This window comes from Nymphaea colorata, chromosome 9 (genome assembly GCF_008831285.2).
Source record: "Nymphaea colorata isolate Beijing-Zhang1983 chromosome 9, ASM883128v2, whole genome shotgun sequence".
NCBI lineage: Eukaryota > Viridiplantae > Streptophyta > Magnoliopsida > Nymphaeales > Nymphaeaceae > Nymphaea > Nymphaea colorata.
Genome location: NC_045146.1, coordinates 12,058,516 through 12,323,857, shown reverse-complemented (window position 1 = coordinate 12,323,857; position 265,342 = coordinate 12,058,516). Strand labels below are relative to the sequence as shown.

Genomic DNA, 265,342 nt, shown 5'->3' with positions numbered 1-265,342 from the left:
CTTGTACAAAGTGCAGAAATGCACCTGTGGGCACATCGGATAGTTAGTGTAGAGTGCGGCCTATAGGGGGAAAACCTCACTCTGGTTTGGTGCATAAGAAGATGGCGTGAAGGATGAAGTCGTTCTCCGTAAGGATGCAGACACGGCAGAAAAAAGACTGATTACATTAACTGCAGCACAAAATATTTTAGGTTTTTCTTGTCAACAAAAAGTAAATAAATTAACTGAAAATGGTCAAGAGCAGATTCCCATTCTTTTTGCTAAACTACAACACAAGCTTGCAACAATCAAAGCATAACTTTCTGATCTCTGGTGCATTTATTCTTACTTGATCTCTTTGCTGCCCCAGATTCAAACTTCAACCCCAAGAATTCTGCAATCTTGATGGGGATCGCTAGAACAGCCCCCATGTCCTTGGGGATGCCGTCTGTTCAGTAGGAGCATAGGGTTGAGAAGAAGAATCTGCTCTATTACCAGGACATGAATGTGTTTCAAAGTTACTGAAGATTGTTTGCAGAACTACACAATCTTTGAAGGGCTAGAAAAAATGAAGATAAATCAAAATAGGATCCTGTTTCTAGGAAACCATGTATGGTCACTATATCATTATTTGCAACACTGAAAAGGGATACAAGAACTACCAATATCTAGATGCATGCCAACCCTATTGAAAATCTCACAGGTGTCGTTTTTCCTGCTCTGAATCATTGTACTTTCAGAGGGGAAACTTTGAAAACAAACAAAACGAATTTATTCATCTCTGAAATTTTAAATCACGACAATAAAGTCATACAAAAATGGAAAGAAATAAAGTGTCCCCAGATCAAACAACTGAGAGAGAAAAAATCAGAAAAAGAGATTGTTGAACCAATTGGGGAAGAATTTCTGCTGAAGCAAAGGTGGCCCTTAAAAGCAGTATATGTATATATGTGTGGGCAGATGGCAGGCGATAAGTAATGCTTATCCTCCGCAAAGTTATTCTTTCTTGATTAGTTCATCACATGGCCTTCACACGATGCGAGACAAAACAAAAAGAGGATTTGCGGGGGCCATTCCTGTATTACGTGGTCATCTTAATCTTTCGATACCTTCGTTTCTTTCCCCCTTTTGTGAATCTTTTGATTTTATTCTTCCACTCTTTAATTTCCAAGAACCCTCGCGGCCAAAGCAACTTCATGAAGTTGTCTTTCCAAAAATTAAAATTTCAGTGGGCCTCGACCAGTGTGACTTGAGAGGACAACATTTAAGCTTTTAATATAGTGGGTTGTCAGTATCACAGCTGTTTGCCAGTATTGCAGATAATAACATATATATATAAAATCAGTCATCTATCCCTATGGTCGTATGAGTTTATTTCTTTGCTTTGTGTGATTAAAAACCATGGCACAAGGTTATTGGTTGATTACAGTCTTTCTCAATGAAATATATCTTTTGCTATAGTTGTTGAATTATCTCTACAGACAATTACTATATTAGCAGCAGTAGTAACGAGAGTTTATGGTGTAGCGACATGTTATGGTGGCTTTAACAATGATATATGGTAATTTCAAACACAAACTTGAAATTTTAGTCAGCTGACAGCATTGATTCTCTTACATATATAGATATAGCTGTTGTGTGTGGGATGGTTAAAAATTAAAAATTTGATACCAAAAAATAGTTGTTTCATGAATGTTGATGCGTCTATGCAACCATAGACATCCTTTTTCTTGTGCATATGTGTTTTAATGTTACTTAAGAGAAACCACGTTCAACATAAAACCTTAAAAACCATATCCTTATACTTGCAATGCTATGGTTTGCTTTGAGGGTTTATAATACATTCTTTTAACTCGAATGTTGCATTTGACACTGTTTGCAAGCCAGAATAATACACATGACAATGACTACATTATTCAAATCTTGAACCCTTGTGATTCAGATCTTGAACCTTTGAGTGTAAATGATCTTAACAGCCAACTGCACTATGCCCAGTGAGGACTGGCAGGTCTGCACTTTGTATGCCTCCATTATTATTAAGTAAAATGGAGACTTAGAGCACTGGCAGTCTTAAGCTTCAAGGCTTCACAAACACCATATCTAGCTACGGGATGGGGGGAACTCAGTTCACCGTCTCCTCGTTTCTCCTGTTCCCTGTTTGGAGCCAACACGTTATCCAGTGGCACGTAACCGTTACTGACCTGTGTGGTGCTTTATGAATGAGGCAGTCTTCCTCGTGAATCATCTGTCAAAAATAGTCCGACACTTCACCATTGCTCCTTTGGACTTCCCACCAATAATAGCATCCACAGTTGTAGAAAGCGAATACATTCAATTTGTGGTATTGAATGTTTGTGTATAATCAAATAATTTCGTAAAAGTTGGCCCCTATGCAGTAGACTGTTGCAGGCTTGAACCCCAATGGGCGCCCACTCTCAGGTTTTATGGATAAATCTAAAACAAATGGAAGCTTTTTTGTTCCATATGTCTATTCAATAAGGACAAACAATGAATGGTAGGGCAACATAAAAGGTGTCTCCTTATAGTTTAATATGTTAGCCGCCCTCAAGTTGAAAGAAAGATCTGAAGAATACTCTCCTGATTTTTGTTGTGGTTAAGAAAGATCTGAAGAATACTCTCCTGATTTTTGTTGTGGTTGGACCTGCCTAGTGGGATGGGATTGTGTGAGCGTAGGTCAAACATAAACTCTTTGTAGAAGTAGTGCATAAAGAGAGCAACTCTCCTATGTTCGTAAAGACAGTAAAGAGGTAGTTACCTAGCTGAAGTTTGGATGTGCAGGACACTGCATGCCCGTGAGAGCCAAAGCCTCACTTTTCTTTACTTCTAGGGTCATTGACCATAAAAAAAAAAATTGTGCTCTTTAAAAGTTTTTGAAAGGATGAGATGATTACAATTAAAGCTTTTGAAAGGATGAGATGATTACAACTAAAGTTTTTGAAAGGATGAGATGATTACAATGTATTTCTATGGGGACTACTGTAAGGAAAGTGGGTCTTAAGTATTAAGTACAAGTTGAAGCACGTGAAGATCACGCTACCTGATACCGACATACTTTTAGACCTTGCGAGCAAGAGAAAGAAGGAAAACTTTAACTTCCATCTAAATAAAGGGATTAATACTCTGCTCACTCTAGGAGATGATTGATTTGACCTTGTAGCTATTGACCGACCTTCCTACATTTGATTTTCTTGATCACCAAACCACTACTTTATTTGTTCCTAAGCCTAACTTCATTTGACTAAAGCAACTTCATGTCACTTAGCATCTTATCTCCATCTCGCTCTCCCTTTGCTTCCGTTGGAATAATAATGGACGGTTTCTACCGCCAAGGCAAGCAAATTGATTCTTACCTAAAGCGAGAGAAGACCACGTGACAAGATAAGATTAATTAGCAAAGGGAGTTCGATAGGAAATGTGAGATATCTGACATGCGTCATGACCATGTACTCGTTGTGTGCAATCGTATTCTCCAAACTTCATTGTGATTATCGCGTTGCAAAAAGCGGATGCCTTTTCTCCTGCGCTCTTACGTCTCTGTTTCCAGGTTTTGCACCAGTTCGAAACCCACGCTTCCTTGTTAAGTATATGTACATTAGGTTCAATCAAACACCATAAAGTCATTAGTTGTAAAATATGAAAGAAAGCGCTTGATACCCAATTTGATTAGTGCATCTTCTTTCCATGATACGTCTACGAATACTTTGTTTTTCTGCTTTGTAAATTGCAATTAACGTTCAGTCCGCCCTGCTTCCTTGAAGAACTGGTTGCAGGAGCTTTGCTTCTTTTGTCAAATATCAATTGGGCTTTCCTTTGGTCGCCTTTGGCGCTTGAACCTTGTGTTGCATAGTAGGAATACAGAACTGATCTGGCAGCTTCTAAATCACTTCTTTTTAAAGAAGAAAAAGGAGTTCTGTCCCTGAAAAGAAGATACAGTGGCCGCTGTAGCGACGCGGGCCAGGTCACAACCTAGGTTGGCTGTTTTTACAATCGAGAACCTTTTGTTCCGTGCTTCAGAATGTTACTTTCTTTCTTATTCTTTCTCATTGAATATTATTAAAGATTGGACTGAAGATTTTTTTTTTTTTTTTAAACAGCACGGTTCATATTAAAAAAGAAAAGGATGACATAGAATTTCGTCATCTTGCTGTCCACCACCTTCATATGCGGTTAATTTCTTCCTTTTCTTTATCACCGCCCATTATGGGTTATGACACCATCCGCCGTGCAAGTTGCGGAGCTCATAAAAAGAGAGTCCTGATCCGGCCAGTGGATGGAAGTGATGCAACTGTTGATCACCACAGTGAATTAATGGTGGAGATTTCAGGTCACTTCTATTTCAGTATTTCAATTATTTTGCTCCAAACATATCAATATATTTTTTTCTATATATTTTTTTCTCCTTTGCTGATTGGCAGGAAGGGGTTGTATAGATCTCTAACAGACGATGCCCAAGAGATGAAACACCAATCCTTACTCTCAAAGACCGAATGCCTGGCAGTATTACACATGGTTCCAAGAGGTCTCCTAGCCGGAATAAAAGTATGGGTGAACTTTTGACTCTGGTTCAAGACTAGAATCCACTGACATGATATAGTTGATTTGGGGTCAGTATTTTAGGCTTGCCTTCTGCAAACTCCTTGTAGTTGTCGGTGGTTTATATTATCCTTACACGTACTTACCGGAAAAATCAAAAAATTCTTTTCGAAGTCGGCTTATTTCTTGCTTTGCCGAGCCGAGACCGCGCCGAAGGATTCTCCAGCTTGAAGCCAGTTACAGCAGCCCTTATTCGATTCCAATCGGCCCGTTCTACAGTCTTACGTACATACCCGAACGTGGGGAGGCTGCTCATTAAGGATGGCATCTTTAGAAGCAAAAACCTTGTCAATGTATATCAATTAAGAGCGCTGTTTTATTCCGTTGAAGCCGTTCCCTGCTCGTTAGGACAAGAGAAAGCAGATTTCTGCAGAAGCCGAATGGCTCAGTTTTAATAATATCCAGATGCGTTTGCCCGCTGGTTGGACTCTCTCTCTCTCTCTCTCTCTCTCTCTCTCTCTCTCTCTAAGGTGGAGATCGTGCGAGCTTCAAAACTTTCACATGCGTTGAGGCCTTTTTATGTTGCTGGTGCCAGACAGCCACGACCCATCACACGACGAAAGCGAGTCACTGACTCAGCGTTCATTGTCACACCAAGGAAACAAAGTCTGAAAGATCTCAAAGGCCAACACCAGCACGTTTAATATTCCCCTCCAGATACGATGCTTTTCTCTTTCTCAGTAACCCCTACGGAGCATCACTTCCTGGTCAATCAGGTGCCAGAAAATCCAGACACTCCCCCACCTCCCTCCCCATCTCCCTCTGAAGCCCCTCTCCTCCTTGCCTTCATGATGCGGCTTGGTTTGCTTAGGTGATTGCTGATTGGAATTGCATTCGGCTCGAGCTCAGGAAAAGCAAGTGGCCGGCAAAGCCCACTCATGCTGCAGCAAGAGAATGAGTCTGATGCCTGCTTCTGTGCTGCAACAAGAGAATGAACTTGAACAGTTCTGTTAGAAACTGTAGCTGTCCCCTTGCCACCTCTAACGTTTGCATTCATTCTCTGACTTACTTCCTTCTCTCCGCTTCCTTTTTGTATGAGCGGAAAGCTTCAGGCTTTGAGGAAAGAAAGAGGTTCGATGTTGATGTTTAGAACTTGAAAAGGAGCAACTACTTTTTGGGTCCCTTTGTTTGCCAAAGCTGGATTTAGTCTGTTTGTGTGTTGTTTCACTAGGCCAGAACGTGCCTAGTTTGTGATTTGAGCGATTTTTCACGCGGTGTTGATATCTAGCGATCCTTTAGGAAATTTGTTCTGGTTTGCTTTTTTCGGATTTTCCGGACAACATGATCCCTGCTTGCATACTTATGATTATTGTAATATGTAGCGGAGTTTTTGTAGATGGGTCTGGCCGAAATGCGTCATCCAGGCCGCTTGTGGTCAATTTAGGAGCCATCTGTACTTTCAGTTCGACTATAGGGTCTGTCGCTAAAATTGCAATCACTACTGCAGTAGAGGATATCAATTCCAATTCCAGTATTCTTGGTGGAACTAAACTAAACATCACCATGTTAGACTCCAACACCAGTGGGTTTCTTGGCATAGTTGAAGGTATAACTTTTTTATTATCGCATCCTCTGTTTTCTTCCATGTTATAATGCTTCCGTCTTTGCTGTAACTTTCAGATTGAAATCCATATGTTTATAAAGTGCACATATTTGAGTCGATTGGGCTTCTAATTAGTCAATTTAAGCTCCATTCCTTTTTCCTGTAGTCAGATGTCTGTTAATGGATTTTGATTGTGAACGCAGCTTTGCAGTTTATGGAGAAGGACACTGTCGCTATAGTTGGTCCACAGTCCTCCGTGCTTTCTCATGTCATATCACATGTTGCCGACGAACTGCAAGTTCCTCTTCTTTCTTTTGCTGCCACGGACCCTACTCTTTCTTCACTTCAATACCCCTTTTTTGTTAGGACAACGCAGAGCGATTTTTACCAAATGGCAGCAATTGCTGAGTTTGTTGACTACTATCGTTGGAAAGAGGTAATTGCACTTTTTGTTGATGATGACTATGGAAGGAGTGGGGTATCCGCTTTAGCTGATGAACTTGAGGATAAACGGTGTAGGATTTCTTACAAAGCTGCATTGAGACCTGGAATGACTAAAAGTGATGCCGTCGACATGTTGGTGAAATTGGCACTAATGGAATCACGAGTTATTGTTGTCCATGTCAATCCTGGTTCAGGTCTTATGATTTTCTCTGTGGCAGAGTATCTCGGAATGATGAGTAATGGGTATGTATGGATAGCTACGGATTGGCTTTCCTCGTATCTTGACACTCATGGTAATTCTATCGGTTCAGAAACCATGCGTACACTCCAAGGAGTTATCGTGATGCGGCAGCATGTGCCTGATTCAGAAAAAAAGAAAGCCTTCGTATCGAGATGGAATGATTTGGTCAAGAAGGAGGGATTGATCAGTCTGGGGTTGAACTCATATGGTCTATATGCATATGATACTGTGTGGCTCTTAGCACATGCCCTTAATGCATTTCTTAATGAAGGAGGTACTATTTCTTACTCAAACGATCCGATGCTGCACAATGCAGAAGGAAGCAAAATGAACCTTGAAGCATTAAGTATATTTAATGAAGGGAAGGAGCTTTTGAGAAGAATATGGCAGACAGATTTTATCGGTGTAACTGGTCACTTTCGGTTTGATTCCTCCGGAGACCTGCTTCATCCAGCATATGATGTAATTAATGTTGTTGGGACTGGGTTCAGGATAATTGGTTATTGGTCTAACTATTCTGGCTTATCCATAGAAACACCGGAAAGTCTTTACTCTAAGCCACCAAACATTTCAAATGAAGAGCTTCGTAGTGTTATCTGGCCTGGGGACACAACAACACAGCCTCGTGGTTGGGTCTTTCCAAATAATGGAAAGCAGTTGATAATTGGTGTGCCTAATAGGGCAAGTTACAAAGAATTTGTCTCACTGGTTAAGGGAACTGATAATACAATGAACGGTTTCTGTATAGACGTATTTACAGCTGCACTGAACTTATTACCATACCCTGTTCCTTACAAATTCGTGCCATTTGGAGATGGTAAATCAAACCCAAGTTACAATGAACTTGTACAGCGTGTTGAAACAAGAGTGAGTACACAACTGGAAGTTTTTTCTCCATAAATTGTAGGGATTTTGTTTGTTCATTTTCTAATTTGTCAAATTTTCCACTTTGGCAGTTCTTTGATGCAGCAGTTGGAGATATTGCCATTGTCACCAACAGGACAAAGTTGGTGGACTTTACACAGCCTTATGCTGAGTCTGGACTTGTTGTGGTCGCTTCCACAAAAAGGATGAAATCAGGTGCTTGGGCATTCCTGAAGCCCTTCACTCTAAAAATGTGGGGTGCGACTGCAGCATTTTTTATTATAATGGGGGCTGTTGTGTGGACTCTTGAGCATCGGGTGAATGATGAGTTTCGTGGCCCACCAAGGCAGCAAATTGTTACAGTTCTTTGGTAGGTACAGGTTCTTCAGTGGAACAACCATACTCAATAAATTCATCGTTGGCAGGTTCCTTGAAAGGAGCACTGGTTTGTCATAAGCTTTTAGTGTCAGCATGAACCAACCCCCTCGCCCCCGCCACCCCCCCCCACACACACACACACACCTTTTTTTTTAAATTTTATTTCTGTAGAAAATATCGGAGAAATGTACCAAGTAGTAAGAAATGATTAGCACGATCATGTCAAGTAGTTTGATTGATGGCACAGCACATGCTGAATAGTTTGTTCTTGTGGGGGCTAATTCACCGAGGTCAAAAGTATATTTCATATTATAGGTTGCTACCCATTATGAATAGGTTTGCATTTCTATCAAGTAGACACCGTTTTGAAAAGAAGCAAGGACAGTGGCCTTCCGGAGTTGCACCAAGTAATCATGGATTGCTTCTAGAAATTTGTGGTTTCTGATACCAATAATTTTTTTATAATCCTGTCTGTTTATGATAGCTGTAGCAGCCAATTCCACCTATCTGTGCATATTCTTCTATATTCTTCAGTGAATAGAACATGTAGGATACCTTTTTAAAGTCACAGACATTAGCTTTCTACCTTGAGTTTGAGTAGCTTGTGTGATTGTGCTTTTTTATAATTTTTATTCCTTTTTTTTTTGCTCTTCAACCTTCCTGCACTGTGTTCATTTTTGTTCATGCCTTGGCTTTCTTTCAGTTGCTCAAATTCTTTATGTTATTTTCATCGCGTTTGATTCATTATCTGTTTGCTCTTTGTTTATTCTGACAAAGGTCAGGAATAAAGTTCAAGTATCAAAGTCATTTCACACCAAGGATTACGTTCAAAATGGAAAACATTGTCACAATTGGCTCCTAATGTCCCATACAAATGGTTTCGATCAGCAAATAAACCAAACCTATATATATATATACACACACACATATATATATACATGTTTCTATCTTGGCCTATTGGGGCTCGACAACCGTTGTCTGAAACTTTTCCTTGCTGAGTTTCACCTGAATGTCTTGGTTTGAATGTTCAAGGTTCAAGGACTGTCTGGAGATTTGCAGGTTTAGCTGAAACAAATATAAAAATTTTTTTTCGTATGAACTATTGACTTCATCTTTAACTTGAGGCAGGAAACCATATAACTGACTATTTTCACCGCTTGATCTGTCACTTAATTTCAAAGTCTCAATAAGTTCAATAAGTCCATCAGCACGTTTTTATACTCTAAAGCCAAAATGATAGAAATATAAACCCATATCAGATACTGGATAAGACAATCTTCCAAAGTCTTTCCAGGCTGAGATTCATCCCGTTCTTATGTCTGGTTGTTACAGTTTGCTGGTTGCTCGTCTTTTTGCATTGGTCAATGGCAAACATTGTTACAAAGGACGGAATTTCATGATCCAAGTTTGGGTTTGTTTTTTGGTGATCTGCGACTAACGTGCTCAACTCTCCTGCCTTCATTTTGGACATTCTGTTTCCAACCACTGGAACTGAATCTGAAGCATCATAGACAAGTCCATGATTCAAAATTTTATTTTCTAACAGGAAAAATAAATTGCTGTTTGGTGCTTCAACCTACTGATGATATAATTTTACAAAATAGTACAGATGAAATAAACAAATTGACTACAAACTTTCTGTAGTCTATTGACGCAGTTTGCCTTTTCGAGCCGAGTCCCAGACTTTCGATCCATTCTGGATCTTAGGATAGATAGCATTTCTATCTTGATCACAAGTTTGTAAATGTGCAGGTTTAGAGAATTGTTTATCTGTTACAGGCCATGACTCATTTTGTGAGCTCGAAAGTAAAATTACAATCTTATGTATAAGGAATCCCTTCCATCATTGTCATTGTGGTCAAGTGGTGGGAACAGTTCGATAACACTTGAACCCTTTAGTCCTATATTGCATACACTAATAGTTTGACTGATTGTAAGTGGAAAGATTTCTAAATGGGTTATGGTCATGGAAGTTATTACATAATATGGATATTTTGGAATTTCAACAGAAGAATTAGGGTTGACCTGAAAAGCAGCATATTGTAAAATGAAGTGCATGACTTATGCTGCTTGGGAAAGACAAGCATTCAGACTGGCTAATTTGTGTTAAAGTTAGTTGGGATTATAATCTCTTGTTGTAAATCTATTTTGTCGAAATGAGGTGATCATAAAATTGTAGACTGTAGAGGTGCCTACTTTTCTGCTAAGCTTTTTAAGTTGATGATTTTGAAGCAGAATTTCTGATGCTGCCTTTTTGTTTCTGCAGGTTTAGCTTCTCAACAATGTTCTTCGCACACCGTAAGTTTGTATGTTCGTTATTTTTTGTCTAATCTCTCATACAAAAGGAAGTTCTCAATTGTTTTTTTTATTGATGTAAACAGGAGAGAGCATGATGAGCACCCTTGGACGTTTTGTTCTTGTTATGTGGCTTTTTGTGGTCCTGATAATTAATTCAAGCTACACAGCAAGCTTGACTTCCATACTTACGGTGCAGCAGCTTTCTTCACCTATAACTGGAATTGAAAGCTTGATAGCAAGTGGAGAGCCAATTGGATTCCAAATCGGTTCTTATGCTGAGAACTACTTGATTGAGCTAGGTGTGTCAAAGTCTAGGCTGCAAACACTTCGCTCACCAGAAGAATATGCCGATGCCCTGGAGAAAGGTCCAACCAATGGTGGTGTGGCTGCAGTAGTCGATGAGCTTCCTTACATTGAACTATTTCTTTCAAAACACTGCAAGTTTGCTATTCGTGGAAAAATGTTTACTAAGAGTGGTTGGGGTTTCGTAAGTATTTGTATAATTGGTCAGTCAGTTACTTCTGATTGTTCTAGTCATGTGATTTTTTTTGCAGATTATAGTTAACTTTCACACTGTAACAGGCATTTCGCCGGGATTCTCCGTTAGCAACTGACTTCTCAACTGCAATACTATTGCTAGCAGAAAATGGTGATCTCCAAAGGATCCATGACAAATGGCTGACAAATTCTGGTTGTGGTTCTCAGAGTGATGATATCAGCTCAAATCAGCTTGATCTCAGAAGCTTCTGGGGTCTGTTCTTAATTTGCGGGATTACATCAGTAGTTGCTCTCTCTATTTTCTTCTGGAGGATGGCGGTCATGTTCACTCGGCATGGTCGCCATCACGGTGTAGCTGAACCTTCTGAAGGCAGTTCTAGGTCCAGACGCCTGCGAACATTCTTTTCATTTGTGGATGAGAGGGAAGACACATCAGTGCACAAATCTGGTAGAAAGAATGGCGAGGAACCAAAGAACAGCCACTCAAGTGGCAGAGTCTGAGCTGCTAGTTTTATGACGTGAAACTCGTTACGGCAGGAACTTTCAGGTGAAAAGAAAAGCAAGAAAACGCCAACAATTTTGCCAAGGGCTTCTGGTCTGTGGTGAGAAGGATATAGCTGACCTTGATATCCAAATCGCATTATAAGGACCTTTCTTGAAGCAATCTGGAATTGTCGACATGCAGCCATTTTTACTCCTCAGCTTCTCTAAGCTGCATTTATCTTTTACATTTTTTTTGTTTTCAATTCCTTTGCACATAAATTTTCAATTTCTGTTTTATATTATAGTCACCAATATAAATCAAAGAACAATAAAGGAATAGTAAGTTCTCACAATAATTTGACTGTTCCCTTGTCGCTGCTTTAACTTTTAATCTTACTTTTGTCACACTGCATGTCATTCCGAGCTTTTCCGGCGTTGCTGCTAATCTAAAGAACATTGGTTTGTTTCCTTTTCTCTTAAATGGACATGGATGTGGCAGTAATGTCGATCCAACGGTCATGTATACTCACAACAAGAAGACAGATTTTAGGAGAGAAACTAGATTTACATTTTGTAGAGCCGCTAAAAACTTCTCTTTTGGAAATAGGCAACTTGGCGAGAGGCACATTCCAAATAATGCCACAGAGATGCTCCCCAGTTGCTGCACTCTAAAAAAAGCAGGTTTAGAACATACCTAAGTCAACAATATTTGCTACAGATAAAATTCAAATGCATTATACTTGAGATCCCATGGTTGAAGACAAGGTGCTTTAGGTTTTAACTTTTTGTCGCAGGTGCGTTCTGTACGCTCGAAAAGTTTCTGAATTGACTGTATTTAACTAGGCAAAAAGATTTCCAGAATTAGGATTCGTCTTTGTGATTGGAGAAGCAAGTTTAGCATGTTCCCAAAAGCAAATTCTTTCCATGGTTTTAGAAACATGGAAAATGTGGGTTGGTGCTTCCAAACAAAATTTCAAGGTTTAGAAAGCTTCACACTACGCTTCTTTTCCAGGCTCCAACTGAGAAGATGTCAATCGATCAGGTTCACACCATCTTGAGGATTACCAAGTAAAAATTATTGAGTGCACTCATATTAACCATTTGATTCAGCGGCTACAAAACCACCAATTCAAGAAAAATTTGTAAAATTTTAGGAAGATAACTGCCATCCATTTTTTCAAAAAGAAACTAACTTTTCACTGCTTCACATGTATACATTTCATGTGTTCGGACCCCTGAACGCAAAAGTAGGTGTTTGGGTGCTTAAATGACATAAATAACCTTACTCAGAAAAGCGAGAACCCTTCTAAGGATGATAAGAAAACGTGAAAAAGTACCTTTGCACAAAGACAAAAATGACCATGTGCCGAACACATGAGTTGGGTGTTCGGCCCTGAGCGAACACCCACCGATCTTCTTCTAAAGTCTTGCTCACATGCCTGATACGTGGAGAGCCGTTGAGCTTGTCCAGCGTTTTTCTACATTGATTTCTAATAAATGCGGTCATTGAGCGTACGTTTAGAAAAGTCGTGAGCGTACGTTTAGAAAAATCGTGAGACTCAATAAATTAAGTTTTGAAGTATTCAAACCATATTCACTAATAAACTCACATGTTTGTTTTTATCGGGTATAATACATGATTTTTTTAAAAAAAAGAAAAAATAAAATAAATTTTTAAATTTTTTTAAAAAACTAAAAAAAAAAAATGAAAAGCTAATAACACAAACATCAAAAGACACCGCCCTAGGGGTTTTGATTTGCCCTCATGCGCCCTAAGCTAAAATGCAATTTTTCCACTCAATTAACAGTAAAATGGGCTCAAACATTTTCTTTTTTATAAATTCACGCTTCTTATAATGTTTTTTTCTTTAAATAAAATCACAATTTGTTAAACTATGAAATCAATTAAAAAAAAAAATTGTTCTACCCCAGGGATCTCGGGACAAATGATTTTGTACAAATTTGCATTTGCATTGGGTAATTTATAAGTTAATTTGGAGATACTTTCATCTAAGGATACTCAGAGGTTGTTTGATTGTTGTCCATTGAGACAAGACAGACAGAACGTCCTGTCCCTTACACTATTGTCTTGTTCTCATGAACAACGATGTTTCTTGTCCACCGTTTAATAATTTTAAGAACAAAATATTATGATCCTTTTGTCCGCGGTTTGATAATTTTAAAAACAGAACATTAGTTCTCTTATGAACGAAAACATCGGCTGCTATACAACTTTGCCACCATTTGAGATCTTTCCGAGCGACCCTTACCGAAAGGCCGCTTGCATTTTAAGAGAATTTTTTAGCGACAGAAATTTGAAACCAGATTGTCAACTTGCTGCCGATTAAGATCGTCGGCAACCATGGTACTGAAGATCACAAAAACTCCCACTCATATGTATAACAGGCAATCTAGTCATATTTTCCCATTTTCTTTTTAATTTTCCACTTATATATTGTGCTATATCCGCCCCCTAATTGCAACTGCAATGTGCGTCACTAAAATTATTAGCTGCTGGGCCCTCATTCACACAGCATTCAAATTCCCTCTATTAGACACAAAGGCTTGGTCGGTAAAGTTTCCTCAATGACATTCCTTTTTTGACAGTTGTTGGTTTCCATTTCTTTGACGAGTTCAAAAGTTCAAATTCTTTCTTACAATAAAATGTTATTCCCGGTTCTTGATTCGGCGGTAAACCAAGAAAGCGCTCCGCTCTCCCGCGCCGCTTCCCTCACATCATCCTTTTCCAGTTTTCCTCCGAGGGAGAGAGACAGAAAGAGAGAGAGACAGAGAGAGAAAGGGAACACGTGATCGGAGATGAGAGGAAGGGTGCGGGGTCGGTCTTCCGTCCGCACATCCACCACCGGTAGGGTCCGGCGAGGTTTCGATCGCCGGTCGTTGGACAGGGATGGAGATCGTGCATGACCCTGGGAACGGTGCGCCGCTCGCTCGGATGACCTTTCGCTACGACCATCAGAAGGAGCTATTCATCGCCGTTGAGGGGATGTACACAGGTCAGGTCGTCTACTGCGGCAAGAAGGCTACCTTCTTCATGGCTACGTCCTCCCTCTCCAATCCATTCCTGAGGAAGCCATCGTGCGCAACGTTGAGGGCCATGTAGGCGACCGTGGTGTTTTCGCTCGATCCTCCGGAGACTACGCAGATATGCTACCGACATCTCCCACACACCCCCGACAATAGAACAACCAAGTATATTTCATTTGTTGATTGGAATTCCCGTCTTTTTGTGCGGTTTGTAGTATTGCCATTCCTTTTTTTTTTCTTTGGGTTATAATGGTTCATATTAGTTGTTTTTCTCTCTTGATTAGCGTGGTGCAAGAGCTCAATATGTTCTTCATTGATGTTGTGATTGATCTGTTTTAGGATATTGAATTGGTGTTTTTGAGGTTGAATAGAAATTTAGTGTAAATTATAAGTTGGAGTGGGCGTATTGGTGCTTGGGCGGTTTGACGTCGTTCATGTCGGGGCTACGAATCTGGCGACGGGCTAGCATTATCTTTGTTAGGGTTTTGTGCTAATGATTTGGTGAATTGGGTTTTTTTCCAGCAATTTGAGGAGCTTTTATGCTTGAACCTGAAGTAGATTCGTGCGTTTCTTGGGGTTGTGTTTAGTGACGACTGAATTCTAGGTTTTTTGCTTGTTTAGTTGAGATTTGTTAGAATGTTATCGAGTGACTGAATCTCCTGATTTTGTTTGTTTTTTTATCAAGACCAACTAGCGCCGTTTTGCTGCTCGTTGGCAGTGATATTGTTTGGCATACTTTAGTTAAGGACTTTTAAATTTGCGATTTGGCATTCATCAACTAATGCCGATTTTATGCTTGTCTTTGCTGGCTTTTTTTTTTGTGATCTTAGTTAAAGAAATTAAAGTTTACAAAGTTAAGAGAGATAATATCCTAATTGATTGAGTTGTAAGGATTTTATGCGTGTTACATATACGGCGTATGCTTGGTATTTAAATGCTACTTGGTTTTAAGTAAGATTAATACAGCTAATGTAATTGCGAAAATGTTTTTCTAGAGCGACACGGAGGGCAAATGTGCCTTTCGGTTTCCCTTTTTGGGCGGAGGAAGCGATGATAGTTCATCCAAGAATTATTGCCTCCACTGATTTTTTAAACGTAGAAAGCGCAAAAAGTTCAAGGGTCGTTCATATATGGTGTAAGCTGAAAGGGAGGCACGGATTGTGTTGTATTTAGACTCAAGTTGTTCTTCAGTAGGCAACCTATCTGATATTATGCTAAATTACAATTCATTGTTTTATAACTTTTATTGCAACTGACTGAAAATTCGACTAAAATTTGTTGTGAAAAGTCCACTCAATCAGAATGGTAAAGGAAGTGGTGAATATTGATTGTACAGATCGTATTCTTTGGATTAGAAGCATACATCATACTAGATATTGAGTTGCCTGAACAAGAAACAAATTGTTGTTTAGGCAGGAACTTTGTAATAACGAAAAAAGGACTATCTTATGCTGAAATTACTAATTAGTCCAAGTTATTAGATATTTTGTTATGTTGAATCTTTAATATTTAGAAAAATAATTTATGGGAATAAATGTCAAAAATCATGTCGGAAATAGGGACATTTTAATTCAAGTGTTGAATGATGTGTAACGTGATTCACTTTTTTAATGTTTCCTATCTTATCCAGGTTTGATGTTTTTAGTGTTGAGTGGAAGTTTTACATGTGCAAAACTTTTTATGAAGTGTACAAAATATTTGAGAATGAGTAAGGCTGATTTTGTTGCTTAAATGTGGGAATTGCTAGCTCACATGCATGTTGCTGGACCCATACAATCGGACTTATCATCTTGGATGCAAATCTCGCCCGGAGAGTGGCCTTTCTACAATTACAGAACTAGATTCTAAATGAATTAGAGGTAAGTCCCTGTACATCAGAAAAAAGTTTCATTGACAAAAACTCTTCATGGAAAAAATGTGACATGGATGTGGAAACTGTGAAGTTTATTACAGACGCATCTGACATATGGTGAGACATATGGTGAGAGTCATGTTGTTTCCATCTTCATGACACTTTATGATCTTGATTACTTCTAATTTCTGCAAGTTCCTAAGAAGTTCAAAACAGTGAAAGTTTAGATGCATTTCGTAACACTAGCTTGTTTTTGCATTGATTTTCACTGAATGAATATTATTTATCTGATCAAGATGGGTATTACTAGTTTGGCCATTGTCAGCTGGTCTGATGTAAGCAAGTGGAAAGTTCTTGTTTTACAAAAGAAAGAGTTCCTCAGAGGTAGCTGCTTTGCATGCAAGTTGTGATTTGATTATCCTCAAGTGTGGTTTGTCTTTATTAAGAATCCAAATATAGCCATGATCTTGTAATTTGCAAAGCAGTAGGATTGGACTGTTGTTGTTGAGAAGAGCAAAAACAAGGCAAGAAATCATAGGGCTGCAATCACCAATTTGATGTCTCAATCATCACCGTCAAAACCACCATACGGAATAAAAACTTGAATATATTTCTGAACAAATAGGCTATTTGTGTTTGATTTTTCAATTTGCTTGTTTAATTGAGTGTTTATATCTGTTTTTGACATGGTAATAGCATTTTTTTATGGTGTGAGATTTTATATGTTGTAATTAGTAAACATGGGGTTCAATTCAATTTAGTCTTGATCATTTTGCTGGTGTGTTTATCCTTAGTGGTTTGAAATTGCCTTTTTTTGCTTGAATTCTTGATTTATGGAGCTTAGAATAGAGTATTTTTTGTTTCAGTTTCAACTTTGATGGTGTAATTTGATTGTTTTTGTCATGCTAATAACATTTTTCTTAGATAACTTAGTGTCTTTTTAGGATAACTTTTGAAGTAGTCTAGGAATTGTAGATGTTGTTCTTTGGACAGAATTTTCAATATATAAAAAATTATTTTAAAATATAAAACCACCTTTGCTGATCTAAACTCAGCAACTAGATCCAAATCCAACAATTTTTGGCTCATATAAGACTACTGATCCAGGCCCATAACATGTCTACATTCAATAATTTTTGGAATAGTAAGACTACTAATTTAGAATCACTACCATATCCTAGCCCAATAATTTCAGGATCAAATAAGATTATTTATCGATACTCACAATTAGATCTAAATCCAACAATACATGTATCAGATAAGACAATTGATCTACATCTGCAATCAGTTCCAAATCCAACAATTTTTTGGATTAGATAAGACAACTAATCTCAATCCACAATTAGATACAATCCAGAACTTTCAATCTAGACAAGACTATTGATCTAAACACAGTACCATATCCAAATTCAATAAATTTTGGATTAGATAAATATACTGATCCATGCCTACCACCATATCCAAATCCAACAATTTCTGGATTAGATAAGACTAGCATCACAACCAAATTCAACAATATATGGATTTGATAAGACCATAGATTTACGCCCACAACCAGATCCAAATTCAACAATTTGTGGATCAGATAAAACCACTAATCTAGATCCACAATTAGATCATATTCAACAAATTCTGGATCTGATAAACTCATTGATCTAGACCCACAACCGAATCTAAATCTAATAGTTTTAAGATAAGATAAGACAATTGATCTCGATCGACAACTAAATGCAAATCTATCGATCTCTAGATTATATGAGACTATTGGCGGGCCTATAACGATATTGAAGTTCAATAATTTTTGGATCAGATAAGACCAATGATTTCTAATCACAACCAAATCCAAATCCAACAATTTTTGGTTCAGATAAGACCATTCATCTAAACCCACAGCTCAATCCAAACACAACAATTTATGGCTTAGATAAGGCCATTGATCCATACCCATAACATATTTAGATTCAACAATTTCTGGATTAGATAAGACTGCTGATCTAGAATCACTACCATATCCTAGTCCAACAATTTATGGAATAGATAAGATCATTGATTTAGTTTCATAATTAGATCCAAATCCAAAATACTTGGATCAGATAAGACGACTGTTCTATATCCACAGTCAGATACAAATCCAACAATTTTTGGATCAGATAAGACCACTATCTCCACTCACAATTTGATCCAACTTTAGCAATTTTAAATTCAGTTAAAACCATTGATCTGGATGCACTACCGTATCCAAATTCAATAATTTTCGGATCAGATAAGACTATTGATCTAGAATCACTTCCATATTTATTAGTCCAACAATCTTTTGATCAAATAAGATCATTGATATAGACTCAAAATCAGATCCAAATCCAACTATACTTGGATTAGATAAGACGACTGATCTAATTTCTACAATCAGATACAAATCCAAGAACTTTTGGATCAGACAATACCACTGATCTCAACCCATAATTATGTCTAACTTTAACATAACAATTTTAGACTCAGATAAGACCATTGATCAAGATGCACTACCACATCCAAATTAAACAATGTCTGGATCAAATAAGACTATTGATCTGGAACCACTACCATACCCTAGTCCAACAATTTATGGATTTACTTTGATCCTTGATCAAAACTCACAATCAAATCCAAATCCTACAATACTTGGATCATGGAAGACGATTATTCTATATCCATAATAAGATACAAATCCAACAATTTTTGGATCAGAATCGTGACCACTGATTTAGATGTTTTAGAATCATATATGACCACACTGATTTAGATGCACTACCATATCCAAATTCAATAATTTCTGGATCAAATAAGACTATTGGTCTAGAATCAGTTCAACAATTTCTTGGTAGATAAGAGCATTCATCCAAACTCACAATCAGATCCAAATCCAATAATACATGGATCAGAGAAGATGACTGGTCTATATCCACAATTACATCAAATCTAACAATTTTTGGATCAGATAAGACCACTGATCTCGACCCACAATTGGATGCAACTTTAGCAATTTTAGACTTCGATAAGTCTACAAATTGAAATGCACTACCATATCCAAATTTAATAATTTTCAGACCAGATAAGACTACTGATCCATATCTACTACCACATTTGAATTCAACATTTTTTTGATAAGATAAGATTGCTGATCTAGACTCACAGCCAGATCCAAATTCAACAAATAACTAAATTTGTTAAGACCATTGACTTATGTCCACATTCAGATCCAAACCCAACAATTGGTGGATTATATCAGATCATTGATTTAGATCCACTGTGAGATCCACATCCAACATTTTCTGAATCAGATAAGCCTGTTGATCTATACCTATAACATAATTTAAATCCAATAGTTTTCAGATCAAATAAGATAATTGATCGTGACTGACAATTAAATCCAAATGTAACAATCTCTAGATTATATAAGACTAATGGCCATCCTACAACAAGATTGAAGTTTAATAATTTCTGGATCAGATTAGACCATTGATCTAAACCATGATCAAATCGAAATTCTACAATTTTTGGATACGATAAAACCACTGATATAGATTGACTACTTGATCCAAATCCAATAATTTCGGTCTCAGATAAGACCATTGATCTAGACCTGCTAGTATATCCAAATTCAACAATTTTCGGATCAGATAAGACTAGTGATTTAGACTCACTGCCATATCCTATTCCAACAATTTCTAGGTCCGAAAAAGCCACTGATCCAGATTCACAACCTGATCCAAATCCAATAATATCTAGATCAGATAAGACTACTGTTCTATATCCACAACCAGATCCAAATCCAACAAATCTTGGATCAGATGAGACCATTGACCTGGACCACAATTAGATCCAAATCCAACAATTTTAAACTTAGATAAGACCATTGATCCAAAGCACTACCATCTTTAAATTCAACAAGCTTCGGATCAGACAAGACTACTGATTCTTACTTCCCATAATTTTTGGATTAGATAAGACCATTGATCTGACCTAACAATTAGATCCAAATCCAACAATATCTAGGTCAGATGAGACCACTTATCTATATTCACATCCAAATCCAAATACAATAATTTTTTGGATTAGATGAGACCACTAAGTTTCTCTAATAGTTTCTTCTCCTTACTAGATCCAAAGTTACATTATCTCTCCATGGTATTCTCTAATAGTTTTAGCCTTTTAGGTAATACTCTTTTTCTAGTTGGCTTTGTGGGATCATCTTTCAACATATAAGAGTTTCTTTTATATAATTCCATACTTCATATGCTAGCTGAAGATTTGATATTTGTGCTTGAGTTGTACAATCAACTCTAGCTTGAAGCCAATAAATGGCTTTATGAAGCTCACACTTCCATGCTCTCCACTTATTATACTCATTATGAGTCTTTTCTTTCTCATTTTTGGTCAATTCTACCTCTTTCCCATCTACCTTCTTTGTAAGAACAAATTGAGGCTCTTCTTCGGTACTATTAACGTAGCCCCAAATATTGCCCATTGTTGTACATTATTGCAAATTTTAGAAATGTTTGAGGGAAATTGACTAACGTCGGGGCATGGGTTTTACTATATCCTAATGAATACAATTGCAAGAAGTGTCACTTATGGTTGTATTGTTAAGATGTGTCAAAGGAAAGGCAAACGCAGTTGCACTTTGCATCCTATCTCTGGTCACTTATCCATGGATAGAGTCACTCCTATGTACCGACAGTTTGTCAAGGGGCTGTCGGCTATTGCTCTTCCACAGAATCCCATGGATGCTCTCTCTGATCCAAAATGGGCTGCAGCTATGCAAGAAGAGATGGATGCTCTTCAGTCTAGAGGCACCTAGACCCTTGTTACTCCTTCAGCTGATGCAGCCATTGTTGGTTGCAGATGGGTCTTTACTATCAAATACAGAGCGGATGGCAGCCTTGACAGATATAAGGCTCGTCTGGTTGCTAAAGGCTATACCCAAACTTATGGGGTTGACTATTATGATACCTTCTCTCCTGTGGCACGACATGCTTCTTTACGGATTCTCCTTGCTGTGGCTGTCAGCAAGAATTGGTCCCTATCACAGCTTGATGTCAAAAATGCCTTTCTCTATGGTGACTTACATGAAGAAGTGTATATGCAGCAACCACCAGGGTTTGTTGCTGAGGGGGAGTGCCAGAAAGTGTGCAGATTGCGAAAGGCGATTTATGGTCTGAAACAGAGTCCTCGAGCTTGGTTTCAGAAATTGTCAGAGAATATTGAGAATGAGGGCTTCAGACGTTCTTCGGCCGATCATTCCCTCTTTGTCAAGAAGACTTCTACAGGTACGGTGATAGTTCTTGTCTATGTTGATGATATCATTGTTACAGGGGATGATGATCAGGGGATTTCCAACATCAAGGATGTCCTTGGACAACACTTTGTCACCAAGGACCTTGGTGAACTTACGTTATTTCCTCGGTATTGAGTTTGCCAGAAATCGAAAGGGCCTTATCATGTGCCAGAGGAAATACGTTACTGATGTTTTGCAAGAGACAGGGATGCTGGGGTGTCGACCTGCATCCACGCCTATGGATATCAATACCCGCTTGTATGATGATGATACTGAAGATGTTGATGCGAGACAGTATAGAGGGATTGTTGGGAAGCTCCTATACATCACTGTTACTCGACTTGACATTGCCTATGCTGTTAGCAGAGTGAGTCAATTTATGGATAAGCCCAAGAAATTTCATTGGGATGCTGCTATGATGATTCTTAGGTATCTAAAGAATTCACCAGGAACGGGACTCTTCTTTCAGAATGGTACCTCACTCACTATATCTGTGTATGTTGATGCCGACTATGCGGGATGCCCCTCGGACAGAAAATCCACCACTGGATTTTGTGTGTTTATTGGATCCAACTTGGTTACATGGAAGAGTAAGAAGCAAACTGTGGTTGCCAGATCAAGTGCAGAATCTGAGTATAGAGCTATGGCTCAGGGTACTGCTGAAGTTATGTGGGTTAGATCCCTGATGGTGGATCTTACTGTCGAAGTGCCTCTTCCTATGCAATTGTTATGTGATAACAAAGCTGCATTGTTTATTGCTAATAATCCGGCTTTTCATGAAAGAACCAAGCATGTTGAAGTAGATTGTCACTACACCAGAGACATGATTCAAAAGGGGTTTGTAAGTACCTCACACATTTCAACTACAGGGCAAACGGCTGATATCTTTACTAAGGCTCTTGCAAGGGGACCATTCCAAAGCTGCTGTTCCAAGTTGAGCCTATTTGACATATACGCTCCAACTTGAGGGGGAGTGTTAAGATGTGTTTATATTCAGTTTTAGGTTTAAGAGGGTACTTTTGTAAATAACATTTCCTTTAGATGGTTCTCTTGTATCTTCTCTCTCTCTCTCCTCTAGTCTATATAAAGAGGAGTTAGGGCAGATTTCGAGGTTAATCAAAATATAATCTTCTCCTAATTTATCATGTATGATTGTCTTTCATGTGCTTAATGATTTCCAAAAATTGTTATGCTTTAATGGACATTGATTAATGCTTGTGACTGCCTTCTTTAGATGCACTTACGAGACCTCACTCTTCCACTAAGGTGAAACATAGTGGCTTAAAGGGTTTGTTGCATATGCTAATTGCAACTGCAATTTCTATAGAAGATTAGTTAGGTCAATGTTGTAAAACACGTATCGTAAGCCGTATCGGTCTGGCTTTAAGATACGCCGTATCGTAACATATCGTAACCGTATCGTAAATTTTTTTAAAAAATTATTAATAAATCAGAAAAAATTTAAAAAAATTCGGAAAATTCATAAAAAAATCAGAAAAATAATAAATTGTTCATAGAAAACATGTTTGAGATAATGATAGACTTATTATTGCTATAAACTTACGCGTTCATCATTCATAAACATCAAAATTCATAACAATAATACAATATCATTCAACAAAGCATAAGGCCATAAGCCATAAAGTGATAAAGTCATAAAACATTCAATCAAGTGATCAACAACCATAGATTCATAACTCTTAAGTTTTTGATACATATAAAATGAAAGCACTCTTGACTTGACTTTCATTCATGATTCATCATTCATAATCTTCATAATCTTCATCTTCATCTTCATCTTCTTCTTCTTCTTCATTGTCAAGAATTGAAAGATTTTCACCAACATATTCAGCACCGTCACCAGCAGTAGCAGACTCTCCTTCATCAACAAAGCCTTCTGTTGCTTCAGCTTCAAGGTTGAAGCATTCAAGATCTTCATCATCAAATATTGTAGCTGGTTCTTCTTCAATCCATGCCTCTAGATCGTCAAAATTTTCCAAGCTGATAGGATCGAACTGAGATGTGTGTTTCCTTGCTAATGATTTTTTTAATTCTCTACATTAAATAAGAGAAAATTTGTTAGTATATAATTTCATATAAATATATTGTACAAAAAATGTAAACATTAATTAAGCTATATGTCTATATTACCTTTGTTTCAACCTCATATTATATCGAACAAAGACAAGGTCATTCAACCTTTTATGTTCGAGCATGTTCGAGCCTATTCCTTTTTTTGCTATGGATATGTTGGAACACACTCCAGTTCCTTTCGCATCCACTAGCACTGCATGTCTGGCTGAGGACTTTGACTGCAAAACGTGGTAGGTTTGGACAATCAAACCCATACCTATTCCACCACAAATCTAAACAAAAATATAACAAATCAATGTGAAAGTTTTAAAACAATCAAATATAACAAATGCAAAGTAAATTAAAAATTTCTATGTATTTACCTGGACGCATCGTTGTCCTGGCTCGAACGGCGGCAGGTAGTCCCATGTTCCGAAAACAACTATCATATAGATCCAACTCATTGTGCACAACATCTTGTTCTATAGAATCTTCCACTAACACATTAATACAATCTAACAAACCATGCATGACTTCTCTGTCCTTAAATGTAGGAGAAAATCTAATTGCAGGATTTAAATAATAAACTGCTGCATGAAGAGGTTGATGAAGCTGTCCAGTCCACCTTTTATCTATAATCTTCCATATGGGCATATATAACTTTTTCTTTTCCTTTAAATTGTCTCGAATTGCTTGTTTTGCTTTGTCCATAGCCTCATATAAGTACCTTATGGAAGGTCTGCCCTCGTTGTCAACGAACCTGAGAACCTTAACTAATAGAACACAAACCTTTAATAGCTTCACACATGATTCTCAAAATACGTTAATATCCACAACTAAAGAAGCATTTCTTTTATGAGCATGTGGATATGCAGCCCATTCTTCACTAGCAAACATCTGTCTCAAAGGAGTTCTTTGTTTCACCACACTCTGCACAGTCAATACATTTGTGGCAAATCTAGTTTGTGCAGGTCGTATTAATTCAACTCTTTTTGTAAATTTTCTCATCAAACTCAATACATATGCATGATTATAGATAAATTTTGTTACCACTTGACATTGGTCAATGACTGATTTCATATCATGCATCTCATTAAGATCTTGAAGCATTAGATTAACACAATGAGTGACACATGGATTCCAATAAAATGTTCTATACTTTTGAAATAACAAATCTCTTGCAGCTCTATAATTTGCAGCATTATCTGTAATAAACTGTACAATGTTTGCAGGTCCAACTTCTTGTACGACATTATCAAAAACATTGAATAAAATCTCAGCAGTCTTAGGAATATCAGACAAGTCAAGAGATTTCAAGAACATTGTACCTTTAAGGCAATAAACAAGAAAATTTACAAGTGTTCTTGACCTTGTATCAGTCCAACCATCTGACATAATGGAGCAACCTGTTTCCTTCCAACATAATTTCAACTCATCGCAATGCTCAGACACTTCTTTGACTGTATCCTGAAGAATTTTGCCCCTCAACTGATGATATGATGACATTTTGAATCCGGGGCCTATAAAAGCAATTGCATCTGCCATGGCTTGGAATTGAAAAGAATTAGCTGCATTAAATGGAATACATGCATCATAAAACTATTTTCCTACCTGCTTTTGTGCATGATATAGCATATCTTTAGATGTCATAGCAGCACGAATCTGCGGCTGACCACCTGGGCTGGTATATGAAGGGAAAAAACTCTTAATAGAGCCAACACTAGACGTACCAGTAGGAACTCTACCACTAGGTGGTCGCATACCACGCCTGGCCCTAATATCTGTTGTGCCTCTTCTCTTCCTTCCCGTTATGTCAGATCGACCTCCTTCATACATAATCCCTTTTCCTGTACGATCCCTACCTCTTGAGGTCTCCAAATCTGTTCTTAGACTGCTATCGTCTTCATCATCACATTCATAAGCTTCTTCCTCTTCTTCTTCATCTTTCAAAGGCACATTCTAGCCTACATTTGCATCTTCAATTTCTTTTTGTATTCTCTTTTGACGTAAAGCATGAAACATATCTAAACATTGTTGACGCACAAATGGAGGCAAAGGTTTGTTTGGTCCTCCAACACAAGGAGACACATCTTTGGAGGTCCCTGCCAAATGGTGTTTTATTCTAATAATCCCTCCTGAAAATGTTTTCCCACAGAAGCCACATTTGAGTTTCAAACGGTCATTCTCCTTCACCCTTTCTCACCATTGTCATGTAGGATCCATATCTTCAAAAAAAAAAAAAAACGAAATCCTATGGTAAACTTAATGAAAAACACTCAAAGTCTTCCCATCTACGATTATACGGTAAAAAATTAAGAATACATGGTAAGAACATGAGATTTCATACCTTACGAAAAAGAAATGTCTGAAATGAAGAAAACCCCTTTCCTTCCCACGAAAATCAAGCACCCACGCACAAATCGACCACTTAATCTTCGATTTGACGATGAAAATCAAGTTTTTCACGGTGAAAATGAACGATCGCCCTCCCTCACGGCACTATCCAAGCGTTAAAAATGAAGAACGGAAGAAAAATTTTAAAAAGAAGCCGAATAAGTAGGTCTCGGGCCCCCTTTTGCGTTTTTAGCCCGTATCGTACGATACAGGCCCTGTATCATACGATACAGGCCCTGTATCATACGATACGTGCGATACAGGGCCGATGCACCCCCTTTTTATGATACGGGGGTGTATCGTACCGTTTTTCTCAAACGAGACGATACGTATCGTACGATACGGGATCAACATTGAGTTAGGTTGCTAAATGATTTCTATGAAAGTTAAGGCTTTTGCGTTCTCTTTTTATTCACTACTTATGAAACTGCCATAAATGCTTGGAAAGTTGTTTACATAATTCAGTCATGTTCGACTTGGTATGTCTTTTGGTTGCAAAGCCAAAAGAATGAATTTCACGTTCTAAGCTATTACCCACATTTCATCTCTTGGCCTTTATTCTCTTGTTCTATAATTTGTTCATCAATTTTCTTGGTTATGATTTGCTTTCATATTGCACAAGAGATAAGGCTCTGAGCATTAGAAAAGAGTTAGTGACGTGGAAGCTAATCATAGTTCCATCACTTGTCTGAGAAAGGAGCATGGCAGCAGAGCCTAAAAAATATGGAGGAAACTTGGAGAAAATATGGAGGAAACTTGTAGAGTGGGCAAAATTGCCTTGTTTCTTGGGTTGATCTCTTCTAACCAGTATTCTGAATATGAAAATTTTCTCATCTTGTGTGGAAACCTGAAATTACATTTTTTCTACTTGGTAAAAAAAAAACATCTTTTGCATAGGTGTACACTTGGCTTCTTAGATGCAAACTCAATTTTGGCTGAAAGGATCTTGCAACTCAGATTAATTTTCAAAAAGAAGGCATCTTACCTTCATAAATCATGAAGACTTTAGTATTTTAGCAAAAGAAGTTGTTTTTGGTCAGCTATATTGACGTGATTTGCATATATATGTGTAAAAAGAGAGAAAAATTGAAATCAGCAGTCGAATGTGGCTTGATGGTCTTTTCTTTCTAATTTGTAAATGCTGTCGCAAAAGGTGCATTTTGTTCCTAAAAAACCATGGCCAAGCAATTGTCATTGCCGATGCACCTTTTGTCACAGTTTTTAGTGAGAAAATAAAAAAAACATCCATACACATTCAGCAGCCGGCTGAATTCAGACGTTCACGAGGACATTGGCAAAATGGCGTCTCTTTATTGAATAAGAATATTCAAAATGAGAGAAAAACCATCTTCAATGAAACTTGGAAAGCACTATTCAGTTCACGGTGGCCTGGTGGTATTATGTAGGCAAATGTTCTTCTTTTGGTACATGTGGGACTAGAATTGGCTGATGGTACTTTGCTCTGTGTTTGTGTTTGCTTTTCTTGTTCTATTCTAATGGTTGCAGGGAGCTAAGATAAAGGTTGCGGGGTAGGGCATGGTATTATACTAAGGGTTTTCTGTCTTATTTCTCTTCACAATTTTGGAGAAGTAATTGGATGTGGTAAAGTTGAACATGCTTTTCATTGAACGTCCTTGATTTGTGACTCACATGCAGTTGTTCTTCTTCAATTGTGTTGCAGGCCTCTATGGTACTTTTCTTTTTCCACTTTCCTTCCCTCCTTCCACACCCTTTTCTTTCTTTTTCTTCCTTCTGCATCTATAGGCATAATCACTTGCTCACGGAAAGATCCTTTCCTTGTACTCGCAAAGTTGGCCTTGCTTGTCAATTATGTTCATTTTTTATGCTCGATGTGGAGATTCTTATCCATTATGTTTCTTCTTTTCTCTATATGAACTTTTTAAGGTCAATTTTGATGATGATCCAGAATTTCAAAGTTCTTCAAGAGGTGTTCACCAAGTTGAATATAAAGTGGTACTTTCATTTTTCATTTGTGAAGGTACTTTTCTATTGCTAGATACGCATTAAACGGCAATAGCGCATGTATGTAATACATTTTTAGCTGATGTTGTGCCCAAAATTATGGATCTGAATCAGCGAGCTTCTGCAGGTCCAAATGAAGCTGATTTCTGGGTTTTGTTATCGAATTTTCCCTTTGGATTTTATTGTGTTCATGATATATTACTAGTCAGTGGGCCTTTCTAAGCAGCATGAGGTTCGTGTATTTCTGAGTGTTTCCATTCTGTTTACATGTTAAAATAAACTGCATATGCATGGCAGTGTTTTCATTCTATTTAGATTCTAAGATATACTGCATATGCATGTCAATGCCAGTAATATGCTGCTCCTTCTTTGTTGTCTTTTACACTATTCATATTTGCTGTGTTTCTTGCCCAGCTTTTTTTATCTTTTTGCAGTAGAAGTATTATAGTTTCCTGCTGCACTTCTGTTACCAGGTGCAGGTGATAACATTGTAAACTCTCTATATTTGTGTCCATTTTTTACAGTTTAATGAAACTTGCAAGAAAGTGCTTGATGCCATTATCTATTTGAGCCTCTTAAGGTGGCTGCTTTGGTTTGATCTGTTAGAGAACAAAATGCAGAAAAATGAATTACGAAGGATTGGCCATCTACGATGCCGTGATACAGTTGAAAAATGAAGTGAGTATTTTTCATCATTGCCTTTTCTTTCCTTTTTACTATTCTGATGATGCTAGCATGGTTCCTAGTTATATGTATTATATCTATATAGATGGTTCTATTGCCTGCATGTGGCATTATGAATTTAGAATTGAACTGCTGTGTGGCTGATGATAATTGTAGGCTTTGAAATCAAAGTTTTTTTTTATTTAAACGGATTAAACATTCAACTGATTTAACCCATTTAAAAGTAAACACTAAATCATAAGCTATTTGAAACGAAGTTGATTGTAAAAAAAAAAAAAAAGAGCGATGCAGGTCGAATATCCAAGGAAAGATGTACTTAGGTCCCGTCCGATTGGTTTAGGCTTGAGCCTTGGTTTTGTAAGAGAACAACACAACATGGTAAGGATGAAGACCAGTTTCTAAAACTTGGTACCCGATATAAATCTCTAATTACCAATATGCCTGGTGGTATAGATTGGCATGCTCTTTCTGTTCATTGAGGTCAGCAACCATTCAGGAGAGGCGATCTCTTAATTTGTAAAATGTTAATAATCTTATTATATAGCGAGACCTGCATCTCTCTCAGACAGGAAAACTCCAAAAGGGAATAAGCAGGACCGTGGACGTAAGGCTGAGCTGAACCACGTTAAGAAGTTTCTACCTTCATCATGTATATTTTTTTTATTTACACCTCATTGATAATAAGGTTTTCTTTCATAAAAAGGACTGCGATCTCTCCCCTGGTTTGAAGTCAGTGTGGAGCAAGAAATTTCTAGCTAAGGGGCACGAATAATTTAAATTTTATACTTTAAGCAGCACTTATATCTAAATAAATAAAAGTTAAGTAGCTATAACAACTTCCGTCGGCTGATGTGTGGGCAGTGACGCACATTAGTCTGCCTCTGCTACCGTCTGAAGTAGAAAGAAAATACGGATGCTTAATGAGTTATGAGCCTCAAATTAAGCCAATAGAAAAGAAGGAAAACCATGGACCGATAAAAATATCACCATGTTATTTATGACTTCCTTGACGGAGAAGCGAAGGGTGGCATGACGAAACCTTCAAAACGAGTTGGTGGGTTGCAATGTTTAGTTGGTAGACTGTGCATTATTATTTTGTTTAGTCTTCCTTTTGTCTTATATAATCGAGGAGAAGGGGAAACATTTCCGCTTTCTTGCCTCAAAAGGTTTTTGAGAAGGTGAAAAACTCATAAACCTGATAATTTCCGTCCTCTTTCTTCTGCTTCTACCTTTTTCTTTTTCCCATCATAGTTTTTTCTACTCCTAATTATATACCTCTACAGTCGAAACGTATGGGCGTGCGCAGCAGCTCCAACAGGAGCAACAACAGCACCGCCATCGCCCATCAGCACCACCACCATCAAAAGGCAAAGGAGAAAGGTAAGAACATAATGACGACAAAAGTTGTTTGATGATCAGGTAGACTTGTCTTGGATGCCCTTTATTTCCCCACAAAGATAGGACTGGAGGTCCCTCCTCTTCGTTAGAACCTAAGCACACCTTACAAGGAAACATCCGGATTGCGGAAGGGAGGATTACAGAACAATACTGGACTTTCTTAGTAGATCGTAATTCGTAGAATCATCACAATCCTAGACTCAGGATTCTCCCTTTTAGAGTTTGCTCATTAACGGAGACCCACCAATCGCCCTCGAGAGTAACAGATCACATTGCCATAATCAAATAGGAAGGCTAATGGCAGAAACATTGCAACTCTGAGGTGTACAGTATGACCATTTCAAAACTCCATTTAACCAGTTCTTCCATTTCTTATTAGCACTAAGAATCGCAATCTGACCTGGTTTAGGTGGAACGAACTCTAACCTGGAGCTAAGCACATTTTTTCCAGGCAGTAAAAAAATGAAGCCTGACCCAAAAAATTATCGTTGACTCGCCAGGTGGAAGTGAGTCCCTGTAACATTACTTTGGGTCTGGATGCGATTCAACAAGATCAACTAGGTGAGAGTTCTAGAGTGCGGAGTAGGGTTCCCAGCCCAAAGAAAGTTATAATATAAACCTGGGATACGTAGCTTCCCATAACATGTTAAATATAATAGACATAAGTGATGGAATAAAAATAAAAATTTATTATTAACAAATGGTGATATTTACCTAAACAGAGACAGAATTTGGGCAGCTGGCTTCTAGTCGAAGTTGAAATTTGGGACCTGTTATTTATTTATTTTTGAGTTTAAAAGAACTAACATACAATATTTTTTTTGTGTGTGTATGTGTCGACCCAATTTCATTTTGCCCCTCGTAGGCAGTGGTTTTAGTGCCAGTAAACCTCTTTGTGCCATATATTAAGGGGTCTACACAAGGGACAGGTAGATTTTATTAGGTGATATTAGGAGGCTGTCACAAGGCATACATGGATTTCTATTAGGTGATATTAGGAGGACCACGCAAGGCATAGGTGGATTGTTATGAAAAGCTTTTGTGGATGGACTCATAATATATGTCACCTACGTCCCACCCACTGGTACAACGAGGTTGACTACCGTTCACAAAACCAATGTAGATGTGGTATCGCTTTGTTGGCAAAATGGTATTGGGTTGAAAAAAAAAAAAAACAAAACCATTTTTTGGCATGCTAATTTTCTTTTTTTCTTTTAACTGAAAAATAGACAATAGGTTTTAGACTAACGTGTGTTAGCCTGGACCTTGGTGAGCTGAGATTTTGAATTTGGCATGTGGATAAACTAGTATTTGACTACCGAAAGATTGTTTAATGATTTGTAATTAAAACATACTCAAATAACATAAATAAAGAACCATATCCATATGTTTACATGTAACTGAATCCAAAGGTTAAAACAAAATGAATATTTAATTATCTCATTTGCTAAGAAAAAGTATATACCATGTCTACAGATATTGCTAATGGATCAATGCTGTTTTCTTTATTAAATCCAACTTCTTGATTTGGGATTTCAGTGTCTGATTTTATATATATATAGGCACGGGTATGATTTGGGTATGGGTATAAAGATATGTGTACAAACACTTTAGAAAGTAACATTTAAATAAACTAGTGATATAAATAAAATATTATATGTTAATGAACAACAACTCTAAAAACCGGAATGAAAACTGAGTTTAAAAAAAAAAATAAAATTAGGTACTTTGGATCAAGTTTGAGTTAGAAAAATGCCTAATTGTGTTCAAGTGACCGTTCTAGGTGCGGGTGCGGAGACATGGTTATGTAGATGTGATTGAAGCACTCATGTGACTTCGATATAAATAGCCAATGACATGTTGATATTGTTGATATTGTCAGCACTATTATATAGGTGGACAAAAAATAGCTAATCCACCAAAATTAAGGTCGAAAGCCATTTTTTAGGAGAAGTTAACGTGGTAAAGAATCTTAGTTGCTAAACCTTAGCATGTCTACTTTTTCTCCTATACATATAGAGAACTGAATGTCTATTTTTTTCTATTCTACAAATAGCGTCATTGCTCGCACATCATACTTACTAGTAAGCTATGAAAGCAGTGGCGCAGCCACATGGCGACTGGTGTGGGCAGTTGCCCACATCAGCTTCACAAAATTAGTTTAATATATATGTTATTATTTTGATATATTTAATTGTTATATATGTAAGTGCCCAAAAAAATTATAGGTATTGAATGAGTGTTTTCATTAAAAAAAAAAAATTTTAACTCCGCTAGTGGTGAGGAGCTGAGTTCTTACCGCAAGTCATCCTGATAATTGATTCTTTTGCAATCAGCACTGGAGGCGAATTCTAAATGGATCGGACAGAGCCAAAATATGTGGTCAATGGTATCCTCTCGGCTGAAACATAGCTCAGGCATTTATACCTTTCACTGAAGTAACAGTAGCGTTGAGAATAAGCGAGGAGCTCACTTGGTGTTTCATTGTCACTGAAAAAATTAATTTATTTGACGAATCTAACTTTAAAACGATTAAGTTAAAGCACTTCAGGAAAAAAACGAGTAAGATGCCTTTTTAGTAGGTAGAAGGCACAGCTTGAAGTGCCCATAGGTCAGGATGAAATTGAAAAAAAAAATGTGCTCAGAGCTTCTTGTTTCGAACTAAACAGTGCAAAAAAAAAAAAAGAGGGATCCGGATCAACCTTACTGAGGCCGGTTCAGACCTACTACCTTGCGTTTTTGTCCGGTTTGGTAACCGGCACTAATTATGTCTCCAATTTCTTCTCATCGTTTGGTGAATTTCTGTTTTCCTTGTCCACATGTAGGGTAGGGCTGTTCCTGAGCTGACTTGACCGGCTTGAGGAGCATAAGTCACAATTCGAGCTTGAGTTGTCTAACTCGAGCTCTGCTCTGCTGGAGCTTAGAGCGCTTGAACTAGGCTCAGCCAAGCTTGATCTAAAAGGTTCGGTTGGAGTTTAGTCTAGCCATGTATAAAAAATTATATATTTTTTTTTATCATAAAACGAAACGTTCAAAACAATGCTGCGCATGCATGTTTCCAACCTCAAAGGAGATCAAGGTAATTTTTTATTTGCGGTAAAAAGTAAAGAAGTGCTCTTTTTAGGTATTTTTCATCCTCAAATTTAATCGAGTATCATTTTTCGATTCGAACTTGACTTCTTTATCAAAGCGTGGAGTTCGAATCCAGTTCTACCGAGCGAGCTTGAGTGAATTGCCCTGTTCACGTGGCAGGACAATTATCTTCACCGAAAACTCAATATCTGTCAATTCTAATGGTAAAAAAAGGGAAAAGTACAAAAAATATAAGGCGCTTGGAGTTAGGTGGATGCATCCAAACGCTTCTAAGAGTTCAATAATACAGAGTGCTGTCAAAACTATACTACAAATGTCAACTATAACTACTAATATCGTTGTTTTTCAACGTGAGTATTTTATGTGGGTATAAAACAGCAAAGTTTTTTTTTTTGATGAAGAAAAACATAAAAAAATTTTGACAAATTTTATAGCAATTAATATTTTGACAAAAACAAGAAGATGGCCAAAATCTTAAAAATGAGAAATGACTATTTGTTTTTCTATGTTTTTTTAATATGTTTTATTTCACGTTTTATTCGGGTTACCAGTTTATAACGTTTTAAACATAATTTTTTAATAGTGGGCAATAGTCAAAACCCAACACACCACAAGAGGAGAAGCAACATTTGAGATGCCGTCCATTTGTCTCGTAGATACATAAGATATTCATCTTACATTACAGCAATTATCAAATTAATCTGTTTTTCTCGGGCAATTTTGAGAAGAAAAAACTACTGTCTGCAATTGTTGTAAGATTGATCTTTTCACTAAAATGCACTTTAAGATTGTCCACTAGAGGTGAGCAAAACGGCAATTAAGCATTTTATGTTCCACAAATTTCTTGTAGCTTGGTGCTTACTAAAGCCAAACGCTTCCTACAAACCAGGATTGGAATCCGTTTTCTATTTATTTTTTTTCCTTTTTCACTGTTTCCATTTATTCTTTAGGTAATGGATCATGGATGACAAGCATCCTTCTGCGTACCCAAATGAGTTGAGGGCATCCCCCAGTATTCATCCAATGATGTTTTTGTGTGCTTCGCCATTAGAGTCATTTATCATTTCACATCGGTCCTTCCTTGCATTGAGCAACGTGGAACGTTAGCATTTTATATTTTATAAGCCAAACATCATCTGCAAGCTAACGCCCCCGTCGTGTATGTAACAAGCGTACATTGGAGGTCGACTTTATTGTCAATAAGCAAATTTTCTTGCCTAAATATTCTAAATATTATATATGCATGTGCATAAAATAATAATGAGATAATGTTTATGATATAATAAAAGATTTTATGAGATAATGAGATAATAGACGTAAGGATGTATGAGATAACACTAAAAATAAGTATGAAACAATGTTTATGAGATAACAAAAGATTTATGAAGTAATGTGATAACGAACCATTATATGAGATAACGGTAAATATAAGTATGAGATTTTGTTTATGAGATAAAAGATAATGTAAGAGATAACACTAAACATAAGTATAAGATAATAAAATATTGACGAGGTAATGAGATAACGCTGCTATGAGGGAGACAAAAGAATGAAAACACTTTTTTACTGCTTAAAAAGGTATAATATGCGACAAATTTTACTTTTATTAAATCTCAAATGCATATATGGATTGGCAAATGTTACTTTTATCGAATCCCCAAATCTTCTTTTTGCGAATTTTTTCTATCCTTATAAAAAATTTCTTTCTTATTAACATAAACATTTGTTGTGGTTATTAAAATGACACATGAAGTTTTATACACATGACATATATAACCAACTTAAATAGAACATTTGTTTCCCCTTTCCTTTTATTTATTTATTTGGATAAAAGATTGATGACAAGCATTGAAGACCCACATGAGTCGATGACAAGCATTGAAAACGGGCATCCATCACTATTCATCCAATGTTGATGGTGCTGTTCACCGTGTGCTTCTCCATCGGTCCTAATAAAAATGACAGCACAAGTCTTCTGACAGGGCCACTTCCTCAATAATTTCCTATCATACCAATGGCGAAACATGCATCTAGAACAAGGTTGTGACCACTTGGGTACTTGGAGTCATCACTTGCAAGATACAGTGCAGCTGCAGCTACGTCCTCCTACTTAAGAATCACCCTTTTCCGGAAGGCATGCTTGTTTGCTTCATTGGAAAACGGAGATTCATTCATATTTGAGAATCCAGATATAATGGGAGTGAACCCAGCATATGGTGAAACGCAAGCCATGCTCTTACAGAAGCCCGCAAATCGCAAGTTTTGATGCACAGTACGTCGGAAGGCCAAGGCCGCCTAAGACGGAAGCCACGCTTGCCGAGAAGATTATGCTGCCCTGCCTCGCGGGAATTATGACCCTTGCGGAATGCTTCGCTCCAAGGAAGCCACCAACTACGTGGACGCTCGAGAGCTTCTCGATAAGGACTTGCCAATGTCCGGCAAGTTTGGGGCCGGCGGACCGACGTAGCCCGGCTTTTTTGTACATGATATCAAGCTTGCCGTATTTGGCGACTGTGCCGTCAACAGCACCGTTTGAGTCTTCTTCATGGGTGACCTAACGATGGACGCACATGGCACCGTCCACGCCATAGGAGCTAATTTCATGGTAGGCTTTCTGGCCCAGCTCGTTTGGTTGGTGAACGGGACCCATACTCTCTTGTTCAGATCTGCTCATGGCAGCCGTAAAAAATGACAAGGAGGCCAGACTGAAGTCTCTGTCCAAATCTGCTGTAGGCGACAAGAAATTAAATAAATGCTCTCTCCATTGACATGGTCATCACTACTTACAAATGGAAGCAAGAATTCTAGGTTAAACACTTGCATGAGAACACCAGATCCTACGGTGGATGAGATCTGCGCCAATGGAGATGAGGGAAACCCGTTTTCATAATTGCGCCTCACCGTGGTACAGCCATGAGAGTCCTCCGTTTAGCAGTACATTAAGGACTCTTGCTGGATCAGATTTCAATGACTGGTAGAGGTTAGTCCTTACGATTTCTTTAATTTGAAAGTCATTCAGGCCAATCTCCGGCCGGGAAAATGAATGAAGCTGTTGTTTGCTGAGGCGTGCTGCATATAATCTTTCGAGTTTTCTGCAGTTCTATTAATTCCGGATGCACGATTCATGATTATCCATCGTCCTACTGTATTTACTTGAAACATTTTATCTTTAACCTCTCTCTCTCTCTCCCTCTCTCTCCTTCTATCTCTTTCTCTCTCTCTCAGACAAGGTTCAGCCCATGAAGATTTAACTCTTGGACAACATATTGCTGCCAAATTCATTTAATTTGTTCCACATGAGGAACGGGAAGACGAAAACAGCATTTGACAAGAGAAACAGAGAAGGATACGAATTCAGGCATCAAAAGGACACATACAGACATCACTACTACTTGCTTCCCCACCACAGCACTGGCCGCTTTTCTCGGACGAGGCCTCTCGTAACGGCGGAAAAGGGCCTATAAACGAGGAAGTAACTAGTTTTCAGATGGGCATGGCTTCTCGCACCAGTATCTCCGGAAGCCCTGGTAGGAGCCCGTAGGGAAGTATTCAGTGTGGCAGATGTTTCCGTTGGTGTCGCTGAAGCACTGGCCGTGGAACTTGAGGGTGGGAGTTGAACAGAGCCTCGGCTCTGCTTTCTCCACATCCCCTGTTTTAAAATGGGGGCCGGTTCGGTTAACAACAAACAACATTGTATTCCATATGTGTAACCTTTCGCCTTGTGACATGTCACATTATGTATGTTGTTTTCTGTCCTCTATTTGGATACGTTTCCTGAATAACATTTACCAAGTCACGTGTCGATATGTCTCTCTTCCCTGTCTTCTAGCTGCTCTGCCTTTCGTGCATATGGTTCAGAACTTGCCCCTAGTTCTGGTGCTATCAATTAGCATGAAGGCGGGTCCCTGTGTTTTTTTTTATAGGCAAGAAATGCGAAGTACACTTTGCGAGTACCAATTTTCTGTTAGCTAATTCATAAATTATGATTTTCATGCTGAAATCCAGTATTTTCATCCTTCGCTTTATAGATTGGAATGCTCAAATTGAAGACAAAAGATGTAAAAAATTGAGCTACATATAATCTTTGACCATTAAATGCGTCTCATATTAGTGTTTCTTTTTTTTTTTTTTTGGGGGGGGGGGGTGGCTAACCCCGCCGAGCTTGCTCGTTTAGATGAATGTGCACATGAGTGTCACGAGAAAATTGCTCCATTTTGTGATCACAAGCTTTTTTATTTTTTTTATTTTATTTTTTTAAATTCTCCAACATTAAGATGAACAGCTCAACCCCTAAGAGAAATGGGGTTCTTTGTCGCAGATCAGATTGTAATCCTAAATAAAGAATTCTATGCCCTGAGGACTGAGGAAGACAGAGTACCTTACAGAATTCTTTGGTCATGTTGTGACCTTCAGTTCCTAACGAAAGAAACTTGGTGCCAAAATAAATTTCCCTACCTATTTTTCTGGCCTTGATGCGATTTTGAAAGGACAGTGTACTTGAACTTTTAAAAACTCCTCAGATGGAATGGGTAACTATTGCTGCGCGGTAAGCATTGTAAAGGAACGAGATAATACCCCCAACAAGAGTTCCGTCTACACAGCACAGGGGTTGAAGGAGGCCGAGAGCTCAACGACCCACTTAGCTTGCCAACGAAAGGAAGGAAGGGTAACCATTTATTGTAAATGCTGGTTGAAATCAAAGGGCTCCCCAAGCGGCCATCATGGGAACATAATTTGACAGTGGAGAATGTTGGACGCTAAAATGGGATTCGCAAAGGAATTGGTTCGATATCGGGTTTTCATTCCTGGAATTTGTGCTTTTATGCATATTTCAATGTTGATTTTCCTTGTCCACTCGTAAACAACCAACAACTGTCCATCACTCGTTTTTACGACAACAATAAGAGTCCGAGCTGCTGGTTTTGTGAGTTGAAATTCGCATTACAGCAGGAACTTTCAGGTGAAAAGAAAAAAAAGAAAAAGTAAACAAATTTTTATTTTCTCTTAAATGGACATAGATGTGGCAGTAATGTCGACACAACCGTTATGTATATTCACAATTCGAACGCAGGTTTCAGGAGATCTGAAACATATATTCCCACATCCGCTCCTACAGACAATCCGTGAAACACACACAAGTAAAGAAGGTGTGTGGCATATTTATGTGACATTCTTAAATACAAATTTGGAGTTAATTCGCCTCCAAGACAGCATTTAAGGGGCACTTGGTAATGGTGTTTCCAAAAGGGCGTGAATATCCAGGCTCCCTCGTTGTTCACAGAAAACGTCTTTTTGTTGTTGTCACTCATATATACAACCAATTTCCAGAAACTAGATAAAAGACTTGCACAGAACGACATTTTCTGAAAGGTGTCATCGAAACACAACCATAGTGTTCATTATCATGTTGAACATGTAGATCATCCAATTAAGGTCAAACCAACCTGGATCATGGGTTCAAAATAGAACGTAATGATTTCGAAAATGGGTATGGCGTTTATTTTGTTTGCTTGTTTAAGTAGGTTGGTAGAACAAATGTTTCTATTTGTATCTGTTTATATCTCGATCCAAAGCCTTGCCATCTGACTTTGACATTCTCGTTTCAGGCATCTGATAACATGGAAATTTTAAAATGTTGTGCATGGCTAGTGGACCAACCACTTCCTGTTTGGGAAATCATAGACAGCCGGCTGCGTTTCCATGATAATCCACAAACAAGCGCTAGCTTCCAGCTTCCACCCCAATGCCGGAAAAAAAATTGAAGTATAATTAAACTCCTGGGAAAACTACGTTTTGGGGCTTTTTCATAAGATTTTTTTTCATTCGGTAATAAAGATGTCCACCTCAAACATTTCTGTTAGCATTTAGACGAGCACAGATGTTTGGGGATGATTTTATAGAATCAAAGGATGTTTACTATTTCCTAAAGTCAGCAGCTTTTAGTAAGACGACATTCTTGTAAACTTTCAAAAACGGCGGTAAAGATAAATATAATCTGGTCCAACGTGGTGTATTTCCTCCTGTACGTCGGAAGGAACTTTCTCATGGAACAAGGCGGCACATTAAACTCTTCTAGATGTTCCTTCTTTTGATAAGACATTCTGCCCCAATCATTGGAACAGATTTCTGAAAAACTGTATTAGTGTTCATGTTGCCAAACACCCCTCTGAAATAGGTTGCAAATTTCACGTACAGACTGCAAATTATAACCTTCATAAAGAAGGCGGGATATATATAGCTTCTCAATTTATAACATAACCCATAATATTCATATAAAATTCTATGAGGAAAGTACACTATAACTAGTGAAAACAATTTCAAAATATTGAAGTCCTTCATATACATACTGATTTGACTAGCAATACCAAACGATCGCCGGAATCTTTACTTGAGAATGGTTAATTGGATAGAGACCGGTAACCCACTGATGATTCGAAGTCACATCAATATTTTGACATTTGTAAAGAAAATTAATTTCCCCGAGCTTGCTACATCTATATATGTTCCCTATTTACCTTCCCTTTGATCAGGTACGTGCCAGTAAAAATAAATCAATGTCGATGGTGATTATTTTGGTGTATATCTACCAACGATTTTTTTCGAGACCTAAGAGTACTAAATCCTCTGAAATTTACTTGCATAAAATTGTCGAATGGTAACCTAGTTCAAAATCGTAACAGCTCTATCCTCCTTTTTTACTAAAACTATACATGTCTCAATAATTAAATTCATATTTCGGGTCTCAAACCTAAAGATCTACTGCTCTTAATGTATCAGCCTATTTAGGACGTATCAAAAAGGTTTTTCTATGGATCACAAACGGTTCACCCACTAATTTGCAGAGTTTTTGAAGGTTTACACAATAAAATAAAAAAGGAAAATGTTATAGACATTCTCAATAAACTTATGCACGAATATATTTGGAGTTCATAGAGGATGAGCATTATTTTTGTAGATTAATAAATGAAAAAACTTCTAAAAGAAACGAATTTACAATGCACAATAGAAACTTTGGGTCTATTGCAATGGACAGTTTCCCACGCTGAAACCGCAATTTGAGTTCTCCATTCGAAAACAAGTTTAATTTTGTGTTAGTAGCATGCGCACTACATAATTTCATCATTGAATACAATCTTAATGATGAACAATTTCGTTGAAAATGATGCACAATCAAATGGCATTAATGTTTTCACCACCATCAGTGAATTTGTGACTGCAGAATAAGCAACCCAACGTGGAAACAATAATTTTTTTGTTGGAATACTAAGTGCGTCCCTAGTTCATTACACATGCATGCGTATGCTTTGTCATTTGGTTGGTCCAAGAAATATTTCCAACTGTTACGATTCAGTGTTCCAAGCATATTACCATTTAGAGGACTGGTTAAGGGGCATTAACAATAAATTTTAGATTTTTAAGAGGCATCAACATGTAAATGAGAAAAATTGCCTTAACATGTCAATATAAAAATAAGTATTTTTTGTAGGCAATTGCCCACACCTACCTTTACCCTCGTCAATATGGGCTCGAAATACAATGTTGCCTAGATATATAGTCGGGAGCAATGCTAGTCTGTCGTATATTGGTGCAAAAGGTACAATCTGCAGGTCATTTAGCTATCACGAAGCAAGAAATTGGAGATGAAAAAAGAAAAGAAATGCAATCGAAGGGGAGTTTGTCATTACGTGATCGTTCGTTTGTGTGATTCTCTTTTTATATTGGGTCAGTCCTGGAATTACAAATAAGAAGCAAGAAACAGTCAGAACTTGACATTCCGTTGGTTGACATTAGTTGCCGTTGACATTGTCATACTGGTTATACGCTTTGGTATTAGCTTCTATATTTTAATATATGTTATTTTCTATTGTCCATATGGTTTGAATGTCGATATCGAAACCCCAATTTCTTATGTCTATGTGATGTAATACTTATGTGTTTGGCTATATCTTATGCTTATGTGATGTTATGCATATGCGTTTGGCTATATCTTACATGCTTTGCTTATCTCATTAGTTTATGTGATGTTTGTTCTGGCATCATGCTCGTAGAGCCATCTTAACCACGGGTCGTCAGATGTTTGTTACAAATTCAGCTATTTTTCATGCAATATCTGTTAAGGTTAAATTTGGCACGGATATTCATTTCCCTTTTTTACTGTTGACATGCTGTAATTCTCCAGAATATTGCCTACTTGTTGGGTTTACATCCTGCCCACCACATCTATAATGTTTTAAATCCGTTTGAAGATTGATTGTGGATAAATGCCAAGGAAGATGAACTTATTTCATGTGCATGTTTTGGCCTTTAAACAGGTAATATACAAGTGAAAGCCACACTCGAATATATATATATATATATATATATATATATATAAGCATTAAATCTGCTCTGCTCTTTCCCTACAAAATCCGATAAATTCTCAACTGAATTGCACGGCCCCACGAATACGAAATGAACGAAAAAATATCAATGACTAAGTCATGCAATATTTCACCAGTCAATGCACGGCTTGGTCATGCGGTAGATGCACTAAACAATGAGAAGTGCTTGACCCTCCTCGATAACTAGAGGAGCATGGGGCCGGCCTTCTATGGCGAAGAGACGACCTGCGTAAGAAAGGGTAGTGCCATGGCGACTATGCTTCAGCACGTGTGCCACGTCCACCCGCTAGAACCGATGGGAAAGTCGGAGATGGAGGGGATGGGAGGAAGTTGCGGTGCATGCGGCCAGCCCATCTCTTCGGAGAACCTCTATGGTTGCCGCAGCTGCGCTTTCTTCCTCCACCGCTCCTGCGTCATGCTGCTGCCGTTGCTTGAGGGTCACCCCGCCCACCAAGAGCACCCGCTCTACCTTCTCTCTGCACCCGCCCATCCCTCCGGCGCCTTCCGTTGCGACATCTGCGGGGACAGCGGCAGCAGCGGCTTCATCTACCACTGCCAGAGTTGCAGCTTCGATGCCCACTTCTTGTGCCTTCACATGCCTCGGACGGCACTCAGCCGCGGCCACCAGCACCCCCTTCACCTCTTGTTCCGCCCACCTACCCAAGGCAGCACCTGCTGTGATCCTTGCCGCCTTCAGATACACCACTGCTGCTACAAGTGCAGCAAAAATTGCGACTTTGTTTTACACCCATGTAAGTATTTGGTATTTTTTCTACTGATATGCCATTTCTCATATTTTAATTTTGTTATCAAACATCTCAAATATGGACACTTTTCCTTGTTTGTTAAAAATTTTGGACACAAATTTTACCGACTGTTTTTACATTGATATTGTGCTTTTGGTGTACGTTCTGGAATCCATACTTTATGAAAAAACTAGTTCTCAGTTCAAAAATTTAGTTAAATTAACTGTAGAGTACTGTATGGTTTACATGTGAACATGTATTGAAGGCATAGAGAATTGTCTAAGCTTGTAAAATGTCCAAACGGTACTCCCTCTGATGATTTCAACTGATATTTCAATTTCGAGGTCTCAAAATCCCCCCTTCTCGTCAGTTAATTAGACCACTTGTTGACAGACTGACAGTTCAATTCTACAATTTTTTTTCTGGTCCAACTTCATTAAATTCAATATATATTGAGGAATGTGCATTACGTGGTTCCTTCGCAGGGTGCTTCACTAAGCAACTGGTAACCAACTCAGAGAGGAAATGGAGGAAAAGGGATATGGTATCTCTCTCTTTCGCCCCCTCCCCTCTATATACATACATACATATAACTTTGTTCACTAAATATATGAGTTACTTGGTCCGTTTGGTGGATAATCCACAAGATGTCAGGTATAAAGTAACTTGTTTGACATCAAAGTATAAGTTGATATATGTACAAAAGCAATGTGTATAAACAGCGGAAAATATGAGCTCTAATTGTATATAAGGAGACCATCTATAGTATTACTCATGCAAAAAAAAAAAAAAAAATCATTTTTTAAAGATTTAAAATACTAATTATTATTAACCTTTTTATTGATGAAACTAACATTTAAAATAGCACTTTATGAACCAGTAGTTAAGATGATTAGATTGCTGGGCGAAGCAGGTGCGGACAAATGTTAGCCACTGCCAACACCGACAAAAGTTGACTTTTTTGTGCATTGATACTCCCTTAATTTTTATTTATTTATATATAAGCACCCCTTAAAATTTAAAACTTAAATAATTCACACCCTTTATTTAAAACTTTTTGGCTCTGCCACACGGTTGGACGGCTCATAATTGATTACTATTTTAAGAGGCACAAGGGTGTCCGTTCCAGCTACTTTAGTTTAAGATTCGAATCACGTGTTAAGAAGGTAGAGGACAAATGTTATTTAAGCTTTTTTTTTTTTTTTCAAATTTATCCTGGAGTTAGATGAACATTGCCATCTCTTAACATTTTCATACTTTCAAGGGTTACAGGTCGTGGCGGGTACGTCAATAGTTCTAATTTGTGTCACCCGGCCGCCTTTGTCTTTTAAAAGCATGGTTAATGCTTCGAAGAAGAGTTAATAAGAAACAGACTTTGCATGTTGTTAACAACTAAAAGATTTAGAAAATCATCTTATGATTTTTTTTTATTAACTAGAAGAAAATTAAGTGTACTTTTAACGATAGGAAACAACTTGATGTGTTTTTATATATTACTGTCAATTCTCTACGTTTTGCAAACCTTCCTAAGTTTTAATCATGTGACGTTGCGACAATTCTAAACTAGACGTTGCATTAATTGATCAGTTTATTTGTGTGCAGTCTTGTAGATGAGATCCCATAAATAACCAAAATCCTGCAAGTAGAGACCCTTGAATCTTCAGTCCTTGTAAAGTCCTTGCTAGACATCTCAACATGATGAATGGATTCAATGAAAAGAAAACAACAAACAAAAACCAAATTTATAACGGCTGTCCCCCTTCCTGTTTGCGTCAGGAACTGAGGAGAGCGTGTTCCGCTTCTTGTTTGCGTCAGGAACTCAGGAAAGTGTGATTTTCTCGTGCAATTGCAGGCATGGGCAGTTACAAAATTGGTTGCAAGGAGAGCTTTCAAGCTCCTACCGTTGGATGATTTGGGTGAAGTGATGGACGGTTTACTCAACGGATCGGAGGACCTCCCTGACATCAACGACATCTTCCAGGCCCTCTTCTCCGGCAATACCGACGTCGCCGACGGCACCAACAGCTGTATCTTCGACGAGATTACCATCGACGACCTGCGTGACTGCTTCATTGGCAGTGACAATCCTTTGCAAGCGGAGTTTGTTTCCTTGTTTCATGCGCATTTGGAAGGGATGGCTGCGGGTGAGACATCTGCTTCCTCGAAACTCCTTTCAACCGACTCTAACAATGGCAGCACCAAGAAGGAACCAGCATCTTGAAAAAGGTTCCTTGCCTCTGGTATATTCTATATGTTGTCAGATTAAAGCCCCTCGTCGCCACCGCAGTTACATCTACTTGTTTGAGCTTCATTTTTCTTAGTTTGTTTCGTTTCATCGCCCGTACATCGGTTGTCTGCAAAACCCGCAATAAGAATTTGATGTGATTTGCCTTTTTCCCTCTCACCTCCTTCTGTCAATTAGGTGGAGATCCCACAATAGGCACCAACTCAGAAGTTTTATTGGGGTGGTGTGGTGTGATCTTCTGATGTTCACCTGAATAATTTAGAAAATAAGTATCTGAGCATCCTCTTCCAAAAGTTACCAAGAGCGTGGGTATCTGCAAATCATCCAATCGAAAGTTACCATGAGCGTGTATATTTCGCAAATAATCCCAATCGAGCATGCGGATGGAATCGTTTACCTGACAACATTTGTCATCTAATAAAGAAGTGTAGGATGTGACTCTAAATTCTAAAACGACTCTAAAACCCTCAAATATAATATTCTCAAGGCCAAGCCTAATGTATGGTCTATAATAAGAATGTTCAACTCAAGGCTCCTGTGGCCTAAGACCGTTTCAATTGGTGATTTATGACAAAAACGAAAAAAAGAAAGAAGAGAAGTTGGCCATATAAGTTCGATCGATTTAAAGATATCAACTATTTGAAAATAACATATTCATAAACCTACGAAGGGTATAGAACAAAATTGATGCATTAAAAATTAAACAAAAAGTACAAATAGTTGCCTAGCTTGTCAATTTTTTACTAGAACCACCCACTGTTTGGGCAATCATACATAGCCGCGTGAGCGTCCGAAATAATTCACAAACCAACAATTCCATTCTAATGTCTGAATAAAGAAAGCATAAGTTGTATTTAGAAGCTTTTTCACTCCTAAAAAGGAAAAAAAAAATCAACCACCTCCCCAAACTCTTTTTCTGTGTTCAGATCTAAAAGTTAAGTGCTTTGTTCTTCATTCTGCTGTTGTACGCCGTTTTCCACTCAGCATTTTGACCATCCATCTGAGTAATTTTTTTATCGTTACGCAGCTAGTTGCAAATATAATGAGGGTAAGTGTGTTGTTATTTTCCAAAAATGTATACTAACAAAAACCACATCGTGGTCAATGAACTATACATTTAAGCCCTCGGATTAGTACATACCAACAATTTTTTGGAGATTAGATATGAGTAGACGCGATGTTTTGATCAAAAACGAGGAAAATGGCCATTTTCCTTTCCATTTTTCTTGACAGCCGATGCGAAACCCCAGGTAGAGGGTGTTTAAATGGGTCATCTACACCGGACCGGTACAGATCTACACCGGTGATATTCAGACCGGCCCATTCTTGTAGTAGTGTTCTACCAACGATCTTTCGGAGATTAAATATGAGTACCGAATGTTGTGCAGTTTACTTGCATTAAACTATTGTGGGGAGGCAAACTATTCCAAAAATTCAAATAATTGATCTGTAACAATGATTTGTTATGTGAATAACATATATATATACCTTCAAAGCTCAGGTTTCTTGCATCAACTAATTTGGACGCACCAATGCTGACCATAAATATTTGTGAGTTTTCCATCCGAAGACAATCAAATTTGTGTCAGTAGCATGTGCATTGCATTGAACACAATTCGAATGAGGTGCCATTTTTTGACAACGATACACAATCATACAACAATGTTTCCACCGCCATAAGCGAATTTGAGGTTGCAGCGTAAGCAATTCTACTCAACATGGAAGCAACAATTTTTTGTGCATTACTATAACAACCCAACTCTGTGGAGATTATCAGAATAGCAAGTGTGTGGCCTGTTCATCAGGCAAGCATGCATATGGTTTGTCAGTATGTTACGGTTTGTTCAAAAAATATTTCCTATTGTTATAGTTCTGCCTTGCAAATATATTACTATTCACAGGACCGCGAATATGTAGCACAGCAAGAAATGCTATGTTGTCTTTGAGGGCAGAGGGCGGGTATCTACACGTGTATTGGTGCTAACGTACAATCTTTATGCCATTTACTAGCCATGAAGTAGTAGACAATTACCATCTAAAAAAGTATTTGAAGATGTAAAAAGAAAAGAAATGTAACTCGAAAAGGAGTTTTGCCATTACGTGATCGTTTGTTTGTGTGATTCTCTTTTTATCTTGGGTCGGTCCTGGAATTACAAATTTGAAACAAGAAACAGTCAGAACTTGACATTGCGTTGGTTGACATTTCGTGCCTTTGACATTGTCATACTGGTTATATGCTTCGGTATTAGCTTCTATTTTTAAATACATGTTATTTTCTATTGTATATATGGTTTGAATGTCGATATCGAAACCCGAATTTCTTGTCCATGTGATGTTATGCTTATGTGTTTGCTACATCTTATGCTTATGTGCTTATCTATATCTTATATGTTTTATGCTTATGTGGCTGATTTATGTGATGTTTGTTCCGGCATCAAGCTCCTATAGCCGTATTAACCACAGGTCGTCAGATGTTTGTTACAAATTCAGCTATTCCTCATGTAATAGCTATTAAGGTTAAATGTGGTAGAGTCATTCATTTTTTATTTTTTATTTTTACCTGTCCACTTCCCAGCTGAACCGTCCCTACGATAAAATTATTTACCAATAAATTTAATGGGATGACTGAGTCGTGAGGGTGACGGCCTAGTGATGAAGAAATTCACACGATGTTAGCCAAAAGGCCAGGAAAGGAAGGTATTAATGAAGAAGACCTTAGCGCTCCCGATAAATAGAGGAGCCAGTCTTGCATCTGATCCACCAGTTGAGCAGTACTGAGCTACATCCGTTGGAAGAGCTTGGGACCTTACTAAGTGGCTAGCGATGGCGTCCACGCTTCAGCACGGATCCCACGACCACCCACTGCAACATATGGAAACAATGGAGGCCAGCGTGAGGGCGGCAAATTGCGGTGCATGCGACCTCCCCTTCACATCGGGGAACGACCTTTTCGGTTGCCGCAGCTGCAGTTTCTTCCTCCACGGCTCCTGCACCCTTATGCCGGCGTCGTTTCCAGCGCACCCTGCGCACCAACAGCACCCGCTCCGCCTTCTTTATGCACCTGCCAACAGCGGCGGCTTTTTCGGTTGCGACATATGCGGGAACCGTGGCCAAGGGTTCAACTACCACTGCCAGACTTGCCAATTCAACGCCCATGTGCCATGCGTTAACCTGTCTCCCAAGGCACAAAGCCCAGCCCACCCGCACCGACTTCAGCTCCTGTTCAGCCCACCAGCCATGGGACCCACCTCCTGTGGCGTTTGCGGCCTTCAGATCCAATACTGTTGCTACAGCTGCAGCCGTTGCAGCTTTTTTCTACACCCACGTAAGTATGTGAAATCTGTTTTGAACAAGAGACTTGGAGTCAGGATAACCCCTCCCACTCTATGTTGACAAAGATTCATGCCCCGGGCAATGAGACTTTAGCTTTCTTAAATTAGTACGTCTTAACTCCCTCTTTCTGGTCATTGGATGTAATGAACTCATTTAACATGATTTACAGTGTTTATTGGCTCATACTTTCTTATTGTTCAATTTCATTGTACTCAAATATGAGTCCAAAACTTTAATCTATCTTATAACCTTTTAGTGAATTTGCATTATGTGGTTCCATGACAGAGTGCCTCAATAGACAACCCAAGACAGGATGCTCCAATAAGCAACAAGGCCCTGAACAGGGCTCCAATAACCAACGGGGTCCCACCAAACATAACAGAGAAAACTTAGTAAGACTCTCTCTCTTGCCTCTTTGTGTGTGTGTCTATATATATGTATAAGTTTCTGGTGGTGTGTATTTCAAAACATTCATGGGTGACTTTAGGCCTCTGAACCGTGATTGCCAAAAGGTAAGGTGTATACAACCAATAATTGCCAAGAACACACCATGGCAGAGAACAGAAGCGCTACGGACCAAAATACATGGCCTCTGGCTTTTATGTGCCTGAGACAGACGTTGCATCATTTACCCAGCCCATAACAGAGCCATTTGGCAGGTGAGAAGGGCCTCCCAACAACAAATCGAGTTCCAATGGTCGAGTCAGAAATTTTTGGTTAAAAGGTTCTACAAACTTAATTTCAAACTGAAGGAGCACTCTTTTATGTGAAAAACTAAAAAATAATGATGTTTCCATATGTAAATATGGTAAAATTTGAAGGGTGGTGTAGACAATTGCTCAATAACGTAACACCGCCACCATCCAGTTCCATCGTGCCAAATCTAGTGCTGCCCCTTACGTCTATTCACCAGCCCAGTAGGAGCCGAGCAGGGCTGGCTCAAACTTAGTTCGAGTCTCAAGCGGTCGAGCATCACCTTGGCGCAAGATGGAGTCAAGGTCAAGTTGACTAACTGGAGTACCATTCAGTGACTCAAGGTTAATAATACTCTAACTCGGCTAAGTCGGCTTACTTAGGCTGGAGCCAAGAATTGGCTTGAGCTTAGCCAAACTGCTTACTAAAAAATTCATTTTTGAACGTGAGTGAAAATGACCAAGCTTAAACTCGCCTTACCCTTGTTATCAAGGAGGAAAACCATTGGAGCCCTTTATTCCATGTGACAATGGTGATTTCTTCCACATATTCTCTTCACAAGCTTAATTGAGTTTACACATAGGTTTCTCCAGTTTTTGGCACTTCTAGAAAATGATAGGTAAAGGTTAAGACAACGGAATTAATGGTCGTAGACCTTCCTTTTGTGTTGGTGTGTGCGCGTGTGAGAGAGGAAGAGAGAGAGAGAGAGAGAGAGAGAGAGAACAAAACTTTATTACCAGTAACACGTCGCTGCCATTTTGGAATTGTTAGCTAAAACATAGTGCGGTTGACGCTTTGAAACCTCACCTCAAAGCTTGAGTTTTTTGAGATATGCAGAGGGACAAGGATTATTCTTAAGAGGTCATCCAAATACTTGGTTGAATAGTCGAACAGCAAGTTATTGGAGGCAATCACTGGCATATTTGCAAGCACTTAAGAACACCATGTTCTTGTTTAAAAAACATTACATGATCATTGATGTAGTTATATTCAATAACCGAATATTAGACATAATAACACGATATTGCTTGAAACACGAACACTGTATTTTTGGAACATACTCCATTATTATTCTCCTTGTCAAATATCTTCTCAGGGAATTGTCATTATGGGAGCCCTGGTGAGCGGTGCGGTCCAAGGAGTGGTTCGCAGCATTTTCGATGGTATAGGTATAGGTGAGTGGCTTGGCGATGTTGCCGGAGAAGATAACGACGTTCAAGATGGCGACGGCGTCGACGATGACGACAACGACGACGACTTCGGCGATGACATGAGCACCTTCGGCCAGCCGCCTGGCTTCGGCGGTTACGTTGATAGTGCCTCACATGCGGAGGCTAGATCTTTGGCTTTCGAGCATATGGCAAGAATGGGCGAGGGTGCCTGACCGACCTTTTTCCCTCAACTGTGTCGGTCTAATAAAGGAGCCTATAGTGCGCCGTGCCGTTTTAATTTGAATAAGTTGCCATGGCTACTGCTGATGTCTACTTGTTCGTGTGTAGTTTTCTGCGAGGTGTTGTAACGTATATGGATTTGATGTAATTTGCTTTTCTTATACATTCTCAATCTGAGTGATTAAGTGCTGGACATATCTTTGATAAATTTTATTGAAAGAAAAAAAAATTATACTCAGAAGATGGATTTTTTCTCTGCATGCAAACCCAACAATAACTAAGCCACATTGTTGGTTGAGTCCCAAGTACTCTTCACTCAATTTTTTTGGTTTTCAAATTAAGAACTTGCGTTGAAATTTTCTACATTGACAAAAAAAAGAATCTACGCCTTTTATATACACTACCAACATATATAAAGTCGTGTATAGGCAACAATAAACTGTAAGGCCAGCAGCATATACATTAGCCAATACTTAATAAGCAACATTATAGATAATAGCACAGTGTATGGCGAACCGGATAAACCGTCCGTGGATCAAGTCTCTACCTCAAATCAGGAAGGGAAAAATCACTAACACAAGAGGCAATTGTTATTAACTTAGGTTCTGTTTGATAGCCCTGGGTCTAAGATCCGGGGCTTATTTAAGGTGCTCATATTATAGATCCGTGAATCTTGACAACTGAGGGTTTTAAAAAGCATTGTTTGATGGCTTTTTTTTGCTCTTGGACGACCTTTTTCTTTTTTCTGGCGATATGCAAACACCACACGGATGACAGTATGTTTCTCTCTCACCATGCTGACGACACTGACTCTCTCTCTCACACACACACATGTCCGACAGTGCCAGCAAAGTCTAGGGTTTCCATAGCACTTTCGAGGGTTCCAGGGCTGAGGCTTTGAAAGCAGTAGCTCAAACCTTCGACGGCTGTAGGTGGGTTTCAGAACAATACCTGACTCCCTGACAAGCCATTGGAGGTTTATCCCGTTTGTGGAACCATCAAGGGTTTCTTCGGGATTCTCTGTATTTGTTGGCTTTCGAAGCGAAGGAGTCAATCTCTCTCTCTCTCTCTTCCTCTCTCTCTCTAGGATTTTATTTTTGGAGTTTAGGTGAAAGAAGTATTTTGTTTTAATTATACATTAGATAAAAAATATACTTATAGGTTGTTGCGAGTCATCGTCTTCAATTATAAAATATAATGATTCGGTTTATAACTATTTCCTAACACAATGTGAACGTAGTTCTTTGATTTCTTATTTGCTGCTGACTCCCATAAATCATGGCTCTTCGAAAGGACAATTCCAAGCGGACTCGAAAGCATCCCAGTGGACTCACTGAGTTGGCCACCAATGCTTTTTCTTTTTAGATGCTACAAAGTTTCATGCTTGTACGGGTGAACGGGTGAGGTCAATGTTAGGGGTGGGCATTGGGCTGGCTCAGTCCCACCTGGCCCAATGTTTGACCCATCAGGCCCGGCTGGACCCGGCCTGGCTCAACCCTGTTATAAAAAAAATTATTTTTAAAAAATAAAATAATTTTTTTAAATATAAATTATAATTTTCATAATAAAATATATATCATCAATAATAATAAATAATTTTAAAAATTAATCGAGCCAGCGGTGATCGATTTGTTTGTGTCCTTTTCTTTTGATCTTGGGCCTGTCCTGGAATTACAAATTTGAAAGAAGGAACAGTCAGAACTTGACATTGCGTTGGTCTGCGTTTCGTGCCTTTGACATTGTCATACTGGCTGAGACAGTCAGAACTTGACATTGCGTTGGTTGACATTTCGTGCCTTTGACATTGTCATACTCGCTATATGCTTTGGTATTAGCTTTTATTTTTAAATACATGTTCTTTTTATATTGTATATATGGTTTGAATGTCGATATAGAAAACCCAATTTGTTATGTCTGTGTGATGTTATTCTTATGTGTTTGGCTATATCTTATGCTTATATGATGTTATGCTTATACGCTTAGCTATATCTTATATCTTATGCTTATGTGAATGATTTATGTGATGTTTCCTCCTATAGCCGTATTAACCACAGGTCCTCGGATGTTTGTTAAAAAATCAGCTATTCTCCATGTAATAGCTATTAAGGTTAAACCCTCATTCTCATTTTTTTTTACCTGTTGACATGGTGTAATTCTCCACAATGTTGCGAACTTTTCTTTGAGTTTACACTTTTGTTTTTCTAGTCCACTATAACTATAATTTTAAATCAATTTGCAGATTGGTTGTGCGTAAATGCCAAGGAAGATGAACACATGTCAGGTGCATGTTTGGCCTTCATGCGGTCAATCATCATGACAAAGTCATTGTTTAATGACCAAGTCATGCGATATATATATATATATATATATATATCGCCAATCAATTACCGTACAATGGCCGCGACTTAGTCCTGTAAGAGATGTACTAGTCAATTCCTCGATAAATAGACGAGCCTTCTGACCCACCGGTTGTGAGCAACCACTTAGCTGCTTGCATTGGAATCGCAAAGGGTCGACTTCAGTAAGAAAGGGCAGTGAAATGGCGACCACGCTTCAGCACGTGTGCCACGTCCACCCGATGGGAATGCCGGACAGCGACGGGAAGGGAAGGAGTTGCGGTGCATGCGGCCGGCCCATCTTATCGGAGAACCTTTATGGGTGCCGCAGCTGCGCTTTCTTCCTCCACCGCTTCTGCGCCCTGCAGTACCCGTCATCGCTTGAGGGTCACCCCGCTCACCAACAGCACCCGCTCCACCTTCTTTCTGCACCCGCCCATCCCTCTGGCGCCTTCCGTTGCGACATCTGCGGGGACAGCGGCAGCAGCGGCTTCATCTACCACTGCCAGAGTTGCAACTTCGATGCCCACTTCTTGTGCCTTCACATGCCTCGGACGGCACGCAGCCGCGGCCGCCAGCACCCCCTTCGCCTCTTGTTCCGCCCACCTACCCAAGGCAGCATCTGCTGTGACGCTTGCCGCCTTCAGATACACCACTGCTGCTACAAGTGCAGCAAAAATTGCGACTTTGCTTTACACCGAGGTACGTTTTTGGGTCTTTTTTTTTTTTTTAATTATACGACATTTTTATTTTATGTCATGATTTTGTATAAGAGAAGGCATCTGCTGATCACCTCCCTCTCATAGAAAACTTTATCTTGTACTGCATGGTCTTTGTTGTTCGGGAAGCCATTCCTGCTGGTCTTATTAACATTTTGCTTGCGGAGGGACTATATTGCGATCGACCCTTGATTTTCCTGCAATACTTCGTTCATAGTTTTTTCTAGAAATTTTGGTACAGTTTTATATAATCAACACTTTATATAATCTCGAACGCAAATTTTACTTACTATATTTACTTTGAAATTATGCTTTCTAAGTATGTTCCCGAAGCCATAACCAGCTCTATCCCCAATAAATTGGAAAAGAAAATAAAGTTAACGGACACGGCCGGTTTTAAGAAAACTAGTTTCCAGTTCGGAAATTTTGTTGATGGTTTTCGTGCAATGTCTGCACTAGTTCCGCCTCCGATGATTTCAACTAATATTTCAATTGCATGCGATGGAACTTCTGGCCTGTCCCTCCAACTACCACGATGGGCGACCTACCCTCCGATTTTGAACAAACAAACGTTTCTACCTAATATTTTGAAAAAGGTTTTTAGTTTGGCAACGGCAAATATCTCGGAAAAATATTATTCACCCCTATAAAAAAATTGTGAAAATACAATTACTCCCCAAGGAAAAGTTTCGGACTCCGTTCGGTCCGGCCCTGAATCCTGCCACTTTTTCTTAACCAGCTGCATGCGCCTGGACAATGAAACTTTCAACTTTTTCAACTTGAAAGTCTTAAATTCCACTTTTTCTTTCTTCCTAAAGGCGGGGAGTGTAGCTCCCATAATGGAAATTCCTGTTCTCGTCAGTTTGGACCACTTGTTGACATGAATGCAGTTCAATGCTACAAACTAAAATTTCTTGTTCAATTTCATAAATTCAATATTGAGGCATTTGAATTACATGATTTATTCACAGGGTGCTTAGAAAAGCATGAGCAACCGGCAACCAAATCAAAGAAGAAATGGACGAAAGAGAAAATGGTATCTCTCTCTCTCTCTCTCTCTCTTTTGATACACATAGAGTTCAATGGTGGATGACTAAAATTTAAAATTGCAACTAAATTGTGTAAGCCACGGTTTATGGAACAGTGACGGTTTATGGTGCTTTTAAAGATAGGTGGTTCTTTTAGTGGCAAATTTTTAATGAGTAATCCAACAACTATCCGACACACGACAGCAAATATATATATATATATATATATATATACGGGCTTAAACGTTAAGACCATGCACAAAAAATCTCAAGTAGGCACCGTAACTCTCAAAATACGGGCTTATATTAATTTCTAAACTGCAAAAGCAAGTGTGACAATGAATTTGTTCGTCGTCCTAATACAAGTTAAGGCGGAAAAAAAAGCCTGAAAACTGACCGACTCCTGCAAGTGTTGAAAAGAAATCACGGATATAGCGAATTGAGAGGGTGATTATTGAAGTCTCGTGAAAACGCATGCAGTTATGGGAAGTTACAAAACGGGTTGCGAGGAAAGTCAGCGTGCACCTACTGCTTGACGCGTTCGGTGGCTGGGGTGAAGTGGTGGACGTCCTGTTCTTCGGACCCGAGGACCTCGCGTTCTTGTGCGACTGCTTCGACAACCTCCCCGTCGATACCATCTTCCCCGGCGGCAACGGCGACTTCAGCGGCCTCGACGTGGTTACCGTTGACGACCTACCTGACTGCATCGATGAAGCTGACGATAGTTTGCTGAGGAAGGCTGTCAAATTGCTTCGGAAGTATATGGCATCTTCCTCGGCCACCAAACCCCCATCAACCAGCTCTTCTAACATTGGCACTATCACCAAGGAACATGCACTTGAGTAAGTTGCCCTGCCGGCAGCATTGTCAAATTAATGAAGCCCGTCGTCGCCATTACAGTTGATACATCATTTTTGTAGTCCAAAGCCCTAGTGGATTGGCTATCATTTGGAGAACAAATAGAATAATAATTGGCAAAATTTTCCTACATTTAAGTCATGCGACGTGACTAAAATTGGAAAACTAAATGTTTGCAGTCTGTCAAAATTGTGCAAGTAGAGACCCTCGAATTTTCACTCCCTGTGAATCACAAGATGGTTTTCGAGCTCAACTTGTGAACCGCATAGATCACATCTTCATGATTATGAAAAAAGATAGTAACAGATTTGATTAGTCGATTGTAACGGCTTCCCTGATAATTTCACCTTTTTGTGGATGTGTCGATGATTTCACGATGATAAATAACTTTTACAACGTCAGGATAAGGTAGCCAAGGCAGGCTTAGAAAAATGACTACGTTTTTAATAAATTACCCGGCATCTATGTCATAAAAAAAAATGATTGCAAGTAAGGCTGGACATCGGGTCGAGCCGAGCCGAGCTGGGATGAGACTCGACAAAGTCGGGCTTGAGCTGAACTAAAGCCTTTAGCGGCAGCCCAAGCTCGGCTTGCTTAGTTATTGGGTTAGACTCGACCAAACTTAATTCATACCCATCGGGTATTCTGTTTGATGTCTACCTTTATTTAAAACTCCTAAGATTTCATTTTTTAATATCTCAGAAACACTGTATCAAATGTTTTTAAGAGAGAAATTAGTAGCACACAAAAAATTTTAAGGAAGCCATTGGCGATGCACCAAAAGTTTGTATGTTAGACCATCAACTCAATTCATACCCATCGCGTACCCAGTTTGAGGTCTACCCTTATTTGAAAGTCCTAACATTTCACTTTTTAATATCTCATAAACACTGTATCAAGCGTTTTTAAGAGAGAAATTAGTAGCACAAAAAAATTTTTGAGGGAGATATTGGCGATGCACCAAAAGTTTGTATGTCCGCATCACATCAATATATATATATATATATATATATATATATATATATATATAGAGAGAGAGAGAGAGAATAGAAAAATAAAATAAAAAATGTGAAATAATGAAATTTAAATACATATATCAGGCCGGGTCGGGCCTCCAATACCCATTCCATCACAGGTGATGGGCCCATTGCCCATCCTTAGTTGCAGAAAAAGCTCCCGTTTGGACTATTTGGGTCGAGTTGTGTGCATGTATGTAGGGGAACAAAATAGGTTTGAGCTATTTTTAAAAACTTTTATAAAAAAATATACAACTTTTTCATAATTTCTTTTTGTCCTCCTAAAAGTTCATTTTCATTTTCTTCAGACATAGCAACCTGAATGTCCAAAATAAATCACGAACAAGCGATTCCATCCTAATTTCTGAACAGGGCAAGCTTAAGTTGGATTTAGGAGTTGTCTCACTCCTAAAAAATAAAAAATGTCCAACAAAAACAGAAACCGGTGATTCACGTTAAGAACGAGCCACCGACTGCCCCAACCTCTTTCTCTCTTTCGCTCCATAGGTCTGTTGCTTTTTAAATGATTTCTTATCTTTCAATACTAAAAAACTCTTTACGCTATACTTCAACGTATTCCTGTCAGCATTTAGACCAAAGTACTAGTCCGAATATGCCTCTGAGAATTTTTTTTTATCATTATGCCGCTGTTGTAAACACGGTATGGGGTTAAATGTGTTCCTCTTTTTCAAACAATCAAGGCAACATAAACTTGTCAATGAGCTACTCGGTGCAGGCAAGCCACTTGGATTAGCATCAAACAACGATTTTTTTTTTTTTGGAGTTTAAATAGGAGTACCGAATGAAGTGTACTTAAATTAAATTAATTTGGAATGTTAAATTATTTCAAAAATTCATGTCGTTGATCTGCAATTAGGATATGAATAACATAAATGGACATTCAAAGCTCTGGTTCAAGACCACTGACCAGAAGATCCGCCATTCTTGTATCAGCTTATTTGGAGGCATCAATAGGATTTGGGTAAGGATTAGGAACAGTTTAGTAAAATTGTACAACATAGCTTCAAAAAAAAAAAAAAAAAAACCTTACGTACATGCCCAAATAAAATGATCAATGATTCAATGAATATACTTGTCAACTTCACAGGCCGAAGGCTCCATTTGCTCGTCCTCGTTCTCGACAGCGCTCTGTGTAATTTTAGAAATAAAATTCTCATTTTTTTATAAAATGAAAATAAGTTGTCAAAAAAAAAAAGGATTCCAGAATTATAGGCTAATTAATAAATCAAAAGTCAAGAATTGTGATTCTACCCTAAAGAATGGAGTTATGATTCGAGAGTTTTAGAATTTTTTTTCATCTCTTTAGAATACATGTCATGAAGGTTTTAATTCATCAATTCTAAAATTTTAATTTTTAGTTTTGTCAATCAAACATGTCATTTTCAATTTTAGAATCAAAATTTAAGTCTATCAAATCAAATTTCATTGATTTTTGTTTTGGTTTTTTTGTTCATTTTATACCTTCATGACATGTATTCTTAAATTTCAGCCTTATCTCTTCGTTTTGGAATTTTGTTGTTGTGGTTGTCAAACTTTTGTTCATGCTGGCCTACGAAGCTTGTTAGTTTCTTTGAAGTTAACAAAAAATGTTTTCTCATTATTCCATCTTTTATACGAGTTGTGATGGCCTCGCAAGCCTTAGCCTGCTCGGGTTTTGTGGCTAGAAAAGGGTATCGCAAGTCTCATTAATCGAAGTTGAATACCTCAATTTTGATGCTCCTCATGCTCTTTTTTGTGACTTAAAATGAGCACCAACTGTCATGCGCAAAATGGTAATAGTTAGCTCTCACCCGTTAACAGAGTTTCCAATTGCCCTAGTCATAAAACACCGAAGAACAAGAAGGTTGGAAGAAAGAAAGAGCAGCTGTAGAGCTCGTGGGTTGACGTTGAACAGGTGTAAATAAATGAAATGAGAAGAACAAAGGAGAAGTGAATATATGTCCTTCCTGCATCGCTTTTTGCTTCTACCTCCCGTTCGATATTTTCACGATGCCAATATGTATTGTAGGCTTCGAAATTTTTTGGATGGATGGACATTCAAAGAAATCAAATCAGTGCTTTGAATACATTATACATGTGTTTACTTTTTTATTAAATATACAAATTACACAATGAAGATGGAACTCAAGTGAAAATTTCATTTGATTAAAAAATAAAAAAATTTTCCAAAGTGATTGGGTTCGAGAGTTTCAGAACACGTCGACTTATCCCAAAGATTGTGAAATGGATCATACAATTACTTGCCCGCATACTTGTGAGCTCTCACCAGATTTCGTGCGTCATACATCTGCGTCTGTACAATTTATTTATTTATTCATTAAAAGATTTGAAAGATTCTGGCTCGGCACCAACACAAATTTCTTGTAGAAATAAAAGATTTTCAAGTTACAGACTTTCTAACTTAAAGTGACTTTGATGCCGACGCTTTTTTTTTTATGTTTATAGAATTGCTTGCTGAAATCTCTGTTATGAACGTGTATAAATACGTGATTGAGTGATCTAGAGAATGAGAGAACAGAGGGAGCTTGACTTGATTCCCGTGCCCTTCAATCCTCCTTTGTTTGGACAATAAATATGTGGTCCGTTTAATCACCGAATTATTGTGGATCTTATTGGTCTTCTTCATTTGGAAAATAGTTATGCGGTCCATTTAATCCAAAAGCGTCAAAGACGTCGAGAAATATTGCATCAAGAGTTTGAATGAGTCCATGCGAAAGCTGCTTATATAACATGATATTCTAAGATCATAGAATTTAAGGACCCTGTCTGCGTTGCCAGTTGGATGCAAGTTCAGATTCCTAATTCTGCTCCTGAATGCTGATCCGTGCCATGCTGAACTGGCGGCCCCTGTGTGGCTGTGCTTCAACGATGGATGCCTCTTCGCCGGACGATCTTTACCGGCAAGTCTGCCGTGAGCCCTCCAGGCCTGTTTTCATTGTTGAAGATGGCGACGTGGATGTGGATGGTGATGCTGGCGTTCTGTCATTTATGAAGATGGGGACTGAGCGCAGGCTCTCTCCCCTTTAGTCAAGAACAATTGGAAATTCTTAAAATTCACATACTGCCGTAAAAATATGTGTTGTCTTTTTCTATAAGCGTTTATAGGTCGTTTGGCAAATGGAGACCCTAAAATTTAAAATCTTTCAAATACATTTATAAAATAATTACAGAGTATTTTAAGAGCCAAGCAACCTCTTATCGTGCTTGGCCACTCCAGCTAGACGGTCCACATGTATTATGTAATAGGAATTGCTGTTTGGACGACCAAGTCTTTGAAGATGTGATGAAGAAGAAGCCTGCTCTCCCAATAAATAAAGAAGCAGCTGGGCATCTGATTCACCATTTGAGCACTGAGCTTCGACCTCACTTATCATGCAGGCTATGGCGACCACCCTTCGGCACGGTGCCCACGTCCACCCGCTGCAACTGATGGGAAAGTCGGAAACCAACGGGTTGGCGTCAAGTTGCGGCGGTTGCGGCCTGCCCTTCAGACCGGGGAGCGTCCTTTACGGCTGCCGCAGTTGCTGTTTCTTCCTCCACCGCGGCTGCGCCCTGCTGTTGCCGTCGCTTGAAGGCCACGCTGCGCACCGCCACCACTCACTTTACCTTGTTTATGCACCGCCCGCAAGCAGCAGAGGCGCGCTTGCCTGCAACATATGCGGGAACGCCGTTAGCCAGTTCAACTACAACTGCCACAGTTGCAACTTCCACGCCCACCCCTTCTGCCTTCAGATGCCTCAGGTGGTCCGCTGCCCTGCCCACCATCACCCTCTACACCTCTCGTACAGCCCACCTTCGGAGAGAAGCACTTACTGTGACGTTTGTCGCCTTCAGATACACTATTGCTGCTACAGCTGCAGCTGCAAAACTTGCGTCTTTGATCTGCACCCAGGTGAGTATGGCTTTGGAATCAATATTAGTTATATGCCATTTTTTCTGAATTTTTTGTAGCGTATATTTATGACTGTATACAAGGGGGGCCACCCACAAAGCACCTAATCTATATAATCTTAAACACAAATCTAGATGCGCCTGGCATTTTTATATTTATTTTCTGGTTTGTAATTGTTTTGTAAAATACATATTTGGTCGCTCCTGTTTTTCCGAAGGTTTCTTGAGTTCTTGAAATTCTCCTAGTTCTTGAAATTGAAACAAGTAAAACATAAGTTTTCTATGTTGTTTGAAGTCATGATGAACTAAACCAATGATAATTAAGTACTGAGAAGGGACCTTCCTTTTTCAAGAAAGCAAAAAGTAAAAACAACATTTTTCTGAAAGGATGCACGGTCCCCATTTTCTACGAATGATTTTTGTCCATTCCAAGAAACTGAAAAGAAAAAAAATCATCAGATGGATTTATGAAAAAACCAGTCTAGTGATTAGAAATTTCATTAAATTAAATGTAGAGTACTGTCTAGTTGACATGTTCACATGTGTAATGATATAGGTGCTCTGGTCTGCCCCTCCATCTACCACTAAGGTCTATATATATTAATCTTCAATTCAGACCACCTATGTCAGTCCTTTAATTTTTAAATATCAGTAAAACCTAGCTCATCTCCACATTCAATTTCATTAAATTTATATTTGAATTTAATCCAACCCGTTGGTGTTGAGCTAATTTGCCCTACTTGGTTTCATTGCAGACTGCACGACTAAGCAACTGGCCTACCCGGGAAGAAAGAAAGGGTATAAAAGAGAAAAAGTATATATCTCTCTCCCTCTCTTTCTCTCTCTCTCTCTAAGCATGTTTTTCTTTCCAACAAGTTGCCTATCTCTGACCCCACGAATACCATTAATTTGGCTGAAACCAGGAGTAAGTGTGGCCTTGTATGGGCGGTTACTCACAAAAATTGATTATTTTTAAGTGCATACCTCTGAGCTATTTTGTTCACTTATATATTTTTAAGCCTTAAAATCTAAAACTTGAGTACTACTGACTCAACCTGGTTATTGCACAAAATGTCATGCACTCAACAGGGTTAATGACAAAAATGCTTTTATTTTGATAAAAGAAATTCCTGTAAAGACAGAAAAGGGAATCGAAAAAGTGAAAAGACTTAAAAGGATGTTTTTTTTTCAACAATATCCGCCCTTTTGTTGGCATATGTTTGTTGTGTGCAGGGGGTGGTGGACGCAATTTTCTTTACGCCCATAAAAGCCTCTTCTTGGTGGGTTCGGTGACTTGTTTTTTAGAGTCACTCGCCATTTAATTTGTGCCATCTGATTCAACATGATGAACAATTAAGAATAAAATAAGGAAAAAAGAATGATGGATATTTGTGTCGTTTAATATTGATTTACACTTTTTATTTTTACTCTTATATATATAAAAGCCTCTTCTTTGGTGTGTTCGGTGCATTACCAAAACGGGGAAATAACCCATCTGTTTTGGTTTTGTTTTGTTGTTTTATCTCAAGAGATTCTTCTTTACTTGGTCCAGTTGTCCAACCCCTATTGTTTGGAGGCCCTTACTATTACACGGTTTAAGAAAGCTATGTATTTGATTCGAGAAACATGCTTTATGTGATTATGGATATTGCTCTTCCATTTAACATTCAAATGCTATAATGATAATCATAATGTTTCTTGAAACAAGCATGTAGTACCTTAGAAACATGCGTTTCCAAGACCAAATACTTTTGAGCTTGTCAAAAACCTTTTTAGAATAACTTGGTTGATAAACTTGGTATCGTAACAAAAAAAAAAAAAGGAAATGGGCCCTATGGCAGTGGGAGACCTATGAAAAGGAAGCTGGTTATATGCATCACCAAAATTTTTAGCAATGTCCAGCTCTTGTAAAAATACTTATAATGCAGATAGTCGAACACAATGTCCCCACGGAAATGATTTTCTCAATGAACTGCAGGTAAAGAAAGTCTTTGAACTCACCGCAGGAATCGTCACGAAAACTCTATTCGGTCAAGTAGTGCTTGGGACTATTGGTTTGGATGGGGCAATGGACATCCTGGACTACACAGATGTTGATAACGATGATGAAGATGGCGGCGACGTTCCCGATATTGGCGGTGACTTTCCCGATGGCAACGACGACTTCAGCGTCAACATGGACACCTTCTACGACCTCCCTGCTTCTGATGGTACTGTCGACGATGCCTTACAGGAGGAGACTAGCTGCTTGCTTCTGTCGCATGTGGAAGGGATGGACGCGGGTACTGGGACAAGTTCCACCTAACCCCCTTCAACCTGCAGCGATGGTAATGGCAGTATCATGAAGGAACCAGAAGTCTCCGATTTGAATAAGTTGCTACGTCCGAAGTATTATCATATCGAAGCGGTTAGCGTCTGTAGTAGTCTCAGGTTGAAACCCATCGTCGCCTGTACTACAACTAGTTATCACTGCTTGTTTATGCTTAATGTTTCTTTCGGTTCATCGTCAATATGTCTTGCTGGTACAATTGTTTATGTTTTTGAATTCGATGTGATTTCCAATAGGTCGGAATTCTATGCTAAAAGGATAAGTTATTTTCTTTTCAGTCATCCATTAGTAGGAAGCTCTTATAGATGAGCTAAGTGACATTCGATAGCTACAATCACCATTCAATTTTGTTTTGATTTTTATATTTTATATATATATATATATATATATATCACCATTCGATTTTTTTCTCTTTTTGTCTTTTATATATATATATATATATATATATATATACACACACACTACAAATTAAAGCAAATGGATCCTTCATTGATTTAGGGATAAGCAATATATTCTATCGAATAAGATAGCGATGAAAGAAGAAAATAGCTAATCTAATTGACAACCTACCGTATCAAAGCAAGAGCTCATAAACGAGATACACCTTTCAAAAACACAAACTGCTGGTCCATGGAAAAACGTGATATCCGGAACATAATCACATCAGTTGTTTACAAACTTTTTGAACTTGACGCGCAAGGTCAAGGCGCGGCCGCCAAGTACCAGCCTGCGCACATCATTCAGGGCAAGATAAACCCCAAGGTTCTGGCACCGAACCCAGCTGGTCTTGCAGAAACTAGAACAGAAAACCAGTTTGTAGTGGTCACCTACCTCCTCCATCCTGAAACAATTCCTCAGTGTGGCCCGACTACAACCCCGCCGTACCTCACAATCCTCTGACGCGTCTTCTTGTCGACGCAGGGAAGAGAATGGGGTTTGATTTTTATGTTATTCAATTATCGAGCTTCATGGCTCTTTGGTATGACCTTTTTTTTCTGTCAACTAGAATAGGGTTAGTTTTCCTTCCAGTGTCAAGAGCGTGTATAAATATGTGACTGAATGGTAGAACAACATCTAAAAGCATCCAATACGTTTGAAATGCATCAAGGGTTTGGACGAATCTATGGTAAAACATGAGCTTTTCTTGAATAAAATGAAGAAGGAACTGCCAAAAAGAGAGCTCAAAGGTCTGCATGCATGTTCATCCAATAAGTTCTCCTGGTTTCACCGGTATAGTCTTTTGCTGACGGGAATTTTACAGACTAATTCAATTGCCAATGGCATTTTGAGATATTTAGCGACGGCCAACACCGTTGGCAAAAACTAAGATCATTGTGACTTTCAATTGGAACAAGTTCATTATTTTGTTACTTTAACCCCAGTGCGGAGTGTATGTGTAGCAATTTTCTCATACAATCCCACTAATTGTAGTTATTTTTATATTGGTAGTTTCTATTAATATAATGTGTCCTTTTATTATGTTTAAAACTTTTTAATGAGTGCCCTTTCACAAAAATATTTTTTATTCTGCCCCTGCTTTAACCATGGTAATTAACAGTGGAAGGCCACATGCATCTAGTCATTCAATTGAAGAGTCAATTTGGATTAATGGCTGAACACTGAAGTAATGAAAGGTAAGCGAGCAGATTTATCACAGCAACGTTAAGGATCCGGCGACTACCAATCCTTTATCTGGGAAAAAGTTTAAAAAAGAAAAAAAAAAGTAGAAGAAGAAGAAGAAGAGAGAGAGAGAGAGAGAGAGAGAGAATCTAACAAAAAAAGTTTGGTTCAGTTTGTATATTGTGATTTCCGTCGTCTTCCAATATCATAATAGTAATGCTTCTGATGTAAGGACATGTCTATTGAAGTCCAGGATATAGAGTTTCAGTTGGCGTCTGATAAAGTATGCGTTTACTCAGAAAAGAAAATTGAAAAAGGGCCTCGTGGATAACAAGTTTGACAAGACGTTAACTATTTTTAAGATAGCCAAAATATCTTGGGAAGATAAAAAAAGATACTGAGACAAGAACTTCCTAGGACTTGACCTTACGTTCTTTTTTACAGAAACCACCTATTATTCGGCAAATTCGGTACAGCCCCATGAATTAAACGAAAACAGTTTATTTAAGTTTAAACGAAACCTCTCCCTCTCTTGGTTCCAGCCCTAGAAGTTAAATTATTTTGTTTTTGAGGAGAGCATTTTATCTTTTTAAGAGGAACAAAGTCTTCGTCACGACTTCAATGTCTTGTCTCAGCGTTCACACAAAGCATATGACTGTGAGTGACTACATTGAATCAGCGAATGTTCGTGTTTCTTTTAACATTGAGCAGCTATTTGTAAATACAATGGAGGCTAGGCCGGTAGGCGTTTTTTTATAAAATTTTCAAACGAAAAAATACGTAAGTGGATCTGAATTGGATATCCACGAGAGAGACCATCCTATTTGCAAAACTTTCTCAAAATCTATGTTACACCTTCTTTTGATGACACAGATGCAGTCTATATCACCTGAAATCGACGGCAAGCTTCATATTCAAATTGGAAATGAAACGTACGCTTCTTAAAATCGGGGGACCTAATTTATTTCTTAACTAACCAATCCATAATATTGATGTTCATACAAAAATCGATTTGATAAGTGCATTATAATTGGGGAAACTATGGGAAAATGTTGAAATTCATATTGGTGACTTGCAATTATCCAATTTAGTAGATCAAATTTTCCGCCAATAGCTTAACTAAAATTAATGCTGAAATATCTGCATTGTCAACAGTGGGTGGAGGCCACGATTTATCATCAGTCGTCACCCAAAACGATGTGGGCAGCAGCATGCTGGTGTGTTAATGGTAAGATGGGGAGCAGAACCCGACTGAAGATTTTAGAAAAGTCCAGTAAACGTGTACTGTGTGGGCCATTGCCCACACTAGCCCACAGAATTTCCTCATGAATAGACATAGCTCGTAGGATGCAGAGTGTCGTAACACACCTCATTCCATTTTTTTCTCGATAATTAAAATCTCGTTTTCAGACTTGAGAGAGCAATTGACAGAAAACTAGCCACCTGCGGCACCGGCGTCGGTCATCGCTCTCCTACCTTCCAAGGTCAACTGGCGCGCCAACTGAATATGATATAGAGTGCGAATAATCAGTCGCTGGTTCACAAGAAGACCTTGAATATTCTGCACACGTTCGAGAACTTACAATGTCTCGAATATATAGAGGAGCAGCCGGTAAGCTGCTTTCGAAGAGCTTCGAATTGCAAAAGGACCTTACTAAGAGGTTTGTTAGCTATGGCGGCCAGGCTTCAGCACGGCTCCCACGCCCACCCGCTGCAACAGATGGGAATATCGGAGACCAACGGAACGGCAACTAGTTGCCGTGCATGCGGCCTGCCCTTTGCATCGGAGCTCGTCCTTTTCGGCTGCCGCAACTGTGGCTTTTTCCTCCACCGCTTCTGCGCCCTGCAGCCGCCGTCGCTTCCGGGCGATCCTGCTTACCACCAGCACCAGCTCCGCCTTCTTTATGCACCTGCCTACCCGTCCGGCTCCTTCCGTTGCGACATCTGCAGGAAGGTTGGCAGCGCGCTCAACTACCACTGCCGGAGTTGCAACTTCGACGCCCATCCCCTGTGCGCAAACCTGCCTCGGACGGCCCATTACCCCGGCCACGAGCACCCTCTGCGTTTCTTGTTCAAACCAACTGCCGCGGGAAGCACTCGCTGTGACGTTTGCGGCAGTCAGGTGCACCATTGTTGCTACGAGTGCAGCAGTTGCAACTTCGTTTTACACCCATGTAAGTATATGGGATCCTTTTTAATTATATGCCATTTTTTATTCATGTTCTACGTACGTATGATTAAGGGAAAGCAACTGCTCATCACCTCCTTCTTGTAGAAGCTTTATCTTTTACTGTGTAGTTTTTGTTGTTCGAAACTATTGGCTTTATCAAGATTTAGCTTTCGGTGGGAGAGGGACTATAGTCCGCTAGACCTTTGATTTTACCCACAAAAGTTAATACACAATTCTTTAAACTTTTGTCAAAAACATCTTCAAGTTTGATCGACACTTTGCCATGCATCGTGCGTCAAAGAACCTATTTCGTGTAGTTGTTTTTACATTTATGTATCGTGTTTTTTATGTTCTAAGTTATATATTTGCTTGCCGCTGTTTCTCCAAAAGTTTCCTTGGAAAATTTTCAAGATGTCATGCTACTTAACTTACGTAAGACATTTCCTGGATGATTACCGTGGGAACGTTTTCCTTTTCTCATAACAAGTTAATTGTGTCAGAACAACCGTGCCACTTCTGCTAACAAACAAGTACCCAATCATTGAAAAAATATTTAATCTTCTTCATTTTGAAGATCTTAAATACCTCTTTTGCAGGGACTTCGATAGAACTGCTGTCAACGTGACTGACCCTGTTCTTTGACGGATAATTTCTTCTTATTCATTTTGATTAAGTTCAAATTTAACTTTCTTTAATCCATTGCTTTGAAATCAATTAGCATCATGTGGTTCCTTGACAGGGTGCTTAAGGAAGCGACTGCCAAAGAAGAAAACTTCCAAGGCAAGATCTCTCTCTCTCTCTCTCTCTCTCTCTCTCTCTCTCTTTATCTGTGCAGTGCCCGATGGATCAATTCAATTGATGATTGACGAGACCGTCTCCACAAATATTCATACTTGCGAAAAGTCCATTCCCTCTGACAGTTATGTTTTTGACCGGGGAAGATACTACCCTGTGTAATTGAATTGAGTTTTACAACTTCCCTTCCGTTTTGGTGTTGAACTCTTGGAAGAAGACGTCGTGGATCGGAACAGATAGCCCTTCGAGCTACCTGGCACATCCCATTCCGATCCACATGGTTTCCGGTAGTTTTCGCTCTAATAGCTAGCTCTGAATAAATCAAATACATGAAAGACGAAGGCTTCTTATTACATAACAACCAAAGATTTTGAAAGAAAATGTAACGGAAGCTTTTAGAAGAAAAGGTAGGAGTACAGTCAAGCGATTGGTGGGTTAGTTCTACAACAGTGAGAGACAGGAGAACCATTGGACCTGATATCCAACAGACAAGTGATTTTCTCAACGAACTGCATGCAGGCGAAGGAATTTGGAAAACGCGTCTTAGTAGCCGCTGCAGCGCACGTAGTGTTGGCCCTTCTTGGTTTGGGTGGAGGATCGTTCCTTGAGGATTCCGGCGACACCGACGTTCCCGATCAAGATGACGATCTCGACGACACCGACGGTGGAGACGAGGACGTCGACGACATGGACGGCGACTACTTCGGCGTCGACATGGATACCTTTGACGACCTGCCTGGTCTTGACGGCGTCGACGACCCATTGCAGGCAGAGGCAGTCTCCTTGCTTCTAACACATATGGAAGGTATGGCCTTTGATGAAGCATCTTCTACCTCTTAAGCGCCTTTTATTCCTCTAGCAATGTCAGTATACTGACTGGACATGACGATGTGCGTCTTGAATAAGTTGCCATGGCAACTGTTATATGTATCCGCAGATTGTACCCCGTCTTGACCACCACAGTGACATCATTACTTCTTTCTACAAAATGTTTCTTCCTTCGTTTCGTCCCAATATATATGTCTGCTGGTGTTATCATGTATCTGAATTTGCAAGACAAAATGTAATTTATTAGAAGCTTTACGTTGTACTGACTCAAACCCATATTTGATCGCTGTTGTTTCTGTAGAGAATTATTGAAAAAAGTGACAAGGTATCACGAAATTGAACACCTGAATAACGTTGTTCTGGATTATTGTCGTTGGAGTATTGAAGGGGCCCAGCCAAACTGACGGTAGGCACGTGCAACCGGCTCTGCTGTTGGATTTTCCAAAACCTTTAAAAAATATTCAGTTATTTTGAAACTATATATATATATATATATATATATATATATATATATATATATACACACACACACACACACATATATATATATATATATCTTAACAATTTAAAGTTAGTCCTCCTTAAATTTTATAAAATAGGAGGTGCCCTGTGAAATTTGTTTTCTCTCTCTAAAAAACAACAAACTCGATAAGTGTCTACGTGTGAGTTGAAAAATTGCAAGAGCCACCATGGACTTTAGTTTCATGCCTCTCTATAGTTATTGTTTCCGTGCATGACAGGCGATGATAGTGGGGGAGACTGTAGAATGGGAGCCCCCACGAAAGGAAAAAGTCAGATATCATGCTTAGGAACTTGTGAGGCAGTTATGGGTAGAGATTCCTCTAAAGGGAATCTTAGTTTCTCTAAGAAATCAAACAACAAAATATATTAGGGAAACTACAAGCTGTATTATCGAGATATTGAAAGGATTAAAAGATTTATAAATGGCATTACGCAAAATGAACGGCAGGTCTAGGAAGTTAAGTTACCTCTCAACTGCTAGATTAAGCATCTCATATGTCACAAGTCTTGCTATAAATTCCATCATAAGTTGGGTGCAAGAGTTGCAACGGTGCTACACCGTCTAAAGGGTAAAAAAAACTGCCTTTTAGATGTCATAGTCATTCAGATAAATTGATTCTCCAAGAGCTCACATGAAAGTTTGTCTAACAGCACTTGACGGTCAACCACACCATCGTGCACTATAAGAGAATGTAGCTTTCAAATATAATGTTAATAAAAAATTATTGGCATTATTGAACCTATAATTGCAACTTTATTGCCATCTTTAAGAGCAAAACAAGTTAATGTAGGTTTGAAATGTCATTCGAATTCCAAATATGAGCTGACACTTGGAGAATGTATAAGGTGCTTTGCTAGATGAGATATGTGGATGTTGAGCGTTAATGCATTGTGGGCGGGCATACAACCTAAGGTTGTTTTTGCTGTATTGGATGCTCTTGTGGGCATTCAAACAAGCACATGAGAGGCATTCGTATTGGAGACCCGCAAGCCTCATCAGACTTCACAAGAATTAATTCAACCAGAAAACATGAAAATTACTAATAAAAGATCACAGGTATGGATTGAACAAATCGAATGACACTCATCTTAAAAAATAATCACCGAAGATGTGGTCATTCCTGCCCGAAGGTTTTCATATAAAATTAGATAGTTGTAGTCTGCAGTTTTCCTATTCCATTTTCAGAGGAAACCCTTTATGCAGCATAGTCATTCAAGAAAAAAGGGGCAGCCGTCGAAGGTAGAGAGACAGACAGAGAGAGGTCGATCGGAACCGGACACCACCAGGCCAGAGAGCGCATTCATCGCAACAATGGAATGGAAAAAACATTTTCCTCTCCCCACAATTCAGGTTAAAAGCATTTTGGTGTTTAAGGTAATATATTGGAACATTTTTTGTTTAAGGAACGTTTTCCATAGGGAACCGTCAAAAAGGTGGTCATTTTATGAGTGTACATAAAAACTTGAGGGCCTCTTTGTTCACACAAAAAACTTAAGGATCGATTTGTTATTGGGTTTAAACTTAAGCGTCCATTTGAAAAACACCAAATTAAACTTTCAGTGTTAATAATTATAATGTTAAAACCATACGTTTTCCCATTAACCTCAGGTTGTGGCTGGTGCAATATTGTGTTAAGATGGTAAAAAGTTTAAATACAATATCCAATATGAATACATGATTAATTAATTCCGACATTTTTAAGTTGAAGCAGGTTATGTTTTTTACCCGAAATTTCCATTTAATCATAAAACGAAAGTTTTAATTATAGAATTTCACAATGCCGGTCTCATCAAACGTCTCCTTATGAGCCAATATTGGCAGTGTTGTACAACAGTACCTATTTTTAAAATTTTACAAAAGCCCACTACATGCGGGCACCCAACGTCTGGTCCTATTTCCCAAACAGCCACTTCTCTCTAAAAATGTTAGAATAATCATGATCATGCAATTATAAAAAATACGTCCCTTAGGATTAAATTAAAAGAACATATATTTGAAAAGGAAAACTGGACCACCATCTTTGACGGCAAGCGTGGTCAGGTACCAGCCACGCTGTGCAACTGCATTTTTTGTTCATGATAAGAGTACCCAAGAATCAAGATGCTTGTTACTTTGATCAATGGCCTTTGTGACTACAATCGGATGTGGTGTCCTTGTTCCTTGTTCGAATCAGTGTCATTTTATTATCATACTTGCTTCCCTATAAAGTTGAGTTTGATCAATGGCGGAACAAGATTTTGGAAATTGAATCTCCCGAAAGTAGTCAAACTTTTACAAGAAAAAACAAAAAAATGAATCGAGCCGCTCAACCATTGAGCAATTAACAAATCACCTTTGAAACCTAACAGTTTGGCGGTAGACTTTTTGGTTGCATTTGATTATTGCAGATTGAAATGGCGATTTCAGGTTATAACGGCAGAGTCGTTAGTGCGTTAATTGGCTATTTCAATTAGCGCTTCTCTGCTAGAGCTGTCATCATTTTAACGCCACTGTTGACCTATTTTATTAGCGTTTCTCCTGCTCCCCTGCTGCCGCTCTTCTTCTGATCCTTAGCTAGTGCTATCCATGCTACCACGGACAGATGCGCTCCATTCATGGCAGAGCCAAAAAAAATTTTTTGGTAGGAACACTCATTTTTTTGAGGCACTTACATATATAACAATAAAATATATCAAAACAATAACATATATATTAAACTAATTTTGTGTGGCAGGTGTGAGCAGTTGCCCACACTAGCCACCATGTGGCTCGACCACTTCTTGATGGGCTTGTCTTTTTCTTTTTTTCTTTTTTTTTTTTGTATTGGTGGTAAGTTCCTGTCTACGAAATTCGCTCTTAACATTTAGATTCTTTTAAAACAACAAAATCGCTTTGGTTCTTAGTCCATATTTATCATCTCGTCAAGTAATATTATTCAACCCAAATCATGAGCTTTCTTGGAGAGAATCCACTTAATTTCATGCTGTCGCGTTTCGAACAATGTTTCACCAGTGCTTGTGGAAGATCTGTTTTGTTGCCCGGTAAACTTACGGGCCAACCGAAATAGTTCACGAAAAAATGGTTTGGAATTCGTCAATCTCCATAAGAACTGACGAGGAATAAAATATTGAAGGTAATTATAAAATTAGAACAAAAAACAAGAATTACACTATTTAGAAGGAAGTGATTGTCATGATTCACCCATGGTCGTTAATTTTCTATTTAAAATGGAAACAATGTTTTCCATTTTCTAATTTTTTTAATTAAGATAGGCGCGTGATGTTGGTGGAAGAGTTGGACGTCTTCTCAAGGAGGACCACGCCTTCTACGTCCGCAGCCATGACAGAGGCATCTATGGAGTTGATGAGCTTGATCTCGAAGTTCATCACACAGTTTTGTTTTCCAAAACGTAAAGTGTGCCATTAATTGCATTTCCCTACTTGATTTCGAACATCGGGGCATTGCACCCAAGAACTGAAAACTGATACAAAGAACGCTGGTTGCCAGAGGATTAAACTTGTAATTAACTTTTTCTGCATGATAGTAATCTTAAGAATCTCTCCACTGCCTATAATTGAATTAAAAACTGAAATGTAATAGAAAAAGAAATGTTTAATTCCGTTGCCATTAGAGCTAGAAAATTTGGTTGAAGGGCGCTCATTCAAGAGAGGGCACCCATATATATATATATATATATATACAGAAAAATTAAATGGTGTGACTCTACTTTTTGACCTTTTGATAATCACCCAACTATCTATTTAATATAACATGATGAATAGTTAAAAGAAAAACAAAAGAAAAAAGATGGCAAGTATTTTTGTCAGTTTATACATTTTTCATCTTGTTGTTCTCCTAATCCTAATTAGACGAAAAATCATTAGTAACTTTAGTTAACTAGTGACACTCATTGGGTAAACATTAAAAAATGTCAATGCACAAATAAAGAAATCTTAAGGTCCACGCCAGACAATAAGTGGCTCCCCCACTGGCATTTGTTCTAATAATAAAGTCTTGGCGAGACTTGATCGGTAGCTGGAAATTATGCCTGGCATCCCTAAAACAAGAAAAGTCGCCATCGGAGTTGCTGGTGGCTATCAACGCCGGTGCAGATTGTGCAGCGCCTCGGGTGCTCATGTCGATCCAGATTTTACCTGCAATTCATGTCTACTAACAAATTTTCCGCCAATAGCGCTATGGAAATGTTTTCAAGTATGTCCATCCTCAATCGTGGATATCGAATGCACCAGTGTGCATTACTTCAACATTGTAGAAAGGCTATTAAATTTTGCAGCAGCCACTCTGCGTAGCTTATCCGCTTTCGATCTAAATCAACTTTGGTGGTGATTGTTTGGTAGCTACACGAGATTTTTTTTTTAGATTAACTATTTGCAAGAATCCGGTGCAATTTAACTTACACAAAATTGTAGAATGGCAAACTACTTCAAGTTAATGTCAACTTTTTTGTTTTCCTTTTCCGAGGATCACATTCCTTCATAGTTCTGATTCAACTCACGTTCGACTACACGCTTCGGATGTTGGAGCACGTCAACGTGATTTATTGAGGTAGGTTTGCCTTTTCTCCTTAAGTGCATCTATTTTTTTTTTTTAATCCGTTCCAGCAAGAACTGGACATTGAGTCCAGTTGGACGCCTTAACCGAACCGCTCCCAGTTACATTGGCCATCACAATCGGATGACCAAGTCGTGGATTAAGAGCCACAAGTTACGAAGAACAATGGCCCTCCCCATAACTAGAGGACCAGTCGCTCAGTAAACTGCAGTCCCCACAAGTTCTTTTCCTTTCATTTTTTGGGTGTCCCCCCAAGTTCTTTTCCTTTCATTTTTTGGGTGAGCTAGCGTGATTGCCACTACGGTAGCACTAAATGGTGATGAGGGAGAAAGGCAATTATTGGAGTGCAAGGCCCATGGGGACGGCACCTAAATTAGGTAGGTGGCTCACAGGACTTCTACAATCTTCCTCCCAATGTAGCCCTCATTTAGGATGAATTCTAACAGTAAATGAGATGTTCTAAGTATTAAAATGAAATGTTAAATCAAACAATCTAACTAAATGAGAAGAAATTCTAGTGAAATTTTACTAATGTGACGTTAATTTGAGGAATAAGTAGGCAAAGGGTAAGATGATTCGTCATGATTTATAGGTAAGTTATGACTGTAAGCAAGGCAAACGAATGTGAGGAGCAAGAAAAAAACGAGCTCCCCTTTAGAAGTTTCTAGGAAGCTCGTTAGAAACTCAGCAGCCCACTATCTTTGACTCCTTTTCTGGGTTGAACCTGTCGACTCGACTAACCTTAAAATAACCCTATAAACGCTAGGTTGCCCCCCACTAAGAGGTCGAGGCTTAGGGTTCGACAGCTCTCTGTCTTTCTCAAACCCTGGATCTTACTGAGTGTAGCTATGGGGAATCAGCAAGCGTGCCACTGCCAGGACCAACTGCAACCGATGAACATGAGGGAGACGGGCGGGAAGGCATGGAGTTGCTGTAGATGCGGCCTCCTCTTCACATCGAGGAGCAACCTTCTCGCCTGCAACTTGATATCGCCGTCACTTGAGGGGGCACCCTGCGCACTATCGCCACCAGCTCCACCTCCTTCAGGAGCCCGACATCTACAGGAGCCTCATCTACCCAGAAGTGCAACTTCAACGCCCACGTTTTATGCGCTTACATGCCTCAGACGGTGAGCAGCTGCACCCACGAGCACCCCCTCAACCTCCGCTTCCTCCCTTCCCTCGTAGTCAAGATGACTTCTGTAACGCTTGCGGGTTTTGTATACGCACTTGCCACTACAGGTGCGGCCCCTGCAATTTTGATGTACACCCTGGTAAGTTTTTGGAGTATGTAATGACGTCCTTTTCTCTTTTTCCTGGGAAACAGAACCCAATCTATCACTAAGAAAACAATAGCAACATTATGAAAATGGACGATCCACATTTATTCTCAGTAAGATATGAGTCCATTCCAAGAAATTGCAAAAACAAAGGTGATTTATTAGTAACATGGCTTCTATGGGAAAACGAGTCCTGCTTTCTTTCTGAGATTTCGTTAAATCACAGCTTGGAGTTGGAGGGGACCCTGGCCCCTGCTGGACTTCGGCTCACAACAGCCTTTTACGTCAACAAAGATTCGTGGCCCCGGAAAATGAAATTTTAATTTCCTTCAATTTAGCGGTCCTAGGCCCAGAAGTAACCTGAAGGCAAAAGAAAGGGAGGAAGGAAGCCTAGGCTTTTTATGCCTGCTGTTTAACTCAATTTCCACTTTTGTATATCCATCTCATTGTTATTCACCATCGATTTTGTAATATTTGGTTTCATTCCAGGGTGCTTAACTAAGGCAGCTCCAAGCACCAACCCAGAGAGAACCAGCCCAGAGAGAACCATACCAGGCAGAAGGAGAGGACGAATAAGAAAAGTAATTATGTCTCTCTAGAAAGTTCTTCAATAAAAACCTAATTATTGTATAAAAATAGGCAAATTTTGAATGTTATATTTTAATAGGTAAAATGGTAATTTTTGTTGATTTAAATCTAAATTAATGAAAGATGCTCTTCTAAATATGCTTGGTTAAGTAAAGAACAAGTAAGGTGCATTCTTAACAAATTGAAAAGGTTAATTTTGTTTGTCTTGAATAGTATACATAATTCTTTGTGTACGTTTTCGAATATTTTCCTACAATTTAATGATATGAAATGGCTAAAGTTAGACAAGAGAATGTATGCCATAAGCATGTCATTATTCTATTTTGCTTGGACATTGAGGTCTCGGGGTAGATTCCTGTAATACTTTATTTTCAGCGAATTCATGAAACGATAATAAATTGTCACAGAATGTGTCAACCAGATGTATGGGTGCTAATAGATCATATTTAAATCGGATATAATCTTATTCGTGTCTACCTTTGAGATAGTAATATACTCGAATTAAAATTCGGATTCTAATACGAATGAAGAAAAGCTATATCTGCAGTTAAATCTGAAATCTCACTTCATAATTCCAATATGATTTTTACATTCATGTCCGAATCCAAATTTTGAACTGAATACAATGTAAGATTGTTGGATGTTGTATGGTATTTATTTAAAACTAAATCCAATCAGAACCGAATTTTTAATCAGCTATTAAAATTTTTCCATCAGGTTTTTTAGTAACAGTTCTGTCATATTCAAATTGAATACATTGACATCTCTAATAAGGGATGATTTTTTTTTTTTTTTTTGTCAAAATGCAGATGTGGGAAGTTACGAAACTCCTAGCAAAGACCGCTTCCATGCACCTACTCTTTGGTCACTTCGGTTTAAGTGACGCTATGTACGCCTTGTTATTCGGAACTGTGGACCACGAAAACATCTCCAACATCGTCCGTGCCCCCGTCCGCCTTCTTGTTAAAAACGGCGGCCAGAAAATTAACTTCTGCGACCTGCCGCCTGGCTTCTGTGTTGGTGTTCACAAACATTTGCGCTCGGAGTTTGCCTCCCTCCTTATGGAACATATGACACGGATGGTCGGAGGTGAGAACAAGTCATTATATATATATATATATATATATATATATATATATATATATATATATATATATATAGTGTGTGTGTGTGTGTTCCTGCATCCCTATGCGCACATTTTTTATTTTTAATATTACCATACCCACTCCCACTTCATCGTATTTGTACCCATACGTATATCAGTATTCATATTAACAATTTACCGGTTTTAACTATATTTTTTAAAAATTTGTATGGGGGCCAATTAAATTGTTTGAAAATTATAACGTATACGTTTTTTTTCGCAATCTCAAGGGGTGCCTCCTGGAGGCAAATTGCATGAAAGCCACAAACTAGGTCCATAAAAAAATTGTTTTTTTTCAACAATTTCGTCTCATTGTCCTTACTTTCTACCGGTGTTCTCTTGGGTATAAAAATGGGTAAAGTCGTCACATGAGTGAATTTCACACCGATTGGCGATCAAGTTGGTTGTTATTCCATATAAAATTTTATGATCATGCTTTCGAAGAAAATTGTTATGTATAAAATTCTAAAGGTGGTGTGGCTTTTTACTTTGTCCATTTTGGTTATTTTCTGAAGCACTTTTCGTGATATGAACAAAATAGCATACGCAATTGAAAGCATGGTGAAATGAAGGCTCATGAGGATTAATCCAATGTCTGGCCAGGCGTTATATGGTCAAAACTGTTCAAGAGAATAATGTAGCTAAATTTTTCCTTACATGAAGAAGGGTTTCCTTCTGCCTAAGACGACGATAAGCAGGCCCCGATGCTAATCATTTGCAGAAGCTTTGTATTTTTCTTTTGGGCACACCAAGTTATCTTTTAGGGGCTGGTTAAATTGACGAATACAACGGCCAACCTCTAATTCTAGTACTAATAACTAAGTCAGTAATTATATGGTTTTTTTTTTTTTTTTTGCCATACAACGGTGATGACGACAGCAACGGCGACGACGACTACTTGATCACCGTCGAGATGAATGGCTCCGGCGACCTGCCTGGCGCTGACGATCCATTGCACGCGGGGGCTGTCTCCTTGCTTTTTACGGGTGGCCGCCGGTGAAGGTCTTCGTCGTCCTAAGTGCCTTTGACGACTCCAATAGTGTCAGTCTCGTTAAGGAAGCTAGGGTGAGTCTTGAATAATTTCTTATAATAAGTCAAACTCCTCTAATAATTACATCTTACATCATATATATTTGTTTGTGCATAATTTTTCTTCCTTTGTTCCGTCTCATTGCCCATATGTCTGCAGGAATTATCGTGTATCAGAATTTGAACGACAAAAATAAATTAAGTGTTCTATTTGTTGTCACCTCAGGAGCACCTTTTTCTGTTTCGAAAATCGATTTTTCAAAAGTTGGTTACTTGTGAAATCAACAATTAACTAGAAATATTATAGTTTGAATAAACAATGCATAAATTTGTGTTCCTATATCATTTATTGATGATAATCAAAGCCAATTACACGTAATTCGTCCATTAAATTTCTTCTGTTGTTTTTGGATCCATAAGCATGAACTGGTTCATTTGATGTCTCCGAAAAAGGAAAGTAACGCTACTGTTTGTTTTCCTTCTTTTTTATCAAAGCAATACTTGCTTGTGGATAATCCATGCAGTAATCCCCATCTGAACACTTTTAAGGGGTATTTGTTAGCCAATGATCTCTGATCCAATAATGGAAAGAAACTCGGCACCAGTGGGAACCACCGTTTAAGCAAGCACATGATCCCCGGAGAACTGATATCGGATTCATCATATGCTCATTGAGCTCTGATGTCCTCAGTCATTAGACCTGGACATAGCTAAGCTGACGCAGCCTTATTTAGAGCAAATTCTTTGTTTTTGTCATGGCAAGTACTGGCGGTTGAAGGCTTATGGATTCATTGCGATAAAATGCTTGTGCATGATAGTAATCTTAAGAATCTCTCCGATGCCTGCAATTGAGGTAAAAAACTAAAACTAATAAAAAAATTCTTCAATAAAAACTGTTCAATTGATCAGTTGCCATCAGAGCTACATAAATTGGCTGAAGAGTCACTTGTTCACAGTCACTTATAGATGGTATATATATAAACTCATGTCCATTCCAGATGTGGTAAGTCGTGAATGTAGTTGTAGGATCTAGAGGATGACATAAGATTATGACTTTGATAACGAGGATGGAGATGGCATCAATTATGGGATATGAATTTTGAAAGAAATATCAGCAGTTAAGCCAAATGAAGGAAATATTTGAGGAGATGATATTCCCCTTATAAACCGAAAAGGAAATCTTTATGGCAGGAGAGAAGAGTTACCAATGTGACAAATACTTAGCAATGTAACAACTCCTTTTATTTAGGATTATTCCTTCGAAACGGTTGTAAAATTCCCTTACAAATATTGATTTGAAGGCCGATGGAGGCTTCATATTGGTGAGAAAAAGAACAACGGGCCCTGCTGAAGATTGTCATTTTGTTTTGCTTCTTTTATTCTTTTCAACAATTAGTTTTGAAATAAATAAAAGAAAACCAAAAGAAACTTTAGGAAACAAGAGGTAGAAATAACTTTAGGATAAGTAGTAGTACATTCGTTGAACTTGGACGCGTAAGATTTCTGCTCTTGCTGAGGAGGAGGAACTGGAAGTACTCTCTCCCTGTCCTCGTCTCTTTCCTCTCAACTGTGTCGTCGTCCGGTTGGACCACACGCTTCGGACGTTTGAGTCGGTCAGGGTGAATTCTTGAGGTAGGTTTCCGTTTTCTCCTTTAAGAAGGCCCATCTTTTTCTTTTCTTTTCTTTTCTTTTTTCAATCTTTGTCCTTTCGTGCAACAACTGGAGATTGAGTCCAGTTGGGAGCCTTAACTGAACCGTCCCCACTTACAATGCCAATCACAATCGGATGACCAAGTCGTGGACTAAGGGCCACAGGTTACGATGAACACTGGATCTTCCCATAGGTAGAGGAACAATGGAAAATATCGGCCGACACCATTTTATTTGGCTGTCTTATAGATGTTGAGACTCCATATATAACTCTAAAACTTCCGTATAAGTGTAGGATGGTGATGGCATCAATCATGGGATGAGCATTTTGAGAGAACATATATCAGCAAACAAGCCAAATGAAGGAAAGGATTTTAAGAGTTATCAATGTGACAACTCCATTTATTAAGATTATTGCTAGGAAACGGTTGTAAAATTCCCTTAGGAATTATAAGGGATTTGTGCTATTGATTCGGCTTCCATATTGGTGAGAAAAACAAAAAAAAAAAAACCACGTGCCTTGACGAAAACAATCAGTTTATTTTGCGTCTTTTATGTTTTCAACAATTAATTCTGAATTAAATAAATGAAAAAGAAAACTTTGGGAAACAAGAGGTAGAAATTACTTTAGGATAACAAGTCCAATCGGTTGGACGCCCCCACTTACAATGCCAGTGACAATCGGATGGCCAAGTCGTGGAATAAGAGCCACAAGTTATGAAGAACAATGGCTCTCCCGATAGCCAGAGCAGCAGTCCCCACATGTTCTTTCCTTTTCATTCTCACTATCGGGTGAGCAGCGAGTCCTGAACACACACACACACATATATAAAAAAAATAGATTTGCTTGGCCGACAGATTATTGAATGGAGTCGTTAATGCATCATAAATGTGCATCTATTCACAGTGAATTTCATTTATTTTATTAAAAGATAGCAAATATATGTTCTAGAATAATGCATAACACGCGCTTCTAAACAAATTTTTGCTAGTGATGAAAGCCAGTTACACTTCATTTTTCACTTCACATTAGCCTGGTTTTTTCACTGCTCCATTTAATGTTTCCGAGAAACAAAAAAAAAAAAAAAAAAAAAAAAGTTCGTCCTTGTGGTTTTCCGAAATCCAACGTTGACTTGTAGTCCAGCTTCATGCTTTCGAAGAGCTTCGAAGTTAAAAAGGCAGAGCGAGACGTTGCTAGGAGACAATCGCGAGCCATGGCTTCCCCGCTTCAGCATCGGTTCCACGACTGCCCTCTGCGACTGATGGGAATGTCGGAGACCAACGGGATGGCGTCGAGTTGCCGTGCGTGCTGCATCCCCTTCGGATCGGGGAAACCCTTCTACGGTTGCTGCCGCTGCGGCTACTTCATCCACCGCCCCTGCGCCATCCTGTCGCCGTCGCTTGAGGGGCAGGATCCGCACCCAAAGCACCCGCTCTGCCTTTCTGATGCACCGGCTGCCAGCACTGACGCCTCCTGCGACATATGCGGGAAGACCGTCATCGGATTCAGGTACCGCTGCCAGAGTTGCAAGTTCATCGCCCATCCCTTGTGCTTGCAGTTGCATCAGACGGCCCGCATCCCCGGGCACCAGCACCTGCTGCGGCTATCGTACCGCCCAGGTTTCAAGAGAAGCACCCACTGCGACGCTTGCGGCCTTCAGATACACCGAGCCTGCTACAGCTGCAGCGCCAAAACCTGCGTCTTTGATCTACACCCATGTAAGTATGGATTTGGAAGCTATTATATGCCTCCTTTTTCTTTTTTGATCTTTTTAGAGTATTTATTTCTGACTATATACAAGGTAGGCCACCCGCAATGCACCTTATGTATTCTTGAATACAAAATTTTGATACGCCTATATTCTTCAAAGATTTCTTAAGAAAAATTTCAAGATATCATGTAATTTAACACCCTACGTCCTTTATTAGGTTGTCGTCAATGGCGCTTGGAACTAACTAACCCATCCCCCTGACTCTTCTTATTTTGTAGGAACGATCACAGGAATTATCGTCGTTGTTGAAATCGAATAAAGTAAAACATAAGATTTCTAAAGAGCGGTTTGGTAACTGGCCCACAAAATGGGATAATTTGATAGGCATGTGGTTAAAAGTAACGAGGCCTTCTGTATTATAGAAAGGAACAAAGTTAAAGACAGTGCCTTTTTCAAAAGAGAAAGGTCATCAGCTGGTTTTACGAAAAAAAGCTTGCGGTCTTGTGATCATCAAATATTTCCGTAAATTAACTGTAGACTGTATGGTTGACATGTTTCATATGCTTAACGCTGCGGGTGCCGATCGAACTTTGTCGATACAAATTCTTGAATTAAGCCCACCAACAGCAGTGCTTTAACTAATTTTTATGTGTCGATACAAATTCTTTTGGTCCGTCCGTCGATACAAATTCTATAATTCCTTGTTCACTTTCGACAAATTCAATTTTGAATTTAATCCATCCATTTACTACTTGGTTTCATTGCAGATTGCATAACTAAGCAACGGGTCTCCTCAGAAAGAAAAAAAGGTTACAGAAGAGCAAAGGTAACTCTCTCTCTCTCTTAGCAGGCTTTTCTTTTCAACAAGATCCTACCTTGACACCGTCAATATATATATACATATATTCAATCCATTAGTTAATCGTATACATATTAGAATTAGACCTGGGCTGAGCATCCGGCCAGCCCAGCCTGCCCGGTCCGATTAGAGTAGGGCCCAGGTCGGCCAGGCGCTTGAAATCTGAGCTCAGTCCGATTAAAATAAAAAATATTTTTTAATATAAAATAAAAAATTTAAATATAAAATACATTTTTATTAATAATATATATTATTATTAAAGAAATTTAATAAAAAAATAATACCAAGCCCGTTACCCAGATTTAATTGGAATGTATGAAAGGGCGTTAAAGGAGCATTTTGGAACTGAATGTAGGGTCGGAACTCTCCCCGCTGTCTACCACCGAAGCCCAACTCTTGAAGGTTGGGCGTTCGTGGTCTCCTTTTGATGGCGACTTGGATCCTCCAAACCACTCACCAGCCCCGTCATTTTATTGGCCATTGCAACCCTCATCCTGGAATCCCCATCTTCATCTACACAAATATCCATGTCCGTGGAGGCAGCCTCCCGACTGGGGAGGAAACCCTCATCGCTCACCATCAATGAAACCCTCTTTGAACCTGCTCCAAATTTCGATCACTTAAACCATATAGTCATTATAGAATTATGTTTCTTAAAACAAACTTATATATAGTAGTTTAGAAACATGCATCTCAAAGACAATAGTTTTGTTATCAAGCACCTTTTTAGAATACTTTCGCCAATTCCGTAGTGAAGTAGTGATGAATTACTAGAAGAAGCCAAAGTAATTGAAATGAGCGAGTGGGATGGGAGATGCTACCAAAAGTAAGTAAAGTCTGTATTGTGTGTTTGGAGGTCTAAAACAAGCTTCCCTCCAGCAGGACAAAATGGGGGAATGATTTTCTGCGTTATACTTTGCCATCATATGGAGCTCTACTGTCTTCTTCTTCTTTTTTTTGTTTTGTTTTCTTTTCTTTTTTTTTTTGTGTGTGAAATCCTGCATTGAACATAGAGGAGTAGTGTGCCGTTAGATAGTCGACCCAACATTTCCCGCAAATGATTTCCTCAACAAACCGCAGGCAAAGAAGGTCATCAAACACGCCACGAAAACCGTCACAAAAGGCATCATTGGCAAGGTATTGATTGGCACCATTGTTTTGGGTGTGACGGCGGCCTTTGATTTGGATTGTGATGGTGATGGTGATGGTGATGGTGATGATGTTGATGAAGAAGTCGACGACAATTTAGATGTTGACGGTGACGATCCCGTTGGCCCCGACGACGTCAATGTCGACATGGATACTTTCTACGACCTCTCTGCTTGTGATGGTACTGATGATATTGCCCTACAGGAGGAGGCTAACATGTTGCTTCTGTCACATATGGAAACGATGGCCATGGGCGAGCCATCTTCTTCCTCTTGCTTCCCTTGAACCTGTAGCTTCGGCAGTATCACGAAGGAACCCGACGTCTGCGTTTTCGTTTTGAGTAAGTTTCCATGTGATCGGTAGTGCTACTATTCTCATATTAATTAATGAAGCCCATCGTCGCCACTACAAATAACCACAACTAGTTTGTGCGTAATTTTCCTTTTCGTTTGATTGTCCACACCTTCTGCTAGCACTGTTTTTTGTGAACCTGAATTTCCTGCTTCTCAACTTGAGATGTTCAACTTCTGAATTTGGTTATAGCGCCTGAATGAACTTTGCTTATCATAAGCTGCAGACCCAGGCAGCCCCCTTAAATGCAATATACTTTATAAATTTTCTTATTAGGAGAAGTTTGTATTTAGGATACGGGGTTTTCTAAGATAACTTCCTTTCTGTATGCACATTCATAAGCCAGTACATATTTAAGCGAATATATATATATATATATATATATATATATAACTTTCTTGATTTTGTGAAAGTCCATAGACTTTTCTACTCAATCTCAAGTTTTGATTAAGCACCCAAATTTGTCTTCTGCAATTATGGACCATGCTTATATATTGACAATTAGGGGAAAAAAAGAATATGCGTAATTCCTAAAAGAAAAGGTTGTTTACAATTATCATGTCAAAAGAAAGAAGAGCACAAGATGATCTTTTGAACTTTCTGCCGCGACTACGCACGGCATCTTCATCATAAACAAAGCCGCTTCTACCACGACCTGGAAATGCCACCACCATATTCGGAAAGCCCACGCCCTTCTGCCCTGAGAGCTTGGACAATGCAGAACCACTCATCCTACGGTAATCCCTTGGTCTAGAAGCAAATCCTGAATTCTGCCATCTTAAAGAAAATAAGTGCAGTCTGCTCAAGAAGGAAATGAACCTTCAAACTTTCGCTAGGACATAGCCACAAGAAAATCTGCTGACGGGGAACAGTCCCGCTCTACAAGGAGGAACAGACGTGGTGATCAACAAAAATTCTGGGCTAAATTTGCCATTCAATAAAAAAAAATCACTTTCCATCCATAGTGTAAGCAGAAGCCGTTCTCTAAAATTAAAAATGAAAATTTAGGGGCTTCTTTGTTGGTCTTCAAAAACTCGAGGGCCAATTTGTTGTTGGCTCAAAACTTGAGCGCCAATATGTAATTTTTTTTTCTTAAAAAATTCCGGGAATAATATATTAAAAAGTAGCATAAGACATTTTCAAAGTCCGTCGTTTTATTTTTCGTGTCGCAGAGGTACTCAACGAGGATAAAGCTTAGAACAAGAATAAAATCAAAGAGGAGGCAGGAAAGTGAACTCAAAGAGGAGGCAGGAAAGTGAACAGAAATATATATATATATATATATATATATATATATATATATATATATATATATATGAATGTGAAGGAAGACTCCGGTTCATTTACGTCTAATTGACTGCTAGTGAGAGCCGTCGATCGCATGAGATTGGGCAGCTCTATCATCAAAAAAAGATCATTTTGTCTCCCCGACTAAGAAATTTTCCTTTAGGCCATGGTCCGGAAAAACACTGTTTATGAAGGTTTTTTTTTTTTTCTTGTACTGTTTCAACAGGTTTCAATGGGCGCCATCAAACGTGGCAAAAATTATTCCACTCAAAACTCGTTTCCTGGATAAATTTGCCTGGAAAAAAAGTCCAACCCCCCTTTTTTTATAGATAATTTTTTAGCCAGTTAGGGCTTCTTCCATCGCGCTCCTCTCCCTCACAGGTGCTGCCGACTTTCTCGCCTCTTGTCTGCCGACCCATTCGTCGCCACTCGTCGGTGCTGCCTCCTGCGGTCGCCTTCACTGCTCCCTCGTTGCGGGACCATCCTGCCGAACGACCTCCCTCGATTCCCCCTTTGCCGGACCCTCCTCAGTCTTCACGGTTGAGCGTGATTTGGAGTTCACCACCGCCTGGTGCGTGATTTTAGGAGGAGCGTGACTTTTTTTCTTGTAGCTCATTCCTCTTTTGGAGGCATTATTAAATTTGACATCATGTTCGGAGGAGCGTGATTTCTTTCTTGTAGCTCATTCCGCTTATGGAGGCATTAAATTTTTCTGTTTTGGTTGGTGCATCAGCTTCGGTATGCAACATGGGAATGTTTTCTTCTCCAATGCAGGTCTCCATTGTCATTGATGCTTATGAATGGCATTCTGATTTGATCAGCCCGTGGGTTTTAAACTAGGATGAATCGGGACTCATTTTAGTGTCATGCAATTTCCGATTACAAACTCTTCCTTACTGCTCTGCCTAATTTACATCAGAACATGAATCAATAACCAGGATGTTTGGGTTTCAAATTTTTTCATGAAAAAATTTTCTTGTCTATCAAACTATGGACTTTTTACTCTTCAAAAACATTCTCGGAACATGTCCATACTCTTCGAGCTTAGTCTCTAGTAAATGTAGAGCATGTCCTTTTCCAATTTGTTAGTAGTTTAGCAATGGTTATATGAATCCAAAATGTATTTAAACCAATAAAACTACACTTTTAATGGTTAGGGAAAAAGTCTCTTTTAATTTGTATTTTATGCACCAAACACAGTTAAATTTACCATACAAAAACCTTCCATGTCAAAGTTTTAAATCGAAAAATGGTTAAATTTCATTGTGTCGTGATAAATTTACTATGAACCGCAGACTGGACAAACCCTAGAAAACGGCGACTCTGTTGAGCAGTCCGACTCTGTTGGGCACTCCGACGTCAGTCGTCGCACGGTTTTCCCCGGCCTCTCTCTTTGCATTCCCTCTCGTCCCGCCCTCCCTCTCAAATACGGTGACGCCAGCCCAAAAGGCCCAAAGGATCGCTGACGGCAGGTTTTGCCTGCTGATCCATCGTCTTCATTGTCGTGCACGCAAGCCTCTTTAAGTTGGACAATATTTATGTGATCCATTTAGTGCCTAGAATTATTACTTCTTGTCTTTGTATTCGTCATGTTTACTTGCATTTTCTTTTGGGTTCTACCCAACAACTAAGAGCATCCAATAGGTGGAAAAGGAGTCTATGGTAAAGCAGGAGCCACTCTTAAATCAATTCACAAAGAAAATGATAAGAAGGGGTCCCAAAGGTCAGCATGCATGCCCATCCAATTGTTTCTATTGTGATTGACATTGAGAGATTGGAAATCTCTCTCTCTCTCTCTCTCTCTCTCTCTCAAATTATTTATACTTCAGTTGTGACGGCCTCATAAGGGTTAAACTGCTAGGGTGTTGTGGTTAGAAAGGGTATCGCAAGTCTGAAAACGAGTTGAATGGCAAACATACATCAAAAGCAAGAAGTGACCATTTTTTGAAATTACAGAAAATGCATGTTCTTTTAAATCTTTTTACTTTTTTCGAATTGTTTTTTTTATGTCTTTACAAAAATTTCTGTTTTTTCATTAAACAGAACAGTTTTGTCATTAACCTAGTACGTCATATTTTGAAGGCCGTCAAGATTTTTTTTGGGACTTAAAATGAACACCCATGGTCAAGCACAAGATGGTAATAGTCAGCTCTCAACCCTGTTAGCGGAGTTTCCAATTGTGCTGATCGTCAAGCATAAACAGAAGAACGGTTGGAAGAATGAAAGAACAGTTGCAGGCCAATTGTTGGTATCCAATAAGTGCAGAGAAATGAAGCAAGAACTGTTTCATGCATCATAAATCTATCATTCCTGCATCACGAATTCTTCTCTAATTTCTTTTTTTTTCGATTCAAAAAATCGAATGAGTGCTTTCAATAAATTGTACATATTGTTTACGCTTTTAATAAATAAATAAATTGTAAATCGACGGTGGAAGTCGAGTGAAAATTTTATTTGATCATTCAATCAAATATTTACATGATTGGGTCGAGAGTCTGGAGACATGTCTCGTCTCAATGGGTGTGAAATGGATTATAGAATTACTTGTCGGCATACCCATGAGCTCTCACCAGATTTCGTGACAGAATGGTACGATGAGAAAGACGAAAATGCACAGAAGAGCCCCAAGCTATCTGCACGTTCGTCCTATTTGCGTTTGAAATCCATCATGAGTTTGAACTTTAACAAGAATATTTATTTTTTTTCGCCTTCTGTTTTCCTCAATTTCATCTCTGACTACTAAATCGATTGACTAATTCACAAGACCAGACTGTGGTTGACAAGTACATAAGCCATTGAAAGTTACACTTTGTTTGGAATATCCTTCATGGGAGGTCTTCCCCATTTGACTTTCATCTTCTCATTTTAGGAATCTTAATCACAGGGAAAAAAAAGTAATGACTGACAAGGATTTTGTGGAAAATCTAAGAGAGCATTTGTTATATATGACGGCTTAAGACGAAGTTCTTGAGGCAATGAAACCAGGAATGTGTTTCTTTGGATGACATGAAAAATGGACTTGACCAAAACTCATTTTTCACAGAAAAATGGTTTTACAGAAGAAGTGAATGGCCTGGCCCCCCTTCAGGTTATCCACATACTGTTTTTTCAGTGTCTTACCCAAACACAAAAAACTAATTTTTAAAAACCACTTAAAGAACTTGGTTTTAAATAAACCTAGCTTTTTAAAAAACTGTGTTTTGGAAAGTGTCATCCAAATACCCTTGAACTTTTAGACTTTACGGTTTTTAGATGCTTACTGACGCAAAATGCGTTTGGCTTGCTTCATGGCCTAAATGGACTATCGGATACCATGTTTACCATCATTTGCAACCCAAAAAATAAGGCAAGAGTGTGACACCCATCACAAGATTTAAATATGACTACTTGAGTGCACGCCGCCTTACTGCCTGTACCCCTCCCTTTCCTTTGAGGCTATTTATGGATTGTATGGAGCAAGGATGGTGTCGAAGCTAGGAGAATGTAAAAAGGTACCACTAACTTCCCGTGGATGTTTACAACTGATATTCAAATAACTCGATGGACACCAGGATTTTTTTTTTTTTTTCATAAATTCGAACTTGGAGTCGGTTCGTCTTCCATCTAGTATAATTTTTAAGATCCTTGAAAACTACCTCATGACATGCACCCGTTACGATGTGCATTCATTACTTTCCCACATTTGTCCCATCTTTCGTCTTTATTTTTTTAATTGAACAAGAGACTTGGAGACAGAATGACCCTTCCACTCTATGTTAACAAAGATGCATGCCCCCGGCCAATGAAACCCTAACTTTCTTCAATTAGAAAAACAAGTCTTTAACTCCCCTTCTGGTCATTGGATGTATTGAACTCGTTTTAGCATGATTTATAGTGCCCATTGGCTCATAGTTTCATTTCATTATGTTCAAATGTGAGTTTAATCTATGCCTATGACACGATGCTCCAACCGCACCGGAACCGATGAACTTTGTAAGTTTCTCTCTCTCTTGATATATATATATATATATAGCTCGGCTGAAGCCCAGCCGATGCCCAGCTCGATCCACTTCGCTTGGGCTCGATTCATTCATTTAATTGAAATTATTTCTTTAATTCAATAACCGAATATTAGACATAATAACACAATATTGCTTGAAACACGAACTCTGCATGTTTTAGAACATACTAAATATTCGTATTCTCCTTGTTAAATATCTTCTTAGCTAAATGCTGCCGCTCAGGCAGTCGGAGGGATCGCAGTCGCATACAAAGTGGTCCAATTGGCGGGTCAAGTTTTTTGGTGTAGATGTTCTTCCTGATGTAGACATGGATGGGTGGTTGGGCGATGGGGTCGGAGGTGCGTGGCTTAGAGGGAAATGTTGATGGTGCCTTTACAAGCGGAGGCTCTTGCGCCGATGTAATAATGGAAGCTATACTGTGCCGTTTTAATTTGAATGAGTTGCCAGGACTACTGCAGCTGTATTGTTTATCACATCTCTACTTGATCCTACCTAGTTTTTCTTCCATTCTCTAAATGTCTGCGAGGTGTTGTAACGTATTTGGATTTGATGTAGTTTCCTTTTTGTTATATATGCTCTGTCTGAGTAATTTAATGATCGGCATATCTTTGATAAGACGAGTTTTTACAGACTTTTTTTGTTAGAAAAAAATTCTATTCAGACGATGGATTTTTCTGAACAACTGATTTCTTCTTATACACGCAGAGCCAGCAATATAACTGAGCCGCATGGTTGGAAGAATCCCAACTCCCAAGTACTCTTCCCTCAATTTTTTTATTATTTTTAAATTAAAAACATACTTTGATATTTTTTAGATTCATCGATAGATATAAGGTCGCCTGTTGGCAACACGAAACCTTAGCAACCTTATAGATGATGGCACGACCGGAAACCATTCGTGCGTGGACCAAGTCTCCACGTCAAATCAGAAAGAGAAAAATGATATTAACACACAAGGCAATTGCTATTAACTTAAGCAAAAAAACAGCCACAGATTTTTTTTTTTTTAAAAAAACTATTTGCAACTAATTTCTTGAAGGTAATCAAACGTAATTGATCAATAGCATGCAGATGAAATGGTTCACCTCACCTTTTTTTTTAATAGTTGGAAAAGTCGAAAATTGGACTTGGATCGAATCATATGATAGGTAAAGCGGTCAGGGATGACATGACAACTCGATCGTGTCCTGCCATAAATTTTTATATATATTTTTACTGTAATCATAAAGTACAACCTACTTTTTTTCTACTTAGTATAGAGCAACATAATCTTGGTTTTGATTTGTCAACAACTTTAGAAGGAAGTCATGAATTTAATAACATTTTTTTAATATATATATATATATATATATATATATATATATCAATCACTAGTTCTTTATAGGTTATATGGACATTTAGAAATTGATTATGAGAACATACTTGCAAATGGTTGGGTTAGCATTCGTTTCATGTCTGTGAGAATAGCTTTGATGAAAAGAACTCAAAGCAAAAAAAAAAAAAAAAAAAGTTGAGAGGTTGAGAATCGACATGAATTTTGACATTTTAAACCGTTAAAATTATACTTCGGCAATATTGATCCATTGAAATAGTGGCCGATTCACATGGTGATTGGTGTTGCTTACATCGATTTCGTTATTTTTAAATAGGTATTTATATATATTAAAGCTCCAATGTGAATATTTTTAAACTAGTTCCCCTCCAACCAATTTTCTTGACTCTTGTGTATCATAGCCCAATGATAAAAGACAATTCCAAGGAAAAACGAAAACATCCGAGTGGACTCGCCGAGTTGGCCACCAATTCGTTAAATTAAAAAATTGTTTGTGTTGTTCGAGAAAATGTCGCATATTATTCTATTAGCTCCATTTATTTTATTTACGGTGCTTTGCCTTCGGTCGGGGCAATCTCATTTGTCTTTCATTTACGTGTTTTTTCAGCAATTCAATTTTAGCAACTTTGGGGATTATTAGACCTTGTCGTCAATAAATTTTGTAAAAACGAGAATTATATTGGGTACCATAGATTTTCTATTAATAAACTTAATTAATGTAATTATAAATAGTTTCTTTAAAATACTTTTATATGTTATAGGTGTATGTGCGTGCTACGAAAAATAAATATTTTGTGGACGCTAATTTCGATTAATGTGTGATTTGTAGACTCTATATTTGTAAAGAGTGTCAACTAATTAAAAAAATAACAAAATATTTAGTATCTTAATGATTACTTAATTTGAGATCGGTGCCCCATATACATCCAAGCAAGCTCATCAAAAGTCCTGCTCTCCAGCACTACAAAACCATCTATGGTTGTGAAAATAATCACAAAATTTGGACCAGCAACCTTGCAGAAGTTAATTACTTCGTACGTCGCATTTTTATTTGCTTTTTTATTTTGAGATGTTTATCAGTGTCGTATAAAACGATTTTTTCTTTCAGGGTTGCTTTTTGCCTAGAATTTTACGCATGAGACCGCTTTTTGGTAATTTTTAATAAGCATTACACTTTCCTTTAAAACTCTTAAATGAGGGTTTGAAGTAAGCTTATAATAACCTGGAAAATGAAAAATGTTACCACAAACCTTTTGACTCAACATTGTCCTCCATTGGATTGCATTTTTTACTCTTGTTTACTTCTATCAATTTTTAATATGCTATTAATGTAAGTCATTAAAGGGTGATAATGGAAAATTAATTGTAGCTGACATTTTCTGGTTTCAGATCAACGTACTGAACAATCTGTGACTCGTTATCACTGAATTGAAAAGAAAAGAAAACTTGGAAGAGAAAATCTGTAAGAATTTTTGCTTCCATTAACCTGTTGTATTGACAAGCAGGACGTGACAGTTCGTTTTCTCTGTCTCCCTGCTTCAAGCTTTTTAATGAATTCAAAACGGCCCACTTACGAGTTACGAACAACTTGCAGCTGAAGTCAATGCACTCTCCATGTTGGTGCTTCTTCCTGTTCTTCTTTTTCCTTTCATTGCTCAGCACAGTCTTGCAATGAGAAAACGCGTTGGATATAGATTTCCATAATACGTCATCGACTCCGGAAGCAACGTGCTCTCAACAATCTCAAATATCTTTCTTCTAAACCAACTAATTGAACAAATCATCAAACTGAAAAATCTCCATATTCATTATCGTATTTTTTCATATTGGGAATTAGCATTTACGAACACCCTATTCTTGTTATAGAAAACATTGCATGATAATTGATGTAGTTATATTTAATAACCGAATATTAGAGATAATAACATGGTATTGTTTGAAACATGAACACTGTATTTTTAGAACATAGTCAATATTATTCTCCTTGCCAAATATCTTCTCAGGGAAATGCCCTTATGGCAGCCTCAGCGGAGGGCAATTTGGTGCGACTCGGGTGTCAGCTTTTTGGTGGTATAGATCTTCTTATGTTCTCCTGAATAATTTAGAAAGTAAGTATCTGAGCATCCTCTTCCAAAAGTTACCAAGAGCGTGCATATCTGCAAATCATCCAATCGAAGGTTACCATGGGTGTGTATATTCGCAAATAATCCCTATCGAGCATGCAGATGGAATCGTCGACTTGAGAACCTTTGTTATCTAATAAAGAAGTGTAGGATGTGACTCTAAAACGACTGAGTATCGAGCATGCAGATGGAATCGTCGACTTGAGAACATTTGTTATCTAATAAAGAAGTGTAGGATGTGACTCTAAAACGACTGAGTATCGAGCATCGACTTGAGAACCTTTGTTATCTAATAAATAAGTGTAGGATGTGACTCTAAAACGACTGAGTATCGAGCATGCAGATGGAATCGTCGACTTGAGAACATTTGTTATCTAATAAAGAAGTGTAGGATGTGACTCTAAAACGACTGAGTATCGAGCATCGACTTGAGAACCTTTGTTATCTAATAAATAAGTGTAGGATGTGACTCTAAAACGACTGAGTATCGAGCATGCAGATGGAATCGTCGACTTGAGAACATTTGTTATCTAATAAAGAAGTGTAGGATGTGACTCTAAAACGACCGAGTACCTCAAATATAATATTCTCAAGGCCAAGCCATGCGAAACCCCAGGTAGAGGGTGGTCATCTGCCCCGGCCCGGTATAGATCTATACCAATGATATTCATCACCAAGATATTGACCGGCCCATTCTTTTAGTAGTGTTCTAACAGCGAACTTTTGTCAAGCTGAAACAGCCCAAACAGTGAATTCAACAGAAGCAATGGAATACAAGATTGCAGAAGAAAATAAGATCAATTTGAGGTTCCAGGATACCCTGATCCCTTCAAGAAAGAACGCAGAGACTCTAAATCGTGAACGCCAACATCCCCCCAAAGCCAAGAAGAAAATCTTGGAACAACTGATTCGCCAAAAAGACTTATTCTCCAATCCCAACAACCTCGAAATTTTCCCAAGAACGCCCGGAACAACAAACTCTGCAAAAGAAATAAAAGGGGGAAGCGGCTGGATTTCTTAGGCGGTTTGAAAATAGAGGGAAACAAATATGATGGGCGGAAGCTAGTCATCAGGGGCCCACGTGGAATTTCAAAATCCCGCTGAAACCTCGGCTGCAAAGTTGTGATTAAAAACAAAAAATACTCAACGTAATGAATTGTAAATTCCCGCGCGGAATGTGTTTCATGCTTCATTTAAAAAATGAAGTATTAAAATCATATAAAAAGCTGAGAAATTATTTTTTTTGAAAAAAATAAAAAATGGAACGAGATCATCAAAGTTGTCCATGCTACAGACTTGATTGTTTTAGTAGTTGGTTGACATTTCGTGCCTTTGACATTGTCGTACTGGTTATACGCTTTGGTATTAGCTTCTATTTTTAAATACATGTTATTTTCTGTTGTCCATATGGTTTGAATGTCGGTATCGAAACCCCAATTTCTTATGTCTATGTGGTGTTATGCTTATGTGTTTGGCAATATCTTATGATTATGTGATGTCATGCTTATGTGCTTAGCTATATCTTGTAAGTTACGCTTATGTGGCTGATTTATGTGATGTTTGTTCCGGCATCACATAAATTTAATGGGATGACTGAGTCGTGGGGGTGAGGGCCAAGTGATGAAGAAATTCACTCGATCTTAGCCAAAAGGCCAAGAAAAGTATGATTCGAAGAGCGCTCGCTCTGGATAAATAGAGGAGCCAGTCTCGCATCTTATCCACCAGTTGAGCACTGCATCCATTGGAAGAGCTCGGGACCTTACTAAGTGGCTAGCGATGGCGTCCACTTTTAAGCACAGATCCCACAACCACCCCCTGGAAATAATGGGAGCAAATGAGATCAACGGTGGGGAGGGAAAGTGTCGTGCATGCGACCTCTCTTTCAAATCGGGGGACGACCTTTTCGGTTGCCGCAAGTGCGGTTTCTTCCTCCACCGCCCCTGCGGCCTTATGCCGCCGTCGCTTGCGCACCCTTTCCACCAGAAGCACCAGCTCCAGCTTCGTTATAGACCCGCCTACAATGACGGCATTTTCTATTGCGACATATGCGGAGAGGGTGAGAAAGGGTTCAATTACCACTGCAAGATTTGCCAATTCGACGCCCATTTGTCATGCGTTAACCTGCCCCCTCAAGGCACAAAAACCAAACCACCGAAAGCACCAACTTGAGCTGCTGTACCGCCCACCTGAAGGCACCTCCTGTCGCGTTTGCCACAAAAAGATAAAGCATTGCTGCTACAGCTGCAGCGATTGCATTTTCGACATTTTTGTACACGTAGGTAAGCATGTGGAATCTGTTTAACTATGTTAGGAGCCTTATGTATAATCATGTCATCGTCTTGCCCAACAGGGGATTTGATCAGAAGCCGTTTTCCATGCTCTGCACCACCCGCGTCTTTCCACCTCTTATCATAAGACTATTTTTAATAACTTTATAGGGGCGGCTTTTTGGGTTCCGCTTTCACTCTTGCAGGAGTAAGAGACTCCTCACAAGTATTTTCGTCGTTTCCAATCTATAGCATATGGTCTTCTTTCTTTAAGGAAACACATAAGCAACCTACTTTACAGGATTTCATATCAGAGAACCCCAATTTCCTCTGAAAGCTAACTTTTGATAAATCAAGAGTGTGTTTTTATAGCCTCGAATCAGTTGGACTATAATATCCAGACAATTTTCCCCACAAATTTCATACATGTATATAAGTTTTTTCCTCTCAACATTTTGGTACAAACTCAAAATATCTTCGCTTTACAGTTACACCGTCAAATAAAGCTAATTTACATAATTTTAAACACATATTTTGAAGCCTACTATTTTCATACAGGTTTTGTGCTTTTCAATTATGTGGTCAAATCCATGCCTCGCCGCAGTTGTTTCACCAAAGATTTGTTGAGAAAAATTTCATGATATCATGAAATTTAGCTTTTCCGGGATCTTTGCCGGGCAACTGTTGTGCGAATGGAAGGGCGGCCCACCGAGTCAAATGGAAGTCTAGGGCCACGGTTCCTGTTGGATTTTCACAAAAGAAGAGTTGTTCGCTTATTTTGTCGAATGGGAGTCCGAGGGCCTATTGTTGACCTTCAGAAACTGAATGCTCATTTGTTATCCGTCTAAAGGTTAGGCGGTTTTCTTGTAATTTTTTAGGGTCAAGGAAAAGAATAAGATTACGAAAAAAAAAGAGATGCATGATCCAAATTTCTTTTCAAGAAATCATTAGTTTGCTCCAACAAATCGGGAAGAAAAAAAAAAAAGCAATGACTGACAAGGGTTTTGTGGAAACACTAGGAGAGCATTTGTATGACAGCTTAAAACGAAGTTTTTAAGGCAAAACCTGGTTTTTGCCTTCAAAACCAGGTTTTGAATGTGTTTGTTCTACTTCACTGTACCCGTTACGATGTGCATTCATTACTTTCATCTTTCATCTTTATGTTTTTTTTAATTGAACGAGAGACCTGGAGTCAGACTGACCCTCCCACTCTATGTTATCAAAGAAAAGATTCATGCCCCTGGCCAATGTAACTCTTAACTTTCTTCAATTAGAAAAAAGTCTTAACTCCCTCTTTCTGGTCGTTGGATATGTTGAACTCGTTTTAACATGATTTATAGTATTTATTTGCTCATAGTTTCTTATGGTTCAATTTCATTGTGTTCTAATATGAGTTTAATCTATGCCATGACAGAATGCTCCGAACAGCCTCGGGAAGGACTAAACGCAGAAGAAACAGTAAGTCTCTCTCTCTCTCTCTTTATATATATATATATATATATATATATATATATATATATATAAAGAGAGAGACTTGTTATTGAGCCGGGTCCAGCCCGATACGATGCCCAGCTCGATCCACTTGGCTTGAGATCGAATCATTCATTTAATTGAATTTATTTTTTTAATTCAATAACCAAATATTAGACATAATAACACAATATTGCTTGAAACACGAACACTGTATTTTTAGAACATACTTAATGTTAATATCCCCTTTGTCAAATGTCTTCTCAGCTGCGTGTTGTGGCTGCGGTGGCCAGAACCGCACTCGTAATCGGCCAATTAGCGGGTTTTGTTGGTTCAAATTTTCATCATCATCATTCGTCGTAGACGCGGGTGGGTGGTCCGGCGACTTCGGCAACCTCTTCCGCCTGCTGCGTGGCCTCGACGGTTATGCTGATGGTTCCTTTCGTGCAAAGGCTACTTCTTTGGCTTTCGAGCATATGGCGACGATAGGCAGCTAACCGGCCTTCTTTTATAGTGTGCCGTTTTAATTTGAATAAGTTGCCATGACTACTGCTCCTGTATTGTTTACCACATCTCTACTTGTTCCTACCTAGTTGTTCTTCCATTCTCCAAATGTCTGCGAGGTGTTGTAACGTGTTTGGATTTGATGTAATTTGATTTTTGTTATATATGCAATGTCTGAGTAATTAAGTGCTCGACATGTCTTTGATAAGAAGAGTTTTTACAGATTTTTTTTGTTAATCAAACGTAATTCATAAATAGCATGCAGATGAAATGGTTGACTTCACCTTTTTTTTTTTTTTTATAGTTGGCAAAGTCTAAAATCGGACTCGGATCGACATATGATCGGATTAATGGTCAGTGAACGGACTTGAAAATTCAACTGTTTCATGTCATAAATTTTTGTAGTGTATTTTTTACTATAATCTTAAAGTATAATATACTTTCTTTCTACTCCGTATAGAGTAACATAATATTGGTTATGATTTGTCAACAACTCTAGAAGGAATTGGTGAATCCAATAACATTTGCTTAATTTGTATTTATCTCTCTCCCCTCTCTCAATCACTGATTTTCCATGGGGCTTATGGATATTTAGAAATTGATGATGAGAACATATTTGCAAATGGTTCGGTTAGTATCCATTTCATGTCTCTCATAAAAGCGTTCATGAAAAGAACATATCAAACATAAATAGCTACAGCGATACAAACCGAATAAAGAAAACAACATTAAACTACATGAAAATAAAGAACACATGTACCAAATATAATAAGCTCTTTTCTGCTTTAGCAACACTACCTGTGCTGCATAGAGAAGAAGACTGGAATGCAAAAATACAAAAAAGTTGAAACAAAAAACTTAAAATCATTACCCTAAAACAAATCATTCATGAACAGAAAAAAAAAAAGTTTAATCAACCTACCTTTTATCATTTAGATATCAAAAATTGATGAAAAACATTAGTAGTCGCCCAAAAAACTTAGTAAATGCTTGTGAAAAAGGAGGTAGGAGAAATGAAAAATGAAAAGAAGGAACAAAGCGAAAAAGGAGAAGGACTCAAGCCTTAGTCGAGGAAGCCTTTACCGTTGAGTAGGATGCATCGACAAAGGTTTATTTAAAAACGTTGGTAAAAGTTTTGAGGTAACTTTACCATGTGTCAGTAAACATAACGACGTTTTATTTTAGGCATCCATGATGTTTAGATGTTTTTGAGCTGGAAATGACATCTTCCAATGTTTTTTTTCAGACATCAGTAAAAGTGACGTTTATCGGTATTTTCAAATAAAACATGAGTAAAATCTCAACTTCAATGACATGCTAAAAGCAAGGGTCGATGAATGCTAGTTTACATGATCTATTGTTTTTTATTGCGGACTGATTATGTCTGGCCCGGTTAAGTCAGTAGAAGGTAATGTTGCTTGGTCAGCTTAGACATTGCTCGAAAAACATGTGCAATCCAATTGGACACTAAGTCAAGCAGAAAGCAATGCACGTAGAATGTGCAGCAATGAAACGTATAAATGCATCATGGTCATCAGTCCCTTTAAAAGTGCAAGTCCGTCATTGGGGAATTAGATAGGTTTCCCATGTGCAACGTTTGAATGTGCATGGGGGTACGCATGGGTTGAGGGCAATTCCTCCAGTGGACGCATATGATGCGTCCACAATTACGTAGAGTCATGTGAGAGCAAGTAAGTAAATGTTCATCGTCGATTAGGGCAATGGTCGGCCGCCTTAGTTAATGACATATAGTCATCAACTAGCTTCAGTTGGAGACTTCCTTTCAAGAGAAGTCTACCCTCAACCAGATTTCGTACGTAAGTAGATAGACACTTAAAGGAATGACGATGTTTTAACAGGGCCTCATGACCACGGCGTGTCGATGGTTTACGTGTGGGATGATCATGGGTGATGATCTGCCGAGTGCATAACATTCTTCTCATGGAATCCACAATCACAAAAAATTGATAAAAGCTTTCGCTACACTGAACATGAATAAAAGAGGCCGAAAGCTTCGAAAAACCTTCACCCTCGTAAAAGTAAGGCCCTGACAATTTTAGACGTGAATAAAAATTAATTTTCACCACATTTAAAGCCTAGGTCCAATTTCGTATGTTATTTGTTGGTGAATCCATTCTTTTTTTAATGCAACCCGTGAAACCTCACAAACATTAGACAAGTCTTGTCACCGAGCACAGGCAACGTCCGGACGGTTGGATGTATGTTAAACGACAGACGAGGGGGGAGCTTGACTTTATTCTCGTGCACCCAAGCCCCTTAAGTCGCGTAATATTCATGTGGTCCGTTTAATTCCTCGAATTATTAATTGTAGACTTTTGTCCTTTCCCTTCCAAAGTTGTCCATTGTTGCACTGATGTGGTTAGAAAGAGTGTCACAGGTCTGGATGTAAGTGGAACGGCTCAATTTTGACGCTTGTCAAGATACTTTTTTGTGACTTATAATGAACAACAACCGTCATGCACAAGATGGTAATAGTCAGCTCTCACCCTTAATTAGCAAAGTTCCCAATTGTGCTGGTCGCCAAGCACAAAAAAACCAAAAAGTTGGACAAAAAAAAAAACAGCTGCAGTTTCTTCTTTTACCTTGCGTTCGGTACTTTGACAATGCCAATGTGTTCGCATGTGTATATTCTTTTACTAAATTGTACATGTGTGCACTCTTTTAATAAATAAATAAATGGTGGTACAATGAAGGTGGAAGCCAACTTAAATTTTTTTTTATAATTCAAAAATCAAATATTTTCAAAGTGATTGGGTGGAGAGTTTGGGAACATGTCTTATCTCAATGAGTGTGAAATGGATCATAAAATTACCTGTCAGCACACTCGTGAGCTCTCACCAGATTTCGTGCGTCATAAATCTGAATACGACTTCCAACATCACTGTACAATTTGTTTATTTATTAAGACACATGTTTTGTGCAAACAACAAACAAGTATGTGTTCCTACATAAATTTGTGGTAGAAACAAAAGGTTTTTATGTTGCAGAACTTTCTAATTTAATGGGTTTTTTATGCCGACTTTTTCTGACCTTTCTGTTGCTAACGCGCATAAATATGGGATCGAGTGACTTGGGAAATGTGAGAACAGAGGTGGCTTGAGCACATAACTGAAGCTGGTTTCCAAACGCACGGAACACGTCGAGAAATGCATCTAGAGTTCGAATGTGACCATGGTAAAGCATTTCTGTTTTCTTAAATACGATGAGAAAGACGAAAATGCATATAAGAGCCACAAGCTCTCTGCGTGTTCGTCCTATTTGCATTTGGGACCCATGTGCTTGAACTTTGAACGGGTCCATTCGACGTTCCCAAGCAAGAAAATTTAATTTTTCTTTCCTTTTGTTTTTCTCAATTTCATCACGGACTTGTAGATTGACTAACTAATGCACAACACGACCCTACCGGACTGTGATTGACAAGTACATAAGTGATTGAAAGTGAAATTTTTGATTGAAATATCTCTCATGTTAGGTCTTCCCCATTCGGCTACCATCTTCTCTTTTTAGGAATCTCAATCACAAGGAAAATTTTCAACCAGAGTAACCGTTGTTTTGAATGGGGTAGCGTGCGTTCGTAAATCTGCATATCATTTCCAGCTTCACTGTGCGATTTATTTATTTAATAAAAGAGTACCACATCCTTTGTACAAACAATAAACAAATATGTGTTCCTACACAATTTTTTTTGTAATTTTTAAGTTACGGAACTTTCTAATTAGTGGGACATTGTTGCCTATCATTTTTGTTCCTTATAGAGTTGGTTTCCAGACCTTTCTGTTACTAACGTGTATAGATAAGTGATCGAGTGATTAGTAAATGAGAAAACAGAGGTAGCTTGACCTTATTCTCGTGCACTCAATGCAACTTAGTTTGGACAATGGTTACGTGGTCCATTTAATCCTTGGATTTATTGTGCTTCTTATTGGTCTTCTTCAATTTTATTGAGCAAGAGAGCAACATCCAAATGCGTAAACGCATCCAGAGTTTGAACGAGTCTATGGTAAAGCATGAGCTTAATTATTCATCCGTTAAAAATCATAGAATTTAATGATCCTGCCTCCACTGCAGGTTGGTTCGACGGAAGTTCGGATTCTTAATTCTAATAATATTCTCTTGAGTGTGGATCCATATTTTTGCCCAACTCATGCTCAATTGGACCGAAGCTTATGCACGTTCTTGTGCATGCATAAGGGTATGTAATGACCAAAATATTCAAGTTAAAGTTAAAAATGAAGGTTTTGAAAATGAGAAAATGGAGATTGTAAACTTACCATCTTCCTGAGAGAATGGAGCTCAGGAATGGAGGAGGATGGTTCATCCTTGCAGGGTTGTCGCCCCACTGTAGACTGGTCTACTTTCTTAGCTTTCATCACCAACCGACATAGAATCTTCCCTAGAGATATCCATTTAACGCCTATAATTATTACTTCTTGTCTTTGTATTGGAAATGTTTAATTGCATTTTTTTTGTCCTACTCAACAACTAAGAGCATCGACTACGTGGAAATGCAGCAAGAGTTTGAAGGAGTCCATGGTAAAGCTGGAGCCATTCTTAAATCAATTGACAAAGAATATGCTGAAAAGGGATTCCAAAGGTCAGCATGCATGTCCATCCAATTGTTTCTATTGTGATTGACATTAAGAAAAGAGAAATCTCTCTCTCTAAAAGATTTAGACCTTGTCAAATTTTTTTACCAGTTGTGACGGCGTCGCAAGGTTTAAACTGCTAGGGTGCTGTGGTTAGAAAGTGCATCTCAACTCTGAGAACGAGTTGAATGGCAAACATACATCAAAAGCAAGCAATAACACAAAATTCACATAGAAAAATCTGGTTCAGACAAATTTTGATACAACCAAAAGCCATATCCTTATCGCTTATGTGCCTAACCATGAAAACATAGAAAACTGTTAGTCCCAGTAATGTTGCTCTTTTCTACATCAAGGGAGTACAACTCCCAACTACCTTGTGCCTCTGATTTCTTTGAAAGTAAGGCCCTACAGCTTTCATTTTCCAGAGTGTCTGTGCTGTTATAGTCACACACACAACCAGTTTCCAATTTTTCAAACTTCCACTTAGTGTCCAGTGTTCCCTGTGGAACTCCCCGTCTTTATGAGAAACCAGAAAATTTCACTACTTCTTCTGGACTCTTTTATATCAAGGAATACTCATATTTAGCAAATTTCGGTTACAAAAGAATGTGAAGGGTGCCTTGAAGACATTGGATGAAGTCGTGTCTCCCTCTTCCTCCCCACCTTCCTTCCTCCTCTCCCAAAACAGCCGCCGAAAAACCGTCACTATCAACCGGTCGTCTGTCGCCGTTTAATGTCTGCCGCCACCGCTGCCCAACAAATGAGAACCAGCAGCCGCCGTTGGAACGCTCGAGAGGTGGAGAGGGAGAACGGAGAAGAAGATGCCCTTTTTCTTCTTTATGATATGGTTTGAATCTGGTTCTAATTCGAAACTAGATCCAAATGTACCACCACGTACGGGCATACCGATACTGACATACCGCGGTGACATTGGTCATAGCAGAGTTTCCAGTTGTGCTGATCGTCAAGCATGAACAGAAAAAAGGTTGAAAGAATGAAAGAACAGTTGCAGTGCAATTGTCGCTATCAAGTTAGTGCAGAGAAATGAAACGAGAACTTGTTTCATGCATATTTATCATCTAGAAGAGTAAGGAAGAAGTGAGTATACATATATCATTCCTGCATCACGCATTCTTCTCTAGCTAGCATTCAGTAGTTTGTTGTGCAGGATCTGAGTCTTTTTTTTTCGATTCAAAAAATCGAGTGAGTGCTTTTAACAAATTTTGCATATGTTTACTCTTTTAATAAATAAATAAATTGTAAATTGAAGGTGGAAGTAATGTTATTTGATTATTCAAATCAAATATTTTCAAAGTGATTGGGTCGAGAGTCTCGAGACATGTCTTATCTGAATGGGTGTGAAATGAATCATAGAATTACTTGTCCGCATACTCATGAACTCTCACCAGATTTAGTGAGTGATAAATCTGCATCTGAGTTCCAACCTCACTGTACAATTTGTTTATTTATTAAAAGAGCAGACGCATGCTTTATACAAACAGTAAAAAAATATGTGTTCCTGCACAAATTTTTGGTAGAACAAAAGATTTTTAAGTTACATAACTTTCTAACTTGATGGGTTTTTGATGCCGATCGATCCTTTTTTTTACCTTTCTATTACTAACGCGCATAAATATGGGATTGAGTGACTTAGGAAATGTGGAAGAGAGGGAGCTTGACCACATAACTGAAGTTGGTTTCCAAACGTGCAGAACACGTCGAGAAATCAATCGAGACTTCGAATGTGACCATGGTACAGCATTTCTGATGCCGATCGTTCTTTTTTTTACAACGCGTCCCTACCAGACTGTGATTTACATAAGCGATTGAAAGTTACACTTTGTTCGGAATATCTCTCATGTTAGGACTTCCCCATTTGACTTCCATCTTCTCTTTTTAGAAATCTTAATCAAGGAAAATTCTCAACCAGAGTACCCGTTGTTTTGAATGGATCTCAGTTCCCGCTTCACTGTGCAATTTATTTATTTATTAAAAGAGTGCACATGCTTTGTACAAACAATAAACATTTATATGTTCCTATACAAATTTTTTCTGTAGAAATGAAAAAGATTTTAAAGTTACAGAACTTTCTCACTTAATGGGGCTTTCATGTTCCATTTTTTTTTTTCCTTAGAGAATTCTAATTGGTTTCCTGAACCTTCCGTTACTAACGTGTATACACAAGTGATTGAGTGGTCTACAAAATGAGAGAACAGATGAAGCTTGACTTTATTCTCGTGCCCTCTTATGGTACTTGCTTTGCACAATAGTTACATGGTCCATTTAATCCCTCCATTTATTGTGCTTACTATTGGTCTTCTCTAATTTTCTTGAGCATGATAGCAACATCCAAACGAGTCGAACACGTCTAGAAATGCATCCAGAGTTTGAATGAGTCTATGGTATGAGGATGGCGACGTCGATGTGGATGGTGATGCTAGTCATATGTTATTTATGGGGAAGGGTACCCTTTTAATGGAGAACAGTTGGAAATTGTTAAAATTCTTTGAGATTGGGCTGGAGATAATCCAATTTTGCTTCAGCAACCCAACTGCATAGTCCCCACATGTATGATGCACTTGGGATGACAAGTTGTGGGGATGATCTATATTGGACACTGATCTGTAATACCGTAGAATCAAATGCGGGTTTGCCTTAATACTTACGTTGTTAGGGGGGCCGTAATTTTCTTTTTGGTCTTTTTTTTGAGAGTGTCTGTGTTCATCTGAGAATGAATAGTAAAAGATCGAACCACGTAAATTTTTGTCTTCTTCTTTGTTGCTTCTATTCTCTTTTTGATAAAGCGAGATGAGAGTTGTGTGTGTTGTTCCTTAGCCGGGCACGAAGAACAGCTTGCTTTTCCAATAAATAAAGAAGCAGCCAGGCATCTGATTCACCGTTTCAATACCGAGCTGCATCTGCATGCGATCTTGAGAGCGCCCAATTCCAAAGCGTCCACCTTTAGCTATGGCGACCACGCTGCGGCACGAAGCGGCACCGTGCCCACGACCAGTGCCTCCTACGGCTGATGAAGATATCGGACACCAACGGGATGGCCACAAGATGACCAGCCCTTCAAACCGGGGAAGGTCGACGCCCTTTATCGCTGCCTTTACTGTCGTTTCTTCCTCCACCGCTGCTGCGCCCTGCTGTCGCACTCGCAGTTGCCGTCGCTTCAGTCGAACTCTGCGCTCCATGAGCACGTGCTCCGGCCTCTTTATGCACCCGCCACCGACGCCTTCCTGTGCAACATATGCAGGAAGGTCGGCAGGGGGTTCAACTATCACTGCGACAGTTTCCGCTTCGACGCCCACTTTTTTTGCGCTCTCATGCCTCGGATGTTAATCTGCCAAGCCCACCACCACTTCCTTGACCTCTTGTTTCCCACTTTTGTAGAACCAGAGAAAAAAGTAGAATTTTTTTGGGCCAGCTAAATTGTTTAATCCCTTATTTTGGTAGGGGCAAACTAAACTCTAATTTTAACATTGTACAACTAAAGCTTTTCAATTTTTTTAATGTATTTTTTTTAATTAGTTGGAGTAAGGTCATGCCTCCCGTGAGAAGCACCATTTGTGATATTTGCCACGGTCAGATAGACAATTGCCGCTACATGTGCAGCCGCTGCAACTTCGACGCACACCCAGGTAGTGCTTGAAATCTATTACATTGCATAACGTTTTTTTCAATGTTTTTGCATTTTTATACTATATATGCGACTATACCTGGCGGGGAGGCCAACGGATGATCACCGCTTAGCTCATTGAAACTTTCTGTTATACTATATCTAATCGTCGTTGGTCGACAAGTCATTTACTATTTTATGAAAACTATATTTGAGTGAATTTGCGCTACTTGGTTTGATTGCAGGGTGCTTAATCAAGGCAGAGGAGAAAGCGCGAATTGATGGAATGGTATCTTTCTTTTTCTCTCTCTCTCTCTCTCTCTCTTATTTTAAAGTGGTGGGCTTTCATCCAAGACTCCAACTCTACTTGTGCGATGACTTTGCGACACAAATACAATTTGCAGAGTCTCTCTTCTCTCCCCAACAGACGAAGAACATCTCATTTGATGAAGGCTTGGATATCTACCCTCACCAAGTTCAACTCAAAGACGGATTCTATAGAGCATTTTTCTTCATGGGCTAGAGATGGTGAAGGGCGTTTTTCTGTACATCATGCATATAGCTCGCTTCAACCTCTCGGGGTCAACTGGTTTCCTCATAATCTTCTTTGGGCTGGAGGTCCTACTAGACGATCCAAAACTTTTGCATGGCTCATTCTATTGGACCGCGTTCAGACTCAGAATAACCTCAAAAGGTCTGGTTTTCACCTTGCGAGTAGATGCCCTCTATGTTGTTGTGCCGAGGAAACTACCACTCACCTGGTATGGTTTTGTCGAGTGTCTCAAGATCTTTATGCACTTACCTGGTCTATGCCTCCCATCGAAGTCACAAGCATATCTACAATTCGGGACCTGATCCATGAACCAACTAGAGTGAGACACAAAAAGAAATGGCGCACCATTTGGAGAATTTGGCTGTTCACGTTTTGGTGGGTCATTTGGAACTCCAGAAATGATATTATATATAGAAATGAGGCGGTCTCAGTGGAACGCATGGCATCCTCCATTTTGTATGACGTTTGGTTAATTTCCCGTAACCTATGGGGTAATATGGTACATTCAACCTCATACAAGTATTAAGAGTTGAGTTGTAGATGTAATCTTTTTCAAGTTCAACTTTTTGTTGGGCTTTTATTAATGTTATTTTCCCTTTCCTCTCTCTCTCTCTCTCTCTCAGCATCAGTTTGGCTAACCAGTGTTCCTTATGTCTTGTTGCGACTGAGTCTAGGGTCCACCTTTTTACTTCTTGCCATTTTTTCTTTAGTGTCCTTGCTTCTACTTGGCCTTCCCTTGTTAGTAATCTTCCAAACCCACCATCCATTCGTCTTTTCTTCCTCTTTTGTCATTCCCACCACCTGACTGCTTCTTGGGGTCATGTCTGGAGGCCGTGGCTCATTTCAGCGTGGTGGCGCATTTGGGTGGAGCGCAACAACAGGGTCTTCAGGGGCACCTTCTCTTCACCAGATTCCGTGGCTCGTCTTGTGCAAGGGGATATCTAGTTCGCCATTCGGATAAAGCGCCGCCGCCTGACTGCGGTAGGGTGACTGTGCCGTTTCGTCTTTCCTCTTCTCTCTTATTTTTCTGTGCATTGTATTGTTTATTTGTTCCTCCTGCTTGCATAATTTTGTTCTTTGCGGATTGTTTTTATATTTAGGGGACCTCTTGTTCCCAAATTTTGTTATATATTCCCATTTTATCGGCTCTCTCTCTCTCTCTCTCTCTCTCTCTCTCTCTCTCTCTCTCTCCTCTCTCTCTCTCTCTCTCTCTCTCTCTCTCTCTCTCTCTCTCTCCGTGTGTGTGTTACAGAGTATTAATAAAGTTCGGCATGTTTTTACGTTATATTGTGTAGTAGGTAAAATGGTAAAATTTACTGCCTTAACCAGTAAAATTTTAAAAACATTCTGATGAATCTTTTGACTGTTTCCAATTCTATATGCCCGTAATTTTTGGGAATTTGCCCATACGTTGATCAGGTGGATGCGACTAAGATTCGAAAGCCGGATGTTTCCGTTAGATCCCAAACCCCCTTTCTGTTTTGTTGAGTGTACATTTGTTGCATGCATAAATATTTACTCCTCGTAAAGTCCTGTCTCCTGAGGTGAGAAGTGAAGGGGTGATTTAATTTCTTATGAAAATGCAGGTAGGACGATTTGCAAAATTGATCTGAAGGAAAGTTGTCATGCACCTGCTCTTTGACGCCTTCGGTGGCTTGGGTGAAGTAATGGACGCCTTACTCTTCGGATCAGAGGACGTCTCGAACATCACCGACCTCTTCAGCCTTCTCCGGGTATCCTTCCGGGACCTGCATGTCGTTGACGATCGTATACGCAAGGAGCTTGGATTCTTGCTTCGAGCACATATGAAAGGGATGATCGGAGGGTGATGCATCTTCCTCCTTGCCCCGCCTTTCAAGTACCTCTAATTACATTGGCAACCTCCTCTCTGCGTTCCCAATAAGTTGCCATGCCTCTACTATTCTTCACCACTACAATTCTATCACTAGTTCTGCTTCTTTGTCCTTAGATAATCTGTCCCATTTTGTTGTAATGTGAGTTTTATGTAACACTAGGGTTGCCTGCGCCTGCAGCTCATCATAATGCCAAGAGTGGTTGCAGGGTTATAATGAACTTCAGGAATGTCAACATTTCAAACACAGCGTACTAATCGCTCGTTGTGTATAGTTTTATTGTTATGTTTCAGAACTTTTATATATTACCATCTCAACGCCCAACATTGGGGCCGTAAACAGGCCTTCGCTCAACTCTGAAAGAGCCTCTTCACCTATGCAAGACGTTAATGTGAAGGTGAAATTTTAAAATTATCCTTGTCAAACTAATAGCAATTTAATCCGCTACCGGATCAACGCCAGCTTATATCCTCAAATTGATAAAAAAAAACTCATTCATTTATTTTATTGACGGTGCTTTGCATCGTTTCGCCAAGAGAAAATAGCTTAAGCTCATAAATAAGTCATTAAGAATCTCTTCACTAACTAAACTCCGATGTTCAATTTAGTTGCACGTCCAATGTTACGGTCCAGAGGCGTTTCCTCGCTTGACATTAAATGATGGATACCAACTCGTCCTGAACTGAACGGCCCCGTACTTTGATGATGGACGATCTTGACCCGAGGATACGGGTCTTGGATTTGTGTCGTGGTCTGGGAATGGCCATGTTGACCGGGCCGGTCATTCTGGTCTTCGGTCATTCGTGACTGAACAAAGCGCGTACCGTGGGGGCCCTCCTACCCCATTTATTGAAGAGGGTATGGAAAAATTTGAAGTATATTACATATCCAGAGTGGGCTTGCAAATTATCCGATTTAGTACATCAAATACTGCCCCCAACATCACGTCTTTATTAAAACTAATTCTGAAATATCTCCATCCTCAACATTCGGGTTGGATCCTGGACATGGGTCGACGTTAATTCCACGTCGATGTGTGGGTGGTCATGCTCATTTATGACTTGAGGGGGACTTGGCCAAATTATTGGAAAAGTATATGTTAAAATTTCATATCTGGAATGGGTTTGCAATGATCCGATTTAACAAATCAATTAAAGTTAATGCTGAAATATAACCCCATCCTCAAATGTGGATGTTCTAGGCCACCATGCATTGTCTTCGCTTCCTGTTTTGAGAATGTTCAGATGGGCAATTGATCATGAGATGTCGCGGCACTTTGTCATTGCAGAAAGAAGCCTAACCACCCTCCCTGGCTTTCCAACCTGGGATCATGTGACTGGTTAAAATCAATGCGGATGCTGATTATTTCAGTATCACTAACCCTCTTTTAAGACATTAAACAACACTGCTGCATCCGGTACACTATTTATTTACACAAAAACTTTCAACTCTTTTTTGTTTTTCTAAACTGTGGTATGTGTAACACTAATATGCAGACCTTCAAAGTTGTGGTTCAAAGCCTAAAGGTTTAGAACCTGCTACACATGCTTATCTTGACGCATCAATAGGAAGTAAACCTTAATTTAAAAGGATCACAAGCAGTTCGGTAACTTGGAGTTTTTCAAATTTTACAAGTTTCTTTTGCAGGTTATAGAGAATGACGACTGTTTATGAATTAACAGATGAAGAAACCTGGGAAAAAGTAGAGTTTACAAGGCACCGAACCCCGGGGCTGGACAAATAGTCGATCCCTGCGAAAAAGCAATGTCGGATATGTGAAGTAAGGTGGAAATTAGAAGGCAACCATTAACTTTTCTTTTCATGACCAAGTTGGACGCCAATGACTTTTCCTCTGTCGGGAAGGAAGAAGCAGACCCTGCCCCCGTCCTTTTCCCTCTCAACTGTGTAGTCACGGTGGAAAACTCTTCACATGTTTGGTTTGACTACGTCAAGGTGAGATATTTGGTCCTGAAGAAAGTCTTTACTACACGGACTAGAAATTAAAGCCGCTTCGACGCCCCAACCGGACCGTCCCCACGATACAATTATTTAACAATAAATTTAATGGGATGACTGAGTCGTGGGGGTGAGGGCCAAGTGACGAAGAAATTCACTCGATCTTAGCCAAAAGGCCAAGAAAGGTATGATTCGAAGAAGAACATAGCGCTCGCTCTCGATAAATAGAGGAGCCAGTCTCACATCTGTTCCACCAGTTGAGCAATACTGAGCTGCATCCATTGGAAGAGCTCGGGACCTCAGACGATCGACCTTATTACTAAGTGTTTAGCGATGGCGTCCACGCTTCGGCACGGTTCCCACCACCACCCGCTGCAACATATTGGAACAATGGACGCCAGCGTGAGGGCGGCAAATTGCCGTGCATGCGACCTCCCCTTCACATCGGAGAACGTCGACCTTTTCGGTTGCGGCCTCTGCGGTTTCTTCCTCCACCGGTCCTGCTGCTTTATGCCGACGCTGCTTAAGAACCCTGCGCACCCCCAGCACCAACTCGTGCTTCGTTATGCATCTGCCTACAGCAGCGGCCATTTCGGTTGCGACATATGCGGGAACGGTGGCCAAGGGTTTAATTACCACTGCCAGACTTGCCAATTCGACGCCCATCTGCCATGCGTTAACCTGCCTCGAAAGGCACTCAGCCCGGCCCACCAGCACCGACTTCAGCTCCTGTTCCGCCCACCTGCCATGGGACGCACCTCCTGTGGCTTTTGCGGCATTCAGATCCAGCATTGCTGCTACAGCTGCAGCCGTTGCAGCTTTTTTCTACACCCAAGTAAGTATGCGAAATCTGTTTAATTATGTTTGGAGCCTTATGCATATCATACTCGATGGCCACCAGGAATTTTTCTTTAATCTCGAATTTGGAGTCGGTCCGTCCTCCATCTATGTTAACAAAGAGACTTGGAGTCACGATAGACCTTCCCACTCTAAGTTAACAAAGATTCATGCCGCCGGGCAATGAAACTTTAACTTTCTTAAACTAGGACGTCTTAACTCCCTCTTTTCGGTCATTGGATATATTGAACTCCTTTTAACATGAATTACGGTGTTTATTGGCTCATACTTTCTTATTCTTCAATTTCATTATATTCAAATATGAGTTTAATCTATCCCATAACCTTTGAATGAATTTGCATTATGTGGTTCCATGACAGAGTGCCTCAAGAAACAACCCAGGACAGGATGTTCCAATAACCAACAGGGCCCCACCAAACAGAGCAGACTAAACTTAGTAAGACTTTTTTTCTCTCTCTCTCACTCTCTTTCCATACTTTATACATGTATATAGATAGGAGTTGAAATCCTCAACCATTTTGAGTTCAGTTCAATCATCACTGGATGGTAAATAAGTTGTCACTAGTATTTTAAAGGTTAGAAAGATAATTTTCATTTTCCAGTTTTTACAAAAAATAGTTTCCCATATGGCGGTGTGTGATTTTCAAGTTTAAGTTGATGGGATGTCACAAAGTACACATGTCAATAAACCTGCGCATACAAATGGGTTTCTCCAGTTTGGGCAGTTTTATAAAATGCGTTAAGACAACGGAATCAATGGTCGTAGACCTCCCTTTTGTGTGTCCCTGTGTGTGAACAAAACCATCAGTAAATCATGTCGCTGCAATTTTGTAATTGTTAACTTAAACATAGTGTGATTGACGCTTTGAAACCTCACCTCAAAATGTGTGTGTTTTCGGAGATATAGAGGAAGAAGGATTACTCTTAAGAGGTCATCCATTATACTTAGTTGAATAGCCGAACAGCATGTTTTTGGACGCAATCACTGGCATATTGGGAATCAGCATTTACGAACACCGTATTCTTGTTTTAGAAAACATTGCATGATCATTGATGTAGTTATATTTAATAACCGAATATTAGAGATAATAGCACGATGTTGTTAGAAACATGAATACTGTATTTTTAGAACATACTCAATATTATTCTCCTTGCCAAATATCTTCTCAGGGAAATGCTCTTATGGCAACCTCAGCGACAGTCAATTTGGTCCGACTAGGGTGTCAGCTTTTTGGTGGTATAGATCCTGCTATAGATATGGATGGGTGGTTCGGTGAGGAGGCCGGAGAAGATAACGACGTTGAAGATGGCGCAGACATCGACGACGACGGCGACTTCGACGATGACATGAGCACCTTCGGCCAGCCGTTTGGCTCCGGCGGTTACCTTGATAGTGCCTTAAGAGAGGAGGCTAGATCTTTGGCTTTCGAGCACATGAAAAGGATGGGCGGGGGTTTCTGACCGACTTTTTTCCCTCAACTGTCTTGGTGTAATGAAGGAAGCTATAGTGTGCCTTACCGTTTTAATTTGAATAAGTTGCCATGACTACTACTGATGCCCACATGTTCGTGTGTAGTTTTTCTCTCATTCTCCAAGGGTCTGTGAGGTGTTGTAACGTATCTGGATTTGATGCAATTTGCTTTTGTTATATATGCTCTATATCTCAGTAATCAAGTTCCGGCATTTCTTAGATAAATTTTCTTGAAAGAAAAAAAAAATATTTCGATTTACAACAATCGTTATCATGGGGATCCAATCGGTCATATTTCAATGGAGATTTCTTGTTAGATCACATCAGTTTTTTTCTGACTTTTTGAACATGACCGGCGAGGTGTCACCTCCAACTACCAGCCAGTGCAACCCCACCGTACCTCACAAAGGTCTGGCGGGTCTTCTTATCCGCCGGAGCCAACGTCCAGACGGTCGGATCCGGGCATATGTTTGAGTTGTAGGACTCCACGTTCAGGTCCGTCGACAGCGGAACCAGGTTCATGCCGTTGACCGGCGCAAACCTGGCGGGCACACCATCTACTGTAGACTTGTCTATCTGGGTAACGTAATGTGGACGTTGTACTCGGCTGCGGGAAGTTGAGTACAGGCCACCGAAGCTGCTGCTCTGTGCTGGTAATACGTAGTAGTGGGCGCCTCCTTTGAGCGGATGGCCGTCTGTGTCTTTCACCCAGGCGGGCTGCGCTCCGGCAAGGCCGGTTAAGATCGAGAACAGGATTCCCAACGTGAGGATCGTCGACGACATGGCTGCTGCTTATGTGTGGGGATATGAATAGAAATGGAATGAGGGTCTCGAGCTCTTTATAGCGAGAGTTCTTGACGCGTCCGCTGGTTTGGGGCAAAGATGTGTTAGGTTAAGCATGAGAATCTGGAGTCAACCATGTAATCTAAGGGCCAGCTGACTCCTCACGTTGACAAACTCTTGTAAGATTTCCTTTCGAAAAAAATACGGTCAAAAGTTGCAAACAGTAATATTTTGTGTCAAAACCGGTTTCGAATTCCACAGTTCTCGAGTGACGATGGAGATCATGTTGTTGGTAGTGTCGACTTTGATCATTTTCAGAAAGCTGTCCAACAATAGCCTGGAATCGTGCAACTTGTATTTTTTTTTCCCGTTCTTCAAGGGTCTGAAAATGCGATCTATCTTGACCTGATGGATCCACCATACACTCGTACTTCATTGCGGATCATAAATCGTGTTAGCCAGCCAGTGGTTGTTGTGAGAGCTTTGAGCCAGATGTATAAGAGTCTGTGAGGGCAGCTGCCCACACATTCCCACAGTTCTCCCCCCCCCATGTATCTTAACCTTCCATTCCCATTTATTTGATTCTTTCACAAAAAAGTCAAGTGATGAGGAAGGCTTAGCTTATCACTCAAATGGACCAGCAAAGCGATTAGATTGTAACTTGAGCTGACTGACTTTGGAAATGTCTTATGCTACTTTTTAATATATAATTCCCGGATTTTTTTTAAGAAGAAAAGATTACGTATTGACACTAAGTTTTGAGCCAACAACAAATTGGCCCTCAAGTTTTAAAGGCCAATAAAAAAGCCCCTAAATTTTCATATTTATTCACAGAAAATGGCTTATACTTGCAATATGGATGAAAAATGATTTTTTTCAACCGCGGACTGGTAAGTTCCTGTCTTTCTTTCTTGAACTGTGTGGTAGGCGACACCAAATAATTGTGGTAACCGACAACTCGAACATGTCCTCACGCCTCAAGCATTTAGGTACTGTTTTTTAATAGCACACAATGAAACCAAAACGAAATGGCTATTACCCAGACAGAGTTGCGTGTGCTAGTCGGTGTAGGGGCAGAACCGTGATTTCAACTTTGAATTCGGTTAGGGTCGGTTGAACTAGAATGTAAAAATACATTGTACAATTAAAATTTTATAAATGTAAAATGTATCGACATTGTATAACTAAAATTTTATAAATGTAAAATGTACATTGTACAACTAAAATTTTATAAACTTTTCAATGTATTTTTTTTTTTCAATTATTTGATGTGAGGTCATGACAAGGTGGCTGCCCTCCTCCCTTCACCCCTACATCCGTGCACACAACATACATACGCAAAAAAAAAAAAAAAAAAAATTGTTGAAAAAGAAATGCTCTTTTCAATCCTTTTTTTACTTTTTCTGATTTTCTCGTTTCCCTTGTTTTTCCCTGGTTGATGCAACAGGATTATCTTGAGAATATGCCAGATGGCTTTGATGATTACCTTACCAGTCGATTCCCAAATCTCTTGATTGAAGTTTATAAAGTTATATACGAGTACTGCAGAGAGGAAAGGTACTTCATAAAGTACTTTAAAGGCAATATTAGATATTGGAGTCTCAATGAAGTGAAATACAAGCTTGTAATTGTAGCTCCAGCGAACGAGGGGAAGAGAAGTGTCCATGCTTGCTTTCAGCTGTATATCAAGGTCACTTGGTTATTCTTGTGAACTATAACATTCATCATCTATTATAGTAAACTGCTGGTGACGGTAGCTGCTTTTTTGGGCTTCCTGTTAGAACCAGTAACTCTCTCTCTCTCTCTCTCTCTCTCTCTCTCTCTCTCTCTCACTCACTCTCTCTCTCTCCCTCTCTTTTCTAAGCTTAAATCTGGGTTTGATTAATCCGATGTCAATATTTGAAAACTTTGGTGGGTCAGCTTTTTGATAGCAAGGGTTTAAAAGGCCGTCTGGTTTTTGTTCCTGTTCTTTGGGAGTGCAAACGGCAAATCCACCATCGATGCCCTTTCGGGTGCTTCCGACCACAGTCATGGATATTGACAACAATTTCAAAGTATCACGACCTTAGATCTGAATTTCATCGCGAAAAGTATTGTTTGTCAATAATTCCAATAATGTCGAGCAAGTATGTCAAAGAATCTGATGACCGCTTTTGCATTACCGTCTAAAATTTAAGTATGAATTTTCTCTTGCGTGTATTTCTCCCAAAGGCGTTCTCTTCTGTTTATTGTGTTTTTCATATTTTGGAGACGTTTCGAAGTGCCAATATTTTTGAGTGTTTATTAAGGAGCTCGCTTCTTGCAAGTATCCAAATGTACCATGTCAAACACACAGACTTTTTTTCTCTTGCATCTTGTGGTCACTGCCTCACTGTTCATATGATTAATAATATCACTTATAAAGGAACGGTAACTTTGCTTGCTCAGAAATATAGCAGCAATATTAATACATCTTTATTGAAGAATGACTCATTTCTTTGAATTTTGTTTTGACAGAGTGAAATTGGTTAAGGAGTATATATGAAGTGAAAACTGGGGACCGTTGACGAGAATTTATGCAGATGCAAAAAAATGCGTCTAATTAAGCTCTTCAACTAGCTTTATTTGGAATAAATCATGTTACAACAGAGAGCTCAACCGCTCGTGTCCCATAAGGCCACGAACGGTTTGACGAGCTCTCTGTGCATCAGCGTTCTACTTCTGCATGTAACCTGAGGGCAGAGTACTGACACAGGGCTTTGCGATTTTGAGAAGATTCGTTCTTTCTTGGCCGAAAGATGCCGTTTGTACTCGTGTTCAAACTGCAATGAGTCGGTTCGTTTGATTTTCTTTCTTTTTTTCAATATAAAGTGTCGTCCCTTTTACATAATCCATTATATCATGCTTCAATGTAGTAACATGATTTGTTCCAAATAAAGCTAGTTGAACAGCTTAAGTAGACGCGTTTTTTGCATCTCCATAAATTCTCGTCAACGATCCCGATCTTAGATGATGAACAGGAAGCAGAAAAGAGCAGCTACCGTCACCAGCAGTTTACTATAATAGATGATGAATGTGACAGTTCACAAGAATAACCAAATAATCTTGAGTACGCTACAAATATACAGAATTAAATTCCCTTGTTAGAATAACATTGTGAGGTGATGAAAACATACACGTAACTGTACAACAGATGGTTCTTAGATAAATACAATGCCACAATGTTGCAGGGATTCTACCTGTACATCAAGGCAAACTTTTCTGTTGAAGCCCCAGTTCTCGTAGCAGAATTCACACGTTTCTCCAGCTCCTTACGCCATGATATACAGCTGAAAGCAAGCATGGACACTTCTCTTCTCCTAGTTCGCTTGAACTACAATTACAGGCTTGTATTTCACTTCATTGAGACTCCAATATCTAATCTTGCCTTTAAGGTACTTTATGAAGTACCTTTCCTCTCTGCAGTACTCGTATATAACTTTATAAACTTCAATCAAGAGATTTGGGAATCGACTGGTAAGGTAATCATCAAACCCATCTGGCATATTCCCAAGATAATCCTGTTGCTTCAACCAGGGAAAAACAAGACTTCATCACTTTGATATGAAAAGCATCAGTAACCTGTCAATCAGGTTCTCATGGATGAACTAACTTGATTAAGATTATATTGCTCATTTTAGTAGGCAAAAATAAACGACAAAGTGACCATCTTTTCTCAGAGGTAGAGCTTTTGCTCCTATATTTTGTGCTCTAGTCAAGTCCGATCAGAAATTTCCTGCAAACAGCTGGATCTTAGTTACAGTTACGTGAGAAGCATAAGTCGTTAAAAAATGGAGGTTTTTACTGTCCATTTTTACTAATTCAGAAAAACATAAAAATTGTTGAAAGAAGTAGAGACAGAATGACCTCAAAAGCCTTCAGGAATAGATTTGACCATAGAAAGATCAAGACGATTATTCGCAACATTTGTGTCTCGTTCAAAGTACTTCCCAAATGGGTGTTTGCCTTTTGTGATACAATAGAAAAGAACACACTCTAAACTGAAAAAATCCACTGCAAATGTCTGTGATCTCCCAAGGTGAAGTTCTGGTGCTTGCCAACCAGAGCTGCCACTTCCTGGAAACATGTATACTACATAACTTGTTCTACTTCACTGTACCCGTTACGATGTGCATTCATTACTTTCCCACAGTCGTCCCATCTTTCATCTTTATGGTTTTTTTTTTTAATTGAACAAGAGACCTGGAGTCAGACTGACCCTCCCACTCTATGTTATCAAAGAAAAGATTCATGCCCCTGTCCAATGAAACTCTAACTTTCTTCAATTAGACAAAGATCTTAACTCCCTCTTTCTGGTCGTTGGATGGATTGAACTCGTTTTAACATTATTTATAGTATTTATTGGCACATAGTTTCTTATGGTTCAATTTCATTGTGTTCAAATATGAGTTTAGTTTATGCCATGGCAGAATGCTCCAAACAGCCTCGGGACGGAGGAAACGCCGAAGAAATTGTAGAAGTAGTAAGTCGGTCTCTCTTTCATGATATTGCTTGAAACACGAACACTGTATTTTTTAGAACATACTCAATATTCGTATTCTCCTTGTTAAATATCTTCTTAGCTAAATGCTGCCGCTCAGGCTGTCGGGGGAATCGCAGTCGCATACAAAGTGGTCCAATTGGCGGGTCAAGTTTTTGGTGTAGATGTTCTTCCTGATGTAGACATGGTTGGGTGGTTGGGCGATGGGGTCGGAGGTGCGTGGCTTAGACGGAAATGCTGATGGTGCCTTACAAGCGGAGGCTAGCTCTTTGGCTTTGGAGTATATGGCAACGATGCGCATATATTGTGCGTGCCGTTTTGAATAAGTTGCCATGATTACTGCTGCTGTATTGTTTTTCACATCTCTACTTGTTCCTACCCAGTTTTTCTTCCATTCTCCAAATGTCTGCGAGGTGTTGTAACGTATTTGGATTTGATGTAATTTGATTTTTGTTATATATGCTCTGTCTAAGTAATTAGTGATCGACATATATTTGATAAGACGAGTTTTTACAGACTTTTTTGTTAGAAAAAAATTCTACTCAGTCGATGGATTTTTCTGAACTGATTTCTTCTTATACAGGCAGAGCCAGCAATATAACTGAGCCGCATGGTTGGACGAGTCCCAACTCCCAAGTACTCTTCCATCAATTTTTTTATTTTAAAATTAAAAACATAATTTGAGATTTTGTAGACTTCTGCACATTTTATATAAATTAGCAACATATATAAGGTCGTCCATTGGCAACACGAAACTCAGTAACCTTATAGATGATGGCACGACCAGGAACCATTCGCGCGTGGACAGAGTCTCCATGTCAAATCATTAACACAAAAGGCAATTGCTATTAACTTAAGCCAAAAAATAGCCACAGCGATTTTTAAAAATTAAAAAAAAAAACTATTTGCAACTAATTTCTTAAAGGTAATCAAACGTAATTCATAAGTAGCATGGAGATGAAATGGTTGACTTCACCTTTACTTTTTGTACAGTTGGCAAAGTCAAAAATTGGATTTGGATCGAATCGACACATGATTTGGTTAGTGGCCAGGGAACTGACTTGACAACTCGATCGTGTCATGTCATAAATTTTTATAGTATATTTTTACTGTAATCATAATGTATGACCTACTTTCTTTCTACTTAGTATAGAGCAACATAATATTGGTTTTGATTTGTCAACAACTTTGGAAGGAAGTCGTGGATTTAATAACATTTGCTTTATATATATATATATATATATATATATATATATATATATATATATATATATATATATATATATATATATATATATATATATATCACTAATTCTTCATAGTGTATATGGACATTTAGAAATTGATTATGGGAACATATTTGCAAATGGTTGGGTTAGCATTCATTTCATGTCAGTGAGAAAAGCTTTCATGAAAGGAACAAAAAAAAAAGTTGAGAGGTTAAGAATAGAGATGAATTTTTACACTTTAAACAGTTAAAATTAAACTTTGCAATTTTGATCCAAGTTATTAATCCATTGAAATAGTGGCAGAATCACATGATGATTGGTGTTGGCCATTGCCTACATCAATCTCTTAAATTTCGTTATTTTGAAATGGATATATATATATATATATATATATATGTTCAATTTCGAACTTGGAGTCGGTCCGTCCTCCATCTGGTATAATTTTTGAAGATCATTATCCCATCACGTATTCAACTTCACTGCGCCCGGGCAATGAAACTTTTTAATCTTCTTAAATTTGAAAGTCTTAACTCCCTCTTTCTGGTCATTGGATATATTGAACTCCTTTTAACATGATTTACTATGTTTATTGGCTCATATTTTCTTATTCTTCAATTTCATTATGTTCAAAATATGAGTTTAATATATCCCATAACTTTTGAATGAATTTGCGTTATGTGGTTCCATAAGGAACCACCCAACAGGTCTCCAATAACCAACGGGGCCCCAACAAACAGAACAGACCAAACTTAGTAACACTCTCCCTCTCTCTCCCTCCTTCCATACTTTATATATGTATATATATAGGAGTTGAAATCCTCAATCGTCTTGAGTTCAAATCAATCATCATTGGATGGTAAATAAGTCGTCACTAATATTTTAAAAGTTAAAAAGTTAATTTTTATTTACCAGTTTTACAAAAAAATAGTTTCCCATATGGCGGTGTGTGATTTTCAAGTTTAAGTTGATGGGATGTCACAAAGTACACATGATCGTAGACCTTCCCTTTGTGTGTCAGCGTGTGCGAACAAAACCTTATGATCAGTAAATCAGGTCGTTTCAATTTTGGAATTGTTAACTAAAACATAGTGTGGTTGACGCTTTGAAACCTCACCTCGAAGCGTGATATAGAGGAACAAGGATTACTCTTAAGAGGTCATCCATTATACTTAGTTGGATAGGCGAACAGCAACTTTTTGGACGCAATCACTGGCATATTGGGAATTAGCATTCACGAACACCGTATTCTTGTTTTAGAAAACATTGCATGATAATATATGTAGTTATATTTAATAACCGAATATTAGGGATAATCAGACGGTATCGTTTGAAACATGAACACTGTATTTTTAAAACATACTCAATATTATTCTCCTTGCTAAATATCTTCTCAGGGAAATGCCCTTATGGCAGCCTCAGCGGCGGGCAATTTGGTCCGATTAGGGTGTCAGCTTTTTGGTGGTACAGATCTTCTTATGTTCTCCAGAATAATTTAGAAAATAAGTATCTGTGCATCCTCTACCAAAAGTTATCAAGAGCGTGCATATCTGCAAATCATCCAATCGAAGGTTACCAAATTCTCAAATAATCCCAATCGAGCATGCAGATGGAATTGTTGACTTGAGAACATTTGTCATCTAGTAAAGAAGTGTAGGATGTGACTCTACAACGACTGAGTACCTCAAATATAATATTCTCAAGGCCAAGCCATAAGTTAATAAGAATATTCAACTCAAGGCTCCTCTGGCTACCACCGTCAATTGGTGATCTCTGACAAAAGCATGCGTTCACATCCACCACCTCTGCCCTGCAAAACGAAAAAAAGAAAGAAGAGAAGGTGCGTATATAAGTTCGATCGATTTTAGGATATCAACTATTTTAAAATATCATATCCATAGGACCGTAAGCCTATGAAGGATATGAATAGTTGGCTTGACAATTAAAATATCATATCCATAGGACCGTAAGCCTACGAAGGATATGAATAGTTGGCTTGACAATTTTTTAGTAGAACCACCTACTGTTTGGGAAATCACATATAGCCGCCTGAATGTCCGAAATAATTCATAAACAAACGATTCCATCCTAACGTCTGAGTAAAGGAAGCATCAGTTGGATTTACAAGCCGTTTCACTCCTAAAAAGGAGAAAAAAACAAAAAAAAATTAACCACCACCTCCCCCCAAAACTCTTTTTCTGTGTTCAGATCTAAAAGCTACATGCTTTGTTTTTCATTCTGCTCTTGTACACCGTTTTCCACTCAGCATTTAGACCAGCTATCTGAGCAATTTTTTATCATTACGCAGCTATTTGCAAATATAATGAGGTTAAGTGTGTTGTTGTTTTCCAAAAATGTACACTAACAAAAACCACATCTTGGTCTATAAACTATATATTTAAGCCCTCGGATTAGTATATACCAACAATTTTTTGGAGATTAGATATGAGTAGCCGCGAAGTTTTGAGCAAAAACGAGGAAAATGGCCATTTTCCTTTTCATTTTTCTTGACAGCCGATGCGAAACCCCAGGTAGAGGGTGTTTAAAAGAGTCATCTGCACCGGACCGGTACAGATCGATATCCGAGATATTCATCACCAAGATGTTGACCGGCCCATTCTTTTAGTAGTGTTCTACCAACTATCGTTTGGAGATTAAATATGAGTACCGAATGTTGTGCAGTTTACTTGCATTAAATTATTGTGGAGTGGCAAACTAGGTATCTAGACAGTTGGGATCGATGCTAGTCTATCGTTTATTGGTGCTAACGGACAATCTTTATGTCATTTACTAGCCGTGAAGCAGTAGACAATTACCATCTAAAAAAGTATTTGAAGATGAAAAAAAAGAAATGTAATCGAAGAGTTTTGTCATTACGTGATCGCTTGTTTGTGTGATTCTCTTTTTATCTTGGGTCTGTCTTAGAATTACAAATTTGAAACAAGAAACAGTCATAACTTGACATTGCGTTGGTTGACATCTCGTGCCTTTGACATTGTCATACTGGTTATATGCTTTGGTGTTAGCTTCTATTTTTAAATACATGTTATTTTCTTTTCTCCATATGGTTTGAATGTGGATATCGAAACCACAATTTCTTATGTCTATGTGATGTTATGCTTTTGTGTTTGGCTATATCTTATGCTTATGTGATGTTGTGCTTATGTGCTTAGCTATATCTTGTAAGTTACGCTTATGTGGCTGATTTATGTGATGTTTGTTCCGGCGTCAAGCTCCTATAGCCGTATTAACCAGAGGTCGTCAGATGTTTGTTACAAATTCAGCTATTCCTCATGTAATAGCTTTCAAGGTTAAATGTGGTACAGTAATTCGTTTTTTGTTTTTTGTTTTTACCTGTCAACGACCCAACAGAACCGTCCCTACGACATAATTATTTACCAATAAATTTAATGGGATGACTGAGTCGTGGGCGTGAGGGCCAAGTGATGAAGAAATTCACTCGATCTTAGCCAAAAGGCTAAGATTTATCTATGAGTTTCTCTATGTATTGTATCAAGTTGTCTGTGAGGTGGACGCACATGGCGAGGACTCATTGTATTATGGGGGACTGAACAAGGATTGGCTGGACCTTAAGTTAAACACCACGAGTAAGCAAATGGTTTGTTAAATTAAACATATATTGAAGATCAACATGGCTGAATTGATAAGGATTCGTTTGGAATGACGTGAACATTTCGTCATGGTTAAATAAATTTCCAAAATTGGTGAACTGGAAAGACACGCTTCTAAAAATTTGTAACAAATAAACATGCAATCACGTATGCGTGAGTACAGTGATTTAAGCGGCAGTTTTATATAAAAATCTCAATAAATCCGTTTTGCTGAGCTGCATAAAAAAAATAGATATAACTTTTGATTGAGAAATGGGATCAGATTCAAATTTTAAAGAATGACATCCAATCAAATTCAGATTTAGGAAATGTGGCCTTTTAGGAAATGAGCTGGATCAGTCTCAAGGTTTTCTACGTGGTTTCCTTGACAGGGATTCATGTACGAACGAGAGATCATCATTTTCCGGAAATTTTGTTTCTTTGCTCATTTCTGTGACAGGGAATCATGTATGAACAGGGGATCGGATATCACTCAATATGTAGCACTTCTTCTTGTGCAAATAAGATCTAATTCCCCCTGCTTTCTTTTTCCCCTTTCTGACAAAAGGATGTCTTGTTTCCAATATCCAAAAGTACATAGTTGTATCAGATACCAGACATGTACCTACTATAGCTTTATATCCAAATGGTTTGGCCTAAATAAATAAATAAATTATCAGCCATCAAATTAGACAGGGAATCCCCGGCTTGAAGTCTCCAGCATCGTGGTACCAGCTGGCCATTTCTCTTTCTGGGGTAGGCTAAGAAATGGTCAACACAAATAGTTTTAGAACTGAAAGAATGTGGCCTTGCCGGCCACCCGCCGACCGGCCAGGAAATCACCGACATGGAGACGTGTGGAGATCAACCTCAGACCTTCCGTTCCTTGGCCAGTCAGTGGGTGGCTGAAAGGAAAAGCTCAAAATATTCCCCAAACAAAGAACAAAATAGAGTTGGTCACCTTTTCTCAGCCATGTATCAACTCAGCAATGGTAAGACTGGTATCAAGATGGGTCACCTTAGTTCGGATTAATTCGTCCATTTTTCAGGTTAAAATAAGTTAGAAGAGAATTCAGTTTACGGGCGATTTTTCTGGCCGCCCGTTAGCTCGGAAATGACAGGAGTCGGCGAGCAAGACCGGTGGCCCTAGTTGGGCCGTTTTCCAGCCAGCAAGTAGATCAGAAATAACCAGGTTTGGGAAAAACAGTGGAACTCGATTGCCAGAGTTCTGTCGTTCAACAACAGACCATTCTCTTCTGCATACTTGTGAACCCTCCTAATGAATGTAGGGGTCCTAACGACAGCCGTCCTTCAGCGACAGAAAGCTAACCTTTTGCGCAACTCCGCTTCTTAAAGATTGCACCTGTGAGTGAGATCCGTGTAATGTTGATCTATCTTGGTCCAGCTGCTACAGTTTAGCTTTGAGCAGGCGATCCAGGACAGTCATGACCTTGATAATTGAGAGATCGGAGACTCGTAGCGTCAACTTGTCGGCTTGATAGCTGACAGATTCATGTATCAAATTTCTTTTAGTCGCAATTGTGCTATGTCGTAAAGCTGGTGAGATTATTATTGGGTTGGTACTGATGAGAGATTATCCCATATTAGCTTGACTGACTTGTCAGTTATATATATATATATATATATATATATATATATATATATATATATATATATATATATATATATATATATATATATATATATATATATATATATATATATATATATATATATATTGTTGTGGGATGGTTGATGCAGAAACCTGTTTTCAATCTGTTGGGTAGGAAATTTCTCTTGGTTCAATGGCCCCAACCCTGCAGGTCTGACTATTTTCTCTGGTTCTTTGGGTATAGTTCAAAATTTTTACCATGAGAAAGTTGTCGTGTTCTAAGGGAAAGCTTATGACAAGACCTCCACTCTGTCTTTCTTCTTAACAAATCTAGCCCAATCTGAGGCCAGTCTGGTTCAAACCCGAACATATTGAACTATCAACCATAAATTATCTGCTCTCAACTGTTAGTTCTGTGCATACTGAATAAAAGATGTGGAGCTCATGCAAAGTCATATTGTAGAAAATTAAAAGTACAAAAGAGAAGAAAATCACATCTCACATCTCCAGCTATGCTCTCTAGATAACATTTGCAACTTCGGCCCTCCGCATGGTTTTTCCTTAGCTGGCATTAAAGGACAGCTGTGAGAAGGCCAAATCATTAACCTGTAGAAATTAAATATCTTCCAATATCAAAGTATTCAATAGTCATGTTGGTCCATGACTTTTCAATAGAATTCTATATATATATATATATATATATATATATATATATATATATATATAGAGAGAGAGAGAGAGAGAGAGAGAGAAAGAGAGAGAAATTGGTAAGAAAACGGTCAGGTACAAAAACAATACCCTTTAATTTTTTGCTAAAAATAACTTTTAAATAAAATATAAACATCTTAGTATATTTATAAGTAGAGGAGACAGTCTCGCGTCAGAACCGCCAGTTGAGCAGTACTGAGCTGTATCCATTGGAAGAGCTCGCGTCAGAACCACCAGTTGAGTAGTACTGAGCTGCATCCACTGGAAGAGCTCGCGTCAGAACCACCAGCTGAGCAGTACTGAGCTGCATCCATTGGAAGAGCTCGGGACCTTACTGAGTGGCTGGCGATGGCGTCCACTTTTAACCACAGATCCCACAACCACCCGCTGGAAATAATGGGAGCAAATGAGATCAACGGTGGGGAGGCAAATTGCCGTGCATGCGACCTCTCTTTCAAATCGGGGGACGACCTTTTCGGTTGCCGCAAATGCGGTTTCTTCATCCACCGCTCCTGCGGCCTTATGCAGCCGCGGCTTGAGCACGCTGCGCACCCTCAGCACCAGCTCGAGCTTCTTTATAGACCCGCCTACAATGACGGCATTTTCTATTGCGACATATGCGGTGAGCGTGGCACAGGGTTCAATTACCGCTGTCAGACTTGCAATTTCGACGCCCATCTGCCATGCGTTAACCTGCCTCTGAGGGCACAAAAACCAAACCACCGAAAGCACCAACTTAAGCTGCTGTTCCGCGCACCTGCAGGCACCTCCTGTCGCGTTTGCCGCAGGGAGATCCGGCATTGCTGCTACAGCTGCAGCGATTGCTTTTCCAGCATTTTTGTACATGTAGGTAAGCATGTGGAATCTGTTTAACTATCTTAGGAGCCTTATGTATATCATATCATAGTCTATCCCCACAGGGGACGTGAGGTCGTCTTACCCAAACACAAAAACTACCTTTTAAAAAACTTGGTTTTCAGTAAACCAAGCTTTTTTAGAAAAAACAGGGTTTTGGAGAGTATCATCCAAAACCTAAAAGGACTTAGGATATATTCAACAAATCAGGTATCATAGTTACCACCATTTGCAACCTAAAAAATAAGGCAAGATTGTGACATCCATCACAGCATTTAAACATGACTACTCTTCTCTCTTCCTTTGAGGCTGTTGTGGATTGTATGGTTCATCGTGGGTATTAAACGCATAGAACGATGTCCAAGCTAGTAGAATGTAAAAAGGTACCGCTAACATTTGCCGTGGATGATTACAACTGATATTCAAATAACTCGATGGACACCAGGATTTTTTTTTTTTTTAATTCGTACTTGGAGTCGGTTCGTCTTCCATCCAGTATAATTTTTGAAGATCACTGAAACCTACCTCATAACGTATTCTACTTCACTGCACCCGCTACGATGTGCGTTTACTTTTCTTTTCATCTTTTTTTGTTTAATTGAACGAGAGACCTGGAGTCAGACTGACCCTCCCACTCTATGTTATCAAAGAAAAGATTCATGCCCCTGGCCAATGTAACTCTTTAACTTTCTTCAATGAGAAAAAAGTCTTAACTCCCTCTTTCTGGTCGTTGGATATATTGAACTCGTTTTAACATGATTTATATAGTATTTATTGGCCCATAGTTTCTTATGGTTCAATTTCATTGTGTTCTAATATGAGTTTAATCTACGCCATGACAGAATGCTCCGAACAGCCTCGGGACGGACTAAACGCAGAAGAAACAGTAAGTCGCTCTCTCTCTCTCTCTCATATATATATATATATAGGCTGGCTCAAGCCTGGGTTGTGGGCAGTTGGCCAGACTTGTTATTGAACCGGGCCCAGCTCGATCCACTTGGCTTGAGATCGAATCATTCATTTAATTGAATTTATTTTTTTAATTCAATAACCGAATATTAGACATAATAACACGATATTGCTTGAAACACAAACACTGTATTTTTAGAACATACTTAATGTTAATATCCCCTTTGTCAAATATCTTCTCAGCTGCGTCTTGTGATTAAGGGAGCCAAAATCGTACACGGAATCGGCCAAATAGTGGGTCTTTTTCCTCATCATCATTCGTCATAGACGCGGGTGGGTGGTCCGGCGACTTCGGCAACCTCTTCCGCCTGCTGCGTGGCCTCAACGGTTATGCTGATGGTTCCTTACATGCAGAGGCTACTTCTTTGGCTTTCGAGCATATGGCAACGATAGGCAGCTAACCGGCCTTCTTTTATAGTGTGCCCTTTTAATTTGAATAAGTTGCCATGACTACTGCTGCTGTATTGTTTACCACATCTCTACTTGTTTCTACCTAGTTGTTCTTCCATTCTCCAAATGTCTGCGAGGTGTTGTAACGTGTTTGGATTTGATGTAATTTGCTTTTTGTTATATGTGCACTGTCTGAGTAATTAAGTGCTCGACATATCTTTGATAAGAAGAGTTTTTACAGACTTTTTTGTTAATCAAACGTAATTCATAAATAGCATGCAGATGAAATGGTTGACTTCACCTTTTTTTTTTTTATAGTTGGCAAAGTCTAAAATCGGACTCGGATCGACATATGATCGGATTAATGGTTATGATCGGATTAATGGTCAGTGAACGGACTTGAAAATTCAACTGTTTCATGTCATAAATTTTTAGTGTATTTTTTACTATAATCTTAAAGTATAATCTACTTTCTTTCTACTCCTATAGAGCAACATAATCTTGGTTATTTATCTCTCTGCCCTCTCTCAATCACTGATTTTTCTTGGGGCATATGGATATTTAGAAATTGATGATGAGAATGGTTGGGTTAGTATCCATTTCATGTCTCTCATAAAAGCGTTCATGAAAAGAACAGTTGAACTTAAGAATCAAGATGAAATTTTACACTTTAAACAGTTAAGACCAAACTCTGTCAATTCTGATCCAAGTCATCGTTCCATTGAGACACCTGATTCCCGAGCTATCTGAGTTTGGCTGCTTATTCCCATACAATTCCAAGCCGACTCGAAGACATCGGAGTGGACTTGCCGAGTTGGCCACCAATGTTTTTTTGGATGCTATAAACTCATGAATTTAAAGATTACACTTTGACGATTTGTCAATGTATTTCTGCCTACTTTTTTTTCGATCTTGAAGCATCCTCTTCGTCCGAAGTGCCTTTGACTCCTCTAATACTGTCAGTATCGTGAAGGAAGCTACGGCTCTGCCATGGGTTGCCATCCAATAATGAAGTTTAGACGCAATTTTGTTGCCAGGTTGAAATTAGGCCAGGCTTCCCTAGAACAAGAAAAGTCACCATTAGAGTTGCTGGTGGCTATCAACGGCAATGCAGATTGTGCAGCGTATCGGGTGATCACTTTAGTGAAAATTTGTGCACTTTGTATATTTTTACATCAATTTCTACATGCAGATTGTGCAGTGTATCGGGTGATCCCTAGTAGATTTGTTTCCCTAGGAACCGTTCGGTAACAGTAACATTGTCTTGTGAATCTGTCAAAAAAAAAAAAAGAGAGAAAATGTCAGAAGTTGTAGAGCAATTTTCGTGTGTTATCTTGAGGTCATGTTCCCACATTTGTCAAAAGAGGCATTTTCATCACTTCATATGGGTTTTTAAACTTTTAACTTTCTTTAATTTAGAGGTCCTAAGCCCCTCTTTCTAGTCCGTTTGGTAGGTGACCGATGATGTTCATTGGCATACATTACTGTTCAATTTCATTAACTTATGCTCGTTCCGCTTAGGTTCTAAGGTAACGTTACAACAGAAATGGAGGAAGCCTCGGCTTTTTGTTCCTTTTGTTAAATCAATTTGCACTTTTATATATCCATCTCGTTGTTATTGACCATTGATTTTGCACTATTTGGTTTCATTATAGGGCGGTTAACTATGGCGCATCCAAGTACCAGAGTAGAGAGAACCAGGGCAGAGAGAAGGAGAGGGTGGATAAGAAAAGTAAGTATGTCTTTCTAGAAAGTTCTTGAGAAGAAACCTAATTATTGTATTAATAAAATTAGCCACATTTTCAATGTTATATTTTAGTAGGTAAAATGGCAAACTTCTCCGAATCAAAATGGTAACTTTTTACTGATTTGAAAACAAGCTTAAAAAAAAAAATCTCTCTTATAAACCTTTTTGATAAGTAAAGAACAAGTCAGGTGCGTTCATAACAAAGTGGAAAGGTTAATTTTGTATGTCTTGAATAGTATACCTAATTCTTTAAGTGGTTTTTGGAACATTTCCCTACAATTTAATGCTGTGAAATGACAAAAATTAGAGATAGAAGTGATGACATGACAAATTAATGCTTTTCAAATAGTCATAGGCAACAAGCAGAAACCAATAGTAAAAGAAGTATCTTAAGAGAAATAAGTATGCGACCTCCCCTTCACATCGGGGAACGACCTTTTCGGTTGCGCTGCGGTTTCGTCCTCCACCGGTCCTGCTGCCTTCTTTCGCTGTCGATTCCACGGCACCCTGCGCACCCCCAGAAGCACCAGCTTAACCTTCTTTATGCACCAGACTCCGGAAGCAGTTTCCACTGCTACATATGCGGGGACCGTGGCCAAGGATTCAATTACCACTGCAGCAAAGAGACTTGCCAATTCGACGCCCATGTGCTATGCGTTAACCTGCAGGCATAAGAAACGCAACCCAGTCCACCAGCACCGACTTCGGCTCCCGTTCCCCCACCTCCCACGGGACGCTCCTCCTGTGGCGTTTTCGGCCTTCAGATACAGTATTGCTGCTACATCTGCAGCCCTTTCAGCTCTTTTCTACACCCAAGTAAGCATGTGGAATCTGTTTAATTATGTAAAAAGTCTTATGTATATCATATTCGACGGCCACCAGGATATATAGATATATTTATTTATTTATTTTCGAACTTGGAGTCGGTCCGTCCTCCATCTGGTATATTTTTTGAAGATCATTTGCCCATCACGTATTCAACTTCACTGCGCCCGGGCAATGAAACTTTTAACTTTCTTAATTAAAAAGTCTTTAACTCTAGACTCCCTCTTTCTGGTCATTGGATACATTGAACTCCTTTTAACATGATTTACCGTGTTTATTGGCTCATACTTTCTTGTTCTTCAATTTCATTATATTCAAAATATGAGTTTAATCTAACCCATAACTTTTGAATGAATTTTTATTATGTGGTTCCATGACAGACTGCCTCAAGGAACAACCCAGGACAGAATGCTCCAATTACCAACAGGGCTCCAACAACCAACAGGGCCACACCAAACAGAAAGGACCAAACTTAGTAAGACATTTTCTCTCTCTCTCTCTCTCTCTCCATACTTTATATATGTATATGTTGGAAAACGTAATGCGGGCCCTAAATATAACTCAGCTACAAACTCAAATTTATGCAGAGAAAATCTAGCAGAGTCTCGACGTCCAAAATGATACTCAATAATAACTTTGAAAGAGTATACTTTAAAATATCAACTATTTATTCATCAAAATAAACATTACAAGGAGGCTCAAGAAAACTCACCTCGCTCACGTAGTGAACTTCTACACCTAAATACCTCCAAGCCCGACGCTCTTGCACTGAGCACAACTCTCACACACCTCACAAGCTCACACACCTCACACGCTCACAAAGTGAGCACATAAATGACTCAACCACACTCACAATTTTTTCACACACACTCACTCTTTTTCACACGTACCCCTCAACCATCATCCCCTATTTATAGGAGAGGAGGTCGGTGGATGAAGCTTCCACCGATTTCCACATTGTTTCTTTTTTAATTATTTTTCTTTCTTTTTAATCAGTACCGACATTATAACCACCGACTTAAAAGAGAGGCTCAAAGCCTCATGAGTCTTCTCGACTCATCTCAAGAGAGTCGGTGGGAGAGTCGGTGATGACTCTACAATCTCCCCTCATTACCGACTCTCTATTTATGACTCCTAACATTCTTCGAAACTTGGTGAACGTTTGCACTGGTAGGCCTTTGGTAAAGATGTCAGCAACTTGATCTTCTGAAGCGATTGGCTGCAATTGAATTTCTCTTCTTAGTACCTTTTCTCTGATAAAATGATGTTCTATTTCTATGTGTTTTGTTCGAGCATGGAAGACAGGATTTTCTGCAAGTCTGACTGCACTTTGATTATCGCAGTAGAGTCTCACTGCATAATCCACGTCTTGTTTAATGTCTTTCAGCAGTCGCATCAACCACACACATTCTTATGCTGCTTGAGATGCTGCTCTATATTCAGCTTCTGTTGTAGACAGTGAAACTGTCGGCTGTCTCTTGCTTCTGTGTCTTCAAGCTCAGGCTCTCCTTGATTCATCTCAAATTGTATTTTGTTTTGAACATCTCTCTCAAGAACTGGAGAGTCTGGAAGCGTCTTCTTCTCTTCTGACCACCACGACGATGCTTCATCGAAGATGACGTCGCGAGAAACATAAACTTGTCCAGTGCTAGGATTAGCACATCTCCATCCTTTTCGATATGGATCATATCCAACAAAGACACACCTCTGTGCCTTCTTGTCGAATTTAGTCCTGTGCTGCTCAAATATAAAAACATAACATACACAACCAAAAACTCTAAAATAGCTCACAGATGGCTTATTTTTATAAAGCATTTCATATGGAGACTTGAAATTAAATCTTGGCATTGGTAGTCGATTAATTACGTGTACAGCGGTGCAGACACACTCAGCTCAAAATCTTGCTGACATGTTCTTTGCATGCATCATACTTCGACATGTTTCTGCTATGTGGCGGTTTTTCCTTTCTGCCACTCCATTTTGCTGTGGTGTATTGGCACATGTGAATTGTCTTTGAATACCATGTTGCCTCGTGTATGCCATAAACATATTGGATGTATATTCGCCACCATTATCGGTTCGTAGACACCGAATTCTATGCTCAAGTTCATTTTTCACCATCTGGTGAAACTCCTTAAATTTTTCAAGTGCTTCAGACTTTTCTTTCATAAAATAGACCCAAGTATATCTCGAAAAATCATCAATAAAAGTGATAAAATACCACTTACCTCCAACTGATGGGTCTGGTACTTTGCCGAATACGTCTGAATACGCAAGTTCGAATGGCGTTTTAGCTCTATATTTTGATTCTTTGTATGGCCTCCTGTGCGCCTTTCCATACTGACATCCTGGGCATACTTTGTCAGTTCGTACCTCAAGCTTGGGCAGGCCAATCAACTGCCCCTTGTTAGACATCTCTCGAAGTTTGTTGTATCCAACATGAGCGAGTCTCTCATGCCAGATATCTGCAGTGTCATGCTTCTTTGCTTTGTCAATATATGTTGTTTCTACTGACAAGACATATATTGACTCAACTTTCCTTCCTTCAAACATGGGAGTCCCTTGAATATCTTCATTTCTATAAACTTTCACATTATTTGGGCCGAACACAACATAGTGCCCTAAAGCTGTAAGTTGTGGCACAGACAACAAATTCTTAGTCATTCCTGGAACATGATAAACATTTCGTAAAATCATGTCTTTGCCAAAATTGGCTACAACCTCTACTTTTCCAATATGTGCCACTGGAAGCTTTGTGTTGTTAGCAGTAACAACAACTCGATTTTCATCATATTCTTTCAGACTTACGAACTTGCTCTCATCACCGGTCATATGATTTGAGCATCCAGAATCAATTATCCAATCAGTTTGATAATTGATCTTCTCTTCTTTTTCTTTTACGGGTTTTGTATGAACGGAATTGCATCTTTCTTGTGTAATATCCTCTTTAACCTCCATTGAGTACAGAAATGAATTTTTCTGTACAACTTCATTAGCTCCCCCATGTTGCTTACTTGTCGTGACTGTATTTCCTTCATGCATTCTGACTCTGCAGTCACGAGCAATATGACCTAATTTTCCACATCTAAAACATTTCACCTTTGGTCTCCACTGCTGTGTAGTTTCTTTTGTTTTCTTTTCTACATTTTTCTCTTTCTTTTCACCAATGTTCCTACTTGGAGACCTAATGACTGGCTTAGCCGACCAACGTGATCTCTGACCCTTACTAAACAAAGCTTCCTCATTATTTCCCTTGAGAGAAAGCCCAGCCATTTTCTTCGCTAATGTTTCTTGATTGATCAAGAGATTTTCTAACTCCAACAAAGTTGGTTGAACTGGCCAGCCTTGAACACCAATTATGAAACTGCCAAATTCTGGACGAAGTCCACGAATAAGTATTTTCCGTATACGGGCCTCACTGATCTTTGACTCAGGATCAATTTGAGATATCTCTCTACAGATATTTTTAACCTTCATAAAATATTCTGCTATCGACATGCTTCCCTGAGTTAAAGTAGCTAGATCATTTTCTAACAATTGTAGGCGGGCATCATTAGCTCGAGAAAATAGGGTTGCAAAAGCATCCCATGCTTCTTTAGGAGTCGTAGCATCTCGTATATGCTCTAATAAATCTTTCTCAATTGATACTTTAATTGCAAATAGACATTTCCCTGCTTTGATCATCCATTTCTTTTTAGCTTCCTCGTCGACAGGAATATTAGTATCTGATCCCAATACTATCTCTCATAATTCATGTCCTAGAAAATACGACTCCATACATGATTTCCAATAGCCATAATTGCTATTGTTAAGTTTCTCAATATTGTTTAATGCAACCGCTAATGCCGCCATAACTTCAGGATATATCTATTCCAATAAATCGGCCCTCGGACAGAACCTCGCTCTGATACCACTTGTTGGAAAATGTAATGCGGGCCCTAAATATAACTCAGCTACAAACTCAAATTTATGCGGAGAAAATCTAGCAGAGTCTCGACGTCTAAAATGATACTCAATAATAACTTTGAAAGAGTATACTTTAAAATATCAACTATTTATTCATCAAAATAAACATTACAATGAGGCTCAAGAAAACTCACCTCGCTCACGTAGTGAACTTCCACACCTAAATACCTCCAAGCCCGACGCTCTTGCACTGAGCACAACTCTCACACACCTCACAAGCTCACACACCTCACACGCTCACAAAGTGAGCACATAAATGACTCAACCACACTCACAATTTTTTCACACACACTCACTCTTTTTCACACGTACCCCTCAACCATCATCCCCTATTTATAGGAGAGGAGGTCGGTGGATGAAGCTTCCACCGATTTCCACATTGTTTCTTTTTTAATTATTTTTCTTTCTTTTTAATCAGTACCGACATTATAACCACCGACTTAAAAGAGAGGCTCAAAGCCTCATGAGTCTTCTCGACTCATCTCAAGAGAGTCGGTGGGAGAGTCGGTGATGACTCTACAATCTCCCCCTCATTACCGACTCTCTATTTATGACTCCTAACATTCTTCGAAACTTGGTGAACGTTTGCACTGGTAGGCCTTTGGTAAAGATGTCAGCAACTTGATCTTCTGAAGCGATTGGCTGCAATTGAATTTCTCTTCTTAGTACCTTTTCTCTGATAAAATGATGTTCTATTTCTATGTGTTTTGTTCGAGCATGGAAGACAGGATTTTCTGCAAGTCTGACTGCACTTTGATTATCGCAGTAGAGTCTCACTGCATAATCCACGTCTTGTTTAATGTCTTTCAGCAGTCGCATCAACTACACACATTCTTGTAATAGAGGGACCTATAGTGAAACGTTTGGAAAAAGTTGCCATCACTACTGCTGTTGTATTGTCTGTCACATCTCTACGTGTTCGTATTTAGTTTTTCTCCATTCTGCAAGTGTCCGCGAGGTGTTGTAGATTTGATGTAATTTGCTTTCGTTGTACATGCTCAATCTGAGTAATTAAGTGCTTGAAATATCTTAGTTAAATTTTCGTGATAGAAAAAAAAAATCTATTTAGAAGATGATGCATTGTTTCTATACATGCAGAGCCAGCCATAACTACGCCACGTTGTTGGACGAAAACCCCCGAGCTGCCATGTTTATGTCTTCCGCTCAGGAGGAAGAAAACCCCCGAGCGGTCCTTTTTTTTTTCATGTCATGGTTGATGCTGCCCGTGAAGGATCTGGCCACCTTTCTCCTTGCTGAAATCTGACAGGGAAAATCTTAAAGAAATGTTTAGGGGTCTGCTAAATGAACGAAAATTGAAAACGGAAAAAAATTCATTCCAAAAAAAAAAAAGACAAACAAAGATCTTGGTTTTTCTGCCTAAGGTGACATGCCATTGCAGCGGTGATCAGGCCGGTGGCGAGGATCTTCATTGTCATAAGGTGCTCGGGCGCCGCTACAGGCTGACATCATTCCGCTCCTTTCTTTTTGTGCTGCCTCTGGAAACAGAAAAGACGCCTTCCGTTTGACGGGCTCACCCTACCTTTTGTTAATAAAAGAAAAGCAAATGTTTATTAAGCTGAACAATGAGTCAGCTTGAGCTTGGCTTAAGAGTTGCTCATCTTTTTAAAATATTTAAGGTTTACTAAACACGATTTTTTTTTACTGTTAACGTTGAAATGAGAAACATATTTCCTAAAATATGTTTCCACCGAGAGGGTGGAAATATTTGAAAGGAGGGAGGAGGCAGAAGAAGGGAAGGAGAGAAGGCAGAAGGAAGGAGAGAGGAGGAAAGAAGGGAAGGAGGTGGAGAGAAGAAGGGAAGTAAGGAGGAGGGAAGAAGGCGGAGGCAAAAGAAGGGAAGGAGGAAGAAGGGATTGAGGGAGGAGGCGGAGGTGGAGGCGGAAGAAGGGAAGATGGGAAGGAGGGAGGAGGCGGAGGTGGAAGAAGGGAAGAAGGGAAGGATGGAGGAGGGAATGAGGTCGAGGCGGAAGAACCGAAGGAGGGAGGAGGAAGAAAAGAGGAAGGAGGCATGTGTCATCGCCTCAAGAGAGTGTCGACAGGTAGTGTTGACCTACAAGCTCTCCAAAAGGCCTCCTCCTTACATCTCGACGTTGCCACCCAACATCAAAACCCAAAGCCATCAATCCATCCTCCACTAACACCTATCTCAAAACTTTCTTTAATCCAAGCGTCAATTCCCAAAGGTACATCCAACTTATGTACATTATCCCTATTTAACTCCAAGATACACCTGTTCACAAAAACGCGTGCTACATGCTCACTAAAACGGTCCTAAATCTTCCTCACAACACCACAAACTCTACCATGCTTCTCTATTGCTTCGAAAATTAACCCATTATGCTTAAATGGTCATGGTCGTTAAATACATGAACTATCGCATTTCCAACATAATCCTAAACTTTCATCAAAAACAAAATCTCTAACATGCGTCCCAAATCATCAATTCTAAACTCTATCATGTTCAAACAGTAATTATACATGCTCTAATCGATAATATTCAATAATTTGGGCTTGATTAGATATTGCTCACCCCAGAGTCCGAACTGTTGTAACGTCTTCGACAGCCACCCCAAGCGCTCAATCGATCCCCAAACGGTAAAAATCGTGCCAAGACTCCACCACCAACACCACCTAGTCGCTGTTATAAGGGGAAGAATACGTTCCCCTAGCTGCAAATCGACCAAACCCACAATATAATCAAAATCAGCGTGAAGGTGCCTCAAAGGAAGGGTTTGACATAAACAAAAAATCTACGGTAAATGTTAGGTAGGCTGAAAACGAGAGGGAGAAAGGGTTCGGTCAAAAGGGAAAAAGAAGGCAGTGAGGTGAGAGCACGTGAGGGAAGGGAGGGAGGGCGCTGTCAGAGAAAAAAAACAGGCAGAGAAGAGAGAGCGCCAGAGAGCCGAGAGGGCAAAATAGAACGCAGAGGGAGAGAGCGTGCAGAGAGAGAGAGAGAGAGAGAGAGAGAGAGAGAGAGAGAGAGAGACGGAAAAAGGGGAACAACAAGGGGGAGACAGACAGAGAGGCGACAGTGGATGAGAGTGGTGGAGGAGAGGAAGGGAGAAAGAAAGGATAGGGAGAGGGGGAGACCGATGGCTTACCTATGCAACACTGTCGCTGCCGCCGTCCTTGCCGCTGCCGGCACCACCTCCGTCTTCTTCTTCTTCTCTGCACTAGCCCGAGAGCACCTAGGAGATAGACGAGAGAAAAGAGGAAAAGGCGAGGGAGAAGAGCCCTCGCGTCGGCTCTTTCACGCCAAGGGTTCGGGTCCGGGTCTGAGTCCCGATCCGACCCGACCTGCTCAAAACATGACAAGCGTTACAAATGGTATCTAAGAAATCAAATGAAATTGATGAACTGTTTTTGTGGGAATGCATCTCGCAACCTAAGTTGTCAAAGTCGAAAGTAATATGTATCTATCTACTATACGAAATAGCTTTCTCTGTCTCTAACCACGGGCACGCCAACTAGATGAATGTGGACTTATAAGTTGTCACTGAGTAATCGCCCAGCTAAGACTATTCACTGGGTTCACAGTAAAGCTTGGAACCCGAACAAGAAATTCTTAAGTGTGTGAACATTTTCAGGTAACAAAACTTTTTTTCACTTCATCAAAATGTCCAAATATTAATGCCAAACAATATTGTGAAGACCAAATTTTGCGCAGTAGTGAACCACAAAATATGAAAGAACAAAGTCGTCCCAAGTGTCAGAATTCAAGAACCAGTAAACATAAAAAGGAAAAACAACTCACGATGTCCAGCATCGTGGACATATAGTACAAAAGAATACTACAGGGGAATCAATTTACTACATAACCAATAAATGCCTAAAATAAGGACCTAATGATGACAGCCATGCCAACTAAACAAAATCTCATTTATCAGATAATGAAGGAAAAAAGAAGAGAACGGCAGACATGTTTTTGGCCAGTCACAGATGACCAATATCTTTGGGGAACTCTATATAATGATTCCATTTGTTCCTGATAAGAATCAGAAGATGGCGTGTACTCCTGACATTATAATGCCTTTGACTACTAATGCTTGCAAGAAACGTAGGGTCAAACTTAGTATCCCAATTGTCACCAAAGACTACTGGTCCAATCTGTTCAACTGCTTCCAAAAGATCACATTGCTTCTCCTTGTCATCTAATTCTTCTATCCTGTCACTACTTTCTCGAAGAAATGACATACGTATCTCGGAGCTCCAGAAGAATGGATTATGCAAGACTTCATGAGCCTAAGGTCTGAAATAAGGAGCATCTCACTTAAAAACTCACTAACTGTAGATTTTTCTTTTTTTTAAAAAGAAAAAAAAGAAGAGCAACGGAACCTACATTCAAGGATGGAACCTAAGCAGTGGCTCTGATTGCAACATCTGAGAGAAAAGATGAACAGCTTCAGGAATAGATTTGACTGTAGAAAGATCAAGACGATTGTTTGCAATATCTGTGTCTCATTCAAAGTACTTCCCAAATGGGTGTTCCCCTTTTGTGATACAATAGAAAAGAACACACCCAGAACTGAAAAAATCCACTGCAAATGTCTGTGATCTCCCAAGGAGGAGTTCTGGTACTTGCCAACCGGAGCTGCCACTTCCTGGAAACACGTATACCACATGATTAACCATGAAATAAAGTACAATAAGTTCACTACAGATAGCAGGACAGATTTTAGTTCTGTTAGGCTATCAGATCTATGGGAAAGAAATAATTAACTCACAATGTGAATCCATACCAGTAGCATTATTTGTTAGAAAAATTTCCCATCAGAAAGCCTTCTGCTTATTCCCATGTCAGACAGTTTAGCACATAGACTTTCCAGAACTTATCAGTATATTGTGGGCTTCAAGTCACGGTGTATAATTTTCAGGTCATGTAGATGAGCAAGCCCATCAATCATATCCCTGAAGAAAACCAAAATAACAACAGAAAGAGTGAGAACCTAATAATGCAAATCCTTTCTGAAAAATATATGAAAAAAAAAGGCAGAAAAAACATCATAACATTGTAAAATTCATAAAAACCAGAGGCAAGGATGTACGGAAGGGTGTTAAAAGGTGCATTTCGGGACTGCATGTCACAGGGGAGCATGTACAAGTATAGCCATAAACAAAACAAGAAGAGTTTGAGATATTTTAGAAATTTTTTTATAAAGAAATGTCTGTTTTAAACTATTAACTTTCTTCATAACCCATTTTATCATTTCAAAATGTTTTTTTTTCTTTTAAATAAGGGTATTTTTGTAATTTCGCATTGATATGTACATTTTCCCGTGCACTGGAGCATGCACGTAATCAGTTTCACTGCTCGTTCGTGCCATTCCGTGCATTTTCATAACAGGTAAATAGTGAGATTGGTTATAACATGCCCTGTTGGTAGGCAATACAGTTAATGTGATCAAAATGCTCTTATTTAAATAGAAAAGAAAAACTTTTTTGTAAAGGGAAAGGAGAAAATCAGAAAAAGTAAAAAAGGATTGAAAAGAGCATTTCTTTTTCAACAATTTATTTTTATTTTTTTTTGCGTATGTATGTTGAGTGCACGGATGTAGGGGTGAAGGGAGGAGGGCAGCCACCTTGTCATGACCTCGCCTCAAATAATTGAATTGAAAAAAAATGCATTGAAAAGTTTATAAAATTTTAGTTGTACAATGTACATTTTACTATAAATTTTAACTGTACAATGTATTTTTTACATTCGATACATTTTATATTTATAAAATTTTAATTGTACAATGTATTTTTTACATTCGATACATTTTACATTTATAAAATTTTAATTGTACAATGTATTTTTTATTTCTGCCGACCCTAACCGAATTCGAAGTTGAAATCATGGTTCTGCCGCTACACCGACTAGCACACGCAACTCTGTCTGGGTAATAGCCACCTCGTTTTGGTTTTCATTGTGTGTTATTAAAAAACAGTACCTAAATGCTTGAGGCGTGAGGACATGCTCGAGTTGTCGGCTACCACAATTATTTGGTGTCGCCTACCACACAGTTCAAGAAAGAAAGACAGGAACTTACCAGTCCACGGTTTTAAAAAATCATTGTTCATCCATATTGCAAGTATAAGCCGTTTTCTGTGAATAAATACGAAAATTTAGGGGCTTCTTTATTGGCCTTTAAAACTTGAGGCCCAATTTGTTGTTGGCTCAAAACTTAGTGCCAATACGTAATCTTTTCTTCTTAAAAAAAAATCCGGGAATTATATATTAAAAAGTAGCATAAGACATTTCCAAAGTCAGTCTTTCTACTTTTCATGTGTATTCAACAAAGAGAAAGCAAGGATATTTCAATAAGCCTTTTTAATTTTAAGTTTGACAATATTTACGAACCGACTATGTTTGGTGTGGCCAAGCTAGCAATATGAGATGTTTTTTTGCAATAAGTGCATCATAGTCATCGGTCTCTTTGAAAAGTGCAAGTCTATCGGTAACTTTTCATGCGTAGCGTTTGGATATGTACCGGGGTGCGCATGGGTTAGGGCTAGTTCTTCTGGTGGACGCATAAGCTGCACCCACAAATGAATAGAGTCACGTGGGGGTGAGCTAGTGAAAGCTCGTCGTCAATTAGGGTAATGGTCGGTTGTCTAGCTTAATGATATATGGTCAGCAACGGGCTTCGATTGGATACTTTGTGTAGAGGTAGGTTTTTCCCTACCCAGATTTTGTATAAAAGTATATAAGCACTTAAAAGAATGGCAGTGCACTTAAAATGTGCAGTGCAGTGGTACTAAGATAAAGCATATAAGTGCATCATGGTCGTCAGTCCTTTTGAAAATGTGCAAGTCTGTCTGTAACTTCCCATGCATAGCGTTTGGATGCGCACAGAGTATGCATGGGTTAGGGATAATTCTTCTGGTAGATGCATAGGCTACATTCACAACCGCATAGAGTCACATAAGGACGAGCAAGTGAAATCTCGTCGTCAAGTATGGTGATAGTCAGCTGTCTTGCTTAATGACATATAGTCAGCAGCTGCCTTTTGCTAGAGACTTTCTCCTCTCCATCTAGATTCCGTATGAAAGCATATGGACACTTGAAGAAATGACATTATTTTGATAGAGCCTCATGTCCATGTTTAGTCTATTGTTTATTATGGGATTATCCTGGGTGATGGTTTGCCAAGTGTCCTTATTTAGTCTATGGTCTCAAAAGATTGATGAATGCTTCAACAATATTGATGAATGCTTCAACAATATTAAGATTGAGTTAAGGTTGGCCGAAAGCTTAGCAAACCTCAGCAGAGCACAGCATGAGCCAAATAAGGCTTAAAAAGGTCAGTCCTTCCTGTCCTTGTACTTTGTACTGGTCATGTTTAATTGCATTTTTTTTCCGTCCCACGCAACAACTAAGAGCATCCAATGCTTGGAAATGCAGCAAGACTTTGAAGAGTCAGTGTAAAGCAGGAGCCATTCCTAAATCAATTGACAAAGAAAATGCTAAAAAGGGACCCCAAAGGTCAGCATGCATGTCCGTCCGATAGTTTCTATTGTGATTGACATTAAGTGATTGGAAATCTCTCTCTCTATATATATAAAAGATTTATACCTTCTTGTCAAAAATTTTTACGAGTTGTGATGGCCTCGCAAGAGTGAAACTGCTAATGCGTTGTTGTTAGAAAGGGCAACGCAACTCTGAAAACGAGTTGAATGGCAAACATACATCAAAAGCAAGGAGCAATATTTTTTGAAATTACAGAAAGAAGGCATGTTCTTTTAAGTTTTTTCACGTTTTTCGAATTGCATTTTTTATTACAAAAATTTCTGTTTTTCCATTAACCAGAACATTTTTGTCGTTAACCTAGTACGTCATATTTTGACGCCCGTTAAGATTTTTTTTTTCTGTGACTTAAAATGAACACCAATTGTCATGCACAAGATGGTAATAGTCAGCTCTCAACCCTATTAAAAGAGTTTCCAATTGTGCTGATCGTCAAGCATCAACAGAAGAAAGGTTGGAAGAATGAAAGAACAGTTGCAGGCCAATCGTCGGTATCGAACAAGTGCAGAGATTCAGAGAAAAGAAACGAGAACTTGTTTCTTGCGTATTGATCTTCTCTAGCTAGCATTCGCTAGTTTGTAATGCAGGATCTGAAATTTTTTCTTTGATTCAAAAAAATCGAATGAGTTGTTTCAATAAATTTTACATATGTTTACTCTTTTAATAAATAAATAAACTGTCAACTGATTGTGGAAGTCAAGTGAAAATTTTATTTGATTATTCAATCAGATATTTTCAAAGTGATTGGGTCGAGAGTCTCGAGACATGTCTCATCTCAATGTGTGAGAAATGGATCATAGAATTACTTGTCCGCATCTTCATGAGCTCTCACCAGATACCGTGAGTGATAAATCTGCATCTGAGTTCCAACCTCACTGTACAATTTGTTTATTTTGTTAGAAGAGTAGAAGCATGCTTTGCACAAACAATAAACAAATATGTGTTGCACAAATTTTTGGTAGAATAAAAGATTTTTAGGTTACAGAACTTTATAACTTGATGGGTTTTTGAAGCCGATCGATCTTTTTTCTGACCTTTCTATTACTAACGCGCAAAAATATGGGATTGAATGACTTAGTAAATGTGAGAACTGACCACATAACTGAAGTTGGTTTCCTATTTGCGTTTGGGATCCATCATGAGTTTGAACTTTCAGCAAGAAAATTTATTTTTTTTTCCTTTTGTATTTTTTGATTTCATCTCTGACTAGTATTCAAGTACCAGTGAAGGTTTGTTAATTTTTTTATTGATCTATATCCATGTACATTGCATTTATATAAACATAAATAGCTGTAGCGAAACTGAAAAAAAGCGTCAAACAAAAAACATGAAATAGTTACCTCAAGTACAAAAATAACAAAATGATAGAGAAGAGATCAACCAAATAAAAGAAACAATAACAAACACCAAGAAAATACAGAAGACATGAACCAAATATAATAAAACAACTGCCTCACTAATAGCTAATGCTCTTTTTTGCTTTAGCAACACTACCTCTACCGCATAGAGAAGAAGACTGGAATGTAAAAACACAAAAACTTAAAACAAAAAAGTTAAAATAATTATCCCTAAACAATATCATAACCTAAAATCATTCATAAATAAATAAAAAAAAACTTAACATTAAGTTCAACCAACCTACTTTTTTATCATTTGGATGTGAAAAATTGATGAAGGGCATCAGTAGTCGCCCAAAAAACTTCAGTAAACGCCAGTGAAAGTGAAAAAAAAGGTTGGAAAACTGAAAAGAAGGAAAAAAAAAAAAAGCAAAAAGGAGAAGGACTCAAGGAGACTTATAGATTCGGGGAAGCCTAGGATGCGTCGACAAAGGTTTACTTAAAAACTTCGGTAAAAGTCTTGTGGTAACTTTACCGTTGTTTTGCATGAGTCGATGAAAGTGACTTTTACTGATGCAAGCATCTCTATGTGTCAATAAAACCTATTTCTTTTTATCGACATCTGCGAAGTGGATGTCAATAAAAGTGATATGTTTAGCAATGTTTTCTAGTTGGAAATGACTTCCTCCAACGATTTTTTTCGGATGTCAGTAAAAATGACATGTTTAGCGACATTTTCAAATAAAATATCAATAAAATCTCAACTTCAATGACATACTAACGACAAGGGTCGATGAATGCTACTTTAATTGATGTCTTCTTTTAGACACGGATCAAATTTAATTTTCACCAACATTTAAAGCGGAGGTCCAGTTTCCTATGTTATTTGTTTGTGATACCATTTTTTTTTTTTAATGCAACCAAACTTCACAAACATTTGACAAGTCTTGTTACCGACCACAGGCAACGTCCGAACGGTCGGACGTATGTTAAATGACAGAGCTTGCAGACAAGTCTTTGGCCTACCAGGTTGCTCCTCTTTTGGTGGCATGTGCCAATTTTTTTACTTTTGTCCTTTTTCATATTTCTTTTTTTGGAGTTTTCTCATTCAAATTCATCACCGACCTACTGTGATTGACTAATACGTTAGGGGATTGGAAATCACAATCTTTGGCCTACCTGGTCGCCCCTCTTTTCGTGGCTTGTGCTTCTTTTTTGGCGTTTTCTCATTCAACTCTTTTATTTAATGGACAACTTTCTCTCTCTTTCTACATATGTATAGTCCCGATTTGCTTCTAAGGATTTTGCCTGGGCGGTTGTCGTTAGGAAAAAGAAAAAAGATTCAAGCAAAAAAGAAAAAAGAAGGATTCCTTCAAAAGTTTCTATCTTGCCATTTTCCCTTCCTTCGTGGCCCATTGTTGCAGTGATGTGGTTAGAAAGAGTATCACAGGTCTGGATGTAACTGGAATTGTCGCTTATAATGAACACCGACGGTCATGCACAAGATGGTAATTGTCAGGTCTCACCCATAATTAGCAAAGTTCCCAATTGTGCTGGTTGTCAAGCACAACAAACAACTAAAAAGTTGGACGAAAAAAAAAAAACAGCTGCAGAGCTACAATTTCTTCTTTTACCTCGCGTTCGGTACTTTGACAATGCCAATGTGTTCGCATGTGTATATTCTTTTACTAAATTGTACATGTGTGCACTCTTTTAATAAATAAATAAATGGTACAATGAAGGTGGAAGCCAACTTGAAATTTTTTTTGATAATTCAAAAATCAAATATTTTCAAAGTGATTGGGTGGAGAGTTTGGGAACATGTCTTATCTCAATGAGTGTGAAATGGATCATAAAATTACCTGTCAGAACACTCGTGAGCTCTCACCAGATCTCGTGCGTCATAAATCTGAATAAGACTTCCAACTTCACTGTACAATTTGTTTACTTATTAAGACACATGTTTTGTACAAACAATAAACAAGTATGTGTTCCTACACAAATTTTTGGTAGAAACAAAAGATTTTTAAGTTTCAGAACTTTCTAACTTAATCGGCTTTTTATGCCGATCTTTTTTCTGACCTTTCTGTTGCTAACGCCCATAAATATGGGGTTGAGTGACTTGGGAAATGTGAGAACTGAGGTAGCTTGAGCACATAACTGAAGTTGGTTTCCAAACGCACGGAACACGTCGAGAAATGCATCTAGAGTTCGAATAAGACCATCGTAAAACATTTCTGTCTTGTTAAACACGATGAGAAAGACGAAAATGCACATAAGAGCCTCAACCTCTCTGCATGTTCGTCCTATTTGCATTTGGGAACCATGTGTTTGAACTTTGAAAGGGTCCATTCGACGTTCCCAAGCAAGAAAATTTAGTTTTCTTTCCTTTTGTTTTTCTCAATTTCATCATGGACTTGTAGATTGACTAACTAATGCACAACACGTCCCTACCGGACTGTGATTGACAAGTACATAAGTGATTGAAGGTGAAATTTTTTATTGGAATATCTCTCCTGTTAGGTCTTCCCCATTCGGCTACCATCTTCTCTTTCTTGGAATCTCAATCACAAGGAAAATTTTCAACCAGAGTAACCGTTGTTTTGAATGGGGTAGCGTGCGTTCGTAAATCTGCCTATCAGTTCCAGCTTCACTGTGTGATTTATTTATTTAATAAAAGAGTACACATCCTTTGTACAGACAATAAACAAATATGTCTTCCTACACAAATTTTTTGTAGTTTTTAAGTTACAGAACTTTCTAACTAATGGGACATTGATGCCTATCATTTTTGTTCCTTATAGAATTGGTTTCCTGACCTTTCTGTTACTAACGTGTATACATAAGTGATTGAGCGATCTAGTAAATGAGAAAACAGACAGAGGTAGCTTGACTTTATTTTCGTGCCCTCATGCAACTTAGTTTGGACAATAGTCATGTGGTCCATTTAATCCTTGGAATTATTGTGCTTCTTATTGGCCTTCTTCAATTTCATTGATAAGAGAGCAACATCCAAATGCGTCAATCACGTAGCGAAATGCATTCAGAGTTTGAACGAGTCTACGGTAAAGCATGAGCTTAATTATTCCTCCCGTAAAGATCATAGAATTTAAACATCCTGCTTCCACTGCTAGTTGGTTCGATGCAAGTTCGGATTCTTAATTCTAATAATACTCTCTTGAGTGTGGATCCATACTTTTGCCCAACTCATGCTCAATTGGACCGAAGCTAATTATATGCACGTTCTTGTGCATGCATAAGGGGTATGTAATGATCAAAAGTACTCAAGATAGAGTTAAAAATGAAGGTTTTGAAAATGACAAAATGGAGATTGTAAACTTACCATCATCAGGAGAGAATGGAGGAGGATGGTTCATCCTCGCAGTGTTGTAGCCCCACTGTAGACTGTTCTACTTTTTGTCTTTCACCCCCAACTGACATAGAATCTTATCTAGAGATATCCATTTAATGCCTCGATTATTACTTCTTGTCTTTGTATTGGAAATGTTTAATTGCATTTTTTTTTGTCCTACTCAACAACTAAGAGCATCCAATACGTGGAAATGCAGCAAGAGTTTGAAGGAGTCTATGGTAAAGCAGGAGCCACTCTTAAATCAATTGACAAAGAAAATGCTGAAAAGGAATCCCAAAGGTCAGCATACATGTCCATCCAATTGTTCCTATTGTGATTGACAATAAGAAATTAGAAATGTCTCTCTCTCTCTAATAGATTTATACCTTCTTGTCAATTTTTTTTTACGAGTTGTGACGGCGTCGTAAGGGTTAAACTGCATCGAGTAAGTGCAGAGAAATGAAACGAGAACTTGTTTCATGCATCTTGATCTTCTAGCAGAGTAAGGAAGAAGTGAGTATACATATATCATTCCTGCATCTCGAATTCTTCTCTAGCTAGCACTCGGCAGTTTGTTATACAGGATCTGAAATTTTTTTCGATTCAAAAAAAAATCGAATGAGCGCTTTTAATAAATTTTACATATGTTTACTGTTTCAATAAATAAATAGATTGTTAATTGAAGGTGGAAGAAAAGTGAAAATGTTATTTGATTATTCAACCAAATATTTTCAAAGTGATTGGGTCGAGAGTCTCGAGACATGTCATATCTCAATGGGTGTGAAATGGATCACAGAATTACATGTCCGCAAACTCTTGAGCTCTAACAAGATTTCGTGAGTGATAAATCTGCATCTGAGTTCCAACCTCACTGTCCAATTTGTTTATTTATTAAAAGAGTAGACGCATGGTTTGTACAAACAATAAACAAATATGTGTTCCTGCACAAATTTTTGGTAGAACAAAAGTTCTTTACGTTACAGAACTTTATAACTTAATGGGTTTTTGTTGCCGATCGATCTTTTTTCTGACCTTTTTATTACTAACGCGCGTAAGTATGGGATTGAGTGACTTAGGAAATGTAAGAACAGAGGAAGCTTGACAACATAACTGAACACGTCGAGAAATTTATCTAGAGTTCGAATGTGACCATGGTAAAGCATTTCTATTTTTTTTTAGAATACGATGAGAAAGACGAAAATGCACATAAGAGCCCCGTGCTCTCTGCACGTTGTCCTATTTGCGTTTGGGATCCATCATGACTTTGAATTTAAGCAAGAAAATTTATTTATTTTTTTCCTTTGTTTTTCTCGGTTTCATCTCTGACTAGTAAGTTGATTGACTAATTCACAACGTCCCTACGAGACTGTGATTGACATGTACATAAGTGATTGAAAGTTACACTTTGTTTGGAATATCTCTCATGTTAGGTCTTCCCCATTTGACTTTCATCTTCTCTTTTTAGAAATCTTAGTCACAAGGAAAATTCTCAATTAGAGTACCCATTTGACTTTCATCTACACTTTTTTTTTTTGTAGAAATGAAAAATATTTTTTAGTTACAGAACTTTCTCATTAATGGGACTTTGATGGCTATCTTTTTTTTTTTCCTTATAGAATTGGTTTCCTGACCTTTCCGTTACTAATGTGTATAAATAAGTGATTGAGTGATCTACAAACTGAGAGAACAGATGAAGCTTGACTTTACTGTCGTGCCCCAATGCAACTTGCTTTGCACAATAGTTATGTGGTCCATACATTGAATCCCTCCAATTATTGTGCTTCAATGATGGATGCGCGTTCCCTGGACGATCTTGACCAGGTCTGCCGTGAGACCTCGCAGTTGGGTGAAATTCAGAATACGGGTCGAAGTCTGAGGGCGACGTCGATGTGGATGGTGATGCTAGTCATATGGGGCCCTTTTAATGAAAAGCAATTGGATATTGTCAAGCTAAGAGTAATTTAATCCGCTTCCGGATCAAGGCAATTTTATATCCTCAGATTGATAAAAAAATTGTACAAAAATTTTCGCTGTCGAAGATAAGCACAGACGTTTCCATCTTTTATTTTTTACTCATTTTCTCATGAGATTTTGCATGGTCAAAATTAATCGGCTAAGCACAAAGTTTTCCATCTTCTATTTTTTTCTCTTTTACTTCTTTGAGACTGGGCTAGAGATAATCCAATTTTTTCTTCGGCGGCCCAACTACACAGTCTCTACATGTATGATGCATTTGGGATGACCAAGCCGACAAGGGATGAAGAAGAGCTTGCTCTCTCAATAAATAAAGTTCATGTTTATGGGGAATGTGACCCTTTTAATGAAGAATAATTGGAAATTGTTAAACTTCTTTGAGACTGGGCTGGAGATAATTCAATTTTGCTTCGGCAGCCCAACTGCATAGTCTCCACATGTATGATGCACTTGAGATGGCCAAGTCAATAAGGGATGAAGAAGAGCTTGCTTTCTCAATAAATAAGGTTCATGTTTATGGGAAAGGGAACCCTTTTAATGAAGAACAATTGAAAATTGTTAAATTTCTTTGAGATTGGACTGGAGATAGTCCAGTTTTGCTTTGGCGACCCAACTGCACAGTCCCCACATGTATGATCGACTTGGGATGGTCAAGTCAGTCGACAAGGGATGAAGAAGAGTCTGCTCTCTCCCACATGTATGATGCACTTAGGATGATCAAGTCGACAAGGGATGAAAAAGAGCTTGCTCTCTCAATAAATAAAGTCCATATTTATGGAGAAGGGGACCCTTTTAATGAAGAAGAATTGGGAATTGTTAAACTTCTTTGAAACTAGGCTGGAGATAAACCAATTTTTTCTTCGGTGGCCCAACTGCACAGTCCCCACATGTATGATGCACTTGGGATGACCAACCACAAGGGATGAAGAAGAGCTTGCTTTCCCAATAAATAAAGAAGCAGCCGGGCATCTGATTCACCGTTTCAATACCGAGCTGCATCTGCATGCAATCTTGAGAGCGCCCAATTCCAAAGCGTCCACCTCATTTAGCCGTTTAGCTATGGCGACCACGCTTCGGCACCGTGCCCACGACCAGTCCCTGCTACGGCTGATGAAGATATCGGACACCAACGGGATGGCCACAAGATGCAGCGGATGTGACCAGCCCTTCATGCCGGGGAAGGTCGACGACCTTTATAGTTGCCTTGACTGCCGTTTCTTCCTCCACCGTTGTTGCGCCCTGCTGTCACAGTCGCAGTTGCCGCCGCTTCAGTCGAACTCTGCGCTCCATACGCACGTGCTGCAACCTCTTTATGCTCCCGCCTACAACTCTGGCTCCTTCCAGTGCAGCATATGCTGGAAGACCGGCAGGGGGTTCAACTACCACTGCCACAGTTGCAGCTTCGACGCCCACTTTCTTTGCGGTCTCATGCCTCAGACGTTAAGCAGCCAAGCCCACCAGCACTCCCTTCAGCTCCTGCCCCCCCCCCCCCCCCCCCCCCCTTCCGTGGGAAGCGCCATTTGTGATATTTGCCGCCGTCAGATAGACCATTTTCGCTACAGGTGCGGCGATTGCAACTTCGACGCACACCCAGGTGGTACTTGAAATCTATTGCATTGCTTGCCGTTTTTTCAGAGTTTTTCTTTCTTATATGCGACTATACCTAGAGGGAAGGCCAACTGCTGATCACCACTCACTTAGCTCATTGAAACTTTCTGTTATCCTATATCTAATCGTCGTTGGTCAACAAGTCATTTACTATTTTATCAGAACTATATTGAGTGAATTTGCGCTACTTGGTTTCATTGCAGGGTGCTTAATTAAGGCACATGAGGAAGCGCGAATTGGGGCAATGGTCTCTCTCTCTCTCTCTCTCTCTCTGTACAGAGTATTAATAAAGTTCGGCATGTTTTTTATGCTGTATTGTATGGTAGGTAAAATGGTAAAATTTACTCCTTAACCACTAAAATTTCAAAAATATTCTGATGAATCTTTATTATTGTCGCCAATGCTTTATGCCCGTAATTTTTGGGAAATTCCCATGCTTTGATCAGGTGGATGCGACTAAGATTCGAAAGCCGGATGTTTCCATTAGATCCCTTTACTCGGCCTGTCATGTTGATGATGAGACCCTATAAAAATAACAACATTGAACATAGAATGTTTACCAAAAGTTACATGCGCGCTAAAATTGTGCACTAATGACCAAAATACTTGACAAATTTAAATAAAAAATTAAAAAAAATAATTAAAAAAAATACAAAAGGGAACATAAAAATGATAAAAGTTTAAAATTTGCATTTCTTTATAAAAAAAAATAAAATATCTCAAACCCCCTTTCTGTTTTGTTGAGTGTGCATTTGTTGCATGCATACATATTCACTCCTCGTAAAGTCCTGTCTCCTGAGGTGAGAAGTGAAGGGGTCATTTAAGTTCTTATGAAAACGCAGGTAGGAGGACTTGCAATATGGATCGGAAGGAAAGTTGCCATGCACCTGCTGTTTGACGTGTTCGGTGGCTTGGGTGAAGTAGTGGACAACTTACTCTTCGCATCAGAGGACATCTCGTTCTTCACCGATCTCTTCAGCCTTTTTCCGGTATCTTTCTTCAACCTGCCTGCCCTGCATGACGTTGACGATCGTATACGCAAGGAGCTTGCCTCCTTGCTTCGGGCACATATGAAAGAGATGGTCGGCGGGTGATGCATCTTCCTCCTAGCCCCGCCTTTCAAGTACCTCTAATTACATTGGCAGGAACCTCCTCTCTGCGTTCCCAATAAGTTCCCATGCCTCTACTATTCCATTGTCACTACTTCTGCTTCTTTGTCCTTAGATAATCTGTCCCACTTTATTATTATGTGTTTGGGATTCAAAAAAAGCGAGTTTTATGTAACATTAAGGTTGCGCCTGCGTCTGCAGCTTAAAATAATGCCAAGTGAAGTGCGGTTGCATGGTTATAATCAAATTCAGAAAAGTCAACATTTCAAACTTAGCGATACTAAGGTTTAACGAGTGTCGCTCGTTGTGTATACTAAGGTTACCATATCAACGCCCAACATCTGGGCCATCAACAGGTCGCCGCTAAAACTCTGAAAGAGCCTCTGGCCCTCTTCACCTATGGAAGACGTTAATGTGAATGTGAAATTTTAAAATTACCATTGTCAAACTAATAGCAATTTAATCCGCTACCGGATCAACGCCACTTTATATCCTCAACTTGATAAAAAAATAAATAAATTGTACAAAAAATTTCACTGCCCAAGATGCATTAAATTAACTAGCGCTCGATGCCCATTAGTTCAGCCGATGAAAGTGCAGCCAGGGGCGAAAATTAATCGGCTAAGCACAGACATTTCCATCTTTTATTTTTTTTTCTCATTTTCTCAAAAGACTTTGCATGGTCAAAATTAATCTGCTAAAGCACAAAGCTTTCCATCTTCTATTTTTTTTTCTCTTATACTCACAAGATTTTGCGTCAATTGACTTTTTGGGTATAAGAAAGCAGCGATAGCAAGAAGAAGAACTCTGCATCCAATTATTGTCTTTCAAGTATGGGTCCCTCCCTCCATTTGAAAGTCTTGATTCTTGGTGCGGCTTGTGAGTTGTGAGTATCATATGGCTGTTAGCCTCCCGCAAAATCGTCATCCTTGAAGCCACCATTATTGCTGAAGGTGGCAGAAAGGAAAAGTGAGAGATAGGATTCTTAGCTGAGAAATTTATCTAACTGAATCATTTTACTTTTGGTTTTCAGCTCCCCTTTAACATGAATTTTGAACTTGATCACGAAGCAGTCATACACGTCAAATTTGTTTTTCAATGGGAATATCCTCGGGAATCATGAGAAATCGTCAACAATCCAAAGAAATTATTTATATCCTTCACATGACAAGATGGGTATCCGGCCCCGGACATCCATATGAACCCACTCTCAAACATTAGAAGCATGAAAAAAATTAGATAAAGACAAGTTATGTGCCTTCCCCACCAAACAATGTTCACAAAAAAAGTCTTGGGTGTTGGAGAACTTATTGAAATAAGATTAAGAGAGTTCAATAATGAAATAGTTTTCATATTCATGTGCCAAGTCTTCTATGCCACTCTTCAAATTGTCCTCGGAATCCACCATTTTGATGTGCTAGGCAGGCTTTCTTAATGTCATCACACACAATAGGCCTAACATGAACTGGGTAGAGTCCATCGTATGTTTTGGGTCCGTTGAGAAGCACCATTCTGACTGCCGATCCTTGATTTAAAAAAATTAATTAATTAATTAATTAAAACAGAGAGAGAGGGGGGGAGCATTCAAACTCATGAGAATCATTGTTAAATCGTCCAACTGAGGCCAAGTTATTTGCGATCTTAGGCACGTGTAGATTATTTTTCGAAAAAAAAATGTCTTTCCTTGAATCTGAATAGGTAAATCTCAGATATAACCAATAGATAGTGACATAGAATTCTTTCCTTGAATGTAACCAAGTAAATATCGATGTGAGCAATAGACAGTGAGTTACAACTGTCGACCATCACTGATAATAGACAATGACTTTTCCACAACAAATAATTATCTCTAGTACGCTTTACGGGCACCAAACTCGCGATGGATCGTGTTCTTCTGTGCTGAAGAAGAAGACGCCATTGAGTTAGAGATAGGAAACGGTTCTGATACAATAAACAGAAAAAAAAAAAAACAGATTGAGCAAGGCTTATGTCATCTCTACTTTTTATGAGACGAAGAAAATATTATTAGAATATTATGAAGGTTACAACTGACAAGTAAATATAAGGTTGACAAAGGGCAACGGAAACACACACAATCAAGTTGAAAATACACCGAGATGTCTGTTACAACAAATTGATAATATTTCTTATTTATCTTTAACTAACCTATCTTGCATTTTCTGCTTGACATCGATCTGGACATGCCTTAACACTCAGCAGACCTTATAATTATGAATGCATTGTCAATGTGTCTTGATTTGGAAAAACTTCCTTAGCCTCGATATGAGTACCTTCGATGGGGTTGACAATCCTTTGACACTGAGGCCCGTCCCCTTTACCGCATATATGGAAGGGATGGGCATGGATATTGAAGCATCTTCATGCCTTTTTTGGCCTAACACCGTCCGCACATGTCATGAAGAAGCTACGGTGTGCATCTTGAATAATGTTGCCGTGGCAGCCTTCGTCTCATTGTAGCTTGTCTTTGCCACTACAATTATATCTCTACTTGTTTGTACATAATTTTTCTTCCTTCGTTCCTTTTAATTGTCCGTAGGCCTGCCGTTGTTGTCATCATGTATCTGAATTTCAACAATAAAAAAAAAAATTAAGCACTTTTTTGTTGTCCCCTCAACAGTGCCTTTTTTGGCAATAAAATAAGTTTTTTCCAAAGTTGATTACTTGTGAAATCAGCCATGCAAAAATCTGCCCAAGATTAGGATTCTTCTTTGTATTTGGAGCAGTAAATTCTTCATGATATTAGAAGTGGATTGATCTCAGATCCATGCTCACTGAGACGTGGGATCCTCAGTGACTAGACATGCAATTAACAGACAGGAAATTAATTGTTTTAACCATGGTAAACATTGGTGGTTGAAAGCATATATGTTCATTCAATTAAAAAAATGGGTTTATGCTGTTCGAGAAAATGCTTGCGTATTATTCATGTTAACTCATTCATTTATTTCATTTCGGGTGCTTCGCATCGTTTCGCCAAGAGAAAATAGTTTTAAAATAAGTTATTAAGAATCTCTTCACTAACTAAACTCGGATGTTCAATTTCCTAAAGAGAAAAAAAGTTTAAACTCATAATAACTTATTGTGCATGACAGTAATCTTAAGAATCTCTCTACTGCCTATAATTGAAGTAAAAAAAAATATAAACTAATAGAAAAAGAAATGTTCAATAGAAAGTGCACAATTGATCAGTTGCCATGAGAGCCAGATAAACTGGTTGGAGGGTCACTCGTTCACAATTATATATGTAACATGTCATTGTAAAAAAAAAAAAAATTAAGACCCAACACCAGCTCAGATGTGGCTTTGCCATGCGTTGCCATCCAATAATGAAGTTTAGAAGTAATTTTGTTGCTAGGTTGAAATTAGGCCAGGCTTCCCTAAAACAAGAAAAGTCGCCATTAGAGTTGCTGGTGTCTATCAACGCCAGAGCAGATTGTGCAGCGTATCGGATGATCATATCGATCCAGATTTTACTTGCAATTCATATCTACTTTAGTGAATCAAATTATCCGCCAATAGCGCTATTGAAATGTTTTCAAGTATGTCTATCCTCAATTTGTGGATATTGAATGCCACTTTGCATTACTTTAACATTGTAGAAAGTCTACTAAATTTGCTGCATCCACTCTTCCCAACTTATCTTCGATTACCTGACCGTCCAATAATCATTTTGTTTAGCTTCTTTTACTTTTTGCCACAATTAGTTCTGAATTAAAGAAATGAGGAAAAAAAAAAACTTTAGGAAACAAGAGTAGAAATTACTTTATGATAAGTAGTCCATTCATCGCGTAAGATTTCTCCTCTTGCTGGGGAGGAAGGTGTACCCTTTCCCTGTCGTCATCTCTTTCCTCTCAACTGTGTCGTCGTCCGGTTGGACCACACGCTTCGGACGTTTGACTCCGTCAGGGTGATTTATTGAGGTAGGTTTGTGTTTTCGCCTTAAGAAGATCCATCAGCTCCTTAGAGAAGTGTTTTTTTAACCTTTCGAGCAAGAACTGGAGATTGAGTCCAGTTGGGCGCCCCGTCCCCACTTACAATGCCAATCATAATCGGATGACCAAGTCGTGGACTAAGGGCCACAGGTTACGATGAACAATGGCTCGTCCCATAGCTAGAGGAACAATGGAAAATATCAGCAATCAGGCCGAAATAATTCATCATTTTATTTGGCTGTCTTATAGATGTTGAGACTCCATATAAAGCTACAATACTCCGCATAAGTGTAGGCCAATAAATCTTCAAGACTTGTAAAGGTGCTGGCTCGATCGATAACTCAACATGATGTTTGAAGAATGATTTTGAAGCTTTTGAACCGTTTAACTATCATTCGTATACCAAAAATCTTGATAGAGGGCTAAAAATTTGACTAGTGGAAAATAACAGTCTAATAAGTACACAATTAAATCGCACTTGATAATTCCCCATCCATGTGGATGTGCAAGTCATTTGACGAATGTAAATAATTTCTGGAGAATGAAATTATATATGAAGTTAATTTCCTAAAATTTTATTTGCAAAAGTATACAATAGCATTAATAAACCATTTTAATGCTGAGACCATGCCTTCACGTCGGCGCCCTAACTAGAAACTCTTCGGTTGAGACTTGAGAGGGGCTCGCCGTCGTCTACGACATCACTTCCGTCCCACCGGCGACGACGCCGTTCCCCCATCCAACAACGTCGATTGCGGCCTGGGCCGATTTCCTTCGACAGCCTGCCAACCCGACTCTTATCGTCGTCAGTACGATTGCGTCACTACACTACTTGTTTTGCTTCATTTGTTTAGTTTCGTTGCCCATGCATCGTCTGCCACCTTTCTAGATCTTGTATAAGAATTTGATTCTAGTTACTTTTTTCTTTTTATGCCCAATCTGAGTAATCAACTTCTGAAGAGGAAAACAACGATGGGAAATTACGGCCTCTGCAACTTTGATGCACAGCCAGGTAAGATTTTTGGAATTTATTTGATGACATCCTTTTCTTTTTCTGGGAAACAGAAAGAAAACACAATCTATTATTAAAAGGAAACAGGAGTGACGTTATGAAAAATGGACGATCCAGATTTATTCTCAGCAAAATATAAGGCCATTGGAAAAACCAAGGTGATTGTCGGTTCCCGTTTTCTGAGATTTAGTTAAACCAACGGTTGATTGTATATCGTATATATATTTAACGCATGGGGCAAGGTCGGAGCTAGTAAATTGCGGAAATATGGTGCCCCTAACACTTATTTTGCCTTGAGCTGATATTCAACCGGATGGCGATCAACTTCTTGCCTGTCTACTACAATCGAAACGCACCGACCACGTCGAGAAATTAATCTAGAGTTCGAATGTGACCATGGTAAAGCATTTCTGTTCTTATAAATACGATGACAAAGACGAAAATGCACGTAAGAGCACCGAGCTCTCGGCACGTTCGTCCTCTTTGCGTTTGGGATCCATTATCAGTTTGAACTTTAAGCAAGAAAATTTATTTATTTTTTTCCTTTTGTTTTTCTCAATTTCATCTCTGACTAGTAAATTGATTTGACTAATTGACAAGGCCTTCCCACCAGACTGTGATTGATTGACAAGTACATAATAAATGATTGAAAGTTACAGTTTTTTTTTGGAATACGTCCCATGTTAGGCCTTCCCCACTTGACTTTCTTCTTCTCTTTTTAAAAATCTTAAGAAAATTCTCAATCAGAGTACCCCTTGGTTTGAATTGGGTAGCCTGAGTCGTCAATTTGCATCTCAGTTCCCGCTTCACTGTGCAATTTATTTATTTATTAAAAAGAGTACACATGCTTTGTATAAACAATAAACAACTATGTGTTCCTACACAATTTTTTTTGTAGAAATGAAAGATTTTTAAGTTAGAGAATTTTCTCATCAATGGGATTTTGATGGCCATTATCTTTTCTCTTTTCTTATAGAATTGGTTTTCTGACCTTTTCGTTACTAACGTGTATAAATAAGTGATTGGAGCGATCTACAAAACGGGAGAACAGATGACAATGCAAATTGTTTTACACAATAATTACGTGGTCCATATAATCCCTCGAATTATTGTGCTTAGTATTGGTCTTTTTAAATTTTATTAAGCATGATAGCAACATCCAAACACGTCGAGAAATGCATCTAGAGTTTGAATCAGTCTATGGTTTCATGCCGTTAAGATCATAGAGTGTAATGACCGTGCTGCTACTTGGATCCATGCAAGTTGGGATTCTCAATTCTAATAATATTCTCTTGTGCGTGGATCCATACTTTTGCCCAACTCATGCAGAATTGGATTGAAGCTAGTTGCATTGCATGCACGAGGGTGTGTAATCATCAAGATACTTCCGATAAAAGTGGAAAATAATAGGTTTTGAAAATGACAAAATAGAAACCATAAAACCATGAAAAGAAAAACTAAAGAGGACGGACCATGTGTGGCTGTGCTTCAATGATGGATGCATGCTCCCTGGACGATGGATACGGGTCTTGGATATGGGTCGAGGTCTGAGGATGGCCATGTTGACGGGGCTGGTCTTCGGTCATTCGTGGACAAAGCGCGTACAGTTTGGTCCCTTCTAAGTCCTACCCCATTTATTGAAGAGGGTATGGAAAACATTGAAGTTTATATCCAGAGTGGGCTTGCAATTATCCAATTTAATACATCAAATACTGCCCCAATATCTTTATTAAAACTAATTCTGAAATATCTCCATCCTCAACATTCGGGTATGGATCCTGGACATGGGTCGACGTTAGTTCCACGTCGATGTGTGAGTGGTCATGCTCATTTATGACTTGAGGGGCGACTTGGCAAAATTATTGGAAAAGTATATGTTAATATTTCATATCTGGAATGGGCTTGCAAGGATCCAATTTACCAAATCAGATAAAGTTAATGCTGAAGTATCCCCCTTCCTCAAATGTGGATGTTCAAGGCCACCATGCATCGTCTTCACTCCTTGGTTTGAGAATGTTCCGATGGACAATTGATCATCAGATGTCACGGCACGTTGGCATTGCAGAAAAGAGCCTAACCAAAGTTTGCGAGAATCCAACCTCCCTAGCTTTCCAACCTGGTGTCATGTGACGGTTAAAAATCAATGTGGATGGTCATTATTTGAGTATCACCAACCCTCTTTTAGGACATTAAACAAGACTATTGCATCCGGTACACTATTTATTTACAGAAAAACTTTCATCTCTTTTTGGTTTTTCTAAACTGTGGCATGAGTAACATTAATATACAGACCTTCAAAGTTCTGGTTCAAAACCTAAAGGTCTAAAACCTCCTGCACAAGCTTATCTGGACACATCAATAGGAATTAAATTTGAGTTGCAATTAGGATCACAAGCAGTTCGGTAACTTGGATTTTTTTCAAATTTTACAAAATTTTTAAAAAAAAATCATGTACATTCCCAAATAAATTGATCAATGAGTATATTTTGTAGGTTATAAAGAATGACGATTGCTTTCGGATTAACAGTCGAAGAAACTTGGGTAAAAGTAGAGTTTACAAGACAACGAACCCTGGGGCTCTATAAGTAGTCGATCCCTGTGAGAAAGCAATTTGGGAGATTTTAAGTGAGGTGCAGAACTGCAGATTAGAAGGCGACCCTTAACTTTTTTTTTTTTTTTTTTTGGTATTTAGCCATGACATGGCAACATAGACATTCTAGTGACCCAGTTGGAGGCCTATGACTTTTCCTTTCCTCTCTTGGGAAGGAAGAACCAGACCCTACCCTTGTCCCTTTCCCTCTCAAGTGTGTGGGGAGGGTGAGATATTTGGTCCCTAAGAAGTAGGGGCCGAGTCAACGGGGGCGACATGGGCCTTGGCCCCCACCTCAAAATTTTTTATTTAAAAATTTTACATCTAAAGTTTAGAAAATTTTGACTTGTTTTATAAAAAAATTTAAAAAATGGTATTTTGGCCCCATTCAAAATTTAGGAATTTTAATTCAACTCCTCATAAAGAAAACTTCAGTTCTGTCCTAGCAGAATAGTCTTTTTTTTCTTGATGAAGTAGGACAGTTGAAGCAGCTTCGACGCCCTAACTGAACCGTCCCTACGATACAATTATTTACCAATAAATTTAATGGGATGACCGAGTCGTTGGGGTGAGGGCCAAGTGATGAAGAAATTCACTCGATCTTAGCCAAAAGGCCAAGAAAGGTATGATTCGAAGAAGAACTTAGCGCTCGCTCTCGTTAAATAGAGGAGCCAGTCTCCCATCTGATCCACCAGTTGAGCACTATTGTGCTGCATCCATTGGAATAGCTCGGGACCTCAGAGGATCGACCTTATTACTAAGTGGCTAGCGATGGCGGAAACGATTCGGCACGGATCCCATGACCACCAGCTGCAACATATCGGAACAATGGACACCAGCGTGAGGGCGGTAAATTGCCGTGCATGCGACCTACCCTTCAAATCAGAGAACGTCGACCTTTTCGGTTGCCGCAGCTGCGGTTTCTTCCTCCACCGGTCCTGCTGCTTTATGCCAACGTCACTTAAGAACCCTGCGCATCCCCAGCACCAACTCCAGCTTCGTTATACACCCGCCTACAATGACGGCATTTTCTCCTGCTACATATGCGGGAACAGTGGCAAAGGGTTCAATTACGGCTGTCAGGCTTGCCGATTCGACGCCCATGTGCCATGCGTTAACCTGCCTTCGAAGGCACGCAGCCCAGCCCACCAGCACCGACTTCAGCTCCTGTTCCGCCCACCTGCCATGGGAGGCACCTCCTGTGGCTTTTGCGGCCTTCAGATCCACTATTGCTGCTACAGCTGCAGCCCTTGCAGCTTTTTACTCCACCCAAGTAGGTGAACTGTTTAATTATGTTAGGAGCCTTATGCATATCATTCTCGGTGGCCACCAGGAAATTTTCTTTACCGTCGAATTTGGAGTCGGTCCGTCCTCCATCTAGTATAATTTTTGAACAAGAGACTTGGAGTCACGACAACACTTCCCACTCTATGTTAACAAAGATTCATGCCGCCGGGCAATGAAACTTTAACTTTCTTAAATTAGAACGTCTTAACTCCCTCTTTCTGGTCATTGGATATATTGAACTCCGTTTAACATGATTTACCGTGTTTATTGGCTCATACTTTCTTATTCTTCAGTTTCCTTATATTCAAGTATGAGTTTAATCTATCCCATAACTTTTGAATGAATTTGCATTATGTTGTTCCATGACAGAGTGCCTCAAGGAACAACCCAGGACAGGACGTTCCAATAACCAACAAGGCCCCCAACAGGGCTCCAATAACCAACAGGGCCCCACCAAACAGGACGGACAAAACTTAGTAAGTCTCTCTCTCTCTCTCTCTCTCTCTCTCTCTCTCTCTCTCTCTCTCTCTCTCTCTCTCTCTCCATGCTTTATATATATATATATATATATATATAGGAGTTGAAATCCTCAATCACCTTGAGTTCAGTTCAAGCATCATTGGATGGTAAATAAGTTGTCACTAATATTAAAGGTTAGAAAGTTAATTTTTATTTACCAGTTTTCACAAAAAATAGTTCCCCATATATTTCCCATATGGCGGTGTGTGATTTTCAAGTTTAAGTTGATGGGATGTCACAAAGTTCACATGTCAATAAACCTGCAGATACATACACATAGGTTTCTCCAGTTTTGGCAGTTTTAGAACATGCTGGGTAAAGGTTAAGACAACGGAATTAATGGTCGTAGACCTTCCTTTTGTGTGTCCGTGTGTGTGAACAAAACCTTATGATCAGTAAATCATGTCGCTGCAATTTTCGAATTGTTAACTAAAACATAGTGTGGTTGACGCTTTGAAACCTCACTTCAAAGCGTGATATAGAGGAACAAGGATTACTCTTGAGAGGTCATCCATTATACTTAGTTGAAAAGCCCAACAGCAAGTTTTTGGACGCAAGAAAATCGCTGGCATATTGGGAATTAGCATTTACGAACACTGTATTTTCAGAACATACTCAATATGAATACTGTATTTTTAGAACATACTCAATATTATCCTCCTTGCCAAATATCTTCTCAGGGAATGGCCATTATGAGAGTCTCAGCGTTATGCAATGTGATCCAAACCGGGCATCAAATTCTTGGTTGGTTTGGCGATGGGGCCGGAGAAGATCACGAAACTGGGCATCAAATTCTTGGTTGGTTAGGCAATGGGGACGGAGAAGATCACGACGTTCAAGATGGCGACGACGACTGCGACGACGTCGACGACGACGACGACTTCGGTGATGACATGAGCAGCTTCGGCCAGGGTTTCGGCGGTTACGTTGATATTGCCTTCCAAAAGGAGGCTAGATCTTTGGCTTTCGAGCATATGGCAAGGATGGGCGAGGGTGCCTGACCGACCTTTTTCCCTCAACTGTGTTGGTGTGATAAAGGAAGCAATAGTGTGCCGTGCCGTTTGAATTTGAGGAACTTGCCATGACTACTGCTGATGTCTTCTTGTTCGTGCGTAGTTTTTCTTCCATTCTGCGAGGTGTTGTAACGTATCTGGATTTGATGTAATTTGCTTCTCCTATATATACTCTATCTCAGTAATTAGGTTCTGACATTTCTTAGATAAATTTTCTTGAAAGAAAAAAAAAATATTCAGAAGATGGATTTTTTTCCATGCATGCAAAGCCAACAATAACTAAGCCACTCTGTTGGACGAGTCCCCAGTACTCTTCACTCAATTTTTTTAAGTTTTGAAATTAGGAACTTACGGTGAAATTTTCTACATCGACCAAAAAAGAATCTGCGGCTTTTATATACACTACCAACATGCATAAAGTCGTGTATCAGCAACAATAAACTATATGGTCGGCAGCATATATATTAGCCAATACTTAATAAGCAACGTTACAGGTAATAGCATGGTGTATGGCGAACCGGATAAACAGTCCGGGGACCAAGTCTCTACCTCAAATCAAAAACGGAAAAATCATTAACAGAAAAGGCAATTCTTATTAACTTAGGTTATGTTTGATAGCCTTAGGTCTAAGACCGGGAGCTTATTTAAGTTGCTCATATTATAGATCCGTTAATCTTGAGAACTGAGGGTTTTAAAAAACATTGTTTGATGGCATTTTTTTGCTCTCTCCCTCTCCTTGCCATGACCGACCGCTAAGGTGGTCGACCTTTTTCTTTTTTCTGGTGATATGCAAACACCACACGGATGACAGTATGTTTCTCTCTCACCATGCTGACGATACTGACTCTCTCTCTCACACACACATATGTCCGACAGTGCCAGCAAAGTCTAAGGTTCCATGGCACTTTCGAGGGTTTCATGGCCACGGAGGCTTTCAAAGCAATACCTCAAACCCTCGACGGCTGGAGGTGGGTTTCTTCGGCATTATCTGTGTATTTGTTGGGCTTTGAAAGCCCAAGGCGTCAATTTCTCTCTCTCTCTCTCTCTCTCTCTCTCTCTCTCTCTCTCTCTCTATATATATATATATATATATATATATATATATATATATATATATATATATATATATATATATATATATATATATATATATATATAATTGCTGCCACTGTGTGCTTCCGACGAAAATTTTCCGATGAAAGATCAAAGTGTTGGGTATTCAGACCCAACACTTGAAACGACAAAAAAGCTCACCCGTACTTGACAAAAATGAAGAGGTTAAGGGCTTCAAGAAAAGGGGGAGCCTATTTTGGTGCGTGGCTGAGTTTGAGAGCTTCTTCTTTTGTTTGTTGGTGCTCCTTTAGGAGAACGAAAGAATGGGAGGTATAGTTCTTGTTCTCTAATGATTTTTGAAGCCATTAGAGAGATTTAGAAGAGAGAGAAAAAGAGATTGAGAAGGCAAATGATTTCATTACTGTTTGAGTTTTTTCTTTGATTCTTTTTCTCTTCGTTTATTGAAGATACGGGCAAGAAAACCATACTTTTTGTTGCGATATATTATCACTCTCAATTAGGTGATATTCTTTCTTTTTTTTTTTCTTTTGCTTCATTGTTTCATTATTTTTATGATTATTAGGCTTTTGAAATGTAGGCATTATATACTGCCTTCTTAGAAGTAGCAGTTTTCATTTTACATAGTGGATTTGTTGTAGGGTTGCTCGTTGTTGGGTTGGTCTCAACCTCATGGTTTTTACCTTTATTTTGAGATGGTTTTCCATATTAAAATTGGTGTCTTTCTCTTATCTTGAGATTATCATTTGGTTGTATTATTATTATTATTATTATTATTATTATTATTATTATATTGTTTTACTTGTACATAAGATAAAAGTACTTATTTACAAATGTTGTGAGTCATTGTAAAATATAATCATTCTGTCTATAATTATTTTTTCAAAACAATGTGAGAGAGATGTCCAATCTCAAAACCTTAGATTTATCATTTGCTGCTGATTCCTATAGATCATGGCCCAATGAAAGGACATTAAGAGAATATCACCTAATGGCTAGTATTCGATAAAGCATTTCTGTAATGAAACAAGTTAGCATTTCTACAAAGTACTATAAAAGCCATATATCATTCCAGCATCACGAATTCTTCTGTAGCTAGTATTCGATAAAGCATTTCTGTTTTTTTTTAAAAGAGAAAGACGAAAATGCACATAAGAGCCCCGAGCTCTGTGAACGTTCTTGGGATCCATCATGAGTTTGAACTTAAGGAAGAAAGTTTATCTTTTTTTTTTTTTCCTTTTGTTTTTCTCAATTTCATCAAATTGATTGACTAATTGACAAGGCCTCCCTACCAGACTGTGATTGACACGTACATAATAAGTGATTGAAAGTTACACTTTTTTGGAACATGTCCCATGTTAGGTCTTCCCCATTTGACTTTCATCTTCTTTTTTTAGAGACCTTAGTCACAAGGAAAATTCTCAATTAGAGTACCCATTTGACTTTCATCTACACTTTTTTTTTTGTAGAAATGAAAAATATTTTTAAGTTACAGAACTTTCTCATTAATGGGACTTTGATGGCTATCTTTTTTTTTTTCCTTATAGAATTGGTTTCCTGACCTTTCCGTTACTAATGTGTATAAATAAGTGATTGAGTGATCTACAAACTGAGAGAACAGATGAAGCTTGACTTTACTGTCGTGCCCCAATGCAACTTGCTTTGCACAATAGTTATGTGGTCCATACATTGAATCCCTCCAATTATTGTGCTTCAATGATGGATGCGCGTTCCCTGGACGATCTTGACCAGGTCTGCCGTGGGTGAAATTCAGAATACGGCTCTCGGACATGGGTCAAGGTCTGAGGATGGCGACGTCGATGTGGATGGTCATATGTTATTTATGGGGAAGGGGACCCTTTCAATGAAGAACAATTGGAAATGGTTAAAATTCTTTGAGATTGGGCTGGAGATAATCTAATTTAGTGAATCAAATACTCGTGCTTCACTCTAAGGCGGAACGCTCTCCTATCGATGCATTTTGACATCCCACAGCTTGGGCAGATCGCGTAGCCGTCAACAGCTTTATTGAAATTAATGCTGAAATATCTCCATCCTCAACTTACTTTGCTGAGTAAAAGGGTTTTAGTCCGTCACCGGTCACCATATCCACACATTGTAAGCTTTGTGTGTCCCTTTACCTCTGATAGGAGATCCAAGGTAAAAAGCTCTTGAGTCCGACTCTCATTAGCTCTCACTGCTGAACCAGTACTCGTCTCTTCCCAATATGACCAAGTCGTGGGGATGTGGGGCCACATGGGATGAAAAAGAGCTTGCTCTTGCTCTCTCAATAAATGTAGACCATGTTCTTTCTTTTTTTTTTAATTATAAAAACATCCTCCTTCTTTTACTACACACCCATAACAACCTTTACTACAAATTTTATCACTACTTTGCATATCGTTCGAGAAAATGCTTGCGTATTAATCGTATTAACTCATTCATTTATTTTATCTCCGGTGCTTTGCATAACAGAAAATAGTTTAAGTTCATAAATAACTTATTGTGATAGTAATCTTAAGAATGTCTTCCCTAACTAAACTCGGATGTTCGATTTAGTAGGCAGTCCAATAATAAAGTCCAGACGTGTTTCATTATTAGCATGGCATCCCGCAAGCAAGAAACGTCGCGATTGGAGCTGCTGGTGGCCAGCAACACTTGGAGATACGATATCATTATACATGTTCTTTAATGATGGATACACGCCTACGATCTTGACCCGGTCTGGCTAGAGCGGGGAGCCCATGTCACTTGTTAACTGGGGGTAAAATTCTGGATACGGGTCTTCGACTTGGGTCTTGACTGACTGACCGATGGGTTGCCGGACATCTACGTCCTCAATCAAATATGTAATAAATAGTTAGCTGGCGATTGAGGTATTAATATGGAAATAAGCAAATTATACTCCATGCGAAACTGGCAGCTTTATGCTTTTTAACGATGTATGCATGTCCCCAACACGATCTTGAGACCCGGTCTATAGCAAGCCCATGTGGGCTTGTTGAAACTTCGGGTATGGATCCTGGACATGGGTCGAGGTTGGTTTTTTGTGGCCTGGCGATGGCCATGTGGTCATGCTTGTCTTTGCTCATTTATGACTTGAGGGGGACTTGGCAAAATCATTGGAAAAATTTATATTAAAAGTTCATATCTAGAAAGAAGCCTAAGCACCCTCCCTAGCTTTCCAACTTTTGGGATGGAGTTTATTTCAGAATCACCAACCCTCTTTTGGGACATTAAACAAGACTACTGCATCCGGTACACTATTTATTTAATGGGAAGACTGAGTCGTTGGGCCAAGTGAGGAAGAAATTCACACGAAGAAAGGTATGATCCAAAGAAGAAGTTAGCGCTCGCTCTCGATAAATAGAGGAGCCAGTCTCGCATCCGATCCACCAGTTGAGCACTGCATCCATTGGAAGAGCTCGGGACCTTACTAAGTGGCCAGCGATGGCGTGCACTTTTAACCACGGATCCCACGACCACCCACTGGAAATAATGGGAACAATGGAGATCAACGTGCGGGAAGCAAAGTGCCGTGCATGCGGCCTCTCCTTCAGACCGGGGGACGACCTTTTCGGTTGCCGCAACTGCGGTTTCTTCCTCCACCGCCCCTGCGGCCTTATGCCGCCGTCGCTTGCGCACCCTTTCCACCAGAAGCACCAGCTCCAGCTTCGTTATAGACCCGCCTACAATGACGGCATTTTCTATTGCGACATATGCGGTAAGCGTGACACAGGGTTCAATTACCGCTGTCAGACTTGCAATTTCGACGCCCATCTGCCATGCGTTAACCTGCCTCTGAGGGCACAAAAACCAAACCACCGAAAGCACCAACTTAAGCTGCTGTTCCGCGCACCTGCAGGCACCTCCTGTCGCGTTTGCCGCAGGGAGATCCGGCATTGCTGCTACAGCTGCAGCGATTGCTTTTCCAGCATTTTTGTACATGTAGGTAAGCATGTGGAATCTGTTTAACTATCTTAGGAGCCTTATGTATATCATATCATAGTCTAACCCCAGAGGCTTACGTATACCCCCTTGTTGGATTGTCACAAAAGAAGAGTTATTCGCTTATTTTGTCGAATGGAAGTCCGGGCGCCCATTTGTTGGCCTTTAGAAACTGACTGCCCATTTGTTATCTGTCTAAAGGTTAGGCGGACTTCTTGTAATTTTTTTAGGGTCAGGGAAAAGAATAAGATTATGAAAAAAAAAAAAAAAGGATGCATGATTCAAATTTATTTTCATTAAATCATTAGTTTGCTCCAACAAATCGAAAAAAAAAAAAAAAAGTAGTGACTGGCAAGGGTTTTGTGGAAACACTGGGCGAGCATTTGTATGACAGTTTAAAACGAAGTTTTTGAGGCAAAACCTGGTTTTTGCCTTCAAAACCAGGTTTTGAATGTGTTTGGAAAACATGAAAAATGGATTGGACCAAAACTCTTCTTTCACAAAAATTGGTTTTACAAACTGTTTTTCCAGTGTCTTACCCAAACACAAAAACTAACTTTTGAAAACCTTGGTTGTCAATAAACCAAGTTTTTTTAGAAAAACTGGGTCTTGGAGGGTATCATCCAAAACCTAAAAGGACTTAGGATATGTTCTTTAAATCAGGTATCATATTTACCACAATTTGCAACCCAAAAAATAGGGCAAGAGTGTGACATCCACCACAGCATTTAAACATGACTACTCTTACTGCCTACTTAATGTACTACCACCCCACTCTTCTCTCTTCCTTTGAGGCTGTTGTGGATTGTATGGTTCATCGTGGGTATTAAACGCATGGGACGATGTCCAAGCTACCGCTACCATTTTACGATGTGCATTCATTACTTTCCCGCAGTCGTCCCATCTTTCTTCTTTATGTTTTTTTTTTTTTAATTGAACACCGATACTTGGAGTCAGACTGACCCTCCCAGTCTATGTAGCAAAGAAAAGATTCATGCCCCCGGCCAATGAAACTCTATCTTTCTTCAATTAGAAAAAAAAAAAAAAAAAGTCTTAACTCCATATCTCTGGTCGTTGGATGTATTGAACTCGTTTTAACATGATTTATAGTGTTTATTGACTCATAGTTTCTTATGGTTCAATTTCATTGTGTTCAAATATGAGTTTAATCTATGTCATGACAGGATGCTCCAACACGCCTCGGGACGGAGGAAACACAGAAGACATACTACAACTAGTAAGTCGGTCTCCCTCTGTGTCTATTTATATATACATATATATATATATAAAGGCTGGCTCAAGCCTGGGTTGTGAGCAGTTGGACCAAGCCCAAGCCAGACTTGCTATTGAGTCGGGCCCAGCCCGATGCCCTGCTCGATCCACTTGGATTGAGCTTGATTCATCCATTTAATTGAATTTATTTTTTTAATTCAATAACCGAATATTAGACATAATGACACGATATTGCTTGAAACACCTACTGTTAATATTCTCCTTGTCAAATATCTTCTCAGCTGCGTGTTGTGACTAAGGTATTCCGAATCGCATTCCGAATTGGTCAATTTTTTGGTGGAAATTTTGCTTATGATTATGATTAGACATAGACGCGGGTGGGTGGTCCGGCGACTTCGGCAACCTCTTCCAACCGCCGCCTGGCCTTGACGGTTATGTTGGTAGTGCCTTAAGGGCAGAGGCTAGATGTTTGGCTTTCGAGCATACGAAAAGGATGGGCGAGGGCGGGTGCCTCAGCCTCACCGACCTTGTTTCCTCAACTGGTGCCGCTGTAATAAAAGAAGCTATAGTGTGCCGTGCCGTTTTATTTCGAATAAGTTTGCCATCTGATGTCTACTTGTTCGTGTGTGTAGTTTTGCTTCCATTCTGCGAGGTGCTGTAACGTATCTGGATTTGATGCAATTTGCTTTTGTTATAAATGCTCAATCCGAGTGAGTTAAGTACTGGACATATCTTTGATACAACATGTTTTTACAGACTTTTTTGTTAGAAAAAAAATTCTATTCAGAAAAAGATGTCTTCCTATACATGCAGAGCCAAAACACATGGTTGGACGAGTCCCAACTCTTCCATCAATTTTTTATGTTTAAGTTAAAAACATACTTTGAGATTGATCAAAAAGGAATCTGCGCATTTTATATATATGCTAGCAACATTTTATATAGATGATGGCACGACCGGAAACCATTCGTGCGTGGACCAAGTCTCCACGTCAAATCAGGAAGAGGAAAATCATTAACACAAAAGGCAATTGCTATTAAGTTAAGCCAAAAAGTAGCCACAGCAATTCTAAAAAATTAAAAAAAAAAAAAAAAAAAAAAAAAAAAAACTATTTGCAACTAATTTCTTAAAGGTAATCAAACGTGATTCATCATGCAGATGAAATGGATGACTTTACCTTCCTTTTTTCTTATCGACATATGATCGGATTAGTGGTCAGCAAAGAGACTTGAAAATTCAACTTTTTATAGTGTATTTTTACTGTAATCTTAAAGTATAATCTACTTTATTTCTATTCAGTATAGAGCAACATAATATTAGTTATGATTTGTCAACAACTCTAAAAAAGGAAGTCATGAATCTAATATGTATGTATCTCTCTCTCTCACACACACACTGATTTTCCATGGAGCTCATGGATATTTGGAAATTGATGATGAAAACATATTTGCAAATGGTTGGGTTTGTATTCATTTCATGTCTCTCATAAAAGCGTTCATGAAAAGAACATAAAGCAAAAAAAAAAAAAATTGAGCTTAAGAATCAAGATGAAATTGTACACTTTAAACAGTTAAGACCAAACTCTGGCAATTCTGATCCAAATCATCGATCCATTGAGACATCTGATTCTTAACCGAGCTGCCTGAGTTTCGCTGCCGATTCCCATAAATCAAAAGGACAATTCCAAGCCGACTCCAAAACGTCCGAGTGGACTCGCCGAGTGTGCTTTTTTCGATGCTACAAAGTTTCATGCTTGCACGCTTGAGGTTAATGCTGCCCGTGAAAGATCTGGACACCTTTTTCCTTGATGAAATCCTGACAAAAATAAAGGAAAAAATCGTAAAATAAATATATAGGCGTCTACTAAATGAACGAAAAATGACAAACGGAAAAAACTCATTCGAAATAAAAAAAAAACACACACACACGCACACGCACACGAATGCCTTTGTTTTTCTGCCGTCTGTGATTAGCGGTTAGCCATTGCAGCGCGCCACCTGATGAGGCCGGTGGCGACGATCTTCAGTGTCAGAAAGCGCTGGGGCGGCCGGTACTCATCTGAATCAGGCCGTACTCATTCCGCTCCTTCGTTTTTAGTCAAACAAGTCGAGCTCGAGTTCACTAGTCGTTTAACTAATCCAGTCGAGTTCGAGTTCACTCAAGTGGCCCACCACTTTAAAAAATTAAAAACACAATAGTTCCCATGGTTTATAAACTCGTGAATTTAAAGATTATACTTTCCCAATTTGTCATTGTATTTCTGCCTACTTCTTTTCGATCTTTTGGTTGACCCAGGGGTTCAAATCTTATTTTCTCCATGCCTCACAATTTTGTAAGAACAGATTAGAAAAAAGAACATGAATACCTGTTAGTGACCCAAGATTCTATTTGATCATCAATCCAATCACTGTTCATGTTTTTTTCTTATCGATAAATAAATCTCTTTACTTGTAAGATTTAGATGTCTTGTACTTCTAAAAAATGTGATTGAATTGATGAGACCAATTACAATTTTTTTTAAAAGTTACAAATAAAACCATTCTTCTTTTTTTTTTGTCTGCAAGTGGGCAGGGGAGACCCCCAACAATTTATTAAAATGTGAAAAGAAAAACCGAAACAAGTTGCCCACCGGCCTTGTGATCCAAAGTAGTTGACATAGGTCGCCCCTTGACCATTCGGCGGGCAGCATATATATATCTTTCTTTAGCGTTCTCATGAGCAGCGCCTTCACTACAAGTATGCAACATGCTCATTGCGTCCTCCCACAGAAAAGAAATACGAGAACAACGAATCAGATTTTCACCTTCCCTTTTCTTTATCATCAACGAACGCTGGACTGACAAGCACTTTAAATATTTGATAACTAATCCTTTTGGTATCGGGAAAAACTTGGGGGATTGAGGATACACAGGAAATGTGTTTTCTGGAAACTGAGTTTTCATCCAAACTTATTTGGAACGGTGTTTTAAAGGCAAAACGATTATCCAAACGGGCCCTAATATATATATATATATATATATATATATATATATATATATATATATATATATATATATATATATATATAATTCTTTTGCCGCTCGTTAAAACAAGTGGACCTTTCATTTATTTATGGGCTGGATCTTATAAAGCGAACGGCGGCGGCCTTCAAAGACAACAAACCAAACCGTCGGTCCAAGGAAACATTGAGAAAGAGGATGACATGGATCGAAGCAGATCCAGTGATGTCTTGAACATAATCACATCAGTTTTTTTCTGACTTTTTGAACTTGACGGGCAAGGTGTCACCTCCAAGTACCAGCCAGCGCACATCATTCGGGGCAAGATAAACGCCAAGGTTTCCGCACCGAACCCGGCATGTCTTGCAGACCGCAGGACAGAAAACCAGCTTGTAGTGCTCACCTTCCTCCTCTATCCTGAACCAATTCCTCAATGTGGCCCGGCCCGGACTGCCGGCAACCCCACCGTACTTAACAAACGTCTGACGGGTCTTCTTATCCACCGGAGCCAATGTCCAGACGGTCGGATCCGGGCATATGTTTGAGTTGTAGGACTCCACGTTCAGGTCCGTCGACAGCGGAACCAGGTCCATGCCGTTCACCGGCGCAAACCTGGCGGGCACACCATCTACGGTAGACATGTCTATCTGGGTAACGTAAAGTGGACACTGTACTCGGTTGCGGGAGGCTGAGTACAGGCCACCGAAGCTGCTGCTCTGTGCTGGTAGTACGTAGTAGTAGGTGCCTGCTTTGAGCGGCTGGCCGTCTGTGTCTTTCACCCAGGCGGGCTGCGCTCCGGCAAGGCCGGTAAAGATCGAGAAAAGGATTCCCAACGTGAGGATCGTCGACGACATGGCTGCTAATGTGTAGGGATATGAATTGAAATGGAATGAGGATCTGAAGCTCTTTATAGCGAGAGTTCTTGACGCGTCCGCTGGTTTGGTGCAAAGATGTGTTAGGTAAGGCCAATGGGCAGCCGGAATTATAAGTGCGGCTGAGGATAAGCATAAGAATCTGGAGTCAACCATGTAATCTAAGGGCCAGCTGACTCCTCACGTTGACAAACTCTTGTAAGATTTCCATTCGAAAAAATACGGTCAAAAGTTGCAAAAGGTAACAATTTGTGTCAAAAAATGTTGGTGGTGGTGTCGATTTCGATCATTTTCAGAAAGCTGTCGGAGAACAGCCCCGAATCGTTCTTTACTTGTATTTTTTTTTTCTGTTCTTCAAGGGTCTGAAAATACGATCTGTCTTGACCTGATGGATCCACCATACACCAGTACTTAAATTTCAGATCATAAATCTAAAGAAAAACAGAGATTTAAGGGACTAACGCCTGATATAACGTGGTTCGGTGTAAAATCACACCTACATCCACAAGGGCAGCTATCGTTCTTAGTGACGATATGCCTGGTTCTTTCTTCTATTTATAATATAATTACAAGCATCATTATTTCCTGAATTACAAGATCTATATCGATCTTTACAGAAGGAAACTGTATCTGATTTACAGTCGTTGTTTCTTTGTTGAGTTGTGTCTCTCTGTTTGACAGCTGCCTGGCCAGCCATTGTCTTTGTATTTCTTTCTTCACACGGTTGGCCAGATGACAATGTTTCCTTCTTTTCATGGTAACGATTACAATCGTTACTGTCTCCAGCGTCATGATGGGCTGGTGTTTCCTTATTGGCATTATAGTGATTACAGCCGTTACTGTTTTCATTGTCACGGCTGGTTGGAGTTTCTTCATTCACTCCTCTGTTTTCCTCTTTGGCATTGTAAGGCTGATTTCCTCTGTTTTCCTCATTTCTTTCTTGATCAAGAGTTTCCTTATTGATATCGCCTCTATTTTCTTCAGCCTCCCTCAAACTAGGCGGCAGTATGGAAAGCGCTAGTTTGGCTCTTAAAAATTCAAAAGTGGTTCGAGAGAGAGCCTTGGTGAAAATGTCGGCCACCTGTTGGGTCGTTGGAACAAATTGAGTCGTAAGAAGACCGAGTGCAACCTTTTCCCTTAGAAAATGATAATCCAATTCGACATGCTTCATGCGAGAGTGAAAAACCGGTTTGATAGAGACTTGAAGTGCAGACATGTTGTCACAGTAGAGGACCGGTGGTTCTGGGAGATAGAGTCCGATGTCTTTGAGGATATATGTAATCCAGGTTAATTCGGCAGCAGCAGATGCCATTGATCGGTACTCAGCCTCGGTGGTAGATCTGGCCACTGTAGGTTGCTTCTTTGCTGTCCATGAAATAGGATTAGTGCCAATAAACGTAACAAAACCAGTAGTTGAGCGACGTGTTGCCTGGCATCCCGCCCAGTCAGAGTCAGAAAAGGCATGAAGTTGGAGTTGCGCTTGCGAATGTATATGACATCCGATATCAATGGAACCACTAACATATCGAATGAGTCTTTTAAGTAGTTGAAAGTGACTGACCATGGGTGATTGCATGTATTGGCTGATAAAGTTCACAGCGAAGGAGATGTCAGGCCGCGTGAACGTGAGGTATTGGAGGCCTCCCACCAAGCTTCGAAAGAGTGTCGGATCGGAAAAAGGTATGTCATCAACCAGATTTTTGTAATTTTGAACCAAGGGAGTGACGGCCGGTTTGCACGATGTCATATTTGCTCTTTCCAGCAGGCTATAGGCATATCGCTTTTGATTGAGGAAGAGCCCTCCAGAAAATTTGATCACTTCTATGCCAAGGAAGTGATGAAGATAACCAAGATCCTTCATAGAAAACTCCTTGCTAATATCTCGAATGAAGTCTTCAAGTAGCATAGGGTTGCTGCCAGTTAATATGATATCGTCGACGTACAATAATAAAAGTATGACACCACGACCTTCTTTATAGATAAATAGCGAGGAATCAGAGATGCTGGAGAAGAAACCTTTTGAGAGAAGATAAGTTCCAAACCGATCGTACCATGCTCTGGGAGCTTGACGTAAACCATAGAGAGCTTTGTGTAACTGGCACACATAATTTGGTTTTTGATCATCAAGAAATCCTGGTGGTTGTTCAATAAATACAGTTTGATCCAAATCACCATGCAAGAAGGCATTTTTGACATCCATTTGTCGAATATCCCAATTGTGAGAAAGAGCTATAGTAAGCACAATTCTAATAGTTGCTGGCTTTATAACAAGAGAGAAGGTTTCTAGAAAGTCAATGTCAGGCACTTGGTTGAACCCGCGCGCAACCAGTCTAGCTTTGAGTCGCTCAACCGTTCCATCACTTTTGAGTTTGGTTTTAAAGACCCATCGGGTTGAAACAACGTTCATACCTGATTAGCGAGGTACCAACGTCCAAGTGTGGCATTGGTCCAAGGCACGTAACTCTTCTTTCATAGCAGCGACCCAACCTGGATCTTTAAAGGCCTGCTTAACAGTTTTGGGTTCAAGTGGTACCGTTAAGGCCAAAAAATACTTAGGGTTTGGTTTTAAGGTACCAACCTTAGCCCGAGTTACCATTGAATGAATATTGGAGGTTCCTTGGAACGGCCGTTGTCCTGTAGGCGGTTGACTTTCAGCCTCATTGTTTGGTGAGAGTAGATCATTTGCACCTATATCATGTGTCTCTTGTGCTGAAACATTGTCGTGTCTGCTAGGCGGCTCTTGGACAAAAGCAGTGTCTGATGAACCATCATGCAAGAGATGATGATCAACCACTTGATATGAATTATCATTGTTACCATCTGAACATTGATCTAATGCAATCCAATCACTGTAAGTCGCCCCACTGTTGCTGGTTGATGTAGAAGAAAAGAGTGCTCCAGGCTGTTTATAAGGGAAGATACTTTCATCAAAGACAACATGTCGGGAAATATATATTTTCCCTGTAGGTGGATATAAGCACTTGTATCCCTTATGTGTATTACTATAACCCAAAAATACACAAGGTAAGGATCTTGGTTCAAGTTTGTTGAGAGCGTAATCTCTGAGATATGGAAAACATCTAGTCCCAAATGTCCGCAAGCAAGAGTAAGACGGGCTTTTTCCAAAAACCAATTCAAAAGGAGATTTCATCTTCAATGTAGGAGTGGGTAGTCTATTAATAAGCCAAACTGCAGTGGAAAATGTTTCAACCCAATATCGAGCTGGTATATTAGCATTGAACTTCATTGCCAAACCGAGTTCGACAATGGTCCTGTGACGCCGTTCTGCCATTCCATTTTGGGGTGGCGTTTTAGGACAAGCTTTGTGATGATGTATACCATGTTCTTGTAAATACGCTGCAAGTTTGAGACTATTGAATTCACCTCCTTCATCACTTTGAAATGTCTTAATTTTTGTATCAAACTGATTTTCAACATATTTATGGAAAATCGTAAACACTTGGTATAACTCAGATTTGTAACGCAAGGGATAGAACCAAGTAAACCGGGTGGCTTCATCAATGAAAACAGCATAGAATCGAAATTTAGCAACTGAAATAACAGGGGCTGGTCCCCATAAATCACAATGAACTTTATCAAGAAATTTTTCACAATGCTCATCCACTGGTAAGAAAGGAAGACGACACATTTTTGCCATTTGACAACTAGAACATATGCTGTTTAAAGAACTATGGCCTGTCACACGAATGGCCTTTTTATTTGAAAGAAAATTTACTACCTCACGATGAACGTGACCTAGACGTTGGTGCCAAACTTCTTTAGTTGCTGCTTGAAATCTTGTAGAGAAATGAACTTCATGGATCTGGTCGCTGCCTTCTCTCTTATTTTCAACCGCATAAAGATCTTCATGCCTCTTCCCCGTAATTATCACTTTGTTGGTCATCTTTTCCTTCACAGCAAATTCATTAGTTGAAAATTCAAAAACATAAGGAAGATCGGACGTTAACTGACTGACAGAGATAAGGTTTTTCTTGATCTTGGGGACGACTAAAACATTATCAAGAACCAGTTTTTGTTGCCCATTAGCTATAGTAGCCTGCCCGATATGAGTAATATCCAATTTTTCTCCATTTCCAACCATAATTTTATCTGTCCCATAATATTTAGATAGAGAACTGAGTATACCTGCGTTAGACGTCACATGAGCCGATGCACCGGTGTCAGGAAACCATTGTTGATCTTGATTTTCAGATGCTTTCGTGATGGTTAAAGCTTGTGGGGCCTTCTGTGACTGAAACACTTGATTGAACCTATGCCAGCAGTTGAGAGCCGTGTGATTTCTTTTGCTGCATATTTGGCATATTATGCCTTTTTCTGGAGCTGATTGGTTCATATTGCCATCTTTGTTTTTGTTGGCTGAGTTCCATGAACCACTTTGGCTAGCTTGCACAAACCCACGTCCTTTAGAATTGAAGGTTTGATTTTTGCTTCCCTTGTACCTTTGATTAGGTTGACGGTGGCTGAAAAAAGCAACGTGAGTGCTAGAAGAATCTTCTTCTAACGTCCTCATAGTTTCATGATTTTGAAGAAGAGCAACTACCTCAAGATATGAGGGTGCTGGTGGTTTCAGCATGGTTGTCAATAAGGTTGTTCGAAAAGATTCATAATCTTTTCTGAGGCCAGTGAGGAGCCAAAAGACTTTAGTTTCGTCTGTAATAGGCTTTCCAATAGCAGCGAGCTCATCGGAAATTTTCTTGAAGCTGCGAACATATTCATCAATGGACGAGCTCCCTTTCTTATGCATTTGAAGTTTTTGCATAAGAAACATTTCTCGCTCCTTAGATTTATTAGCGAAATGCTGAGTTAGAGTGGTCCATACCTCCATGGCAGTTTGTTGTCCGATGATAATGCCTAGGATTTCCTCCGCAAGAGTCCCAGTGATCCATCCTTTAAGAAGACGATCCGACTTTCGCCAAGCAAGATAGTCGGGATTCAGTCCTGTGACTGTATTTTCAGCAGAGGCAGTGAGGAACTGTGCGGGCGGCTGGTATTCTCCGTCTAGGAAACCAGTCATATCTTGGCTCTCGATGAGCCCCATCATCTGTGTTTGCCAAAGCAGAAAATTTCCTTGATTGAGCTTGATCGACACAAAGTTGGCAACGTTCAGATTGTATGGGTAAGGGTATTTGCTTGGAGCTGACGCCATGCTTGAGGAAGAATTGCTCTGCGCCATAGGGTTGTCCTGCTCTGATACCATAAAGAAAAACAGAGATTTAAGGGACTAACGCCTGATATAACGTGGTTCGGTGTAAAATCACACCTACATCCACAAGGGCAGCTATCGTTCTTAGTGACGATATGTCTGGTTCTTTCTTCTATTTATAATATAATTACAAGCATCATTATTTCCTGAATTACAAGATCTATATCGATCTTTACAGAAGGAAACTGTATCTGATTTACAGTCGTTGTTTCTTTGTTGAGTTGTGTCTCTCTGTTTGACAGCTGCCTGGCCAGCCATTGCCTTTGTATTTCTTTCTTCACACGGTTGGCCAGATGACAATGTTTCCTTCTTTTCATGGTAACGATTACAATCGTTACTGTCTCCAGCGTCATGATGGGCTGGTGTTTCCTTGTTGGCATTATAGTGATTACAGCCGTTACTGTTTTCATTGTCACGGCTGGCTGGAGTTTCTTCATTCACTCCTCTGTTTTCCTCTTTGGCATTGTAAGGCTGACTTCCTCTGTTTTCCTCATTTCTTTCTTAATCAAGAGTTTCCTTATTGATATCGCCTCTATTTTCTTCAAAATCGTGACATCCAGCCAGTGGTTGTTGTAAGAGCTTCGAGCCAGATGCATGAGAGTCCGTGAGGGCAGCTGCCCACACTTCTCCCCGCCATCTATCTTAACCTTCCATTCCCATTTATTAGATTCTTTCACAAGAAAGTCGAGGAAGAGACGAGGGAGGTTTAGCTTATCCCTCAAATGGACCTCCAAAGCGTTTACATTGGAGCAGCAGTCAATTGTAACTTGAGCTGCAAATTAAGAGTCAGAAATTATGGGCCACAGGCCCACAAGCGCTTTGAGATAGATGGCTTTGCGATTTTGAGAAGCTTCGTTCGTCGCGGCCAAAAGATGCCGGTCGTACTCGTGTTCAAACTCCAATGAGTCGGTTCACTTCACCCTCTTTTTTTTTTCAACCGTTGACTCATTACATTACGTATCATGCTTCAATGCAGTTCCATAGTTTTATTCCAAATAAAGCTAAGTTGAAGAGCTTAATTAGACGCATTTTTTGCATCTGCATAAATTCTTGTCAACGGTCCTTAGTGTATACAATTTTTCCCTTCATATATAGCCCTTAACAGAATCAAAGGAATGGGTCATACTTCAATAGAGATGTTTTATTGCTGCTATATTTCTAGGCAAGCAAATTTTTTTTATCCTTTACAAGACATAGTATTAATCGTATGAACAGTGAGGGAGTGACCACAAGATGCAAGAAGAAAAAAAAAGGCCTCTTAATTTGACCTCGTTCATTTGGATACTTGCAAGAAGCGAGCTTCTTAATAAACACTGAAAATTGTTCGCACTTCAAAAATCTCCAAAATATGAAAAACACAATAAACAGAAGAGGACGCCTTTGGAAGAAATACAGAGAGAAAAAAGTTCATACTTAAAAATTTTTAAACAGAAATGCAAAAGCAGCCATCAGATCCTTTTGAGATATTTGCTCGACATTATTGGAATTCATGATAAACAATACTTTTCACGATCAAATTCTTTTTTCTACATTGCAGACCTAAGGTCGTGATACTTTGAAATTTTTCTCATATCCATGACTGTGGTCGGAAGCACCCGAAAGGGCATCGATGGTGGATTTACCGTTTGTACACCCAAAGAACAGGAAGTTGGCCAACGTCTGGGCACTTTCTCACGTCCTGCAATTTTGGCATTCTAAACGCAGGGATACATGTCCATACCTACCTTTATGTACATTCAACCCACGTACATACTCCTGTACACCGGTACGTACATCCGGGTATGGCAAATGGGTGGGTATGGGTTGGATCAGGTCTGGGTCAGATCCGATCTAAACCAAAAAAAACGTTGATTTTATATCGAATTGAAGTCGAGCTCTGCACTTGATCAGCGGTTTCTGCAGTACAGCTATGGCCGGCGACCGTGGCAGGCAAGTAAATGTTTTTTTTTTCTTTTCGAAATTAGAACTTAGGGTTTCATTTTCTTGATTTGAGGTTTTTTTTTTTTATTTGCCATTTTGGAGATGTTTTTGTTTGAAGATTGGACGGTTAATCCGTCGATCTTGAACCTGAACACCTGTTCAATTCTATGGATAATGGATTTAGCAGACTTTATTTTTGTGGACATGCAAGTTATAGTCTTGCGGCTCTTGAATTATGTTAGTTGAATGTTGCTGAAAACCACTCTCTCTCTCTAAGGCTTTCTTTTTACCCTTTATTGAGTATGTATGTGTTCGTTCATTGAATTCGTGTTCGTATCTGCAGTGGCTTTGATTGTTATAAGGTGTGGTGCTTAGATGATGGCTTTGTTTATAACTTTGTATGATTTTTCTGTTGGAGTCTATCTGCAGTCAGCTTTTGAGTCTATCGCAGTCTCCAATTATTCTACTGTAATTTACGATTCTAAAAGTGAACTGTAAAAACATATCGATTTTAAAAATACAAGTGATATTTGAAGTTCCAATTCCATTTTTGTGTGTGTTTAGACTATCACTTATTGCAGAAACAGATACAATGAACCTCAAGAAAAGTCTGTAATACTGTTTCACGTTTACATCAGTGTTAGCCTTTTGTTTGAGACTTTCGTAAACAATTAATGTTTTTTTTTCATTCTATCATTTTTGAAAATATAAAATTTACTGTATTTAAGTGCCCAATATTTTCAAAATTACGTCTGAACCCATACCACTGTAAGTGAACTGTTAATGGTTTTTTTCATTCTATCATTTTTTAAAATATAAAATTTACCGTATTCACGTGCTCAATATTTTCAAAATTGCCGTGTCCAAACCCATACCACTGTACCCGTACCCACGTGACATAAGTCTATACACATTATCAAATCCCCCTCAATATGCCGAAGAACAGATTATCCAGTTTGATGGACTGTCCGTTTTGCAGTAAACAAACACGGTCCTGCCCCAACCGTTCCTGAGACACAGGAACAAGGCATCCTGTTCCTGGTGTCACCCGAACAAGAATCAGACGGTCTTTTAAACCTTGCTATCAAAGAGCTGCCCCACCAAAGTTTTCAAATTTTGACCTCGGATTAATCAAACCCAGATTTAACCTTAGAAAAGAGAGGAAGAATGCAATTCCCCTGTTGTTAGAATGACTTTGTGAGGTCATGAACACATACACGTAACTGTACAGATGGTTCCTTACATACAATTCCACGATGCTGCAGGGATTCTACTTGTACATCAAGGCATACCTTTCTGTTGAAGCACCAGTTCTCGTAGCAGAATTCACACGTTTCTCGAGCTCCTTACGCCATGATATACAGCTGAAAGCAAGCATGGACACTTCTCTTCCCCTCGTTCGTTTGAGCCACAACTACAGGCTCGTATTTCACTTCATTGAGACTCCACTATCTAATCTTGCCTTTAAAGTACTTTATGAAGTACCTTTCCTCTCTGCAGTAGTTGTATATAACTTTATAAACTTCAATCAAGAGATTTGGGAATCGACTGGTGAGGTAATCATCAAACCCATCTGGCATATTCCCAAGATAATCCTGTTGCATCAAACAGGGAAAAACAAGACTTCATCACTTTCACATAAAAAGCATCAGTAACCCGTCAATCAGGTTCTCACGGATGAATTAACTTGATGAAGATTATATTGCTCATTCTAGAAGGCAACAATAAACGAGAAAGTGACTATCTTCTCTCACAGGTAGAGCTTTTGCTCCTGTATTTTGTGCTCTTGTCAAGTACGATCAGAAACTTCCTACAAACAGCTGGATCTTAGTTACAGCTACGTGAGAAGCATAAGTCGTTGAAAATTGGAGGTTTTTACTGTCCATTTTTACTGGGTCAGAAAAGCATAAAAATTGCAGAAAGAAGTAGAGACAGAATGACCTCGAAAGCTTTAAGAAATCCTTCAACTTATAAGTTTATAAGCCTCTCCATTTAATTTCTGTATGGATAAATTTCAGCTTTCACATTGTTTATGCTGCAGGAACTGAAATGGTATCTAACAAATCAAATTAAATTGATGAACTGTTGATGTGGGAATGCATCTTGCACCCAATTTGTCAAAATCGGAAGTAGCATATATCTATCTACTATATGAACTAGCTTTCTCTGTCTCTAACCACGGGCAAGCCAACTAGATGGATGTGGACTATAAGTTATCACTAACTAATCGCCCAGCTAAGACTATTCACTAGGTTCACAGTAAAGCTTGGAACCCGAATAAGAAATTCTTATGTGTGTGAACATTTTCAGGTAACAAAACTTTTTTTCACTTCATCAAAATGTCCAAATATTAATGCCAAACGATATTGTGAAGACCAAATTTTGCCCAGTACTGAACCACAAAATATGAAAGAAGAAAGTCGCCCCAAGTGTCAGAATTCAAGAACCAGTGAACATAAAAAGGAAAAACAACTCACGATGTCCAGCATCGTGGACATATAGTACAAAAGAATACTACAGGAGAAGCAATTTACTACATAACCAATAAATGCCTAAAATAAAGACCTAATGATGACAGCCATGCCAACTAAACAAAATCTCATTTATCAGATAATGAAGGAAAAAAAGAAGAGAACAGCAGACATGTTTTTGGCTAGTTACAGATGACCAAGATCACACATGTCGTTAATTCTGAAACAACGCTAGTGAAATAGAGGCAGTAATTAGCAGCATTAGGTTGAAAAAGGCAAAAAAGTGAACATAACACAACATACCTGCACTTCTTTGGGGAACTCTATATAATGATTCCATTTGTTCCTGATAAGTCTCAGAAGATGGCGTGTACTCCTGACATTGTAACGTCTATGACTACCAATGCTTGCAAGAAACATAGGGTCAAACTTAGTATCCCAATTGTCACCAAAGACTACTGGTCCAATCTGTTCAACTGCTTCCAAAAGATCACATTGCTTCTCCCTGTCCTCTAATTCTATCCTGTCACTACTGTCTCGAAGAAATGACATACGTATCTCAGAGCTCCAGAAGAGTGGATGCTGCAAGACTTCATGTGCCTTAGGTCTGAAATAAGGAGCATCTCACTTTAAAACTCACTAAGTGTAGATTTAAAAAAAAAAAATGATGAGCAACAGAACCTACATTCAGGGCTGGATGAACATGAAGTAATTCTTACCTAAGCAGTGGCTCTGATTGCAACATCTGAGAGAAAAGATGAACAGCTTCAGGAATAGATTCGACCATAGAAAGATCAAGACGATTGTTTGCAATATTTGTGTCTCGTTCAAAGTACTTCCCAAATGGGTGTTTGCCTTTAGTGATACAAAAGAAAAGAACACAGCCTAAACTGAACAAATCCACTGCAAATGTCTGAGATCTCCCAAGGAGGAGTTCTGGTGCTTGCCAACCAGAGCTGCCACTTCCTGGAAACACATATAGCACTTGATTGGGAAGCCATGAAATAAAGTACAATAAGTTCACTACAGATAACAGGACAGATTTTAGTTCTGTTAGGCTATCAGATCTATGGGAAAGAAATAATTAACTCACAGTGTGAATCCATACCAGTAGCATTATTTGTTAGAGAAAATTTCCCATCAGAAAGCTGTTTGCTTATTCCCATGTCAGACAGTTTAGCACATACAGACTTTCCAGAACTTATCAGTACATTGTGGGGCTTCAAGTCACGGTGTATAATTTTCAGGTCATGTAGATGGGCAAGCCCATCAATCATACCCCTGAAGAAAAGCAAAATAACAACAGAAAGAGTGAGTACCTAATAATGCAAATCCTTTCAGAAAAATATATGGAAAAATCCAGAAAAAAACATCATAACATTGTAAAAATCATAAAAACCAGAGGCAGAAGATACCTCAATCTCCTCTACCTTTCTGGAAAATAAACGGACAATAGAAAGGCAAAGTCTCTTCAGATAACATTTTCAAAAAGAGAGAATCATGTGGCAGCAAAGTGTGTACCAATACAAGAAAAAAGATTTTGAAGACTAGGACAGAGTCTGTGTATACACGATATTATAAAATCAGATCAACCAAAGCAAGCCTACCACAGAGGAAAACAGCCTATATTCCACATAAATGGACAACAGACATACAAAAAAACACAGAGAAAGGCAAGAAACTTCTCAACCAACCTCATCAATCCCAACAATTCAGTTGAAGGATATCCATTGTCTTTCCACAACACAATATCTGCTACATCTTTCATAGAACTCAGCGCTGAATCATCATTACTCTTAGTGTCAGAAATAGAGCTATGTAAGAAAGAACCATCTTGTGAGAAAGCTGTATGCAGTTCAATTAAATCATTGAGGCTACAAGTGCACCGCTCCAGTGCAAGGTAAACAAAGTCTGTATCATATTCCACGCCATACCATCTGACAATATTTGGATGACTATCAGATTGTAGAAGAGCTTCAACTTCTTTGTTAGCTATGCCACTGTGGGCACGCACAAGGCGCTTGACTGCAGCAGGACGGCCATTGTAAGTTCCCTCAAGGACCACCGTACCATTGCTTCCTTTGGCAATTTCTATATTAAGAATAAAAAGATTACCAATCATACGTCCATTACCTATATTCCCCTTAATAACATGAAGCATCAAGTCCTTATTGTGCATCTGTTCCTCAGCCTCTTCATTTTCTATTTGTTCATTTTCTATTTGAGGAAGTAGGCCACGTAGGCTAGCTACTGGAGCATCTCTTACATAACCAACTTTTCGCATCCTCCTCTTTTTGCAACCTATGGAACCCTTTTTTGCGACATTTGGCTCCTTGCTATTGTACCTCACGCTTACAAATGCTACTCCCAGTATTATCAAGAATATTGCAATAGAAAGAAAAAAATGTACAGATATATGCAGAATAAAATTTTTATCACTCTGTGAAACAGCACCATTTGTTTCATATATTGTTATAGCTCTTGAAGAATCATCATCTCCATGAGGCTCACCTGGGTTCTCAAATTCTACCTTATCACCATAGGGTGGCAAGAATGCTAAAAAATTTCCTTGCCCAGTTGGCAGATTGAAGGAGCATGTCGCTGCAAGTAAATAAGAAATGATGCTATTTTCCTTCAATACCCTAGGGGTGTTTAGTTTCTTGATGTAATCATCCAGAGAATATTGTTGAACAGAGAGTTTGGTTTGTGGCACTATGTCAAGACCGATGTAAATCACACCATCCTTTACAACCTTAGGGGAACGTGTACGGTTGACTGAAATCCTTGTTTGACATTTTATTGGATTCTTGAGACCATCCTCATCTTCAAAGTTAAGCGTATCCCCAGAATTCCCTGAACTTCCAGTGTATGCAACCTTCATATCTGAGCAAAGAAAAGCAGCTTCAATTTCAGAAACAGTCATATTCCACAGAATGGTCTTATTGGGTGCATATGATGTCAAGGAATAATCTGTCCTCGTGAAATAAATTGCCTTAACAGGTTGAACAGTGCTTGGTCGTATTGAAGTGCCAATAAGCTTGCTGGGCCCATCTAGTTTTTCTTCATGTTCTTTTCCTATCACCTCACAACTTCCATCATCGTCGTCCAACCCATACCTATATATGACTTTCCCATTTCTCGCATTAACAAGAGAAGCAGTTGTCTTTTTGGACCCAATGGTTACCTCCCCAGTATCTGATATGTGCGGCATAATGGACACAAATTCTTCGGGTGACACTGAGAGTTTCTGTAGGCAAACAGAGAAATACCTCAAGAGGTCATCATCTGCATAAGCATGGTGGAAAAAATAAAATATGAAAAAAAAATTCTACGCATCACTGCAAACCCACACTGCTGCCACAATTCTTGAAGTACAGATAGAGATCCCAATCTTCACCACAATAGATGTAGAAGTCATCTTTTGAACGCAGCTCATCTGTTCCACACTTCCCCCCAAGCCCGTAGGAGTAAGTGTAATCATTCCCATCATTGGTCCTATGGTACGATGATGTGAGTGGAGGTCCTGATTTGAATGACCAGTAAGATCGCCCAGAATCTACATCAACTAAATGTACTTCACCATCGACGTGCGCAACAAGCTCTGTCTCATCTCGACTGTGTCCAGTAGGAAACAAAAGCGGGAAAAAGGAGGGAGAAGAGTGGGTTCAGATGGTAGAAATATGTATCAACCTCCAATTCAACGATAACTAAAACATCGAAAAATGAAAAGTAAGGAAGATAATACATCTAGCAAACTAGATAGTGAGGCTGGTAAAAGATATAGTAAGTAGAAAAATGGCTCGGTAAAGAAACAACCAGAGAGAGAGAGAGAGAAAGAGAGAGGGGGAGACCAATTCAGAATCCAACCACACAAATTGCTAGAATCCAAAAGACAACAAAAACAAACAGGTTAGAAACTCCGAGTAATAGGAATGGGCACCAAGATACAAGATCATGAGAGCCCGCACTTGTTGAGTAGAAGTGCAGCACAGGTTTAACATGGGACGTTCATAAACAAAAAAATCCGTGGACTCAGTAGAATGTCCATGATGAGCTTTGGTCTCCATCTGAATCCGCACCAGATCAGCATACACACCGGACAATAACAACAAAATCCAAATGCAGGAACCAGAGTATCATGCCACTTAGTTCGAAGCACCAACCGGTGGCAACATAAGTTTCCAAAGTTCCGCCACGAAGAAACTAAAGAAGTCTTGCCCATTCCTGGATTATGCCTCGAACATCCAACAAAAAAGCTAAACCAACAAATGAAATCCAGTCACCTTCCCGGCGGATGGTTCAACAGGGACCGCACACCGGTACGCAGTACGCCACCTTCCGCCTCAGGGAGCTCAATCAACGGCTCCCCACGAACCCCCGGGACTCCGCCCGCCTGTGCAACAGAAGGAAGGCCCTCTTCTCCCCACCCGAAGGGCAAGAACATCCAGAAGAGCAGCAGATTGATCAGCAGGAACGCTGGATTGATGGCCCAAAATGCTAAAAAGGAATGAGCCATCAGATTCAGACTAAAATTCAACAGATCCGGCACCGAACGAAACAGGTTGACAACAAGAAGTGAGAGGATATAAGAATGAGTTTGGGAGAACAGAAAACGAGAGAGCACGCCATCAGAGACAGGGAGAAGAGGGAGGAATCGAGAGTTTAGGAGGGAAGATCGGCGAAGAAGAAAGAGGCAAGGAATAAGTTTAAATTAAGATGGGAGGGAGAAGGAAGGATTGCGGGAGGAGGGAAGAAGGCCTAACGTCTCCCCCTCCCCCTTGCCTCTTCCTTCCATTGACTGCTCCCATTCCTTCCCGTCTAAGCCAACGGATTCGTTCCAACAATGGGCGTAACTGTACCGCGGATATTATTCCGACCCGATTCCTGTGTTGGAACTCTGAATCAAACAATCTCAGAACTTTTTCAAACGTGTGAATTGTGAACATCGATCGTATCCGTCCTCACGACAACGCAGACAGTCTTTCCCGTACGTAATTCTTCACATTTGTCTCAGTTAGGCCCTGTCAAGCCATATGTAGGCAAATCCCGTTCAATCGAATCTCATCTTTGTTGCTCTGTTACTATTTCTCGAGATGTTAAAATTTGATTCCAATGTATAAACAAAGTAAAATGTTCTTGAGGTATTAATAATTTAGTACATACATAATCAATTTATGTTTACCTATGTGGACAAATGCATGCAGCAGCTCACATGTCTCCACCACTAGTTTAGCATACTGGCTCCAACTAGCAGCCGGTAGGTGGCAGGTTAATGATTCGAGTAACATAGGTATCAACCTTGTTTATATTATACTACCCTCCCATACAATAGAAGTTTGGCACCAAGCACCAACATAACCTTAGATATTAAGGGCAAGGGGAACTGAGGGTAGGGGTGAACTACAGCTCGCGCTCGTGGTGTGATACTCATTACTCTTACCTGAAAAGCTCATCTTTTTTATCTTTCACGTCATTGTTAGTCTCCAATAGTTTGATATAATTTATGATGACGTTTTTCATGCCCCTCTATTTGCATGTGTTTATCGTGGAGTTCATTAATCAACCAACATCGTTAAAGAGTAATCAACCAGAAGGTTTCTTTTCCAAAATTCAGCCATGACTTTAAGTAATTGAGACATTAAGCTTGCCCTTATTTTTTGATGAAAATCTCTGCCTTATTTTAATGAAAAATCCAACTTTAACATTTGCATTTTTAGGTACGTTCGTCCTCTTGCGGGCCTAACCACGATCAGCACCTTTTTCCAGAAAATTTGAGGGTCAGCTTCATCTACCAAGTCTTATGAATATAAAACTAAGGACACTTATGGCGATAGAATGATAAGGTCGAAGCCTGATTTACGGTTTTCAACTTAATACCACTCACACTTCCCTCTTACCATCTGCTTGGTGGCATACTTAGCAGTAGCAGTTTTTGATACCCGTAATTCATATGTTAGCCAATTGGCTTACACTATCCAAAAATAATTGCATGCCATTCTATTAACTCGTTTGTCAGAGCACTTCCGTCATTTCGTTGAAACAAAAACAATTTTAGTTGACAAGAGTTAACCTAAAGTAAAGATTAATTTATCATTTACCCATAAGGTGGTGGTATAATTGGAAAAATTTCAGAGAGATATCGACAAAAATGCTCACATTTTCTCTTCTTCTTCCGAAAGGTTGCAGGAGAAATTATTTCTAATAAGAATGTCTGCCAACCATGAGCCGTTCATTTGGGTGCCGTGTGCTTTCCACATGACAAAGTTAGCAAGACCAAATAATAAAATGTGGTCTATATAGACAAACATGAAGCCAGTTGATCTGTATTTCATGATTTTCATCCATCCACCCCTTGTGGGGCGCCCATAGTGGGAGCAGCCTCGTAGAGAGGCCTTTCTCTTAGTAACTTAATTCAAGAATCAATCTCCAATTACCTGTGTTGCCAATAGCAAGACCTTCTTCTTGGCAAGGAATGGAGACACTAAGGTTATAGGGTGATCATTTATTTGATTGATGGCAAATGAGATTTGCCTCATACAGATTGTTTTGAAAAATTAGGCATTGTGCGGGCAAAAATCTATGAATTTATAAGCTAAAAGCGAAACTTAGCAGAAGTTTTGCATCTTCAAAACTTTATGATGTTTGTGTGAAGAAACTGGGCGGATCTCATTGTTTTCTACTGTCTTTCTGTAAAAACAAAACTATACCCTGGAAGAAGCAGCTGTAGAAGGGCAGCCAAGAAATGGCGTGGCAAATGTTTACCATAAAAAATATGAAAAAGATTTTCTCGTCATCAAAAGAAGGAAGGAAAGGGCAACATGGACAGCCCAAAAGAACATTCTATAAGGCAAGAAACAAAAGAAAGTAGATGGATTTATGATGTTGAGCCACTTCAATTTCAACACAACTGCATGATGAAAATTGAACTGTACTGCATATGCATGCGCAGATGAAAGGGCCACGAAAAACATGGCAAGAGTGGTAACATGGTCTCCTGTTCTGGTGCCTGAATAAAAAACACAAACGTTTATTGGACACGGAGAACTTTGATATATCCTCCAAGAACTGCACAAAAACTTCCACCCTCGTCCATTTAGAATAATGAGTAAAATGTCATTATCCAGTAACTGAGGAGAAAAGTTTTCTAAGAAAATTTTCAGGCTTCATAGACTTTGCATTCCTCGTCTCCTGGCTCCTTCTTGCAGTACTCTTCCAGAGGGTCTCCTCCGCTGGGCAGCTCTATCCCTGGCCACTTGGCAGCTACCAAATGCGCTAAGTCGACGACTCTTTGGCTGCAAGATAAATTACGTTAAAAGATTAAGTTCCCCGTGCAGATATTGCCATTAGAGACACTTGCAGAGATACATTCAGGCACGCACAGAATTGGCGCCTGCAACTGACTGATATCTTCACTAAGTTCTTCAACAAAGCGAATCATGATAATGTCCTTGCAAGCAAATTGAGATAGCTCAATCTACCACCTAGGATATGTTTGGCATAATCTGAAATGTGATGACTCACAAGAATACCAGAAATTTAATTATTGAGGAAAATAAGGATTCGTAATGAAAAAGTTCACGATATTAAAATTTTGAGTGGCAACATGTAGAAAAATGTGTATTTTAGAAGAATCCAAAACCAAAGTATTATTACAGAAGTTCATGATAAAGCACGATATGTTCCAAGCAGGTAACTATCTGGAAGGTCGATCCCAATTTAAAACAGCCTCTGAACATGAATAACGTTAGATTAATATATCTGTACCATGTTAATACGCAGAACAATTGTCACAGTTCAAGAGCACATTGACCACAAAGGCACAAGCCAATGAAAATGCTGGGGCAACAGGTAAAAATGTTGTCCATAAACTGGGTAATTCTTCAGGTTATACGGATTTATTTCCGTGTGGAACTTCTTCCGATTCTCTAAGTATATAAATCAGTATAACTTTGTAAGAAACATGGTCATGTTATAGATGAATTTCGAGCTTTCTCAACAATCTTGCCAGCACAACCTTCATTAAATAACCTAATTTTCACATGAAAAGCTTACCATGGTTTTTCCTTTAAGGAATTTCTAATCCATGCTGAAAATCAAGTTACTACCCTAGTTTTCAGCACTACAGAAGCAGGCAATTAGCAACTAAATGTTTATGCGTTTGATCAAGTTTCATATTCACATAAAAAAATTTATAGTTTTGAGGCCTAATATCCTTTCATGTGCATTTCTCTGCAATAAGAGGATTGCCGAAAGAAACCTTGGGCTGGCCAGCCGTAGAAGGAAAGACTAACCTGTAACCCCATTCATTGTCATACCAAGCAACCACTTTCACCATATCATCACCCATTACCATGGTCAGGGATGAGTCGATGGTAGAAGACACATCCGAACATCGGAAATCGACGGACACGAGCGGCACATCACATACATCAAGAATGCCTTTGAGTGGTCCGCTAGCAGCAGCTCTAAATGCAGCATTAACATCCTCAGCAGTGATGCCCTTTTTCTCTACATTGATAACAAGATCCACAACAGAGACGTTTGGTGTAGGGACCCTGAGGGCTATGCCGTTGAGCTTTCCTTTGAGTTTAGGCAGCACAAGTGAGACTGCCTTGGCTGCACCAGTGCTTGTGGGCACTATGTTGAGTGCTGCTGCTCTTGCTCTCCTCAAGTCACGGTGTGATGCATCAAGTAGCCTCTGTAATCATAAAAATAGTTCACAAGAAAATTATGACCAACTTCGTAGATTAGAGAAGTTCTTAATGAAGATCAAGGATCAAAGTGAAAAACGGAGAGTTTTTATCCCTTGACACATAGAAAGCAAAAGCCTGGTAAGTTTTACGGCATTTTTCAGTGTAGAAAAGAAGTTATCATAGGCAAAAATGTGGGTAGGAGACGAGCAAATTAGTCCATACTTGGTCGCCAGTATAAGAATGAGTAGTTGTCATGGTTCCCTTGACAATACCTGGAAAAGAACACAGTTTCCAATTATGTTCTTATTGCCTTCACGAGACAACTACTGTCTACTGTAAATGAATAGCTCTGTGTGTGTGTGTGTGTGTGAGAGAGAGAGAGAGAGAGGTTTAGGATCAATGACGTACCAAACTCCTCGTCCAAGATCTTCACGAATGGAGCAAGGCAATTTGTGGTGCATGAAGCGTTGCTGCAAGAATTTATCCAGTAATTAGCTCCTTAGATATTTAAGAAAAAGAAGACGGGAAGGCAATTTTATGCACTTATAGACAAAAAAATAGCAATCTCTTGGAGTCAGAGTAAGACAAAAATCCCTGTCCGAAAACTGCAAACGAGATTTCATACATCACTGCATTCTTTTGAGTTCATAAAGACATGTCAATTTCAAACTTCGAAAAAAAAAAAAAAAACTGCATCCATGTCCATGACTAATTATCCGGAGGAACAACATCACGAACTTCACTGACAGAAGATTATATGGATGGTATGTTTCCAAGCGCAAATAAGGCAACCCAACTTCATTAGAATAATCGGCGGAATCTTCTTATTTCCTGCTTTCAGTAGAAATGTTGAATGCTCAGGAAATCCTAGCACTTCTAAATTATGATCTGTATTAGAATATTCATAGAAGATACCAAAACTTCAAGGAATTCATAACCTCCAGATACATGAGCCGTAGTTGTCAAGGCACCTTTGGCAGTTAACGATATAATACAGCCTTCGAGTACTATTTCGAGGACAGAGTGAGAATTACCTTACAATGTTGGCCACTTCATGATAGTAATCTCCTTCATTAACACCCACAACATATGTTGGGATGTCAGCCCCTTTTGCTGGAGCTGTTATTATAACCTTCTTAGCTCCAGCTTGAATGTGCTTGCCTGCTCCAGGACCATCAACAAAAACACCAGTCCCCTGCATTCAAATAATCACTTCCTATATTAATTCGCTGGTGAACAAATAGATAAGCAAGCATTTTACAGACACACAGCACACACACAGTGTCTGCATTAATATTGTGGCAAGAAATGCATGGAAGCTTACCTCAATGACTATATCGATACCCATCTCTGCCCAGGGTAACTTCAGTGGATCTCTGCTGGAGACGACCTTGATCGGCTTCCCATCGACGCTGATGGTCTCGTTGTCGACAATTTTGACATCGGCCTTGAACGTCCCCAACATCGAGTCATACTTCAACAGATGCGACGCCTGCACCCATCGCAGTTAAAGATGACTTTTCTGAACCAAGCAACCAGTAAGCTCATGCGCGTAGAGTCTAAACAGGTTTCCAGTATCAAATTTTTATGCTAAAATCCTGTGTCCAGCCCGGTTTTGACCTCATTCAAACAGGTTACACATTTCACTGTTACCACATTGGCAGCCTTTTAATTCGGAAATCATTGAGGATTTTACAGAATGTCGGACCAAACATAGCCCATGTCATTATATGATCAAAAGGGGCAGAGTACCCTGCAATCTGTATGCCCCTCGTCATCGTGAAAAAGAAAAACAGAAAGGGTACTTTTTTCCTTTGCTTTCTTTAAAAAAATATTTTTGAGAACAGGACAAGGGGCTGGAGGGACTATAGACTTAGATCGTAGCACCTCAGATCCATGGGCCATCGGATCCAAATTAAACATGACTTGAAAAAACAGAGACTATCGTTTGCAATATCTTGGTTTTGTTCAACTAGTTCTTCAAGAAAAAACCAGTTATTTTCTTTACCTTTCGAACATGGTATGAGAAAAAATACAGGAAAATCAGTACAAGGAAAGAAAACAGGAATGGTAGGTAATTCAGATGAAGAGTTTAATCGGCAACTTACGTTCTTGACGCCACCACTGTCGTTGACGACCACAACGTCGAGTGGGGAATCCTTCCGGCCGTGCCAGCACCGGAGGAAGTTCCGACCGATGCGTCCGAAGCCATTGATGGCCACCTTGAGCTTCGCCACTGTCTGCCCTTTGTTGACAGTTGACCCTGCAACCTGCAGTCGTAGCCATTCAAAGAAGAATCTTATGAGAAACTGTCGGTTGTGCTAAGCAAATGGACAAGTATCTCTGTTTCTTTTTCAGGAAAGAAGGCAAAAAGAAAAAGAAGTGGGTGTGTCGGTTTAAAGCTTAAATATATCTTTGCACAATTTATATTGTTTGTGGACTTTCGCATTCTGAAAAACCATAGAAAGAATGATATACTCCAAGATCCTTGGAAATTTTAGGCGCCGCCGTTTAATTTTTTAAACTATGGTCAGTAAATCAACAGTCTGAAGACCTTGACGTTCAGGCAGAAGCGAATTCAGGAGTATCAAGCTCTTAATCTTTTCAGGAAAGTGAATTGAACTCATTGTTCTGCCTCATGCTTGTAGCACGCTTGACCACAACACGTCTATAACCAAAAGAGGGAGAATTGCAAACTCATTACCTTCGGTGCGAGCTGAGCAGCCAAGACATCGAAGAATGTCGATTCTCTAGCATGGCTAGCATAGGTAATGCAGGAGCTCGATCTCAATCCGGCAAAATCGGCCACATCCAGTCTCTGTTTCAAAAAGAAAATGGCGATTAATCACGATGATGATCAGTTTGAACAAGCAGCATGAAAGCAGAAGAACAAGAATGGGACCTAAAGCAAATTAAGAGTTAGTAAGGGAAGAGCACGGTGAGACCTTAGAGAAGGAAGGGAGGCTGTGGATGTTGGGGTGCGTGGCCTTGCTGCTGCATAGCCTGGTGTTGTTGGCGGGGATCCTGGAGGAAGCAAGAGCTGCATGAGTAGCCATGGCTGCAAGCTCGACTGCTAGAGTGATGGGTGACCACAAAATGGCATATATTATAACTGGGATCCATGCTCCTTGAGGTAAGGACGCGGAGATGAGTGTTTGTGGTGAGAGGAGGGGAGATAGCAGATAAGATGTGAGTTGATGTCTACACCACACATTTCTCTCTCTAGATTTTCTTCTCTTCTTTTTCACGCCCCAAGAACTTTTCATCCGCTAGATTGCCCTTCTGCTAGCAGCTGATCATTTTGATCTTTTGGCCTGTGGAGCCAAGTCTCCAGAATCAGTGGGTGGGATTCTGTGGTTGCTTGGATGCATTCACCGCATGCCCAGAAAAAATGGAATAAAAATTTGCGAATTTATTCAAGCTATCGAGGCATGGATACATGCCAAGATACTGTGTGAGTTCATCAAGAGTTCCCAATTTCTTTATCTCCAGATAGGACTTTAATGTTACGTCATTTTTTTAGATTCCATGTATTTGACACCCTTTAGCGTTCTGTGATATTTATTGTATCTCGTATCTGTCCTTGATGAATCCAAATGTGCGAACTCAATTTCATCAAACTTATATGATTCAAAAAGAATATGAAAATCTAACGCATAGATTGGATTTTTTCAATTGACAAAATTAAGATTGTCAATAAAATGATTGTATAAAATTCAATTTGTATATCAGTTTATGAGAATTTTCTAATACTATAGATTTGGAAATATCTTGATCATTTACATGGTTTAATTCATAAATCAACTTTTTGGAAAAAGTCACACAATGCCTTGGGCATTATAAATACCGTTACATACGTAAATACACACAGCCGCGCGGCTCCATAAAACTACTTGCTAGAATTCTATATGTAAAACCTTTTTGTTTTATTTTTATTTTTTATTTTTTGCTAAAGTTGTCACACATGACACGTGTTCGGTTCATTGGTTTTTTAAGAATCAATACTTGGTTTGCTTAATGAAAACCACCTATAGTTTACCAAAATACTCTAGCCTGATCAAAAAGTTGAACTTTTTTTTTCTGTTTTTACCAAACGCTGTCATCATCGAGCTCTCCAGAAAACGTGTTTTTTTTTTAAAAAAGTAAAAAAAACACGATAAATTAACTGGTCTTTTAAAACTAAAAAAAATACGTTTTTTTTAAACATTAAAAACAGAAAAAAACATTTTTTAACATGTTTTATTTATGTTTTTATGTTTGTGTTATTAGTTTCTCATTTATTGTATCTTTCCTTTATTGTTATTTTTTTTTAATTTTTAAAAAGTTACAGTATTTTCTCTCTTTTTTTTAAAAATATTTACAAATTGCACTTTTTTTTTGTTGCTATATTTTGCGCAATTATGGAATATCGGCTGCCACACTCTCTGTTGGGACGATCCTGGGCTCATGTACGTGGCATCGATGGTTACCTCAGACCTCAGTCAGCCTACATGCTTTCTAAAACCGCAGACTCGTAGTTGTGTTCGACATATTAGCAAAAAAGTGCGTTCAAATAGTCGACAAACCATCATCCTAATTTTATTTCATACTTGCTATTAAATATGTAAGCATCGAGAAAACTATGTTAATACACGACATTACTTCGAATTCACATGTCACTAGTCAACTAGTTGGAGAAAAATTTTCTTGGAAGTCAGTTTCCAACCAAAGCAATTTGCCTACTAAGTTTTACACGTACAGCGATTTCTTATCTGACACTAAACATTCAATTTGTCCAACTCCATGCCACCGGAGACGTCAAGGATTTGGAAGGGACGTTTCATCAAACTACTTAAAACAAGTTGAACATGGATCAGGTCGGGATGTAAGAATTGACATCTGATAAGATTCGGATTTTGGTTTGATTTTAAAACAAATATACGGTTCGACCTGGAAATATTCCATATCCAATATCTATACATTTTGAAAGACGGTTCTTGACATATCAAAATGCAGTTTGAATCAGTTGTGTATTTGAAAGTCCGAATTAAATTGAAATGTGGACAGGATTCAGATTGCGAATTAAAAAAATCAAACTGGTATGTGGTATTAGTTTCTTTTTTTTTTTTCGGATTTATATTCAATTTCCAATATGTAAATATCCAACAAGTATGATGTGGCAAAGGGAACATCGATCCGATCAATCAACATCCCTAATGCGACGAGACACAGTTGTGGTTGCAGCCTATGCGATTGTGCATGTTTCCATGAGTGAAGTTAAAGTTACATACATGTGAGAATGACCTGCTGAGTAATTCATGCCGGGCGAAGAGTTCGCTACCTCACGGACTAAAACAAAGACATGGTAATAGATTTAGACTACTTGAATTATGGTTTTATGGACCCAAATCCATGTTTGACAAACTTAAGATAGATCTGGTGATTAATGCATTCGATTTGAAGCTTTGTCAATTCCGAAAGTTATTTGGACATATTTGGTAGGTGAAGATTACATTACTAAATTAATTTGATTCCATTTTCAATAATGAATCTGACCAAGCCATTTTTACAACAGGGTCATTGGTCGAAGAAACCCAAATGTTTCATGGAAAGGTACTCAAATGGATCCATTTGGTTTTTGTTTTAATTGACTGTGTTGAGCTTGATCGAAAAGTCACTTTATAATCCAAAAGATCCCAATGGCTTGAATACAATTCAACATTTGCTTTTGGATTAAATCTATGTGGACTGGTCAAATAAGATAAGAAATTTTATGGTTAAGTAATAAGTTATAAAGGCTAATGGATATCTGACTCTGATTAATTATTTAATCCAATTTCAGGTAAGCAGCTCAATAGAAAACCGAAACCTCCACTTTTCTCCCTGTCATCCAAAATACTATGCTTGGTTTTCTGGTGCATTTAGTTTGCATTTTAGTGCCCCCATATTTTGCATTATACTCTTTCCATTTACCTTTATGATTTAGAGTTGCATAGGTACTAGACACTTGGACAACCACCATGTTTCAACTTACATATAAAGTCCATATATATATATTTTTTTGGTATAAGTGCATAGCCCCCTACCAGTCAAACTGATGATGCACCACACCACACATGTACCTCAAACCCACCCATCTGAGCTATTCTCTTAGATCACTTGAATAAAAATTTAGCAAAGAATTTCACCTCTCATTGGTGCCATACCATACATCAAACTGTATCTTACGTCAAACAAACTTCACCTTTTTATCAAGATAGTTTATTTGGAGACAAATTGTCTGAGATAAGCATCAGAATACAAGCACACACGCGCTCCTGGGTGTTTAACGTAACATCTTTGGTATGTTGGGCGAACTGAAAAGGAGGAAAAAAGGAGATTATATCCCTCTTCCCAAGCTGGAGGATAAAAATATCCATTTCGCTCCACCCGCAGGCGATTTAAGGTGAGCCATCGGCCGGAGATCCCGAATCCCCGTTTTTAGGCAATATCATGAAGGCGTGCACCATTAGCAAACGCAGGTCGTCCGCCAAATCAAGAAAACAAAAACCCTCGAAATAGAGGGAGAGGGAAATCAAGACATAAGGTTCCTTCCCTCCTCACTCTCCTCTCTCTTGGCGCCATCTCTCTGTCACGATGTTGCAGAACAAGTCTTTCGTTAAGAAGACCAAGCATGGCAGAGTAATGAAGGTATACTCTCTCTACGTGTGTGTGTGCGCGCGTGAGAAACAAACGACACGAATGAATTTCTTTCCGTGCTCTCCATGTAAAAGGCACTCTCGTTCATGCTTTGGATTTTTGCGAAGCGGATATCGCTTCTCCCCACGGTTTTACTTTTCACCCATGAATGATCTCTTTGTTATATTTTAGGTTGTCAGGGAGCATTACCTCAGGGATGATATCTATTGTGGAGTAAAGGTTTGCAAAACCTGCGATTCTTCGGCTGCTGTCTTGAGCTCTTCAGATTTTCCCATTCTTATTGTTGACACGAATGTCATTCTTAACCAGGTATGTCCTCCTAGCTACTTTTCGACAAACTCCTTCCCGTTCCATAGATTACTTGATTTTTATAAAGGAGGCTAAAATTGACTTGCGTACAAGTTCTTGAATTGGGTAATTTATTCAATTAGTAAATCCATTACATGAATTTTAGTGGGATTTTCTCTCTTGTTGTTTGACTGAAAGATGCCTCGAAAAGTCCTGTTGATACGATAGGTCGAATTTATCAGTCTAGTTATTCAAATTTTGACATTACATGTGCCGTTTCACGTACACTAATTAGCTTGAGAGAGGGAAATTGCACCAGGCTTACTAGTTCCACGTTCCGTTTATTGAATGAAAATCGTGGGCGTCATGCATTTTGTTCTTACTATTTTCTTGATCCTTGATGCAGATCGATTTGCTGGAGAATCCGGCTATTAAGGACGTGGTATTGTTATCGGTGGTACTAGAAGAGGTGAAGAACAAAAATATTGGGGTTTATAACAGGGTTAGGGCAATTTGCAGTAACCCTTCGAAAAACTTCTTTGTATTCTCCAATGAGCATCACAAGTAAGTTTTTTCTTTTTTTGGGCCTTTCGAATTTATTGATTTTCGGATGTAATTTTCTTGAATGTACTCGTACATAGTTATGGGCCTTGTTTTCGTCTTGATTAATGACGAAACACGTGCTTTTCCTAAACAGTTATTGCTTGATTATCTATTTACTGGCTATTTTTCTGTTCATGTGCAATAGCTCGTGCAGTATTGTTAAAAGTGAACTAATGATATGTAACAAAGGATATCGTCTTTGTGTTATGGAGGTTCTGAAAAAGACAATGTTCATGGTGATGCCTTTCACTCCATCCTTTCAGAAACACACAAGTAAAACTAAGGGAATCGTAGTTTTCTGCATTTTAAAGATCTTTTGTATCTAAGGGTGAAATTGCAAGCAGTTTTTCCAAAAGATTCTAAAAATTTATCTTGGGGCAGACTTCGAAGTGGAGGCACATTTTTGCCCAAGGACTACAGAAAATAGATATGTCATCTACTAACCAGCGTGATTTTCTTTTGATTGAACAATCCTTGGTTAATAAGGTTTTTGGGTGGCATTTACAAAAATAATTATTTCAATAATATTAACAGAATACCTTTTAGTCAGTCAGTCAGCTTTGACTGTACTTACATCCTAACCAATTTACCTCATTTACACGTAATTGAATCTCCATATACCAGAAGAGGTTACTTGGTGGCCTTCCATTGACATGCCTAATTGGATGACTTGGTTTCACTTTCTATATTCATAAAAGTTTAATTCGATTGAGCAAAGTGTCTTATTGTTTCTTGGGTTTCCAAATAGTGAATGGAGCTTTTGGTTGATTTTACGATCTTTTGTGTTTTATCTACATCATATCATTGCCAATTGATTCTGGTTTTGAATTGGTAAATATAAGGTGCAACATCCGTTTTCTCCTTTTTTCCTAAGTATTATTTCTTTGTTTTTCTTCCTTCAATTGTGCCTATTTTTTTTGTGTTTTGCTCATTTATTTTTTAATTATGGACAATCTAGAGACACTTATGTGAAGGCAATGACAGGGGAAAGTCCTAATGATCGAAATGATAGGGGTATGTCTCTTGTCTGCTTACTTGCTTTTCTCTTTTACTTATATGACGTGCATTGGAGCATCCATGGGTTTGTACCTGTGGCTGTTGCATGATATTTGTATTTATATAGTTATTTTCAGATATATGTTTATGTTGTTTCTATTGAATGTGGAAGGACAATTATAGTTAGGTTAATTTATGTTTGCATTTCTTTCTACCATGCGTCATGTATGTATTTGGTGGGGTGCAGCACAACTCTTGTACTTATAGTTGAGGGCTTCTGGCATGTTTTGCTCTGCTGATCGGGTGAAGTGGGAACTCATTAGTTCAAAGCCCAGAACAAGTGCCTTTTGCCAAGAGTCTGAAACTGGGTCTAGTCTCTAAGCTCTCAATGCTTTTCCCAACCACGGACCTGCGAATATGTGTCTGTCACATACAGGGGTTTGTTTCCTGAGCTGGACAAAGGGTTTATGTTTGGTCAATATGTAAGTTTGCATTAGTTCTGCGGTCAGTTACAAGGAAAAAAAAATTGTGCCCTTTCTTTCTGGTTCTGGTGTGGTTTACTTTAACGGAACAAAAACATATATAGAGACAAATAGCTAAAAACTGGTTGTAGTTGGTAGTCAGCAGGTGCTTCTGCAACAACCTCTTCCTTATCCGAACTCACTTCTCTCTTTTATTTTGCTTATTCAGTATCTTGGTACTTTTCCTTTCCAGAAAACTCCTTTGTTTTATGCATATTTGAAGTGTCCAATGTTCATCTTCATCTTCTTTTCTAATTTCTCTTATAATTTATTTTTTTAATCAATGTTTGTCTATTTTTTTGTAAGGAAAAAAACAGAATGATCATAATTTCATATTTTTCTGTTATCCTTGCTACACATATACATTTACATATTAAATTTATGAACCTTGTGAGAAATTGTGAAGAAGCGTATTTGGTCATTATGGTTTTGATATGGGATTGTTTACTTCCTTGGAGCTCACATCCTTTGAGTCCTCGTAGTCTAGGATGGATCATAGTCTTAGATAATTCTGGCATAATTGTGTCTTTATAAAACTTTTGTTGGGATAAAAAAGTATTCTAATATTTTTTTGAAATTAATTTGTTGGATTTATTATCTAGTGATATTGCAATATTTTCATTGCATTTCTCCTTCTACTTGGGACATTTTTCTATAATTTTTTTGTACTTCTGTTGTTGTATATTATTCATGCATTTTGTTATCTGAATATATCATTTTCTTGTTTATTTCAGTTATTCATTATTGTTATTGTTATTAATAATTTAATATGAGAACTATATTTCTATATATTCAGTTTTTTCTGTGCTGTCGTTTCATCATTCTTTATAACTATTTTTACTTCTTTTGTTTATAGATTGTTCATAAATTTTTAATAATCTGATTACATTGTTTTCTTATTTTGGTTATCCAGTATTATTGTACTTATTAATTTTAACTGATCAAGTTATGGCTAAACCTATGGATGCATTTTCCTGTTTTGGGATTTGTCAAGTGCGTCATTTGGTTGTGAAATTGTGAACTTGGATCTTTTGCTTATGTATATAAAATGCTGATTAATTAGCTTCTCGTTTGGTTATTTTTGTTCTGCCCAAAGTCTTTAATGGTGTCCAGTTCCACAGTTTTTGAGTTTTATGTCATGGATTTTGTGATTCAGCAATTCGTGTGGCTACACTTTGGTACCAGAACCATCTAGGTCCGAGTTCGCGAGTATTGCTTGTTACAAATGACAAAGAAAATAAGAGGAAGGCCACTGAGGAAGGAATCATTGCAGAAACAGGTAAGTACATAGTGCTGTTTACTTGCTTGGCGTCCACTACCATTGTTGCATTATATCTGTTCCTTCTGGATACAGATTCTTTGAGTACATCATATATTGTGGATCATCAATGGTAGATGTAGTTGTAATCTTCTTATTTGCTAATCTAAATAATGCGATCTGTTTCAGTGGAAGCATATATAAAGTCTCTTGAGCGGCCGGATTTGCTTGACTTGGTTGCACCTAGTACTTGCTCAGAAGATGTTGACATGGGTGAAGTTGAAGATTTGAGACCATCAAAGAAGAAAGTCATTTATCTTGAGGTTTGAGCCACTTGTTTGTTAAGTATGATGTAACTGGAAGTCTTTTCCTGTGAATGATTTCTGTTTTATTTCTAAATGTAGCACAAGCCTATGTCAGAGATCACGAAAGGGTTACACCGTGGCATTTATCATCAAGGGAAACTTCGTGTGAATCGGTATAATCCTTTTGAAGCATATGTTGGAAGTGAGAGCATTGGAGATGAAATTGTAATATGTGGCCGGGCGAACATGAATAGAGCTTTTGATGGTGACATTGTTGCTGTGGAGCTCTTGCCCCAAGAACAGTGGCACGAAGGGAAATCCTCAAGTATAGTGGAAGATGGTAATAGAACATCTTTGGCTTAGCTCTTTTTCTAGAAAGGGCCAATTACATCTATATTCTTTTAAATATGTGTTAAGCTTCTTAATTGACAATGAAATTCCCAATGCTACAGAGGATGAAGAAGAAGATGTGCATTTGGTTCCTGCTAGTTCTGATGTTGCTCCCAGCAACAGGCACATAGAGCCCAGTTCTGGGGAAGTGGTGAATCCTTCTCCTTGCCATCCTTTGGGACGTGTTGTTGGAATTATAAAGCGAAATTGGCATGCGTAAGTCAACTGCTAGTTACCCATAGTCCCTTTTTCATTGTTATAGTGTTACTCTCTGTCTCAAAATTTTCTATATATATATATTGTTTTAAGGCCACTTCAGATTGATGGTTCCCCAAAATGGGTCAACTGCTAAAATCTTTTTAAGGTTGTTGATATTGAACATGTGTCCACATATGTTTTTATGCATGCATGGTGCACACATACCTTCATACATGTGCATTTTATGTGCTTGCGAGCATACATGGGTGCATTTGAGTTTGTAACTTACTAATACATTGTTTTGTAATGCATGATTGCTGAAGTACGTAGCGGATGCATTATTTTTTAGATTATGTAATAGTGGATTATGTCATTGGGCTTAGTTGAAGTTTGCTGGACTTGTAAGTGGCAGAACATACACAAATTGTTCCATATATTATTTACATTTTGGTTTTCGTCTCTTGAATTCAAAAGCTAAACTTGTTATGTTCTTGCACTTGAATATTTTATGCTTTTGTTGAATGTTCTTAAGACATATAAAATATTTTTGATAGAATGATATATATGGATCAGGCTTTTCATTCTTAAATCTTCTTATTAGCTTTTTAATTTCTTAGCATCTCATGGAGATTTCCATATACTGCTATATAATGACTTCCCGAACTAATCCCTGCTTGTTTCTCACTTCTCAAATCCTCTTGGAATTTGGCCACTTCTGCTTCTACTCCCGAACTGTGTCGTAACGATGGGCATACCACCACAAATTTAGAATAATCATGTTGAAATTACCATTTTTTTCTTCTCTTTCTTATTATGAAGAAAAAATAAAGAAATTTTGTAAAAACTAGGTGGTGTTCCCCGGGTCTACAAGAAAGGGGAAGTAACTGTATGTGATTTTACTTTTGTGTTTCAGAAGAGCTTCAGACTTCAACTTGTAGCTTTTCTTTTCCATACTTAATATTGTTTTGAAGGTTCTCTCCAAATCCATCTTAGTTTATAATTTGATAAAATATTTTCTGCAGTTATTGTGGCTCCTTGGAACCAATGCCATTGCCTGCAGGTACTGGTGGTGTGGCTCATGCTTTATTTGTTTCCAAAGATCGAAGAATTCCAAAAATCAGGATTCAAACTCGGCAGCTTGGAAATCTACTAGACAAGAGGATTATTGTTTCTGTTGATTCTTGGGATTGTTTATCTCGGTACCCAACTGGTCATTATGTACGTACTATTGGTGATATAGGAGACCGTGATACTGAAACTGAGGCAAGTTGAATCACATGCCAATATTCTCTTTCCCCCACCAACCTGTGATCTGACCATCTTTTTTTTGCTTTTGACTGATGGAAATTATGTGCGGTGGTTGTGCATTTGCTTTTATTAAGGTTGTGTTGATTGAGAATGACATTGATTCGAGACCATTTTCTCAACAAGTTTTGAGTTGCCTGCCACCACTGCCGTGGAATTTGTCAGATGCTGATTTGGAAAATCCAAATAGAGAAGATTTGCGGCATGTGCGAGTCTTCAGTGTTGATCCACCTGGTATATTTAAACAAGAATGCTGGCTGTCATCATCTTCAAAGTTTTAATAATCTATTGTTACGTGCTATTTCCTCTGCCATTCATTGGGCATCTTAGTGTTAAACAAGAATGGTGGCTCTTATGATCTTGAAAGTTTCAACAATCTGTTTTTGTAGGTTTTTGCCTGTATCATTCATTAGAACCTGAGCAGTGGTATAAATATTTATATGATTCTTGATGGTGCTCATTGCAGGGTGCAAGGATATTGATGATGCATTGCATTGCACAAGCCTTCCAAATGGAAATTATGAAGTGGGAGTTCGTATCCTATAGTCTGTTTATCTCTCTCTATATGCAGACACACACACACACACACACACACACACTAGGTTGAGCTTTGTGAGGCCAGATGATCCATATTTTTCAGCCAACAGCTATAGCTTATCCAGTGGCCTCTCTCTCTCTCTATCTTCGTATCTCCTTTCCATCTAGATCTACATTGACCTCATATCAATGTGGCAATACTTGGTTACACGAAATTGTAGTTAAAGATCGATAAGCAAAGGCAAAGGATACTTAAGCAGACTTTGATTTATCATGTTGGCTATAATGTGAAGGGTGGTCCTCTAAGTAGAACTGCATTGGACATTAATCTTGCTTCCTACCTGTCCCTCACACTCTTCTTGTCCAGGCCATTACTTGGTTACAACTAATTTTCTCTGCTAAATAAAAACTAAAGCGCTGCTTATGCCTGTTTACAGCAGTAGCTATGTGTCCCTGAACCTGGCTTCTGAGATGCACCATTATCTGCCTCTTACAAGTTGAACATAAGTTCTGGTTTCTTTAAAAGTATGGTGCTTACATTTCATCCAAAATTTATGTTACCTCTAATGGGTGAACAACCTTTTTTCAAAAGACATAGTCAAAGCATGCAGATCCTTTACCGAAAATGTCTATAGATATTGCTGATGTCACAAATTTCGTTTTTCCTGGTACCCCACTTGATGAGGAGGCGGCTCAAAGGGGCACTTCTGTTTATCTTGTTGAGCGCAGAATTGATATGCTCCCAAAACCTCTTACTGAAGGTAAACTTTCTATATCAGAATCACTTAGGAAGAATCCTCTTGAATTATGTCGTTGTTTTTTTTAGTAACAGGATTTTTTTATTATTTCAGATATATGTTCCCTTCGATCTGATGTGGAGAGGCTGGCCTTTTCGGTTATTTGGGTATTTTGTTGCATTGATCTTTTTTTGCAGCAATTGAATAATGAAATGGATCTTGTGATTAAAATTAGAAATTGCAGCGAGCGACAAAGGGTTGTGGTTAACAGGGACTGTGTAGTAGTTGCCTAACCTCTTCCTTTGTATGACCTCAGCCTGCTCAATTTTCTTAACGCACATTTTAATAGCATTTTATTGCAGATACTTTTCACTCTCTTTCTCTCTCTCTCTTTGGTTGACACTGTTAATCTGTCATAATTTGTTTGACAAAGATGATTCAGTAAACCATGATTATTTGTCCTCAGGCTACGGTCTTTGGAGACTTGGAATAAGACTTCTTGACATGCTGCTTAATTAAGATCCACGTTTGATTTTTGTTGTACAACATTGAACTTATTAATTTACTTTTAACAAAAATAGTAGCTATTTGACTGTACGTGAACTAGAGATTATCATCTTTTTGTGGTATATTCTGCTCTCGTTGCTCATATTGTTGTATGTGTCATTGTATTGTGGGTGGCATCAGCTGGTTCTCTTTTTCAATTTTGTGGCAGAAAAACATTTCTCCTCTTGTGCTGATTACAGATGAAATATATATATGTTATGCAAATTAACATTTTGAGAAATTTCAGGAAATGACACCAGAAGCTGACATTATTTCATCGAGGTATACAAAAAGTGTCATAAAATCATGTGCTGCATTGTCTTATATTGAAGCTCAAGCTCGAATGGATGATAGGTTCGTCAACAGAGTATTTATTTTTTATGTCCACATACGTGAGATTTCATAATGATTTGCTCTTGTGTTGATCATGTGTTTGTTTACTGATGAGACCATTGTAACTCAGTATTTCCCTTTTTAACCACGAAATTGGTAAATGCTACAGATTTTCTACGTGTGTGCATGTGATGTTGGTGTTCCTGTTGCAGGCATCATGCACCAGCAGGTTTTTGAAATACATAAGAAAATGTAATTTTAAGAGAACTTGTTATCTTCTTTAGAAATTTTTATAATAAGAAATTAGTCACAACGAAGTCTGATATTTATAAAGCAAGCTGATGGGTTTGACGCTTTCTCTAAAATGAAGGTTTTGGGTTTTTCCCTATATTCTGATGGTATAGTAATAGCATCTATGGTCATATGATGCATAGTTCGAGTCAGCTACTTTCATCGTTTCTCCCCTTGTGTCAAAGCAACTTTCATTTCCCTAAGGTGCTATCTTTCAGTGATCTCTTCATTCTGACACTTGTAGCTTTCTGTCTGGTCTTTTTCCTTCCTGTGATCTTTATCCTTTTGTTTTTTTTTTGCTTTTCAACTTGTAGTCGCTTGATGGATCCACTTACTGTTGACATCCGCAATTTAAATTCATTGGCGAAGGTCTGCATTTACTTTTTGACTCTTTTTTTTTTTTTTTTTAAATTGGCCCTTGTTTGTCTGATGACTGGAGGTTATAATGTTAGTAATTTCTTGATGATTTGCTTGCAGATTATGAGGCAAAGGCGTATAGAAAGAGGAGCTTTAACACTTGCATCGGCAGAGGTTAAGTTTCAAATTGATACTGAAACTCACGATCCTCTTGACATTGGTAATGCTAAAAGGGTGTCTATTTGACTAATTATTCTCTATCTTTTTGAAATTGATTTTCATGCCTGTCTGATTTAAATCTATGTTAGGAATGTACCAAATTCGGGAGGCCAATCAAATGATTGAAGAATTTATGCTTGCTGCGAATGTGTCAGTTGCTGAGAAAATTTTAAAGCATTTTCCTCTATGCTCCTTACTGAGGTAATTTTTTTTTTTGAATTTTGATCTCACATGGGAATTTTATGACCTTGTCAGCTAAATCAAACATTTCAGTCATATCCTTATATGATGCTAGGAGTTTGTATTTTATGGCATTATTCACACACACACACACACACACACACACACACACATATATATATGTGGGCGATGGTGGAGGAGGATGATTGTGTAGGTTGAAATTCCTTAAAAAAGAACTTATTGAATGTGGATATGACCTCAATCTGATCCACACTATACCACTATACAATATGAAATTGTGCCTGAAATCTGTGGTCTCGACATGGCACTTGAATTAAAATCACCTGCAAATGTCGCGTAGGCAACCAATAGTTATTTTCTATCATCATCTTGATTTCTTTTTTACTGGCATTGTCATAATTGCTTGGTGCTTTAAGGGTCTTCATTTTTGCTTCGGTCATCTTCTATTAACTTTATACGTAAACGGCATCAATTTTATCCTTTGGGTTTATCAAAACATTGATAGCATGTTTATTGGCTCTTTGTTCCTTATCTATGCAATGCAGGCGCCATCCAACTCCAACTCCCGAGATGCTTGAACCCTTGTTGAGAACAACAACTTCTATAGGTCTGAATATAGATGTGTCATCTTCAAAAGCTTTTGCTGATTCTCTTGATCACGCAGTGGTATGATGAGAACCTTGGAAATTTTTCATTTTGTTGGATATGTTCTTCATGACATTCTTTCCTTGAATAAAATTCTCTAACATGCTAAGATATTCTGCATGACCATGTTCAAGTAATTTCCTTTTAGATCTTCTTATTTGGTTAATGGAATCTATGTCAGGGTGAAGATCCATACTTCAATAAGCTAATTCGGATCCTTGCAACAAGATGCATGACACAGGTTTCTGATCCAACCTTTTGATAGATAAATTGATAATTTACTGTTATTCTGTATGTTGGTATGTATGAGACTGAGGATTTTGACTTTAGCTGATGCATGGTGGTTTGAATAGGAGTAGGACTTTATTGACTCTTTTATCTTCTGTATCCAATTTAGGCAGTCTATTTCTGCAGTGGAGACCTAAACCCTTCTGAATTTCATCACTATGGTCTTGCAGCGCCACTTTATACTCATTTCACATCTCCAATACGCCGCTATGCAGGTATTCTCAGTTTCTACTACTAGCATGGCTTGTTTAATCACATTTGTAGGTGCATGTGCATACACTTGCACTTGTTCCCATACATAGGCATGCACATATGCATGTGCAAACATTTTTGCTCTACTTCTTGTAGCTGTGATTCATGGGAGACATAATGAATCTTTAATGAAATTCCTTTTCTGCATAGGACAGTGACAGAACCAACTCTAGATCCATAGTCCTTTATAATAAAGCTAAGTCCACATAGATGGAATAGAAAATATTGATTCTATTTCTTTCCATGTTGTGGATTGTCATCATAAATGCTTTAAAGCTGATTTTATCATATGCATTGTTCTATAGGTGATTGTGGAGCAAATGTAAGTCAAATATGTTTAGTCTTATTCTAATTAAAGCAATTATAATAGCTGCACATGAAAATTTTTGAAATGTTGGAGAATTATAATATGATGGTTTTACTTGTAATATCTCATGTGTGGGGATGACTTGAAAGTTGAAAGTTGTCAATGGTCTTATAAAAATAGCAATTTTAATGATTTTTAGAAATAGCATGTTTTAAAATAATGCTGATGTTGGTGATCATGCTTGAGCCTTACTAAGGGAATAGATGACTGTACGAGTATGTGTACATACATGAGTTTTACACGCCTGTAGATACCTGTGTGTAGTATGCAGTTTCATATGGCATATCCTTTCTCTGCCAATAAATTATTATGTGTGAGACTAGATTTTAGGGTAGTCTATATTCTACAAGAGAAGAAGATAAGTAGGAAGTGACAAATACAAACTGACATCACAGCTTCCTTTTCCTTTTTCAGATGTAATTGTCCACAGGTTACTTGCAGCAGCTCTAGGAATTGCCAAACTACCGCCAGTTTTCCAAGACAAACTCCAGCTCACCAGTATCGCTGATAGTAAGCACATTTTATCCTTCAGTTTGTGTGCATAGCTTTGTTGCTAGTGTTGTGACAACATGAGCTAATTGTAAAATCTCTCTAGATTTAAATTATCGGCATCGCAATGCCCAGATGGCAGGTCGTGCATCGGTTGAGCTCCATACACTTATCTATTTCAGAAAACGGTACATGTTGAAAGGCATATGAAGCTTATTTTCCATTTTTTTCTCTCTGACTGCAACTCATATTTCTCTATTTTGGTTTCAGGCCCGCAGATACAGAAGCCAGAGTAATCAAGATACGTGCTAATGGCTTTATTGTGTTTGTGCCAAAGTAATCTCTCTCTCTCTCTCTCTCTGTGTGTGTGTGTGTGTGTGTGTGTGTGTGTGTTTGTGCATTATGGATTCTCTTTAAATATACTCTGGGGCTGGTATTTGGATGTTCTCTTGTTTTTGAGTATCAGAAGGTAATATTAAGACGATTCTCTTGTCATGCTATTGCTGTAACTAAGTCGTTGTCCCTTATTTATTGTCTTTTATCTAGATGCTATCATTTTTCTATTACCGACAAAATGTTCCAGTGCTGTTGTTGAACCTGGGCTTCAAGTGTCAGACCAATCAACCTTTGAAAACATGCAGATACAACTGGTGTTGTGTCTATGCATGCATGTGTATGTAGTCACAGGTGGAAATAGTAGGTCCAAGTTGTATCAATTACTAGTTTCCTACCGAGCATAGGGATCCACTCTGTGGTTTATTTAGTAAAAATTAAACTTTTTTGTGATATTTGATCTCAATTTTTTTCAATCCATCTTTGAGTTTTTGAGTTGACATGGTTCAAAATGTGTCTCCTACTAAAACAGATCAAATATTGCAAGTTTTAATGTGCAAAAAAAATTGAAAAAAAAAAATTGAAAGAACAAGGCTTTCCACTCAACGGTCCCATGGCTTCATCAAACACCAAAGATAAAGATATTGTAATTTTTTGGGATCATGTCAGTTTTGCCTGACGAATTGGTGGTATTTTCAAGAAACTGCTTTACTGAAATAGTGTATACTATTGTAAAACTTGTGCTTGATTCTTGGTATCCTTCCATCCATCCAGAAATTGAGATTGTTCTGCAGAGATTTTACCCATTTCAATATTAAGGGATTACTGACAGTAGTTCTGAGAATCTGAGAGTGGAGCTGAATGACATCTTTGCCTTCGTTTCTTCAGGTATGGTATAGAAGGTCCCGTGTACTTAACTCACAACGGACAATCAGGTGATGGAAAAAGAAGGACGGGTGGGGAAGGATGGGTTGTGGATGAGAATCATCAGCAGGTGAAAAACATAAACTCAGGCAAGAGTTACAGAGTTTTACAGAAGGTAGACATCCACATCGAGGTTGTTGAGCCGCAACCAAACAGGCCGAAGCTGGAACTCACACTCCTGGAAAAGTAATGTTACCGGCCTTTCTATATGTAACTTGTGTATATTTACCCCAGGTCCTTTTGTTATTTTCAGCGATGTTTATTTTCTTTAGTTGTTTCCTTTGTCAAGAACCGGCAGTCTATGTGATCATAACAGCCATGGATTGGCTAAAATATTGGAATTTAATTGTTGCAAATTCTTTTTTCGTTCTCTGGTCCACACATGATTTGTTAAGCCTGTGCATTTCGCGTCTGTGTCCATTGAAGTTTCTACCCAGTCGTGGTCCTGTCAAGCCTGATGACATGGGCTGCCATTGGAAGGCCATAAAAATTGCTGCAAGATGTAGGGTTCCAATTCCAGCTGATGCCAGTAAAAGCAGACTGTGATTGGCTGTCTTTTATTGATCTTGGAGAAACCGACGAATTTAGACAAGAGTGGCAGCCAGTTCACCTTGGATATAGATATATCATGCATTGCCCGTAATCACACTCTATTTCGTGCTGAACAGAGGATTCTTTTTAACAGTGGGCAAGCACACTCCGATAGTTGAAATTGGTGTTTTCCTTCCTGACCTTCCTCATTTTTCTCCTTTCCAATAATGAAAGACTAGAATTTATTTTTCACTGCCTGTGACGGATTTTTTTAATGTTTTTTTCATGCAATGGTGTCAATGGTGGTCGTCTGCACGTCTACTAGTCTCGTTAGAATACGCAGGGGCCAAGGGGCTTACGTTATCTTCTCAGTTCTAACTGTACTGCAGAGTGGGTACGGGTTACAAATTGATGGCCGACTCGGAATGAAACACTATAAAAAGGTGATCTTGTTATCCCTTTGTGTGCATTTTCAGGCGATTGCTTTTGTTGTAATGTACTTCATGGAGAGTGCTGCAGTTCGTACCAGCAACTGCGACTAGGGCTGGGTGACAGGCCCAGCTGCTAGTGCTTCAGCTCGGCTTGACTACTGAAAACAATTTTAAAACTGCGAAGTGGGTTCAGCGACTTGCGTAGGTGCTCAACTTGGCATAATCTTCTACCTTTTTTGGCTTTTTGGCTGAGATCAGGTGGTGGCATGTAGAAGCTCACCAAGTCCCGTCGCCGATATAAAACAAGCCCTTCAAAGTTCATGCAAACGAAAAGAAGTTCAATTTTTATTTCGAGCACTTTCGTAAGTTTAGGGTTTACTACCTTTAATCTTGACAGAGCATAATTTTCATGAAAAGTTAACTTTGGGCTCAGCTAATTAGATCATTTTTGAGATTTTGTGTCTATTTTCTTACCTTTTTTTAAATGACGGAAATCCTTGGTGAGCCCTGACAGTCATGCGTTATACTGGGCAAAGTTTAGGCTGCGGAATGGCGGGGCGGAGATTCGATCCTGCGCTTAGTTGTAAAGGGAGTGAATCTTCAACAGGTCGGTCGATCTCGATTCGGTCCATCTATTAGCTCCGTTCGCCGGCATTTTCACATGCATAGCTAAAATTCTTCTATACTTATATGGTGCCTATTACTAATTACATCTTTCAATCTATATTTTACTAGGCAAACTCTTCTTATTAGCTAATTTGAAAAATCTTTGTCCACCGATTGTTGTGCATCTCCACAATCTGAAACGAGAATGGCAATCTATTTACACTTCATCTTAGTGCTGCGATTCTTATATAACACATTTTGTACCCATTACATTTTGCATGAAAGAAGCCTTGGGCTACGCAAAACAAGAAAGAATAAATTACAAACTCGCAATTACCAGAACCATGCGATACATCACATGTGGACCACAAGTGAATGTAAAAAATAGGATCGCTTATGAGAGCATCCACATGTAGACGGTTGACCAAAAAGTCAATGCAACGGCTGCAACCAAGTAGGTAAACAAGAAGATGATCGAGGATTCCTGCTTACCCACATTGAAGAGTTCCGCCATAGTACCTACATCCCAACCAAATAGCATAATAAGCATCAGAAATTGTGGATCGGTTATATCTCGTTAAAAGATGGTCAGTTTTCGTTCGCTAGGATAGTGGCTTGGATGGTAGAGAAGCTGGCCATGGGTTCAAAACTCATTGTGGCCCCTCGAGGAACCGATAGGGTCGCTCCTGTTCTTGGGCTTTTGCTTCAAAGGTTTATGATGTACAAGGCGACCGTAAGTATGCCATTAAATCGATTTGAACGGATCTCTCACTCTGGGATATCTGACAACGGGTTGCCAAGAGAGAAAGCACATTTCTTGCTTTTTCATGCAGAAGAGTTGAGCTCATAAATCGGATGCTAACAGAGTTTGAAGTTTATAATGTGTTGGAGGCAGTTAGGCCCACGGTGTAGTGGCTGGATGATTTCGAACAGGTTATGATCTAATAACAATTGATGGCTTCATGCAAACAAAGATGAAATTAATTATAGTTCGAGTATTTTCTCTATCTTAATTACAGAAAAGCAAAGGAAAAGAGGAAAAGAATAAGTGCATGGACTTACCTATAGCCATGGCTGGAGGGAGAGTGAATTGCACCATTAGCACGTAACGGTACAAAGGGTCTGGTGGTAGCAAGCCCAAACTATTTGCAAGTCTCACCACAAGAATGCCGCTTGCCGGAAGAATGACATACCGCACGCAGATGATCGAAATCATCATCGAAATTTTTAGTTTCCCCAACCGCAAGCCTGTTTCATCCATAAGAACTGGTCTTAGGACTCCTGATCATCCCAATGTGAAAATTTCGGGAGACCATTTCCTCCTAGAAGTCTCCGCTGTTTGCCATATGATTGATGCTTGTGAAGCCAACAGGCAAGTTTCAATTCGAAAATGATTATGAACAGTTAACAAATGGTTTTGTAATATATTTACATTTCAAGGAATCAAACCATTTACATCCTTAAATATGAAACAAACATGCAAATGCACAAAAGAAATAAGAAATTTGTTGGGTACCTTTGGTAAGGTTCCCTCCTAGTATAAGCGTAATGCAAGGTATCGTGGCGTTCCTGCAAAGCAATAGAATGAGGTGTTGGTGGTAAGCGCATTCAAGTGATAAGAAAGGAACGAAAAATGTCAATTGCGACAAATCCTCAACCTTTAAATACGAGACATCTGTGGTTCAGATGTCAGTAGGAAATGTAAAGTTTTTAGAAGACAATTTTATTCTTTTCTAGAAGTGCCTAAACTTTTTTTATGTATAGCCACTAAAAAAACTTACTTACCCCAACAAGGAAACAGATTGTTCAATGACTCGAAGAGGAGCAGCGCTGCCGATTATTAGAGATTTCAGACCTGGAATTGCACCAAATACCAGGCCGACGATCTGCAAGTGTGAACATTTGCCATCTAAATTTAATATCTCATCACACCAGACGATGGGAACCACAAGAACAGCAATTACAATAACAACGACAATGCGAACAAGAGAAAATCATTAAACAGCCATAATATAAGAAATCATGATCTTCGAAAACATGAACTACCTATCAATGAGAACCGGCGAAGGACCCAGAAATTTGATATAGAGGGGAATTAAACTTCTAAAGGAAATTGGAAAAAAAAAACGCAAGCGACCGATTCAAAGTAACTGCAAAAATATACGCATTATTTCCTTGGTATGTCAGGGATAAAAATAAGAATTTTGTACTACAGTATCAAATATCATATTTTTTTGTAGGATGACAGAAATCGTGATATTTGTCATCTTCACATTGTCAGTATCATGTCATGGTTCTTGAGTTTTTATATACGAAATGTTGAGGATCGGCACTGTCTACCTCGGAATTCCTTGGGAAGTGCTTGTACATTGAGAATATCTTACGTTGATCTTAAAAATTCAAAGATCGGTATCAGTTCGTCGAGTGTTTTTTTGAAAAACCACTTGACTTGAAATTATTACATTTCCCCACAGGGTTATGCACAAAAAAGAGCGTGTTTGCCGTGTACTGTTCAAAAGTTCTCCCTGCTTCGTGCAGTTTGAGTTTGATGATGTCTCCAAGAAAAGCTAAAACAAAATACCGGAATATTGACATAAATATTATCCAAGAACGTGCTTTGTGAATCTGTGTTCATCCCTTCATAGATGATAGAACACCACTGTCCAATCTTTAAGGTTTCTATTTTTAACTAATTTGGTGAAGGACTAAAGAGAAAGATAAGCAGGATATAATAGAAGAGATACCGCGGCAATTGTTGGGGGGGCAAATAACTCTTCAAGAATGCGGTGGAGCAGTCCCTTGATGTTCTCCCACGTCTTCCCCTTTTTGTTGCTGTTCGGCTTCCCATTTAAATCAGGTTCCGGTCTCTGCTGCAGCAAGAGGTTAGGAAACAATATTAAAGAAGCAAAGACTAGCAGTTCCTCCAACCAAAAGCACGCAAAAATCTGCAAGTTTCGAATTTTTATCCTAAAGATAGAATAAAAATAAATTAGTATCAATTCACGTATATGTATCAGACAGTAGTTTCTTCTTGATATTCCGGCTACTGTAGTCTAAAGCTTACATTTAGGAATTGAAACTTCATGTCTTACATCATGGAAAAGCAATACTGTATGTTTTCTGTATAGATTTGGTACAAAAGCAAACTGTAGGAGAAGAAGCTTACCGCTTGATCTGCAGCAGCTTCGGCAGATTTCGATAGTGGCAGTGATAGAGCAGCAGCATAGGACTCTGACGATGGTACATGTGCACTGCTGGAACCATCCACTGCCTTGAGAAGGTGTGTCTCTGCTCCAGCTTCCAAATCCGCATTTGCAACCTTTATGGAGGGCTTCTGTGACCCAATTTCTGCATGATACACCTCACCTGCAGAGCGCATCATATGGTAGGTGTGTGTCCAGATGTAGAAGGCACCCAACTGAACATTCAAGAAGAAAAATTCGACCGTCATGAAAACAACAGAACTTGGTGGATATATGTCTTTAAATGAAGAAAAGACTCAAAAATCAAGTTGATCGAATCATCAACACATTCGATTTGAAGGGTAACTGTTAATAGTTCCCAGATGGCTGCAGCTTCTCTAGAGGTTTTCGAAGATAAGTCTACAAAAGGAACAAGTTACAGGCACCATTAACCCTGTCCCACATGAGAGCAGTTATATATATATACACACACACACACACATAACAGAGGTGCATGGTTTCATTTCCTGTTCTAATCTGTAGAACCTCATGCCTCCCCTTTTTTACTACCAAAAATGTGGCTTCACTGTTTCGGTTTTACAGCAAAGACCGACTCATCCTAAGTATCAATCCATTGACTTCAACTTGAAGGCCTTCTTTTGTAATCATAATTCAGTAAGAAAGTTGGAGTATGATCAGGGAGACTCAAAGAGATGCATGATGAAGGTGAAAATGGCTTGAGAAATTGCAGAAGACTTACCGCCATGGAAAAAGATGAATAAGCGAGTCCAATCTTAGTGCACGCGCCCGAATTGCCAAAGGGCGTTCCTTTCTCATCACATATTGCGGGGATGATTATTATCATTAAATTGCCCAAGTTTCCTGTCGAAAGAATAACGCCGAACTGATTGACCATCATACTTCGGAAGCAAAAGTAAATAAGGAATCATGTTCATATAATCATTAACAGAGCCCCACTGTGGTTTGGCAGGGTGCCTGATCATGCTTACTCCTATTGCATTAGAATGGGCAGAATCAGCCTGAATCGGTTAATTCGGTCAGATTCGGTCCTTAACTTTCAAAATTACCAAGATTTTAACATAGAAGGCCTTCAAGAAGACTGGTAGGCAACTATATATCCTGTTTCTTTCCATCTTTTCCCGTAAGATGATTGATTAATACTGCTATTGACAACAAGAAACTCACGGATTCATTAAACGTCAATTATATGAGCGTTGGCATGGCACCATCTCTCCGCGCGACTGATTAAGTGAACAAAGGAGCGGAAGTGAAGGAGTAATTTTTCACCTGCAGAGCAACAAGCGATGACTACACCTTTCAAGAAAGGCTCAGGCTTCAGTAACTTAACAGCCACCCACCCAAGGAACCCTCCAATTATGTAGATCAACAAGATGTTGACGGGCATGAACCACCTACATAGATATATACGCATGCACAAAAGCAGAATGACCATCACCAACTAGCTAGAAGCTTTGAGAATCAAGAGAGGAAAAAAGCAGAGAGCAGCAAAAGCTTACCAAGAAATGATATCTTCCAGTGTGACTGACTGGACCAAACTTGCAAAGACTAAGCAAGGGGTGAACACCACAAACACAATCTGCATGCCACATCCAACACTGCGTCAACGTCATCAATGAACCACATCACTGTACACGATGCACTCAGAATTGGTCGTTGCCCAAGTCAAGAGCAGAACCAGTTTCACCCAACTCAGCCCAGCAAGCTGATACACTGATCTTAAGCAGTCTCGCGCTGTCAATGGCTCGTATATAGACGGAACCATAGGCTTGCCAGTGAATGGAGAAGGGGAGACAGAAAGGGAAAGAAGGTACCTTGTTCAAGTGTTTTGTGGCGTCGTCCTTGAGCACATTGCAATAAGGAGTAGCCAAGAAGGCACCCAACCCGCTGACGATCAGAACTTGGAGAACGGGAACGCTGGACGCCTCGAACAGAGTCCAAAACCCCATACTTGCCCAGATTAATTAATGCACCACTCCTTGTTCTTGTTGTTCACTTGTACAGGAACACGCAATGTCCCTATGTTCCGCTTCTCTTTATAAGACAGCAAGAGAATCCTGAACCAGAAAACGGACCGTGTCAGCGCAAGCACACGTTTATTTTAACACCTTTGCCATTTTGCATCTTTCTGAAGGGCACTTTGTCTTTCAAGTCACTCAACATGTTTATATATATATATACATATATATTATTCTGCTTTGTTGGTCCTCAACGTGAAAAAGCCAACCTTCTTTGATTCGATAAAGGTCTGGAAGCATTAATTGGTAGCGGCTAAAATAGTTAAGTGGAATACTCCAAAACCACGTTGATTTGAAACTCAATAAATAAAACAATTTTTTTCTTGTCTTGATCCAATCATGCAGAGCCGAAAAGCTTACATTTTAAACTTTTACACGATATTATTTTTATATTGAACAGACGCGTACACTTTTGGCAGTTCTTTGAGTTTTCAAACACAAATATTTTGCAAAACATAACTCCCAACTCAAATGAATTTTAATTATAGGTGACCCAACATAAAACAAGGAAGTGAGTCTTAAAATTGTAATGAAGCAAGAAATGGTAAATGAATATAAAATACAGATACTAAAGGATAACAATCAAGATGGGTAAGATCAACAAGAAAGCAAGTAATCATGTATGATAATACTGTACTCATACACGTAGAAAACATCGAAAAGGAGAAAAATAATAAAAATAGCGAAAGAACGGAGTAAAGAGGGAACTATTTGGCAAGAAACCTCTTCTCGGCGGCGACGGACAACTCGGTTTACCAGAAAAAATGAAGTTTAATAAATAGCCAATGGTTTCTGCGGATCGCTCTTCTGAGTCTTAAGAAAAAGAAGCAATGCCTGAGAGAGGAGAGAAGAAGAAGAAGAAGAAGGAAATCGGGAGAGAGAACCAAATCAAATGGAAATGGTGCAATAAGAAGCAGGCCTGCGTCTGCAAAATCCGATGGAAAGACGCTTTCGGTCTCCATTTTCCACCGGGCTAATTCTCAGGGGCTAGCCGTACGGAAAAATAAAGAGAAGATCGCGGGGAGGGCGGGAGGAATAGGAGATGGGTGAGGTAGAGAAAAGAAGAAGAAGAAGAAGAAGAAGAAAGAACTCCCGACATAAATATGAGAGAGAAAAGGCGTCCCTACCAGGAGCACCGCTCTGACGAGGGCAGCGCAGCATCGACGGGGTATGCGCTGGGATTGCCGCAGAGGAATAAGTAAGAAGAAGAAGAAGAAGAGCAAGATCAAGAAGAAGCAGGCCGAGACGAGGACGACGACGAAATTAAGCTCAGAATCGAAGCTGCCTACTTGCAGCAACAGCAAATTCTTTATTTTTCCCTGTCTCTCTCTGTTTCATGCTATCTGCTCCAGGGAACGCAGCGTGCGAAATTAAAAATGAAGGAAGCGGTTGGCGTTGGGAAGAAGAGGCCGGCAAATTTAGAAGGCTCTCAAGAAAGATCCCAACAGCTCATCAACCAGCATACGTCTCTCTGGTTCTCCCGAAAGAAATATATAGCTGGTGGAGTAGAAAAAAGTGCGCCGACGAGGACGACTCTGACCATCGCCCCAATTACCGGAACAACCTCATCCCCCGCCCGCTCGGACTCCTCCTCCTCCTCCTCCTCATCATCATCATCCCTGTCTATATCTGAATCCACGTCCACCTCCTCTTTTAAATGCATTACAATTTTGGCGATACTCATCCCGTCTACCTGGACTCCTTATCGCTCTTCAATTACCTTACCTGCATTCAAAACTCTCGCACTCATTTAAGTAAGCTTACTGTCTCGGACTTAAGTCTAGAGATACAGCGAAGAGTCTTTAATTTTTCCTTTAGACTTGTTAAAAAGAAAAATGAATTGATGACACGCGCAGAAAACTTTAAATAATACTTAGATTTACTTTCCTTCGATTCTCTTAAGAATGTAATTTATAAATAAATAGATTAGTGAGGCCGTTACTAACAAAGTCACAAGAAAAACTGATTTCTTTTTTGGAATTATAAGTGAAAAATATACCTGAAAATGAGTTTTTCTAAAATGGTGGCTTATGTTGCATGCGAACCGAATGCGACCCGTGATTCTCGGATCTGGATCAATAAATTAAGATCTAAATGGTTGTCTGAGTTCAAGGGAACCTTTCACATGCGAAGAGGAGACAAATTGTAAATGTACAGCAAGTTGAACTTGCAAACTCATTTCACTAGTACGTTTCATTTTGTAGTGCATAGTCGACATGGAGCGAGAATTTTTTTAGGTGCGAGCCAATTAGTCCAACTAACTTATTTGGGTAAGGCCAAACTAAACTCGAATCTAAAAAATACATTACTCAACTAAAAATTTTCAATTTTTACAATGTAATTTTTTTTTAGCTTGTTGGGGTGGGGCCATGGCCTAGGCCCACACACCCCCCCCCCTCCCATGCTGGCAAGTGGTGTTCCCCTACTGCTGCCGACATGTTGGTGGGTTAAATTTACCCGATTTTGGATCCGTTCAAAGAGTCTGGTAAAGAAAATGGTATCCAATTGATGACCGAATCACCCAAGTTTTCTTTCAGTCTTGTGTCCAAATCTAAAATCTCAATAAAAAAAAAATCCGGTACATCACTCCATTATACTTGTAAAACTAGGATCTCATACTACTAGACTTAATTTTAGGTTTCACTTTTAAAGAATCAAATCTAAAGGCTTCAAGGATCGTAACATAGCTGGTCGAGCAAGCAAAAGACACGCTATCTGTTGATTACCATTGGTGTTATTCTTATAGGCTTTTAATGGTAAGATCACGACTTACACATCCTGCTCACCCAAGAAGAAAAACCAAGTAATTGTGGGTCCGACCTGAATTGAGATGTCTACCTTTTACATCCAATTCAGCACAAAATGAGTCAGGTCACTTGTTGGCACAAGTCGATACAGGATCATTATGTTCTTTTCTTTCTTTGTTTTCGTTACGACAAAAACAATTGGTTTGCATCAACCCACTTATTGCACTTGTCTTATAGTAATTAGTAGACATAAAATGGACTCCTTATCTCCAAGTTTAATTGCGCTTTCAAAACTAATCTAACGGCTGTATTTATTAGCTAAGCCCGATTGCAAGGGGCAATGACCCGACCTAGTGGTGTGTGCCCATTGCCCTTTCTTTGGTAATGAGGTGAGCTAGTAAGAACGTGACAAGAGTCATAATATGTGGGCTAAGTCAGATAAGGCCTGACAGAGTTACAGCTTGGAAAGATCTAGTGCAAGGGTTTTGTCGATTTTAGCTGTACTGAATTCAATTTTTGATAAGATCATGAATGTTTCTTCCGGCCTCTTCCTCTTGTGGACGCTTGGATGATGTCCTAAAACCAACGTTTTTAGGTAAAAAGTGCTTTTTTGTCAAAAGGTAATAAATAAACTGTTTTCCCTTAGATATTAAAAAAAATGTGTTTTGTTATTATATAAACAAGTTTTTCAAAACTGATTCGATTTTTTTTTTAAAAAAAAAAAACTAGTTTTCATAGAACAAATTCCTCAAGTGATTGCATCTGCCTTCACTTTTATCATTTTTTATAGACCCATTGAAGTATAGATTATAGTATGACTAGAATCAAATCAACCAGCGTCATATTATAGTCATTTGTTAATAAATTAAACATAAGTCGTTTGACTAAGTTTGATTGCCTAAACAACTATTAGCTATTAAGCAAATGATCTGGGAGCGTTTGGTTGCCTCCAATTTAAAATCTTCAAGATTTCAGAACCCTCGATTTAAGATCAAACATTCCACCTCCGATCTTAAATCCAAACTTTTTTCCCAATACAAAGTAGTAAAATAAGAATCTTGATTATAGATTCTTAGTTTGATGAACTGTGGATTGTATCATGCATCTTTTACCATATCAGCAAAAGTATATTCAAACACGAAGGTATCAAATGCCCCCTAGAAAAATGATAAGTCTCCGCCTCCCTTCGTTCTACCTCCACTAGGCGTCTACTTTTCAAAGTCAGTCATTGAGCGGGCCCGTTCTTGTAAACACGCTTGTCGCCTAGCCAGATCCTAGCCCTATAGTTAAATTCAAATTTTCAATTTTCTTCTTATACGGAAAACAATTTGACTGATTGGCTTTGATTTGTATGTAATAGAAGTTCATAATTTTGATGCTTAAACCATGGTTATACACACACATATATGAGTTTTATCAAGCTCTAGCGATATAAATTAATTTTTCCTTAATATATGGGCTCGTATCAGTGTGGCATGGGCCGACTCGGCTTCATATTTTTTTAAAGAGGGTTACATAGCAATGCGTACCGCTGGTGTTAATGGAAACGGCGATCCAATTATTGGACAGCGCGGTGCCTTGTATTAATTGAATACCAACTTTTTTGGACACAATGGAGCATTCAAGTAAAAGTTTTCCACGACCTTTTCCCATTCCAATTGCATGGTCCCATCACCATCGAGCTGCCTCTTCACCGGTTAATTTATTCTTGGATTGGTCCCCCAATCTCTCGCTCTCTCTCTTTTTCCTCTTCTTACGAGAGCTTTTGATGGCCAAGATAAACGGCAATGAAGCCCCAAACTGAATGAAAAGATTGGTGCTTAGGATCCACTGGTCATGTTAGTGACGGAGACGGAAGGAAGACCAAAAGAGGCCATCTGTCAGATTTGAATACCATATATATATATATATATATATATATATATATAGAGAGAGAGAGAGAGAGAGAGAGAGAGAAAAGAAGAATAATCAAAAAGAGCTAGGAGGCCTGAAAGATAGTTGAAGCAGGGAAGTGGGCCATGGATATCTGATTATGCGTCACTCCTTACGCAGCCCTAAAAGGTTCGCGATGAAAAGTCTGACAACTTGTTAGAGGCATGTGAAGAACAAGGGCTCCTTCTCAAGAGCAAAGCCAATAATTTTTCATTAAGGAGGCTGGATTATAGTTTGAAAAATAAGAAAACGATTGTTGAAGCAACAGGAAGGAAATATATTTCTACCAGGCTGAAAATCAACCTAGAGGAATTTGTCCTCATACTCTTAAATTCCTGTTTAAAGTTCCACGGGACCCCGCGAATCTTGAGAAGATGAGAACCGATCTTTGATGCAAACGGATGCTATTGCTGTGTCACCTCAGCCGTTTCGAATCCCCATAAATATCGTGACACAATAATTGTGACCGTCATTACTTACCATTCTAAATCGTCGTTCCAAGCTTCTTTTCATGATTAGGAATTGCATTTGCTCTTCGTATTGGTTAAAGCCTGTGTGGGCAGTTGCAGACTATTCACCCCTACCTTGTTTTGTTTCATTTTTTTTTTGTTTTGTTTGTTTGATTTTAATGCATTATGTTTTGTATTCTTTTTGTTTCTTATTCCTTAATTGGTTACTCCTTACCACAATTTTTGCTGTTGAGTTTTCCATTTTGTCAGCAGCACATGGTTTCATAGTTTGGGGAAGAAATGAGATCCATTTGGAGAACTTGTCAAGAGAGAATTTGATTTGATTAGACAATATATGTAGTTGGTAAACGTCGTTTTAAAATTGAATGGTGTGAATCACGTGAAAGTAGGACACACACACACAAGGTGTGGGAGAAGGAGTTGTACAAGAGTCTAGTGCCCTTCCAGTCGCCACCTACAATAAATCTGAGTCTGGATTGGACCTGCCTGATGTATACTGCCCTCCTCGATGAAAGAAGGCTAAGTGTATTAATTAGGGAAGAGGCGACTTCATGAGCAAAGCGACAACGAGTTTAATTCGGGCTGACCAAGCAAAGAACCAATTAAATGCACAGAGATGTGGAAGTGAGTCATTGATGGCCATGGGTGACAGGTTTAAAATCCGAACGGGGTCCATGGCCCCTACGTCTTTTTATTTATTTGGCCCCTTGCACCATGCTATCCCGATAATGCACTGGACATGGGAGCCCTAATGTGTGGACGCCCAAGATAATGCATCAGCTCCTTAAAGCATTCGGGCCCCAGGATATGATGAGGGGCCTAATGGGCAGATGAATCCAAGAATATATATGTATATAGCTATCTTCATGGTTGGATGGTGATGGGTCTGTCGTGTGGCTGTGATTTTTCAACGTGAAATACCTTTTTCCAATGGTTTTTAGTGATATAAAATTAAAAAAAAAAAAAAAAAAAAAGAAATCATCATCTAACCGCAAAAGCAGCCGACTGATTTTAATTACCCACGTACCCATAATTTAATTATTTTGTGACAGATAGCTAAGTGTTCCACAACGGCCATGTGAATAACAAAGTTTCATCATCTATCAATGTCTGGTATATATGATGGTGCTGCAATGGTATTATATCAAGCCAAACCTTCCCTTCCGGTGCCCACTTTCAATGATTCTTGGTACCCTCACCTTTCCCACCTATTCGCTGCAGGACAAGCGACTACCTAATCTGTCCAATGTGCCTCCGGTTCTGCCAATATGGGTCCAGGATGCCCTCCTTTCTGCTGTTCACTGAATGCATACCAAACAACAGCCTTTTAGTTTTTAACGAAGCAAAAATTTTCCATAATGTCTTCAGTGCTTAATGCCATAATGAGAAATGAATGACCTTTCATCTGTTTCCGCCTTTTGTGAAAGCATGATCATCATGAAAAGATTTTCAAAGAGGTTGGCACATGCCTTTTGTGAAAGCATGATCATCATGAAAAAGTTTATCAGAGAGGTTGGCACAGTGGGAGTAGCTGCATCTCGGTGGCAGCAAACGATCTCTATTCTCCTCTCATGATTGTCATGCTTGCCTTCCAAGCATAGAATTAACAATAGTGAATCAACTATGATTACAGGGATGTTATGATTCCTAAACCTAACTAATGATACCAAAATCCAATTAATCGTCTCTTCCAATTAGTTTTAGGGATCTGGATGTTAGAAAGGAATAATGGATGTCGTTAATCTGGTGATACTGGATTGAATTCATATGAAATTTGCTTTTTTGCATCATTGCAGTTTATTTTTATTCATTGGTTTTGCTTTTCCATACCAATGGCGGCATTTTTATTCATTGGTTTATTCATTCTTTAGGATCTAGTCGGTGAGTTGCCCTTCTTCCCCCCACCAAACCCCTTAAATTCGTTGTCATCAAGATCGTCTCTGAACCGAATCGGCGGTGCCGCTGGTTTGGTCGGTCGATTTGCGGATTCACCTGAATCGGTTGTGGTCTGGCTGAAAATTATCCGTGAAAAAAATACAAAATAAAAAATAGAAAAAATCTGAAAATTAGAAGCTAACATGTGGCACCCTCACGCCGAACACCCAATAGAATCATTTTGCCACCAGTTTGTTTCAAATCAGCCCATTCATGCCGATTTATGACAGCATTGCTTAAAATTAGGGATGCCAAGGAATGAGATTTGAATTGGATACTCATATCTTTTTTTTTTATATATATATTGAACCAAATCTAGCTAATTGTCAAAATATAAGGATGTATATATATGATATTTGTTTAACACTACATCTGAATCTGAATCCAAATCTGGTCAGATATTTATATATATTCAATTCCAAATCCGATCTGAATGTTCATCTGGCTGGCCGATGTAATCGGACATCTAAAATTTGAGCACATTACTATATGCTGTTTCTGATATGCAAGTTTTGATTATTCGTCTACAGCATAAAACCATCTAAAGTTTTTTTTTTTCTCTCTGTTCTATTCCTGTTCATACTCAAGAATTCAACAGTATTGACACTTGGAATAAGAATATTCATCTCGTTGGGTGATTTATTCAGACATCTAAAATTTGGGCACATTATTTTTGTGCTGTTTTTGATATGAAAGTTCCGATTATTCGTCTACAACATAAAACCATCGAAACTTTTCATTTTCTCTCCCTTTTATTCCTGTTCATATTCAAGAATCAACAGTATTGACACTTGGAATATGAATGTTCGTCTGGTTTGGGTGATGTTTTTGAAATGCAACCATTGATTATTCCCGAGATTGTCTATAACCTACAACCATCTAAATTTAATTTAACAAATGATATGTCAAATTCGCTAGCAATCTCCTCTATTTCCAGTATTCCAAATAGGGAGAACGACAATGATTCTTGTGCCGCTGTTTATTTTGATGGCATTGTGTGGGGTGCAGGTTTGCTTTGAATCCAATTTGCCTTTTGCTTTTGAGTCAACTTCCTTCCCCTGTTTGCTCTTTTGCTTTCTACGTGCAGATGGGGCTGTGCATGTTCTCCTTCAACGTCAATGAGCTTCGATTTTTATGAAGCACTTTGATAACCCCTAACAGTTATAAATTACGAATGACAGAAAGCGAGGAAGGTCTTTGACAGAAAAGAACGCTCTGTTGAACTTTGCTACTGACAAGGTTTTTCCAAAGTTTCGAGCTAATGACAAGGAAAATGCTGCAGCCACAGTTTGTGATGAAGTTAAAGCTGCTATGTAATCTTGAACTTCGATACGGAGAAAGAGCTAGCTCACAGCAAGATCATTTCTTTGAAGTTCTACTGTTGCACAAAACTCTTCAACTTCTTCATGAGATGAAGGCGGATGCTCTTGGCACAGCTGCTGCAACTATTTTTCATTTACATTTTTCATGATGATTTAATGATGAGAATGTGGAGAGTAAAAAAATTCTCACCCTTGAGAGTATTTATTATTATTGATATATTAATAATATCAAATTTGTTAAAATATCCAAAATGAACTGAAATAGATGCGGGTGCGTTTTCTTTTCTACCGTACCCTGTGTCAATAAAACCCTATGAAGTTATGGAAGTAGGAAACTTGTCTCGGAACCACCAAGTAAAAATCTGAAACTGGTTATGGACATAAAAACATGTGCATAGAAGTACGTGATGACCAAAATACCTTTGACTAAGCTAAATAAAAGCCCGGCAAAAAAAGATATGAAAATGATAAAAGTCTAAAAAATATATTTCTTTCTAAAAAATTCTTAAAATACCTCGACCCCTTCTATGTTTTTTTTTTTTGGTGCATATTTGTTGCGTGCACCACCTAGTGTGCTCAACTCAATCTCGTAAAATGTTTGTGCCTTCTTCGGCCTTGTTCCCAAGAGGCTTTCGTTATGAATTATCAAAGAAACTCATTCCTCTTCCAGTCTTAGGTTCGTTTCTTAACCGAAGAGTTTTTTCTCACAGAAAGATATCAGAGAGCTCATTCACGAGAGCAGTGGCAAGAATCAGGCTCCTGATTGCATGGAGCAGGGCAGCGCAGAGCATGAATAGACGCTCTACAATTGCACAGAGAATCTTGAATTACTGATGGCAATTGTTCAAGCCTTATCCCAGCATGCACTATCCAGTATAAATTCAAAACCGATCATTGGTCCAGCAGGTAAAAGGCATCGACCCAATTTCCGACGAACTTCAAATTCATCGTAGGATCTTTCCGCCGAAATTCAACAGATATCTGTTTGCATAGATATCCAAATCCTCTTCCGTGTTTTAGAAAACAGAAAGATGGATCTGCTTTCGCACTTTATGTATCTGAATTCAGATGCTGACCAGTCTGATCACTTAGTAAGATACGATCACAACAGATACGTCAGATGTCATCCATTTTCAGCCCCGGCTCGCATATCAGAACTAAGAACATAAAAACATTTTTGGGTGGCTACAATTATGGAAACGCCGCGTAGGGAAAGCATCAAATAAGAAAGAACAACCGACCCGTGCTTACTGCATGAAAATCATGTTTACCTTATTATATTTCAAAATAAATGCTTGTCTGATTTGGTGGAGGCTTTTGAGAGACTTGGAGAAAAAAGAGACGGCTTTAAGAGGGGGATCTTGGCCTTTTACCCAATGATTGAGTCCAAATCTTCACTCAGTTCCGGAATCGGTATTTTGGATATTTCCTTTTGGATCTCTCCATTTACCTTGATGCCCATTTGTCTCTAACGCCTACTGCGACATGGTCTAGTAGAGTACCTTGGAAACCTCTGAGATTAACGTGCATCGGGGAGAATGTCTGCAAATATTTCGTCTGCAAGGGGAGAGACATTACTTGTTTTTTCCTTTTGGACACAGGCGACCAATCTGGGTCAAGCTCACCTGCACCCTAATTTAATCTGAGCTTATATATCTTTAAGCTTGGTAGTGATATGAATGGTTGAGCCATTGATAAGTGACATCTTGCTTAAGTTGTCCATACGTACCATTGTTTTGTAAACAGCCAAATTTTCCATAGCAATCGGCTGCCTTTGGAAGAGAGACAAGCTGAAGGAGAGAGAGGACACGAAGATGGGTGCAGCAGGAGCAAGGGATCGGTGAGCAGGAGGATGCTGAGAGAGGACGCGGGGAAAATCAAGAGTAGTTCGGTGTACACCATCCTATGCTCAAATGGTTCAGGAAAGAACACTACTTTTTATCCAAGCGGAACACAAGAACAAATTGTTCTCAGCGTTTTGTGTCTGGTGTTTGGTCATTGATGTGCCTTGTTCTCTACTGAAATACTACATTATTACGAACAACACAGAGTTCCAGGTACAAACGCCCTCTATTTGAAGAACCTGGACCTTATCAGGTCACGTACGGGTGAAATTCATGGCAAACTCACATGTTGGCACGCACGACTGGGTGCAACAGTGAACTTACTATTCGAGGTCAGGTAATGGCCATGCCGTTTGGTTCTCATTCTCTTGTCACTATATGCAATGAAAATTTCGATGTGTGATCTTTTATCATCGGATTCGAGGAACGCAAACGGGGTTGGGCGCACAGTCATATGTAGCTAGTATTCCAATTTTTCACTTCTTTTTTTGCTGATCGAAGAAAAATGATTTATCCCTTGTCCTTAAGCCCATGCCAATCTGACCGTACAGATTCTTCTCTTGAAAACTCGATCACATCACAGGTTCAAACCATGGGGATGGGCGTCCAAGTTTTGTTATGGACTTTTTGGGTGGTTTAAATCACCATTCATAAGTTTAGAAATGTAAACGTATGGATCTTACTCGGACCTTGCCTTTTAGGCATTACCATGTTTAACGCTAATGATACTTTATATAATCACAATTGCACATAGTTAATTTTCTTTTGTGGGTTAAATTCCAATCCGACCAACATTTGTCCGAATGAGTATAGCATAGCTAATTGAATTGGTGGGCTGATAGAAGTCCGGTCATCAGTTAGATTCACATGGCCACTACTTTTTTTTATATTGCAAACAATAGATGCACACCACTCTAGTCGGTGGGTATACCATTCTCTATTCATCTCTTGAAATCAAGTTTAACAAGCTTCAGCCTCTTGGAAATATCTTCTCCCAATCTGGTCAGCGTCAAGCCCCAGTTTTACACACAAACTATATTCACATTTTGGATTTGGATTTGAGCTCAGATTAGTATTTTGATGTAAAATTGCATACCCACATTCAATTGTGAACGCAAATCAGGATTGAGATCGGTACATGGGTAAATCCGACTCTTTCAAATCATTAGATTGGTGGACAAGGAGTAAACATTCATAAAATGGAGCTTTACTCGTATCTCTAACTCGATTTTGTTCGAGCTTTTGGATAGAGAAGTTGGGTGGCGCTCAAACAGACCTGTTGTTTTGCACCAAGATGAACCCCCAACATTAAACTATTAACCAAAGTTTGGCTTAAACTCGAACGCCTAGCCAACCGACCAAACTCTTGCAGCTGCTGGCATGATCTAACATAATCTAGTTAATGCAAGCATCATTTAAAACGTTGATTCTTACCAAATGGAGGTTTCATTTCCTTCAATTTGCTAAGATAGTTTGGTCCATAACTTCGTGTGTTCTATGGGGCCAAGTTCACTCGGTTTACATTCAAAAACAGCCAAACAGGCCGCAATGTTGCCATTAATCGGGCTACCAAAAGCAGAGTAGATTTAGGATTTGTAATATAAAGTTGGCAGTTTGAATTTTTGGTTTTCTGTCATGCCTATGATGATAGATCTTCAAATAAGAGAAAAAGAGGACACAAAATCTTGTGAAACTCTTTCGAACATGAAAGAGTTAAAAGGTGACTTTCCAACATGAAAGAGTGACATGAACAAGGTTACTATGAGACATTAAATATATGGTTAACAAATTTTTAATTAACCATAAGCATAAATCAACCTTGATGTAATAGAGTTACTTCCTGTAATGAACTCAAGTTCACCTAATTTTCAATGCTAAGTTAAAGTTAATGTTTTAAAAAGTAGGATCGGTGGGGCATCGGGGACTCCACTTCCGTCCGCCGCTCGTCATGAAATGTTAAGAGCATGAATTATTATTTACAAGCAACACAAATATATTTATAAAAAAAAAAAAAAAAGACACGGAATATTCCCCACCATCTTTTCACGATGAAACAAACTTCAAAATTAAAGGCCCTATGCACCCGTACATGAGAATTTGCTCTTATCAAGGCCATGATCTGTCCTTTCTCAGAAGTAGAATGTCTTCCACCCCTAATTGTACTTTTTTCCCTGTTTGCTTCACGTGAATCGTGACCCCAACCCCAAGTTCTAAGCAAAAAAAAAAAAACTGCGACAAAGTTGGTGTGCCTCAAAAAATGGGGACTCTCAACCTGGCCACGTAAAAGAAAAGTATGTCCGTTCTTGGGCAAGTGAGCGGCTCTTTTATTGTTGCATAACAGCACACCTACCCAACCTACACTCACCCTTAGGCCCAAGATACCCATCCCTCCAATGTTCCTGATGAATCACTTTCATTCTTTATTTAATTCGTTGCCACCGGTATAGGTCGAGGTGTATCGGTTCATACGGTATATTGGCTCAGACTTTTAAGAAAACCCAATAATACTTAAGCTGGTTAAGAAAATGAGAGAGAAAGAATGTGAGAGAGAGAGTGATTTCTCTTCTTAAGGAATAAACGCTTAAGAAAAATCTCCGTCTTAGTTGAGAATTATTTGAATCAAAGCGATTAAAACCCTAATGAAACCAAGCAGATGGCACATGAAAGAGTAGCATAGATCTAAAGTAAAAAAGAGATGTTGTGGTTCCCAATGCACATTAGAGTAGGCATATTCCCCCGTGCATCCTGTCTGTCCCTCCTAGAGTCTTTGACCTTCATCACCAGAAAAGATGCCATTCAATTCTTTTTTTAATAACTGGTCGGCAAAACCCATCATCTTACTGCAACAAATGAAAATGGATCTTTTTACGCTTCACGTCCCATCGATTTCGTTAACTGTTCCTCTTGTTATTCATCTCATCTCGTAGCTCTGCTCTGCAGGTTTAGGAGAAAACAGTAAGAGAGAAAAACGGCTTTCATTTCTGCAGCAGATGCTAGAGCTGAGCATCGATATGAAACTGCTTTACGACAGTCGCTGCCTGTTAATATTATATGGAACTGCTTGTTTTATTGAGTGACCTGTTTTAGGGCCTACATTGCAAGGCTCCGACATAAATATAATTCATTGAGCTTTTACTGTGGCATTGATACGCCCAACTTGTCATGTCCTTGACTTTGAACATTTTCTTGACAAGCCTAACCGGTAGAGCCACGACATTAACATGTGATTGCTTATAATAAAATAAATGAGGGAAATGGTTTTCAGGATGCTGCCTATTGTTTTATATGACAAAATTATATGAAACACTTGTAAGGAATTGTTTTATATGACAAAATTATATGAAATACTTGGAAGGGATTTTTCCTTTTTAAGCCTAAAGGTGACATCTTTCAAAAACATTGCCAAATAAGAACTAATTTAGATCCAATATCTAATCTGAACCCATATCTAGTGAAAGATCCAGATAGAGGACCTCTAATTCGTCCTTCTGATGAGGACAACAATGGCTTCAAACTTTCGTTTGTATCGAACTTTTTCTTTCACTAGAAGTTGCCACCAAAGTGGGGTTAGTCAACCAAACCGACCAGCTCTTTCTTCGGCTTGAAATGATTAATTATGGATCAAAAGTTTGAGGTTTTCAACTTTTATTTTGTTCCTTTTGAGTTAGTTGACACAATTTTTTTTTTTTTAAAATAGAAAAGTGGAACCATATGACCTGCCACCAATGTGGTTCTTTTTCTTATGCAACCAAGAATTAAGTTTCAGGATTATCCCATTTATTGATATGGCAAAATACAACAAGAACTCGAGCTGGAATGGGTTTTTTCTTTTTAATGAGGACGAGAAAAGTGAGCATTAGTTGTCTCAACAGACCAACTTTGCTGATTTCTTATGGAAGAATTTAGTGGTATAGTAAAGAAAGAACTTACTTTTGATTAGTTTCTTCTACTTAACTATATCCGTTTTTATATACATGTAACTCGGGCCGCCAAATGTAACATACATAGTTAAAAGGGTAGGTTGCGTTTTTTATAAAGTTTAATTCAAAATTTATTCTCGCCATGCAATGACAAACTTTAACTCACAATCAAAAGATAAATGCAAAGGAGATATTTTCACGTTAAGTTTTTTTTTTTTTACCATTTTAGTTTAACTCGTATAAAAATTCTGAAAAAATATGTTTTGGCTCTTATTAAAATTTGAAAATGTATAATTTATGCTGACAAGGAGAAATTCCTTGTTCCACCCCTAACAAGAAACTAGGAAATCTTTTAGTTACCGTTTTCAGTATGGCAAGTCGTTAACTACTCCGGGGAAAAAGGACGCGTCTGCTTTCAGGGAAGTACAGAGCGAGCGGTCACATTAAGACATGGCTTAGTCGTTGTCATTTGTCAAGAATTTTTTATTTTTCTAAAAATCTAAAAAAGCCGCTAATATATTAATTTTAAAATTTATAAAAATGCATATCGATATGTGAACAAGAGAACCTTACTTACTGCTGGCTCATTGCTTAGCACGTTCTTCTCTTGATATTTTGGAATATTATTACTATTTCCGAGGATTATGTCATTTTCTCACAAAACAACAAGAAATCAGGAGATTCTCAAGATATCGTTCACATTTGTGACTGCGGTTTAAATTCATTTACCCAAGAGATATAGTTGAATCATAAAACTTTTATTTGAATCGATGCAAGTGACGAACTTTGAGGAGTGTGGTAAATAGTACATAGTTGCAGGTCTGCCAGTTCCAAGCCAGCGAGGCTCACCTGTCAATAGATCGGTCCAGGATCCGATATGGTAAAAAATCTGACATCCGATTAAGAAATTGGATGCAATTCAGATTCGAAAAAATGATACTTGATTGAATTAAGTTTTAATTGTATCTTCAATCGGATTTAAATTCGGCTTTTGTCATAATCCAGTAGAGATTCAGACGGGAATTTAGAAGCCGAATTCAGATCGTGAACTCAAAAGTCAGATTTAGATCTATTATAGACCTTTCTTTGTTCACATCTGAATACAGATATATCTGGTAAAAAGCACATCCAATTCAAATCCACTGCCTATCAAACCCACCTAACCAAAATAAACAAAAATTCTGCTCCCCAAAATCATAAGTTTGCCACTTTGTAATAACAATTCTCCAGACATTTTCTTAAGCTTTTGGTACATATACATGACCCCACTTTCTTTCATTTGTTTCGTTTTGAGAAATATGCAACAGTGCTGTCATCAGTATGTGCATCAGAAACATATATATCAGTTTGCTGGACGATTCGTCGTATATATCAGTCAATATGTTTCAGCCATACTGGCCTTTTCCCTATTTTAATACTTAAAAAACGAAGAAAAGAATTTAAATCAATTTAAAAAAAAAAATACACCAATTTTCTTTAAAATCATGTCAGCTCAAAATTGTTCAGACTTGGGGCGAATGTGATAAGGTAATGACAACAACAGTAGATGGGCTGCCATCGGCTATCTACGGTAGCCAGTATGTCACAGACTTTTATCATGCACTGCCATGTTCTCGGCCGCGCCCACTGGAAGGCCAAATTCTGCAGGGGCTTCTTCCTTCTTTCAAGCACTGTGTCAGGAGGAGAGGATGATTCTAAGGATTCATGAAATTGATTGGAATTGAAATTCCTTTCTTCTTTCCTGTTATTAGATGAATTAACGGTTCTTCAGATGCAGGACTTGGCCTACAGAAAGCGTTCATGAAAGCTTGAACTCATCACTCGCCGCTGCCTAGATATCAATAATATTAATGCTAAGCTTTTGAATCTCTTTCCCAGGACAAGAAGAAAAGAATATGGGGTATCTTTCACATTCTAATTCCTCAGATCTTTCGGGCTATCAAGCATGCCTTCGCACCTGGTTTTAGTATATCTAATGGAACCAGGAGAAATGCTTGGGAAAGATTTTCCTGTCACTTTCTCATGCGGTTCATCGACCCCATGTTTCGCTTGGACGTATGTGTAAGGTTCTTATACCAGCCCGATATATGTTTGAAAATGTGCAGATTTACCATGTCCTGTCGTAGATGAGGCTTGTGCGCCTTATCTTATGTATCAAGTCTTTTCGCTATCGTGTTCTTGTCGCAATAATTCTTGGTTTCATATTACTAGTCGTCGATTTGAAGGTTTTAAACTAACTCAAGTAGCAAATTCTTAAAGGTAATTAATGATATAATAATGGAACTCTTGTTTGATCTTCTGCAGTTGATCTCTTTCTCTTGTTCAAATAAAGAGGAAAATTAATGACACAAAGATTTGAAGTGACAGAAATCGATGGAGGTCGCTTCTGGATCTAAAGCTGGATGGCATCGGAACTTGTTTGAAGGAATCGTTTTTCTTGCATTAGTTTCACATTGGTGGGGTTAAGGTGGGACTTTCCGATGCTGGGGTTGCAGATTTTCCCATGTTCTCACTTTCATAAGAGAGATGGGAAAGAAAGGCACTCAAAGGGCAAGGTTTTGCGCATTTTTTCCATTTAAAATGTGAGACCAACTTGAGTGGCCACTTGTAAGACCAAATTCTTTTCCATGGCATCACCAGACTACAGTCTCCAGTTGGGGAAAGGGCTCATTTTCACAAGAAAATGAACTCTTTTCACACCTTAGGATGTGAAAATGAACACCCCACAGCTGCTGATATGAAAAAAAGGGGAAATTTTGGTTACCAAAAAAAAAAAAAAAAGAGCACTTTCAAAGGGAGATATAAGATAGCTGGAACACTTATACGAAAGTTTTCTTGTCTGAAGGAAGCACGCTATCAATGCCATGTCTTAATCAGAAATATGAGCCACATGTTATATAAATGTATAGTTGCACTTCACATTATTTTTTATGGCGGGGGTGAGTTCCAACTACCAAGCCTTAGGGAGATAACATCATGAGAAAACTTTTCTCAGACAACTGTTCTGCAATTCCAGGAACAATCCAAAGCACCCACGAATTCAAGGGGGGAGCACACGAAGGACCGACTTGGTGAAATTTGGGCTTTTAATCCAGTATTTCTGTTCCTAATCTTGGTGCTAAGTCATCACTGTTCATGAATCAACAATTGGAAGTAGTGCTTTTCTTGTGTATTCTTGATCAACCACTGTGAATACATAGACAGAGGAGAATTTATGGAGATCGGTTGTTTCTATTTTAGAACTTTACTTCAATGAATAAGAAAATCATTTTTGTCAAACAAGCCTAATTGGAAAACCATTGTATTTGAGTCGATCTGAATCTTCAGAAAAGTGCTTCAATTCAAACCCAAGCTTAACAGCACAGCTATAGAGTATAGACCAAAATGAAGTAGTCACGTGGACACCTCATTTTGAGGCTTGCCTCTGTGGGAGTAGTAGCGACATGAGCAGATCCATTGATCTAAATGCTGACAACTGTTCCATCTTATTTTTGTTTGTATGATAAATTCTAGTTCCTTCCATCAAAATTATCATCTAACAGTAAAATTTAAGAAATCTTGTGTTTGAAAGAAAGCCGCAACTTTCACTATAATTTCCGACTGGTGAGTGGAACCGAAGGAAAAAGTTGGTATCCTTCAGAAAATGACAAAAGATTCGAATGGTTTTCAAATGTTTGGTATTAAACGTGAGATGTAATGCAAAGACCGTCAATGAAACGAAAATCTCATTTCTGCCGTTGATTAGTTTTTTCCATCTTGGAAAAGCTTAGCGATCAATCTCATTTAGTTTAAAAGATTTCTTTGGACGTTCTCAAAATTATCTCATGTCTGATGATTTTCACGGCAAACACAGATGCATGTATTCCGACTGACATTCTTTACCTTGTTCGATTAGCGAGTCATGGGATACGCAAGCTTGGGATCAAATCCAACCGAGTCAGACACGCCTAACTGGGATCCATCGACGCGTTAAGTATCTCTGTCCAGTGTATGAGGAGTTCTGGAACGACTCGAGGCGTGCTTCTCCCCAAAACTTTTCTTTCCAAGAGAGAGAGTGAGACAAAGGCTTTGACTTGTCAGATGAGCAAGATCACGCGTACAAAACAGTAAAAGTATCATCGGAGGTGGTGGTGGGTGGCCTCTGGTTCACTTTTGGTTAGCAGCAAGTCGCAACGAGCCAGAGGAGAGAGAGGAGTTGCGAGTTATAAAATTCCGTTGTCTCTCTTTTACACGCACTCCCTCTTTTTGCTTCTGTTATTGCCCTGCTATTGGAGTTGGAGAGGAGGAGAGAGGGGGGAACATTTATGGCAGCGCCCTGTGTGGAGGCTCCACCCTCACTTGCCCAGGTCAAATTCTTGTGCGGCATTTCCTCCTTTTTTCTTTTGATAACTCGGCTGAGGGGGGCCTCAATTTAATGCTTCCTTCTTCTGATTTAACGAGTGGAGAAAAACCGAGGGGCGGGAGGGAAGGAGAGGGGGGATGTTCCTTGCTTCTTGGCTCAGAGAGAGAGAGAGGGAGAGAGGGAGCGCGCGCGCAAAAGTAGGTTTTCGGGTTGCAGTCTTTGAGGCAAAGGTTTTCTTGGGGGTTCAACTCCTACTCTCAGAGGGTTGTATTGATAGCAGTAAAGAATCCATCTATTTAACTTTGTACTGGTGTTGTTCCTTGTTGGGTATTGGGGTATGGATGAAGTATGTTTTGTGTTCCTGAGATCCCAAATGCGGTGAGGGAGTATAGGAACTGGAGAGAGGTTTCTAGTGTGATGCTGTTTGGTAGCTGGTCTCTGCATTCTCGGAAATCATGGCTAGGCGTCACGGATGGCAGCTTCCGGCTCACACATTCCAGGTATCCTGCTAACCATTTTATGTCCGTCACTTTAGGCAATCACCCACTTGATGATTTGCCTTTTCTCTTTGTTAAGGAAGACACCCGTTTTCTCTTCTTCGCTATTTTGTTTCCTTCACATTTTCGTTGTTCTAAATGTCGTCATTTTTGTTTCTGCTGGAATCCCATTTCGAGGATTGCCTTCGGTTCCGTTTCAATAGTTTCTGTTCTGTTCCCTTACCCTTGATGCTCACTTGATCATCAAATTACCTGGTTTATATTTACCTCTTTTTTGTTCCCTTTTCTGGTTGTGTTGTTACTGCCATTTCCAATGATGGGTAAGGCTGTATTCTTCGGAAGCATACTGCTACTATTAGCAACACTGAGAAGGGAACGTCTGTTCTTTCTCTTGTTTTCTGGGGTCTGAACTATGGCCTAAATGATCTTCAAATAATCTAGGACTAAGTCAAACTAGCTTATTTGGTCAGACAATATGTGCACCTTCTCGCATCATTGCGATATGAGAAGCACACTTTATTCTTATTCTTATAATTTCCAGTTCTACTAGAGCGCAGATTTATATTCGAAACTATACATCCAAAAGGCTATTTCAGATGTGGTCTACATCCTCTGGGTCCTTTTGGCTTTGCCGCATTTTCAATGATTTAGAGAAAAGTTTACTCTTAATCACTCTAATTATGGATATCAAAGATGCAGATGCTGTCTCTCAAGTTGCTACACAAGTCAATAAACGGTTGGGTTTCCTGCAAGGGCCTGTTACGGTAAAGTTGTGGAGGATAAAAGTTTACCCTAGTTGTTGTTTTGTTCTTTTTTAATTTTTAGTTTTTTTTCCGAAAATAAGTTCTTTTGCACTTGATGGCAAGTGAAGTTACAGTAACACAACTTCTTGAAAAAGAAAATGTTCTTGGAAATAACTCTGAGAAATAAAAAGTTATCCCAGCAAAAATGAACCCTTCAGGCAAAAGTTTTTCCGGCAAAACCTTGGCATGTTTGATTTACATGAAAGAAAGCAAAGAGGAGAGTTTTTTGTAATTGTGAATCTTTCAAAATTTTGGCCTGAAAATGACTAGAAGTCCACGAGAATTAAAATCATTTATGCAGGGTGTGCACCTTAACCTATTCTTACCATACATAGTCAAAAGTGCACTTAGAAGGCCATCTAGGCCCTGAGTGACCACGTTTTCTACTAGGCTGTAGGTACCTAAGCACTCAATTTAAAAGAATGTGAAAAGGTTTTTTTTTTCCTCCTACTTTCTCCTTTCGTAATTTTTTCCTCCTTCCTTTTTCCTTCATCTATTTCTTCTATTTTCTGTTGTTGGCCAGTCTAGATGCTCCCTCGTTCTTTTTGAAGGTCCACAGTCTAGCCCAGCCTAGCTCTCTTATCTACATGGTCTCTACCTGTAAATAAGGGGCTGCTAGGTCAGAAACTATGATGTTTCTCTGTATTAATGATTGTGCAGAAATACACAGTTTTGTTGATGATGTAGACTGAATATATTGTTCTCTATATGTGAAGTTGTAAAAAAATTACAGATAAATGTGCACTTATACACTAACATTTTCTCCTCTTTCTGTGGATTCTTTGGCATTTTAACCTTCAATCTCAGTATCGTGGCCCTGATTTTCTTTTTTTTTGACTGATCCTACTGTTAGGTTGATGACTGGAAAAGCTAAAATAATCTCGACCAGTATGTGCCCTATAAGTGGATCCAGTCTCATTGTGTTAGTTCTTAAGTGGCTTTGGTAGACCAGGACCTAAGTCACATGGGTACTCCATCTTAGGTGGTGTATCACTCAGCAGTTCGGGGATATTGGTACTTATATCATACCAAGTATTTCATATTTTGGATCTGGATCTAATCCAGATCCAAACCATTCCCTTTTAAGGCTTTCTGTGTGTGTGTGTGTGTGTGTGTGTGTGAGGAGCTGAATGGACGGATGGTGGGAAGAATCCAAGAATCTATATGTGTGTTTTCGTCTGTATTTACGTGTCTCTACCATACCTTATATGCCTGTATCAGCCCCTGCATGACTTAGGTCAGTATTTGCTGTTCAACATTTCGGCAATTTTAGTGCTTAATTCTTTATTTAGATGAACAGGAACCATTGTATGATGAAATTTTAACTGTTTGCCAACTGGTTGAGTAGCGAACATTCTAATAGCGGGTTGTTGCTCTAAATCCTGCTGCTATCTATTCTATAAAAAAAAAGCTTTATGATGCCACTAATAAAATTCTCATATTCCCTTTGCAATTTTGCTGCATCATTGTCATTCCTCATTCAGTGGTTCTATTCTTGACAGGTTGTAGCTATAACAGTGTTCTTCTTGCTAGTTGTTGCATTCTATGCCTTCTTTGCACCATTTCTTGGCAAGAACATCTTTGAGTATGTGGCAATGGGAGTTTATACTCCAGTGGTAAGGAAAACTTGTTTAAATTGCTATCCACTTGACTTAATGGCTATTTCTTAGGGAGGTCCCATTTATATATGTGCAATGTCTTTCTTATTGCTATTCCTTTTTAGTAATGTGAAATTTTCTTTTATTTTATTGAAAATGTTTTAGGCACTCGTGGTTTTTGTATTGTATGTTCGATGCACAGCTATTGACCCTGCTGATCCAGGCATCTTGATCAGCCCGGACGAACGATTAGGTGGTAAATCGTAACAAATATTTTGGTTCTTCTTTATTAGTATTCCCTTGAACTACTGAGGATCTGATGATGACACGTATCAATTCTTTGTGTACTTGTGAACGATTAGGAAAAAAGCCTTCCCTGGTTGAACCAGGAGTGACTGAGCTAAGTTACCCGCAAAATTCTGCGAAGGAGAAACCTGGTTGTTGTTCCTGTGTTGGAGGCTTGTTCTGTGGGCTGCTGGTGAAAGAAGATTGCTGGAAGAATGAAGAGACTAACCAGCAACAGACCAATGAAGAAGAAGCTCTGTTCTGTACATTGTGCAATGCAGAGGTACATCCTGGTTCCAAGTTTTACTGCTACAAATTAGTTTCAATTTGTGAAATTTTTATAATGGATTCCCCGATCTACAGGAACTGAAAAGCTTTATGCAGTTTGCTATCATAGTCATTGGAAATTCCAAGTGCCAATTTTTACTTCCAGTCATCCTTTGTGGGTTCTGTATACCCATACTCTTTTGTGGTTCTACTAACTCAAAATGTTCATTGTGAAATGAGTTTTTCATAGCTTATAAAGTCTGTCTTATACTATTGTGGAACGGTTTTATTAGCATTGGATATATGGTTTAATCAAAGTTACAGAGGTTGTTTACTAGTTTGTTATGTAGACAGGTCACAATTGGGTTAGGTCCAGCCATTACCTTATCAAACCTATTGGATGGAGTGGATTTCGGTGCCAGTGTCAATGGATTGGGTTCTGTCTTTATTCAAATCAAAATGCTAGCCAGAATTGATCCAAATGTTAGACCAGATTTGTCCTATTTGCATCCATCTTTGGCTGTTTCTTGATGATAAATGGAATTTATGGTGTCCTCATTTCATTATGTAGCAGTGTAACCAATCTTTTAGATTGTGTTGGTTTGCAGTTTCAGGTTGTTGATTATACTTTTGTGTGTGGGTACATTTTTTTCTGCTGCACTTAGGGCCAAGTTTAGTAGGTTGTCTTCTATGATGCATGTTCTCAGTTTTGAGATGTAGCTGTTCTTTAGGAGAGTTTGTCAGGCTGCTAGCCTGTGATTCTGATTTTTTTTAGTGGAGCATTTGCCCAACCGTGTTTGCTTAGCTATCTCCAATCAGTTTGCTGGAGGTTATGTGTGTTACCTAGAAGTTGAGCTCAAGATGCTGCGAAGGATGCGGTACACATTTGTTACTTTGTGCAGATGTCATGTGCACACGTCAAATGGCTTTCACCTTAGTATTATATTGTAAGGTTCCAGAAATGGAAATGTCTAAAAAATGGTGTTCTGCATTAGTGGGTTATTCAAAATGCTTTATCCATGTCACTCTGGTTTGGCAATTTAATGTGGGCCTTAGAGATCCGCTGCCTATCTCCCTAAGAAGTAGTGGTAATTGACTGAATGCCTGAATGGTGTAGTTAAAAGATTGAGAGGCTACTGTATTGTGTTGCTAATTGAACCAGAAGGAGGTATATTAGGAATTATTGCAGAGAGAGAACAATCTTTGCTATAGAAAGAAAGAAATATAAAGGCCATCTTGTTTGTATATAATCAAATCAAACTGAGCATTTTTTTTCACATATTTGTTTTCCTTTCTTCTAGCTTGTTGAAGAATAATTAGAATTTGTATATGCTATTGTTAGAAGCAAATAAATTTGAGAACATCAAGAACATAAGCTCTTGGATCTGTAGCTTTAATGGAGATGGAAAACAAGACTGATATTTGATGCAACTATGGATCCTGCCAAGCTACCAGTCTTCCATTTATTATCTATCCAAAAAGGGGTAGCACCCCAGCCCCTGCCTTCTCTTTTTCTGATTTGATGTAAAGGGAAATTCTCCTTTTTCTATCAGACAAGTAAAAAGAGGGACACCAACCAGTAAAAAGTGTTGAAGGAGCATTGGTTTCTTCGTTGGAGTGTCAGTCGCTGGACTTCATGCTTGTAGATGTGTCCATGCAACACATTAGGTCTTGTTTGATGGTTCTGCTGGAGCTATATGAGTTAGACTTGAGTCCTTGGTTGACACTCTCAGATGGTGATTCTTTTTGGGATGGAGTACATTATGTTGATGTCAAGCTGAACGTTTGAGTTCATGCTCTGCCACCTCCCAGTCGCTCAAGAGATTTTGTCCAAGTTTTTCAAGCTTGTGGAGTGCTCAAATGGCAATCAGTTTACGACTTGAATCAGTTATAGTGCTTGTGCATGGCTCAAGTTGATTAGTTCAATACAAGCTCAAAGTTAATTCTTTATAATGATCATTTTTTAACCTCTTCTGGTGGCATGTACTCTTATCATTAGTCTGATTGAGGTTTTTTACTTTGTTTTGCTTTTTGTTCTGCTTCAGGTAAGAAAATTTAGCAAGCATTGCAGAAGCTGCGATAAATGTGTGGATGGTTTTGATCACCACTGCCGGGTAAGAAATCGGTCCTTGTCTTCATTGAATTTCTAAAGACTTTTTTTAAACTTTAAATGAGACCTATTTTTCTTATGCAGTGGTTAAATAATTGTGTGGGGAGGAAGAACTATGTTACTTTTGTTGCCTTAATGGCCTCTAGTCTTGTTTGGGTAAGTAGAGTTAGTTTTCCTAGTTCAGGGTGATGTTCCTCTTTAGCTAGTAGTGTAACTTGAGAATGCTCTCTCTTAGGTTATATTATCTTAATGAATACTTTACTCACTGCTTGTGATTTGTGACTTGTACTTTTTGACAGCTTGTGGTTGAGAGTGGGGTTGGTATTGCAGTCTTTGTCCGATGCTTTGTTGACAAAAAGGAAATGGAAAATCAGATAATTGATAGGCTTGGCAATGGGTTTTCCCTGGCCCCATTTGCTGCAGTTGTGGTATATGTTTATCTTCATGGTTCCTACTTGCCTAATTCCTTGCATGTTTTAGTGTGCAAATTTGTGAATGTTTTGTGAATGTTTGTCATTATAATTGGTTCTCCTTTTGCAGGCTCTGTGTACAGTAGTATCTTTACTAGCTTGTATTCCTCTGGGGGAGCTATTCTTTTTTCACATGATACTGATTCGAAAGGTATCTTTTGGTGTAAATTCTACTGTGAGCTTTGGTTTTTCTTTTTCTCCCATTATTTCTGCACTGCAAGTAACCTGCACACATAAACTTGCATTCAACAGGGTATCACCACTTACGAGTACGTGGTAGCAATGAGGGCACAAAGCGAGCCACCTGGCCCCTCTGTAGATGGAGATCCACAAAGCGTGCCAACTTCACCAACAAGTTCAGTTGCAACTGGCTTAAGTGGAGGAAGCTCGCTTGGCCTACAGTATAAGGGTGCATGGTGTACACCTCCAAGAATATTTGTGGACCAGGTATGGACTTCACACGTAAAATGTAAATGCTTTCCTGTTTATGTCTGTACATTTCTGTTTTTCTGCCTGTTTGGACTTCATTTCCTGGCATGGGGACTTATTTGAAAGCAGGGTTGATTGGTTGGTTTGTCATTGGGAAAGTCATGAACAGATTTCCTCTGACAGTTCACTGTTTAGATTACTTCAATCTTACATTGGGTTGGTATGCTTCACAATCATCAGAAAGATCAAGTTGGTGTGAATGGAGTTATCCATAGTTTCGTGGTTTTACTTATTCGACTTAATCACTGATGATGTTCTTAATTTTCTCTGCTTGGTGTGGTTATTCTTGTTTCTAGGAATTTGATTATGAATCAATTTTCTATAAATGATCTTATTGTTTCCCAAATTTCTGCTGGTTATTCTTTCTACAACTGCTGGTGTTTATCAGTTGTTCTTGATTAGTCATACACTTATACTGTCAGTATATATCCGTTATCTATTGTGTTTGGGAATAGGTCAATGTTTGAAGGCTGTACTTGAAAATTGAAAAACCGTCTTTCATGCATTCAAGTATGTATATGTTATAGGGTTATGTGTTAGCTACCATTTCATTGTATCCTGCTAAATTTTAGTCATGGAGAAGGAAGTTTAGAGGTTAGTGGCATTCTGATTGGTCTTGGTAACAAGACGCATGTTCTATGGTGCCCATAGCACATGCATAATCTGCACATCTTGGTTTTGAATCTTGGTCATAAAAGTCAGTCTCTCAGTAGACATGCATAACGTGAGTAGTTTGGTTTGGCATTCTTGCTATAAAACTCATTCTGCTATTACGATGCTAGGACGAGATAGTCCCTCATCTGGGTCCTGGAAGAGTTCCCTCAACAATTGATCCAGACGCTGTTGAGTTGCCAGATAGAGGGAAAAGATTACCCAAGCGTCAGGTGAGAATCAGTGCGTGGAAGTTGGCTAAACTGGACTCAAACGAGGCAATGAGGGCTGCTGCCAAAGCTAGAGCTTCATCTTCCGTGCTTAAGCCAGTTGGTTCACGTCATCACCCTGACTCAGGATACTGTTCAAGTGAAAATGCTAGTGCTGCAAGTAGTATCAGCACAGATATTGGTCTGCACAAGGATGTCAAAAACAGCCTTAGGCTGTCTAACAAGAATTCATATCCCCCAAGCCGAGCTAGTAGGGATGATATTGAATCAGGGACTCGAAGTGTCAGCAGCTTTGGCAGCCCTGCCCACACAAACAACTCTGCTGCACTCAGTCCTCTGCCATTAGAGCTGCCTGCTGCCTCTCTGGATGCTGAGAGGTTGGCATTCACTGTTGGAAGGTTGATGTCAAACAGTGAAAATTTCAATCCAATATATCAATCATCTCCATGGTCGACTAAGACAAATGATGCCCATGAAAAAATTGTAAGCCATCGTTTTGACGACAAGCTGGTGAAGAACAGAGGCAATGTCAAAGAAAATCAAAGACCATCTGTGATCTGGGATCAATCCGCTGGTCGTTATATTTCAGTTCTGCCTTCTGGTGGAGATAGCTACCCTTTGGCAAACCGACCCACTTCATCTCAAACCATGGAACAGGAGGCATCTTCTACTAATGCAATCTTAAGCCAAGATCATTTGAAGCGCATGCCTCACAAATTCTCAAGTACAGAAGAACAGCCAAAAATGTTTTCTGGATTATCAGCACAGACGCAAAACCTGGTTTGCACAGAGCAGTCTATCTTCTTTGGTGGTCCTCTGTTAACAGCTGATGTAGGGGAAAGTTCTAGGCAGCGTGGACTTGTGAAGCCTGCCCCAGAAAGTGCATCAGGGCCACATATTCAGGAAGCAAGAATAGGGAGAGGACGAGGGTCTGATCAGTTTCCCGTATTCATACCGAAGGGTTCTGAGATGCCCCATTCATCCAGGATCTCTTAGTGTTTGATCTTTTGCTGATGGATGTGCATGATGGTCGATGTTGGTTGACATGTATGTCGCTGCTGGGATGTGAGATTAACTTTTACCAATCATGATGACGCATAAATCGGCCTTCAAATGAGATGCATTTCAGCAAAATGAACTTGGCTACCCAAGTTTTGTTGTTTGCGAGCCCTTGAATAGGGGCATCCAGCTTTTTCATTTTCAGTGAAGCTCCTTGGGCATGCACAAGTGTAGAGCTGCTCAAGCATTCACAACGCACACGCAAGAGCGCTGATTGTAATATAGAAACCTTCTTTCACGATCATTGACTACTATTGACCCATCGAGTGCATGATGTACAGACTGGTTGGACAATCTTTGGGTCTCTCTCTCTCTCTCTCTCTCTCTCTCTCTCTCTCTCTCGGCTTTATGTAACTTTGAATTAGCAAACAAGTTGGTTCACGAGAGTTGCCTTTTCCAAGATTAAACTTTATCTGCAACTTGGACACGAGGCAGGTTCGGAGATAAACTCAAGTTACCAATAACGTGGTTGGTAGATCCCTGTATGTCATCAAAGAATTATGCATGAACGACTGCTGCTATATCATTACTAGTCTTAGCTTATCAGGTGCTACGTATTAACGGTGCATGAGAAGGTGCATACCTTGTTCGCGTTGAACTAGGAGCGGCCATGATATGTAAGACCGAATGTTCTTAGTTTCTCAAGTAGGTAAAATGCCATGGCCAGCACAGTTAGAATCCGTCATATAATTCAAGTACTTTTAGTTGAAAAAGCATCCTTCCCACTGTTGTATTTATGCAATCCCCAGTTTTAGAATTATTTATACATGCGTTGTTACATCTATCGTGAGCGCTTTTATCCGATATAATCATCCTCGGCCTAATCCTTCTTGAAATGAAGTGTATTATTGGTGGTGCTGTAGATGGTTCGGATCCAGGAGAAAATATTTGGTAGGTTTGAAGTTGTATCCGTTGCGTCTCAAAGATAACTCCATTCTCACTGTATTGGACCCATTTGTTACCAACTTCAGCCTCCAAAACGCCGTTCTCGGCATGCATCCAGGCACACCCTTAGATTTACTTAATGGAGCATTCAATATATTTTGGGACCAAATCTGGTATAAGCAAAAGAAATTTGGATGTGATGAGCCCTTCAAGAGGGAAAACCCTGGTTGATCCCACAACCAATCCTTGGAAAAAAAGATACGCCTAATGTCAAAACCATCATGAACATAGTACTGCTTCAAAAACAGTCTTGAATTGTATTCAGAATCAACTTTTATACGTGAAGTAATAAATGGATTTAATCAATCATGATCCGAAAAGATAAGTTTCATTTGATAAGTTGGATTTGTACCAATCAAGAATATTGCACCATAAAATATAGTGGCCCAAAACCACAAATCATAAATGTAAAACAAGATCACGTCGCCCTTCATATTTCGACTTACAATAATATCTTTAAGAAGAGAACAACAGCCCTGTTGGTACAACAAAACGAGGTCCCCAACTGACCCAACCAAACCTCACTAACGAAAAAAAAAAAACTCAATTATGACTGATATATCTTTTGCCGTCAGGCGCATAAACTATTGTAGATCTGCTGAGTTGAAGTGTCTCTTGCAATAAAGTAGTATGGTCTTCTGAAACTCAGTTCGCCAAAAAGACCATAGTTTTTATAAAGTAAAGAGCTAAGGTGCTGTAGGTGCACTTACTCCTGGACGACAATCTTCAGATCTGTTAAGAATCTAAGGGTTTTAATGTAGAGGTAGAGACGCATACAATCCTTTCATGTATGTATGTGTGAGAGATAATAAACTTGTAGGCATTCGTAAAATTTTTTCATAATAAAGCGAAGGAGAAATGTATCACCTACCATTTGATATTTGCTTTCAAATAACAGGAAAGAATTAGATGTCAATGGATATAATAATATGTATATATATATAATGAAAAATATTAAAAAATTTAAAATTATAAAAAAAATTACCAGGCCTGGCTAGCCCGTGCTACAGACCGGCCCGACTTAAACTGAAGCTCAGCCCGAAAGGCCTACTGATCAGATCTCTCATGCATTTTGCTATTCTGGACGCATTCTTCAAATTTTTAACCGTCAGTATCTTATCAGGAGCCATGTTGGGAAAAATGAAAAAAAAGTTCATGAGATATTCTGGTTGTAACTTCTAACATTAAGATCTAACAAATATATAATACGGCAATTCTAAGAGAATGTATTAAAAATGTTATTATTTTCATATGTTCAACTTACTTTTTCCAAGATAATCAACACATTCTTCTCGCAGTTCTGCGTCGCCTGTTAAAAAATTTTCAACGAAAATAGTAAGTTTTCTTCTTTCTCTTATAAAAATAAGAAAAGAATTTTAAAGACTGGACCTCATGGGTAGCCGGCCTAATCATGTTGGACAAGTAGACGTCTGTGGTTCAAAGCTTCCATTTAATTATCGATGTGGTTACATTAAAACAAAAATGATTTCCCGGGGCCTATAATCTAATCCTTCACGACAAATCCATGAAAATGTTGGACAAATTTTTTTTTTTAAACTCCTAATGTATGCCACAACAAATTTTCATTGTTGTTTTTTGCTTTCAACTCAATATGAGATATTCTATTATATGAACTTAGCTTAAATTTTAAGGCAGATTCATCAAACAGCCATACCAAACGACTTCTCTGTTTTGTGCGGCCTACTAAATCTTTTCAATGAAAACTGTGAGTTTATGAAAACTGTGAGTTTTTTTTTCTCTTATAAAAATAATAAAAAAATTTAAAGATTGGACCATGTGGGTGGTCGATTTTGCACCAAAACTATATTGTTTTTTCTGTGGGCATACGATTTATATCTTCGTTCTACATAACATACTAGAAGCATTTGCTAACGAAGCCAGAAATTTCAACGAAAAGGAGAACTAATTCAACATAAACAATCAAATATATCAAAACATTCACGACCGAGAATCTTGTTTCTCTAACCGACCAGAGAAACCATCCTTCTAGCAGCCATTTCAGACGCCTCTTATCCATCCACAGAAATAAAACCAGCAATAGCGTCTTCTATCTGTCAACGCTAAATCTGTAACAAAAAGAAGTTGTGGAATTGAATAAATGGTTGAAGTCTCGATAAGTCGAAAGGAAACGAACAGACGAAAGTGCTCATCTTGCGTCAATCATGTCCACTGGGTATAAAGTTAGGTTCTACTTTTGGCAGTCATTTCAATATAGGCGGTGCGTCACTGTTGGCATGGTTAGTCTGGTCGCAAGGGGTCCATTTTTATGGAGAAAAAAACAAAGTTATTTAGATTATTGTGTACTTGTGGACTGTACATGACAATATTTCTACACCGATTCATAACATATTCATAAGACTCCTCCCCAACATTTCACATTGCTTTGAAATGGATGCATAGGATGCGGTTTTGACATGTGAAAAATAAGAACATTTTAATATCTTTGTCATTGTACGAAAAATTCTAACCGTGCAAGGGAAAAGAGAAATAGAGATTGTCGATGTAATATTATATTTATATTATGTATACTAGTGCAATGTGGGGCTAACATTCAACATACATTCAATCATGCAGTCTCAATTATTTTGTGGAAAATTTACAATGATCCTGATGAAAGAAAGTACTGTGAAAAACCCACAGCTTCTGCAAAAAAAGTTTGAAGTTCCAAAAACAGTCATCCCTAACAATGAGCCTGAAATGAAGGAACAACAAGATCACTAGAGAAGCATTGCATCCCCTTTCTTTCTTTCTTTCTTTCTTATTTTAAGGCAAAGGCTTGTCTTCGGGGACCAGCCATCTTTATCTCGGATTTGTTTTTCCACGTAAATTTAGTTCTGATGACATAAGTCACGCGCCAACCACACCTGCTCAGCTGGACGGAATGTCCAAATACGTGACTTCAATATTTTATTATTTTTTGGTATGAAAGGAATATCATGATTCGTCCTTTACAAGCTTTTATTTACGCATTCTTAATTTTTTCCGTATTTTCCACCAAACTCAATTAGTAGATGCATGATTAGGCTTTGGGATGACCGGAATGTCCTTCTACTTTAAAAATGAGACATAAAATAACGAAATAATTTTATTTTTAAAAGAATTAAACGAAATACCCCTCACAAAAATCTCTGGCTGTCTGCGTATGAAAAAGCAAGGCGTGGCATCGCCGTTTTTGTCATTTTTTGTTTATTCAAACACAAAATTTTCTCTTTATATTTCTAAGTCAGTTTGTGTCACGTCAATCACTATACTGGGCTTTTTAGTCCATTTTAAACTCCTGATATATTTGGTCCCGGACTTGCACCTTAGAATCGATGAGGGCCAGTGGATGATTTTTTTTTTTTTTTAAGCGCTTACTTAGGAGAAGCCGTCACCTAACCCACAGTTAATGTATATTCTAACTTGGACGACGCACCCATTTAACCCAGTTTTGTGAAGACTTATAGTTTTATAAAAGTCAAATTTGTTTAATTAGTTTTAAAAACCTTTGTGTTTTTTTTTATTTAAGTGACGCATTCAAAACCCGGGTTGTCCGATAAATTAAGGGGTCAGTTTTTTCATTCTTTTTTGTAAAATCAAGTTTTGTTAAAATCAGGTTTTCCTCAAACCCAGTTTTGATGATACCCAAACACTCTAAAAACATGATTTGGGGACGTCATCCAAACACCTCTCTTTTTTATAATGAGTAGTTTAAGTATGAAAGTTTTGCTTTTTTACAAATAACTTGAAGAATAATTTTTTTTCACTTTTTCTACAAAATCAAACTTTGTCAAGACTGGGTTTCCTTGAAATCCAATTTTGATAACACCTAAATACTCAAAAAACATGATTTTGGAGACCAAACCAAATTAAAGTGTCATTCAATCTCCCCCTGAAAATTTACTCTTCTGTTCGATTTATCTTACACCCTTTTTTCAATATTTAGTTTACTAGTTTAAATTAATTAAAAAATAAAAAAAGAGTGAAAACCTATACTGCCTGGGCCCTATACTGCCTCGAGAAGCAACGGTACGTCTATCGGCCGATACTTTTTTATAATACGCACAACACCGGTCTGTAACTCTTATAATTAAAAAAAGCTGTTCCAAAGTTTCTGATTTTGCTTAAACAAATTAATCATTGTCAGATGCATTGATGGGCGTGCTTGTACTTTCCTTTTAAGGGTTTGGAGGCTAAAGGACTTATAGTTTTCAATTGATTTTTTTGTCCCGCTCCTCACTAATTTAAGCATATAGAGTTTCTAGAAGACTTCCCGGATTTTCACATGAAAACTTATTGCAATTTGGCATATAAGAGGTGTGAAATTATATTCTAGAAACCTTTTTCTTAATCCATAACCATGCTGCAAGTGGATTCACCACAGGTTTGAAATTAATGAATCGTCTCTTTAGTTCTTCTGGACGCGCGTAAATGGTAATTTTTAGCTTATAAGATTTGAAATAGTCAATCTATCAGCTCTTATTAAAGTTCACCGTAGACTTCACCATTAATATTAAAAGTAAGTAATCTTACAAGTGCTATTAAATGGAAGAATCTTATTAACGCCCATGCATAATAAATGATAGAGAGAGAGAGCTACTGAATCAGAAAAAATGCAATTTGATGTTATCATATACTTTCGACTAAGATCAAGAGATGTGCTGGAGATAAGGAAGATAAATTGTTTTTTTATTATGTTTTCCTTTAATAATGAGGGACCACCGATTTTTATCGAAAGGGCCGGGAGATTGCAGCCTTGAGTATTAAAAAAACTGAACGAAAGAGAAAACTCCAAGCCCCTTGGATGCAAAATTCCATTGGCGGGAAGCGGGGAAGGATATATCTCCATGTAATTGATAGTATGAAATTTTGGTTCCAAAGCTGGAAATGATGCGTTTGATAAAACAAGAATTAAAACTCTACAATTGACAAATTGCAACCTCCCTGACATGTGCCTTAAAAAAATCCTAAAATTCTGGAGTCATAATTTCACTCCCTAGAGTAAAATTACAATTTCGAAATTTTAATTTAAGAATGAGTTTATAATTCTGGAATCAAAATTTTTTGCTTGATAACGTAAATCCCATTTCATAAAAGATGAGAATTTTAATCTTATAATTCCACAATCTCGGCCTCATTAAATGTCCTTACATAGCTGTTTGGTAGTTCAATGTTTCATCTGAACTTATTCCAATATTTTAGACAAATTCGTAGAACAACAGTGACAACTAAATACTTTGAAATTTCTTAAAACTTTTCGTTTAGCATTTGTATGATATGAAAATCTGAAGTCCTTCACTTCAAGATCACGATCCAACTCGATTTCTTTTGGAAGGGACCTTGTCTGTTCGAGCCATTTAAAAAAAGTAGCACTCAGAAAATTGATAAAATTTTGAGGGCCTGCATGAAATTCTTGAAGGGTTAAAAAAAAAATTCTTCTGTCGCATCATCGAACAGATTTATAAATGCCAATGTCGTCAGGTCAACCGCAGTCGGGGCAAAACCGTTCAGATTCAGAAATGCACACTTGGTCAAGAATTCACGATTCATAAGAATTTCAAGTTTTATTGGTAAATAATTATAAGAAATTTATGTAAAAAAGTAAATAAAAATTTTGTCGCTGGCACGCCAGCCTATATCCGCTAGAGTTTTTTTTAACCTCGATAAGATATGCTTTGACCGTCTGTGGCTCTGGTCCACGTCCGGCATGATCAGTCCGAGTCGCGGGCCCCATCTGCAATAGGTGCGGTCAAGGCCCAATTCTAGGTCCCGTCATTTTCCCGGTGGGCCTTCCAGAAACTAGGTCCGCCGCCTGCTGCCTGCCACATGATTCCATCCAAAACATGTATCCTTACCAAGCTACATCTCATAATATCACCAAGTCGTCCGGTCTCGTTTTTTTTGCCCTTTTCACTCGTAAAACGTTGTTGTTCTTAATGATTTTCTCATATATATATATTTATATATTATGTTTAATTAATATGATATTGTTTTAAGTGGATTCGGATTGGATTCAACATCCTGTTACTATTGCACTGATCTGTTCGGTCACGAGGATACCGTTTTAGCAACCGCATTAAACCTTATGATTTTCCGTTGTCCTCCTGCGTTAAAAGGTGTATTTCTATTTCAGTGCTTCTGACATTACCTCCTTGGAAAAGGTCTGGAGAAAAGTGCTTACAGCTAAAAGAGGACGAAAGCTTCGTTTTGTGATCACGGCCGAGAGGCAGGACTCAGAATGGAAATTTGCTTTTCGAAGGAAAACCAGTGGTTCAGGGTGGATACTATTGGCGTCTTCGTTAGGATTGTCGGAATCACTGTCCCTGGTTCTTGGTCACAGACGTCGAAGCCCTGGGCGATGAGGCGCTTCCACACCTCGACCTTCTCCGAGTCGAAGTCGCTGTCGAGGAGGGCCGATGTGCTCACGTCCTTCGGGCCGTCGTAGAGGTGAGCGTCTGTTCGGACCCTGAACACCACAGTCGACGCCTACGTTATGCTTGCCGTCGTTGGCCGGAATATCTTTTCCCGCCACCGCCGCTCTTCCGATAGCCTACTCTCTCTATCCCCCTTTTCTGTGGTTCCATCTTCTTCTTCTTCTTCTTCTTCTTGCTCAGTGGGAGAGCAAGATCTTGATGTGATCGGAGAACAAGTAGTCTGCGATCGATGCCCTAATGGGCAAAATTTTAGCTTCAGGAAAGAAGCCCATGGAGGGCCGACTTTTTTTCACATAATAAAGTAATCGATTCGAGCCTTCGTTCGAAGATTTTCTTTGTCTGCATTTGATGGCGCAGGGTGAAAACGCGAAATATCTCACCTTCTACACTGAGTTTCCCGGCCCACGGGCGGGCCCCACTTTCGTACGACTTTTCTTTTTCACTTTAAAAAATCCCCACTTGATTCCGACGTAAATGGCTCTTCTTCCGAATGCAGTTTTTCCACGTCTACGGAAAAATCAGCTTCAGATTACAGGGAAGCACGAGAAGGGGAGGAAGCGTGAGTCTGCATGTATGGAAAATATATTTATATCTTGGGATTGAGCTTCATTTTTCTGTTCTGTACCTTGTACCTTCCTGATTCGCAGAAAGCTTTCCTATTAGCAGGTTTTGCTTCCTTGGTTGGAGAGGATCTGGGGAGTGCCGGCTTAAGGTTGGGAGGTTGAGGAATGGCTGGTGGAGGTGGTGAGGAAGGTTCGAGGACTTTGATACAGACGCCAACATGGGCAGTTGCTCTTGTCTGCGCCGTGATCATAGTGATCTCCTTACTGTTGGAGAAGGGCCTTCATCATATTGGAGAGGTATGAGACTAAAAAGCAACGTTGCTAGTCTTGTTTTTGCTTGATGCTTTTTTCCCTTCTTCTTCTTCTTGTGTCAGAGGCCTACGTCAGAGTTCCTTAATGCATATTATGGCGGTAGTCTTTTTTCTTTTTCTTTCTTAGTGAAGTTGGAAAAGAGGCAGAATGAAGTGATCTGGACTGGCGGGATTTTGAAGTTTATTGGCGATTACTATGGGCATTAGTTTGATGGGATTCTGTGGATTGGACGCCGACTCCTTCGAAGATACTTCCAGCAAAACGAAGCCAAGGGAAAATAGAAGCTTGGCGGAAAGTTTTGGCTACTGTTCTGTTTGGAATTACCGAGATAGAGGGTGTGGGGAAGACGTGGGACAAAAATATATTATTTCTGATCACCTCTTGGAAGTTGATATTCCGCATCATATTTGAAGAAAGAAAATCAGAAACCAAATTAACTCGTCTTGGTGGTCCTGAGAAACGAGAAACGAATAAAAACAATACTGAATAGGTCTTTCTGTTGGAATCTGATGTCTCTGTTTTACATTTGCCGATTTTTGAAGAAGTGCTTGTTGCAAATAATTAATTTTTTTTTTCAGCACATCTTATTTTCTGAACTGTTGTTCAGTTTTCTTTTCCTCAAGCCCATATCACAAACAGCAGAAAGGAGCTTGGAACAACTTATTCGTTCCACAGTTTTGTGGCACTTTTATATGTTCATGTCTTTAAATTTTCCGGTCGTTAGTGCTAGCTATATATAGGGTTTTCCTTTGAACTTATTTCTTCGTGTTTCAATTTTTCGATGGTTATGGGATTTTTTATTCTCTCTCTAAGAAGCAACACTGTGCATTCCTATTCTTGTTCTGTTGGATTAAAAAGAGAGAAGAACCTGCTAGAGTTATTTAATTTGCTCTTCTATTATGTTTCTGTAAATAACTGATTCTTTTGTTTTCGAAAATAACTGATTCTTGTTAGTTCCTTTTGATCTTCGTTGGAATGCATTTTAGAACTGACATTCTCCAATGTTGTACTGACAGTGGCTTACGTCAAAGCAAAAAAGGGCTCTTTATGAAGCTTTGGAGAAGGTTAAGGCGGGTAAGTACTCCATCTCTATAAGCAAAATTGCGTGCTTTTTTTGTTTGACGTGCACTGTTCATGTTCTGTAGGATTGCCATTACCTTCCCGTGAACGTTGCCTCTGAACTTGTCCGACCAATAACTGTCACTCGTATTCTTGTTCGTTTGATGGCAGAGCTTATGATTCTTGGGTTTATCTCGTTGCTGCTAACTTTTGGGCAGAACTACGTCGCCAAAATATGTATCCCTGAAGGTGTGGCCAACACTATGCTGCCGTGTCATGAACCAGAAAAAACTACTGGCCATAGACGATTGCTGGACTTCCCATACACAAGCATGACATCATCTCACAGAATCTTAGCCGGTGCTGCAACTCCAGTTACATGTAAAGAGGTAAATTTCCCATGCTTTCTCTCTCTCTCTCTTTCAACGAAAAATGTTTAAGTACTGGGAGATCCTCTAATGCAATTGTTGTATTGGCATGTGAAACCATATTTACCACAGTTTGTAGGCATTAATTTTGGTTTTAGAGGAAAGGGTGCATTTCTTGTAAGAATTTTGTTTTGAGGTTTCTATGCTTAACGGTAGCTATTGTTTCCGTGAACCTAGTAAACTTCACAAAGGTTTGTCCTAGGACAATATCAATCATGTAGTTCGAATACAGAAATAAATTGGGCAACAGACATAGAGCCCAACATCCATGTAAGGAATGATTTGGATTCTCGACTTCTCCTGTACCTTGTTGCATTTGATAACCAAAAGGAGCTATGACCCAGGATGTACGGTAGTATTAGACTAAGATATATATGGTTCTTATTCTCTTTTGGAATTTATTTTCAATTTGGGATATTCTCATGCCCTTCCCACAATTGGGCTGTTGGGCAACGTTATTCCTAGTGAGTAATTATTTTTCTCCTGTCCAGGATTCTGCCTTGGAGGGTTTTTTTCTTAAAATCTAAAAATGAAATAAAATTTTTTCTCATTTGTTTCTGTCATAACCATAAGAACCTTGAATACACAAACACAACCTTGGATGGACTTTGGTAGGAAAAGGTTTCTCACTTTTATGATCCTGGTGATCCATGCAGGGAGCATAATAACTTGTTGCAGGATAATCCATGAATGAGGATGTGTAGACTGTTCGATGTTGGGTGCTGATAGAAAAACATAAACAACAACAAAGCAGTTGCAATAATATCTAGATGTTCCTGTAGATTCTGCTATACATGCTGGCCTTTAAGTTAAAATATCAGATGTTCTTAGTTTTGTGGCTCCATGATTCAATTGAAAAGAAAAAAATTGTGTTGCCATGTTCTTGATGTGGCAAATTTATTTTGGAGCATCCATGGAATACACTATTGACCTTTCTTTTCTTTTGTATATATTTGATAATAACTACACGTCTACACCTAGCGACAGGCCTAGACATGGCCCCTTGGCCCTTCCTCTCGAAGAAGCTTTCATTATTCATGTGATTCTTCATATAGAATGATGAAGTTGTCTTTGGTTAATTTGGCAGATCTCACATGGTTGTAGTATCAAGGTTTCAATTCAAGAAGCTAGAGATCGTAAGTTAGTCTGTTTCGCTGAGCTACTGATGTTGGTGCCTTTTCCAGCTAGAGTGTGCTTCCTACAGTTCAGCCCCTCTGTTATGGTTATATTTGTCGATCTCAGAGTAGAATTTTTTCTTGATTCAAGGTTGGCATCTTATCAAGAAAATATGTGAGCAATGTGCCTTTGTGATTAACCCAAATACTGGTAGATGGAAACAATAGGATGGTTGTTGATCTGCAAACGCTAAGATTCTTATCAGTGTATTCATGGCCTTGGAGCAATAACAGAGTCAAAATTGAGGGGCACTAATTCAAACAATTTTAGATTTTTAGGGGCACTAATATATGAAGGAGCAAATTGTTGAAAATGCCAATATGTAAAATCAGGCAACTCTGTGGGCTGGTGCGGGAGAATGGCCACAACAGCCCACATGTGGTTCTGCTACTGCTTTGGAGGCAGTATTTACTGTTTCATCTATTGACTATGTTTGGACTAAAGTAGTGCTGATTATAATTGCATTTTGCTTCATCAGGGAAAAGTGCCACTTATTTCTACTGGAGCAATCCATCAGCTGCACATTTTCATTTTTTTCTTGGCAGTGTTTCATGTGGCATACAGTGCATCAACGATGGCCCTTGGGAGGGCAAAGGTTTGGGACTATCAAATTCAAGTTACACTCAACAAGGGTTGTTGTTAAAATTTACCTTTTGTCAGGTAAGAATATAGAATAACTTTCTTTCTCGAATCAATTTCTCCCCAGATCCGCAGATGGAAAGAATGGGAGAAAGAAACTGTATCCCCAGACTATGAGTTTTCTAATGGTAATGTTTTCTTTATTAGACCATTTGACACTTGATGTCAATCTCCAGCACTTACTGACTTGGAAATTGTTATGCTTGTGAGATGGCTTAGATTTTCTATGGTATTTTCTCCTGACTATTCTCCTTCAACATATGCAACTACAATGTTGTGAATCATACAGATCAATCAAGATTTAGGTTTACTCATGAAACATCATTTGTGCGGCAACATACAAATTTTTGGACTAGAATCAGACTCCTGTTCTATCTTGTAAGTTTCTTTCATTCAATAAAGTATGACAAGCTTTGTTTTCTCCCATTTTTAGTAGTCTATGTCTGACAACTTCTAAACTGGGGATGGTACATCCGTAGCCACCTTTCTTTTGTTATGGAGGGAGACTAAATTTTGGCCAATTAAATTCCGTTTTTCAGGCATGTTTCTTCCGTCAGTTCTTCAGGTCGGTCAGGAAGGTGGACTATTTGACTATGCGACATGGCTTTGTTGCAGTGAGTTTCATATGTTTAGGCTCCTCCTATTTGAGCTCAATTAAGTTTATTTCTTAAATGGATTGACTATATGGCTTCTGTAGGTCCATCTATCTCCTGGTGCTAAGTTTAATTTTCAAAAATATATTAAAAGATCCTTGGAAGATGATTTCAAGGTTGTGGTGGGCATCAGGTATGCGACTTTATTCTTCATTACGTTACATGGAGAAAAATTAAATCTTTTTTTTCTTCCAAAATATTTTCTCAAGATCTATATTGGTTGTTTAATTTTTTTTAATTTATTAATACATCTCATATAGAATATTGCATGTATGTACTGACACTGACTTTTCTTCATGCCTTACTTCTGTTTTTAACTTAGAATCTTTGGTATAGATTGGAAAGTTGACTTATGCTTGTTTTCACATTTCTTATATTATAGTTATGCCTCCTGGATCCTGATCCTTTTTATTGGTCTTTCTGCTCAAAAGCATGTTTGACTGGCCCTGCATCTAGTGTACCTACATCTATTAGATGTTTCATGCAGATTGGGAAATTTCATGAGGGACAGACCAGAAAGTTCATTTTCTTTTTCTCTCTCGGAGCTGGAATACATGTGAATATAAACTTGATACTATCTTAGTACTTGATGTAGAATAACTAGTTTGTCGAAAATATGTATGTTCAGGCTGTATTTCTCATCAAGCCAAAGGAGAAATGGATTGAGCGTTTTCTTATTGGCTAGTTCCAGCATTTCTTCAAAAGATGGATTAGATACCAATCATATGTTTGCCCATCTAGTTATGTATTTTCTATGTTAATGTGAATCAATAACTTCTGTCTATTTTTTATTACTTCCATATAAGAGTGTAGAAGGAAGTATGATTTATCTGACGTAGGTATCAAGAGAAATATCATTAATTACCTAAGGCCCATCCAAAAAAATGAAGTACCTTGTTCTATTTTTCAATTCAATAGGAAGTTGGAAGTGTGGAAAGAACTTTGACCTTTCAATGGCAAAAGGGACATCTATCTTGTGCTTATTTTTCTGTCTGTCAGTTGCCATGTTCTCAGTGAAGAAAGCAAAACCCGTTCTTGCTTTCTGCTTTATACAGTTTAGGTTCTAATTCTTCCCTTTGATTGCCATATTAATATTGTTCTGCTACATGTTCAACAGTCCTCTTCTCTGGGCATCAGCTGTAATTTTTTTGCTTATCAATGTCACAGGTGAGTTCATTTAGATTTCTATTTACCTGAATATCTTAATGTCATGAATACTATTACTAAGATGATTACTCCTGTTCACAGAGTGGTATGCATTGTTCTGGGTAACCCTACTTCCCTTAGTTGTAAGCACCTCCAGTACCAAATTAATTTAATATTTCTGCAAGTTCAATTGGCCACTTCTTAAATGCATTGAAATGTTACAGATACTATTGGCTGTTGGTACTAAACTGCAAGCAATTATTGCTCAAATGGCACTCGAAATCCAAGAGAGACATGCTGTAGTACAAGGAATTCCTCTTGTACAACTCAGCGACAAACATTTTTGGTTTAGTAAACCACAATTGATATTGTCACTCGTGCATTTTACACTGTTTCAGGTAATTAATATGTTTGTCATAGCTTTGTCAATTAGAACCTAAGAAATAATCCATTACATGCCCAAAAAGTGTTTTTACAACCGCATTCAAATTCTGAAAATCTAACGTCAGTTGTTGCTACTTATCAGCTTTCAGCTCATCTTGTCCTTGTCCATTGCCTAACTGAATGATTTTACCCGACATGTGCAGAACGCTTTCCAGATAACATATTTCTTCTGGATTTGGGTAAAACTCTGGCTTTCTATTTTGTTTGTCCCTGTGCATGTCTTTGCTGTGTATCTCTGGTTTGTATTTATTTTTCAGTTTTTTTTTGTCATATCAGTGATAGTGAAGTTCCCTATTTTTCATTCTCTGATGGCAGTACGAATACTCGTTAAAATCTTGCTTCCACGAAAAGCTTGAACTTGTAATTGGGAGGGTCGTCCTTGGGTATGTATTTCTTCTTAATTCTGTATGTCAAGCCTGTCTAAACATGTAAAAAGTCATATTTTCCATGTCCTCGTATATAAAAGGACACTGGTATAATCAGTTGCCCCCATGTACAAGTTAGACTCGTCTAATGCCGCAGAAGTAAATGTTGATAGTTGAGGATGACCTTAGTAATTTACTTTATCTTAAGGTGATTCCAATGGTGAGTATAGAACGGTGAGTACGATAGATTGCAATTAGACAGTGAAGGCAAGTCCAATTTTGAAAGACGAAGAAAACCTTGGATTTCAAGTTGGGGTCCTCCAAAACATGAACGTGATGATCTTTTGTCTTTCGTTTGAACTCATCAGTGTCCGCGGCTGCAAAAAAAAGATTCAAGTGGAATTCACTTGCAATAAAAATGACAAAATCACCCATTGTATTCTGAAGCATTGCTGGCCTTTTTTATGAATGAAGGTGGTAAACTGAAACTTACTGCTTCAGCTCTAATATTTGTCTTGTTCTGCAGATTTTTTGTTCTGTTTTTATGTAGCTACATCACTCTTCCTTTGTACGCGTTGGTAACCCAGGTAAATATTTCTCGTTAAATATGTATGACGTCAGTATCACTATAGAAATTTAAACACAACTGTTAAATGTCATTTCTCAATGTGACAATGTCCCATCTACTGCCAATAAGTTGGTTCTTCTTCCATTACTTGCAATGAGCCTTGACAATTGACATTCTTCCAAAGTATCTAATTGCGTGGTCCTTTGACAAAAGGAGTTAGAAAGCTCTTCAACCATCTCTTTACAAATTCAGCAGCGAGAACTACATGAATCATGTGTATACATTTACAAGCAGTTCATATGCTGCCAAGGATTTTTCATGATATGCACAAGTCATGGAACCCTGTTCTTCAAATCATTTGCAGATGGGTTCACACATGAAGAGATCCATCTTCGACGACCAGACGTCGAAGGCCCTCAGGAAGTGGCAGCAGGCTGCGAAGAAGAAGCATGAGAAGCCTACTGGTGGAAGCCCCAAGGCATCACCAGAGCACATTGAGCGTGTAATGACTACCGGTCGCCAGGCCCGCTCACGCTCAATACGCTTGGGTGGAAGTAGAACATACTACTCGGACCACGAAGTGTCTGATATAGAGGCCGATCCATCTCCAAGGTTGCCGTCCGGTGGTGGGAATCATGACATTCGGCCAAGTGAAGAGCAGCATCCCAGGGATAAAACCAAGGGCGAGGATGACTTCTCCTTTGCAAAGGCCTAAGGTCTTCATGGATTCTCTACTGTGCAAATGTACTCCCAAGCTCATCATTTCATTTCTTGTCTCTACTGTTCCCTCCCATTCGGGTGTGCCCTCACCAGCTAATCTCTCTCTCTCTTTTTCTATATATACATATATACACTTGCGAATCATTGGAAGTTCTCGCTTTTGTGAGAATGTAATGTAGCACTGGTGAGGTGGTGATGCCGATTGGTGGACAGAACAATGTTCGAAGATCTTTGAGGCAGTTTGTTGCTTCAAATGAAATGCGAGATCATCTTCTTATCCAGGACTGGGAAAATCTGCAAAAATGTTCTTTCTTTTTTCTTGGCATAATATTGGCAAACACTTACATTTGGAAACAGGGGGAAGAGATCTGCTTTTAGCGGCTATTTTCAACTGACATGTGCCAGTGCTTTTAAGCACCACTGGCCCTTGTTTGGGCATTTTTGGTGTGGCATCTTCATCAGCACCACTATGTATATTTGGTTGTTTAACTGCTCAAATACGCGTAGGATGTTGAAAAATGTAAGAATAACGAAGTCTAGATTTTTTGATGTACAAATTGGTTTTACAAACTTACAAAGTTTGATTAACCACATTAAAAATCCCGTTTTTTAAATTCTACATCCCTGAACATGAGCATCTGTCTGTACAGTTGAACCGCGAAATAGAGAACACAAAATGCTTGGGGCTGCACGTCCGATGGCACTAACAGAAAGGTGTCTTCCGTAAGAACAAAACCATAACTTCTGGACAATTTATCATTCCACGTACGTTTGCTGAAAAAAAGTTGACGGCAAATTGTTGTTCTCTGCCTTTGCTTAATTTCAGAAATAGAGAACACAAAATGCTTGGGGCTGAACATCCGATGGCACTAACAGAAAGGTGTCTTCCGTAAGAACGAGACCATAATTTCTGGACAATTTATCATTCCACGTACATTTGCTGAAAAAAAGTCGACGGCAAATTGTTGTTCTCTGCCTTTGCTTAATTTCAGTGGACTTTTGTTTACGTTGGTCATGTGTTTGAGAAAGTATCAGAAAAACTACGCGGGAAAACATGTTGAGATGTTTTCTTCCATCGTTAGTTTGTAATCCTCAAAGTGAGGCAAAAATTGCAAACAAAATAAAACTACTTCTTTAACGTCTGTGTGTCGGTGAGAGAGACAAAACGTCTGTCTCAGGAGTTCTTTCCGCCATTCAAACAACCCATAACATAAAAGAAAGTGTGGTTTCAGTTTTTTCTTTAGTATCGTGTAACTCAGCTTCATCTTCTGCATGCAATTCTTTTTTCCATATTGAAATGGAAAGATAATCACCTGAAAGCATGAGAAAATCTCTTCCACATAAAACGTCACGACAAATTTCAGAAGCCCTCAAAATTTACAATAACTGCGAAACTTTGACATATTTACAAAAATTGCTTTGACATTTGTAAAATTACAAATAACTTCCTAAGGTCATAAAATAATTAAAAAACGTTAAGATATTCTTTAAAATATTTTATTGTTAATAAGAAAATTCTGCAAAAGGAAAATAAATAAAAAACTGCATTTTAAAGTTTTTTTCTTCCCTCTTTTTCTTTTTATTTTTTTCCTGTTTTATTCTCTGCGATGACTAATAAATGCAAAGGCACCCATGTTGATTCAAACCCCTTTGACAACCTCCGACGGCTTGTCTCATGACTCGTGTCAATTTCGGACCCGGTGGTGCAGCTGCTTAACACAATATTTAATAAATTTATTGTATTTTCCTCAAAGTCGTTTTTCCACGATAAATCCTGTAAAGCTTTTGATTTACTTAATTAAGTAGCCAACAGCCGGTGTACAAAGTCGAGTGAAGGGCTTTGATGCCGCGAGTCCACGAATCTCTGTGAAAGATTTTTGTGCCTCTGCGACCAAATCACGAGGCAAGGAAACGTTTGTGCTGGGGAAGTGGGTCGTCGCCACTCGCCAGAGACCGGGAAACGGAGTGGGAGAGAGATGGGGCGGGAGGTCGCGGAGAAGACTCAGACCCCGCTTGAGAAGCGGCCGTCGATTCTAATGGTCGGTTCCTCGAACGCCGGGAAACGGACTCTTCTCTCAAGTAAGGAAAAATAGATACACACCGAGACACGCCTTCTGTTCACCACCTTCGCCGTGACATCTCCATCATCTGTTCTTGTTTCTACCTTTTGGATTGCTTTCTTTGTTTGATTTCTCTGTTTTTCTCCATTTTTTGGAATCTCTCCGTGGTTTGTATCCAGTCTATGACTCAATTTTGTTCAGTCCCTTTCCCTGAAAGTTTTTCTTTGTACAATTCCTTCTTGATCCTGTAGAAAAATATTTTTTTTTCTGTGCGTCACAGTTGACATGTTTTCCTAGGTCTTGCTAAAATTCATTTAGTATAGCCTTATGGTTCGCTTCTAAAGGTGGTGCATGGGATCGGGTTGTTAGAGATCCTAGTTTGTAGAATTGGGAGCTGCATGGTTGTGGCTATGGGCGATGGAAGTTGGAATGTTTCCAGATAAGTAAATTTTTTGGATGGATGGTTAGTAGGTGGTGATTGGTTAGCGATTCATGTAATCAGCTTGTTGTTAGAACTGAGTCTGTAGATTTTTTCTGTATTAGCTACAATCATTGACAGGAGCTGCTGCCACCTTTGAAAATCGTCGTTGGTTGATGAAGCTTGTGCATACATGTAGGGTGGAATATGTAATCAGTGAATTTTGAGAACCGACATTGATTTGGAGCAAGGACGGCGATCTTCTCATAGTCCAACAATTGCTTGAAGTTGAGAAATTCGTAATGCGTGCGTGCTGAACAAATAGTCATTCGTTTATTACTGAGGAGTCGAAGACAATCAAAGTTTCTTTGGCATTTGAGTGAGCTGGACACTGAGGATTGCAGTGTGGTGCTTTAAATATTTCATCATATAGATAAATGCGTTTTCCTCTTTTTGTGGCATTATAAGACAAAAAGGTATTTTAGATTGAATATGGAGACCCTCCCCGTGGTTGAATGTACCAAAAAGTGTTTCCCCAAATGTCTTGGATTAGTTTCTAATTTCATACCGCTAAATGTTAGAGGTCTTTCCGTATTTTGTTTAAACTTTTGGTTGGGCTTGCATTAAGTTTTTGTTCTCCTCTTGCATAGTGGAAGCCTTTGTTGGTTCCTCTTAGAAATTGCATCTCACAAAATGAATACTGGAGAATTACTGAAAGCCCACTTCTGAGCAGACATTGAGTAGGAAACTGCATCTAAAATATGTCATCTTTGACAAAGAACTCCTCATATTCTGCCAATTTGTTGGGATATTTCAGAGAATGCTGATCTATATATAACAGAAGTGGTGTTTGAAGGTTTTACTTTATTTTCCTTCATTTTAATGTACTTCATTTCTATTTATGTTCTGTGGTTTCTTCCTGTTAATGAATCTCTGGAGTCATGCTTTTTTGTTGTAAATGAACATGCTTCTTTTCCAATGGGTCATCCTTTTCTGTTTTCAAGTTAAATACAAAGCAGAAACAAAGCATGTCTTTTAGCAAAATGCAACACATCTTGTCCTAAACATGTTTGCCTTGCAAGGTGTGAAAATTTAAATGCCTTGTTCTATTTATTTATTCCACACAGGACTGATTTCAGAAGATTTTCTGGATATGGGCGACATAACATCTAAATGTTCCTGCTATGGGTATGCCACTTTTTCTTGACACAGCTTGTGAATTGAGTTCTTCTTATGTTTTGGGCTCCATTTATCTTGCTAGATGGTTCCAGGTTGTGCTCTTTGCCATTGCCAAACTGAAGTAATAAGAATAATTCTCTTTGGTCAAAACAACAGGTGGACAATTGATACGAAATATTATCTAGCAGATCTTTCCATATGGGTGGAACATCTTGGTGATAGTTTTCCTGAGAATTTGTCAGTGACCTACCAGCAGCCATTGGCACTGGTGATGGTGTTCGACCAAAGTAATGTGAGTACCCTTACAGAAATATGTTGATTTACTTTGAAAAAGTTGTAGCGGTCCATGTAGTTGGCTATGATCATCCTATCCTAAAAAGCAAATGTTATGCAGATGTCATCTTTTGTAGCTCTCCAGGATTGGGTTTCTGTGAACAGTCTCCAAAACTTTGAAATACTATTATGCGTTGGTAACAAAGCAGACCTTCTTCCCAATCACTTTGCTTTCACTGAATATAGAAGTCGCTTGCAAAAGCATGGGGAATGCTCCAGTGATCCACATCCGGAATTCCTGGATTATGGAATCCTTGACAACGAAGGTTGTAGCTTACTTAGTGGAGATGAAGTAGAAGCAGATACGCCTGAGATCGGAAAGTTGTGCATGGATTGGTGCAGAGAACACAACATTGAATATGTTGAAGCCTGTGCAGCAAATGCTGATTTTGACAAATGTGAGGATCATTAAACTCATACAGTTGTGATGATGTTTTCCAATTCTTTGCTAGTATATATATGCTAGTGTTGGAAAACTAGGTGAATCCTAGTTATCCTGAGATTGATCTGATTCTTTTTACTTTCCTAGTTGCTGTGGAGATTGGAGAGTGGACATTTGCTCTGGAACCTTTTAACTTTTCATTTTGTTGATTAAAGTGATAGCCATCAACCAGTCCTCTTTCCTGATCTGATTGGATTATTTTGAAGAAAGCACTCTTTTTCTGCTGTTTGGACACAAAGAAATTTATATTGGATTATTTGTAAGCTGGTATCAAACAAGGCACTTCTCCAAATATTTGGATTACAATACAAAATAACCCAAAAGTTGTAAATTGTAAGATAATTTTTCATCTTCACCTTATAAGTTAGTGATTGTACCAAAATATTTATTAAAGCATGGTTAGTTCAAATGGTTAATATATTTCATTGTTAAAGCTATTGCATATCGAGTACCAGCTTTTTTAGCCAGAAGAAAGAAGAATTTGACTCATCACCCTTCCCATTTCTTATCTAGATTTTACATGAACTTCACTTAAAGCTTATTTTGTATGGCGTACTGTTTCTTGTCCTGGATTGGCAGCTATGCCATCAGCCTTCCCAATTCTTATCTAGATTTTACATGAACTTCACTTAAAGCTTATTTTGTATGGTGTACTGTTTCTTGTCCTGGATTGGCAGCTATGATGGTACCCCTAACTTTCTCTTGTTCCGTCATCTTAATGAAGTGGCAAGTAAAGTACAGTGTTTTCCTTCTAGTCCACCTTGAGGAGTACTCTCACATTAGGGCCACATCACATGAATAATTGCTAGTTCAGCACCTTACACTAATCATAGCTGATTCAGAGGTCTTTTTCATCCAGCCCAAGGGAATGAGGATAGTGACATGGTCCTACTCCTAGGACATTGGAAACCTCTTCCTTTTGTAACTTGGGACAGGCAAATACAAACGTGTCCGAGAACGTGATTATTTGAGTTCATCATCCTGTTTGCCAATGTTCAAGTCATTGTCCAACTCCAATAACAGTGCTGAATGGTCATTCATACTGAAACGGGATGAGTCCAAAGCAGTGTCATTAAATTTTGAATGAAGTTATTTTAATTGTATCGGTTGATCCGTGTTGAGTTGGTGATAAGTCTTCTGATTCTTATTCATTTTTTATTATTTTCATATTTTGGATTTTACCAAACAAATAAAACAAAGGTGTAACTTTTGCATCTCAAAAATGATTATAGTTCATTGGTTTGGCTGATTTTCTAAATCTTTTTGAGGACAGTTTGATTCAAAAACTGATTTCAACAACACTATCTGACTTCTATGTGTTACGAGGCATTAAAATAAATCGGACTCTTAGGCAGTAAACCGTTAGAGCTTTTGAAGGAAGACACCTGCAGTTGAGCAAAGGGTAACTCAAACATTCTTGGCTTTCTAAATTCTAGATTGTAACCACTGGTCAGCGACCAAGTTTTGGAATTATAAAAAATGCCCCAACCAGACAAAGGCCCTTAGTGGGTCTGTTATGAATTTAGCCATATTAGTAAGAATCAGATATCAGGAACTAATAACATGAACCGGAGAGGAGGTATGCCATTGCTAATGGTAACGAACCATGTGAAAGATTAATACATGTTATGTCGGCACGAATTCATGACAGACATGTGAAATTCAAGGTTAATATTGCTTAAGATGATTCATGTCACAGAAATGTTGATAAAGACTCTGCATTCCATTCTCCGTAAACTCATCAAAGAATAGTAAGAGTCAATGAGTCATTGAAACTGCTATTGTCAAATATGATACGGCACTCTTTACAAGCTGGTCTTGATTTGGAATTATTACCCAAAAAAAAAACATGCTTGAGATGAAAGTGACCACCTTTTCAAAAACGTTTTGGTTTTTTATGGGGAAAAGATCTAAAATTTTCCACAATTACCAGGAACTGCTGGAGCTTATCAGTAGAGCATGGAAAATGAATGGATGGGACTGGTGAACCCAGTAAAATGGATAAGGCATATTTATAGGCATCGTTATAAAGAACATTATCCTGCTTAATCTGCTTGTATTTCCTTTTATATGCAGCTATGCTTTACTTCCGATGCTTGCACAAAGTGCTGTCCTACCAAGTAATGATGGAGATTAAAAGCTCATGGCATGGAAAAACACAATGATCGTTGTGTTTCTGATGAGCAATTTATTCTTCTAGGTTACTAGGCTTAGCTGTCAGGATTCTTTGGGAAAACCATCTCCTTATGATATCAGAATCATTTGATAAGACTGAGGATAAGACTCCACTGAGTGGCTGAGATTTTCTCTGGCAGGCTTTATTTCAATTATATTCATTGTCTGGTTGACTGGTTCTGTCGTATCCTGAACCATTAAAGCACTTTCAGTGTTTTTCATTTGTGCGAGTCTATGAGTGGCATGTTGATATACTATAAAGTGTATTTTGCAGGTGAGAAATTCCACTGCTTTCAATTTAGTTAGTATGTTGATGGTTGATTTATCTTTTGAGTTTTGTCATCTGATACTAAAGCAAAATTTTTGAAACTTTTTGTATAAAGAAATTTACCTTTTCGGTCAACAATAAACTACTAAACAATAGGAAACAGTACTCTGGTTTGGACATGAATACCATGAATTCTGTTCCTATTGAGCATGCACATCATGTGTTGAGTGTCACAGAAGTAATGGAGTAAAAGTAATGCCTTAAATTTCGTGATTTCTATTTATTCCAGCACCATCTTAGATATTTCTGGCTCTAAGTAATATTATAGCATGCTTATTTGAGCCACAACTGATACTTGTTTTGAGTATGCTGTGTTTTGCATGCACTGTATACAAACATGAAATATATTGCCCTTAAATCAGGTCTATCAACTAATGGAGATATACAAGGAGTAGATCGTGTCTATGGTGCGCTTTCTGCTTATATGTGGCCGGGATTGATTATGAAATCTGAAAATAAGATGCCTCATGTGTGTGCATATTCATTTGAGAAAGGTACGGCTGATGAACTTTGTCTTATGTTCTTGAGTACTGAACTTTAACTTTTTTTTTTTTTCTGATTCTGATAAAAAGTATTTCCATCATGATGCTGATAAAGATGCTTACATTCTCCAATTTCTGATTGCGATGAAAAAGTACTTCCGTGATGATGCTGATGAAGATGCTTAAATTCTATGACAGTATCTTCAGATGAGTCTGATATTGAAATTGAATATGAAGTCCTATCAAAAGGCTCAGCTGAACCCTGGGATGATACAGATGACACGTGGGTTGCATTGAGCAGCACTGATAGAGCTGAGGATTCCAAAGAAATTGCTAGTGAAGATGTTCCAGTTGACAAAGGCATTCGGGACTCTGAACAATGTAAGGATTCTGCATCAGATGGACTTGTTTCCACAGCGGAAGAATTGGCATCTTCTCCAAAAGCAGGTGAAGGCACAACTGAGCCAGAACATGTGGATACAAGCCGGGGCTTCGAAGATTTGGAGCAGTTAATGTGTGAGATCAGTCATATGCGAGAGAACTTGAGGCTGATGCCTGACATGCAGAGGAAGGAGATGGCAGCAGCACTTGCCATGAAAATGGCCGCTATGTTCGCAGATGGTAGTGATGAGGATGCCAGTTGATGCGCGGGCAGTAGTTATGGGGATGCAAGTTGATGTGTTGATGTTCGGAAGCTGGAACGAGCAGAGAGTCATCTGTTATAAGTCACGTGCCGGTTTTCATTTAAAGGCATCAAGTGTGTTATTGTAGTTTCGAGATCTTATATTTTGCCTTACATTTTGAGGAAGTTACTACTGCCCGCATTTTATTTACCATGGAGATGAAGCCTACTCTGGCACCGTGCCGAAAAACCTGAAAAAGCAGCAAGTGGAAGAAGGGTAGGGAAGATGGGAGAACGGATGTGGTGGTCTTCTCCAGAATAACTTGTCAATGAGATCGAACACTTGAAGCAGATGTTCTCATCCAACCATTTTCCATGCAGCCAGTGGACTTCATATAAGGAGATAATCCAATGAAATCATAGAAAGGAGATAATTGACGCTTATAATAATGACCTATAATAGAAAGTCTCCATTAAGCGATCTTACATCCTCTAGAAATTGATTTGACGGATTATACGATCTGTTCATGAAAGGCTAACATCTTAACACGATTCGAAATGGTATTACTGGGAAGTGTCTGATTGAAGTCATTAAATTCCTGAAAAATCGTCCTACCTTTTTCCTATTTTTCCGAAGTCAAGGTGGGGCGAGGACTCACTAGTTTATTGATGCGGTCCTTTTAAACCCTCAATATTTTGGCTGCCGTTATAATCTCCTCTTCCTTCTACGCAAGTGACAACTAGTTGAGTATGCAAATTCTTTGAAAGCTAGGACAAGGCAGTAACGTGGAACTTTTTTTCCTTATTTTCCCAACAATTTTATATAAAATAACTGACCCTCACCAAAAAAGGGATCGGCTGATGCGAATCTTGCTGTTCTTGTATGGTTGTTTGGCTTACATGAGAACGATGCAGCCGCTACGGCCTGATTCTCTGTACAATTCTGATACTGATATCAACAACATTGGATTCAAACTGCTGACTTTTTAAGGGTTAATACCCATGGTTACTATTAATGCATGCCAGTGTATGGTGATCTGCCTTAGATGAAGGATGCAAACCGTTTGGATTTGTGTTTGTTTTGAGCATTATCAAGTCTTCCCTAATCGGATTCTACATGCATGTCTGGGATTAGATTGAAATTTTAAGATACCATTGAGATATAATATTGATTTTTGTACGCAACTATACTGAAAACTAATTTAGTTGATTTGAACTTCGTATCTTCTTGAATAATTGAAGGGGGACAGTGTACACCATACACACACTAATTATCAATCGTTATCAGAAAGGGTTCGATTTTGAATTTCTCGTTGTTGAATACATTCGACCCAAGGATATCTACTATACGCATGGTAGCATGTTTTTAAACATTCTTGATGCAATATAAGGTTCAATTTCTTGAGAAAGTGACAATCCCAATGGTGCATCGAGAAGGGAATAGCTCTGAAGGTCTGAAAGGACTCAAACTATGATATAGGATGGGAATATGCAGCTCATTTAATATGGTTAAGCAGCTAATATGGTTTTTGTTTTCACAGTTTTCCCTAGAAAGTTCTTCTTTTATGGCCTATACAGACCTGGATGATCTCAATTATGTCTAGTTTCGCAAGTAAGTCCCCCCTTTTTTTTTGCACGTTATTGCATGCAGTTTTTGTAAAAAAAAAAAAAAAGTTGTGCAGATTGAGGGGTTGTTTCACAACTGTAACACATTGTAACTGTCACATGAACCTGCCTCAAAAATAAGGGAAATTCATGAAA

General features: G+C 38.8%; 19 protein-coding genes and 1 pseudogene across 34 annotated transcripts; 15 read left to right on the top strand and 5 right to left on the bottom strand.

Annotated features, from left to right (window-relative positions):
* Nucleotides 1–4,947: 4,947 nt before the first annotated feature.
* On the top strand, nt 4,948–11,711 carry LOC116260473 (glutamate receptor 3.1-like). Of its 2 annotated transcripts, none has more exons than XM_031638851.2 (6): nt 4,948–6,139; nt 6,340–7,688; nt 7,778–8,055; nt 10,330–10,361; nt 10,445–10,848; nt 10,944–11,711. In XM_031638851.2, exons 1-6 carry the CDS (start codon nt 5,875–5,877, stop codon nt 11,358–11,360), a joined length of 2,745 nt encoding a protein of 914 aa, XP_031494711.1. In that variant the 5' UTR covers nt 4,948–5,874; the 3' UTR covers nt 11,361–11,711. The 2 variants fall into 2 exon arrangements, with proteins under 2 accessions (XP_031494711.1, XP_031494712.1); XM_031638852.2 differs by lacking the exon at nt 4,948–6,139 and having other exon boundaries at nt 6,416–6,572; nt 6,656–7,688.
* Nucleotides 11,712–35,086: 23,375 nt separating this feature from the next.
* LOC116260581 (secoisolariciresinol dehydrogenase-like) lies at nt 35,087–42,052 on the bottom strand (annotated as a pseudogene).
* A 31-nt stretch (nt 42,053–42,083) lies between these two features.
* On the top strand, nt 42,084–44,609 carry LOC116260580 (uncharacterized). 2 transcript variants are annotated; one of them, XM_031639035.2, is made up of 3 exons: nt 42,084–42,314; nt 42,794–42,852; nt 44,161–44,609. In XM_031639035.2, the coding sequence occupies exons 1-3, from the start codon at nt 42,158–42,160 to the stop codon at nt 44,527–44,529; spliced, it is 585 nt and encodes a 194-aa protein (XP_031494895.2). In that variant the 5' UTR covers nt 42,084–42,157; the 3' UTR covers nt 44,530–44,609. The 2 variants fall into 2 exon arrangements, with proteins under 2 accessions (XP_031494895.2, XP_049935707.1); XM_050079750.1 differs by lacking the exon at nt 42,794–42,852.
* Nucleotides 44,610–52,475: 7,866 nt separating this feature from the next.
* Nucleotides 52,476–54,899, top strand: LOC126410377 (uncharacterized). Its single transcript, XM_050079605.1, has 3 exons — nt 52,476–53,008; nt 53,997–54,061; nt 54,534–54,899. The coding sequence occupies exons 1-3, from the start codon at nt 52,510–52,512 to the stop codon at nt 54,897–54,899; spliced, it is 930 nt and encodes a 309-aa protein (XP_049935562.1). The 5' UTR covers nt 52,476–52,509.
* A 4,343-nt stretch (nt 54,900–59,242) lies between these two features.
* LOC126410405 (uncharacterized) lies at nt 59,243–62,349 on the top strand. Its single transcript, XM_050079721.1, has 3 exons — nt 59,243–59,840; nt 60,595–60,653; nt 61,818–62,349. Exons 1-3 carry the CDS (start codon nt 59,321–59,323, stop codon nt 62,142–62,144), a joined length of 906 nt encoding a protein of 301 aa, XP_049935678.1. The 5' UTR covers nt 59,243–59,320; the 3' UTR covers nt 62,145–62,349.
* A 3,084-nt stretch (nt 62,350–65,433) lies between these two features.
* Nucleotides 65,434–67,852, top strand: LOC116260579 (uncharacterized). Its single transcript, XM_031639034.1, has 3 exons — nt 65,434–65,962; nt 66,698–66,738; nt 67,273–67,852. The coding sequence occupies exons 1-3, from the start codon at nt 65,461–65,463 to the stop codon at nt 67,591–67,593; spliced, it is 864 nt and encodes a 287-aa protein (XP_031494894.1). The 5' UTR covers nt 65,434–65,460; the 3' UTR covers nt 67,594–67,852.
* Nucleotides 67,853–73,446: 5,594 nt separating this feature from the next.
* LOC116261568 (uncharacterized) lies at nt 73,447–76,685 on the top strand. Of its 3 annotated transcripts, none has more exons than XM_050079752.1 (4): nt 73,447–73,784; nt 74,424–74,515; nt 75,332–75,611; nt 76,546–76,685. In XM_050079752.1, exons 1-4 carry the CDS (start codon nt 73,763–73,765, stop codon nt 76,566–76,568), a joined length of 417 nt encoding a protein of 138 aa, XP_049935709.1. In that variant the 5' UTR covers nt 73,447–73,762; the 3' UTR covers nt 76,569–76,685. The 3 variants fall into 3 exon arrangements, with proteins under 3 accessions (XP_049935709.1, XP_031496253.1, XP_049935708.1); XM_031640393.2 differs by having other exon boundaries at nt 73,447–73,928; XM_050079751.1 differs by lacking the exon at nt 74,424–74,515 and having other exon boundaries at nt 73,447–73,928.
* LOC116261569 (uncharacterized) lies at nt 76,618–82,697 on the top strand. Its single transcript, XM_031640394.2, has 4 exons — nt 76,618–76,731; nt 79,485–80,064; nt 80,825–80,883; nt 81,997–82,697. The coding sequence occupies exons 2-4, from the start codon at nt 79,494–79,496 to the stop codon at nt 82,348–82,350; spliced, it is 984 nt and encodes a 327-aa protein (XP_031496254.1). The 5' UTR covers nt 76,618–76,731; nt 79,485–79,493; the 3' UTR covers nt 82,351–82,697.
* Nucleotides 82,698–103,124: 20,427 nt separating this feature from the next.
* LOC116261224 (uncharacterized) lies at nt 103,125–148,652 on the top strand. Of its 2 annotated transcripts, XR_007574202.1 has the most exons (4): nt 103,125–103,655; nt 103,879–103,922; nt 104,038–105,167; nt 105,773–106,242. XR_007574202.1 is itself a non-coding variant. In XM_050079448.1 (3 exons), the coding sequence occupies exons 1-3, from the start codon at nt 103,559–103,561 to the stop codon at nt 148,429–148,431; spliced, it is 393 nt and encodes a 130-aa protein (XP_049935405.1). In that variant the 5' UTR covers nt 103,125–103,558; the 3' UTR covers nt 148,432–148,652. The 2 variants fall into 2 exon arrangements, 1 of the variants encoding a protein (XP_049935405.1); XM_050079448.1 differs by lacking the exons at nt 103,879–103,922; nt 104,038–105,167; nt 105,773–106,242 and adding exons at nt 147,541–147,584; nt 148,180–148,652.
* LOC116261035 (uncharacterized) lies at nt 108,243–110,503 on the top strand. Its single transcript, XM_031639622.2, has 3 exons — nt 108,243–108,830; nt 109,213–109,289; nt 110,024–110,503. Exons 1-3 carry the CDS (start codon nt 108,329–108,331, stop codon nt 110,312–110,314), a joined length of 870 nt encoding a protein of 289 aa, XP_031495482.1. The 5' UTR covers nt 108,243–108,328; the 3' UTR covers nt 110,315–110,503.
* LOC116260957 (uncharacterized) lies at nt 123,422–165,878 on the top strand. 6 transcript variants are annotated; one of them, XM_050079449.1, is made up of 4 exons: nt 163,207–163,615; nt 163,757–163,839; nt 165,024–165,076; nt 165,354–165,878. In XM_050079449.1, exons 1-4 carry the CDS (start codon nt 163,342–163,344, stop codon nt 165,364–165,366), a joined length of 423 nt encoding a protein of 140 aa, XP_049935406.1. In that variant the 5' UTR covers nt 163,207–163,341; the 3' UTR covers nt 165,367–165,878. The 6 variants fall into 6 exon arrangements, 5 of the variants coding, with proteins under 5 accessions (XP_031495366.1, XP_049935406.1, XP_031495364.1 ...); XR_007574203.1 differs by lacking the exons at nt 163,207–163,615; nt 163,757–163,839 and adding an exon at nt 123,422–123,633 and having other exon boundaries at nt 165,354–165,436; XM_031639506.2 differs by having other exon boundaries at nt 163,206–163,615; nt 163,757–163,843; nt 165,024–165,878.
* On the top strand, nt 156,698–159,088 carry LOC116261212 (uncharacterized). Its single transcript, XM_031639863.2, has 3 exons — nt 156,698–157,274; nt 157,658–157,764; nt 158,488–159,088. The coding sequence occupies exons 1-3, from the start codon at nt 156,773–156,775 to the stop codon at nt 158,806–158,808; spliced, it is 930 nt and encodes a 309-aa protein (XP_031495723.1). The 5' UTR covers nt 156,698–156,772; the 3' UTR covers nt 158,809–159,088.
* Nucleotides 165,879–168,312: 2,434 nt separating the features above from the next.
* On the bottom strand, nt 168,313–168,928 carry LOC116261414 (kunitz trypsin inhibitor 5-like). Its single transcript, XM_031640150.1, has one exon. The coding sequence runs from the start codon at nt 168,923–168,925 to the stop codon at nt 168,317–168,319; it is 609 nt and encodes a 202-aa protein (XP_031496010.1). The 5' UTR covers nt 168,926–168,928; the 3' UTR covers nt 168,313–168,316.
* An 8,301-nt stretch (nt 168,929–177,229) lies between these two features.
* LOC116260844 (serine/threonine-protein kinase/endoribonuclease IRE1b) lies at nt 177,230–183,551 on the bottom strand. Of its 2 annotated transcripts, XM_031639361.2 has the most exons (7): nt 182,842–183,551; nt 181,909–182,173; nt 180,253–181,805; nt 179,667–179,839; nt 179,278–179,524; nt 178,862–179,165; nt 177,230–177,682 (listed from the first exon to the last, which is right to left on the bottom strand). In XM_031639361.2, the coding sequence occupies exons 1-7, from the start codon at nt 183,072–183,074 to the stop codon at nt 177,536–177,538; spliced, it is 2,922 nt and encodes a 973-aa protein (XP_031495221.1). In that variant the 5' UTR covers nt 183,075–183,551; the 3' UTR covers nt 177,230–177,535. The 2 variants fall into 2 exon arrangements, with proteins under 2 accessions (XP_031495221.1, XP_031495222.1); XM_031639362.2 differs by lacking the exon at nt 181,909–182,173 and having other exon boundaries at nt 182,842–182,972.
* A 1,919-nt stretch (nt 183,552–185,470) lies between these two features.
* Nucleotides 185,471–190,471, bottom strand: LOC116261011 (glyceraldehyde-3-phosphate dehydrogenase B, chloroplastic-like). The gene is made up of 9 exons (XM_031639583.2): nt 190,197–190,471; nt 189,956–190,069; nt 189,360–189,521; nt 188,576–188,743; nt 188,286–188,446; nt 187,660–187,721; nt 187,474–187,523; nt 186,850–187,256; nt 185,471–185,850 (listed from the first exon to the last, which is right to left on the bottom strand). The coding sequence occupies exons 1-9, from the start codon at nt 190,305–190,307 to the stop codon at nt 185,715–185,717; spliced, it is 1,371 nt and encodes a 456-aa protein (XP_031495443.1). The 5' UTR covers nt 190,308–190,471; the 3' UTR covers nt 185,471–185,714.
* A 3,139-nt stretch (nt 190,472–193,610) lies between these two features.
* Nucleotides 193,611–206,677, top strand: LOC116260770 (exosome complex exonuclease RRP44 homolog A). Its single transcript, XM_031639246.2, has 24 exons — nt 193,611–193,920; nt 194,101–194,238; nt 194,624–194,781; nt 195,779–195,834; nt 197,494–197,616; nt 197,785–197,918; nt 198,000–198,240; nt 198,353–198,506; nt 199,511–199,751; nt 199,871–200,027; nt 200,260–200,328; nt 200,966–201,091; nt 201,182–201,234; nt 201,861–201,967; nt 202,552–202,606; nt 202,715–202,814; nt 202,903–203,014; nt 203,560–203,680; nt 203,841–203,900; nt 204,057–204,162; nt 204,981–205,076; nt 205,162–205,243; nt 205,326–205,391; nt 206,277–206,677. Exons 1-24 carry the CDS (start codon nt 193,867–193,869, stop codon nt 206,500–206,502), a joined length of 2,835 nt encoding a protein of 944 aa, XP_031495106.1. The 5' UTR covers nt 193,611–193,866; the 3' UTR covers nt 206,503–206,677.
* Nucleotides 206,678–208,075: 1,398 nt separating this feature from the next.
* LOC116261057 (protein PIN-LIKES 7-like) lies at nt 208,076–214,718 on the bottom strand. Of its 2 annotated transcripts, none has more exons than XM_031639657.2 (11): nt 214,247–214,718; nt 212,916–213,158; nt 212,601–212,680; nt 212,371–212,495; nt 211,823–211,944; nt 211,047–211,298; nt 210,625–210,750; nt 209,666–209,766; nt 209,397–209,449; nt 208,943–209,128; nt 208,076–208,399 (listed from the first exon to the last, which is right to left on the bottom strand). In XM_031639657.2, the coding sequence occupies exons 2-11, from the start codon at nt 213,048–213,050 to the stop codon at nt 208,275–208,277; spliced, it is 1,305 nt and encodes a 434-aa protein (XP_031495517.1). In that variant the 5' UTR covers nt 213,051–213,158; nt 214,247–214,718; the 3' UTR covers nt 208,076–208,274. The 2 variants fall into 2 exon arrangements, with proteins under 2 accessions (XP_031495517.1, XP_031495518.1); XM_031639658.2 differs by having other exon boundaries at nt 210,625–210,747; nt 214,247–214,717.
* Nucleotides 214,719–231,326: 16,608 nt separating this feature from the next.
* Nucleotides 231,327–240,490, top strand: LOC116260448 (protein S-acyltransferase 21-like). The gene is given in 10 exon segments (XM_031638797.2): nt 231,327–232,131; nt 234,434–234,547; nt 234,695–234,780; nt 234,782–235,097; nt 237,127–237,195; nt 237,276–237,347; nt 237,491–237,619; nt 237,732–237,812; nt 237,914–238,108; nt 238,933–240,490. Coding segments are annotated over 10 exon segments (2,202 nt in total). The 5' UTR covers nt 231,327–232,086; the 3' UTR covers nt 240,028–240,490.
* Nucleotides 240,491–247,275: 6,785 nt separating this feature from the next.
* Nucleotides 247,276–255,823, top strand: LOC116260224 (MLO-like protein 9). Of its 4 annotated transcripts, none has more exons than XM_031638386.2 (17): nt 247,276–247,482; nt 247,966–248,040; nt 248,136–248,329; nt 249,361–249,418; nt 249,575–249,792; nt 251,486–251,602; nt 251,714–251,774; nt 251,936–252,024; nt 252,186–252,260; nt 252,344–252,432; nt 253,417–253,466; nt 253,548–253,588; nt 253,670–253,843; nt 254,033–254,068; nt 254,205–254,272; nt 254,781–254,841; nt 255,187–255,823. In XM_031638386.2, exons 3-17 carry the CDS (start codon nt 248,198–248,200, stop codon nt 255,535–255,537), a joined length of 1,620 nt encoding a protein of 539 aa, XP_031494246.1. In that variant the 5' UTR covers nt 247,276–247,482; nt 247,966–248,040; nt 248,136–248,197; the 3' UTR covers nt 255,538–255,823. The 4 variants fall into 4 exon arrangements, with proteins under 4 accessions (XP_031494246.1, XP_031494247.1, XP_049935539.1 ...); XM_031638387.2 differs by having other exon boundaries at nt 248,117–248,329; XM_050079582.1 differs by lacking the exon at nt 253,670–253,843 and having other exon boundaries at nt 253,548–253,567.
* Nucleotides 255,824–257,388: 1,565 nt separating this feature from the next.
* LOC116260226 (uncharacterized) lies at nt 257,389–263,792 on the top strand. The gene is made up of 6 exons (XM_031638390.2): nt 257,389–257,621; nt 259,148–259,208; nt 259,356–259,491; nt 259,594–259,930; nt 262,840–262,971; nt 263,158–263,792. The coding sequence occupies exons 1-6, from the start codon at nt 257,519–257,521 to the stop codon at nt 263,601–263,603; spliced, it is 1,215 nt and encodes a 404-aa protein (XP_031494250.1). The 5' UTR covers nt 257,389–257,518; the 3' UTR covers nt 263,604–263,792.
* Nucleotides 263,793–265,342: the final 1,550 nt, after the last annotated feature.

What these genes read in the sequence shown, in the direction of transcription:
- LOC116260224 (XM_031638386.2), top strand. Translation starts at nt 248,198, where the DNA reads ATGGCTGGTGGAGGTGGTGAGGAAGGTTCGAGGACTTTGATACAGACG. An exon ending in GCCTTCATCATATTGGAGAG is followed by an intron (nt 248,330 to 249,360) that starts GTATGAGACTAA and finishes TTGTACTGACAG; the next exon opens with TGGCTTACGTCAAAGCAAAA. An exon ending in TTTGCTTATCAATGTCACAG is followed by an intron (nt 253,467 to 253,547) that starts GTGAGTTCATTT and finishes TCCTGTTCACAG; the next exon opens with AGTGGTATGCATTGTTCTGG.
- LOC116260770 (XM_031639246.2), top strand. Translation starts at nt 193,867, where the DNA reads ATGTTGCAGAACAAGTCTTTCGTTAAGAAGACCAAGCATGGCAGAGTA. An exon ending in CTTATCTATTTCAGAAAACG is followed by an intron (nt 205,244 to 205,325) that starts GTACATGTTGAA and finishes TTTTGGTTTCAG; the next exon opens with GCCCGCAGATACAGAAGCCA. An exon ending in TTTATTGTGTTTGTGCCAAA is followed by an intron (nt 205,392 to 206,276) that starts GTAATCTCTCTC and finishes TCGTTTCTTCAG; the next exon opens with GTATGGTATAGAAGGTCCCG.
- LOC116260844 (XM_031639361.2), bottom strand. Translation starts at nt 183,074, where the DNA reads ATGGCTCATTCCTTTTTAGCATTTTGGGCCATCAATCCAGCGTTCCTG. An exon ending in TCAAGAATTGTGGCAGCAGT is followed by an intron (nt 181,806 to 181,908) that starts GTGGGTTTGCAG and finishes GTTTGCCTACAG; the next exon opens with AAACTCTCAGTGTCACCCGA. An exon ending in CAATCAGAGCCACTGCTTAG is followed by an intron (nt 179,166 to 179,277) that starts GTAAGAATTACT and finishes TCCTTATTTCAG; the next exon opens with ACCTAAGGCACATGAAGTCT.
- LOC116261224 (XM_050079448.1), top strand. Translation starts at nt 103,559, where the DNA reads ATGCCTCCCGTGAGAAGCACCATTTGTGATATTTGCCACGGTCAGATA. An exon ending in CAACTTCGACGCACACCCAG is followed by an intron (nt 103,656 to 147,540) that starts GTAGTGCTTGAA and finishes GTTTCATTGCAG; the next exon opens with GGTGCTTAATTAAGGCACAT. An exon ending in AAGCGCGAATTGGGGCAATG is followed by an intron (nt 147,585 to 148,179) that starts GTCTCTCTCTCT and finishes ATGAAAACGCAG; the next exon opens with GTAGGAGGACTTGCAATATG.
- LOC126410377 (XM_050079605.1), top strand. Translation starts at nt 52,510, where the DNA reads ATGGCGACCACGCTTCAGCACGTGTGCCACGTCCACCCGATGGGAATG. An exon ending in CGACTTTGCTTTACACCGAG is followed by an intron (nt 53,009 to 53,996) that starts GTACGTTTTTGG and finishes ATTTATTCACAG; the next exon opens with GGTGCTTAGAAAAGCATGAG. An exon ending in AATGGACGAAAGAGAAAATG is followed by an intron (nt 54,062 to 54,533) that starts GTATCTCTCTCT and finishes AAACGCATGCAG; the next exon opens with TTATGGGAAGTTACAAAACG.
- LOC116261035 (XM_031639622.2), top strand. Translation starts at nt 108,329, where the DNA reads ATGGCGTCCACGCTTCGGCACGGTTCCCACCACCACCCGCTGCAACAT. An exon ending in CAGCTTTTTTCTACACCCAA is followed by an intron (nt 108,831 to 109,212) that starts GTAAGTATGCGA and finishes GTTCCATGACAG; the next exon opens with AGTGCCTCAAGAAACAACCC. An exon ending in AACAGAGCAGACTAAACTTA is followed by an intron (nt 109,290 to 110,023) that starts GTAAGACTTTTT and finishes ATATCTTCTCAG; the next exon opens with GGAAATGCTCTTATGGCAAC.
- LOC116261011 (XM_031639583.2), bottom strand. Translation starts at nt 190,307, where the DNA reads ATGGCTACTCATGCAGCTCTTGCTTCCTCCAGGATCCCCGCCAACAAC. An exon ending in GTATCGATATAGTCATTGAG is followed by an intron (nt 188,447 to 188,575) that starts GTAAGCTTCCAT and finishes ATTTGAATGCAG; the next exon opens with GGGACTGGTGTTTTTGTTGA. An exon ending in GACAATGAATGGGGTTACAG is followed by an intron (nt 185,851 to 186,849) that starts GTTAGTCTTTCC and finishes TTTATCTTGCAG; the next exon opens with CCAAAGAGTCGTCGACTTAG.
- LOC116260580 (XM_031639035.2), top strand. Translation starts at nt 42,158, where the DNA reads ATGCCTCGGACGGCACTCAGCCGCGGCCACCAGCACCCCCTTCACCTC. An exon ending in CGACTTTGTTTTACACCCAT is followed by an intron (nt 42,315 to 42,793) that starts GTAAGTATTTGG and finishes GTTCCTTCGCAG; the next exon opens with GGTGCTTCACTAAGCAACTG. An exon ending in AATGGAGGAAAAGGGATATG is followed by an intron (nt 42,853 to 44,160) that starts GTATCTCTCTCT and finishes GTGCAATTGCAG; the next exon opens with GCATGGGCAGTTACAAAATT.
- LOC116260473 (XM_031638851.2), top strand. Translation starts at nt 5,875, where the DNA reads ATGATCCCTGCTTGCATACTTATGATTATTGTAATATGTAGCGGAGTT. An exon ending in GTTTCTTGGCATAGTTGAAG is followed by an intron (nt 6,140 to 6,339) that starts GTATAACTTTTT and finishes TTGTGAACGCAG; the next exon opens with CTTTGCAGTTTATGGAGAAG. An exon ending in AACAATGTTCTTCGCACACC is followed by an intron (nt 10,362 to 10,444) that starts GTAAGTTTGTAT and finishes TGATGTAAACAG; the next exon opens with GAGAGAGCATGATGAGCACC.
- LOC116260957 (XM_031639504.2), top strand. Translation starts at nt 163,342, where the DNA reads ATGGCGTGCACTTTTAACCACGGATCCCACGACCACCCACTGGAAATA. An exon ending in CAGCATTTTTGTACATGTAG is followed by an intron (nt 163,844 to 165,023) that starts GTAAGCATGTGG and finishes ATGTCATGACAG; the next exon opens with GATGCTCCAACACGCCTCGG.
- LOC116260226 (XM_031638390.2), top strand. Translation starts at nt 257,519, where the DNA reads ATGGGGCGGGAGGTCGCGGAGAAGACTCAGACCCCGCTTGAGAAGCGG. An exon ending in GAAACGGACTCTTCTCTCAA is followed by an intron (nt 257,622 to 259,147) that starts GTAAGGAAAAAT and finishes TATTCCACACAG; the next exon opens with GACTGATTTCAGAAGATTTT. An exon ending in TGGTGTTCGACCAAAGTAAT is followed by an intron (nt 259,492 to 259,593) that starts GTGAGTACCCTT and finishes AATGTTATGCAG; the next exon opens with ATGTCATCTTTTGTAGCTCT.
- LOC126410405 (XM_050079721.1), top strand. Translation starts at nt 59,321, where the DNA reads ATGCAGGCTATGGCGACCACCCTTCGGCACGGTGCCCACGTCCACCCG. An exon ending in CGTCTTTGATCTGCACCCAG is followed by an intron (nt 59,841 to 60,594) that starts GTGAGTATGGCT and finishes GTTTCATTGCAG; the next exon opens with ACTGCACGACTAAGCAACTG. An exon ending in AAGGGTATAAAAGAGAAAAA is followed by an intron (nt 60,654 to 61,817) that starts GTATATATCTCT and finishes AATGAACTGCAG; the next exon opens with GTAAAGAAAGTCTTTGAACT.
- LOC116261414 (XM_031640150.1), bottom strand. Translation starts at nt 168,925, where the DNA reads ATGTCGTCGACGATCCTCACGTTGGGAATCCTTTTCTCGATCTTTACC.
- LOC116261568 (XM_031640393.2), top strand. Translation starts at nt 73,763, where the DNA reads ATGCGCTTACATGCCTCAGACGGTGAGCAGCTGCACCCACGAGCACCC. An exon ending in CAATTTTGATGTACACCCTG is followed by an intron (nt 73,929 to 74,423) that starts GTAAGTTTTTGG and finishes GTTTCATTCCAG; the next exon opens with GGTGCTTAACTAAGGCAGCT. An exon ending in TATGACACGGATGGTCGGAG is followed by an intron (nt 75,612 to 76,545) that starts GTGAGAACAAGT and finishes TGATGACGACAG; the next exon opens with CAACGGCGACGACGACTACT.
- LOC116260579 (XM_031639034.1), top strand. Translation starts at nt 65,461, where the DNA reads ATGGCGGCCAGGCTTCAGCACGGCTCCCACGCCCACCCGCTGCAACAG. An exon ending in CAACTTCGTTTTACACCCAT is followed by an intron (nt 65,963 to 66,697) that starts GTAAGTATATGG and finishes GTTCCTTGACAG; the next exon opens with GGTGCTTAAGGAAGCGACTG. An exon ending in CAAAGAAGAAAACTTCCAAG is followed by an intron (nt 66,739 to 67,272) that starts GCAAGATCTCTC and finishes AACTGCATGCAG; the next exon opens with GCGAAGGAATTTGGAAAACG.
- LOC116261057 (XM_031639657.2), bottom strand. Translation starts at nt 213,050, where the DNA reads ATGGGGTTTTGGACTCTGTTCGAGGCGTCCAGCGTTCCCGTTCTCCAA. An exon ending in CTGGAAGATATCATTTCTTG is followed by an intron (nt 212,496 to 212,600) that starts GTAAGCTTTTGC and finishes ATATCTATGTAG; the next exon opens with GTGGTTCATGCCCGTCAACA. An exon ending in ATTCATCTTTTTCCATGGCG is followed by an intron (nt 211,299 to 211,822) that starts GTAAGTCTTCTG and finishes TTGAATGTTCAG; the next exon opens with TTGGGTGCCTTCTACATCTG.
- LOC116261569 (XM_031640394.2), top strand. Translation starts at nt 79,494, where the DNA reads ATGCTTTCGAAGAGCTTCGAAGTTAAAAAGGCAGAGCGAGACGTTGCT. An exon ending in CGTCTTTGATCTACACCCAT is followed by an intron (nt 80,065 to 80,824) that starts GTAAGTATGGAT and finishes GTTTCATTGCAG; the next exon opens with ATTGCATAACTAAGCAACGG. An exon ending in AAGGTTACAGAAGAGCAAAG is followed by an intron (nt 80,884 to 81,996) that starts GTAACTCTCTCT and finishes AACAAACCGCAG; the next exon opens with GCAAAGAAGGTCATCAAACA.
- LOC116261212 (XM_031639863.2), top strand. Translation starts at nt 156,773, where the DNA reads ATGGCGGAAACGATTCGGCACGGATCCCATGACCACCAGCTGCAACAT. An exon ending in CAGCTTTTTACTCCACCCAA is followed by an intron (nt 157,275 to 157,657) that starts GTAGGTGAACTG and finishes GTTCCATGACAG; the next exon opens with AGTGCCTCAAGGAACAACCC. An exon ending in AACAGGACGGACAAAACTTA is followed by an intron (nt 157,765 to 158,487) that starts GTAAGTCTCTCT and finishes ATATCTTCTCAG; the next exon opens with GGAATGGCCATTATGAGAGT.